The sequence below is a fragment of the Orcinus orca genome, chromosome 8 (assembly GCF_937001465.1).
Source record: "Orcinus orca chromosome 8, mOrcOrc1.1, whole genome shotgun sequence".
NCBI lineage: Eukaryota > Metazoa > Chordata > Mammalia > Artiodactyla > Delphinidae > Orcinus > Orcinus orca.
In genome coordinates this window covers 25,565,234-25,818,291 of record NC_064566.1, presented here as the reverse complement: position 1 = coordinate 25,818,291, position 253,058 = coordinate 25,565,234, and the positions used below count along the sequence as shown (strand labels likewise).

The 253,058-nt window shown below is 37.9% G+C and overlaps 2 protein-coding genes, 2 long non-coding RNA genes and 1 other non-coding gene across 5 annotated transcripts; 1 reads left to right on the top strand and 4 right to left on the bottom strand.

The window, feature by feature from the left end:
- Positions 1 to 9,107: 9,107 nt before the first annotated feature.
- On the bottom strand, positions 9,108 to 9,211 carry LOC117199083 (small nucleolar RNA U13). The gene has a single exon (XR_004480279.1). It is a non-coding gene; the product is annotated as a small nucleolar RNA U13 (small nucleolar RNA).
- Positions 9,212 to 68,530: 59,319 nt separating this feature from the next.
- On the bottom strand, positions 68,531 to 102,667 carry LOC125965280 (uncharacterized). The gene is made up of 3 exons (XR_007478994.1): positions 102,530 to 102,667; positions 72,826 to 72,875; positions 68,531 to 71,722 (listed from the first exon to the last, which is right to left on the bottom strand). It is a non-coding gene; the product is annotated as an uncharacterized LOC125965280 (long non-coding RNA).
- Positions 99,598 to 102,434, bottom strand: LOC117197591 (uncharacterized). The gene is made up of 2 exons (XR_004478290.2): positions 102,291 to 102,434; positions 99,598 to 100,567 (listed from the first exon to the last, which is right to left on the bottom strand). It is a non-coding gene; the product is annotated as an uncharacterized LOC117197591 (long non-coding RNA).
- On the top strand, positions 102,529 to 119,670 carry EIF3M (eukaryotic translation initiation factor 3 subunit M). Its single transcript, XM_004263971.4, has 11 exons — positions 102,529 to 102,667; positions 105,352 to 105,484; positions 106,526 to 106,664; positions 106,949 to 107,072; positions 107,226 to 107,320; positions 112,507 to 112,590; positions 113,703 to 113,802; positions 114,431 to 114,512; positions 118,038 to 118,181; positions 118,961 to 119,021; positions 119,477 to 119,670. The coding sequence occupies exons 1-11, from the start codon at positions 102,626 to 102,628 to the stop codon at positions 119,595 to 119,597; spliced, it is 1,125 nt and encodes a 374-aa protein (XP_004264019.1). The 5' UTR covers positions 102,529 to 102,625; the 3' UTR covers positions 119,598 to 119,670.
- Positions 119,575 to 225,602, bottom strand: CCDC73 (coiled-coil domain containing 73). Its single transcript, XM_004264416.2, has 17 exons — positions 225,465 to 225,602; positions 208,963 to 209,034; positions 198,518 to 198,589; positions 196,836 to 196,871; positions 195,824 to 195,898; positions 181,981 to 182,019; positions 176,169 to 176,304; positions 175,851 to 175,930; positions 162,579 to 162,710; positions 162,006 to 162,065; positions 160,516 to 160,617; positions 143,591 to 143,704; positions 139,130 to 139,264; positions 131,104 to 131,290; positions 128,515 to 130,020; positions 125,340 to 125,473; positions 119,575 to 120,297 (listed from the first exon to the last, which is right to left on the bottom strand). The coding sequence occupies exons 1-17, from the start codon at positions 225,600 to 225,602 to the stop codon at positions 120,082 to 120,084; spliced, it is 3,234 nt and encodes a 1,077-aa protein (XP_004264464.1). The 3' UTR covers positions 119,575 to 120,081.
- Positions 225,603 to 253,058: the final 27,456 nt, after the last annotated feature.

Here is a 253,058-nt window from a genome sequence, read left to right as displayed (position 1 = left end):
AGAAGAAATGCACGGTTAACACATATAGACGTAGTATCCTTGAGACCTAAGGAAGGAGGAACTGGCAAGAGCTTAGAATCACTGGAAAATGTTGTTGTCCTATTTCCTTAGAGATCTTCTAGAGTAGTTCAGATGGAGTTCTGGCCTGTGGAAGGGGTGAGGCTAAGAAACCTCTAGTTGCCCTTGCTAGACTTGTAATCCTCAAAAAATGGAAATTAGGAAGCATTTATTCATGACCTTGAAAACTTGTTTATAAAAGCATATTATAATGTATCAGTAAAATGAGCTGAGAAGAGGGTTTATGAGAAAGTTCACGTGAGAAATGCAGCTATTAGCACACATGCCATTCCCCACCTTGACCCCAGCAGGAATGTGTAAATGGTGACATATGGAATGTAAGCATCTGTTGAGATGTTTCATAAATCTGCCTGGCAATGGGCATCACAAGGCTCTGGGTGAGAACAGGCCCCAGGAAGGGAGAGATGGTGAATGTCGCATCTAATTTTAGGCTACTAATCAGCCCAGAATTTGACAATCAAAAATTTCCAGATAATTCTCTTTAATCATATTGATTATTTTCTGACAAGGTGACACTTTTTCATGGGACCCACTTCAGGAATAGGTCAAATGTTCATCCATCCATCCATCCATCCACCCAGGAAATACCTATCGAGGGCCTTCAGCATGGAAGGCAGCGTACTAGGTACTGTAGGTACAGTGGAGGACAAGAGAGACACTGCCATGCCACTGCAGAACCTACTGCATGTGGGAAAACAGATATTAAACAAATAATAACACAAACAATTTTATAATTACAATTTGGATAACTGCTATAAAGGAAAATAACAGCTTATACTCGTAGTACACTCTTCCAAACTTTCTACATAGATTATCTCCTTTAATCCTCATCATAATACTCTGCAATAGAAGCTATTGCTAGTCTCACTTTAGAGATGAAGAAACAGAGGCATGGAGGTCTGCATGTCCTGCCCAAGGTCACACAGCTAGTGAGTGGTGGGCCTAAGATTGGGAGTCAGGCAGTTGAGTCCAGGCCTCAAGTTCCTGACACTACACCATTTTTTAGGACCTGGGTGGGGAAGGGGTGCTGATTTAGATTTGCAGATTAAAGAAAATTTCTTTCAGTATATGATTTTAGGCCTAGCCCAAGGATAATTAGAGATTAATTGGGCACAAGAAGGTAACAAGAGTATTCCAGAATTAGGGAATGAGATGTCAAAAGGCCCTGAGGCAGAAGAAGTTGGTCTTGGAGGCTGGGGTGACTGGAGGAGTGGGGGGCAGGGGTGGTGAAATGTAAGGCTGGAGATGTGGGCAAGGGTTAGAGCGCGTGGGACCTTGTAAATCCTGCTGAGAATCTTGAACCATATCCTGAGCAGAGGGAGAGCTCCTGAAAGACCTGGTATTGCTCCAGACCCAACTGCTACAGAGAAGAGAGGCGTTCTCCCCATGGAAGCGTGAGGCTGTGGCTAGGCTAGCAACTCGCCCTTCCTTCCCACTGTCTTCTGTAGGAGTAAATGGATGCTGCACACCTCTGTTCTTATCAGACCGCTGTCCTCTGGTGCAGTTAAAAGACAGCAATGTCAAGAAACATGCTTTGGACTTAATGTTTGTGTCCCGACAACAACAACATTAACAGCAACAATTCCTGTATCAAAATCCTAATCCCTAGCGTGATGGTATTAGGAAGTGGAGACGTTGGGAGGTAATTAGGTCATGAGGGCAGAGTTCTCACAGATGCGATTAGTACCCTTATAAGAAGAGGCCAGAGGGACTTCCCTGGTGGCACAGTGGTTAAGCATCTGCCTGCCAATGCAGGGGACATGGGTTCAAGCCCTGGTCTGGGAAGATCCCACATGCCGCGGAGCAAACAAGCCTGCGTGCCACAACTACTGAGCCTACACTCTAGAGCCCGCGAACTATAGCTACCGAGCCCATGAGCCACAGCTACTGAGCCCGCGCACCTGGAGCCCGTGCTCTGCAACAAGAGAAGCCACCGCAATGAGAAGCCTGCGTATCTCAACACAGCCAAAAATAAATAAATAGATAAATGAAAAGAAAAAAAAGTTTTTTAATTAAAAAAAAAAGAAGAGGCCAGAGAACTAGCTTGCTGTCTTTTCACTATGTGAGAGGTCAGCAGTTTGCATCCTGGAAGAGGGCTCTCACCACAACCGGACCCTGCTGGCACCCTGATCTCAGACTTCCAGCCTCCAGAACTATGAGCGATAAGTTTCTGTTGTTTGTAAGCCACAGTCTATGGCAAATTGTTATAGCAGCCCAAACTGGTTAAGACAACGGGCAGATCTAAAAATTCATTCAGCACTGAGTTCTGCTTAATTTTTTTTTTCTTCTTTTTTCTCTTTTTCTGGCCACACTGCAACAGCTTGTGGGATCTTAGCTCCCCGACCAGGGACTGAACCCGAGCCCTGGCAGTGGGAGCTCAAGAGTTCTAACCACTGGACCACCAGGGAATTACCAGGTCTGTTGAATATTAACCTCAGTTTACCACCATTAATTTTGGCATTGCCCAGGTGTGGGACCCCATTAAGATTTCTTTAAAAAGATTTCCTCCAAAAAAAAAAAATGGCATCCCAAAGATGTCCACCACCTAAGCCCTGGCACCTGTGCCTGTTACCTTGCATGGCAAAGGAGGCTTCGTAGATGTGATTAAATTAAAGATCTTGATATGAGGAGATTATCTTGGATTGTCTAGGTGGGCCCAATGTAATCACAAGAGTCCTTTTAAAAGTGGAAGAGGGAGACAGGAGGTTCAGAGACAAAGAAAAAGGTGTAAGGACAGAAGCAGAGTGAGAGTGATGCAATTCCTGGATTGGGGCCACAAACCAGGAAATGTAGGCAGCCTCTGGAAGCTGGAAAAGGCAAGGAATGGATTCTCCTAGAAAGAACATCCAGAGAGGAATGCAGTCCAGCCCACACCTTGAGTCCAATGAGACCCATTTGGGATTTCTGATCTCCATAACTATTAGATAATAAATTTGTGTTGTTTAAGCCACTAAATTTGTGATAATTTGTTACAGTAGGAAACCAATACACTCCCTACTCCAGCCACGACTTGGCTCAGGACAGACATCTCTAATCCCTCACAGTTTCCTACTGGGCCCAGATGCAGCCTCATGATGTTTCCCAACCCAGCAGTCCAGGCAGTTACTCCCGATCAGCCAGTGGAAGGCAACTCACTTGCCATCCCATGGGGTCTGTACAGAAATTTACACCTGATTGTGACCCCTCCGCTATTGCCATATATGTAAATATTAATTACTTGGATATTTCTTTTTCTTTTTTTTTCTTTTTTTTTTGCGGTACGCGGGCCTCTCACTGCTGTGGCCTCTCCTGTTGTGGAGCACAGGCTCTGGATGACAAAGTTAGAAGCCTTATAATGCCCTGCTAAAACAGCATGAAATAAATCCTTATTTTGCTTTTCTGCTCTCATAACCCTCCATCTTTTCCTACTGTGATATCTCTTTCCTTTCTTCACATAATAAAGAAACATCAAAAAAATAAAAACCAGGGCCAAAAGGAGTCACCAAGTTTAGGAGTATGAACTATTTGGCAATATATAGCAAAAACAGGAGAGTTCTGTCTGGATTTTGGCTTTTTGGTGCCCATATGTGAAGAAAGTATTATATTTGGGCAGAAAGAGGAGGTGTATGACAGGAAAGGAAGAAAAATTAAATAGAATTAAGATGTCTGAATTGATTTTTAAATACATGAGTTAGCATAAGCAAGTGAGTTTTTATTTTTAATGCCTGTAATGAAGTTGGGCTGGGGGTGTAGGCAACAGACGGAGAAGAGGAACCAGGCCCATGGTGGCTGTGAAGGGTATGTGATGGGGCCGGGGGCTGAGTGATGTGGAAGAGGGAGGCATCCTGGAGATGGAGTCAGGAGAGATGGTTTCCAGCCTCTTGCCACCAATGCGCACTTGAGCGTGGTGCCTACCGCACAAGGATTCTATGGGATAGTGCTTGTGTTCATGGGCTCTGTAAAGTTGTAGGAAACTGTAGGGAAGAAGTCCTCAGGAGAAGCCTGTCTTGCTGGCACATGAGATGCGTCTAGCATCGCACTGGCCCCACCAGCCCAAGGGTGGCTAGAAGGAACCGCCTTCCCCCAAAAAGACCTTCACGCCCTTCTGCCTTTGCCCTCCCAAAGTGACTCCCATTAAAGATGGAATGTTTCTGAGCTGGTGGGCCAGGAACTGCTGACCGGTGGAGTTTATTTCTGCATGAAACAAAACACGCCCACCCCTTTTTTTTTTCCTCCTGCCTGAGTCTAAGACTTGGCTGTGCTCAGCAGAAGGGAGGTGGGAAAGGCACACTTGAAACTGTAGCGAGCACTTGAGCAGACCAAATCCAATTCTGGATACAAATGTCAAGGAAAGGCTGCCTTAGCTCCTGCTCTTTGTTTACTGAGGCGCGATGTGATGCTCCATTGAAAGGCCTGCTGATTTCACCTGCGCAGGTTTGATAATGATACAGTGCAGGGAGCGGGAGGAAGGATGACCTGAGGATGCTTGGAAAGGCACAGCCAGGCTGCTCCGTGCTCGCTGGGACAGCGGGCAAGAACCCGGGAGCTTCTCAGGTCCCAGCCTGGCCACAAGTAAGCTACGTGGACTCTTCCCGCAGCTTTGGTTTGATCTTCCTGGTCCATAAAATAAAGGGACTGGACTAGATGACCCCTAATATCTTTTCTTTCTGATGTTTTATGATTCTGGCATCTGGAGCATTTACAGATGCTGGCAAGGAATGCCAGCAAAGAGTGTCGGATAAAATTCGGCCTAACCATTTGGGAGGGTAATTCAGCATTAGCTTTCAGATTTTTTGATGTATACCCTTTGGCCCAGAAGAATCAATTCTTAGGATTTATCCTCTGGAAATACTAGCATAAAGATGCAAACATGGATGTTTATAACTACAAAACATCAGAAACAACTTATGTGCCCATTAGTAGGGAAGTGGTTAAATAAATCTGCTACACAACTGTTATAAAAAAATGCAGATCCATATGTCCTGAAAAGGAAAAATATCCAAAATATACTTTTAACTGAAAAAAATTAGATTGAGTAAAATATGTAGCATGATTTTTCTGAAATGAATCCCAGATATGTGTAATATACATATATTGTTTAATTATACATTTGTATATATATGTGCATAGAGAAAAGGTCAAGAAGGTTCCACGCCAAACTCACATTAGCGGTTCCCTCTAGAGCTGCATGGTCCAATATGGTAGTCACGAGCCACATGTGGCTACTGGGTACTTGAAATGTGGTGCAACTGAGGAATCAGATTTTTTAAATGTATTTAATTTTAATTACTTCATAGTTAACTTAAAAACCGGTACTTCATTCAGTTATTGGAAAAATTTTAAGTACGTTTGCAGCAACTTGGATATGAGTCTACTTTTTCAACTTTATGTTTTAGGAATCTCAATAGAGATCAAGGTTTTTCAATGAAAATTTAGCATCCAAATTGAGAGATGTTGTAAGTGTAGAACAGATACCAGATTTAGAAGACTTGGTACAAAAAATAATGGAAAATATCTCAATAATAATTTTGTAACTCATGAATAATTTGATAATGTTGATTACATGTTGAAGTAACAGCATTTGGGGTACATTAGGTTAAATAAAACGTATAATTAAAATTAATTTCACCTGTTCCTTTTTACTTTTTTTAATGTGGCTACTAAAAATTTTTAATTGTATATGTGGTTCACATTTAATTTCTATTGGACAGTGCTGCTTTGGGGAGTGGGATAGAGGAGAGAACTAGGCTTTAACTTTTTACTTGATATACTTTTGTATTGTTTGATTTTGTTACAGTAAGCCTCGGTAACTTCCATAATTTATAAAGAATAATAAAGAGTTCAAAAAAATTAAAAGTTAACTTCTAGGATACAGTTTGGTATATAAAGAAAGTTATTGAGAAAATACTTCTAATTTGTTTCTTTGGAGTTGGAGTGTCAGGGTCTGAAATAAATATTTTGCCATCAGCTTATTAGAAAATGGAACTCTCACTGTGGTGTCTCTGTGATTTACCAGCATCTTCTAATTGCCTGACTCTTTTCTGGATGACTGCTATCCTCAGCAAGGATACCTTTGCCTGACAACCATCCCAGCTGTGACGGAAAAGGATTGTTTCTCTGAGAGTAGGAGTTAAGCCCAGGAGGGTTAGAAAAAAAAGAGAAATAACCCTTAAAATAATCTCCCTTCTTCTCTCCTGCTCCCTCCTCCCGTATCAAGATTTCCCAAGGCTTTGGGGATCTCGAGTTCTAGGCTGAACTTCCTACCTCACTAAATGACAAGGCCAGGATGTTAATGTTCCCCACACAGACACGTCTGCATTATACATAAAGATGTCTGTGTTACACATAAACACGTTATGGCTGTAACAATATCACTTTCAAAGGAGCGCTAATCCGCTGAAGTCATCGAGTTAGAAAACATTTGCTTCTCCATGTCTTGTGTCTGAACTGTGTGTGAGAGAGAAAGTAGGAAGGAGGGAGGGAGGAAAGGATGGAGTAAAGAGAAAAAGAATGCACTTTGTAAAACCCTATTTTGTAAAGATAGTTTTTAAAACTATCCCACCATTTATTATGGTGTCACTTGCTTACACTGTTCAGTCTCTGTTTAAAAAGTTGATTATAATCTTTTCTGTACAAACTTACACAGATAACCCCAATCAACATTTTGGGTATGAAGTTGTTGGGCTTGAATGGATGTCACAAGGTGACTTGGGTGGAGAAAAAAATCAGCTGTGGTTCTCATAAAGCTCAGGAAATTGATAACTCAATGCTTCCCTAAAACCCTCTACTACCCATTATCATAGCTTGTGTCTCCCTAGATCATATTTGCCTAAATCATATTTGTCTTCCTTGCTAGGCACCTCTAACCCCAGCCCCTAGCACAAGATCTGGCAAATACTAAGCTCTTAATAAACATCTGTTGATTGACAGAATGAAGACGTGAATGGACCTACCATTCAAGGGTCAGCCATTATCTAAAACATTTATAAAATTAGAGTTCCAGCTCAAAAATGAACTTGTAAAATTTTCCATCTTATTAACACTGTATATATTAAATGCCTGTTATGAGCTAAAAGCTGACTAAACAAAGCCAGCTTTTAAACACACACACACACACACACACACACACACACACACACACACAGGGTCTGTGCCCTTGTGAAGTTTACAACCTGGGAGAAGGCGGAGGCAGGGGTTAGGCATAAATACACAAAATAAAAAATTACAAATGGTAATAGGTGCTCCCAAGGATAAAATCAGGGATGGTGATAGAAGATAAAGGAGGGAGCTATACCAATTTAGCCAAGCCTATTTGTCTCTTCTCTGAGTAAGTGATATTTAAGCTAAAGCTTGGGGGGTGAGAAGGCATCAACTATTAAACTATTAAATAAGCAAATTTGGGAAAGGGAGGTATGGGAGAGAGGAGAGAGCCTTCCATATCCCCAGGAGCAGTGTCTGCTGCTTATGTGACTCACTGCCCAATGTGCTATGAAATTCAAACTTGACTTGATTCATTTGGGTTTTAGAGCCCATGCTAATTCGCATGCCTGGCTGGGTGTCAGTGTCCGTAGGAACCCATGTGTTCAAAGTGTAAAGAGGGTGATTTCCCTTATGTGAAGGGCAATGTAATTATGAGGGAATGTTCTGAGAGTGGGCTACGGGGTGGCCAGCAGCAGGCCGGTGAATCTCGTTCACTTCTCTTCAAAGTTGTCTGATGCCCCCTCACGTTAGCTTCCGTATTTCAGATCAGCTCTGTCGATTCAACTGCTCCTTTAAATGTATTTTTTTGTTGTCACTAGTTACATGGGGAGGGGGTTCTGAGGATTCACAAAGGAGAAGATTCTTACTTTTTATCTTATACTCCTTATCCCTTTTGAATATTTTTTAACTATGAGTTTTTATAATTTATAAAACTTAAATAAAATTGTAAACTACATACACAGTTCTGTTTAACATGACACTTTGTGACCATTGCTAGGAATTAGTTTTTTCTTTTTTTTTTTTTCTGATTACTAAGGCAATAAAAGCTCGATATTTGGAAAACTCAGGAAAAAATAAAAGATAATTTGTCATAACTGGATGACCCAGAGATTACCACTAACATTCTCTTGGTATACAAAAGTCCCCCTTATTAAAGGTTTCACTTTCCACGGTTTCAGTTACCCATGGTCAACCATAGACCAAAAATATTAATGGAAAATTCCAGAAATATGCAATTCATAAGTTTTAAATTCTGAGTAGCCTAATGAAATTGCGTGTGGAGCTCCAATGCGCCCTGGAGGTGAATCATCTCTTTGTCCATCGAATCCTGCCCCTTAGTCACTAGCTGTCTTGGTCATCAGTTCAACTGTCAGGTATCACAGAGTGCCTATGTTCCAGAACCCTTATTTTACTTAATAATGCCCCCAAAGCTCATTAGAGTAGAGATGCTGGCAATCCGGATATGCCAGAGCATAGCCATAAAGTACTTCCTTTTAGTCAAAAGGTGAAAGTTCTCGACTTAATTTGTAAAGAAAAAGAATCATGTGCTGAGGTTGCTAAGATCTACAGTAAGAACAAATCTTCTATCCAGGAAATTGTGAAGAAAGAAAAAGAAATGTGTGCTAGTTTTGCTGTTGCACCTCAAACTGAAAAACTTACGGCCACAGTGAGTGATAAGTGCTGAGTTAAGATAGAAAAAGCATTAAATTTGTACGGTGAGATATTTTGAGAGAGAGAGGCCATATTCACATAACTTTTATTACGGTATATTGTTATAATTATTCTATTTTGTTGTTAGTTATTGTCGTTAATATCTTATTGTGCCAAATTAAACTTTACCACAGGTATGTATGTACAGGAAAGAACATAGTATACATAGGGTCCAATACTACCCATGGTTTCAGGCATCCAGTTGGGAGTCTTGGAACATATCCCCATGGATAAAGGGGGACTACTGTATTTCTTTCCCAAGGACTTTTAAAAATAGGATCAAATTCTACTTGTTAATTTATAACCAACTTTTTTTTTCTTTTTTTCCCCTTTTCTTTTTTTTTTTTTCTCTTTTTTTGTGTCAGACGGGTAACATGCTGCTGTCATAACAAGGTCTGAGGGAGGCACATGTCACACAACCTCATGAACACCCAGTCATCACGCTCAGGAACTACAACAGGATCTATAACTGGTTTTTTAAACTCGATATAGGTAGGCACCTTTCTATGGCAATAAATGTCGAGCTTCTGAATGGATGTATCATAATTTAACCAATTCTCTTTTGATGAGCATTTAGGTTGCAATTTTCACCACATAATTATCTTTTAATCTAAGCTTTTTATGAAATTTTTTGTGTCTGTCACCATCCTGGGGTTTTACCTGATTCCTCAAAATTCAACAAACAGCAGAGATACTTACTTGCTAATTAAGAAATAAGATTTCCTTTGCAAGTATGTAGTCAAGTACTTCACGCAAGGTTCCACTGGGTGCAAACTTGATCTATGAAAATCTAGACTGACCAAATCAACTTCAGGATTGTTTCTTAACTTCACTAAACAATTTAAATAGCAAGTTTCACCTCTTTCACTCAAAATACCCTTTCAAAAAGTATCAGCTTCAATCAACTATACTTCAATTATAAATAAATACATAAATAAATAAAAATTTTAAAAAGTATCAGCTTCTCATGAGGTTGGCAGTGAAGGGTAGGGAGGGGTGCCTCTGAAATAGCTAATGCTGTGTTTTAAGACTAGCTCACGCCTTCTGTGTAGTGGGGGGGACACGGGTGGAGGGGGAGTACTAATGGAGGCCGCTGCTCTGATCACAGCTGTTACCAACTGACCTGACAAGTCAGGCAGGTGAGGGGGGTGGTACAAGAGGCAGAATTCCAGGTGCCCAGGAATCAGAAATGGGTAGGCTGAAAGGATTCTAGCCATGGAAGCCGCCACATGGCAGGACTTGAAAAAGGGATCCTCAACTGATTTCTCTCCAACAAAACAGAAGAGCAGCCAGGGCTGGACCGTCTTCATGCCAGATCAGCCTGTCCATCTCCAAGCCAGCAAATACACAAAGATCCATTCCAGCCTCGAACCTGACGTTCCCCTTAGTTACAATCCTGTGATTTCCAAAAAGACTATTTTCTGTTTCTATTCAGCTTATAGCAACCTGCTCTCTTAAATAGCTTCTTTATCTGGTGGGGCAATTACAGCCTGTGACTAACAGCTGCAGTTCATAAACATGAGTTTCACTGTTTGGGTCAGTAGTTCTTAGTCTTTTCTGAATGGCAACTCCCCCAGCTGATTTTGGCGTGAAGAGAGGCACCTTCCATCAGCACTCTGGTTGGTACTTGATAGTGCAGTTTACTGTTGGAGGGTTCTGTTTCCCCATTATAAAAGAGGTGACATTTTTATTAAAGTTACAAGTGCTTGCATCTAATACCAAATGTATTTCTGGATTTCGGTTTTACTAGTGATTTTAACTTTCCTCATTGAGTTTTTCCTTACATTCCAAATGGTCTAAAATAGGCATGTCTTTCTTTTATATTTAGGAAAAAATGCCCTTTCAAAAAGTAATTCATAACTATAAAAATTTTAGGAAAAAATCTGCAGGATCTAGGGCTTCACGAAGTGTTCTAAGACATGACACCAAAAGCACAATTCATAAACGAAAAAAAAATCTATAAATTACACTTCATCAAGAGGATGAAAAGACAAGCTATTAACTGGGAAAAAATATTATTTGCAATGACTGCACATTGGCATCTCAAAGGATGGGAAGCCCATTTATTGAGCCCTTAGGATGTGCCAGGCCCTGGACCAAATGTTTATCAATCCGTTTCAATCTCACAGCAATTCTATCAGGCAGGAGCGGTTACTATTCCCATGTTAAAATGCAGAGGCATAGGCTGGAAGAGTTTTAGGGTCCAATCCAAGATCCTATCACCATTGAGGGGCATGGCCAGGATTCAATCCAGACCTGTTCATCACCCAAGTTCGCTATGATCCTGGACTCTGGAGCCAGACTTCCTGGGTTCAAATCCTGCGTCCCTACTTGGTAGCTATTTGACTTTGCCTCCATTTCCCCAACTGTAAAATGGGATTAATAATAATACCTACCTCATAAGGTTGTCGTAAAAATTAAAAACATGAATCTGTCTACGGCCTAAGAGCTATGTGCCTGGCATGTAGCAAGGGCCATGTGAGTAATCACTATTGTTGTGGTGTTGTCAGTATTCTACTGACTCTTAAAAATAGGATGGAGAGACAGGAGAAAAGCAAATGACCCAAAGAGACACCATTTCATGTTGCCTCAAGGGATTTCTCCTAGCCAAGTAACACAAGATGTACCGCCTCCAGGCCGCTGCTCCCAGCCTCAGGCCTTTCAGCAAAGGGAAACCGGCCGGCCGTTTCCAAAGCCAAATTCTTCAGGGTAGCATTAAGTCTTTGTCTTATCAGGAAAGGGGTTGGGGTGGGGGAGGACAACTCTTCCCTTTAAGAGCAGCAGTGGATTTCCTTTGAAGAAACTTGCCTTTTACAAGTATTTATTTAGGAGTATCCAGTGATCAGTGATCTTATTTTGTGTATCTCTGCTGCCACAACATACCATGGACTGTCAGCATCCTCTTTACTACAAGAAATACAGTCCTTAGTGCCTTTAAATCTAATCAGATTAGAGAAACAATTCAGAAAACACATCTTTAAGATTCTCATCCTCTAGAACAACTCTAGGTACCTAAAGTTACCAAAAGATAACAAGAGGCATTACCTGCCTGACAGTGGCTGGTTTCAAAGGTGAAGAGCGGGCTTCCCTGGTGGCGCAGTGGTCGAGAGTCCGCCTGCCGATGCAGGGGACACGGGTTCGTGCCCCGGTCCGGAAGGATCCCACATGCCGCGGAGCGGCTGGGCCCGTGAGCCATGGCCGCTGAGCCTGCGCGTCCGGAGTGAGAGGCCCTCGTACCGAGAAAAAAAAAAAAAGTGAAGAGCACCGGGAGTTGAGGCTTTCTTAACTCCTCCAAATTGGTCATGATTATCATGCAAATGATGGCTTCAGTGAGGACCAGGGTTCAGTTTTCAACCCGTCAACAGTCCCATGAAAGACTTCTCTTTGAGAGGCTCTGAGGTTGCCTTTTGAGATGGGTGGGCCTCACAGAGCTCAGGGGGCTACAAATAGAGAACCCTCTGGGCAGAGCAGTAAGAATGTTACTGCTGGCGTAGGACCCTGTGCCAGGTTTATAGCTCGGAGTCCCTTATGCAAACTCCAGGTTATTATAGCCTTCAGGAAGGACACGGTTTACAGCTGATCTAGTTTAGGAAGGAGACCTCTCACCAGAATCCCTGAGTACAAGGAACACCTGATTTGGGGGAAAAAATCCACCCCAGGACTGGTGTCCCAGAAGAGTCCCCTTAGAATCCCCAGGATTTTGTTTTCATCTCTATAAAGAATCGTAAGTCTTTAGAATTTGTAAACTTATCTTAATATGATTTTATCAGCATCCTTTATCCTATACACTAATAGAAGGCACGATCCTCCATGCCACAGTCACCTTGTTGGGCTCTTCATTTCATGATGAAGAAACTGAAGCCCAGAGTCACACAGCATTGTAATAATAAAGGCCTGGAACCCAAGACTGCTGACCTCACTCCAGTTCTCTACCCTCTGAGCTACCCTGCCAAAATGACAATTTAAAGAATGACTTGCTAAACAGATTATTCCTTCTCTCTTTCACAATACCATTGGGTCACCTCCCTGCAGATAATTCTCTCCATAAGCCAATTCAAACACTCTGAAGCATGTCTCATCATGAACTAGAGCTTCTGCTGGGATGGGGAAAGAGGATTCAGCGGGGGTTTTTTGAGGGAGACGGAGGGCACTGAACTCTCTAAAAGACCCAGCAGAACAATCCTGATGATTCAGAATGACTAGAGAACAGTCTTTCTGATTATCTAGTGCTTTTGCTCACATTTATGGAATGAATGAATATGTGGAACATTGAAATATAATTCCAGCAATTCTACTGAATTTAATTCAATCTTTCTTTCCCTAGTATGTCAAGATCATAATGAATACGGATTACCACTCTGGAGAATTCAACTGATGAAAACAGGGGTTGGCAATCTTCCCTTTGGTGTATTTTTGGTAAATTGCTGACCCTGATGTAGAAGGTAAGGTTGACCAAGCTGGTTCCTCTCTCTCTCTCTCTCCTTTAAAAGTAAATCCCTCATATCGGTTTGCTTATCTTTCACTTATCCCTTTCTCATAAAAATATCTTGAGGAATGTACACACACACCCAAGTCTAGTTATTTGATCTCTGGTTGACTGGAACATAGTTACCCAATCAGTAGGACCATCACACAGAGGATATGTCTTAAACTTTTCCCTTGAATTCTCAGTTAACAAGACTGAAGACCTGCCATGGGGCACTTGATTCTTTTTACTTCATTTAGGAACAAGAATGCTGAAGCCAAGAGGCAGAAACCAGCCAACTGATACAACACAACTAGACACAGAACATCAAGAAAAATGAGGTCAATTAAAAAAATTTTTAATTCAATGCCCAATTACAATTTAATACATTTTTTGAGCAGGCAACAAATTAAAACACAAAGAACAGTAAGCAGAGAAACATGTCAGGTAAATTACAAAACAGAGGCTTTTGGGCTTCCCTGGTGGCGCAGTGGTTGAGAGTCCGCCTGCCGATGCAGGGGACACGGGTTCGTGCCCCGGTCCGGGAAGATCCCACATGCCACGGAGCGGCTGGACCCGTGAGCCATGGCCGCTGAGCCTGCGCGTCCGGAGCCTGCGCGTCCGGAGCCAATGGGAGAGGCCACAACAGTGAGAGGCCCGCGTACTGCAAAAAAAAAACAGAGGCTTTTTAGTGAAACTATTTTTTAACTTACTGCTTTTCAACTCAAGATAATATTTTTAAATTTTCAAGTTATTTGTAAAGTCACAAATCAAGATTTATCTACATTCATGTCCAAAAGGCTTGGTCCTCTGGGGAGAAGTATTCCTTGCTCCTTCTTCAAGTACTTATTAACACCTTTTACTTGTCAGGAATTATGCCAGATATGGAGGCTACGAAGGACTAAGACACAACCCCCATCCTGCGGCGACTGACATGGAGACTAAATGCTCAAACGTTTTCTCACCTCACCATCATTTTCCTTCTTACAGTGCCACCAATCTGAATTTTATAATAATCATACGGTTTCTCTATAGGGTTCTGTACACTCAATAATGATCCTTAATTCAATTCACCCAACCTTTCAAAACTCCTGCTGTGCTTTCTTTTTCCTTTCTTTTTTTTATATATATTTTTTAAATTTTTATTTGTTTTTTTTTTTGGCTGTGTTGGGTCTTCGTTGCTGCGTGCGGGCTTTCTCTAGTTGCAGCAAGTGGGGTTTACTCTGTTTCAGTGCACGGTCTTCTTATTGTGGTGGCTTCTCTCCTTGTGGAGCACAGGCTCTAGGCACGCAGGCTTCAGTAGTTGTGGCACGCAGGCTCAGTAGTTGTGGTGCACCGGCTTAGTTGTTCCACAGCATGTGGGATCTTCCCAGACCAGGGCTCGAACCTGTGTCCCCTGCATCAGCAGGTGGATTCTTAACCACTGCGCCACCAGGGAAGCCCTCTTTTTCCTTTCTTTAACTTGTTTTTTTCCTGGGTTCTTTCTTTGGTGTCAGCTGTCGCTCTGACACAATGAAGAGCTAAACGGAGATTCCCCACACCGGGCTCACGGGTAAGGGTTTTGTTATGTACTATCTTTCCCAAGTTTGCTCTAGCCCATTTATCCCTAGATTGTTTCCTTTCATATTAATAAACCATCATTATTATTTGCTGAAGCATTATTTGTTAATGTTAAGGGGAAAAACACAGCGGTTACCTATATCTCCACCCATAGAAATGGGGCTAAATAAACTATGGTATATCCATACAAAGGAACCCTCTCCATGCTTTAAAAAAAATGAGAGTCTCTAACAAAGTTGAACTCCTAAAAGCAGAGATTGAAACGGTGGTTGGAGGAAATGGGGAGACAGTCATCAAGGGGTACAAAGGTTCAGTTATGCATGATGCTTAAGTTCTGGAGAGCTAATGGACAGCATGGTGACTCTGGTTACTAATACTGTACTGTATTCTTGAAATTTACTGAGAGTACAGCCTTTTACCACATACAAAAATGTAACTATTTAAGGTAATGGATATGTTAATTAGCTTGATTTTGGTAACCATGTCACAATGTGTGTGTGTGTATGTATATATATATATATATATACCAAGTCATCATGTGGAGCACCTCAAATATATACAATTCTTATTCATCAAGTATATCTCAATAAAGCTGGGGGCAGGGAATGAGAGGTCTGTATGAGCAAGTATCTATGATACATTGTAAAGTTAAACAAATAGGCAAGTTGCAAAATTCTATGTGTTATGAGACCCCATTTAAAAACACATATGTGAATCCGTATGACATGCATCTGAAATACACACACACATAGTATTTAAATGGAAAACATTTTAGGGGACACAGAGTACATGTCTGGGAGCTAGGGGAGTTTAGTGAGTGAGTTAGGGGAGGAGCAAATGAAAGAGGGAATGTCACTTTCTCATTCTACACTTCTCTATTATTTTGACAATGAATAGATATACTTTTGTAATAACTAAATAAATAAATAGAAAGGAGATATGTATTCTTTTCCTAGACATTTTAAAACTATATATTCTTCTAGAATCGCATAGCTGTTGAGTTTTCATTCCTTTTGAAGATACACTTATCTCCTCCTTTATAGCTTCGGGGAATTAAGGCCCCAGATGGACCAGTGTGTGCCCTTGCTTCCCTATCTGCCCCTTCTGCAGGTTCTCCAGCCCCTGGGATAATGAGCTATTCACAGCTACTTGCAGCTTCCAGGCCAACTGCCAGCTTTGTAACCATTCTGCGCTTGTCTTTTGCAACCAATGTCATTTTAAAGCTTCAGAGTGCATCTCCTGCAGACCTCTGGAACATTCCTGGGGTAGACAGGGTGTTAGCAATATTCCTTTGGGCTCAGCAGAGTGAACAATCTGCCCTCCGTATCCGCGGATGGGAAACCTCTGGATACCTTCAGCTGACTCTTCACTGTCATACGCCATTTTATATCAGGGACTTGAGCAACTGCAGGTTTTGGTATCTGCGGGGGCTCCTGGAACCAATTCCCCGCAGATACCGAGGGACAACGGTATTTCATTCAGGTTTATCATACACTGTTCCTGGAAATCTTGGTCACATCATAGTTAGACTTGGCCCTGGAAAATCTATCCACCAGTCCCTGAAAGCAGGCCAGAGAGGTATTATTCTCATCTCACAGACCGGGAAACTGAGGCATCAAAGATTGACTGGGGCTGCCTAGACCACATGGCAGGTTAAAGGTGATGAGGTGTTGTGGAAAGGGTATTGGGATTAAAACCTAGCGTCCCAAGTTCAAGTTCTTGCCACATTATATTTTCTTTAAGCAAAAGTTGAACTCCCTGAGCCCCAGTTTCCTTATCACTAAAATAAGAATTATAATACTTGCCTCCCAGAGTAGTGCTATTACATGAGAGTATATACAATTGCATTTTGTAAAGTACATACTATATATATATATATATATATATATATAAAATAGGAGTACAACAACCAGGAAATTATGTATGAATAGTTACATCTTTGTGGCTGTATATCCAACTAGATTTTTGTTTATTTAGTTTTCTTTTGCCCAAAGTAGAAATTTAAAAATTTCTTTGAAGCATCTTAGAAGCCATTCCTTTACCTTGAATAGTCTTGTTCTTTAAATTCAAGTGTCTTTTTATACCCGAAGCATTTCTCCAGATGGGTTTTAAAAGGGGCACAAAAGTATCAGTTCCACAAAGAAGGCAACAACACTACCAGAATGCCTTGCCAAACTGCATAGCGCTCTGAAAGCAGATTAAAGTTGTTTCAAACGCTTCAAAGAGAAGGAAAACTCTAATCCCCCAAGGCTTCCTTTAAATCCATATTCCTTAATTTCAGAAAATTTCCCAAGTCTTTTAAAAGGCCCAACTATCATTTTACAGTTTGGAAATAGTAATGGAGAACATTTCCCAATTTTTTAGAACGTCCTTGTTTCCTTTACAAAGGGCTCAGTAAAGCTGGGTCTCTCTCATAAAGGAACTGGCCCAAGTGGAAGACAGCCTGACTGGCTTGAGGGGAGTGGGTGCAGCCATCCCCAGGGCCCTGCGCCTGGAGTCTATGGCTTACGGTTACCAGGAGAATTCCTTATAGAAGCAGAGTCGGGCATTCTCCCTGTTATTTCTGGGCAAGATTTGCATGTCTGTCATTGTGGGAAGAACGCCCAGTCTCCTCACTATGTAACACTGAAGGGAAGAAAGTTTCCAAATGAGAAGAAAAACAAGCCCCGCTGCAATAGAGGCAAGCAGGACCATTTTCACTGCTTTGGAAAAACTGCTCTTCTTAAGCCATCTTCACCTGCCCAGAGAGGCAAACTGTTTTCCTGAAACACTTTTCCTGATTCTTCCCTGGCTGACCTATGAAAACAGTTATAAGAGCCCCAGTTACAACAATGAGTATTTATTGAGCTTAACATGTACCAAGCACTGTGCTAAAGGTCCCACAGGCTGTATTTCATTAAATCTGCTCAGTAGCCTTGAAGCAGATACTATAATTAGCCCCATTATACAGATGAGAAAGTTGAGATATAAAGAGATAACTAAGCAGTCAAATGACACACAGCTACTTAAGTGGTTGAGCAGGGACATAAAAGCAGATCTTTCTGACTCCGAAGTCCAGGTTTAACCAGAGTAACGCACTGCCTAAATACAGTCCCAAGGCAGTGCAGGGACGGGTCCATGTTGTACACGTCTGTTCTACCTCAACTCTGGAGTTATTTTAATTACCAATAGCTGGCCTGTGTCCCAGCTAACTGTGCTAAGTGGTTTACATGCCTGGTCTCATTTAATGCTTCCCAGAGATTTAAATGGTATAAACTACCCTGATACTTTCTGCCTCTTCTGTCAGACTCTCTTCTTTTCTCCTTTTCTCCTGTTTCTTTCTCTCTCCCTCTTCAGCTCTGAGCCATTGAGTGCTTGGGTTGCATTTTCACCTTGCCTTCAGCCTGGCTTAAAATGTAGACTACGTAGTGAGGAGAGAGATATGTGCATCTTTTCAGGTGCCTTCCGCTTTAGTTTGAGGGCAAGTTACAAGTGCCCGTCTGCTCTACAACTTCAGGACACCTCCCTGTGGATAGTGCCAGAACGGTGACCTCAGGCCACAGCTTGAACACCGATTGCAAGTAATCCAGCTCCAGAGGTGATAGAGTGACCTCTCTTTAAAAAGGAGATTAAAATAGCTAAGAAACAACACTTAGCTTAGTGCTCTGAAAGGTTGGCATCCTTCCAGGATAGACTTATGTACTTTTTGTACTTGGAAGAAAAAAAAGAGATGGGATTTGATCCAAGAATGGTCCTCCAAACGAGAGAAATATGAAGCAAGCAGCTGGAGCAGAGTGGCCAAGTGGTACCACCAGCTGCAGGCCCATTAATTAACATTCCCCGGTATGTAGCGGCTCCAGTGACCTTGATTCTTGTTGAATTCACAGAGATAACTTTTACAGAGCCTCTACTTTTCTCACTGCAGTATATTTATCCAAGGAGTACCTTGCATATTTCCCCCCATCTCTCTGAGCAGTAAATTTATTCTAATTACAAAGAGATATAGTAAGAGCCTGATTGAACGCTTGGCAGTTTATCGAGATTTATTTCTGGGGCTTAAGGGGGGTTTTTAGAGTGTGTGACTAGAGTGGGGTTGAGGGGAGCTGAGGAAAGGAGCCCAAGAGAAAATGTAGATTTAATGGACCTATAAAATGACCCTGCGGTAGATAAATGCTTGTTCCAGAGAAGCTTAAACAGCCTGACCCAAACCAGGGTCTGTGACAGCCAGTCCGACACAAGGTGTCTGAAGCGTTGCATATTTCTCTTTGGGTTTTCAGGTTTCCATATGAAATTTGTTATCCCCCAGGCAGAGGTGAGAGAGCAGGGAAATCTGTTTTCCAGAGGGAAGAAAGCATATTTAACTACAAATTTCTAAGTACTCAAAGCTATGAAAAGAGGAAAAAGTAAACCTCCAGCACCTGCCCTTAAAATCACTTTGCCTTTTCTCTCTCTTGAAGCTCAATTCTGAATTTTAAGCCTAGGATCCCGGAAGGCAGATCATGAGAGCCTGCCCTTTGTACCAGGATTTCTGCATAAGAACCAGCAGCCTTCCAAAGCCCAGTTATCCCAGGCACTTCCAGCTCATAATGAGACAGAGGGACACTATCGTCTAACTGAGCCTTCTGTTTAGAATAGGCTTTGCATGCACACACTGCTGAACTTTTCCACGAAATCCTTCTAGGCTTTTGATCCCATGAGTGACATTCATCTTTTTTGCAGCTGCTTTGCAAGTTTTGCTGAGGATGAATTTTAGGGCTTTCAACTGTTAAATTTGTTATACTGTAAATCTAACCACTACTAAAATGGAGACATTTGTTCTGGGGGAAAAAACAACACAGAAAAGGGTCTAAAGTAGACACTAGGGGGGAGGTAGTTTGGAGAGTGAATGCACTGGCCTCTTTGGCCAGAGGCTAAGTGCGGATTGGGCCACTGTTTCTTGGGGTTCCCTTGAACCCCAAGCTTGAATAATGCAATAGCATCAATTATTTTACCAGCAAAGTGAGTCTATTCATTAATACCAGAGGAATTGCAACCTGGGATAGCGAATTATGGAGGACCACAGGCAAACCCAGGGAACAAGGAAGGGAAACTAGCTTTTATAGGGAAAAGGCAAGACTTGGGAGGACCTGTAATAACCCAGGAGCCATTGGAGGAAGCTGGGAGTCCAAAGTATGGAGGCGTCTCATTGGTTGGACTGCTACAGCCTCGGATTGGCTGGGCTGTCCTTCAGGGAGAGAAGTTTTCTTCTTCCTGTTGGTTTGCGAAGTAGGCAACAGGTTCCTGTGGGAGATGCAGCAGAGGTGTAGGGGTAGTCCCTTCCGGTCTGGAGTAATTGAAGATGCATGGAGGGCGCAAGAGCTCCCCCTACAGGCCTGTGCTGACTGTAATTTTAGCTGCGGCTTCTTTTAATTCCGCACGCGCCCGTTTTCTCTTTTTGGGAACTGGCATAAGGAGACCTTAGGAAAAAAATTTAAACTTTTTGATTGTTTAACACTCATACAGAGAAAACATTTTACCATGTTGTTTTAAAGTTAACACCCAAGTCAAGAAGTATAATATTGTGAATTCTCCCCCCATCTCACATGCTCCTAGAGATAACCACTATCAGAGCTTTTATGGGAATCACTTCTTTGCTTTTTTTTTTTTTTTTGCGGTACGCGGGCCTCTCAGGACTCTCCCGTTGCGGAGCACAGGCTCCGGACGCACAGGCTCAATGGCCATGGCTCACAGAGGCCCAGCCACTCTGCGGCACGCGGGATCCTCCCGGACCGGGGCACGAACCCGCGTCCCCTGCATCGGCAGGCGGACTCCCAACCACTGCACACCAGGGAAGCCCACTTCTTTGCTTTTTTAAATAATTATTTTAACACCTAAATGTGCATCTACATAGAATAGAGCTTAATTTTGTGTGTTGGAACTTTATAAATGGAATTAATGCCTTGTTCTTTTGTGGCTGACTTCTTTTGCTCAACCTCCTGTTTGTAAGAGTCATCCGGGTTGTGTGTAGCTGTAGTTCATATTTATTACAGCACATTTTTTATCTACCCACGTACTGTTGGTGAACATGGTTATTTCTAGTTTGGGGATGTTGATAATGAAGCTGCTGGGAGCATTCTTGTGCATATACACAGGGAGCATGAGAATTTGCTCAGCTTGCCTGGTTGATATCAAACAATTCAATTTGAACACATCTTGAATCACGGCTAGTTCTAGTTTTAAAGGCAAAATGGGCAAGATTTGTCACTTGTTCATTCAATAAACACAAACCAAACTTCTACGGTAGGAATAGAAAATATAAGACACAGGCTCTCTGTCCTCTCTTCTGTGCTCAGAGCAGACATTACTAGTTCATAAGAGTGTGATTTCCTGTTACGTCTGGATGTGGCTTCAAAATCGTTTGTAACGTGGTCCTCAAGGCAGCCACTGCTAAAGATTAGAGATGAGGGGTGTGATGGTTAATTTTCTGTGTCAACTTGGTTAGGCCACAGTACCCAGATATTTGGCCAACATTATTCTAGATGTTTCTGTGAAGGTATTGTTTTAATTGAGATTAACACTTAAATACTTGAGTAAAGCAGATAGCCCTTTATAATGTGAGTGTGTTTCTGCCACCGAGTTGAAGTCCTCAGTAGAAAAAAGACTGACCTTTCCCAAGGAAAAGGGAATTCTGCCACCAGACTGCCTTTGGACTCAAACTGCACCTCTTCCCTAGGTCTCTAGCCTACGGCCTACCACCCCTGCAGATTTTGGACTTGCCAGCCTCCACAATCATGTGAGCCAATTCCTTGCAATTTCTCTCTGTGTATATCCAGACATCTTTTTGGTTCTCTCTGGAGAACACTGACTAATACTGGTGGCATACTATTTGCATAGGGTTGCCTGGTGGCACAGGAACAGAAAGCCTCTCGAGCTAATTTAAATAAAGGAGATTTACTGTTGATAGAGTGGAACTTCTTAGCATCAAATACCAGGAAATACTTTTAATATTCAGGATTACCCCCTCAAAACCAATTCATTATAACACTACTTATGTCTGAGATATTTTCCAAAATAAAATTGCAGTGGGTGTCCCAGTTTTTGAGTGTCATCAGTTGCTGTCAGCCAACGATATCTAGAGCAAAGAAGCCATTCTGAGTGTTAACACACGGTACCGCAGCTGCTTCCGGTTGGTGAGCTGAGTTGAAAGCGTCCTGGTGTGTATGTTATTTATTCTGCTCTGGGCTCCCTTTCTGCCATTGCTTTTGTGTTCTGGCAAACAGTATGACTCAGACTGGCTGACCAAAGGAGCATAGGTGATAATATTGGACCTACTGTAAAGAAAAGGAAGAGTATCGTGCTAGATGTTAGAACACAGGTTTTCCAGAGGCTATAGATTCTCCAAGTTGGGAGGTCCACTTATAAATAATACTTATATTACAGAGTGCTAAGTTCTGTAACAGCGAGGTGTACAAGTGTAATGGAAGTAAAATAACCATAGGTTGGGGCATCGAAGTGTGGGTAGAAGCTCACCAGAAGAAAGGGTGTAGAGAGGAAGAGGAAAAGGAAAAGGAAACATTAGCAAAGGTATGGGGCGATGAGAGAACACATACTACTCCTTGACTCCCTGGCTACAGCAGCACCTTCCTTTTGTGTTTTGATTTCCCCCAAGGAGAAACAGTGAGGCTCCATGAGAGAACTTCAGGTGCTCTGGTGAACTTCAGGTGAACTTCAAGCCTCCTGTTATTTTCCACATCTATGGGGAATGTGTCCACATGTTTTGAAGCCAGGGAAAATATTACTTTACAGTAAACAGAGAAAAGGTTTAGAGGAGGTTAGAAAATGGAAAAGTGGAGCACAGAGTCAGTGATAAGAAGACAGTTTTATATGGCACATAGCAATTGCTTCTGGAGTCATTAGGAGTAATATTTATAATCAGGATAAGCTAATGCTTTGGATGAGTTCCTGTGATTCTTCTGTTTCTGAGAAGCCAGATTACCTCTGGCTCCTGCAGACCTGCAAGAGACTTGTCCTCACATGGAAGAGACCTGAGAGTAGGAATGACATTCAAAATATTTAACCAGTGGATAGTAGATACCTGACCAGTTGGAAACGACTGGGATGGCTGGACCCAGTGCATATAGGCTGAACTCCAGCCCTCTCTTAGGGACCATTAAACACAACACTTGTTTCACTGAAGAGACTGAAGGATTTACCCGAGACCATGTGGTGGTGGCAGAGCTAGGAGTGGAACCCAAGCCTTCCGTGTTCACCCTCTACCTACGCTGCAGCCGTGGCCTCAAAGCCCTGGTAAGGCAAGTGGGGCGCCCTGTTGGTTTAGCATAGATTCTACTCACAGCCAAGGCTGTCCATGGGGAGGACACAGCTCTTACCCTGTTCGTGAGTAACATGCTGAAAATTCTTTATCCATTAGTAAATAAATACCTATTTATTTGTAAATATAGCTTATTTGCAAATACAGTGTATTACATAACATACTATAAAGGATTCAGGAAAATAGTTAAAAAGAAAGCTGCCTGGGCTTCCCTGGTGGCGCAGTGGTTGAGAGTCCGCCTGCCGATGCAGGGGACATGGGTTCATACCCCGGTCCGGGAAGATCCCACATGCCGCGGAGCGGCTGGGCCCGTGAGCCATGGCCGCTGAGCCTGCGTGTCCGGAGCCTGTGCTCCGCAACGGGAGAGGCCACAACAGTGAGAGACCCACGTATCGCAAAAAAAAAAAAAAAATTTACTGAACGCCTACCAGCTGCCAAGGCCTGCTCTAGGAGCTGATAAGTAGCGACGTGCAAGAAGTCAAACCCCGGCTTCCCTGGTGGCGCAGTGGTTGAGAATCTGCCTGCCAATGCAGGGGACACGAGTTCGAACCCTGATCTGGGAAGATCCCACATGCCGCGGAGCAACTAGGCCCGTGAGCCACAACTACTGAGCCTGCGCATCTGGAGCCTGTGCTCCACAGAGCGGCCGCGATAATGAGAGGCCTGTGCAACGCGATGAAGAGTGGCCCCCATTTGCCGCAACTAGAGAAAGCCCTCGCACAGAAACGAAGACCCAACACAGTCATAAATAAATAAATTAAAAAAAAAAAAAGAGGTCAAACCCCTGCCGTCTGTTCCAGGCTGGGCAGGTACACCTGGGGCCCAGGAGGGACTCTGGTGAGGCTGGGATTGAGCCTCCCTGGGAGCACGAGCAGCCCCTCCCCACTAGATGCTGCCCATCCAGGCACTGCCAGGAGGCAGGGGGCATACCCCCTCTAGATGACTTTGCACTCTTTCGTGACAGGGAATTTCTTCTCCCAGACTCATCACTTCTCAAAGACATCTTCCCTTTGCCCTCTTTCTCCAGAACTCACTTCGTAGTCCCTCAAGGTACAAAACTTTTTTTTATAGAAAATAAGTGCTACGTTTATTTCTTGTTATAACACAAATGTATCAGGATCCTCAGAACAAAATGATTTGTATTTAATCCAATCAAGTTTTTTTAACTTGTGGTAAAAAGCACATAACATAAAATTTACCATCTTAACCATTTTTAATTGAAGGATATTATTATATTATAATATTCTTTTTAATTCTTTATGTTTGAGACCTTCATAATAATATTTTTAAAAATTAGTTACCAAATCTATATAAGAACATAAGAATGTTTATAATATTAGGTGAAAAAAACATGTAGTAATTGTTAGTGATGTTCACTGATATTTTCAGTTCTCTTCCTTCCTAAGCACTTCCTTGGAGTTAGGTGTGGCCCTAGGACTTGCCTTGGCTAATTAAAAGTGAATGAAACTGATGTGTGTCACTTCCAGATGGAAGCCCTTAACAGCCAGAGTATGATTCACTGTATTTTCTCTCCCCTGTTACAGCACTGATGTTCTTCCAATAGTCAAAGCTCCATCAGCCTGAATCCCTGAGTAAGAATCACACAGAGCAGAGGCCCTGCTGACCTGGGATGGATGTGTAGCATAAATGAGAAATAAACCTTTGTTTTTCCAAGCCACTGGAGGTTGTTTGTTGCTGCAGCATAAGGTAACCCATTCTGACTGGTTCAAAGCAAGAGGTAGCTTCTGGCAATATAGATAACTAGATACTCAGAAGGCCTTCCAACTACAAAAGAACGGGATCACTTTTTTGGCCATGCGGCTTGCGGGATATCAGTTCCCCAACCAGGGACTGAACCCGGGCCACGGCGTGAAAGCACAGAGTCCTAACCACTGGACCACCAGGGAATTCCCTGGATCACTTTTTAAATGGACTGTTGGGCTTGTAAGTAGTAAAGTAATTGTCTAGGACAGCTCTTATCCTCAAATATGAGCTGAAACCAGAACTGGGAGCCAAGAGTGCTAAGAAAATAAGAAAACTGGGTTGTCCTAAGGGCCAGTGCCGTTGTAGCACGGTATGAACTCTAAAGCATCAGAAAGTGGGGAAGCCAAAGGTCTGACGCTTCTGCATTAGGCCAGGACACTCCAAAAGGGGTGAAGTGTCTCAGGTTGGTGTTTTCCTTCTGCTCCCAACAGAAGCAAATACAAATCTTCACAGTAGGCCATTAAGAGCCATCAAATTTGAGTTCAAATCCAAGATCACTAAGCACGGAAGGAGGCAAACCACTGAGAGAGAGTGAGTTGATGGAAAACAAGCATCTAGTTTAGACCCCAAGAACTTTGGGTATATATTTTCATTTACAAAAGTGTACAGAGCAATTATTAAGCACTAGGCACTACTGTAAAGTGTTTTTTTTTCCCAATTTTAACTTATTTAATTCCCATAATAACTCTATGAAGCAAGTACTATTGTCATCCCCATTTTATAAAGGAAAAAAACTGAGGGACAGAGAGATTAAGTAATTTGTTCCAGGTCAACATTTCTTAAGTGGTAGAACTACAATTTGGATTCAGGCAGTTGGTTCTAGAGTATGCACTCTTCATCTCTACATTTTGTTGACTTTCTAACATAGAATGTCTATGTGTGACAAATTTAAAGAAATAAGGAGGACTTCCCTGGTGGCGCAGTGGTTAAGAATCCGCCTGCCAATGCAGGGGACACGGGTTTGAGCCCTGGTCCGGGAAGATCCCACATGCCATGGAGCAACTAAGCCTGTGTGCCACAACTACTGAAGCCCTTGCACCTAGAGCCCGTGCTCCGCAACAAAGAGAAACCACAGCAATGAAAAGTCCATGCACCGCAACAAAGAGTAGCCCCCACTCACTGCAACTAGGGAAAGCCTGTGCACAGCAATGAAAACCCAACGCAGCCAAAAATAAATAAAATAAATTTTTTAAAAAAGTTTTTAAAAATGGAGTGGAGGGCTTCCCTGGTGGCGCAGTGGTTGAGAGTCCGCCTGCCGATGCAGGGGACACGGGTTCGTGCCCCGGTCCAGGAAGATCCCACATGCCACGGAGCGGCTGGGCCCATGAGCCATGGCCGCTGAGCCTGCGCGTCCAGAGCCTGTGCTCCGCAGTGGGAGAGGCCACAACAGTGAGAGGCCCGCGTACAGCAAAAAAATTAAATTAAATTAAAAAAAAAAAAGAAGTGGAATACCAAAGATAACCAAGCAACAAAGGACCATCAAAGGATGACCAGGTAGATTTGAAAAAGAATAAAAAAGAGACAAAAATAAAATGGTTGAAAATAAACATTTAATAAACATGTTAAATGTCTGAAGAGATACTTAGTGAATTAAAGAAATATCTGAAGAAAACATCCAGAATGTAGCTCAGGAAAAAAAGGAAATGGAAAATATGAAAGAGAAATTTAAAGACATGGAAGATAGAATGAGAACTTCTGATATAAATTTAATTGGAGGTTTGGAAGTAGAGGATAGAGAGAATGGAAGATACATAATATCTGTAGCTGAGAGTTTTTCAGAACCGATGGAAAGACCTAAGTCCACAAATCTAGGAAATACAGCACATCCCTGGAAAGATAAACGAACAAGAAATTTATGCTTTAGACATGTTACAGGGAAACTGGAGAACCCCAAAGACACTGAGAAAACCTTAAAAGCAGTCTGAGAGAAAAGAAAGATCACCTGCAAAGGACTAACAATTAGACTGTCAGGCTTATCAAGAGTAATTGTGGGGCTTCCCTGGTGGCGCCGTGGTTGGGAGTCCACCTGCCAATGCAGGGGACACGGGTTCGAGCCCTGGTCCAGGAAGATCCCACATGTCGCGGAGCAACTAAGCCCGTGCGCCACAACTACTGAGCCTGTGCTCTAGAGCCCGTGAACCACAACTACTGAAGCCTGCGCACCTAGAGCCCGTGCTCCGCAGCAAGAGAAGCCACAATGAGAAGCCCGTGCACCGCAATGAAGACCCGACGCAGCCAAAAATAAACAAATAAAATGAATAAATTTATAAAAAAAAAAAGAGTAATTGTGGATGCAGGGAGTCTGTGAAATAATTATTCAAAGTGTTGAAGGGAAATAACTATCCATTGCACATCCAGAAAAGCTACACTTCATAAATAAGAGTAAAATAAAGTCATTTTCAGCTAAACAAAAGTCAGCAGACATTTACTAAAGGAGTTCACATCCATCTTTCAAGATTCATCTCAAATGCTGTTTCTTCCATGGAACTCTGACCTTTGAATCCCCATAGCATTTTATTTGAGGCTTTCTCATGACACTTCCCAAATTCAGACGTAGACTGAAGTTATTTGTGCCTTTTCATAGCATGCTGTCGCCCCTGCCACCACTCTTACCCCATGCCCACCACCAATATAACGCCCCAGGAACTCTTTGGTGTCTAACTCACTTTAACTCTTTGTATAGCTCCTATCATGATACTTGCATGAAGTATAGGTGCATGATAAGTATTTGCTGAAGCTTACTGGTCAGCCTTCTCCTATGGACCATCAGTTCCAAACTATGCTCCCTTCAAAAGGGGTTTTATGAAACTGGTATAGACAGTCTTATTTACAGAGCAGAAATAGAGACACAGACCTAGAAAACAAACGTACAGATACCAAGGGGGAAAGGGGGGGTTGGGAGGAACTGGGAGATTGGGATTGACATATATACACTATTGATACTATGTATACAATAGATACTAATGAGAACCTACTGTATAGCACAGGGAACTCTACTCAGTGCTCTGTGGTGACCTAAATAAGAAGGAAATCCAAAAAAGAGGGGCTATTTGTATACATATAGCTGATTCACTTTGCTGTACAGTATAAACTAACACAATATTGTAAAGAAACTATACTCCAATAAAAAAAAGAGGGGGGGGAGCGTTATGGCCAAACCCTCTCCCAAATGCTGAGATCCACAGTTTAATTGTTTTAAGCCTACATTTCCCCCAATTTTTTGCCCATAGAACAACTCCTTCCACTCTTTACTCCATGAATATCCCAAGAGACTGATGTTTCTAAGAATACCTTTTGCAAAAATACTGCAGAAGGCAATCACTTATTTGAGTCTCCAAGGCCTGAAGTCAACATCTTGGATCCTGGTTCTATTCACAGCTAATCATATAATTAATTCTAAGTCATTTATCCTCAGGTTCCTTATTTGTGACATCATTAGCAGGTGACCCCTTCTAACTCTAAAATTCTATGAATTAAAGGGCATTGCCTTAGATCCTTTTTGACCCACCTCCTAGAGTAATGGAAATAAAATCAAAAATAAACAAATGGGACCTAATGAAACTTAAAAGCTTTTGCACAACAAAGGAAACCATAAACAAGACAAAAAGTCAACCCACAGAATGGGAGAAAATATTTGCAAAGAAGCAACTGACAAAGGATTAATCTCCAGAATATACAAGCAGCTCATGCAGCTCAATATCAAAAAAACAAACAACCCAATCCAAAAATGGGCAGAAGACCTAAATAGACATTTCTCCAAAGAAGATATACAGATTGCCAACAAACACATGAAAGAATGCTCAACATCACTAATCATTAAAGAAATGCAAGTCAAAACCACAATGAGGTATCACCTCACACTGGTCAGAATGGCCATCATCAAAAAATCTACAAGCAATAAATGCTGGAGCGGGTGTGGAGAAGAGGGAACCGTCTTGCACTGTTGGTGGGAATGTAGATTGATACAGCCACTATGGAGAACAGTATGGAGGTTCCTTAAAAAACTAAAAAATAGAACTACCATATGACCCAGCAATCCCACTACTGGGCATATACCCTGAGAAAACCATAATTCAGAAAGAGACATGTACCACAATGTTCACTGCAGCACTATTTACAATAGCCAGGACATGGAACCAACCTAAATGTCCATTGACAGATGAATGGATAACGATGTGGCACATGTATACAATGGAATATTACTCAGCCATAAAAAGGAACGAAATTGAGTTATTTGTAGTGAGGTGGATGGACCTAGAGCCTGTCATACAGAGAGAGGTAAGTCAGAAAGAGAAAAACAGATACCGTATGCTAACACACATATATGGAATCTAAAGAAACGGTACTGATGAACCTAGTGGCAGGGCAGGAACAAAGACACAGACATAGAGAATGGACTTGAGGACTCAGGGTGGGAAGGGGAAGCTGGGATGAAGTAAGAGAGCGTCATGGACATATATACACTACCAAATGTAAAATAGATAGCTAGTGGGAAGCAGCCACATAGCACAGGGAGATCAGCTCTGTGCTTTGTGACCACCTAGAGGGGTGGGATAGGGAGGGTGGGAGGGAGGCTGAAGGGGGAGGGGATATGGGGATATATGTATACATATAGCTGATTCACTTTGTTGTACAGCAGAAACTAACCCAACAATGTAAAGCAATTATAAAAAAATAAAGTGCATTGCCTCTTATAGTCAATCAGTCAGTCATTCTACACATACTAAATTCCTACTGTATGGCAGTGTGCACAATCCTGGGCATAGCATGGTGAACAAGATAGGCATAGTCACTGCTTTCATGGAGCTACAAGTTGAGAATCATTTTTCTAGAGCTCACTATTAGAACAGTGACTTCCAGAATCAAATGTCTTCTAGTTAAAAATGGGGAATTTACTGTTTCATGTATTATGTGTATCAGGTTGTAGAGTAAATCTTTAGAATCTAAATGTGTGGTCTAACTAGGCTTATGATTCTATTTCACCTAGGAGCTCCATTGTAAGCTTCGAGAATTGAACACGTCAAAAATTGAAAACTAAGTGTATCTAGTTTTTAATCTTCATCTTTAACTTTCCTTGTAATGGCTCAGTCCTCTATAGTTTAAAAAGCATATTTTGATGATACAGCATCAACTGAGCACTTTTGTGAGTAGACACTGTTCTAAGCACTTTATACGTCATACAGCTGGTGAAACTAGGCTTTGACCCCAGGAAGTATGGATTTGCAGTCTGTGCTCTGAACCTTAACTCTAAACTGCCACTATTCCTAATCGTCAAACACTGTTCAGTAGGTTTTCTGCTGGAAATGTAAGGGTTAACATCTCTGAAGAGCTGAACGATCATATGGGATTTTGAAATGTCTAACTCCAGCCAGGTAGTGTACTGAGGGGGTAATGAAAAATTAAAAGCTTTTTTTTTTTCTTTTTGACTAAACACTAATCTTCGTGGTTATTGATGTATCCATATGCCAGAGAATATTGAGATAATAAGTTAACATAAAATTGGTGATACAGTTTTAAGACTGACAGCTCCATGTGTCTGATATGTTTTCTGAAAGTAATTTTAAGATAAGACTCCACTCTCAAATCTAAAATTCTTTCTTCAGAGATTGCTAGCACCACACAGTATTTGTCACTGTATCAATTAAATAGAGAAAAACTACAGTGCTAGGAGTAGAGGACAGTTTTCATCATAAAACAGTAAAATAACAAAATATAATCAATGAAATGCGAACCACACAATGTCAGTGAGAATTCTTGGCATTTCGTTTTAGAAGCCATTCTGCATGGAAATGAATAAAATATAAACACAGTACTTTATCTAGGATATGACAAGAAACTTCAAGATTGTAGTGTGCATTAAGATAACATTCCAAACCTATCCTTTCAAGTTTTCAGCCAAGAATTTGTTTTTATAATTTCTTTGCAGTTGGCAAACAGCTAGCCTCTACTTGAGAATATCAATTTTCATGCTTATGGTCCCAATCCCATTGTGTGTAACCGTTAACTTGCTGTGTGACCTTGACTAAATCACTCCCCGCCACCCCAACCCAAATGGAGGAGTGGGATCTCTCAGGCCCCTTCTGGTTTTAAAATTCTGTAGTTCTAGCCTATGGATCCTGACATAAACACCATAAAAAATGCTTGCTAGAAGATTGGATTTTTTAAAATTTGTGCTATTTAAGCATTTTCAAATGACCGCTCTTATAGCCAGCTGTACAGGCCATAAACCACGGCAGTCAGTTCCTATGGGTGATTTACTTGGTTTTGATGCTGGTTAGCAGCAGCTGTGCTGTCTCAAGTCACCAAGCACCTTCTGTAGTTCACAGAAACAGTCCATCCGCATGCTTCCCGAACTCCCCAACACGGACGGGGTCTGAGAGATTCTGGGCAAAAGAAGTAGGATCACAACCGCCATGGGCCATCAGCTGACCCTGAACACCCTCCAAAGATGGAGGCGGTGTGGACCCCTGGATCCACTGCTTAGATCCCCACCTTGAGACTGAAGTGCTGATGCCCCCAGCTGCTGGGAGTGCTGGCTGCTGCTGGTTCTTCAGCGGAGACCCTCTCTGGAGATAGCCTTTGGCTGAAGAGAGCTGCTTTGCCCAAACCCACACCCCTGTTGGGGGCAGGCTACATGCAAGGACTACAGATTCCACTAACAGGCCAACCCCTTGCCCCAGTGGGGTCCAACTCTGAAGGGCCAGGCCAGTGCTGGAGCTCCGCTAGGGTGGCCTTTCATCCTGTAGGGTGATGCACATGTGCTGCAGCACAGAGCACCTTCTCCCTTGGCCCACAGGTGTTGCCCCCGAGCTCTCCCCTTAAGCTTCCGGCACCAAGATCTCTGTCTCGGAGTCGGCGCCAGGAATCAGAACTTGCCACAGAGACTTACAGACCTGAGTTCAAATTATATCTGCTTAACTCTGGGTCCGGGAGTAAATGTCCTCTCCAGTGAAATGGAATAATAACTACTCACAGAATTGTTTATTATATGAATATGAGGAAATGAATCCAAAGCACGTAGTGGACGATTAGCAGCAACAAGTTAACATTTATCAAGCATTTATTATATGTCCGGTGCTGTTTTATGACTTCACCACATAAGAACTCTATGAGAAAGGTAATATCCCTATTGTACAGATGAGACAGCTGTGGCACAGAGAAGTTAAATAATTTCTCCAACGTTACACAGCTAATAAAAGTCAAGAATTCAAACCCACGCTGCTTGACTGCAGAAATAGCATTCTTAGCTTAAAACCTCTGCTGCTTCCCACTGAGAAAGGAAAATTGTTTAAATATTCTGATGATGGTACACAAAAGCCTAGTAATGTCACCTGATTCCGGAAGTATCTTTAAAACAAAACAGTTAGAAAACATTTACAAAGAATTTCTGTGCGCCTATTGTTTATATTTTTGTGTTGCTATAGATTGTTTATTTTTGCTTCAGATCAACCCTTTTTCATCAAGAGAATGGATGAAACAGTTGGAGGGTAGGAGACCTAATCTGATGTGATAGTGGTTGTTCCACAAGATAACTTTTTGCTATTTGTTTCTATTTTAATGAAACATGTGCTGAGTTTCTATTTTAATGAAATGTGCTAAGTACAAGGTGAAAGAATAAATAAGAAAATGACATGTTTCATTATTAGGTAGTAATTTTGTATACTAATAAGGTTTAGGTTATATCATATTTCCTACAATTTAAAATATCTCCCTCACCTGGGTCCTTATAATGGAAGTACATTATAACAGAGAAGAGCGCTATGACAAAGACCCCTACTATGCCCCTTCTGACCCCTCATTGGCAGTTTACACTTGTATTCACTTCAGAGTAGTTATCTGTTAGCATCCGATGGAAAGCATTTGTTCCACATTTCACTTATAATCTGAAGGAATTTATACCATAATTTTTATCTCGGGGATAATGTGTTAACAGTGCTTGTTTGGATCCCTGTTATACTTTTAAGGTCAGGAAAGTCTCTTCTACTCTTTAAGACACAAGTCTGTTAAAGTTTTTATGGTTTGCCAGCAAAGTGGTTTTTCATCTTCTGCTATTTGATAACTAAGGTATAAGAGAGTTCCTTCTACACCAAATAAATTAAACATCTAAATAATTTATAGCTCCAGGTACATTTGCCAGACTAGCATAACTGAATAAAGCCAACAGATTAAATGTTCCCTTGGCAATCAACAAGGGTATGATATACAGTACCTGGGCTGCCCCATTGGGTCTCATTATTAAATCACAGGCAAGAGCTCAGAATCCCAGGGTCCCGAGTGACAGGTAGGAGCAGACTTTGGGCGGAGCTTTTGCTCCTCCCAGGTATCATAGCAGTCATTACTCCTGATCTTTGGAAGTGGAAAACTCTTAGTACAATGGAGATAGAGAAAGAGAAGGGTGGAGGCAGAAAGGAAGAGAGACAGACTGCATGTTTCAATGAAGAAAGACTCCAGTTACTTATATATCACTAAGTTGGGAATTCATCAACATAACACTGTGTATTTGCACAATCTCAGAGCAAAAGTTAAAAAGAGTTAGGGAATATTTTGTATATGGGACCACCGTTTATCACTGTCAAGGGTCAGAACAAGAACTACCTTCAAAAATAGACTACATTTCCCTCTTTCTACTCTCCAGGTTTTGACCAGCACCTGCCTTTGTGTAGGGAAGGAAGGTTTGGTTTCCAGAGCTGATGGCAATGTTTCCAGAGAAACACTAGAACTCAGGATTTAGGTAGTTATGTGTAATATCCAGTCTACCTCTTGGAAAAGTTTTATGTGCCAGAAACCAGTCATCGGCTTTTTAACAAAGGGAATTTATCAAAATGTGGTTTTAAATTTGCACATTTAATGATGGGAGGGTCCAGATGATCAGTAGAAAGATGAGGTGGGAGGCAGCAAATATATATTTAGTCAGTGGAGAGCCCACTTTTATTTTTTTAATTTTTATTTTTTTGCGGTACGCGGGCCTCTCTCACTGTTGTGGCCTCTCCCTTTGCGGAGCACAGGCTCCGGATGCACAGGCTCAGCGGCCATGGCTCATGGGCCCAGCCACTCCGCGGCATGTGGGATCTTCCCAGACCGGGGCACGAACCCGTGTCCCCTGCATCGGCAGGCGGACTCTCAACCACTGTGCCACCAGGGAAGCCTGAGCGCCCACTTTTAGAGCCTATACTCTGCACCAGGCAGACAAGCAGAGTACCACTTAAAACAACAGCAATGTCAACAACTCTCTCCCCTCTTGAAAGGACTTATGGAAATCTAAGTGCCACAAGGAAAATATGGAAGGTAGAACTAAGCTTGTACTTCTTAACTGTTGTTGGCACAGCTTCTCTGAAGACGAACGGGATGGAGGAAAAGAAAAAACCAAAACATTCCCAGTGTATTGTATATTGACACCTCTAGCAATTACCTGATGTCTGGTCCCGTGACAGCCCCTTTGGGATGGGGGAGAATCGGAGGGAGCAAGGATAAGGGGAGTGGGGCAATGATTTAAAGTGCCTAGCCGCCTAAGTATCTGAATTTAAAGTAAAACCATTAAGTTGAGTTCATTGCTGAATTCTCATGGGGTACACTAATTTTTCATTTTCATTTAGGAAGAAAGGGTGAAAGAGAAGCTTCCCATGCCTGGTTTATGAACGTGGCCTTGAAACTGTCCACAGAACTATTGTTGTCTTGTTGAGTCTGCAGCCAGGAAGGCAGAAATCACTGCAGCAAAGCAGGTGTGAACGTCCCCCTACTTCAGAGGCAGCTCTCTTTGAAGCTGGAAAATCAAGGACGCTGGTACCTTCAAGGAAACAAGGATATAATTATCACAACACCCAATTGGCCCGTGACCTTCCATTCCTCAGGCCTGCCCTACTCCCTTCACTGGCACCAGCCCAGGTCCTCACAGACTGAGCTCTGTCCCAGATCGCTCAGCCCAAGGAGCAGCCCACTCCCTCACCCTTTGAAAGTGTTCTTAATCTCTTTCTACTGCGCTGCTCTTGCTGACATAAATCCGCCAGCCCAGGGGGCCTCTGAGCCCCCCACAGAGGGAGGCCCTTCAGGCCAAGTGGAGTCTAAGCAGCGAAGGCGTAGAATTTATGCTTCCTCTCACCTGTGCCGTCTGTCTGTGGCCTCTACTCCAGGCTGTTTTCGAAGGTTTGACCAGAACCTCCCAGCTCCCTGCCAAGTCTGCCATCATCACCTCAGTCACAGAAGCAGACTTCTCAAGGCCACTAGAAGCTAATAACAGGGACTCTCAACTTCATTGTTATATTTGAAATGTTGAAAGCCAAAGCCTAATAAAATAAGTTCAGAAAAACAAAAAGAGCTATAAATTATCATTTGAAAGTAGTGGCTAAAGAACTCATCTACTCAAAATACCTGGGGGCTATTTCTCAACTACAGCAATAATCCAGTATTTGGTTCCCTTCCCTTCACTGTGCGAAAGGCTTGACTGTGTTCTCTTAGCACGGATTCTTTTCTGCTTCTATGATCAAGTGTCTAGAATCAAAAGTTACACAACAGACACTCTCTACCCAACTTTTTCACACACACACACACACACACACACACACACACACACCCCCATACTCCCCACCCAGCCTTGGTCCTAAAGGGTCCACTGAATTGTAGTAATTCTTTTTGACCGCAAGAAATTATCCTACATTATCACCAATCAATATTCATTGCAAATTTACCTTTTATTTAAGATAAGAGTAAAATTCTATTTCCTTCATTTCACAAAGACTATCTATGTTAAACTGATATATTAATGGAAAAACATAATAATGGAAGCATTATTTCCTGTAAGATCAGAAATAAACTAGGGATGCCCATATCACAGTTATCATTATATGATATTTTGGAAATTCTAGACCAGTGGGTCTCAGCTGGTGGTAATTTTGCTTCCCAGAGGATATTTGACAATGTCTGGAGCCATTTTGGGTTGTCACAACTTTGGGAAAACTATTGGTATCTAGTGGGTAGAGGCCAGGGATTCTGTTAAGCATCCTACAATGCACAGGACAGCCCTCACAAGAAAGAATTCGCCAGCCTAAAGTATCAATAGTGCTGAGTTTGAGAAACCTTGTTCTATACAATGCAAAAAACATAAAACATAAATAAGAGAAATAAAGTTTAGAAAATAACTAATTTTCATTAATTGAAAATAACAAGTATCACCTAGAAAAGCAAATAAGAAACAATTAAACAAACATTATTAAAATTTATAAAATAATAAATAACATAGCTGGATAAAATATTTTCAATTGCGTGAGAGACTAAGAGTCTTTAAATTTTCCTATGGGTCTATTTATCCATTCTACAAAAATTTTCTGAGAACAAAAGGATTAGTTTATAAAAATAAACTCAAGAGGTATGAGAACACTTTTGCATTTCAAAATTATGGAAACAACTAAGAAATTTTAATAATCTAGCCTATAATACTGTAATACAAAACATTATAGGAAACCTAAGTAGACATATCTTCCCAAACCATAAGCTGGACTTGAGGACTTTTTAAATAAATTTATTTATTTATTTATTTATTTATTTGGCTGTGTTGGGTCTTCATTTTTGTGTGAGGGCTTTCTCTAGTTGCGGCGAGCGGGGGCCACTCTTCATCGCAGTGCACGAGCCTCTCACTGTCACAGCCTCTCTTGTGGCTGAGCACAGGCTCCAGATGCGCAGGCTCAGTAGCTGTGGCTCACGGGCCCAGTTGCTCCACGGCATGTGGGATCTTCCCAGACCAGGGCTCGAACCCGCATCCCCTGCACTGGCAGGCAGACTCTCAACCACTTCGCCACCAGGGAAGCCCCCTAGGACTTTTTTAAAAGGTTGTCTAAAGCACCAAAAAATTATTTTGGGGCAATGAAAACACACACACACACACACACACACACACACATACACATAAATGCCCCTTTGGCAGATAAGAGCTTTCCCAGTGTTTCTAAATAAGGACAGTATTCAAATGCATCATGGAAATCAAGGTAATCTATAGCAATAGACTATTATGATTCAGCAGATCATATTGTAGGTAGATGTAAGTTTCTTGAGAGAAGGGCCCATATCCTACTGATTTTTCCATCTCTGTGATTGACACATATCAGGAACCCAATAAATATTTGTGAATTAATGAAATAAAGAAAATATAAGCAGAGATGATCTTTGAACTCTCTAGTCAAAAGTTAACTTACAACTCCAGCAGTTGTAATTCGGCATCTAAGAACACACATCTGAAAGGTTAAATGAAGAGTCAACATTTTAAGAGAAAGTTTTGCCTCATGTTACAGCTATATTATATAAACATAGGGTGAGCCAGCAAGAATCAACCAGTGATGTTCTACTGAGAACAGTAAACCCAAGTTTTAAATGTTGAAGACTTGAAAGAATCTATGAATATCTACACGATATACCTAAGTATATCGAAAATTTCCTTAATCTTTCAGTTCATTTTCATAATAAGCCTTCAAAATTTGAGGGGAAGGGAGGGAGGAAAGAAGCAAAGGAAGGCCAGATGAAAAGTAAAAATAAGGAAATAATCAAAAGCCTTCCCTTTATCCCTTCCATGTAATCTCACAGCCTCTCCCTAGAATCCTTGGTCCTGAATGTTTAATAACGAGTGTTCCATAGTTTCAAGGGGAGGAAGGCCCCACAATCCAGTTTAATATAAGGTCATTTGAAATGCTGTAGTGGGATAGGTTCATGGTCCAGGAAGCCTCAGACAGTTTCACCAGGGAACCTATTCCAGAAGGTCATGGTTCTCTTTGATATAAACTTCAAAGATTAGGGACAAGAAAAATAATAGTTACTGTTCACCGAGCACTTGCTCTGTGCCAGACATCTTCCTGAGGATGTGTTACATTTTTCTGGGCTAACCTTCATAACAGCCCTCATCTTCCCATGAGGAGACAGATGTTTTGGAGGTAACATGAGCAGGCCACCATGAGCTGGCAGAGCCACGATGGGAATCAACACCTGTAAACCTCCAAACCCAGGCTCATAAGTACCACACTGTAGATGTCACCACAGCATCACATTTCCCTCAGTAACCCACTCTTCATGGATTAGTCATAAAAGCTTCAAGTCAGCAAGCATTTGGTGGGAAAATACATAAAGGAAGCACATGTCCTTGGCTAGAAGGACATGCCATCTTCTTGAAAAGATGTGACAGGAAACAGACAGCCAAAAGTACCAACTGTACAGAGTGCTAAAGGAAAGTTCCACCACATGTCAAAATGGATGCTATAGGCAAAAACACGTGGATGACCAGCGAGCAGAAAGACGAATCACCACATGGCATTAGCAGGGAAAGTCTCACCGAGGGACCGAGATATGATGGGACTCTCACAGGATTTGGACAGAGAGAAGAAGAAGCAAATGTTGTTCGGGTCAGTTCACGCTCACCTGGGCTGCTAGACCAAATGGTGGCCAGGCTGCAGAGCACGGAGCAGCACTTGGCCGAGAAAGAGTATTCAGGGTGACAGCTTATCAGACACATAAGCATGTCTAGAGTTTGATGAGCAAGTCGACATTCATGTGATCGGTATGACTGTTTGAGGCTTGAGTCCTACTTTGCGTTTGTCATCTGCTAAGAGTGAATCTCAGCTCTGCCATTTACCAACTGTATGACCTTGGGGAAATTACTTATCCTCTCTGTGCCTCGATGTCCCCATCTGCAAAATGAGCATCATCATAGTATCTACCTTCTAGGATAGCTGTGGGTTGAACAGGTTAATCTATATCACGTGCATGGCACAGAGCCTGGCACGTGCAAGTGTGATGTGAGGGTTTGCTATTGTTCCTTTTCCATTTTCACCATTCCGCACCCAATTTTGCGGGGTGTTGAGGTGGGGTGGAGAAGAAAGGAAGGTTTCGCACAGCAATTCTTTCTCCTAATCAGCTGATTTATTTTAAATGCCTCTTTTGGATATTGTCCAGCTTCTGAATATCTTTCCTGTGTTCTCCAGAATGGCACAGAGAAACTGTCAAGTTTGCTATGAAGACTGCACCTCTCTAACAGCTTTGGGTTCCAGTATTCATCCCTGGCCTCTTTTCCCATCAGCAGTGTACTGGGCTGATGTCTAACAGTTACGACTGGCAGCACGGGGTCCTCCACCATTCCTTCTATGTCATGTGCATTATTTCAGCAGACTTAGTAAGAGCAAGGATGAGAGTAAGGAATCAAAAGAGGATGAAAGGTAAAGAAGAGAAAAGAAGTAAAGTGAGAAAAAGAATTTCCTTGTATTTCTAGCATTTCAAATGGCTTCTTGCCATTACTCAAATTGGGAGAAGGCAAGAAAGTAAATATTTATTGAAATTACTATAAGCCAAGCATGGTCCCATATATTTCACACATTCAAAGAGATTAAGTGTCTTGCTCGTACTTGCACAACTGTTAAGTGGGAGAGCCCAGCTTGGGATCCAGGTCTACGTTTAATTGGACTCAGTAAGTATTAATGGAGCAGCTTGGCAGGCCAGGCACTGTTCTAGGAACTGGGGACACCAGAGTGAAGAAAACAGATCAAAATCCCTGCCCTCATGGAGCTCACGGTCCACTGGGCAGACAGATGATAAACCAGACGGGCAAGTAAAACATAAAGTGTATTAGACAGCAATAAGCCTTATATAGGAAAAAAAATAAAATGGAAGAGGAGGAGAGGTTGGGATGGGGAGGCTGTAATTTTGGAAAGGATCGTTAGGGAAGGTGTCACTAAGAAGGTGACAATTGAGCAAAGATATAAAGAAACCAAAAGTACGAGACAGGTGTGCATCTGGGGAGAGAACCTTCCAGGCTGGGGGAAGGGCAAGGGCAGAGGCTTTGAGGCAGGAGTGTGCCTGCGATGGTGTTGGAGGAACAGCCAAGACCCAGAGTGGTGGAAGTGAGGCAAAGGAGGAGGGGAGCAGGAGGGAGCACAGCCGGTGGTGGGGCAGAGCGCCCGTGGCTGCAAAAGCCCCAGCAGGGACACCTTCTAGGGAGGTGAAAGGTAGCTGGAGGTTTCTTTTCTTTCTTTCTTTCTTTCTTTCTTTTTCTTTCTTTCTTTCTTTCTTTCCCTCTCTCTTCCTTCCTTCTTTCTTTCTCTCTCTCTCTTTCTTCCTTTCTTTCTCTCTCTCTCTCTCTCTCTCTTTCTTTCTTTCTTTCTCTGCACTGCACAGCTTGCTGGATGTTAGCTCCCCAACCAGGGATTGAACCCCTACCCTTGGCAGTGAAAACTCTCAGTCCTAACCACTGGACCGTCAGGGAATTCCCAAAAGGTAGCTGGAGGTTTCTGACATGATCTGACTTGTACATCTAAACAGGCTCATCTTCTTGATGTGTTTGAAATAGACTGAAATGATCAGGATAAAACAAGGGGGAGGGCTTCCCTGGTGGCACGGTGGTTGAGAGTCTGCTTGCCGATGCAGGGGACACGGGTTCGTGTCCCGTTCTGAGAAGATCGCACATGCCGCAGAGCGGCTAGGCCCGCGAGCCATGGCCGCTGGACCTGCGCGTCCGGAGCCTGTGCTCCGCAACAGGAGAGGCCACAACAGTGAGAGGCCTGCGTACTGCAAAAAAACAAAACAAAACAAAACAAAACAAGGGGGAACAATGAAGGGGATATTGTAATAACCAGGAAAGAGATGGTCATAGCCAAGGAGTAGCAACGAGAGTAGTTAATTTAAAAGGGTCAAATTGGCTTGGATATATTTCAAAGGTATAGCCAATAGGGTTTCCCTACAGACTGGACAGGGGTATAAGAAAAACAAAGCAAAACAAAAAGCCAGGAGACAAGAGGGACCCCAAAGTTTTCTGCTCCAGCAAATAAAAGAATGGAATTGTCACTAATGGAGATGGAGAGAGAGGTTCAAGATGACTGTTAAAACATCAGGAGGGGTAGAGCAACCTGGGCTGCAGGTATAAATCAGTCTCAAAGCCCATGCTCTAGCTAATAGCTTAAGAACTTGGAATTTGGGGGTTTGTACCTGTTTATGGGGATGGGAGGAATAGTTTTCCAGAGTAATGAGAATGAAAAAACTAATCAGAAAATCTCAAAAAAATAAGTCATGGTTTGAGCTATGACTTGGAGCACAGGCTCCGGACGCGCAGGCTCAGCGGCCATGGCTCACGGGCCTAGCCGCTCCGCGGCATGTGGGATCTTCCCGGACCGGGGCACGAACCCGCGTCCCCTGCATCGGCAGGCAGACTCTCAACCACTGCGCCACCAGGGAAGCCCTGAGCTATGACTTTTAAAGTACTGATCCACCCAAGCTTTTTCTGATTATCTGGGCCCTTTCCCACCCTCCCACCTCAAATAAAATCTGTATATGCCCAAGTTGGTTCTGGCCGTCACTCTCAATGAGAATGAATGGACCTTTCCACACTAAACTTTAGAGAAACAGTGGTTCTCTACTTGTTGACACTCTTTTAGGATGACCGTGAACTCAGGCACTCTTTCCACTCTTCAGTTCGTTGGGCTACTGGCTGCCTTGCAGCTCTTGGCCATTTCAGAGTTTTTCTAGATTGACAAAGGAGGGAGATGGCAGGTCAACTTAATCATTCAAATAACCCTGCAGTGTGTCAGGAGATTCATCAGTTTCCTTATCACTTGTGTTTTCTTATCTTGGTTATAAGTCAGGGTCACTGTGAATTTTTAGGACAGCCTATGAAAGGGAAGACGCAATTGATCATTGTAGGAATAAAAGACTGAGCGAGACCCAAGAACAGATGTCTTTTCTCATGAATATAGAAAGTTTCACATGCTCGCATCCTCGCTATTCATTGCGTGTGAGCTGGATCAGGGATTTGGATTCAACATTTATTGATCTCCTATACAACAGAGGTTAAGTGCCCCTGCCTGTGTTAACCTCATTTAATCCTCACAACACTGAGAGGTGGCATTACCTTATGTTACAGTGGGGGGAAATGAGGCTCAGAGAGGGTGAGCAACTGGCCCAAGGCCACACTGCCTGTGAGTGGCAAGAGCCAGCCTTCCCACCCAGGTCTTTAGGGGCTCTTACTTCCAAGCCCCATTTTTTTGCCTCATAATATAAGAAAATAATGAAAGATTCAAATGCAAAACAGTCTCTAAATCCAGTGTAGGTCAAAGATGACTTTTCTTCTCTTTGGAAAGGAAATATCCACGCAGAGAAATTTGACCTTTGAATATGGAAATTACACTCTTATTTGGCAGGAGAAAGTAGAAAAACACTTTATTCAATGCCTAAAAGATGTGATAACAAAGACAGGAATTTTCTTTTTTCCATTTGCTCAAAAGAGTAGCCAAATTCACGACTTAACGTAACATATTGTGTGGGGTGTGTGTGTGTGTGTGTGTGTGTGTGTGTGTGTGTGGAGAGAAAGAGAGAGAGAGAACACTAATAAATGCTTATTCTGGGTAGCTACTCCGTTAAGTGCTTTCCAAACGTGATTTCTCTGAATCTTTGCATCACTCCTGTGAGGCAAATACTATTATCTCCCCTGTTTTATACATGAAGAAACTAAGGTTAGGGTTTGTGTACTTACCTGCAGTACACAAAGCTTGAGACCCAAGATTCCAATCCAAGTGGACCTGAGTAAATCCCCATTTCCTCTGCAGCCCAATACACACCATTTGAAAACGGTACCCCTGTTGAAACGGCTACTCTCGAACTTCACGCGTGGGCACGTAAACTGATAGTTTTCAGGCTGGCACTTTTGATTCAATCAGAAAAGTAAGCATATTCTTTTGGCCCAGCAATTTCATCTCTAAGAATTCTCCCCAAGGAAATAATCAGGAATATGTGTGCAAAGATTAATATGTAAGTTCTATACATTCTTATTTAACTTATGTATCATTAAGTTATTAACATAGATACTATGTTATTAGACTCAAATGTCTACTAGGAACTAGATTAGACCCATCATGGCACATTCATATTGAAATAATATGAAGTCATTAAAAATCAAGGTACATTAAGTGAACACAAGCAAATACTATCTGAATTGTATAATACACACGTAAAGCATATAGTATGCACTGAAACAATACCTAAAGAGATACACTAAACTTTCTGTAAAGACATGACCATGTTTAATTTGACCTAAGGCTGACAAGAGGCCTATTTTAGCCAGAGGTTCACTGCAGTGTCTTCGCGAGGTACTGTAGGGATCTCTACATCTTCCCATTGCTCAGGGAACAAAGTCCAGACTTCTTAAGTTGTACGGCCCTTAAAGGACTCTGGTCTTCTGATCATCTATCCTCCTTCTCCCTGCATTGCTCACTATGCTTGACCCACACAGGCCCTTTTTAGCTCCTGGATTGTACCTGCTCAATCCTAGTCCTATGCAGGGTCTTTGCACGTGTTGTCCCTTCTGCTTGGAACGATCTTCCCCATTCTTCTCATGGCTGGCTTCTTTCTTCAGGTCTCAGCTTAAATGTCACCTCTTCAGGGAGTCCTTCCTTGACTACAAAATGTAAAGTTGGCCTCCTCTTTTATTCTGCCCACAGCATCCTGCTCTTTTTCTTTTTTAGCACATATGATAATTTGTAATGATGTATTTATGTGTTTCACTTGCTCAGTGTCTGCCTTCCCATAGAAGCGATGCCCCGTGAGGGTAAGATCCACATCTGTTTTGCTCACCACTGTATACTTGACGCCTGCTCAGAGGTTATTCATGGCAGGTACTCAATAAAGACTTGCTGAATGAAGGAATAAAGGAACAAAGTTAACACCAAGTTATTAGGCACTGACTCTGTACCTAACAAAGTGCAGGGAACATTTAGAAGCTTGTTGGATAAAGAAGACTGGGCTGAGATAGTAGGTGGCTGTTAACCAGTTTAAGTCAGTGTAACACACAGGCTATAGGAATTCATACAAGGAAATGCTTCACTTGTTTCTAAACCATTTTCTAAGAATGGCTCATTGGATCTGAACTGCGCTCTGCATCCTAGAAGGAATGTGAACTGGAGAGAAATATCACTGAGCACAGGTCTCCGATTTTCTAAAGGGATCTAGGGCCAGGTACATAGGTTGATGTGGAGTCATTGTACCACCTTGCATGTGCTCACAGCCTCTTTTGCCTCACACCGTCCCTCAAAATCTGACTTGCTTCTTTGCGCAAAGAAAGAGGACCTGCAGTCCTTCAGTCTGAGGGCTTGTCCAAATCCCTACAACAGCAGTTCGCAAATATAAGTCATGTCTCCGGAAGAACCATTCGAAATACTAAAATAGTGGGGGAAGAAAACAGCAGATCACTTTTGTGTTGAAAGAGAAACTTTTATACGTAAAATCTTGTAGGAGGCTTAAGAACAATTATAGGAAAAATAAAACAGATAATTCTACATGCTAACTGAATATTTTCCCCCCTGCAGATTGGAAAATGGCAACATGTATCTGATTTTATAAACAGAACATGTAGGGCTAGCTTAGGGTCCATCAGCATTCCTAAGGCGTGCTGTCTTCAGACATGAGATTGGGTGTTTGCAGTGGGGGCTGGCATGGCATAAATATTTTCCAAGCTCTATTCAAACAGCAACTTCTATCTGCTACCATGCTATCAATTTTTCCAACAGTTGATTGCAAATTCACCTCATAAATCAATCTGTACAAGAGGTCAGAAGCCAACCACAGCCAATTAAAACCTCTCAGCAATAATTCATCCAAGATCTGAGTAAGGATTTTTTTTTTACAAGTCCTAGGAGGCTCTTGTTTATTCTAATCTGATCAGTAGAGGAAGAACTAAATTGGGTAGGACCCGCATTTTTCTCTTATCCCAGGACACAAACTCAGATGTTTTTATAAGGAAAGGAAGAGGAAGAGGAGAAAGATATGAGGAAGGAGTGGGCTGAAGAATTTAGAACACTTTCTCCACATAGAGTAGTGTTCCTGGGGCTCTCCCCAAGGCTTGACCTCCTCTGACTGCTTCCCCTGCTTGAAGTGGGGAGCTTGTATGCCAACCTATTTGGGGTCTGAGTCCTGTCAGTGCTGTGTGCGACAAATAAATACAACTAACTACTATTTAGTGAGGGCCTGTGACACGTCAGACCCTGTGGGAGATTGAAATAAATTCAATATGTTTGTTGATTTTTAGGAGACTTTAGACTAAAGAGGCTTAACCAGGTGTGAGAAAGTACTGGAAAAACTAGGAGACTATAGAGCATGTACCATAAATATATAAACATATAACCACACACACATATTAACATACTATAACTCTGCAACTTTAACTACATTTTCACTATAGAACTGTGTTGGAAGCTGAGTGAACTTGGACAAATGACATAGCTTTCTAAACTTCTGTTTCTCATCCGTTAAGCGGGTAATGATAGCAGTACCCACTCATAGGCATGTGGTAGATTAAAGGAGAGATTTGCAAAGCACTAGCATGCTCTCTGAGCCCCTGAGCACCCACTCAGTGCCGGCTACAATTAAGAACGATGTTAGACTCTAGGCCTTGCTGAAGTGCTCCCTGCTTATCAGCTCATTTGGTTTCACGATGCTCCCTCCAGCCCCAGGTCTAGCCAGACTCTTGACTGATCACTCCCGGGGTCTGCGATGCCATCTGCTGGAGGTCAGGACTGAGGACATGCAGGCTCCCCCAGGCCCATAGTCCACAGCCACCTGGACCTCCTCCTTGTGGCAGCACAGTCCAAGGGGCAGCCCTGCTCTGTCGGAGGGGCCCAGTGAGGCTCAACACTCTCCTGCCTGATCAGCAAGGCTCTCCTTTAATCCCGCTCTCACACAGCCTCGGGAGCACAAGCAAGCCTTCCAGCTCCTTTTTATAACAGAATGCTTTATTTTCTGATTATAAATGTAAAATAAACACTTACTATAATAATTTGAACAGATTTGAAGTGTATAAAGGAGAAAATTAATAGTTTCCCTCCACCCTCTTTACTCCCTACTCGCTATCCCCATCCTAAGGTAACAAATGGCAATCATTCTGTGAATATCCTCCCATGACTTGTAAATACTTAAAAAATACCTTTGAAGTGTTTATACAAGCACATGCAATCACACAGATATGTGATAAATATGACATCTCCAATATTGCTTTCCTTTCCCTCACCGTGCAAAGTATTGTGACATCTTTCCCAGCCATTATTTGGAAACTCTAGACAAAACTGTGGGATCTTTACCCAAATTCTGCAGGACATTCAACAAAGTAAATAGAAATATCAGCTTTGTCTTCCTGGTGACTATCTTTTAGGTTTCATCCAAAGAGGTCCAAGTCTTTAGGTTCCAAAAACCTCTGGGATGAGGAAGCAAGTCAAAGAACTCATAACTTTTATTTCTCAGTAAAACCGGAGTATTTGTGGCCATTTATGGTCTGTTTCCCGTTCCTCGGAACTTCTCTGTCTTCAGCTTTTTTCTAGGTTTGGAGATGTGTCCAAAGGAAAGCTGGAAGCAAGAGACACTGTCTGCCTCTCAGAGGTCTCTCTGTAACTACCCACACGTGGCCCTAGCTGAGGATGAGGGAACGTGTGTGCTGTGCAAATTTTTCCCACTCTGTGGTTACCCTGTACAGAGAGACCCAGCCCTCAACCTCACCAGCCAGGAGTGCAGGGCCCTTCAGGAAAACACATCACAATAAACAGGGGATACCTGAGACATTTAGCTGTTGGAACAGCTGGCATTTTCATGAAACTGGCTGAGGCGAGTCCGAGAGTAGTTAGAAGTCACCTTTCTCATCAAGTCCTAGGTAATTCCTGAGAAAATGAACATGAAGCCAAATCCTGCCCCATACCCAGGACTCCAGAGAGACAGGAAGGAAGAGTAGAAGTTCCTAATGGTGGTGGCCAACCCCGACTGTCCTCTTCCCTTGCTCTGAACTCATCCCCAGCATCGTCGGCAGGGACAGGACCATCTAAAGGGAGGGTTTAGATGAATCTCACCTCTTTGGGACAAGAGGCCAACACATCCTCTCATCCACCCTGTGCTGGGGCGAGAGCATAAAGAGAAGCAGCTGAGTGAATCCAGATAAGAGCTAAGAAAAAGTAGTGTATCTTGGGAGAGGAAAAGGCGCTCTGACACCAAGCTTAAGCCTCTAAATCCCGCTGAGCACTAACAAGGATAAGGAGGCTCCTTCCAGCTGGAAAGAGAACAGCCCTCAGAGTTATTTATCACTGGCCCACCGTGTTTATTATTGTGAGAGCCAGAGAAAGTGACCACGTTAATGGCAGGTTAAAGGGAAATCAGAACACGGGATTTGTGAGACTCCTGGAGCCTGATGGAGATTAGAAAGCAAAAGTCACACGGCGTGGAGACCCACTCTGATAGACACACGTACACATTCCCTTATCACACTCTGTGAATATGTTTACCATTGGACTCTGAGCTTCCTGAAATAGGGGTGATGGTTTATTCCGTGTACATCCTCTCTCAATCACCCTTTCACAGGAAATGAGATTTATGAAGTCGGAGCTCAATAAATATTTGTGAAATGAACTCTATCAGTGAACAGAATCTTTTCTGATTGTCAGTGAAAACAACTTAACCTTCAGCTAACGCTATTCAGAGTCTGGTACATGAGGGACAAGACTAGCCAGGGCACGAGGAAGAGACAAGCTGAAGTTAAAAAAGATGCTGTTTCCAACCTTTGCAGTGGATTGAGTAGATCAGCTTTCACAAAAGGGATAACTCCATGTGTTAAAATACATTTTTTTTTACTTTCTCACTAAAACTCTTTTAACATGGTGGTCAAATCCCTTCCATGTTTTCATTTTAGACATGAGCCTTAAGATATAAATATAGATATAGATATATATACCCCAGCACAGTGGCTGGTATATGCCTCCCCCCAAACCCCCCCACCAGTGTTGGTTTCCCTCTCCTTTCCCCTGTCCTGTGGACTTTAATTCATGGAAGTTGGAGTAAACTGATGCAGATTCTTTCCTGAGAGCGCAATTAGGCAGGAAGAGGGAGGATGAGGGCCCAGGAGGACTATCAGTGAGAAACTGGGGAAAAGGTTCTGTTTTGGTGAACACTATAGTTTGCCTGCAAAAAAGTACACATGGGAACCAGGATGAACGTATTCAAGAAAAGTCCAGCTGATAGGGATCTAACTTAGACTCTCCTCAGAAATCCATTTCTACATTATACGTTGTAGTTTGTTCTAGTTCCTCATCTCTCCACTCTAAAAAAAGAAAACATGTTTACAGACTTTATGAAGAACCCCATGTTGACTTTCTCTGAACAGGACCTAGAAAAAAATTGACAATGGAAGGTGTCCCACAAAAGCTGATAACAGAAAGAAATGAAACCTTCCCCCAGTCCTCCAACCCCACCCCTTCTTTGAACAATGAAATTTAAATTATTTGGACATTTACATTATTCGTGGCCTATTATGGCATTTACTTAGAGGAAGCATGCAGATTCATAATGTTTAGTAATTAAATATGTTCTTTTGTTTGAAAGTGCTTTAAATTCTACAAGGAGACAGAAAATGGAAAGTAGATTCCTCAGATTCTATAAAATAGTAGAATAATATACATATATATATTAGAAAATGGTATTACAGGTAACTCTGCTTTCTGGCTAACGTAAACTCTGATACGAGCATTACTCAGTTTTTGAGAAGACTTTGTCAAATTTGGCATTTCTCAAATTTGTGTAAGACTCCTTAGAAGTGCTTAATTGAAAAGCTACAGAATTAAGACAGAAAAGCCAACGTGAGAATCTGAAGCCACTTTCCCGTCTGATTTAGTGATTCTGTTAATATTTTTTTCTTCTAAATTTTTCTTTCCCAGCCATGTTTTTCCAATGCCATCATTTCAATTTCAAATACTATTGTAACTGTGTTTTTAGAATATCAACATTTTGCACTGACATTATAAATTAATTCTTTTATTCAATAAATATTGGTTGAACTGCCAACACTGTACCTAGAACTGAGTTTTAAAAGATTAATAACATCTTTGAGTCTACCTTTTCCTATAGCCCTGCTTTTTAAACCATAGTAATATTTCATATACCTTGTTTTATATGCCCTAAAAAATAAAACAAAACTAACCAGGATGTAGAGGGAACTTAAAGTAGATTTCAAACCTACAAATGAATAACATAACTACACTAAAGGAGTGGGGATGAAAAGAGCTGAGTTAAGTAACCATGGAAAACAGTATCTCGACTGAATATTGTCAGGCCAAAGGCAACTACAGTATTCTATTTAGTAAACACGTGTTTCATTAAATGTTTACTAGAACAAATAAATAAATAGGTTGTAGATAATCACAGCCTGATTTCTCACTGTTGGTGAAAGACGTTGCAAATAAGGAAAGGGGAAAGGTTAAAATGAACGCTGTGGTGTTGAACTGAAATCCAACCTATCAGTATAAACTCATAATAGTATACATATGTATATGTATATATGTGTACATACCTGCACCGATCAAAACATAAATATACATACAGAAATAGAGATGGGTATAGATGGTATTGATGTGTATATATGAATGGTTTATAGATATATATATAATAATTTCCTAGCTGCCTGCTGAGAGGGCCTAGAAACCGTGGCACTAAGTCTCAGTGATCACATCTAGTGCCCAGATCTCGGTTTCTAAACATCATTCTCCAACCAGGGCTCCTTGGAGAAGTGGCAGGGCAGGGGCAGGGAAAACACAAGACAGAAAATGCAAAGTCGCAAAATATGTCCCTCAAGATATTTATTAGCTACAAAGGGAAAGACGGTCACTCTTCAGTGGAGAAGCTTTTCAGATACCACCTTATCCAAATGATCAAAGTTAAAATCACCAGTTATAAAATGTACTGACATCATGATCCTCTTGGCTTGAGAAGGACACCACATCATTTCTAGCCTTCTGGCCAAAAATTTATCACCTCACTCTCATCATGAGAAAACATCAGAAATCTAAATTTAGAGATATTCTACAAAATGAGGGTTACTCCTCAAAAGTGTTAAGGTCATAAAAGATTTAGAAAAACCTAACAAATTGCTACAGACTAAAGGAGGTTAAGGAGAAATAACAACCAGATGCAATGTAGGGTGCTGGATAAGTTCCTGGAACAGAAAAAGAACCCGGGGGTGGGGAATGGTGAAATTCAAATTGTATCGATGTTAATTTCCTGGGTTTGATAATTATGCTGTGGTTATTTAAGACATTGTTAACATTTGAGGAAGCTGGGGGAAGGGTATCTAGGAACTCTCTGCACTATTTTTGCAACTTTTTTGGTAAGCTTAAAACTAGTTAAAAACAAAAGTTTTTAAGAAGACGTAAAAAAAAATGTAAAGATATTTTTGCCCTCAAAGAGAACTTAATGGGAAATAATAGTGGAGGAGATTGGGGGTTAGGATGCTTCACCTACATAGTGCATTGCTGCTTCTGACAGCTCCCCTATTTACCTGTATACTTAACCACCTTCTAACGTATTACATAATTTACTTATTTATTACATTTAGTGTTTATTGCATGCTCCCCTACTAGAAGACAAGTTCCTTGAGGGAGGGTCTTTGTTTACTGGTTTATCTTGAGATCCCAGAACAGTGTCTGGCATAATATAAGCAATCAACATATATGTGTTTGATAAATGAATGTAAACACATTTGCAAAAGAAGAAATGCAAGACAGCTTAATGTATAGAAGATGCAGCAAACTCAGATGCTTCAAGGTTTGGCCAGGTAACTTAAATATGTGAAGGGGTGACTTTTGTTTACCGGTGTATCTTATGTGACCCAGACAGTGCCTGCTACATAGAATACACTCAATAAAAACTTGCTAAAAGAATTAATATGAGACATTTTTTATTAGTTAGATGCAAATTATGCATCTGACATTTTAGTAGCGTTTTAATTATGTAAACATCACTATAATGACTTATACAAGATTCAAGGAGGATAAAACTAAATTTACTGGTCAATGCAAAGATATTTTGAATTTTACTCTTTTTTCTGCTCCATACTAAGAATTTTACTTCCTCTGTGATTTAAAAAAAGAAACGTTTGTTGAAGGGAAGAGATATTTCTCAAAAATGCTGTACTAAGATGTAGTGATAGTATCATATATTGCTGATGGCAATGTTAATTGCTATAACTTTTCTAGAAAGCATTCAGCACTGTGTATCAGGATTCTAAAAAAATGTGCTTTGGTTTTCACATAGCAATTCCTCTTCTGGAATCTATCTTCCAAATTGAACAATGTAGACATACTCGTCACACAGTTGGTTATAGAATTTAAAGAGTAACCAAAAAAGTATATCAACAAGGTGAAAATGGGTAAGTACATAATAATATATCCAAATTATGGACCATTTTGCAGGCACTAAAATGCATGTTTATGAATCGCTTTTAGGACCATGGGAAAGTTCTTATGCTAGAATGTTAAGTGAAAAAGAGGAGGATACTAAATTGTATTGGCAGTATTATCACAATAATACAAAATATTATTGTAAAAATGAAAATTTGCACATATGTAAACTGAAATTTTTTTCTCTGCTTCTTTATACTTGCTTTTCATTCTGTCTACAATTAATGTATACTATTCTTTTTTCTTTTTTTTTGGCTGCATTGGGTCTTCGTTGCGGTGCACGGGCTTCTCACTGCGGTGGCTTCTCTTGTTGCGGAGCACCTGCTCTAGGCGCGCGGGCTTCAGTAGTTGTGGCACGTGGGCTCAGTAGCTGTGGCTCGCTGGCTCTAGAGCGCAGGCTCCGTAGTTGTGGTGCACGTGCTTAGTTGCTCCGCAGCACGTGGGATCTTCCCAGAGCAGGGCTCTAACCCGTGTCCCCTGCAGATTCTTAACCAGGCAGATTCTTAACCACTGTGCCACCAGGGAAGGCAGGCAGATTCTTAACCACTGTGCCACCAGGGAAGTCCCTACTATACTTTTAAAAGCAGAAAAGATGCCTATGATAAAATATAAAAACATTTGATTGATTAATCTTAAAAATACTATTAAATAAAGAAAAAGTCAAATGCCAAATGAAATTTGTTTAAAAACTTACAGTATTACCAGAATAAATGCTAAATGGATCCAAGATCTAAATGTAAAAAATAAAACCAGAACATTACTAAAAGGAAACATGTTGAATTCCTTTATAATCTGCAGTGGGGAAAGTCTTTCTAACTATGACTCAAAGGCTGGAAGCAATAAAAAGAAAAAAATAATAAATTTAAATGCATTAAAAACTTTTTATTGAGTAACAAAATAGCACCATAAGCAAACTACATCAATAATAATAACAAAAGACAAATGGTGGAGGGGGGATATTTGCAACTTTTATTTATAATAAGGGCTAATTTCCCTCATATACAAAGGGCTCTTAAGAAAAAGTACAAAACTTGATAGAAAAATGGGCATAAAACATGACCATACAGTTTATAGAAACAGATATACAAATAACTCAAGTATATTATAAGATGCTCAACTTCTTTCGTAATAAGAGAACTGTCAACTAACACTGCATGAGATGCCATTTCTTACCCATTAGCTGACAGAAACCTAAAAGCTTGATAACTCTGCGAGGCTGTGGGGAAACAGGTTTCTCACACATTACTGGATGCACAACGGTATATTCCTATGGAGGAGAACTTGGCCATATCTATCAAAATTATACATGCAATTACCCTTCGACAAGCAGTCTTACTCCTAAGACTCTGCTTTGAAGACAAGATGAATATGAAACAACGTATGCATGAATGAATAGAGTTATTCACTATATCATTATTTCATGGCACAAGATCAGCGATGGCCCACATGTCCATTAAAAGGGAATGGCTGGATCAACCACATAACAGCAAGTTTCACAGCCATAAAAAAGAACGATGAACCAATACAGAGACCTCTCCAGGATATATTGTTAAATGAAAAAAAAAAAAAAATCAAGATGCAGAACTGCATTATAGTACACTACCTTTTATGTGAGAAAGAAGGGGAATATGAATATATACATGTATTTGCTTATTTTTCTAAAAAGAACTACAAGAAGGATAAGTTGCAATAGGATTGAAATGTTTATTTATGGGGAGAGGGGCTGGGGATGGGAGTGAGACTTCTCTGAGGATATAAAAAAGATACATTTTATATCATCTGGACTTTTGAAGACTGTAAATGTTTTATATGTTCTAAAAATACACTTACATCAAATGGAAAAAACAAACAAGCCATAAAATTGAGGCAAAATAGAAATAAAAGAACTAACTGTACATCAAATTGATATCATAACCACACAGAGAAAATAATTTTTCAAGGTAACTTTTGAGCATAGTATTCTTTAATGGGATATATTGTAAGGACAAAAAGAATTGTACATAAGTCTTAAACTCTATTCAGGTTTACAGAGAGCAAGAGAGAAAAATATCAAGTAAATGTGGCAAATATTGAATTTGTTGAATGCATGTAAGTAGCTAGTGGGTGTGGATCAAGAATTCAAACCCAAGACTGTCTAAGCCCCAATTTTATGTTCTTGATTCTTATGCCATGATGCCTGTGGGAAGGGGAAAGTCTGGAAAAGGTGCTTTGTTCCCTGACCCAAAGGAATGAGTTGACCTATAAAACTTTTTCTTTTGATAGTTTTGATCCATTACTGTTTCATATTTAACATTATTTGTATAAACCAGGAGTTGAAAACTATTCCTAAGGCAAGTTTTTATAGTCCCCATCACCTCCTTTTGGCTTATACCTACCCTGCTTCCCTCATTTACATTACCTGCCTCTCCCCTTTGACAACTGAACTTATGACTTTACATGAACCTTTTACATTTCTTAGAGTTATTCTTGCAAAAAGACTTGGTGTGTCCACACAAAGACTTATACACAAATGTTCATAGCAGCTATATTAAAATAGAAAAAAACTGGAAGGAAAACAAATTTTGGTACATCCATACAATGAAATGCTGCTTAGCAATAAAAAAGAACAAGCTAGGGATACACACAGAAACATGGATGGATTTTTTTTTTTAATGTTTTGCTGAATGAAAGACAGACACAAAACAATATATACTCTATGATTCCATTTACATGAAATTCAAATCTATAGTGGCAGAAAACAGATCAGCGGTTGCCTGGGCCTGGAAAGTGGCATGGATGGGGGCCATGGACCATGAGGGACACAGGGAGATCTGGGGGGTGATGAAAATGTGCTTTATCTTGATTGCACTGGTGGTTACACAACTGTGTGCATTTGTCAAAACTCATTAAACTACACACTTAAAATAGATGCACTTAATTGTATGTAAATTACACTACAAAAAGTTGAATTTTTTTAAAGCACCCTTGTGTCTATTTTTTTTTTAATTCTCTTTGCTCCATAACCATGTGTGCAATTTGTGTCCATTGTGCTGTAAAGATGTTCTAAGGAGACTGGGTCTTCAACTTGCCACTTTCTACAAACAGATCTTTCTGGGAAAGATCAGATGGGTCTGTTTGGAAGTCAGCACTGTTTTTCCATCACCAAGGGGACTGCTGCGGAACACCGCCCCCAAAGTTCATTATCTCAGCATTTAATGTTTTGTTTTTGTTTTTTCAAAATACAGAAAAGTAATTAGAAGACATGATGGGCAACAACCTCTGTGCCAAATTACCTTGTTTTAATTTGATGATGCTTTTGAATTGTTCAAGCTCAAATAATTAATTTAAAAACTGCCAGTCTCATAATAGGATTTGTTTTTTGGAATGTGCATGCCAAATATTATAAGGAATGTTTTTCACGGTAAAATCTTAACCCCCTAAGACACACAATGACCACCGGACCACTGATCTGCTTCAAATATTCGAAAGCTAATAAGCCACAAGTTCACAGGGGGGAAATTATTGCCTGGCCAGCCTCTAGCAGTCTAGGTTCGACTATTTCTTTAGCGACATTTATAAAACCCCATTCCTTTAATCAGATCATAGGAAGACCGAATCAGGTTTCAGATTCACTCGGGGTTGATAATTGAGCTCATTCTTGAAAGGCCTGAGGAGCACTAAAGCACTGAGGTGAAACCATGGAAATTAGTGATTTGAATAGGAGAATCATGAACTTTGGTAAAGAAAACATTCCCCGTCGGGGCGTTCATGGAACAAGCTTTGCCGAAACCTAGTAAGATTAATGAAGGTAAAATTAAGGAAAACACCGTGAATCTTGTTTTCTGTGGGACAAAAACAGGGAAAGGGGAAGAAAACCATCAACCTCATTTACAGCCTGAACTATGTCATGAGGGGCCCAAGTGGAGGGGCCCAGCCCCACGGGCCTTCTTGCTGAGGAAAGGCAGCCTCCAATTCTTTGTTCTGTGGCTGCGAGGGTTTGCCTTGGGAATAGCTGGCCTTCCTAAATGACACTGGAGCAAAATTCCACGCCATCTTTTGTAAATGTTTGTTCTGCGCAAGGGCAAGGCGAACTTCCTAAGTGGGTAAGCTGGCTGAAGATCTGAGCAAGCTTAGAGAAGAGAGTCAGGCCTGCCCTTGAACTCCGGGAGCTGAGCACAGCAGCTCACACATGCTCCACCCTGGCTTGGGGCCCGGAAGCAGAGCCCCAGAGCTCCAGAAAGGTCGGGGGCATCCAAAAACAGGCCTCGCGTCTCCTTCTAAGTAGGCATTTTAGTGAGGGCAAGTAGGGGGTGACCCTGTGTAAATCGGGTTTTTGCTGATACAGCCTTACAGGATGGCCTCTCAGCCCCTGAAAGGGAGGCTGAGTTTTAGTCTCATCTATAAAATGGTTGACAACCTCTCCGGTATTTCATGGAAGATGGATCTGTGAGCCACATAGAACCCATTAAACGTTCGGACTATTCATTTACCATTTATACCTAGCGCCTGCCAGGCTATGGAGTAGGTACTCAAAAGTGATCATTGAATATACAGATTTGACTTCCAATTTAGTCTATGAGCAAAGCCCTCCGTCTAATTTTAGCTTTTACTTTTCTCCCAGCATCTTCTCTTCCTCTAGAACGTGTTCCCTGAACCTTCAAGTTTACTGTCCCTGCTCTACAGTTGACTACAGTCTCCTCCTACTGTCCCCTCATTCATGTCACCTGGGCCACACTGGCTTTCAGGGAGTCTGTAAACCCAGTGGGCACACCCCGCCTCAGGAGCAGCCTTCCCCCAGACCTGTGTGGCTGCACTTTGTGATAAAAATCACAAAGTTACATGTCTTTTATAGAGTCAGTGAGAATTGACTGAGGGGTCTCTACTCATTTATTCAGAGCCTTTTCAAGGGTTATCCCTTTGTCCTAAATTCTAGATCTCTGTCTTGGTTTCTAGTGTTGAATGCCACGTCATCTACCAGTACCTCTTGAAATCATGAACTGAACTTTTGTCAGTTCTCATGGTAGGTGTAAGAATGGCTTTTTAAATAAAGCATCTAGTGAGATGCTTTAATATTCCTATCCTTAGTTAATACTTTCATGTTCTCACTGTTTTAAGAACTCATTGCATATATTTGGCTTTTATTACTCCGAACTTCCAAACCTGCCGTGTTTTTCATGTGCTAAGAATGCCCATGCTTCTTTGAAGATAGAGGAAGGGGGCACAGGCCAAATCATGTGGCTATGTGGCAGACTCTGGAAGCTGGGAACAGCCCTCCGATGACAGCCAGCAAGAAAACGGAGATCCCAGCAAGGTCTATCCTACCAGCAACCTGAATAAGCAAGGACCCTCCAGAAGGGAACCCAGTCCAGCCAAAACCTTGATGTTAGCCCGATGAGACACACGTTAGACTTCTGACATGTACCGTCACGTACATGAACTTACATAGAACTTCAGAACTCTAAGATAATACATTTGCATCGTTTGAACTGCTAAAAAAAAATGCTCATGCTCTTACTGATTCTACATTCTCAACAGAAGAGGCATTAAAATATTCTGAGGCTGACCACATTCTGTTTTACAGTATGTTGTTATAACTGTTTTGTTTTATTATTATTATTAATCTCTTACTCTGCCTAATTCATAAATTAAACTTTATCATAGATACGTATACATAGGAAAAAACATGGTGTATATAGGGTTCAGTACTATCTGCACTGGCATCCACTGGGGGTGCTGGAATGTATTCCCTGTGGATAAGGAGAGACTACCATATTATTATTTTTTGAGCCGCAAGCATGTTGTATATGTGAAGCAATGTGCCAAACATCATGGAGGACACACAAAAAAATTCTGAACCACGATGTCGGTGTGCCCTATAACGCAGCCTGAATAAGGATCAGATAAAATCCTGGCTCTTCCTCACGGAAGAAGCCTGGGGGCAGAATCTGCAAACAATGGGCATCACGTCAGTATCTGAGCTGCTGGCTGGAGTCCTGACTCCCGCTGGAACAGGCTGTCCTGGGGGCAGGCAAACCATGGATCAGGATCTTTTGAATAAGGACTTCCACACTTCAGAACTTCCCTCTTTGTTTTGTAGCAGGATGTCAGAAGCATTCCAGTAAACCTCAAGAAATCAGAAGTGCGAAAAAGAAAGATTTTTAATTGCTTCGTGTGCACAGACCTTATCCTAAAATGGATTTGTAAATTTTACCAAAGATCACAAATTCAATGGAAAAAAACCCTTATAAGTCTGTTTCACTACACCATGCATGCTGATATCATGCTCAGCGCCTGTGCTAAACAGAGGCTTCATTCATTCATTCATTGGTTTGTTCTTTCTTTCACAGATTCATTTATTTAACAAATGTTTACTGAGTACATACACTGTGCTAGGAACTATGGGTGATATAAAGATGAATAAGAGGGCTTCCCTGGTGGCGCTGTGGTTGAGAGTCCGCCTGCCGATGCAGGGGATACGGGTTCGTGCCCTGGTCCGGGAAGATCGCACATGCCGCGGAGCGGCTAGGCCCGTGAGCCATGGCCGCTGAGCCTGCGCGTCGGAGCCTGTGCTCCGCAACGGGAGAGGCCACAACAGTGAGAGGCCCGCGTACCGCAAAAACAAAAACAAAAACAAAACAAAACAAAAAAAAGATGAATAAGATACTACCTCTGGCCTTAAAGCACTTGGAGGAAAGAAGAGGATATAAAACATGTGCTTAAAGAAATATAGATGTAAAATGTGATAAATCATCCAAAAGAATTAAAGTACCAGGGAACAGAGATCTGGCTAGAGAAAAGGGCTTTGTAGAAGGGTTAGCTGGGGCCTTAGAAAAAGGGATAGGAAAAAGCTATGTGGGAATGGGAATGGGGTTGAGGATTGGGAATTAACAGAAATCAAGGCAAAGAGGCAGAAAAATACAAGGCCTGGATGTGGAAAGTGAATAGTTTCATTTGACAGGAGCAGAATGTGTATCAAAAAGAAGGAAGTGACAGTTTCTCAAAAAACTAAAACTAGAACTACCATATGACCCAGCAATTCCACTCTTGGTTATATATCTGAAAAAGAAAAACAAAAAAAAAAACGAGAACACTAATTCGAAAGGATACATGCAGCCCATGTTCATAGCAGCATTATTTACAGTTGCCAAGATATGGCAAACTAAGTGTCCATCAACATACGAATGGATAAACAAGTGGTATATAAATACAATGGAATACTATTCAGCCATAAAAAAGAATGAAATTTTGCTATTTGCAACAACGTGGACGGACTTCAAGGGCATTATGCTAAGTGAAATAAGTCAGACAGAGAAGACAAATACTGTGTGAGCTCACTGATATGTGGAGTCTAAGAAATGCAACAAACTAGTGAGTATGACAAAAAGGAAACAGACGCACAGATACAGGGAACAAACTAGTGGTTACCAGCGGGGAGAGGGAAGGGGGAAGAAGCAAGATAGGGACAGGGGATTAAGAGATACAAACTATTATGTATAAAATAATCTACCAGGATATAGTATATAACACAGGGAATAAAGCCAATATTTGATAATAACTATAAATGGAGTATAACCTTTAAAAATTGTGAATCACTATGTGGTATACTTGTAACATATAATATTGTACAGCAACTATATATATCTCAATTAAAAAAAGAGAAGGGAGTGGAGAATCATGATACCCAACTAGGGAAGTTTGGGTTACATTCACAGGTGAGGTGACCACATCTCATCCAGATCACCATGTGAGAGTGAAAGGGGTGTAAAAATAATTAAAATTATATATATTTTTGAAATATTTGTTGATCAAAACATTTTTTATTAGTAAAGTAGTAGTATAGTTGGATATTCATGAGTTTCCACTCTAGTCCTTTTGATACCCACTCTGCTCCTGTCAAGTGGAACTATTTTTTCATATGCTTGTTGGCCATTCATATGTCTCCTTTAGTGAAATATCTGTTCAAATCTTTTGTCCATTTTTAATTGGGTTTTTGTCTAATTATTGAGTTGTAAGCACTCATTATATATTTTAGATACAAGTCCCTCGTCAGGTATATGTGTTGTGACTATTGCCTCCTAGTCAGTGGTTTATGATTATGGGTGATGCTAGAAGAACAGAAGTTTTCAATTTTAATGAAATCAAATTGATCAAATTTTTCATTTATGATTTGTTCTTTGTATGTGTGTCCTATCTAAGAAATCTTTACTTTCCCCGTTTCTTCTATGTTTTCTTCTAAAAGTTTTACTGCTTAGCTTTGACGTTTAAGTTATGATGTTTTCATTATAGGATTATAAATAATTTTTTATGTATGGTTTGAGGTAAGGAATGAGGTTCATTTTTTTCCATAAGAATATCCAGTTGGAACACTTTGATTTGCTGGGGGTAGGGGGAGGTGGGATGGGGACTATCTTTCTTTGTTAGAGTACCTCAACACCTTTGGTGATCAACTTTCTTGAAATATGAAAACTCAGTCATTTTTATAAAACTAACCAACCTCCCTCCCTTCCTTCCTGCCTTCCTTCTCATTGCTGCTGTAGTGAATATCGCGAGCTGTGCTGCCCAGACTCCCCCTGCAGGACTGTGGCGAGGTTTCCCCGGCTGCTGGGAACATTGGCTGTTGACAGCTCACAGTTGATTCCAGCTCCAGGAATTGCCCTTGGCTGAAACTTGCTGCCTTATCAAATGTCATGTTCTTGCCCCAGGGGCAGTTTCCAACCTATAATTGGTCACTGGTAAGGGGGGGTGGGAGATGTCGGTGAAAAATAAAGACCTGGCCTCATTTCAGGACAACCCTGACAGGGCCGCCCAGCTCCAGGACTCCCACGGGATCAGCTGAGGCCTCTGCTGCATCCGCATCACAGTTCAGTTTTCCTTCTGCCCAAGCCTGCTTCCCGCACTCCCTCACAGGTGCGGTTCCCAAGAGCATTCCTGAATAAACCTCCATTTCAGAGTCTATTCCCCAGAAACCCAGTCTAAGACAGCTGCTGAGAGGGTTTATTGCAACATTTTAAGAAAGCATTACCAAAAAATAAATGCTATTTTCATCATGCAATAAATGGTAAAACTTCTAAAACGACTTCATGCATTTTTGGTAGGACTGCTCTGCCTGAATTTCCTGCACATGTTTCATGTACACCTAACCTATAACCTCCCCGTTTCTCTCTGACCCAGCCCACTGATGGTCTGGCAAGTATACCAAGAGCCCAGTAGGAGCAGCATCGTTGGCTGTCTCTCCCACCATCACTGGAGATGGAAGGAAAAAGCTGTCACTAGCTGCTCCTGTCTAAGGATGCTGGTTTTTATAGGCAAGAACTCTGCACACCTTGAAAGGAAGGTGTTGATTGCTTTGCACCTTGAAAAGGTCCAGTAAAGAGAGGAGAGTTAGTCTCCACATTGAACCATGTGTTAAAGTGAGAATTCTATTCATTACACATATGTCTCACATCCAGTACAGACCATGACAAAAGCTGGCTTGTTCAAAGTGGAGGTCTGTCCAGCTACATGCAAAAGAGTCAGACTGGACTACCTTCTCACACCATGTACAAAAATAAACTCCAAATGGAGTAAAGATGTGAATGTAAGACCTGAAACCATAAACCTCCTAGAAGAAAACAGACAGTACTCTCCTTGACATCGATCTTAGCAATATTTTTTTTGGATATGGATCCTCAGGTAAGGGAAAAAAAGGCAGAAAATAAACAAATGAGATTACATCAAGCTAAAAAGCTTTTGGACGTGAAGGAAATGACCAACAAAATGAAACTACAGCCTACCAAACGGGGAAGATATTTGCGAACGATATATCCGATTATGGGTTAATATCCAAAATATGAAAAGAACTCATACAACTCACATCAAAAATCCAATTAAAAAATGGGCAGAGGGCTTCCCTGGTGGCGCAGTGGTTGAGAGTCCGCCTGCCGATGCAGGGGACACGGGTTCGTGCCCTGGTCCGGGAAGGTCCCACATGCCGCGGAGCGGCTGGGCCCGTGAGCCATGGCCGCTGAGCCTGCGCGTCCGGAGCCTGTGCTCCGCAACGGGAGAGGCCACAACAGTGAGAGGCCCGCGTACCGAAAAACACCAACAACAATAACAACAAAAGAACAAAAAAACTGCAATGAGCTATTACCTCACACCTGCCAGAATGGCTACCATCAAAAAGACAACAAATAACAAGTGTTTGTGAGGATGTGGAGAAAAGGGAACCTTCCTGCACTGTTGGTGAGAATGTAAATTGATGCAGCCACTGTGGAAAACAGTATGGAGGAGCCTCAAAAATTAGAAATAGAACTGCCATATGATCCAGCAATTTCACTTCTGGGTATTACCCAAAGAAAACAAAAACACTAATTCAAAAAGATAAATGCACCCCAATGTTCATTGCTGCATTATTTACAATAACCAAGATTTGAAAGCAACCTAAATGTCCATTGATAGCTAAATCAATAAAGAAGATGTGGTATATATATATATATATATATATATATATATATATACACACACACACACACACTTATACACATATACAATGGAATATTACTAAAATATGAAATCTTGCCATTTGTGACAACATGGATGGATCTAGAAAGTATTATGCTCGGGACTTCCCTGACGGTCCAGTGGTTAAGACTTTGCCTTCCAATGCAGGGGGTGCGGGTTGGATCCCTGGTTGGGGAGCTAAGATCCCACATGCCTCAGGGCCAGAAAAACAAAACATAAAACAGAATATTGTAACAAATTCAATAAAGACTTTAAAAATGGTCCACATCAAAAAAAACATAGAAAGTATTATGCTAAGTGAAATAACAGAAAGAGAAAGACAGTTACCACATGATCTCACTTATGTGTGAAACCTAAAACAAAGAAAACAAAACTAAAACAGATTCCGAGATACAGAGAACAAACAGGTGGTTTTCAGAATGGAGGAGGGGTTGGGGGGAAATAGATGAACCAGATTTAGAGGTGCAAGCCTCCAGTTATACACAAATAAATGACAGAGGTGTGATGTACAGCATAAGGAATATGGTCAATAATATTATAATAACTTTGTATGGGGACAGAGTGTTATTAGACTTAGCTTGGTGATCATTTCACAGTACACACAGATGTCAAATTACTATGTAGCATACCTGAAACTAACATAATATTGTACATCAACTATATTTCAATTTTTAAGAAGTGGAGGTCTGTCAAAAACATCCCAACTTTTCATTCCACTATTAGTAAAAATATGCCATTAGAAAATGAAACATCCAGTAAAAATGCTAGGTGGGAGGCTGGGAAAATGGCATAAACTCAGAGTGTCCAAGGCAAACCAACACAGGGGTCACCCTAATTTATAGGTAAGGGAATGCTGCTGATGCTTTGCACCCAAGAATACTATTTCACACCTTGAATGGATGCAGGACTGCCCTTTGGCAATGCCAATAGAACCAAAAAAGCTCAGGAGAGAAACTAAAATCCCCTACTCTGTAAAACGCCCTTGGGAGATGTCTCAGAAGTTAGTGATAGCCCAATAGCCTGGTCTTGATAAACATTCTGTGGGTAGAGCTGTCCATCAATACAGGATGTAAGATAATCAAGATGCATATCAACAAATGCAAACTGTGAAGAGTCAACAGCCAATTTCCAGAGTTTCCATAATTTGCAAATGTGTACATTTTCTCCAGGCACGTTGAGGATGATGGCACCTATGGCCATTGTGAGCAGACTCAGAGGGTCAGATGTATAAAACAACTATTTCAGACAAAGTAGATTTAATTGGGCAGTTTAAATGTGCCTGTTTGAATGCTATTTATGTTAGAAAAAAAAAGTAAATACTTCAAAAGGCCACACAGGGTTTCCCTGGTGGCACAGTGGTTGAGAGTCTGCCTGCCGATGCAGGGGACACGGGTTCGTGCCCCGGTCCGGGAAGATCCCACATGCCGCGGAGCAGCTAGGCCTGTGAGCCATGGCTGCTGAGCCTGCGCGTCCGGAGCCTGTGCTCCGCAACGGGAGAGGCCACAACAGTGAGAGGCCCGCGTACCAAAAAAAAAAAAAAGGCCACACAAACAAACTTTGGTTTATCAACACAGGTTCTGGAAGGATTTGAATTGGTTATTTATAAATCAGAGGCTTCTGGGAATTCCCTGGCAGGGCAGTAGTTAGGACTCGGTGCTTTCACTGCTAGGGCCCGGGCTCAATCCCTGGTTGGGGAACTAATATCCCACAAGCCGCCAAAAATAAATAAATAAAAATTTAAAATAAAATAAAATAAAATCAGAGGCTTTTGTAGCAATTGTAGAAATATGTAACTTGTACTATTGGAGGATTGGGGAATAATGTCATTTCTCAGTTAAATTAAATTTAGAAAGATGTCAATTAAATCTCTTAACTTAATATTAGATACAGATTTCCATGTTTGTGTAAGAACTTTATACACTTTTAATCTTTATAGCAAACCCATAGCATTGTGATAATTAAATTAATACATGCAAAACACTTAGAACAGTGCTTGATACCTGTTAAAAACTTAATAAATGTAAGTTGCTGATATTAATTTTCTTTTTAAGAGAATTAGAAACAGGAGAAATTTCAGAAGTAGGTAGAGTTTACTGGAAAATTTCAAGCAACTATGTGGACATTTATTTGGTATTTTTTCCCATTCATTATTCATTTACTCAGCAAAACATTTATTGAGTACCTAGTCATTATAACTATCCTGATTATTTGAGGCTGGTTGTCATGGAATCAATATAACTTAATTCCATCAATATATGATCAATATAATTCTATTCTTGCATCTAATTTAATTTCTTTAACCAGTCTTTACTGAATCAAATAAACCATATAATAAGCATTTATGAAGAAAGTAGCTTTAAAAAGAGTCTGTAGATTAAATGAATTCATTCTTCTGTTCCATTTCCAGACGATAATTACACTTCAGAAATGCCAGCAGGACACAAGATGCTGTAAAGCCAGAGAAATGTGAACATTAACGGAACAGCCTGGTCAGTTATGATGTCATTAAATAAAACACACACTCACATAACCCGAAGCCAAATAGACCATAAAACAATTTATTTCTTTCCACATAGAAAGACCAAATGCAGCTACCTTAAGAGCGAGGACTCTTTATGTCAATTAGGTTGTATTTTAGACATTTTCCATAAGTTGAATGATTATAATCAGAAGCTCCTAGGATTTGATAAAAACATATTTAAAGCATGTGGCAATATAAAATAACTTTAGCAAAAAAAAAGTATCAACAAAGGAGTTTTGAAGTTAAAAATTTTTTTGATATACCCCAAATCTTTCTGAACTTAGTGGGTTAAATAAGATAACAGGTAGGTGAAAATGTAACAGATATAATTAATAGTCATCCAATAAGTTTTGCTAAAAACTTTGGGTTTATGTCCCAGCAATTGAGAAAGCAAATTATTCTAATAGCTAAAGCACAAATCCTTTTACAAAATTAAGGGAGCATATAATATAGTTGTTAACCAAAATAAAATTTTAAATAATTTTTTATGCTAGATAATTATGCTATTTTAAGCACTCATTTTGGAGGGAGCTCAAAGAATCAAATGAGGGGCTTCCCTGGTGGCGCAGTGGTTGGGAGTCCACCTGCCGATGCAGGGGAGGCGGGTTCGTGCCCCGGTCCGGGAGGATCCCACGTGCCGCAGAGCAGCTGGGGCCGTGAGCCATGGCCACTGAGCCTGCGCGTCCGGAGCCTGGGAGTCCGCAACGGGAGAGGCCACAACAGTGAGAGGCCCGTGTACCAAAAAAAAAAAAAAAAAAAAAATCAAATGACGTTGCCCTAATAAAACTTTGATTCTGTTTGTGATTGAGGTTTTGCAATGCCTACATGTAAAAGAAGAATTGGAATAGAATTGATGCATTATCGCTATCTCATTTGAGTAATAAGTAATAACCATCCATGGATAATATAAGTCAATTTTTATAAAGGCCTGTCTCATTAATCATTTACCTTTGTGGTTAATAATTATTTATTAAAATTTTGTAATATATTTTATAATCTTTTGCTTAATTGTGTACTGCCATGTGCTGTGTAACTGTAATGAAAACTTGATCCAGAAAAAAGAAAATGTAACTTTTAAAGGTTTGTGATCATAAGTTTTAAAATTTCAATTTATTTACATATTTCTGTGGCAAAGAGCTATGAGTGATCAATAAAAGACTTTCAAGATTAAAATAATTTACATGTGGGTGAAATTCTATGGGAGAAGTAGAATGAAAATATAAATTCAAAGGGAAAGAGAAATGATACAAAATTTCAAACTGTTAAAGAGCGAGTCCATCCACTCTTTAAAAGGGTGATGAAAGGCATCAAATCACTGAAGTATTTAAAGTATTTAAAGTCCAGTTTTATTTTAAAATGTCAATGTTTCCAGTAAACCAGAAATTACCTCATTTGCAACTGTCTAAACTTATGATAACACTTTCTGATGGTCAACATAAATTGTGCAAGGGTGTGCATGGTTTTTTAAATGAATTTGGTACCTATGAAAGCAAAAGCATTGGAAGATCCCTGCTGTGAGATATAACGTCCATGCTGAATCCAAAAAGATGCAGAAGAGATATCCAGAGGAAATGGACTGGGGGCTGGTGGCAACCCCTGTAGGGCATGAGCCAAGGCTGGGAGACTAGAGAGAGAAGATGACATATTTAAGGGAAAAGTGTTTTAGGACAGCTGGAGTGGAGCCCCATGAGGGCAGCTGAAGCCATGGGATTAGTCAGATCACCCAGGTGAAAAGTTAGAATAAGCAGAGCAGCAGAATCTAAGGATGGAGCCTAGCAGGTAGAGCAGGTAGAGAGGACCCCCTGAAAACACCAAGAAGGACCCCCTGAAGACACCAAGAAGGTGTCATCCAAGAAGGGGGAAGAGAATGGGGAGAGGGTATCATGAAGACCAACGGTGAGTTTCAAGAAAGGGAATTGACAAAAGCGTCCATTGAATTTAAAGAGAAAAAGGATTACTGATGAACAGGCTGGTTAAGAGTCTCTGGGTGGGAAGCCTCAGAAAGCAGTTTAAGCAAGAAAAGTAGTCATGTAAAAAGTCAGAGGAAGAGTTGAATCAAGGCAGCTGCAGGAACTTGTGCTGGAGCACCTGGTGGCCTCTGTCTCCAGTGAACTGCCATTCACCAGTTCAGCTCCAATCGCTCCCGGTCTCTGTATTTCTATTCAAGTTTCAGAGTTCTGGGAGATTGGCCCAGCTCAGGTTAGGTATCTACTCTTTTTTTTTTTTTTTTAATTTTTAATTTTATTTTTATTTATTTATTTTTGGCCGTGTTGGGTCTTCGTTCCTACGCATGGGCTTTCTCTAGTTGGGGCGAGCGGGGTCTACTCTTCGTTGCGGTGTGTGGGCTTCTCACAGCAGTGGCTTCTTCTGTTACAGAACACGGGCTCTAGGCACGTGGGCTTCAGTAGGTGTGGCGTGCAGGCTCAATAGTTGTGGCGCACAGGCTCAGTTGCTCCATGGCATGTGGGATCTTCCTGGACCAGGGATTGAACCTGTGACCCCCTGCACTGGCAGGCGGATTCTTAACCACTACGCCACCAGGGATGTCCCAGATATCTACTCTTAAATGATCAGCCATTGTCGTGGGGTATGATAACCTCGTGGAGAATGGCCAGTGTGGGCCTGTTCCCGCATATTTGGGCTGAGTTAGAGAAGGGGGCACTACTGTCAGCCTGGAGTCCCCCTCCCCCCACCCCTGAGCTGGGGCTACCACAGACCGCCTTACCAAAGAGAAGTTTGGGGAGCAGAAGTCAGACTGCAGTGCCCAAGGAGTGAATGGGAAGTGAAAAAATGGTGTTTAAGGACTTGGCCATGATGAGACTGAGGGACAGAAGGTGGTAATCAGATAGAGTGATTGGATTAAGAGAGCGTATCAGCTTTGCCCACCAATGGAACATTCTATATACAGCCAGTGTTCGCCTCCCATGCACATAAGAATCTGGTCTTAAAATTCACCTGTAATGGTTTCTCAATGTGCCCGAACTATAAAATAGTTGATGTGGGGGGAAAGAACATGGACTTTAGATACAGAAGACATGGGTTGGAGCCCTAGGCTCTGTCCTTGAGTAGATGTATGACTTTAGGCACCTTGCTTAGTTTCTCCAAGTAAAAAGAACTGAGGAATGATCAAACCACAAAATGTATGTAACTATTTTATAAACTGTAAAGAACTAAATAGATAATATGGTGTAATATCCACAACAAACATACAGATTTGAATTGGCTCACATACACCACCAGCAGCATCATTCACTCTTCAGAAAATTCTATGCGCTTGTTAGTCTAATAACATTTTTGTTCTGGAAAGCATAGAGCTTTGGAGGTAAGAAAGGTCTGTAGCAATCATCTAATCAAACTCTCAGATTTTGTCAAAAAGAAGCCGATGCTCAGAGAAGTTTAGTGACTCATCTAAAGTCACACAGCTAGTAAGAGACAGGATGAGGACTTGACTCAAGCTTTCCTGACTTCTAATCCCGTACTCATTCCACTTTATTATGCTTCTTGTATTTGACTTATATGTTGAAGTATTACATACTCTTTCTGCTGTATCACATGTGATTTTTTTCAAAGTCTTTCCACCATAGTAAAATCTACTTCTTTGGAAAAAGAGAGAAATCTATATTGCATGGTCTCAAATGAGAAGAGAAATTTCTGTTAGGTCATAGAGTCCTTGGCTTCCAGTCTTAGGGATAAAGAAATTGCACTGGTATAACTGAAGGGAATGGCTACTCAGGGCCAAGAGCAGTATCAGAACATGTAGCCGTCTTGGGAGCACAGGTCTGAATCTTGGCAAGGTCAACACGAGAGCTTAACCTTTTAAGACAGATAAATTGAGTTCTTGGAATGCCCCTGTTTAGTGGGCTTGTAGGGGTCTTTCGGATGAGCCCCTTGCTAAGTGAAGTTCGGTCTGCTTTGCATCAACTTCACACAATCTCAAGATAACCTCAGACTGGATCTCCATGAAGCCAAAGCCAGCAATAGGAAATTCAGTCTATCAACTCTTTATTTGGCATGGGAGAAATTGCTATATTATCCATTGCAACGTTATTTATCTTAGTGAAGTTTAGAAACTGCCTACACGTCCCCAAATTAGGAAATGCTTAAATGAATTATGGTCCATTTCAATGAAGGAATATTGTGTAGTCAAAGAAAATTATGCTTTCTTAGAATCTAAGCATCTTATAGTTAATTTTTTAAAATAATTTACCTTATATTTTTGACAAATGTTGATACCGTATTGACTCAGCCTGGGTAATATCATGTATGAAGCACTTTATAATGTTTCCATTTACCAATCATATTATCTGGCCCATCCTGTAGCCTCTTACCTATGACTACTACAGAAAACTTCTGAGTTCTGGTGGGATTCATGAGGATGGGGGTGTAGTTACATAACTCTAGAAGTGGGGTATTAATCCTTTACATTATACTGAAAGGTATGACAATTCTCTTAAAGTTAAAAGTACTATCTAAATTTAAATGCTATATCTCTGTTAAACACTTTTTTAGTCTTATTATTTAATTAAATATTTTTTCTACTAAGTAAATACTTTTTTAACGTAATACTTTTTCAGTGTCTAATTCTGGCATTGTAACAATGGTACAAATTAAACTCAGACAGGCTAAAATCAAAAAGACTGTAATAACAAGTTTGAGAAAGTATGTGGCGATACTGGAACTCTCATACATTGCTTGTAGGAATGCAAAAATGGTGCAACCATTTTGGAAAACAGTTCGGCAGTTCTACAAAATGTTAAACATAGAGTTACCATATGACCCAGAAATTCCATTCCTGGAATATACCTAAGAGAAATTAAAACACATGTCCATACAAAACTTTGCACGCAAATGTTAACAGCAGCGGTATGCACCATAGCCAAAAAGTGGAAGTAACCCAAATTTCTGTCAACTGATGAATGAATAGACAAAATGTAGTATATCCCTAAAATGGAATATTATTTGACCATGAAAAGGAATGAAGTACGAATACATGCTACGACATGAATGAACCTTGAAGACATTATGCTGAGTGAAAGAAGTCAGTCACAAACTGCTACATATCGTATGATTCCATTTATATGAAACATACAGAATAGTCAAATTTATAGAAACAAAAAGGAGAATAGTGGTTGCCTAGGGCTGGGGGTGTTTGGGAGAAAATAGGGATTGACTGCTAGTGAGTACAGTTTCCTTTTGCAGTGCTGAACTGTTGTAAAACTGATTGCAGTGAGGGTTACACAACTCTGTGAATATACTAAACACCATGGAATTGCACACCTTAAATGGGTGAATTGTTTGGCATGTGAATTATATCTCAATGAAGCTGCTAAAATATAAACTCAGATACTAAAGGGCTGTTCTCTGATTGAATGCAAGGTCACACACATTGGGAAAAGGAACATTTGTTTCTTCTCTGAAATTGAAAGATTGGAAGTCCCTAAAGTCAAGATTTCAAATGAATGAGAAAAGGCGTATGTGAAATCAACAACAAATGGGGAAAATATCCAATCTAAAACTTAGATCAGAAATGCAATGCACCTAGCTTCATGTTTAAAACACCATCAAATGGTAGAATACAAACCAAAGCACTGTTTTATACATCTCTCATAAAAATAATCTAAAGTATCACAAAAGTCAGTGGAAAATGGTAATTTGCATGGTATGTGGTGATACCAGCTCAGTGATTTCCTTAACCAATCGATCCTAGTTTTGCCTATCATAAGCAGAGGCAATTTTAATATATCTCTTGCTTTTGCCGGAGGGAGGAAGCCATTCCCACATCATGATCACATCCTTATAGAAACTGAAAATGTGTGTTCAAGCCATGGTGGTCCTGCAAAAATGTAAACTCATAAAGGGGTTCTTGATTCATTGTCATCATTCATTTTGTTCACTGGAATAACCAGAGTTTTGCCAGGTTATACAATGACTGATAGCTTTTTCATAAAAGGGTATTTTATAAAATATTGAAATGTAGCTTATTTCTACCTGATAAATGCCTGGACCTGTAAACTTTGAACCCTCATTGGCCTTTGTTGCTTGTGACCTTGTTAAAATGATTAATGTTCTCTTAACAACAGCAGGCTGCGAAGGCAGCATGTACTTACTGTGCGCAGATTCTTTATTCGAGGCAAAATGAGGCCGTTCAAATATAAAACTGCTAATAATATTCACTCTAGTCCCCAGGGAGTTGTATCATTTTTTAAATTTCAGGTACCCTATGAGAGGGCAAGTATGTATTTTTGAGATACGTATTTTTTTATGTTAAAAAATTACAAAGGACCCTCAGATTTTAATTTCAAAAAAATGTATGTTAACACAATCTCCTCATCAGCTCTAAATGAAAAATAAATGAATGGACATTAGGATTATCTTATCACACATTTAAAGTTATTATTGCTTTATGAGTGTTTAGTAGCATTTTGTACCAGTTTGCTGTTATCATCAGAGTTGGTGAGTTATATCATTACTGAGCTATGTGAAGTCTCAAACCCGCCAACTCTATCCACTGTTAATATCCATCACTTAAATAGTAAGGATCTGCCTTTGCCAGAAGTCAGCAGCATTGCTTTCAGAGACTAGATGAGAAATGGACTGGCTCTTTCTTAATTAACATCACTCTGGAAATGGTGAAGATGTAACAAAGTTTTCTCACTGGCTTTACACCAGAGTTGAAAACAAAACATAACAAAACAAAAAGTTCTGCTGGCCTACAAAATGTTTTATGAGCCCAGTGTTCCCTGAAAAGGCTCACGGGAAATAAATAAAATTAGAAGACTTTAGCAACTTGCTCAATGTACATCATTACTTCCAGTGGATAAAAGGATATTTGCAACTCTGAAAATGAATGTCTTGGACAAAATATATTTTCTTATGACTATAGCAAGGAAGATCTTCCTTGTTTAGGGATAGGAGGAAGCAGGGGATGGAGGGTGACCCAAAAGTATTAGGGAGAGCAGCTTTGTTTTAAAGAGCTCATCTACAGTGGAATCAACGGATTATTACATCAGCGCTACAAACAAGGCATTTCCTACCTCATTCAGGATCCATATCACCATAGGCAGGGTTTTTGTTTGGCAATTTACATAAAATATTACTAGAGGTAAGTTTTTTTTTTCCTTAATGGCTCCAAGGTTAAAGTTGAAAATACCAACTTGAGGTTGTGCAGAGATGTGGCCATACTGAATGTCATTCCACGTATTCCAGTAAATCATTTCATTATCCATAATAATAATCTTCACTGGCTTTAGAAATAATTGCTTTGCTAAACTTAAAGGAAGTCTGATTTTAATTTGCTATCTACATCTACATTCTCATATTCTTTTTATAGATTTTTTAACAAGTTATCAGTAGGATCTTCCTTCACTCAAACATAAGTGAAAGTTTTATCTATCTTGAGATATCACTAAAATAATTTATTGCTGGGGAAACAAAACCTTTTGTCTCAAAATATATTTCTTCCCGACAGCTGTGGTATTTCAGGGAAAGCACCAAAGCTATGATGATCTGGACTGCAATCAACCATTCTTAATAGGAAATTTTACAGACTTTTAATAAGATATCTTCAAATAATTTATGGGGAGAAGTTTTGAAGTGAAGAGGCATTGTTTGGCAATATGTTCTTCCTCTAATCTCAGGAAATTTAAATAAAAGAGTGCTCATTTCCTCTGAACTCAGCAGTTCTCCTTTTAAAAAAAAAAGAGAATGATTAAGAAAAACACCTGCTACAACAGTCCCAAAACATGGTTTACTTGCTTCAAACAAAATTGTGCTAAAACAAACAAACAAACAAACAAATACTTCAGTACTATTAAAGACTTCTCTTGTAGACTTCCTGGTTAGGAATTTCCACAAACAAATCCAGAGAGCCAGGATTGTTTGAAAATCATCAGAGAATTGTCCCCTGTTTACTAAATGTGTAGAATCATGCCCAGGTCACTCTGCTCCCTTGGACCAGTGGTTCCCAATCTGTCCTATATCTTGACCCCCACCTCCAGCTGTTTGTTGGTTTTGATGTTATCTTGATGTTACTCTGAATTCTTCCCATTAAAGTTTCTACATTGATCTTCTTTGATTTCCCACCATTTTGTTGTGGGTTTTGTCTGGCTGATTGGTTTTGGTTTATAATGTTGTTTTCCTACTTGACAATGGAACTTTAAACTCTCTTTACCTGTCATCACAATGATAATTTCACCATCTCAGGATATACTGACATTCGTTCTATTTGGTTCCTACCTAGGGTAGGAGATGGACTACATCCAAGCCTCTCATGCTTTAATGTAGATACATGTAAATCACTTGGGTGTCCTGTTTAAAATGTAACTTTGACTTAGTGGTTCTCCTGTGACGCTAGAAATTCTGCATCTCTAACAAGCTCCCAGGTGATACCAATGCTACTGACCCTTGGACCACACTGAGTAGCAAGGACTAGATGATATCAAAGGTCTCTTCCAAGTTTAAATGCCATATCCTAGGAGTTTCAGTGAGGTTCCTGTGGGGTCACTGAAGGCTCTATGAAACGACCCAAAATTCTTACCAGAAAAATTTTTAAAATTTTGACAGCCACATATAATGCCCTTCTTCAAGAAATGCAACCAGGAGAATAAAAATAAACCAAACATTAGCTGATTAGAAGCAACCATGATGTTGAACATAATCTTTGTCTTGGGTCAAGAGAAAATTATTTTATTCATTTTCACACTAGATCTTTCTGTCCTTCTCTTTTTTCTTCCAATAACCTTGACCCCTCTCCCACACACACATTCAGTTGGATAGCTCCTGTACTTACATAAATTTTGCTTTCATTCATCAACCATCATCCAGAAACTCACAGCTGTACTGTTAAAAGAAAAGAAAAAAGGTACTCAGCTACGCCTCTGATAAGATGTACACAAGTTTACTCAAAGCCTAGTTGTGTTCTCAAGGAAGGATGGGAGGAAATGTGGATTCATCATGTATGTTCCCAAGATATCCTGAAGCTTTAGCCACTAATCCAGGAGAATTCTTTCTCCAATACCAACTCATTCCTATATCATTCAGACTGTATATAAGGCTAGAGATGGATAATTCTTAAACCTTCAGCCAAGATATAAATTGAAATTTTCTCCAAGCTTAAAAAAGAATTGTCTAGCTTAGAATCTATTGTTGTGGGCTGGGTTTCATGGATTTTTCCTTCTTTTCTCTTATGAGTAAGAGATATAGTAATTTAGAAACATGGAAAACTGATATCCCAGTTTTCTTTTTCTGTTTTCTGTATTTTTCAAGAGTAGAGATCAAGAGTGATGACCTCAGTTTTCCACTTCACTTTGTAGATGAATATCCAATTTAATGAAAGAAAAGATTTCAAGAACATTTATGCTATATTGGACAAATATAAGTGGAAAGAATTTTTAAATCCTTCAAGAAATTAACTTTTTGGGGCTTCCCTGGTGGTGCAGTGGTTGAGAGTCCGCCTGCCGATGCAGGGGACACGGGTTCGTGTCCCGGTTCGGGAAGATCCCACATGCCGTGGAGTGGCTGGGCCCGTGAGCCATGGCCACTGAGCCTGCGCGTCCGGAGCCTGTGCTCCGCAACGGGAAAGGCCACAACAGTGAGAGGTCCACGTACCGCAAAAAAAAAAAAAAAAAAAGAAATTAACTTTTTGTAAAATTTCCAAATGCATTTGCATACTATAAGCCTTAGAGCATATTGTTTGAACTATTCAGAGACCAAAACAACCAAGGTCAGACATAAATTCAAAGGCCTTCAACAAGAGCAAAGTAAACAGAAACAAAACGATGGAGAATGGGACAGGGCAAGGGAGGGAAGAGCAAGCCAGAACTGAAAGTGTTGTCTCTTTCTGGGAAGGCTGCTCTTTGGAGAACATTTAGAGCTGGGAGGGAGGGAGGGAATATCAGTTTAGCCAGTAGAATCAATCCAAGGGATCAACAGTGTAGCTGATGACGCAGACATTGCTGTGTAACAAGCTATCCTGAAACCTAGTGGCTTAGAACAACAGCTCTTCTTATTGTGTCTCATAATTTTGTGGGTCAGGATTTCGAGAAGGGCTTGGCTGTTCCATGTGGTGTCAACAGAATTCTCTTGGGGGTATTCAGCTGGTGGATAGGCTCATCTGTAGGATCCAAGACAGCTTTGCTTATATGTCCAGTGATTTGACGGGGATGACTGCAAGGCGAGGCTCAGCAGGGACTGTCAACCAGAATGACTTCATGAGGTTTCTCCAGCATGGCAGCTTGAGGGGTCAGACTTCTTACAAGAGCCAGTGTCTCGGTGAACAAGGCAGAATCTGCATGGCCTTTTGTGACCCAGTTTTGGAAGTCACACAACATCACTTCTCTGTGCTCTTTTGGTCAGAGTAGTCATAAGCCTACTCATACTCAAAGGAAGGGACATAGACCACGTGTCTTGAAGGGAGAAGTGTCAAAGAATTTGGGGCCATCTTCAAAAACTGCTACACCCTCAAATCCATGAAATACTTCTAGAAATGGTAGAGATCAGTATTTAACTACTGGCTACCATAGGGAATGCAAACTCAAACAAATGTTATCTTTTTTTCTCGGTGTGTGTATGGAAGGATGTATTTGAAGTAAAAGCTGTATCTCCTTATTCACAGTATATTCAGAAGTACAGAATCAATTGTCTAAAATTTTATTACATAATTTGGCAATAATTCAGTTACTTATTTCTAGATTACTTACTACTGGTATTGTATTCCAGTGCCACCTGCTTTGTAAGGCATGCAAATGTTGTATCCACTGTCAACTACATGACAACAGATTGTAGCTCTCACTAATAACGATATACTGTTAGCATATTGTGAGGTTTTATTCATGTTAGGATTTTACTCAATTCCCCTGAAAAATAGAAAATGAGTGGTTTACAAAGTCCTTTGATAGCTATGAATTAAATATTACATGGCACAAATCATCATTGTTAGTAACAGTAGTCATTGTTTGTTTAGTGGCTTTGGGCCAGATGTTGTTTTAGATCCTTTACTTAAAATTTCCAAACTCCTGTCCACAGCTTTGTAAGTAGCTTATTAAAGTTTTATTATTATTAACCAGTAAAATAAATCAAAATCCAGGGAAGATTTTTTTGAAAGGGAATGATGTAAAATAATATATAAAACTTTGTACACCACTCATTATCTGACACTTTTAACTGTTCACTGTCCAAATTGTTCTTCTCTGCTCCGAGAGCAGCTGAGATTTGCATGCAGCTAAAAAAAATTTGGCAAGAATCAAAAAAATCGAGAGCAGGCCACAAGCTGGTTCATCAGAGAAAGTGGTATCCTCACACGTCTGAAGGGTCCATCTTAAGTACCTGATTCTCATGCGTGATATGTCCTTGAACAACCTCTTCCACCCTTTTATTTGTAGGTCAATTAAATATAAAAACACTTGGCGAGTGACTGCTAATGGGGATGGGGTTTCTTTTGGGCTTGATGAAAGTGTTCTGGAATTATATATGGATAATGATTGCACAACCCTTTGGAAAAAAATCCCCACTGAACTGCACGTTTTAAAAGGATGAATTTTATGGTATGTGCATTATAGCTCAACAAAAATATAAATATACTGTTAATAATACATGATCCTTACAGAAAAAAATTGGGAAAGGATTATTATTAACGATCAAAAACCTTTAAAAATACTTAAACAGGTCTAGTTATTACATACAAGATATCATAGAGCACGATCTAATTTATATTTTCTACCGTTGTGTTGACAGTACCAGCCACAGTAAGGTATTAAATTCTGCACTTGGGCAAATGAACAGTGAGTTAATCTTTGCCACTTGTCCCCACTTACTATCACCACACCAGCCACACTCCCTAAACCGCTCATTAAAATGTCATGGAAAGAATGTGACCCAACCCCTTCAGCCCCGGCTCTAACAAGACTATCACTGCTACCAAATCAATATGTAAACTCACACACTCCATTTGATCAACTATCCAAAGTCATGTTTACTTTGAAATTCATTTGAAGCCCCAGCACCAAAAAAACCCACCGAACTGAAAATTGCTTCTCATGGTTATTAGTTTTCTTCTTTTTTTTGTCTTTTCTCCACTTTAATGGTTTTATCCATTATTAAGGCTCACATTATGTTAAAAAATAGAGATTTTTATTTGACTACTGAAAAAAAGGCCGCCAAAATGCCTGCCAATAACTAGAACTTAGAGAGTGTGACAGTGGTGCTAAAGTACTGAGATAATACACACAAAATATCCAAGCATATACTGGTAAAGGAAAGTTCTTGAATTAAGTCACTAAATCCCAGGGTTGTAGCTATCATTCAATAGCTCCCCACCATATTCTTCCACAACAAATAAAGGGTCTCAGATTTTTGCCACTGGAGATCAATATAGGGTGGTTTTGCCTCTGGAAATAGCTGGGCCATGGGGCTGCTAAGCTCACTGACAGAGGAGATCGAAGTCATACAGGCGAGCAGCAAAGAGAATGTCAGCAAGCTCCTTGTTCTGAGCTGGGGGTAAAGATGCTGACGTAGTGAAGTCACCTGGAGCACAGCTCTCCTTGGCAGCGCTCCCTCTCCTGGCGTTCCCAGGCCCCTGCTGGCCCCGAGTGGCCCCGCGATGCCTGGGGCCCTCTGATGTGTCTCTCCACTCTAGCCGTCACCTCTGACCATGGCCTCTGCTCCCAAATTAGTCCTCCCATAGCTCTCCATCAAAGCTCCTATTTCCTCCCTGATCTCTCCCCATAAATGTTAGAAAAGTGATACGGAATATTTACAAGATGATGCTTTGAAAATGGCACAGCTCTATAGAAATGGCCTTTGTTAGTGAAACTAATATGTTATTACTCAGCGTGGTTTATTTACATATGAAAAGAGGTTGTTTGTGGTGATACCTCGGCCATAGGAAGGAATTGGTAATGGTAGAATGGTAAATGGGAAGAATGTTTTGGGAGATAGAAGTTTCCCATCCATTCATCCAACCATCATTCCAACACATCACATCATAAAGCTGCTATCTACTCTGTGCTATTGTTAAACATATAAGGGTTCCGAATTTCATTAATTTATAGTTTGAGGCTACACTGTACATCTTTAATGCTAAATCGATTATTATTATATGTATACTATCCATATGGCTGAGAAAATGTGGATCACTTCAGTGAGTTTCTGACTATGTTTATTGAATGCTTATTATTACCCTGAAGTTTTCATTATCCCAGGGCTCCCTTCTACTCTGGCCCTTTAAGTTGCCTAACTCACCACACGCCCTAGCTCTTCCTGAAATAAAGGCACAAACAGCAGAAGACTCCACACCTTATTTCAGTATATGCTACTCCCCCTTCTGTTTGAAGACCCATCACGTTCCCCTTCTAGCTTTTCGAACTTTGGATTTTCACAAGATTCTAAACTCTGCTGCTCTCCTCGTTCTGGTCTCCCCACTAGTTTCAAATGAGAAATTCCACCTGCACAGAATCCAACAGGGACCAACCAGTCCAATCTCCCAGCAAAAAGGTGGTAGAATTCACATAGGCAGAATCTTACCTTCAACACTAGTAATTGTCATATAATAATTTGTTATGTAATGGCTTACTTAGATTCAATTTTCCTGGGACAACCTGAGAAATAATTCTTTTATTCTGTAAGACCGTTAACCCCATTTAACCAACATCATACGATGCCAGAAACATGACATATTCTTGCATGTCTTAAATAGAATGTATATGTAAAATATACCATGGTATGGTATTTTATGCCTCACACTTAACTCCAGGAGGCTGTCGACTGAAAAACAATGTGCAACGTGAGAGTTGTGAGTTAAGTTTTACCTGGGGCAAAATGAGGACTATAGCCTGGGAGACAGCATTTCGGATAGCTCTGAGAAACTGCTCCAAAGAGGTTACAGGGAAAGGTTAATATATATGTGATTTTGGTGAAGGGGGAATACATGAAATCAAGCACATCTTTTTTGCAGAAGGTTTCAGCTAGTCACGAGGAGCAGACTTCACCATGAAGGATTTTAGTGCTTTTCTAAATATGAGATGAAAGAATTGGGCTCATAAAATCTTCTCCTGAAAGTCTCTAACTAGCTGAAGACTTGTTCTGCCAGTTTTTCCCAGATCACAGAGTGCCTCATTCTCAACCTCCACCCTGAACTCCTTTCAGGGGGTGTTGAAAGTCAGCCGCTACAGCAGCTCATAATTTAACCCTTGTAGAGGTAGATGGTAAGTGCCAATTTGCAGTTGGCAAGGCATATACATACAGCAGTGGAAATAAATAATACCCAAGATTTTTTTTTTACAAAAGAGTATACCTCCTGATACTTCATAAATCAAAATAAATTCATCCAATTTATACTTGGCCCAAGATTCTTTACACAGGCAACATTTTTAAAGGAAAAGGAAGGACAATGCTATTGGCATTGTACTTTATGTGTGTTTGGTTGGCGTGAATGCATTAAGGGCATATATACGAGGGCTGGATCCATGGATTTACAAATGCAAACAAGATGGCTTGAATTTACCTATCACCGAGCAGACATGCTCAGAAGAAGCATGATCCATGTAATTTCTGTTTCCTAGTGGGAAACATGGTAGATTAGCACTCAGCATCCATCCAGCCTTCTTCTAGTAGTGTTCTTATATGGCAGGCTGGAAAACTGAAGTGAAGGACACTTCCTAGAGTCACTTGAAGCTAGGTATATTATTTCCTAGGGTTGCCGTTAACATATTACTACAAATTGGACGGCTTAAAACAACGGAAGTATATCTTCTGGAAGCAAGAATTCCAAAATTGAGGTTTTGTCAGGGCTGTGCTCTCTCTGGAGGCTCTGGGACGGAATCCCTCTTCCCGCTTTTGATGGCTCCAGGCATTCCTTGGTTTGTGGCTGCATCACTCCACTTTCGTCTCTGCCTTTATCTTCACATGGCCTTCTCTTCTTTCTGTGTCTTCTCCTGTCTCTTACGAGGATATTTGTCATTGGATTTAGTGCCCACCCAGATGGTCCAGGATGATCTTATCCCAAGACATAATTATTTCTGCAATGACCTTTTTTCCAACTAATGTAATATCCTCAGGTTCTGGGTAGACATATCTTTGGGGGAGCCACCATTCAGCCTACTACACTAGGTTTCTGGATGCGAACTTGGTTCTGTCCATTGGATGCACTGCGTGAGAGTTGGAAGGCAGAAGTGAGGAGGGGGCTAGTTTTCTACTACCTTGGCTGAAGCTGTTGGCAATCACAGTTATTAAGATCTTCGGATTTTCTGCAGCAAGTTAGCAAGGACAGCTTTTAAATTTGTAAAGAGCAAGAGCAGTTGCAGGACTTCCTGATCTCTAGAAGGCAGCTCCAAACCTGTCTTATTGAAGCCAAAAGAGTCCTCCTGATTCCCACCTTCCCAAATGTGGCAAAGGCAGGAGCTCTCCTGGCAGGTCAGTTCTTTAGTGGTGTTTTTGGAGTAATTCTGGAGATCCAACCTAGAACCCTAATTAAATCACTTTCTGCTTAAATAGCAAGTTAGTCAACTAAACCCTACCAATACCTCATGGCAACGAAAAAGAAAATTTTAGTATTTAAAATAGTATAGTTTTAGCTTGAGCTCCATACTGTTTCTTATGTCTGACTCATGGTGACTAGACCAAAAATCATTTGAACAGTGAAGCACAGGGCAATTTTTTTAGGGTAGTGAAACTATTCTGTATGATACAGTAATGGTGGATAATTGATGCTATACATTTGCCAAAACCCGTAGAATTTCACAGCACAAAAGCTGAACCGTAATGTATGATGATTTTTAAAAACTCATTTAGGAGGCTGGGGGATCCTCCTGAAGAATGTGGCAAAATAGTCAACTCTATTACAATTGTATGAAACAACCTGTCTGAAGGTGCAACTTTGGAAATAAGTAGTCTGTGAGATTAAAGGCCAAAAGAACTTTTTTTTTTAAGTATCATTTAAGATTTCCTTTTTAAGTGATTATTTTCCTTCTTCATTCTTACCTGGGACATTATCTATAGAAGATATAAGGGAACCCCAGCCTTTTCTTATAAATAACCAACATGTTCTTGAAAATGCAAAATTTATTCTTAAGCTAATGTGAAAGATGTGAAATGGTGACCCAAGGCTTGATTCAGCTTACAGACACAATTTGCTTAGTCTGTGCTGTGTTTTAAGAACAGGGCAAGTAGTTGATTATATTTCAAAATCAGGGGATTGCATATAGAAATTTGGATTTCCAGATTTTTGGAAAAATCAGAAGGTCTAGCAAGACTGAGTCCATACTTGCACCTGACAATGTGCACGGCACCAACGGACTGCAGCTAAGAAGATGCTGACCTCTTTAGACAAGACCTGCTATCCAGTTCCCCATGGTTTTCACTACTTACCTAACTTACCTTGTAACTAAAGATGCCCCATAGATATCTGAGCTAAGATGCCCCATACACATTTCAGTTTGCATCCCCTGAGATAACGGGAAGATTCAGGGCATCCTATGAAAGATTGTGAAGAGGAGGCGGCTTGTCCTTTCAGCCTACATCTCCCCTTTCAACACCCTTTCCCCACCTTTCAACTTCACTTTACCCCTATTTCCCAAGGCTTCCTAACATCCTCCCTGTTTTCCCAGAGAAAAGTAATCTGACAATGTGTGACTTAACATAGCATCCTTTGCATTTGCAGAGAAGAGAGTGTAGAAAAGCCTTTTTCACTGAAAGCAGTGGATTTTTAATGACAACATTCTAGGCACCATGAGGCATATTCTAGACCACAAGCCTTTACATCACTAGTCTACCTATTCATAAGGCAGGTCTTGGGCACATTCTCTATGCTAAAGCTTGAGAGGCGTGTCCATTAGAATCGAGATTCTTTTTTTCTTAACATGGGCATAGTAATAGTGAAACATACTAGCTAGTGAGCCTTTAGTGTTGAAAACTACTCATTAAATATATTGGTTCTTTGATGTCCAACTCATAGCAAACTCTCACGGTTATTTTGCCAAAGGAAGTCAAAATTATCAAGTTGTGTTTTTTAATGGGGATTGATACACTTTTATGAAAGGGACTTTGCAGAATTTTAAAGGAACATTCATTTCCCTTCTTCCTAAGTACAGTAACCTTGCCGTGGCCCCGTGAGACTGCTCGACACCAGTGTGAATCTGCTGCTCCCTCGTGAATTTCACAACCCATCCAACAAAGTACTCTGACTTTTTCACCTAAATATCAAAAACTTTCAGTTAGCCAAGAGAAGAAAACATCATTATCAAAAGCCTTTCTCATACTTGATTCAATGGAAACCGCTGACCATATATAGGAAAAATAGCAGGCCTCTGAGATTTAGATGGGGGCATTCATCTTTCCTTTGTGATAAAAAGTTCGGCTGGTGACTTGGGAACTCACTACACGCTTCATTGACAGAAATGCCCTCTTTCTGCTTGAAAGCGTGGGCACTTCAGAAGGGCCTCCCCTCGCAGGATGAGTAAAAACAATATCATTTTCCCTGACAGCTGCTGAATTGAAGTGAAGGATTATTTATTTAAACTTTTGAAGCATGAAGCAAAATGCAGCCAGTATGTACTGTGTCTGTCTTAGAAACCATAAGTCAGAGGGAAGAGTTTACGAAGCATTCGGTCAGGGGGCTGATTCCCACTTTCTCGTGTAAACCACACAGACCGTAAGGTCGCAGTACCAGCCTCTGAACTCCTATTAAAGAAGCGATTGTTTTCAGCTCCCTGGTTCCTACTACGGCACAATCCCATTACCTCCTCTTTCCTCACAAAAATATGTTTCGAATTATTCCACGGCTGATGGTTGATGAAAAGCTCTTTTATTACTTGCTAACAGTCATTGTTATTACCAAGAACCGTGGGTCTGAGCGCCTTTGCTGTCCCGCCTCCCATCCTGCTGCCAGTCCCATCTAACCCATCACATCAGCACCTAACTGGTCCTGAGAGTTTCACACATTCCTGAAAACCTGGTGTGGCTACCTGCAGTCAGGCCTCCTGCAAATCACCTCCATTGCTGCTTGAGCCTAAGTTCAAGATGCTAAAACAGATGTGGAAAGTGAAATTTAATAACTACGCTGTTAACTAGTCCTTTTACTTTCTTTTATCTAAATACGAGCCTCTCAACAGATCCCAGAGGACCCCTAAGGCACAACTTTTCTGCTTTTTTTTTTCTTCTCATTTTTAAGGTATTATTAGACACTTACACCTGAGAATGAATTAGTTTATCAGCTTGTTCCTGAGAACAGGGGGAGGAGAGCACCAAAGCATTCAGTGCTTGGTCGGAGCAGCATGTCAGAGACGTGAGGGAGAACAAAGCAGGGGACGAGGCCCGGAAGACAACGCGACTCCTCCAGCCTGGCAGAACAGGCCCGGGGACAAATGGGGTGGACCAGACCTCCGAGAGGTCCACAGAGACACCTACTGAGTGCAGACCAGACAGGTGACCCTGGGGTTCTTGTGGGACAGCATCGCCCTGTCCCTGTAAGGGAGCTGGGAGGGGGAGCCGTCTCTGCACTGGACGCCGAGGCCCAAGGTGCAGATGAGAGCAGAAAAGCAGAAAAACTCCAAAATATATTGCCCTCCTTCCTATCTCTCATTTTAGAGTAAGTCTTTATATTAGTTTTCTGCTGTTGCTTTAATCAATTATGACAACTTTAATGGCTTAAAACACAGACATTTATTCTCTTACAGTTCTGGAAGATGAAAGTCCAAAATAAGTTTTTTTGGGCTAAAATCAGTGTCGGCAGGGCCAGTTCTTTCGGGAGGCTCCATAGGAGGATCTATTATCTGCCTCTTCCAGCTTCTGGCGGCTGCTGGCATTACCTGGCTTGTGGTCACATCACTTCCATCTCTGCTTCTGTTGTCATATCACCTTCTCTTCTGTAGTCAAATCTCACTCTGCTTCCCTCTTACAAGGACACTTGGGATTACATTTAGGACCCACTTGGATAATTCTCGGTAATTTCCCCATCTCAACATCTTTAATTTAACCACAGAATCTATGAAGTTTCTTTTGTCATATCAGGTAACATCTTTGGAGGCGGGGTGGGGGTAACACACATTCAGCCTACCATAGGTGCCAAGTATGAAGTAATTATATTGTATTATTATTTCCTTCTAGATTTTAAACTTGGATGTTCCAAGAACACAGTGCTTTATCTAAGTAGTAACTCTCTATGGGAAAAAAATCTTCAGGAATCTTGACAGCCCCTCTAAATGAATGGTGCTTTAAATATTGACAGGTTTTGATATTTGGATCTAGAATTTTTTTTAATTCAAACAAGTCCTAGTCACCCTAGTCTTCAGATTGTGGTTTCTTAGTACCATTTCCCTCTAAATGACTGGATAAATAGCTGATCCCAGGTCTAGGGTAGGAAATCTACAATATGAGCCTGAAACATCTCTCTGTGAAAGTTAGAAGGTCAAGAGACAAGTTGCAAAAGATCCCACTGGCCAATAATCATAATGGATTGAAATATATCAAATATATATATATATAAGTCCATGAGTTTGAACTGATTCCTCGACATCTTTGGAGGATGCTGGGGAATCAATTTATTATTTTAAAATCTGGTAAATAAAGGGAAAGAATCATGCATTTGTCCTGCTTTTTCATATGAACTATATCCTAGGGAAATCAAGTAGTTGATGAGAGCAATTTTCTCTTTATAGAATTATTTCAGCTGATAAACATTTAGGGAATTTTAGAATTAGAAAAATCAAGGTAACCCCTAATGAATCAGTGAATTGTGCAACTCCTAATGAATTAATGGATCTAGGCAATGATGATCCGTGGCTGCTAATGTCATAAAAATTAACACCTCTGAACCACTACTTATAACACATCTTGCTAAAATGAATCTAATCAAAACTCTAGAGCTAATAACCAATTCACAGGACATATGAAGGAGAAAGGAACATGCTAAAAAAAATACTTGTTTAGGTGCAATTCGTAAAATCCACCTGTGAGGTACTCTTCAGAACCAAAATTACAAGAAAAATAAAGAGATGAAGGTGGAACCTATAAATTAACAGAGACTCAGTGGACATTACAATCAATCACAAGGTATAGAATCTATCTGTATCCTTATTAAAGCAAACTACAAAAATCTAACAATAAGACCATCAGGGAGACTTGAACTCTGACTAGATATTTGATGATGTTAAAGAAGTATGGTTAATTTTGTAGGTGTGGTAAGTTTAAGAAAGGAGTTTTTATCATTTAGAGCTACAGTGATATGGTGTTTGGGTGTTTGGAATTTGCTTCAAATTAATCTGGAATGGAGTAAGGACCAATGGATGAAAGAAGATTGGCCACAAATTACTAACTGTTGAAAGTGGATGATAGGTACATAAGAACTGCTTATACTATTCTCTCCATTTCTGTCTATATTTGAATTTTTTCATATTTGTCTTTTGGTTTTGAGGTAAAATCTTGCTTTTGCTCTTGGCTTAAACCTAACAACAACAATAATATCAATACTACTAAACACAGATTATTCGGGGCATTTTATTTTAAGCTAAACACAGTGAAATGTCTTCAGCTGCAGTGCATTAGTAGTCCAAAATTCCCCGTGGACTTGTTAGTAAGGAACAGAAGTTTCAAGTTCAGGCATTGGGGCACTAGCTAGCTCTTCCATGCACCTTGCATTCTACATGAATTTTACTTGAATGTCCCACTGTGTTTTGTTATATATTAGGGCTAGACACACAACTTAAACATGCTATAAATCCTACCAAGTTCATAGATTGCTCTTATTACCTGTTCTTAAATATTTTGATAATATACTAGTTTATAAATCTCAGATTGGTTCCTGCCCTATTGTACCTTGGCATTGGAGAGAAAATTGCAAGCAAAATTCAGCCCATTTCCTAATGCAGACTTTTCTAGGAAGAAAAGCTGAAAAATATATAAATTGTTCAAAATAACAGTATGCTTATTAGGCTGTAAGGATCTTCCAACTAAAGAGTTAGCTCTCTCTCAGTAGCAACATCCTTCTCTCAGCAAACCAGACTCAACGCTTTGGAGTCATCACTGATGTGTCCCATGTGCTCTTTTGGGTAAATATTTCTGAGTGGTTGCTGTGTGCTTATGTGCTGGGCACTGTGCTTGGCACTGTGGATACAGAGAAAATACAACACATTCCAGTCCATGAAGAAATCGGTCTGGTGGGTGGGAGAGGTACATGGATGAAAATATCTGGCAAATGCTCTGATGGAAGTTCCTAAGTTCTCCAGCTTTTGTATGTTCTCCTTCCCTCCGAGTCTCAATGGATGCTGCCTGAACCACCATGCTGTGTGTCTGCAGACGGCATGCATGATCCCTTTCCAAGAGACTAGAGTTCAGTGGTTAAGAGCACAGACTTGAGTTTCCACTACTTCCTAGATATCTTTGATTTGTTTAACTTCTCTGTGCCTCTGTTTCCTCATCTATAAGGTTGGTTGTTGCTGGGATTAAAGGAAGTAACATCTATAGAGGTCTCAGAATAGTACGTACCTGACGTAATAAGGATTTTATCCATATGTCTTAAGTGTCTTATTCATTTCTTCAGGATGCTATGTTCCCATAAGTCTACAGCACTTCTAGCTGTTATAGTTGCTTCCTTTAATTCTGCAAAGCACTGCTGATAAATACTCTAGTGTTTATGAAAGCATTGCTAGAACCTAGAGTTCATTAATGACGCCCCTTTCCAGGAAGTCAGTTACAGGGCATCTCTCTGCTCAGCCCTCAGCCTACTTTTGGATTGCAGGAGTCAGCTCATAAACCTCAAGAGAGAAGTCCTCGATGGCCTGTTCTCAGGACCCACCCAAGTCAAGCACCCAAAATCTCTCCCTTGTCCCCCCACGTAAAAGCCCTGTTTAAATAATAATTTCTACAGAAACACTCCCTGATCACAGCCTGACTGTCTTTTACATTGTTATGTAAAGCAATTTAGCACCTCACCCTGAACTGCTTTATCCCAAAGCAGGATTTGCTTTTCCCTTTGCATAAGTCAAAAGGCACATTATAAGTTGTTTCGCTTACAAATAAAAGAGCAATCCTCCTTTAAAGAAGAATTCTGCCGCACTCCTAGAACAACTGACATTAAATACATTACTTTCATTTGGTTTAAAATTATTTTGGGCTCCTGCTACATATGTACAAAATATTGTAAGCACAGAGAATGAATCCTGCATGGAAATCCAAGAAGGCTTCCCAGAAGAGTGATATATAAGGTTTATATCATCTTTATTTCAAAATTCTCCCCCAATGTCTATTAGGGGTAATGAAAGTGGAGGGACTCAGAAAAAAATATGACAAAACATAAGCAATGAGTATCTCAGGGTGAAGGACTTTTGATAATTATTTTCTTCTTTTGATTTTGTATACTTCCTGACTTGCTGCAATGCACGTGTTACATTTAGTATAAGAAGACAAAATGGTGTTTTTAAATGTCTCATATCTGATTTTTCCCTTCCATGCCCATCTCCCCCACCTTTTCCATGTTCCATCACTTTTATCTTGACGCTCCCTTGCTCAAGCCCTACCAGTGGCCTCCTATTGCTTTTCTCCTCAAGCCTTAATAACTCTGTCTGACTTTCAAGCTTCTTCATAATCCACCCCATCCTACCTATCCAGTTGTACTTCCTACTACACACTCTCTGTGGGGAGACATTATCCTAAATTTCAATAGGAAAATGACTATCTTTTCCTTGTTTTGGAGGGCTCTCAGGAAAATACCCCACACTGGCTAATTTTAGGGTAGGTGGTAAGAGGCAGAACTAAATACAAAGATGCTGACATATTACTCTTCTTTCTAGAAATTGCCATTATTTATTTACAAGAGTCATGATTGCTACTGTTAATAGCTGCATTTCAGGAATTCCCTGGAGGTCCAGTGGTTAGGACTCTGCCATTTCACTGCTGGGGGTTCAATCCCTGGTCAAGGAACTAAGATCCCGCAAGCCATGTGGCACAGCCAAAAAAATTTTTTTTAAATAGAAAATAATTTTTTAAAAATAGCTGCATTGCATGGATGAGGCTAAATAATTTGCTCAAGGCCATAAGGAAGGTATCAGAGCCTGGATTAGGACCCAGGTCGGCTGGATGCCAAAGCCACACTCTTTCCATTGCACCAGGGCCTTGGCAAGGGGAACAGTCATATTTATATTCACTATCAGTTGCACTTGTTGATAGATCAGCATCAAAACTAAAAAATTGTTTCTAACCAAGCTAATTCACTCTCATAGCTCTTTTAGCTTATGCCTCATAATTTAGTCCATTTTATACTATAGTGTATTTTTGATAACTCTTTTTTATTTTATTTATTTATTTTTAATTTTTGGCTGCGTTGGGTCTTCGTTGCTGCGCACAGGCTTTCTCTAGTTGTGGTGAGCGGGGGCTACTCTTCGTTGCCATGCACGGGCTTCTCATTGCAGTGGCTTCTCTTGTTGCAGAGCACGGGCTCTAGGTGTGCCGGTTCCAGTAATTGTGGCCCATGGGCTCAGTAGTTGTGGCGCTTGGGCTTAGTTGCTCCACGGCATGTGGGATCTTCCTGGACCAGGGCTCGAACCTGTGTCCCCTGCATTGGCAGGCGGATTCTCAACGACTGCACCACAAGCGAAGCCCTGATAATTGTTTCTTATGTGTAAATTTTGTCTCCTTAATCAGGTTATTGGTTTAATGAGGGGATGACCATGTGCTAAGTACATACTTAGAACTAACTATAGCGCATTCTAGGTACATACTAAGAACTCACATAATGAGAACTCCATTTCAGTTGAATGTTTGCTTTATCAAAGTAGTATCTTAAAGATTATATAATTCCTAACTAAAAACCTTGAGTAAAAGGATAATTCATCAACTCAGAGGGTGTTTAATAAATGAAATAATGTTTATACAAAAGCTAGGGAGAAGCTAATAAATCTCTTATTAAACTAATTATTGGGCTTCCCTGGTGGCGCAGTGGTTGAGAGTCCACCTGCCGATGCGGGGGACACCGGTTTGTGGCCTGGCCCGGGAAGATCCCACATGCCACGGAGCGGCTGGGCCCGTGAGCCATGGCCACTGAGCCTGTGCGTCCGGAGCCTGTGCTCCGCAACGGGAGAGGCCACAGCAGTGAGAGGCCCACGTACCGCAAAAAAACCAACAACAAATAATTATTACATCATCCTTTATCAATATCTCCAAAACACCAAGGATTCTGCCAGTCATACAAAGATACACACCTTGTACCATCATCTACAAAAGAAAATACAGATGGACATAAAATTGTCAATGTAATATATTTATGGAACAACATGGGCTAGCAGGAGGTAGAAAGGTATAATTCAAAGGAGGAGACTTGCATTCAAGAAGGAGCCTACAGAAATATTTTAATATGCCTAGAATCTGTTTTTACCTAAAACATACCTGAGAAGGGAAAAGCAGTTGGTAGATGGACTCGAGATATTTCTGTAATGAGGTTTACTCAAATTTGTTATCAAGTAACTCATAATTTTTAAAATGTCAAAATGTCATAATTTATTAGCATTGCTTTTGGAAAGATGATCTGTATGATGCAACCAATTATGAAATAATATTTTCTACTTGGTGAAATGTTTTCCTAGTTCCTCTACCCATTTCTGCCTCATCAGAGGGAGTAGAATAACAGAGATTTTGTTATTTATAAAATCATCATCTTCATTAGAGCAAATTATGTGACTTCCGTTTCTCATAGGGAGTCTCTCTAGACTCCTTCTATTTCTGTCCCCCTCCAGCATTTTCCTTTTGGATTGGATATTTTCATGTCCTTGTTTTCATTTTCTAGAGGTACTATATCTCTCCAGTTAGACCATAAACTCCCTAGGGTTGGTTTTCTCTATTTTCTATAAAATCCCCTTAGCTCTTTGTACAGCAGAGGGCCGAAATAGGCATTTAATAAATTAATAATTGGGTTTTATTCTTTTAGGAAGACAGAAATGGGGTGGTCCCTCTGCTTCGCTCCTTGATTCCTTGGGCTTCTCTAAAATCACATCCCCAAATGTAGCACAGCTGAAATAACAGCAGCGCCAGCTTGCATTTTTACAGTACCATCTACTTTTCAAAATGTTTTTACATCTCTTATCTCATTTATTTCTCACCAAAATCCTATGAGGTAAGTAGAGCAGATATGGCTCGTCTCATGTGATAGATGGTAAAACAGAGGGAGAGGTTAAGTGACTTGCCCAGTCCCTCACCACTCCAGTCCATCTGCCAGAATTATCTTCCTAATAATAAATATAAACATGACATTCCCCTGCATAAAATCATCAACAGGACTCTGGCTGTCTACAGGGTAAAGTGCAAACTCTTTAGCAGGGCACACAAGTCCCTTCACATCTGGCCCCATGTTCCTCACCAGCTTCGTCTTCCACGGCTTCCGCCCTGCAAGGCACCCTCCCCCAGCCACGCTGAACTCCCACCATTCACGTCAACGGCCCTCAAGACCGCAGGCCTTTGCATGCGTTGCTTCCTCTGCCTGGAATGCTCTTTGGGGTTTAAACCTCTCACTACCACCTTCCACCTTGAGAGATTCCTATTCAGTCCCCTATGTGTAGGTCAAGTGAAACTTCCCTTACAGTCTTGCTTCTGGCTTCAGGCCTGCAGGGTGAGTTGGCCGCTCCTTTATAAACCACCGGCCCCTGCCTCCTTGCTACCTCTTATCCTGATCGATTTTTTTTCTCAGTGGAACTTATCACCTTCCAATATAATATATGATTTGCTTGTTTATTAAGTCTTCTTGTCTGTCTCTCTGTGATGCAATGTAAGCCCCACAGGGCCATGGACCTTTGCTGGTTTTGTTTGCTGGTGTGTCCCAGGTGCCCAGACAGTGTCTGACACACCATAAGTGTGCAGGAAATTCAGAAAGCATTAATTAAGCAACTGCGATTCTGGCACTGAGGCCACAGAGATGCGATACAGTCCTTCCGGCCTAGGAGAAGGAGAAAGGAACTAAAGCACCATGATGCGAGCAGGATGCTGAGTGCAGTGATAGTGGTATGTGCTGGGGGAGATGAGAGCACAGATAAGGAGCGGGGCCAGGCCGGGTGTAGATGGAAACAGCCCCGACAGGAAAGGCTTAGGCTTCATCCAGAGGGCAATATGTAAAGAGAGACTTGACAGCCGTGCACAAGTTCACCGAGTTCAGAAGGAGGTGGGGAGAAATTACAAGGAATTTTTATAGCTTAATATTAGCGTGTATATGGGGGGTGGGATATAAGGCCAGAGAAGTAAAATCTGTTTATATCCATATAGAAGAGGGAAACAGAGCTCCTGAGTGTAAAGGGCCAAGTCTTTGCCTCAGATTCAAATGTAATTAGGTTGTTTTTACCTCCAAAACAACTATGCTTCGGAACACCCTTTCTCTGTAATGAAAAATGCCAGAAATGATTAATTCTGATGTTAATAATTTAGAGAGGAAAAGTCTGGAGTCAGGGCATTAGACCTTGATCTCCTGAGACTTTAGAAGAAACTCCTAGAGAGCGTATCTTGAAATATTAATCCTGCTCATTCATGGAGCTTCTGGATCAGCAGAAATTTGATATGTTTTCCTTTATTAAGCTCTTTCTTTTGCCCTTTTATAGTTTGAAAAGAACTTTCATAGCTAGAGGTATATCTAGTTAGAGATGAATTGTGGTACTTGGCTTAATTTCAAGAGAGCAATATTTTTATTCTTTGAGCAGCTCAATGTTTTTAAGCCATCTGATGAGTATCAAGCACTGTGCTAGGCCCTTGCTACAAAGACCAGTAACCCAGGGCCATGGCTGTTGAGGGGCTCATAGACTATACGGACAGGCAGACATATGAGTATAATGAAATGCTGTAGGGATCAAATATGGAAGTATGCACAGGAAACAAAGTGCAGACAAAGAAGAGAGTGCTTCATTCCTCTGGGGAGACGGAGAGAGGGAAGTGTGCACACCACACAAGGTTTCCCAGGAGAGGTGATGCTTGATCAGAGTCTTGAAAGTTAGTGTGTGTTCATCGGTGGACAGTGGACATTCAGGGTAAAGGGAGAAGCACAAGCACAGGCTCGAGGCTATGAAACAGGCTGGTGAGTAAGGAAGTACAAACAATTCAGTATGACTGGACCTGGTGTGTGTGTGTGTGTGTGTGTGTGTGTGTGTGTGTGTGTGTGTGTGTGTGTAGGCAGTGAGGTACATGAGTGTGTGTGTGTGTGTGTGTGTGTGTAGGCAGTGAGGTACATGAGTGTGTGTGTGTGTGTAGGCAGTGAGGTACATGAGTATGTGTGTGTGTGTGTGTGTGTGTAGGCAGTGAGGTACATGAGTGTGTGTGTGTGTGTGTGTGTGTGTGTGTGTGTGTGTGTGTGTGTAGGCAGTGAGGTACATGACCCTTTATATGCTATGTTAAGGAGTTGGGATTTCATTCAATCGGCCAGTGTTTCTCAAATTTTGATCCAAGGAACACTTGTCTCAGACTGTTTTAGAAGGTCCTCGTTAAAATGCAGATCCCTGGGCTCTAATGATTCAGAATCTCAAGAAGAACGATGAGTGAGGTCAGAAAGACCAAGAGTCTGCAAAGCTCTCTCGGAGATTCCTAAGTTTGAAGACTGCTATTATAGGCAATGGGGAGACATTCAAAGTTTTAAATAGAGGACAACAATCAGATTTGCGTTTACAAAGATTTTGTTTTTAGTAGTATTGTTCAAGATCCTCATCCCAGATGCTTACATGGTCTAGGCATGTAAAATAAATGACTAAAGTAGGCTGCATGGAATGATCCGGGAGTGGTGGGGGCTGAGGCAAACCAAAGAGCACAACCTCGGCTAAGGGAGTGGTCACTGTGTAGCCTCAGTCAATTATTGACAAGTAGGAATTTTAACCCAGTGCTGTCAGACTGTTCACTTTTTCAAAATAAAGTGATCATCTATATTTTCATGTAAAATCTCCCAGTATTGACATACTGGCTATATCAGTAACGTTCTTAGTTACAAAGAACAGAAACAGATTCTGGATGATAAAGCAGAAAATACGTTTATTAAAAAGATGTTTAACCTAGGAAAGCTACTTAGAAAATTATTAGACAAACATATGTATACCTCGTGTTCCAACAACCTCATCCCTAGATACATACCTAATTAAAAGGTATGTTCCCCAAAAGACATGTAGTAGGATATTCATAGGAGCGCTATGAATCTTACAAGAAATGGAAATGTCCCAAATGCCTATTAACAATAGAAAGGATAATATAGTATAATGCCTTTACACAGTGGAATACTGTGTACAATGAGAATGAACGATCTACAACTACATGCAGCAAATGATAAATCTCACAAACATAACATTGAGCAAAAGAAGCGAGAAATCAAAGTGTACATATTGTGTGATTCCATTTATATTTAACACAAAAACAGGCAAAACTAATCCATGCTGTTTGAAATCTAAATAGTGTTTACCACTATTCTGTTGTGATTGTTGTGTTAGGAGTGTTGTGATTGGAGGGGAACACAACAGGGTATTTTGAGGTTCTCATGGTGGTCTCTTAGTTTGGTTCTGGGTACATTGTTATGTTTGTTTGTGAAGATTTATTGAGCAATACATTTATGATATGTGCAGAGGCATCCCTAGCATGTTTGTTTTTAAACACTTACTCACCTACATGACAAAATAATTTTCAATGATAGTCATGAAATAAAACTAAAATAGTGGCCATAAAAGAAATGTAGATAGTGAAATCTTTCTTTACTTAAATTTTATATACCTGTATATACCTATGCACGCACACATATATATGTTTTTAAATAATTAACAATCTAAAAAAAAGAAATTTTGATTTTAAATATATTGTTCATATTCAGGAAAATACATTACGTATGAAGTAAAATTTACACTTACCATACAAAAATATTACATCTTGCAGTTTCCTCTCTGTTTCACTGTTTTATATTTTGAACACAAATAAAAACTTCAAGTACTCACACAGACTGATAGAACTGAAGTAATTCAAGTTCTATTTCTTTGTTTTTACAACCACTGTACTACCAGTCATTTATTCTAAACTTCCTATTTAAATGCAAAAGTCTGGAGAACCATAATCTGTGCTGAAAGCCAGCTCAAAAGGTTTCAGGACTTTAAGATGTACTCTTGAAATGTATACATGTAACTGAGCCCACAGTTGTCAGGGCCTAACTGTATAACTGGGTGTCCTCCAAATTAACTTCTTTATAAAATACAATGCTTACTAAAGGATGGGAACTAAAACGGTGCTGATTTGACTCGTGTGTGTGCGTGTGTGTGCGTGTATGTGTGTGAGTGTGTGTGTGTATAATGTATATATAGTTCTCTACATATTATATATGTGTATATATATATATAGTTACTTCTAAATATGTCAGTGATAAAATAGTCCTCCCTGAAAAAAATCTTTTCATGGTTAAGTTTTAAGCATTTGGTGCAGTTACTATTGAATTTTTTAATGAATATATTTATATTGATATTATATAATTATATAATGTCATTATATTATGTTATATATAATAATATTTTAGAGAGAGATATATGTTTTAAAATGATCCACAGACAAAGCACCTCATTATTGTGCCCTTTTCTGTATGCATATTATGTTTCAATAAAAGGGTAAAAAGAAGAAGAAAGAATATCTAGGGCAGCTCACAGAAGTGTTGGGCAAACTGGACTAACAGGCTTGAGGCTATTTTTGAAACAACACCCCGGACCATGTGGCCCACCTGGCCTAACAGAACCATTTCTGCAGCTGCTGCTGCTCCAGGGAACGTAAGAGGAAGTCACCGCTGCCAGTGCTGCCCCTGAAAGCCAGAGACCTCCACCACCACCTCTGCCCAGCAAACAGACATGCACAGAGCTTTCTTCTTCAATTGCCATATATTAGTTTCAAGTGGGTCTATCTAAATGACGGAGCCTAAGGTCAAATTTGGAGGAATTTGTCTTCTGGATTCCCCCTCAAGGGAGATGGGAATTAGAAGGCAGGAAATCATAACAAGTATGTCCAAAAAGTGATAGGTAGCCAAAAAATATGAGAAAGTCCACTACAGCATACTTCTTTAGCTGTTCAACATTAATCTGTCATTATTTTAAACTTAATAACAACATGTGAACAATCACGATAAAATTCTCCTATTGATCACAGTGCAAACGTCCCTGATGCAAATAAAAACACTCTCTGTCCCAAAGGGAGACAATCTAAAAAACAGTCTCATCCAAGTACCGTACCCAGCTGAATGTTAGCTCTCTGGATGATGTGCAGGTCCAGATATGACACCTCAGGGTCCCCTGACCTTAACACTAAAAGATAACTGCCCCCTATGTATTGAATACACAATAGAAAAGGAGCAGGAATGCAGTAGTAACTTCGGGTCAGGAAAGTGAATAGGAAACAGCCACAGGAAATATCAAACCCTGTATTCTGCCAGTGAGAAGGAGGACTCCGTGCCTTGGTGGTGGTATAAGATCTGGTTCTGCCCTCTGGAGGAATCCTCCGGGTCCATTATTATGCATGGCCTCACGGATAATAGGCCACGGATAAGGGCTTTAGAAAGGATGCCCTTCCTGGGGACCTCACAGGACCCTCTCAGTCCACTTCTAATAGGTGTGAGTTTAGGAACCTGGGGTGGCTTAAGCGGTTGAAGAATTATAGGCTGTTGCTAGACAAGTCTGGAATTTCTTTGACAACATACTGTTGTGAGACAATTTTCCTTGAGTTTCTTGTCTCTCTAATATCTTATATGCAGAGGCACTGATCACCCTTTGTCTCAGACTATCTTTTCAAGGGTGTTTGTGTAGAAAACAGCCTTGGAAGATAGAGATAGTGTTTCCCTCCAGAACAAAGGGCAAACATGCTTACAGTCCATTATAAGCTATTTGGGCTCCCTAAGCTCAGGGTTACTTTCCTATAACGTGCACATCTGACACACATCTGGGCCCATCCACCCCATCTTTTGAGACTTTGCTGAAAGTGGCAAGGAGTAACCAGAATATGTCAACATGGATTATATCTACTCTTTCCCCCAACAACATAAAATATCATGGTTTATGTCCCAAGAAATAAAAGAAGACAGTTTTCCATGGAGAATGTTTTGACATCATTTAACAAGGTTCATGCTGTTTCTAAGCCTGAAAAATCTGGGTCCTCATTGTCAAATCCTTACTTCTTTCCGTAAGTCAATACCATACTTTAGGTTCTCTTGTTGGAAGCACTCTACTTCTGGTACCAAATCTGCTTGGTTAAATTGGCTCCAAGTAACAAAATAACACTGACGTATAGTGGCTCAGACAAACAAGGTGTGAATTTTCCCCACAAAGCTAGAAATCTCAAATTCCCCAGGGCTGAAAGGGTGGTTCCATAGTAAACCAAGACCCAGGTTCCTTCTAGCTTTCTACTCCAGCCCTTTAGCAAGTGAAATTCATCCTCAGCTTGCTACCTTGTGGTTGCAAAGTGGCTGCCCCACCTCCAGCTTCACGTCTACAACCAAGATAGCAAGAAGGGGAAAGGCAGAAGTTAAGTATGCTTCCATTCAAAGAACTTTTGAAAAAGCCCATGTAGCAACTTTCCTGTCATTTTATCAGCCCAAAGATATCACATCCTCACCCCCAACTGCAAAAGAGGCTGGGAAACACAATTCTTTAGGTAGGCATGATGCCATACTGAACAAAAGACGGGTTCTGCTAGTAAAGTAAAAAGAGAAAACATGTATTGGATACGTTACCAGCAATGTCTGCCACAACAATTAATTTTTTAAAAAGTTAAGTGCTATATAGGACAAATAAACATACCTTTAAGCTGTATCTGTGCTGCAGATACTGAGTACAATCTCAGAGAATTCATGGCCAGATAGTGAAAGTGAAGGTAAGAGAACATATAGGAGACAACTTCAACAGTCCAGACAAGAAATGATGAGGGTCTGAATCGAAAAGTTAATCAAAAGGGTAGAAAAGCTGTTCAGAATTGGGGGAAAATAGTGCCTCCCTATTTCTGACGTTTCCTTCCAAGTGAAGAGAGCTCTACAGAGTGTCCATTTTGACACTTGTGGTTTCTCCATACCTTTACCTCCCTCTGCCCAATGGGCAGTTGAGTGATTTCTCTGACCAGTACCTGTGGGAAGAATAACTAGGAGCATTTCAGGTCCACCATTTTGCACTAGGGAGTGGACCCCCCCGTGGAGCGCAGCCTTGCACTGGAAACTGGAGGTTTCTTTCCCTACTGGCCTTGTGTAGTTGGGAACCAGTCCATCACTGCCTTTTCTCCTCTCGGCCACAGACAGCATGAGTTCTATCCTCCTCCGCTGTGTAAGTCTTACATGTCAGAGGCCTTCCTATCCAGGAGGCTAGGTGGATAAATCTTCCCCATTCTGGAGTTGAGGTTTACCCAGCATATTTAGTTAACAGGTCAAAAGCCACATCATATGATCTATCTCTATCAACAATGAAGACACTACTTCTTCCCCCATCTGCCTCTCCTGTATATTATTTATTTCTTTTTAAAAACAGCTCTGTTGGTATAATTCACATACCATACACTTCACCCATTTAAAATCTACAGTTCATTCGTTCTTAGTCACAGAGTTGTGCAACCAGCACCACAATCAATTTGGGAACATTTTCATCACTCCCTAAAGAAACCTCTTACCCTTCAGTTATCGTTCCCCCTTCTTCCCCTTCAACCCCTTCCCCTCCCAGCACATACACACACCACCAATAGAATCATACAATATGTGTTGCTTCTGGCCTCTTTCACTTAGCATAATATTTTCAAGATTCTTTCATGTTGTAGCATATATCAGTCCTCCATTCCTTTTTATTGCCAAATAATATTCCATTGTATAAATATACCACGTTTTGTTTATCCATTCATCAATTGATGGACATTTGACTAATGTGAATGTTTTGGGCTATTATGAATAATGCTGCTATGAACACTTTGTATGTTTTTGCATGGACATATATTTTCAATTCTCTTGTATATATGCCTAGGAGTGGAAATTCTGCATCATATGATAACTCTATGTTTAGCCTTTTAAGAAACTGCAGACTGTTTTCCAAAGTTCCAAAGTGGCTGTACCACTTTACATTCCCATCATCACTCTATGAGCGTTCCAAATTCTCCACATCCTCATCAACACTTGTTATTGTCTATCTTTTATATCGTAGCCATTCTGGTGGGTGTGAAAGGGTATCTCGTTTTGGTTTCGATTTGCATTTCCCCGATGGCTAATGAGTGCTCTTCTTCTGACCTGGATGATAGTTACATGTATATGTTCACTGTGATAATTCATCAAAGTATACACAGGATTGGTGCATTTTTCTGAACATGTTACACTTCAATAAAAAGTTTATTTTGAAAGCACATATTCCACATCAGGTAAAGACTTCTTATATTCTATTTTTTAAAATGAAATCATTACCAAGCAACAAAAAAGGAGATAAGAGCAGCAGCTTTCAAGTGACACAGACCTGGATAGGAATCCATGCTGACTGATGCTCTGTGTCTCAGGCTGGCAAAGCTGCCTAACTCCTCTGAGCCTCTGTTGCTTCATCTTTCAATAAAATTGTAAAACTAATAATACCTCACAGGATTGTGGCTAGTGCAGCTCATATAGGAGCTAAAAATCATGTTTTTTCCAAAAATGTAAAAAATTATTAGCTCATAAAACTACTATTGCATTCACATGGTTTGCAGTTGGTACGCCTCTTGACTAGCGCGGTAAGATTTTCCCTCTGGTATAGACATGTCTTTCTGAAATCATTTTAAAAACATAAATGATGAATGTGTCTTCTTTGGATTCAACAGATTTATGAATGTTTCAATAATCGGCTATGTCATGTGCAGAAGTTAACCTTATGAATTTGGGGAAGTTAATTGGGAAGATTAATGTTTTCTAATGGTCAAAGTGTTTGAGATTTAAAGCACTGTATTAGTTCCAGTGCTGAATCTACAGCTCAGGTGCAATATATTTCAGTAAGCCACCAATTAACTGGCTTAAACATTAGTTGTTTCACCTGTAAAGTCACTATACTCATGTTGTATCACTAGTATAAAATTTAATTATTAGTTATAATCTCTGAGACCCTAAGATGATGGTTGCTTTGTAAATTCAGTGTTATACCACAACAGCACTAAGAGAGATTCCAAGATTCCCACCATAAACACACATTACAAAAAGTTGTTGACTTACATTTACATAAACTTTTTATTTACAAAATTATGACTTTAGATTTCAAACTTTTCTCTCTGTGTCAATCAGGATTAGATTCAGTTGTATATGAGAGAAATCCTATATAATGGTAGATTAAATGAGATGGAGGTTTATTTTTTTCTTATGTAAAACAAGTCAAGAGGCAGGCAGTCATGGCCTGTTACTGCATCTTCCTGATGTCATCAGGGACATAGGCTCTTCCATCTTTCCTTTCCATTATCTTGGCTTCTACCTTTAAGGCCACATCTTGGTTTTAGTTTGGTTACTGCAACTCCCACCATCAAGTACATGTGTTCTTAGGCAGCAAGAAAGAGATAAAGGACAAAAGAGGCTGGGCCTGCTGCTTTTATAGAGCTTTCCCAGAAGCTCCTCCCAATATTTCCATTTACATCTCATTGGCTACCCCAGCCATAATAAGGCTGATAAATTTAGTTGCATGGAAGGGTTCATTGCATGGAAGGGTTCATTCATTTAGTTGCATGGAAGGGTTCATCTACACTATAGGGAGGACTTGCTACTAAGGAATAAGAGGATGGATAGCAGGCTGACAAGTGGCAGCAGTCTGTGCCACACTTTTTTCCCCCACTCTTTTCCATGTCTTTCTAGAATGTTGTAATCATCTATTTTTCATTCAAAATTTAAAGCAATGATCGGATATCATTGCTTTATATCTGACATATCAAATATATGTCAATTTAGTTAACTTTTATGCTATAATTCACTAATATAACAAATATTTATTACTCCTTCTTCGTATCAGCCACTTCCATAAGCAAAGGAGTGAAATAATGAACACATTCCCACCTTCTCAAAGCTCCCAGGATATTGATTCAGTAAAAGGACGATGATTAAGTATTATAAATAATGCCCATTTCGAACGGGTTACCCTTTAAAATATAGCATTACTATTTAGGTAATCAACTACATGTACTATTTTAGTAGAAAAATATACTTTTATTTATCAGATGAATAATTCTATAGTTTTGAGATACTTGATATATACTTGAAGACAAATTTTGGATATCAATATCATGCAATGCATTCTTCTTGCAAAACAATGTAGTTTTTGTCCAATGATAAAATTTCAGGTGAATATATTAATATGGTCCTTTCACATAAGACAATTAAAAATAGAGCTAAATCCAGGTTTTCCAGAATTTTTCATCAGAAAGAACAAGGAGATATTACTAGAGGGAAAGCAGACAAAATAAACAGTAAAGAAAAACTATAAATATTTAGCTGTATTTTTCAGGTTAAAAAAATCAGCTAGAGAATATTGTCTTTCAGAAGATAGAGGACCTGTTCAACATCTTGGTACTAACTCATTTTTTGAAAGTGCCTAGATATGTTTTTAAGAAACTAAGAATATGATACAATAATAACAGGTTGCTATTGTGACAGTATAAACGACAACTCTTATTTTATTGCCTTTAACACACCAGTTGACCTGTATTTTATTTTGGGCATAGGATCAAGTTAAAATTGGCCAGCTCAAATTTCAACTGGCTCCAGATTTCTTCAATCGGCTCCAAACTTTTTTATCTGAAACATTCGGAACATATGGAACATGCCATATATAGAAGAATAGACAATATTTCTTATACCACTTGTCTAAGTTAAGGGAGATTTGTCTCCTTTAAAAAGGAAAACAAAAGTCCACAGAACACTTATTTTAACAAAATAGAGCTAAAATTTTTTGACTCATTTAAAAACCAATTAGATCTGAGATATTATTTTAAAATGAATATTAGTCCCCCTCATCCAGGCAATGACAATCTATAGTGTTGCCACTTAAGATTAGTTTGTATCTTCTAGAGATTTATATAAGTGGAATCATACAGTATGTCTGGCTTCTTTCACACAACAAATTATTTTGATTCATCCACATTGTTACATGTATCAATAGTTCATCCTTTTTTATTGCACAGCAGTATTCCATTATGTGAATATATAACAATTTGTTTATCCATTCACCTGTGGGTTGTTTTTTTTTTGGCTGGGCTGTGCGGCTTGCAGGATCTCAGTTCCCCAACCAGGGGACCAGGGATTGAACCCAGGGCCACTGTAGTGAAAGACTGGAATCCTAACCACTAGGCCACCAGGGAATTCCCTTCTTATTGAGTTTTGAAAGTGCTTTATATATTCTGGATACAAGTCCATACCAGATGTGTAATTTGCCAATGTTTTCTCCTAGTCTGTGGCTTGTCTTTTCATTCTCTTAAGTGTCTTTCAGAGAGCAGAAGTTCTTAATTTTGATGAAGTCCGATTTGCCAATTTCTTTTCATTCATGGATCATGTCCTTCAGAGATGTATCTAAAAAATCTGGTCACAAACCCAAGGTCACAAAAATTTTCTTCCGTGTTTTCTCCTAAAAGTTTAATTAACAGTTTTAGATTTTATATTTAGGTCTAAGATTCATTTTAAGTTCATTTTTCCATATGGTAAAAGTATGGATTCAGTTTCATTTTTCTCAAATATGAATATACAATTGTTCCAGCACCATTTGTTTAAAAGATTAAACTGCCTTTGTATCTTAGGCAAAAATCAATTGACCACGTGTAAGTCTATTTCTGAGCTCTCTTTTCTCTTCCTTTGATCTAATTGTCTACCTTGATGTCAATATCACACTATCTTGATGACTATTACCATGTTGCATTCCTACCAGCAATTTATCAGAGTTCCAGTTGCTCCACATCCTTATTAGGACTTGGTATTGTTTTCTTTAAATTTGTTTTTGTGGTAAGTGTGTAGTGGTATCTTATCATGTTTTTGATTTGCATTAAAACTGGGTTGTTCTCTTTCTTACTATTGAGTTTCCCATTTCTTTTTAAACTTAATTTTCCCTAATTTCCTAAACAATACCCATCTTGGGTGCGTATCAAGGCCTCCATGTTGTTTTTCTTGCTTTTTCAAATAAGAAGCAAGCTTGCAATTACTGCAAGTAGACAGTCTGCCCCAGAATGTTAGAAGGCGTTGGCTTGAATTCAGGCCAAACTTTGGAATCCCCTTGAGTTCCTCTTTCTCTCACACCCCTTACCTGATCTGTCAGTAAATCTTATCAGTTTTACCATCGAGAATTCAATCAATTTCTCACCACCACTCCACCATCTTCTCTTGCTCTGTCTCTGTAATAGCTTTCTAACCAGTTTCCCTACTTGGGCCCTTGCTCAACTTATATCATTTTGCAACACACCTGCCACAGTGATCCTTTACAAAAAAAGTTGTTTGACCTCCTCACTCCTCTGCTCAAAACCTGTTAGAGGCTTGTTAAAGTCAAAACCAAATTTTTTATTATAGCCTACAAGACAATGATCTGGCCATGGCTATCTCATCTATTCCTCTCCTCCTCAAATCCAGCCTACAGGCTTCCTTGCACCTGCCTCGAGTCCTTTCCTTGCTGTCTTCTGCATGAAAAGCTCTCCTGCAGATTTCTCCATTGGTACTTTCCTCATTTCCTTCACTTCTCAATGACATGTGAGCCATTTTCTTTGCTTACCCTATCTAAAATGGCATGCACGCACACTCATACACACACCCGCACCACCCCTTTCTCTGTTGTTTTACTGGTGCTAATTAACATAACTACTGAATAACAGCTAATACATCTAGAGCTCACCGTGTTTTAATTGCTTTATATATTAATTTACTTAATCCTCAGAACAACACTATGAGTTAAGTACTTGATCTAATTTTTCCAGAAGAAGCTGGAAAGCAGCGGTTAAGCAACTGCTCCAAATCACACATCCATCAAATGGTGCAGCAGGGATTCCACCCCAAGAAATTCGATTCTGGAGTCTGTGCTGTAAAACACTACACTATTCAGGGCTGCGTTTCTAATTACTTTGTACTGTTTGTGTTCTGTGTGCCCCCAATGGAATGTAAGCTGCACGTGGGGGAGCTTATTTTGAAAACTACTGCTGTCCCCGAGGTAGAGAGCACTGCCTGCTTGCTAGCTAGTCCCTCAATAAAGGCTGAAATGTGGGTTAAATTATAACTCGAAAAAAAATCGCACCCAAATTTCAAAAGGGTAGGTGGTCCCCGTGAGGCGCAAGCCGGGCGATAATACGGAACACAGACCACACCCCACCTACCGGAGTTAGAAGAGACAAGAGACCACGCAGGAAGGTAGCCCGTAGGGCTCGTTCCGCCTCCGCCTCCGCCTCCGCCTCCGCCTCCGCCTCCGCCTCCGCCTCCGCCTCCGCCTCCGCCTCCGCCTCCGCCTCCGCCTCCGCCTCCGCCCGGCCCCGCCCCACAGAGCGCGCGCTGTGATTGGCCTCCGTGGCTTCGCCCGTCCTGGTGACCCCGCCCCGCAAGACCCGCGCAGGCTGACCCGGAAGCGGTTGTGAGGCGCCGGCGCGCGGCCTAGCTCCTTTTTCCGGTCGGCGTGGTTTGAGGGCTGAGTGTTCTAAGTGCTCCAGCCTTCGCCATGAGCGTCCCGGCGTTCATCGACATCAGCGAGGAAGATCAGGTATGCTCCCGGAAGGCGGATGCCGCCAGGGTAGGGTGTAGGGGAGGCTCAGAAGTGTGAAGGGCCGAGTCGGGGCCGAGCCAGGGCCGGGCGAGCGGGACGCCGCCCCGCGGAGTCCGCCCCGGAGCCGAGAGCCGCGGTTCAGTCCTCCACACCTCGGAGTGCCGAGGCCGCGAGGCAGGGGCGCGCGTTCCTGGAGGCCTGGGGTTGCCCGGCAGCCAGCACTCCCAGTGCTGGGCCCGAGGCCTGACGGCCAACTTCCTGGTCGGCGTCGGCACTCTTCCAGCCTGGAGTCACTGCTGTCTGTCGACACGGTACTTTTTGACTCATTGCGGAGGGTATCTGCTTCCGTCCTCCAAATGCAGCCACATCCGGAGTGGGAGGTGGCGAATCTTGAGACGGCGTAAGCAGTTCAGGGAAAAATAATTTGGTACTAAAAATCAAAATGGCTATATTATTATTGTGACCACAAGGGCACAGGTGACGCCTATTTTATACGTAGGCCCTATTTTACATTCTTTTTTTTTTTTTAGAATTTTTTTTTTTTTTTTTTAGTGGTACGCGGGCCTCTCCCCGTTGTGGCCCCTCCTATTGCGGAGCACAGGCTCCGGACGCACAGGCCCAGCGGCCATGGCTCACGGGCCCAGCCGCTCCGCAGCATGTGGGATCTTCCCTGACCGGGGCACGAACCCGCATCCCCTGCATCAGCAGGTGGACTCCCAACCACTGCGCCACCAGGGAAGCCCCCTTATTTTACATTCTTACTTGAGCAAGAGTGAGAGTTCTGTAACCTGAACGCATAACGTCAATTCCATCCTCATACTTTGAGGCATACATTTGGTGAACAATCTTAATATTTTTAAATTTTCTGTTTGGGGTTTGCTCTTTGGTTTGCATGGCTCATGCTTCTCATTTTCCCCATAACAAAAGTTAAACTTTAGTTGGTGGGAGTTAAACTAAACTTGAAATGATTTTCTCTAATTTTGCAGAACTGAAAACTATTCTGTGAAGTCGTTAAGGGTTGTCATTTTGTATTTTTCTGCTACTCCACTAACATGGAAATTTTGGTTTCGATAGAAGAGAAAATATCAATACTAGTGTAAGATAACTTTTAGAATTGCAGATGTGATTCCCCCCCCCCATGGTAGAAATGCAGACCTTCAGTCCTGAAGAGCAAAGGAAGAAGGGGAAAGAAAAATGGGGGGAAAAAAAGGCTAGGGAATGAGTTGAGCATAATTAGAAAAGAAGATGTGGAAGGAAAAAAAGGCCTATCTGAGTAGGAATGGAATCACGTTATCAGCAATTGGCTATTAGGTGACTGAAAAAAAGTGGTTTTTTTTTTTTCTAACATAGAAGAGGGTTTGTAGATGCAGGAAGTTCTTGTCATTGATTATATTAGTTTTAAAGTGTCATTTCTAGTTAGGTTATGCTAATGTTCTTGTTTCACAGTAAATAGGTGACTGCTTTGGGCGTTAAACTTTGGTCATATTCTCTGATTAGAGTTAAGTGGCGTTTAGAGTCCTTGTTTCCTTTTCTTTGCTTTTACCACTCCATAACCACCTGTGGCCAGTAGGGATGACAGATGAAAACAATAAACTGTTGATTGAATAGTTTGCTTTGTGGGTACAAAGCAGAAACTGAACAGATGCCTTTGTGGGGTAGGGGGGAACCATACCATGTTTCCTTCATAGAGAAATATGCAGTGACGTTTTTGTGCACTCTGATATGGTGAGGTTTGTTTTATGAAATCTTGTTTATGATGCCAATTCATGTGAAGTTACTGTGTTATCTGAAATGATAGCACCATCAGAGCAACAGCTTTAATACACTTAGGTAGCCAGACATATTTGTGGGTTTAGAAATGTGATGCCTACATATTTACTAATGGTATCCCTACATCTCCATTTCAGTTCTTCATTTTATTATCTTAAACACTGTTTGCATTCATGTGTGGTTGCCATAAATACCAAGTCCTCAGAAGAGTAAGTTGTTAAATATTATATATGCATTAGAGTAGAAAATATTTAAATATCTGGATGTAGTACTATAGTTATGTTTTTATAGATCCAAAAGTGCTTTCTGATCCAGGTATGCATTTTAAAAGAGTAATTACATCGTAGATGCTATTTGATAGAAACATTTTATTCAAGGTGACATTCAAAGGCATCACCTTTTTATCTTTGTGTCTCCCACAGCACTTATCTTAGATAGGTCCTCAAACATTTAATTAACGAACGATTACTTTCTTGCCAGGGTAATGTCTGTAACTTTTTAAAGTATTGTGTTATGTAGACCTGAGAGCAATAAAACTTCTTTAAAAGAAATCAGATCAGTTATTCCCTTCCCCCACTCCTCCTCCCCAAAAAAGCTTTGTGTTATAGTAGAAAAGTTTTTGCTGTATACTGGAAGTCCAGCAGGATATATAGGTGATATGAGGGAAATTTGACAGTGATCAGTGTGGGTTATAGTGGGTCTGTGTAGCCACTTGTTGACGAAAACCTGTGGGGCTGTGATGGTGGATGAGCTGGGGGAAAGGCACTTTAACATAATTTAAAGTTATCATTAAGTGCTGTGTTTACATTTTATTTTTTTAGAAATACGTCAGAATGGTTTGAAATCTTGTGATTTGTGATACATAGTTCGTTTTATAGATATATATATAGCAACCCTATTTGATTCAACAGGCTGCTGAGCTTCGAGCTTATTTGAAATCTAAAGGAGCTGAAATTTCAGAAGAGAACTCAGAAGGTGGACTTCATGTAGATTTAGCTCAAATTATTGAAGCCTGTGATGTATGTCTGAAGGAAGATGATAAAGGTTTGTCTTTAATTTTTTGTAATATTATTTACTAATCATAGAGGACCTACTTTTAAAACTTTCATGTGAATTATATTTGTTTTGTTTTAGACCTTAGAACTTTTAAGCACTGTTGTTTTTTTGTTTGTTTTTTTTTTGTTTTTTTTTTTTGCGTTATGTGGGCCTCTCACTGTCGTGGCCTCTCTCGTTGCGGAGCACAGGCTCCGGACGTGCTGGCTTAGCGGCCATGGCTCACGGGCCCAGCCGCTCCGCGGCATGTGAGATCTTCCCGGACCGGGGCACGAACCCGTGTCCCCTGCATCGGCAGGTGGACTCTCAACCACTGTGCCACCAGGGAAGCCCAGCACTGTTGTTTTTAATCTTTGCACACACTTTCAGTTTATTCTCATCTGTTTTACTCATGAAATAAGCCTATTTTGATAAAACATCTTTTTTGCATGTTTTTTGAGTGTTATTGCACACGGTAAATACTGGTAATTTCAGAATGAACTGAAGGAAAAAATGAATCTTTTCATAAGGTTTAGATTAATATGAGATGGAATACAATTTCAGGTAATCTAAAAGCTGATTTAATTATTTGGCTGATTCCCTATTTATTGAGATAAAATGGGAAATTTTGAAAATTGGGAGTCCTAAAATCTCTGGTTAAGGTTTGAGATTAAACTTGGTGTACAATTAGTATCTTGCTAGTAAAATTGAAACTGTATACTACATAGACATGTAAATCAGTCTTCTGTTTTACTGGTTGAAAACCAAATCTTGGGTAGTAACTTCATCCTTCAATAAAATGTGTGAGTTGCTTTCTGAATGATAACTATACAACAGAGCTGGTTTAGTTTGAATTCATGTGCACTATGTTTTTTAGTATAATGCACACCATTGAAGGAAAAGTGTTCTTTAGAACTGCTTTACAGTAGCCAGAGTACCTTTTAAGTGTTTTATGTTTAATGGTCTTTGGTGTATTAAAACACGGGAAATACATGTTTAACAAGATACATTAAATATTATAATATCACTGTTGTGTCATCCATACATGTGTAGATGTTGAAAGTGTGATGAACAGTGTGGTATCCCTCCTGTTGATCCTGGAAGCAGATAAGCAAGAAGCTCTGATTGAAAGCCTGTGTGAGAAACTGGTCAAATTTCGGGAAGGTGAACGCCCATCTCTGAGACTGCAGTTGTAAGTTAAGAACTGGAAGAGGCCCAGTTTTTCAAGGGGCTCTTCATGTTACTGTCATTTAATGGTTAAAAGCAAGAATTCTAGAACTTGACTGTCACCTGTGACTTTTATTGGTGGTGTGTCTTTGGACAAGTCACTTAACTCTCCTGTGCACCATTTCCCTCCTTGTAGTGTGACGTTCTTAATAGTATCCCTTTCAAGTTTGTTGTCAGAACATATAATCTCAATTTAGTTATCGTAGTTACTGATCTCCATCATTGTTTTATTATTTGTTTGTTAACCAGGCTAAGCAACCTTTTCCATGGGATGGATAAGAATACTCCTGTAAGATATACAGTATATTGCAGCCTCATTAAAGTGGCAGCATCTTGTGGGGCCATCCAGTATATTCCAACTGAGCTGGATCAAGTGAGTTACCATGTGAAATACTTGTTCTGCTTATAAGAAGTATAGTTTTAGAGCTCCAATAAGCAAATATGTCTTCTAAATGTTATCTTTTAAATTGTGAAAATATGTTCACTGTGTCACTAAATTTTCTCCTTTTTGTCAATCTCGTTGTAGGTTAGGAAATGGATTTCTGACTGGAACCTCACCACTGAGAAAAAACACACCCTTTTAAGGCTACTTTATGAGGCACTTGTGGATTGTAAGAAAAGGTATTCAGAATTAATGTACTGACTTAAAACATAATGGCAATGTAAGTAGTTGAGACTTTTTTAAGGACAGGTAGGATAAGTGATTTTGCTCTACTTCGTTCTCTAAGGAGTTGCTATAAATTTCTTTCTGTAAATTTCACCTACTAAATTAAAGATAACTGCAAAGTTTAAAATAGTCTTTCCCATCTTTAAACTTTTTAAAAAGCAAAACTTGCTTTTGTTCTAAAAATGGTACAACTGTTAATCCCAAAGCTGTGTGTAATATTAGACTAAGTTATTTAATGGTGCTTTGATGTCTTAGTATAGGGTAGTGCTATCACTTTTGTTTAATGGTGGTGAGAGTCTATCCGTCATAGTCATAGTCAGAGTCTCTTAATATATATAACAGTGCCCCGAGATGAAATTTTGCAATAGACTGTACTAAATGGTACTTAATTGTGCTTTTGCAAGGTCTTGAGTTTCTAAGGCTTGTATTCAGCCCAGCAAACTTCATGCCCAAAATATTTACTCTTCATCCAGTTTATGGATGCTACCAAATGATATATTTGGCCCAGTTTTTAGAATTAGGGTTGAAGGATAATCCTACCATTTTGACCTGGCTTTTTAATTTCTCTTTTCACATAGTGGTTAAAAACTTTTAGGAAAAGTAATCAGTCTTCAGTTTAGTTTTTTTTTATTATTATTATTTTTTGCGGTACGTGGGCCTCTCACTGCTGTGGCCTCTCCCGTTGTGGAGCGCAGGCTCCAGATGCGCAGGCTCAGCGGCCATGGCTCACGGGCCCAGCCGCTCCGCGGCATGTGGGATCTTCCCGGACCGGGGCACGAACCCGCGTCCCCTGCATCGGCAGGTGGACTCTCAACCACTGCACCACCAGGGAAGCCCTTTGGTTTAATTTTATTGCACAATTTTTATAGTTGCTTTCAGTGCTAGGGTGTTTAATATATTAGAGACGATCAATAAGATTAATGTTTCTGTTATGTTAAAGTAATGTAAAGTTTTTGCAGATCATTTACATTTAACAATACAGGAGGAAATTATATTTTTGTTGTGAAAGTTGCAGCGTTTTATTATAAAAGAAGTTAAATAGGGAATCTTGCATTAATAGCCTATTTCATTTTGTATCAGTGGCTACTGTCTGTTACATGCTAGCACACTTGTGGCAGCATTCTAGCCAGTTGTCAGTAACTGTTAAGAGTAGGTAGTCTTAATATTGGACAGTCTCAAATGGGGAGGGCATAAAAGCTATTAGAGAAAGAGTCCATATTTTAACATATGCTATAAATGTGCAGGCTGTGGAATAAAACTACTGGGATTTCAAACCTTGGCTTTCTTACTTGTATATGACACTAAATAAATCTCTGTACCTCAGTTTCCAACTTCAGAGTGGATATAATAGTAGTACTTATCTCATAAGGTTGTTGAAAAGATTAAATAAGCTAATGTACACATGAAGTTCTTAAAATAGTGGTTTCCTTATTGAGAAAGCACTCAGTAAATATTGGATATTTTATTCCTATCATCCTTTTCATTTTTTTAAGCTCATCTTTAAAAAGTTAGTCTGCGCTTCCCTGGTGGTACAGTGGTTGAGAGTCTACCTGCCGATGCAGGGGACACGGGTTCGTGCCCCAGTCCAGGAAGATCCCACATGCCGCGGAGCGGCTGGGCCCGTGAGCCATGGCCGCTGAGCCTGCACGTCCGGAGCCTGTGCTCCGCAGCGGGAGAGGCCACAACAGTGAGAGGCCCGCGTACCGCAAAAAAAATAAATAAATAAAATAAAAAGTTAGTCTTTTTTCTGGTACAGTAATTTAAAATGATGAGTGTTACTGTTTCCCTTTGAATGTCTAGTGCTTATCAGAGTTGATGACTGCTCATTGGATGATTTCTCTAATTGCTGTTTAGTAGATCCTCAGTCTTTTCTGTGTAAAGAGGAAATAACTAAGGTAATTACAAAGAATTACAAAGCTAATTCTGAGAGAAATTGAGATAAGACATCATTACCCATCTTGTGCTCTCCTAGACATACCCTAATTTTAACATATTAGGAAGTGTCTGCAGCATTTGTCACAGGTGATCACTCTTTCCTTCTTGAAACACTTCCTTCAGTTGGCTTTTGGGGCACCTGTCTAGATTCTTTGCTTCATTCACACCTCATTTGTGGCTCCCTCCCTTCTTCGAATCTGCTCAATTTATACCTCATCAGAAAGGCCTTCTCTGGCTATCTGTAAAAATAACAGTATTCCCTTACCATCACATTGCTTTTTTCCCCTCATCCCTATTTTATTATCGGCCCCACTACACTTATTACTAACTGACATGCTATATTTTCATGTTTATTATGTGTCAGTCCCCTCTAGAATGTAAGTTTCCCAAGGGCAGGAACTTTTTGTTCATTATTAGAACAGTGTCTGACACGAGTAGGTACTTAGTATATAAGTGCTAAATGAATATTTCTGAAAAATGAACATGTTGCAAAAGCAGTGGATGTAAGAAGCAGTGACTTAAGGCAGTATGAAGTGGTTTATGGGACTAGAGTGTATGCCCTTCCCAGAGGCATTCAACCCGGGCTTCTCTTCTGAGCTTCAGACCCTTATGTCCAACTGCTTTCTACCTGGTTCTACTTAGATGTGGCCCATAGTTGCCTCAAACTCAATGTGACCAAAATGAATTTATCGTTTTCTCCCTCTAAATTAGTTTCTGTTTTCCTAAGCAAGACATGTTGAAGTGGTCTTCTGTTTATTCTCTCTACAGCGGTTTTGTGAAACAAAACTTTCAGCCTTTCATTCTTTAGGTTTACATTTTCTTTAGCATACAGTACAGAATTCTTAGTTTGGCATATAAGTCCTTTCTGACATGGGCTCCTGTTTATTGCAGTAGCATGGGCTTGGTGAATGTGATAATAATCCTCTTGCCATTTTTGTATGGTGCAGTGACAAACCACAGAAACTTTGTTTTCTTTGTATAGATATTCCCTCCCTCCATTTCTCTCCCCCTCTCTCCCTCTTTCTCACATACACACGACCCTATACCCTTCCTCTTGGTATATCATACCCTAGACATAGTGAACCTGTGTCAGCTGCAAAAGCACCCATGCTCTTTTCCAGTCTGGACCAGAGGCTGGTACCTGTTTTTATATGGCCTACAAGCTAAGAATGGTATTTACATTTTTAAGTGGTTGACCAAAAAAATCAAAAGAAGGAGGATATTTTTTGAATTGTGACCATTATATGAAATGCAAATTTCAGTGTCCATAAAATTTTATTGGAATGCACCCATACTTATCATTTATGTATCATCTGTGGCTGCTTTTGCCTAGACTTGAGTTGCGGCCGAAACCAGATAGCCTGCAAAGCCTAAGATAATTATTGCCTGGTGCTTCATGGAAAGTTTGCCTATGTTTGGTCTAGAACTACACTCAACTCCTTTTCTCTGCCTGAAATGCTCCTCCCATATTTACAGCACCCTGTACTTTTATCATGGCGCTTCACACGCTTGGTTAAAAGGTTTATGAGGTTTTAGGCTCAGTGAAGGCTAGGAACCTTGTCTGTCAACCATTGTATTCCCAACCTGTTGGTAGTGATGGGCCCTGAGTTGATGAATGCTACCTACACTTAAGGAACTAGGGAAGGATGCTCATTCAAATTTCTGTCATGCTGCTGATTTAAATTTTAAGATTTGGTTTTTGTCTAGTACACAGAAAATGGTCATTTTGTTGTTGTTGTTTGGCTTTTTGTTGGTTTGTTTGTTTCTGCTTCTAAATAGAATTCTGAGAGTTGCCTTGCCCTCTTAGTAAGAATGCTTACGTTTATGGGTGCCCCCTTCATGATTTTGTTTATATTGGTGGTTGATGAGTGCAAATTGTGTAATATCTTCTGAGTCCTCATTATATGTCAGATATTGTGCACTTTAAATGGACCATTTTATCTGATCTTTGTGAATTCAGATTTCTTTAACTGATAAGATGTATTAGACTGAAGTATACTATGGTTGTTAAAACTGGAAATTGTGCCTATGCTTGCATGTGGTGCAAGATAATAATTTAATTGAATCCTGGTTTTGTGGGGGAGTTTTAGAATATCATTTAAGTTTTTAAAATAAATGGTATAGCTCTTACTGATTTTACCCAGGTTGAATCCAGATGTGGGGAGAAAGAAGGGCTTTTAGAAAACGAAAAAAGGTGGTGGGGAACTGTTAAGCTTTCTGTAACTGGCTGAAGATTCATCAGTTTAAAGGAAGAAATGAAGGGTGAAGATAAACATTTACAAAGAGTTCAGATTGAGAGAATGCATTTAATTATTTTGTACTTTTCACTGCAGTTAAAATTGATCATCTACATAATTCTAAGGATGATTCAATTGGAAGGATATCATTAGTGGAGTTATTTAAATATCTGGTGTTGGCTCAACTTCAGCTGTACTATCCTAGCAGTTTCTCAGACACAAAACCTTTTTCTCACCTAGGGCTTTTTTTTTTTTTTTTTTTTTGGCTGCGTTGGGTCTTCGTTGCTGTGCGCGGACTTTCTCTAGTTGTGGCGAGCAGGGGCTACTCTTCGTTGCGGTGCATGGGCTTCTCGTTGCAGTGGATTCTCATTGCGGAGCACGGGCTCTACGTGCGCAGGCTTCAGTAGTTGTGGCATGCGGGCTCAGTAGTTGTGGCACGGGCTTAGTTGCTCTGCGGCATGTGGGATCTTCCCGGACCAGGGCTCGAACCCGTGTCCCCTGCATTAGCAGGCGGATTCTTAATCACTGTACCACCAGCGAAGTTCCTCACCTAGGGCTTTTATACCTGGTCTTCTCTGCCTGGAAGCTCATCCAGCCCCCACCTTCTACCTCTAGTACGTTTCATGGCCAATTATTTTACATTCTTTAGATCTCAGCTTACATGTCATTTCCTCAGAGAGACTTTCCTTGCTCATTCTATATGAAGTAGCCTCCTCTTTCCTGTCTCTGCTCTTGTTACTCTATTACATCACCATTTATTTCCTTTATGGCACTTGTTATTTTTCCTTAGTCGTCTCTCTTTCCTCCTAGAAGGAAAGTTCCGTGACTTTTTCCATAGTGGAGGACTGTGTCTCTGGGTCACCATTATATGTATCATCAACACAGTACCTGGCACTTAGTAAATATTTTTGAATGAATGGATAGCAGTAATGATACTGTGAAATTCCTAAAGCTGTATTTCTTTTTAGTGATGCTGCATCAAAAGTCATGGTGGAATTGCTAGGAAGTTACACGGAGGACAATGCTTCCCAGGCTCGAGTTGATGCCCACAGGTAACGTTAAACACAGTGTTCCAATGATGACTGTCAACAGGGTGGAGGTGAGCTACACCGTTCAGTCATATAGCTGAAGTCATGTTTGCATCTACCAGTGATCCAAAGCCATTTGATACCATGTGCGCCATGAGGATTCTAATGTAGATACCAAAATTCAAGATTTGGTATTGAAAGAAACCAAAGAATGCATGTGAAATAGCCACATGGTGTTTGCTGTTTGGGGTATCGCTGCAGTGGGGGTTCCCAACCTGAGTAGTAGAACCTAATCTTGGGTTGATTTTACCTTAATACTAAGGTATGTAGATGGGGAAAGGCTGGTGGCTTTCTGTAAAAATTAGCCCATTGCTAATGGGAATAACTGCTTCAAACAGTCCTAGATCTATTTAGTAGCAATAAGAATAGAGTCAGTTTTTTAAATCTATGAAATGGAAATTATGATAACTTCTTTATAGGGTTATTCCATCTTTGATAAAATGGGCATGATAATACCATATGTCTCTCAGGGTGCTGTGAGGATGAAATGAAGTAATACATGTTAAAGCACTTACCTTAGTGTCTGGCATAAACAGTAAAAAAATACTGGTGCTGTTTTATTCTTTGATTACTTTGGTGGTGCTTTCTCTCCAACTGTTTTTGTCCATGGTAACTATTTTTAAAATTTTATTTATTTAATTTTATTTTTGGCTGCGTCGGGTCTTATTTGTGGCACGTGGGATCTTTGTTGCCGCATGTGGGATCTTTCATTGGGGCACGTGGGCTCTAGTTCGCAGCACACGGGCTCTCTAGTTGAGGGCACAGGCTTAGTTGCCCCATAGCATGTGGGACCTTAGTTCCCCGACCAGGGATCAAACCCGCAGCCCCTGCATTGGAAGGTGGATTCTTAACCACTGGACCACCACGGAAGTCCCTCTATGAGTAATTTTATTAAAATGGACATCACTGATAGATTTATTGGCCTGTTTTAAGCCCAGTTTTGTAGCTTTTTTAATGCAGTGTATATTGAACTCATAGATATTTCACTTAATTGAATATATTTTGCAGTCTGCAAAGGCAGTGAAAAGTACCTGAATTTCAATACTCTGAGCTTGGGTTTTTGTTTTCCAATTAAGGTGTATTGTGCGAGCATTGAAAGACCCAAATGCATTTCTTTTTGACCATCTTCTTACTTTAAAACCAGTCAAGTTTTTGGAAGGCGAGCTTATTCATGATGTAAGTAGTTTATCTTTAATGTTAAAAATATTTTCTCCTAAATCTAACATGCTGAACCGTAACTCTACTTCTTTGTATTAATGAACATGACTCTTAGAGAAATCTAGAAAGAGAAGAACTATATTCATTTTTGTATCAGGAACAGACTGAAATTTAGGACTAGAATTCAGCTTTTCTCCAGCCACCAAACACATGCCTCCTGTTCTTCCTCCCTTTCCTTCATCTCACTTGCCTGGCCATTATGAAATTAGAGAATACAGATTTCTTCTTAGTATATAGTGTCAGCTATCCCCAATTAGAAAGATAAATCTGATATTTAAAAAACAGATGAATGTACTTTTCAAGTGCAATTATAAATACATTTTGGATTATTTCTATTTGTACTGTCATTTCCACCATCTCTTGGGGTAGATCGTTTAGAGGACACTGTATTTACTGATTCTTTCATCTAAATGAGTTTTAATGAAAGCAAATTTAGATGGTAATTTGATCAAACAGATTGAAATTTCTGCTTGAAGGAAATGTGGAGTCTTGTTGCTGGGAGTCAATGTCTTAAAAGTATCTTGAGTATAAATGTTAATTCTATATTGAATATCGTATCTTTGTCTTTTTGTGTTTATCTGTATAGCTTTTAACCATTTTTGTGAGTGCTAAATTGGCATCATATGTCAAGTTTTATCAGAATAATAAAGACTTCATTGATTCACTTGGTAAGTTGTGGGGATTTTTCTTTGGAGGGGTAGAGAGAGAGAGAGAGGAATGAAAGATCCAGCAAATATGATCATGGCCTTATGTGTAGGTTACCCTAACCAGTGGTGTAAAAGATCTTATTCCTTAGATGCTCAGTGATTTACATTTTTGGTACTTCTTTTAAAAAGCCATAGTCACATTTGTAGCAAATAGCTTTTTTCCTTCTAATATAGTCTTTTATACTTGGTTCTCCCCCTCCCCCCATTAACAAATTATAGAAGTATATATATATATACTGTGTTGCTAAGCACATCTGCGTGAAGCTGAAGATAGAGTTAGAAATGGAGTTGTGATTTTGTGTGATAGGAGAAATTTTCCTAACTACAGTTTGTTGAAGACAGCATAGTAAGTTTAATTTAAGGTTTATGATTTTTATCTTGGAGCTTTCTTTCTAGACCAACAGAGTTCAGTAAATGTGGCCGAATTGAATCTTATCCTCATTGAGCAAACTGCATAGTATATATTTAGTATTTTCCTTCTGGAGCATGTTTTTATCATGCTAAAATTAAAAAGGGAAAACTTAGAAAATCTGTAGTTGAACAGGTTTAAATTGTTCTAAAATTACCCATTTTTTGAGAGTGAAGTCAACTGAAGCTAAGGTGCTTTGTTTTTCTACTGGGCAATAATCAGAACACATTAGAGACTAGTTATATTTTCCATATTAAAATTGAATTTAGTTTTCCTGGTTGAAGTGTAGATAAAGAATACATTTATAATCTACTTTGATTATACTATTAGTCCTCAATTTGGTAATCATTAATTCCTGTCACCTGTAAATTTTGTGCAGCCATTGGAATTGGGAAGATTGAATTATTCTGAACATAATAAGGCGTTTGAAATACACCAAGATAAAGTAGATGCAAGTGTGTTTGTGTTGAATGCTTTGCCAGGTGCACTAGACCCAGAAAACCACATTCTGTCCCAGTTAATTTGTTTCCTGGCATGAAGCTATGTGATGGAATGTTAATGTCAGCAACCTCTTTATTTACGCACCAAAGAAAAAGGAGTAGTAATTAACACTTTGACACTCCCCCATTGATGTGTAATTGACTGTTTCAAAGGAGCACTGGTTCATAAGCTATTGCATGCATTAAAATTACGTTTTCTATATTGCAGCATTTTAAGACAGGGGTCAGTGACAATGCAGAAATTGCTCAATGATGCACATTTTTTTATTACTGCATTAAGGTTTTGACATATTAGTAATGAATAAATGTTTCCATAAAATTAGATTTTTTTTATAACTTTAAAATTGAAATATGACACAGAACACTGTGACTTCCTCTTTGAAGGTAATATTCTACTTTCATGAAACAAAGCACAGCTTCCTACAAGTCTAAACTCAGACTTCACTAGCATAATAGTTTGATTTTGAGAACAAGAGTCCTAAAGCCTTTAAGTTTGGTTCTGTTTTACTTTAAACATCAGTTTGAAATGTTTTTAAATGCAGGTTTCTACGTGTTAGATCATGGTTTTACATAATTCATTCTAGAAACAATCTTCATTCCTCTAAGTTTTTTGATTTACGGTAAGCTTGTCACTGCACAGGGCGTAGCAGTAAAACAAATCTAATTTCAAGAGTATTTTAAATTATATATTAAAAATTTTAGGAGTTTCTATCATTTTATCATATTAAAAGAGAACTAAATATGTCCATTGAACTGGTAATGTTAAGGAATTTTCTTATATTGCCAAATATTGAGAAAAATCTTTAGTATTCTCTGTGATAGAAAAAACATAATAGAATTTCTGTGCAAACCAGAAATCAGATTCCCTATTTTGCCTTTTGTTTCTCGCAATCTGTGCAAATCAGCAACCATTTATTGGAAATTTGTTTGTGAAAGATGTTTCTGGGAAAACATCTTACTAAATGTTTATTTTTGGTTTTTAGATGTATTAAACATTTATTACAGCTGAAAGTCTGGTTACAAATGTCTAGGTTCCACAGGTGGCATCAGTTTATCTCAGAACACTTATTAACACTGACAACTTGGGCCAACAGTAGCAGTATCTTGTGTCAACTGAATTGCCCTAACATGTCCACATGTAATCTGGTGTTATCCAGTTGCTACGTTCTTGCTTCGGAAAGTTAATCAGCATCTAATTTGCATTTGTTAATTAGGGTTAATGTGCACTAATTGATTTTTTGATGCTTGTAGATTTCCATTAAACCTGGTTAGCAGTACTTACTTGGGTACCTCATTCATTTGAGTTATGGTGATCATGTTTTTGTTGAATCTGTGCCAAATAGAAAGCCTGCATCATAATTACAGCTAATTAACAATTATGTCCTATATTAATGGACTTCCCTAGTCTTCTGCTAATATTCTGAATGTTGTAAATTTTAAATGTGCTTAGAACTTTTTTAACAGTACAAACTTGAGGCTCTTAATTACTAGAGGGTACGTGATTGGTCATTTGCTGAGTTTACAGAAGTTGCAAGTTTAGAGAAAAGGAACATGTTAAGTATTTCTAAATTAACTTTAGAAACTTGTTTTTGTAACTAAGAAATAGCATCAAGTCAAGTATGTTTGTGTTATAATGCAGCTTCTATTTAGGAATAGGTAATTTGGATATTCAGGATTTGTAGGTATTTGTATTTCTAGTTATTTATTTTATAAATGAACTTCTTTTCTAGGCCTAGTACTGCCACCTTGTTATTAAAAAGTAAATCACTTAATCTCTTTACTCAGTTTTATTGTTTTTTTAAAGTGAAAGGATCAGGACTAGGTAATTCATTGTTCCTTTAAGGTTTAACAGTTGTTTGTGATCTGAATAATTGTAGCAGAATGTTTTATTAGAAATTATAAGGCAAAATTTGATTATTTGTACAGTTTTTCTACTTTTGCCTTAAAAAGAACAGGTATCACTGTTAATTTTATCTAGTACTAACCATTTTAAACCTATAAATGTTAAATACACTTCTGCAGTTTTGATTTTTAAGTATTAAGTCCAAAGTGGTCTAAAGGGAAATGGAATATTTTCATAAGTGAATGTATATTAAAATATTTTAAAATTCCATGTTTGCCAGTAACTCAGACACAGAACAAATAGTAAGTAGATAAGGAATCTTGTGTTTAAATGGAGAGCTATTAGTAAAAGTAAGTTTAATTCAATTAAATAAGAATGTTTTTACGAAATGTACTTTGTATACTTTATCTCCTAAAATATATAAATAAATATTAAAAATGTAAAATGTATAAAACTTAGGGCCTAAAAATACCATTTTATAGCTTATTCTTAACTTTGAATCTATCACCTGTGGCACTGAAGCAATAAAGAAATGTAGTTATAGAAAAATAATTTTAACTGCTTCATAATTTAATTATGGGGTTAGTTTATGGTTTGTAAGTATAAGCTTTGTGAAAATTACTCTGTATAAGTACCCAAACACAGTGACTTCCACGATTTTACACAAGAGTTGTAATCATGCAGGACTGTAATTAGTATGGATACTCATCTGGCTTCACTACTGTGTTACTCAGGCCTACTACATGAACAGAATATGGCAAAAATGAGACTACTTACTTTTATGGGAATGGCAGTGGAAAATAAAGAAATTTCTTTTGACACAATGCAACAAGAACTTCAGATTGGAGCTGATGATGTTGAAGCATTTGTTATTGATGGTAAGGCAATTGGAACATTTTTGTTTTTTCCTAGAATTTCTCTTCCTACCCCATGAAACATAAGATTTTTAATCTTGAAACTGAGCTTAATAGATTAGAAGATTATATTTGTAGCATAGTGAAAGTTCAGTGGAATATAAAGAGCTATGTGGTTTTTGGTGTGTGTCTATTCCTTGAAGTCATGTAGAACAAAGACATTTAGGCAGTATATCATAGTGGTTAAGAGCCTAGATTTTAGTATTAGACCTGTGTTTGAGACTAGGTCTTCCGGTTGTGAGGGTTAAATGAATTAATGCAGGTAAAGCACTCAGCTCAGTGCCTGGCACATAGTAAATGATCTGCAAATATTAACCATTACCAATTTTTTATGATTGGCCTAGAAATAGCACCTTCTTCCTCAATAATTACATTATAAAGTGGTTTAACTGTTAATTAGGACTTTTAAGATTAATAACATGTATTATAATATCTTAAGAAACTAGCCCCGTTCCCCCCCCCCCCGCCCCCATGTGATTTCAGAGAATGCCAGAATTCTTAATGAAAACTGTATGTGATATTTAATATAGATAGGCGCAGCAACCAGAGGACAAATTCATGGCCTTCCTTTTGGTTGCATTACATTGCTGGGCTTGTTATTAAATTCAAAGAGCCAGTTTGTAAAATAATGTTGGAAAACTGTAAAGTTTTATTATGGTTTACTTGGTCACAGTTTCATACCTTAGGCTGTTTTCCTTGGGAATATTCCATATAACATGTCATGTAAAACATCTTTTTTTCAGCGGTAAGAACTAAAATGGTCTACTGCAAAATTGATCAAACCCAGAGAAAAGTAGTTGTCAGGTAAGACACTTAATACTTTGCAGCATTTTGTAGAACAATTTATTCTATTTCACTTAGATGTTTAGAGAACCAAGGTGGTGTCAGCAGTTGACTGTAGTTAAATAGTTGCTATTTATCATAATTTTATTAAAGTTCAGACTGAATGTGATTAGCTTATTTAATGAAAGAGTCCTATTTTCCAGCACATTTCATTTAATGGCTCAGTACTGGCTAGAATATTAATGACTTCCGTGTCTGATTTATGTAGTTCAGGAAAATAGATGGTTTAGGATCAGTATGGCAAATAAAGGTTTTTTAAATAATAAGCTTCTAATCATTCTTACAACTCTACATTATGTCTTCTGTGTATATTTAAACTTGCTTTTAACTAGATAGAAGTGTGTAATATTGTAAAAAAAAAAAAAAATACCAGAGGATAAAAGGTTGAGTAATAACTTTGTTTTTAATTTTTCCAGTCATAGCACACATCGGACATTTGGAAAACAACAATGGCAACAACTCTATGACACACTTAATGCCTGGAAACAAAACTTGAACAAAGTGAAAAATAGCCTTTTGAGTCTTTCAGATACCTGAATTTTTATGCTATATAATTTTGTTCTTTTTGGAAAATCTAAATCATAGTAAAACATTATAGCCTGAAATCTGACTATAGTCTGGATAGTTATTGTCTCAAATTTAAAAGAAATCACAATCTTCAGGGCGTACAAAGTAATAGATTACAAAGGGTCACTACGTCTGTTTTGTATAACACATAAGTTGTATTCTGTAAGGAAGGGTTTTGGAGTGTGCAGCAAGAGCTTTGATGAAAGAGTATATGGAGGAAAGACACATTTAATTAAGGGAAACTGAATGCTAACATCAAACCTTGCAATCTTCGCTATCTTAAATGAAGCATTTACTGAGAGAAAACGTTAACGGTAACACAGTTTCATCACAGAAAAAGTTGGAAAACTGACTACAGCTATAAAGTTTTAGATGTAACAGTCATGTTCTGGTCTAAACCAATCAATATTTCAATTAAGTCAGTTCACCACTGAAAGCATTTATCAACATTATTTTAATCCGTTTTTCCTACCATCTCTTCTGCTTTTCTTTTTTTAGGTAGGTTGTCATTTTCGGAGCTTAGAAACTTTTCAATTTCATTTATTTGATTTGTTACCAAGCTCTGCCAGTCATCTTCACCAGTAGAAGACACAGCCAAACCACTGGTTTTGATCTTGATTTCCTGAAAATGGCTTTGTGGCAGGGTTGATTTCAGAGGCTTTGTTTTCACCTAGGAAATACCAAACTTGTTTTACCACTGAAATTTTTACTCATTTTCTAAACAATCATCAAGTTTCAAGAAAATCCTTAAGCCTCTGCAATTATGAGTATGTGATAAAAGCTACCGTTTTCTTGGCTAATTTTCAACAACTACCTTAGTAATTTTGGCACCAAAAAACTATAAAATGTGAATCTGTAGGCTTATGTAGTAGCTCTTCAAGATCCCTAATGTATTCCAGGAATACCACAAACGTTTCCTTAAAGGTCTTAAGCTTACATTGAAAGAAAACATATTTAAAACAATGCAGATAAAAATCTGTTTTGTCCTCTACTCCCCTTCCCTTCCCAGAGATGTCTATGTTTTGTAACTTCTATCAAAGCCAGGGGAAAATTTAAAATGCTAACGGAAGTAAACTGCCATATAAAAACTGCCTTTTACTTCATGTTTCCTCTTACGCTTCAGAGCGCCATTGTTGGAGAAACAGGAAAGAGCAATGAGGTGTTTGGAAGCTGGCATGTTTCCAAGGCACCACATTGGGTCGTACTTCTAATACCATGTTAAATAAGTTTTCCATTTTAAGGTTTCTTCTGATTATAAAATAATTACTGGAAATTCAGAAAATAGAGAAAAGTGTAAAGAAACTAAAAATCACTAGTAATCCACTATCCAGAGATCTGTCAACATTTTGGTATTTGCTATTAGTCTTTCTATTAGCGTATTTGACCATTCTATAGAATTTTATCTCGGTTTTTCCCTCTGTGAGTTGTTTCCTAGGTCATTAAAGTTTCTCATAAGCAAATATCAGTGGCTGCAAAATACTTCTTATGGATGATCATTTAACTATGCTATTGTTAACATTTGTTTCCAATTTATCCCTATCAAAAATTAATTTCTTGAAAAAAATCTTTTATGGACTTACCAGATTCTCAGATAAAATCCTCTGTTGAAAGGGAATATATTTTAGAGGTATGGAATAGGATAAGAATTAGATTAAAATTGCCCAAGATTCCAGCCACCATCAAACATTTTGATGTAAATATTCAGGACTCCTCTATATATACACTTTCAAAAAATTTGTATCGTATTTATATCATTTTCTATGTTGGGTTAAAAACATTTTTAACATTTCCCTCTAGAAAGAGCATGGCTCCATCATATTCCATGTTCCATAATTTAATTAATATACTTAAATATACATTTAAGTTGTTGGAAAACATTTACTGTTATAAATTAGGCTATAATGAATGTCATTTGTTCATAAGTCTTTGTGAAGATCTTTGAGTACTGCCTTACATTAAAATCTTTTCCAGTCTGATAAAAATGGCATATTTGTAACATTGTGTTTTCAAAGTGAGATTATATAGTAATAATTTTTAAAATGAGTTTAAATGTTTACATTTAACCTCAGTTTCCTAAAGGGAACTTTTGGATTGCTCTCTTTGGTTCCTGAGAATTCTAGTCAGCCGCCAGTCCCCTCAGAGTCTTAGCCTCTGATCCTTAGGGTAATGCTGGGTTCTTATTTGTCTGATTGCCTATGTTCCTATGAAATAACAGATGAAAAAAGTATCAGCACAGGACCACCAAGAGACCTTAAGTCGTTTAACTTTTGTGGGCCTCAGTTTTCTCATCAGCTTCTTTTAGTTAGAAAATGCTGTTACTGTAAAGAGTAACATAATAGATAAAAATGTGCATAAATGTATATTTCTCATAATGTCTGGCATATAAGTGTTCAGCGTACTTCATGTAAGCTCACAGGGCCAAAATGAATGTTAGTCATCCATGCAACACTGAGAACCTGCTTCCTAAGTGCAGTGGGCAGTGTGTCAGTTTCATGCACTACTGAGAATAGTTACAGAGAAATAGACCAAATCTAAATGTAGGTTGCTACTGATTTTGGAGTAAAATGATTGATGATCTATATAACATAATGGTCCTGTTTTGCCAACAAAATGCTAGAAGCGTTCTGGTGCATTTGATATCAAGTACAAATCACCTAATTTTCCAAAATCCTGATTCCTTGACTTTTAATCTTGAATAAGGAAGGAGACATTTATACATATCTGCTTTAGTTTGTTTCCCTTTACCTACTTGGTGGGAGGGGCAGGAAGGATTGGCTGTAGAGAGAAACAAGATGTAATTTTAAAGTTTACACTTAATAAAACTTGTCCTATTTAGCTTAATTTAGGTTTTGCAGCCTACAGAAGTAATTCTAGTTACAGGGATGCTCCCACATATCTTTGCTCCTTCCTTTTCTTCTCATAAAAATCACTTGCCTCCTAACCTCTCTGCCTGACTCAAAAGATCTACTCTGGCCTAGAACTTCCCCTACCCTGGTACTAGTCCTTTTTATTTAAGCCTGCAGGAGACGCAAGAGGGAAGAGATATGGGAACATATGTATATATATAACTGATTCATTTTGTTTTAAAGCAGAAACTAACACACCATTGTAAAGCAATTATACTCCAATAAAGATGTTTTTAAAAAATTAACTTAAATGAACCTAATATCACTGGCTGTGTAAAATAAGTGGCTTTCTTTGCTTACTCTGGCCCCTCTCTCCCATCATTCCTGGGTATAATCAAGATTGCAGCAGGCTACCAACCTAACCCCTGCTCTAAGAATAAAAAACACTCTTCATGTTGCTCTGGATCTGTAGGGGAAAAGTGGATTAGCTCATAATAACTACCCAGAATTTTACAGGATTGATGTGGACAGTATGCATAAAAATATGTTGAAAAATGTAAAGAACTTATATGCCCTTTCTGGCTATAAGTCTTCATAAAATTCACTTTTCATTTGGAACAGAAGTTGGCAAACTTTTTCTGTAAAGAGCCAGAGTAAATTTTTTTGGCTTTGTGAGCCAAGTGGTCTCACAACTGCTTGATTCCGTCATTGCAATACAAAAGCAGCCACAGAACTACAGGCAAAGCAAAGCAGTCGGCTGCGTTTGGCCCTCCAGCTGTCATTCAACAGCCCCTGATTTTAGAAAAGTGTATGTAAGCAAGTAAACAGGCATCATAAAGAGACTAGATTGGCCTGGTTTAATCCAGGGATCAAAGCATTTTCAGTAGACTAGGCAAGAGGTGATCTGCTTTTAAATTTGTCCCGCATTAGATGTTAATTGGTAATCAAGGTTCAGCTGGGACAATGATACATAGCATAGTGCCTGATGCCTAGTGATAATCACTTAGCTAAACAGACATTTAGTGTTTTACATACACCAGTATTTTGAGAAGAAATTTTTTATATTATGAAAATTGAGAAAGTTATGTAGCATGCAACTAAGAGCCAAGATACCTAGTCAAAGTCCACTGCAGACTGTGTTCCTAATGACTTTGGAAAATTACTGAGTTTGGAAAATTACTTCACATTTGTGTCACTGCCTCGTCTGTTTTTTGGTTTTTTTTTTGCGGTATGCGGGCCTCTCACTATTGTGGCCTCTCCCGTTGCGGAGCACAGGCTCCAGACGCGCAGGCTCAGCGGCCAAGGCCCACGGGCGCAGCCACTCCGCAGCATGTGGGATCCTCCCGGACCGGGGCACGAACCCGCATCCCCTGCGTCAGGAGGCGGACTCCCAACCACTGAGCCACCAGGGAAGCCCTGCCTCATCTGTTTTTAAAGATGTAGGACTGTTGTGGGAATACTTCTACGAAAGAGTTTTAAATTCTATAAGTATAAATTCTTAACAACATTAATTAACAGAAAAGGCATTAGGAATCAGATACAAAGAACTTACCTATTGGGTTTATTATAAAAATGGGCTTGAAAGGGAGATGTGAAATGTTCCATCATACCCTTAAACTGTTTGAAACAGGACAATTAGAAGTATTAAGTATTCAACCCAATTAGAATGGGTGTCTAGCTTTGACACTCAAGCTTCTTTTTGCTTTTGCTTTGATTCTATGACTTATCCAATTAGCCAAGGTAAGAACTTAGATTTCCCAGTGCCCGGCCCACTGCGCTTTAGTTACCATAGTTTAAAGATTGTACACTTGAACATCAAGCTGAAACGATTTGTTTTTGAGCTCAGTTATGCAAAGGTGGAAAAGGTAGATCCTGATTTTAGTTTCGACTTTCCCAAAGGGAGAGTTATGCTATCTTGAGGTTTCTCCAATTTAAAAATGGAAATTAAATGTACTGTTAGAACCTATTACTTGTTAAGGCTGTGTTAGTATTATAATTTTCACTTTAGATGTGCTAAAGGAAAAGTTGTTTAATGTGCATCTCTAAAATTTAAAATATACAGTGACTATGCAGTTGTTTTTTTTGTCATTTTTCCTAAACTTTTTAGGTTACCTTTTAGCAGTTATACCTGTAATTGTTTTTTAGATTTTGAAAAATAACAGCCTTTTTTTTAATACAGTCTTTTTTGCACTAAAGTTTTGCACACTAAGTTAAAAAACTTACAAATTTTCCCCCCAAAAAATCTGTCAGTTGTAGTTACTTGCTTTTCATATGACAAATGGACTCTTGGAGCCAAATAATCTCTACAAATACTTTGCTTAATATTTATATCCATACTTGATATATTTATGAATATTTGATCCTTTCACATACTGTGTTTTAATTGAAATAATGTAAAATAGACAAATTCTTCCTTTGCAATAGTCAGTTTCCCAAAATAATATAAATTAACTTAAGCACTGTTAAAAACAACTGAACTCTATTGATTAGATTATTTAAGGCATCTTTTATTAAAATTTTAAATGCTCAAATGAGTGAACTATTTTTTTAATAGTTTAAATAAATAAATAAATGCTCAAATGCCACTATTCCTAAACTTAGGTGACTAAAAAATATCAGTACTTAATACACTACCTCACACTCTCCTTCCCAAAACAGGCTGGATTATATCTATTTGATTTATACACTGTGACTTTTTCCTGCTGTTTTCCATCAAACTTAATTGTGAAAAATGGTGCCATGTTGCCCTCTTGATATTATTTTGAAGATCAGTTAGGTCTTAAAGCATCCAGATGCACACAGTTCTACACATATCTGTAGAATTAGCTCACTAAGGTCTGCTCCGCAATATTTTTAATTGACTTACGTGTTCTGTGGGAAAAGAAGAATCACAAAAAGTCTTTGCAGTTGCATTCCTCTCTTCACTGGGCTCTCTCCTGGGATCTGGATGGATACTCGAGTTATTCAAAATGTCAGCAACTCTGTTAATGCTGGTACTATCTGGTTGACAAAAAGGAAATGACAACTAAATTTTATTCTCCAGGCACTCATTTTAGTGACTAAACTTTTTTCTGATCCTATGCTTTGCATTTAAAAAGTAACAATTTCTATTTTCTTCTCAGTTTGAACACTGGTTTCCATAGGGTTTGCCCTTACATTAGGCATTTCATTTCAGAAAACAATTTTTTTATTGCTACTTTCTAAAACCTGCTGATTTCACATTAAAATTAGTGACATGGTATGAATATCTTCTAAAGCAATATAACATACCTTAAAATGTTATCCTTATTCCCCTGGTTACTGCACTGCCTACACATATAAACATTTATATAGTGAACATCTTACCAATTCAAAGGGAAAAGTCTGAACCAACTGAAAGATTTGTAAAATATATTTAAAAAGAAATTGGCCATGATAAAAAATCCAACAAAGGGCTGTCTAGTAGGGGGTCATTGGGCTTTAATAAATAGATAACAATGATTTAGAGAAACATGTAAGGTTAAAAGATATTTAGGAGTATCTTTTGTAAGTCTGAGTATTTTACAAGTTGAATTTCTATAGAATTTTAGTCATCTCTCCTTCCATCCTAATTTATATGATTGAGATTTAATTTAGAAGAAAGGACTTGTGAGAAAATGGTAAATGTTAGACCAGTCCATTGACTAACAGCATTAAACTAACCACAGCATTTGACAGACAAAATTAATGGAATCTGAAGTTTAATACATTTTATTATATCAGGAAAATTACAGTTTGTGAAGTGAGATTTTACAGTGTTTTGGTGTTTTCTATTTTCCCCTATATTACTTCTCCATTCATGCCAGTAAACAAGATATACTTATTTTGCTTTTAATTCCCACATTTTTTCTTTTTAAAATTTTCTCAATTTCCTTTTTAAAAGAAGCCTATTAAGTCAGAAGGCCATGCAAAGCTTTCCTTGTAATCCATATTTCTTCACTGGGTCTAGACACGTATTGTTAAACAGGCAAAGTTCCCGTAAAATCTAAGACTGTCTACGACAACCTTAACAACTTTAACTATGAGATTGCTATTAGCAAAATAAACATTTTTATCATGATCATACTTCTTAAACAATAGTTATTTTTAAGTTACATTTATACAGCACCTATATATGTTATGTAGTATATCTCTATGTTAAAATATCTTCAATATTAAAATTTTCAAATACACGAAAATGAAGGGTATGAACATCAATGTACTCATCACCCACCTTCAGTACTTCAATATTAAGTCATGTATTTCATCCATTTAACTCTCTCCCTATTTTTTTTTAATTCTGGAGGATTAAAAAAATTGTTTTATAATCTTTTGTTTCTGATTATTTTAAGAATGATCTAAGTTTTAGGTAAACTGCAATCCATTTAAGATTCTTTTGTTATAACTTACCAAGTTTCCTATACTTTGGTGTTTTTTTTTTTTAACATCTTTATTGGAGTATAATGGCTTTACACTGTGTTAGTTGCTGCTGTATAACAAAGTGTATCTGCTATACATATACATATATCCCCATATCTCCTCCCTCTTGCGTCTCCCTCCCACCCTCCCTATCCCACCCCTCTAGGTGGACACAAAGCACCAAGCTGATCTCCCTGTGCTATGTGGCTGCTTCCTACTAGCTAGCTATCTTACATTTGGTAGTGTATATATGTCCATGCTGGTCTCTCGCTTCGTCCCAGCTTACCCTTCCCCCTCCCTGTGTCCTCAAGTCCATTATCTATGTCTGCATCTTTATTCCTGTCCTGCCCCTAGGTTCTTCAGAACCATTTTTTTTTTTTAGATTCCATATATATGTGTTAGCATACGGTATTTGTTTTTCTCTTTCTGACTTACTTCACTCTGTATCCATCCACCTCACTACAAATAACTCAGTTTTGTTTCTTTTTATGGCTGAGTAATATTCCATTGTATATATATGCCACATCTTTATCCATTCATCTGTTCATGGACACTTAGGTTGCTTCCATGTCCTGGCTATTGTAAATAGTGCTGCAATGACCATTGTGGTACATGACTCTTTTTGAATTATGGTTTTCTCAGGGTATATGCCCGGTAGTGGGACTGCTGGGTCATATGGTAGTTCTATTTTTAGTTTTTTAAGGAACCTCCATACTGTTCTCCATAGTGGCTGTATCAATTTACACTCCCACCAACAGTGCAAGAGAGCTCCATTTTCCTGGAGGATTTTTAAAGCAAAACTTGCACATTGTTATTTCATGTGGTGGTTTGAAAGAGTAAAACAGTCTCCACTATCTGAACTATTTAATATTTGAATGTATTAATACAGGCATATAATTATTAAGGGATTCAATTTAAAGTGTTTCAAACAATGATAAATATCAATGATATGAAAGGTATTAATGTTACACCTCACTATTACTTGCAAAATAAAAGAACAAAGCTAGATTTGTGGTGCTGGTGAAGGGACAGATAAAAATAGAAAAATTAAGGAAAGAGGGAAAAAATTGGGAGAAGAAAGTGACAACATAGGAGAGAAACTAAAACATAGTTCTGAGAGAAAGAAGTTTGGGTTTTTTTTGGTATGTTTTTTGTTTTTTGGGTTTTTTTTTTTAGTATAGAAAGAAAAGGAGTAAACATAACACTGGCAGAAGCCGTATCAACAACTTCACTGCATTTGCTCTAGAAAGTAAAAAAAGAGACTTGGATTAGGTTGATGTTCCTAATTTAAAATTAATGACCCAGACTTGCGGCTGTTTTTGCTATTTTCAGTTCTTTGATAATGAAAGGATTTTTTTTTTTTAATTTCCAAAATGCAATTGACCTCTGTACATGTTGATAATACTGGCTCAGATTTAGGTGAAAATAAGTCCACTTCCATTTAAATAAAACTTTTCCTACTTTTACATATATATCAATACATATAAGGAGTCTTTTAGGTTTAGGCAAAAAATATATATATAGTAACATAAATAAATTTTCATTTTAAACAATCTGGAAAATTTTTACCAATAAGTAGAAATACAAATTTTAAAAGAATTAAAACATAATCCTTATTTTCTTACCTGGTCCGCTATCCTTCCCGTCATCATCCACACCAACATTTTTACAAGGTGTCAACGAAACCATCTTTTTGTTTTCTAATAGACCTATTGGTCTCTTCTTCAGCAACAAAGGAATGCTAGATGTTGAAGTGCTCACTGTTTGACTTTCAATTTGATTTACTTTTGGCCAGGAACTGGGGTCTAAAAAATTCACATATACTAGAGTTTTCTCAGTTTTTTTATCTGAAGTTGAAAGATCAAAGGCTGACCTTCCACTTCTGTTTACTAAATCTCCAGATGGCTTTATGTGAAATGGACATGATTCTTCCAGCTGTCCTTCACTGTAAATTTTTCCTGAAACAATGTCATTTAATGACTCTGTTTTCTCTGTACTATTTAACAATGTATGCTGTCTTTCATTAGGGAAGAGGTCATTTTTTTTTACTTCAGTTCTCTGATTCTCATCAATCTGACTCTCTTTACTGGAAAACTGTATTTCTGTGGAAGTTTTCACATGAATAGCAGTTTTCATATCTTTGGCTTGTGAAGCATCTATATTCTCATTGTTAGTCTGAAGATGGGAAACAGTCACATTGTCTTCTAGATACCCCAAACAGTTCTTAACTTGACTGTTATGCATATCATTCACATTTTTCCTATATACAGTTCTTTTCACAGGGCTTGAGTTGGGTGTCACCAACACAGGCATAATATTAACATTTTTATCTGAATTCTTTAAAAGTACGTTCAAATTGTCACTGAAAACAGCAGAAGAAATGGGGCGGTTGATTGCTGTATCACAGGGAATAGTTAGTTCAGGTTGCTCTGAAGTATCATCACCAACTTGCTGAAAATCTGAAATTTCTTTAAATGGCAATATGCTACATTCACTTTTTTTATTTAACAGTTGTATTTGTCTTATTTTACATTGTTTATCATCTAACATAACATTCCTTGAATCCGGTAAATTATATTTCTGACACTGGACAAGATTCCTTTTTACATCTAGAGATGAATCCAAATCTGCTTTGGTTTGGCAACTATTTGTAATTTCCTTCTCCGTGTCATTTTCTTGAGTCCCTGGAAGCAATCTGAATTGTTGTTTGAATGGTTCGTCTTCAGAAACATCTTTTTCATGATTTGTATTACAAGCCATCTCATCTAAAATACTGTTAAATGATGTTCTGTTATTTTCAACCCCCAGGTGTACATCTGCATGGTGATGATCTAATCCTTCAGTTCTTTCTGGATGTATCTTTTCTCTTTCTATTGATATATCTGCCACTAAAAAAGAAATATTTGGTGATTTAAATTCTGTACACCCATTATCTTTTTCCAAGTCCACCTTGTCTTTTATTTCTGTAGTAACCACTTTTGTAAAGTCAGTAACATCCAAGGTTTGTCCTTGACTGATTAATTCTTTTTCTATGCTGAGGGTTTTGCTTAGGGAGATTTCACTTTGATTTTCATTCTGAGGTACAATAGTATTAATTTTCTTCTTGGGGCTTTTTTCAAAAGGTTGTAAGTCTGTTATAATGAGAACACAGAAAATTTTTGGGTTATACACAAAAGCCTGCTTTTATAAAATGCATGTTAACTATTTTTATAAAAACATATTTAGCTTTAAATATTTCACTGGCAAGCTATTACACAAACATAATGACACCAATTTTATATAAATATTGAGTTCCCTTTAATAAGCATGCTAAAATGTTCGACTCTATTCACACTTAATTTTTATTTCATAACAGCAAAAGTATTTTTGGTTTAAAAAAGTTAAGTTGAGGGCATTACAAAAAGGTTATTTCTCTAGTCTGTTGCTTCCTTTTGGGCATACGGTACAATTCCATATAAACACACAGCTGATTAGATAAAAATTAATTTACTCTAACGGTCATGTTGTAATTTCTCTTACTACATAGATGCAGAAATTGCTAGCTGGTTTCTTCAAGACTAATAATCATCACTTTCTTACTCACTACCTTGTAAATATTTTTAAAATTTGGAATACTTTTGGGCAAAATATATAGAATATCTACTTAAGATATTAATTTTATTCATCTGAGTTTTAACCATAGATTTCAAATTTTCAGTATAGTTACAATAATCTGGACTACAAATTTAGGGCATGAAGGGTCTTTTTAATCCAATCATTCTCTCTACAACATCTCCACCAAGTGGTTGTTCAGCCTAGGTTTGAACAAACTTCAAACTACCTTCTTCAAACCACTCTTTTTCAATATGGACGAATCAGTCAAATTTTCAATGGTTACAGAAAGGTCATTTGAACTAAGAAAAGTGCTCTGGAGTCTGGTCATCAAAAGGTTATTGGTAGCTCATTCTTGGCAAATCAGTGAAGGCAGAAACCAGAATGCAAAAAGCCAATGAATAAGTGATGAGAAGGGAAAGCAAAAATGTATTTTTCTCCCTAATATTGACTCTATTGAAGAATAGCTCAAAAGACATACAAGTACTTTTGTTAAGACACATACAAATGGAAAAGTATTTCTCCAATTATACTACTAGGTCCTCAAAGCAAAGACTGTAGCTTATATTCCCCTAAAATGATCAATATAAAAATTAGAAAATATCAATGTAACCTTAGGTTACCTTCATCACCTATAGTGATTTCTTCTATAAATGGGGCTTCTTTCTTTTCCTCCTTTTCTCTGTATTCAGTGTCTAAACAACAACTCTCAGTATTTTCTTCCCTTACTTCTTGCCTGGAATTATATTTCTGTATGATGGTGTTTTCTGATTTTTCCACTGGCATTTCAGTATTTACTTCTGGAAGGTTCTAGTGTAAAATAGAAAAGGTTCCTTTTATGTAAAAACAGACTGTTAAAAAGTATAAAACATTTGAACAAACTTTGCTAATGAAAGTGGAATCTATATTTCAGTTCAACCATCCAGCAATTTCTATTTGAAAGCCAAATGATTTTTTGACTAAATTTAATATACTGTTCTTTGTAACAAGATCACTGTAAGTTCACTTTGTATAGTCTATCATATTTAAATAAAATGGAGAGCCTTAGATGTTTTCAAACATGCATTCCACATTATTATATAATACCATATTAAGAACTACTCCTTTATTAAAAGCAAAGTAGTCATGGCAGGCAAATTGTTCTGAGTGTTTGGTATTTTTATGTATCTTTAAAATAGTGAATCAATTCAACATCTTTTTATTCCCCCTAAATATTGAGCACATATTACATGGAAGCACTGCACTAGGCTTTGGGATACAATGATGAACAAAATATAGTCCCTATCCTCAAAAAACTTATGGTCCACTGGGGAAGATAGTAAAAGAAATGACAGGCAATTTTAATATAGATGGGGATAAGCAGGCACTCCAGGGAGAACAAATGGCATTCACAGATGTTAAAAGCAAACAAAATTATAGTCTCTTCATGTAGTTTTACTTCGTGGAACTACTTGGGATTTACTTCAGCTTGAGCTTAGATGCTGGGAGAAGAATGGCGAGAAATGAGGCTTGAACTAGGCCTAGGTCGTTAAGGGCCCAATATAGCATGCTAAGGAGTTCTAACTCTACCAGGAAGTCAATGAGAAGTCACTGAAGGATTTAGGCAAGGTGATTCATATGAGCTGATTGGAAAGACCATTCTGGCTGCAGTATAAAGAATGGATTACAGTAATGTTTTCCAAACTTCACTGTTTAAAACCTGCAATAAGAAATAAATATGTTTTACAACACAATGAGCATACCAAGTAACACCAACTCAATGAGATACATTCTAATGTTTTCTATGTTACATTATTTTATTTCATTTTTAAAGGAATGCCAGTCACGAAACCACCAGACTGATTTCCATGTACCACTAACAGGCTGCACTCAGAAGTCTGAAAAACACCGAATTAAGGGGAAACAACAAGAGGCAGAGAGATGCGTCATAAGAATGCCACAGTAGTCCAGGTGATATCAGCAAAGATGAAAAGCCTGAATAGATTCATGAATTATTTATTAAGCTAATATCAACTGTTGAATGATTGGTTATGAAAACTGAGAGGAGAGTCGAGACTGATTTGCAGAGTTTGGATTAGGTACCTAGGTGATGGGTGGGTGTTATTTACTGAGCTAGAAAACAGGAGTAGGAGGTTTAGAGAAATATCACGAGTTCATTTTAAATCTCTTGATGGGACTTCCCTGGAGGCGCAGTGGTTAAGAATCTGCCTGCCAATGCAGGGGACACGGGTTCCATCCCTGGTCCGGGAATATCCCACATGCCACAGAGCAACTGAGCCTGTGCACCACAACTACTGAGCCTGCGCTCTAGAGCCCATGAGCCACAAACTACTGAGCCCACACACCACAACTACTGAAGCCCACGACCCTAGAACCCATGCTCTGCAACAAGAGAAGCCACTGCAATGAGAATCCCACACACTGCAAGGTGGAGTAGCCCCTGCTCACCGCAACTAGAGAAAAGCCCGCTTACGGCATCGAAGACCCAATGCAGCCAAAAAATTTAAAAAATAATAAAAAAATTTTCTTTTAAATCTCTCGAGTTTGAAGAGTTAGTAAGACAAAAAGGTGGGAGATGTCTAATGAAAATTTAGATGTATAGAACTGGAACTTTTAAGAGAAAACTGAGCTGGAAATGTAGATTTGAAAATCTCTGGCAGATAGAGGGCAGCTGAAGACATACAAGTTGATAAGACTGATTAAGAGTATATTTTAAGGGCTTCCTTGGTGGCGCAGTGGTTGAGAGTCCGCCTGCCGATGCAGGGGACACGGGTTCGTGCCCCGGTCCGGGAAGATCCCACATGCCGCGGAGCGGCTGGGTCCGTGAGCCATGGCCGCTGAGCCTGCGTGTCCGCAACGGGAGAGGCCCGTGTACCGCAAAAAAAAAAAAAAAAAAGAGTATATTTTAAGAAGAAAGAGAATAAAGAATAAAATGCTAATGAAAATCCCCAAGGGAGAGGCAGAGGAAGGGAACCTTGCAAAGGAGGAGTTTGCAAAGGAGATGGAGAAAAATAGTATGGTGGTTACCAGGAGCTTTGGAGTTGGATAAATATAGGTTCAAATCCTGTTTCAGTACCTATTAACTGTGAAACCCTAGAAGGATACTTACAGAGTTGACCCTTGAACATGGCTTTGAACCGCACAGGTCCAATCATACGCAGGTTTTCTTCAGTAGTAAATACTACAGCACTACACATCTGCAGTTGGTTGAAACTGTGGATGCTGAACCATTGATATGGAGGAACTGCGTATATGAAGGGTCAACTATATGTTATACACAGATGTTTGATTGCTCTGAGAGGTGGTGCCCCTAACCCTGGAGTTGTTCTGGGGTCAACCATTTTAAGAGTTATCCACTGCTGTATAACAAATACCCCAAATTTGGTGGTTTATAACAGCAAACATTTATTATCCCATAGTTTTGATGGGTCAGGAACTTAGGAATGGCTTGGCTTGATGGTTCTGACCCAGGTCTCTCATGAGGGTCTAGTCAAGCTGTCTGTCATCTGAAACTTTAACTGGAGCTGGAGGTTCTGTTTCTAAGAAGACTCACTCCCGTGGCTAGCAGCTGTGGGGGCTGTTGGGTGGAGGAGTGCCTCAGTTCTCTTTTATGTGGCCTTTCATCCTCCAGAGACCCTCTTCACTATGTGGCCTCTCTGGCAGGATAGCTGGGACTTCTTTACACGGCTCAGAAAGAGAGAGAGGTGGAGAGACAGACACAGACTGAGAGACAGAGAGCGTGTTCACCCACGCTCTCACAGAAACCACAGTCTTCTTGTAACCTAATCTCAGAAGAATTGTAACATTGCATCACTTCTGCTATAGTCTATTAACTAGAAGCAAGTTACTAAATCCAACTCACACTCAGTGGAGGGTATTACGAAGGAACATGAACACCAGGAGGTGGGAATCACTTGGTGCCACTCCTCAGTATATACCTCCCAAAAATTAAAAGCAGAGATTCAAACAGATAGTTGTATGCTAATGTTCACAACAGCCAAAAGGTGAAAGCCCAAGCGTCCATCAACAGAAGAATGGGGCTTCCCTGGTGATGCAGTGGTTAAGAATCTGCCTGCCAGAGCAGGGGACACGGGTTTGAGCCCTGGTCCAGGAAGATCCCACATGCCACGGAGCAACTAAGCCTGTGTGCCACAACTACTGAGCCTGTGCTCTAGAGCCCGTGAGCCACAACTACTGAGCCCATGTACTGCAACTACTGAAGCCTGCGCACCTACAGCCTGTGCTCTGCAACAAGAGAAGATACCACAATGAGAAGCCTGTGCACCGCAACAAAGAGTAGCCCCTGCTCACCGCACCTAGAGAAAGCCCGCACGTAGCAATGAAGACCCAACACAGCCAAAAATAAATAAATTAAATAAATAAATTTATTTTTTAAATAAACCAAAACAGAAGAATGGACACACAAAATGTAGTGTATCCATACAATGGAATATTATTCTGCCATAAAAAGGAATGAAGTGCTACAACATCGGTGAACTTTGAAAACATCATCTAAATGAAATAAGCCAGACAAAGAGGACAAATATTGTACAATTCTATTTATATAAAAAATATAGAATAGACAAATTCATAGAGTCAGAAAGTAGATTAGAGGTTACCTGGGGAGAGGGGAAAATCAGAAGTTATTGATTTATGGTTACACAATTTCTGTCTGGGATGATGCAAGTTTTGGAAATAGATAGTGGTGATGATTTCAAAACATTGTAGTTGTAATTAATGCCACTAAATCATAATTAGTACAACTGAATTGTAATTTTAAGTTTAACCACTTTAAAATGGCAAATTTTATGTTATATATTTTTTACCACAATAAAAGAAAATTCTAAATAAAATGGTCTACAAAACATCAGAGAAAGTATGATTTATTTTAGTTTTTAAAAAATGCATATATATGAATACCTATGTGTGTCTGTTTCTATACAAACACACACATAGAAAAACTCTGGAAGTCATATACCATAATTTTAACAATCACTATTTCTGGATGGTGGGGTTATGGGTGATCTTCACTTTCTTATTTTAAAGTATCTATATCGTCTACATTTCTTAAAAACATGATTTATAATCTGATTGAATAAGTTATTTTCAGTATGAAAGTGAATGAATGCTGATCAACTTTTTATGAATGCAAGTCTATATTCATTTCTATAATCAATCAGATGTAGGAATTACTTGCTATTTATAGCTCTCAAGCTATGTTATAGCTATGAATATTAAAATGACAATCAATATCTCTGGCCTGGACTATTGCAGTATTCTCCAAGTTAGAATGCATGCCTTTAGCTTTGTCCCACTGTCTACCCACATCATCACCAAAATGACATTTCAAAAAAGTAATCTAAGCACTTTACTCCTTGTTTAAAAGCCCCCAAATGGTAGTGTCAAGAACAAATTTCTATGAATGGACTATATAGCCCTCTACAGTCGGTCTTCTGCCTATCTTTTCAACCTCTTATCCTGCTACTTACTGCCTTGCTAACCAACACCTAGTTTACATATTGAATAACAATATTTCACTTTTCTGATTCTTTGCTCACTTTATTCCATCTAATTTAAATCTCTATCTGGAAAATTCTTAGTTATTTTTAACAACTCAGCTCAAAAATGTCTTGCTGTGTGAGGTCTACCCCTCATACACAAGTAAGGTGAAAAAAGCAAACACTAACCATAAAAGATGGAACAGCTATATTAATATCAGACAAAATAATACTACTAGGATAGGGATGGACATTTCATAATGATAAAAAGGTCAATTAATCGGGAAGTCATAATAACTATAACTGTGCATACACCTAATAACAGGGCTTAAACACACATGAAGCAAAAACTGACAGAACTGAAAAGAGAAATACAAATGCACAGTTATAATTAAAGATTTCCCACTAATTGATAGAACAAGTAAACAAAAAAATCAGTAAGGATAGAGAAGACTTGAACAACATTATCAACCAAACTGACCTGACATTTATAAAACATTCTACCAGTCAACAACAGAATACACATTCTTTTCAAGGGTACATGAAATATTTGCCAAGATAGACAATATACTTGGCAAAAAACCAAGTCTTAATATATTTAAAATGATAAAAGTCTTACTTAACTTTGAAGTCATTAACAGAAATATATTTGGAAAATTCTCAAATATTTGGAAATTAAACAGCATGCTTATAGGTCAAACTCATATTCATGGGTCAAGGAAGAGCTCACAAGAGAAATTTTAAAATATGTTCAACTGAATAAGAATGAAAACACAACACATCAGAATTTGTAGAATGAAGCTAAAGCAGTGCTTAGTGGAAAATTAATAGCTTTAAATGCTTATATTAGAAAAGAAGAAAGGCCAATAACCAATAAATTGACAAGTTAGATGAAAAGAACAAGTTCCTTGAAAGAAAAATTAGCAAAATGGACTGTGTTGGAGGTCTCCAAGTCTACCCCCACGTTTGGTGATTTGCTGTGAAGACTCATACGACTCAATATACAGTTGTACTCCTGACTAAGATTTATAACAGCAAAGAATATAAAGCAAAATCAGCAAAGGGAAAAGGCACAAGAGGTGAAGTCTGGAGGAAACCATGTACAAACCTCTTTCAAGAGTCTTCTAGTGGAGTCACATAGGACATGCTTAATTCCCACAGCAATGAATTGTGATCACAAATGTAAATTGTTGTCTACCAGAAAGCTCATTAGAGACTCAGTGCCCAAAGTTTTTTGGTTGCTGATCACTCTCTGCCTAGCATGTGCCAAAACTCCTGACTCCCAGAAAGAAAGCAGATGTTCAAAGTAAACTACTTAATACTTTAGGCCCAGTGAGCCATTCCTGTCTGTTAGAAAGTGGTGGGAACCCTCCTCAAATCCAAAGTTCCAGGTACCAGTCAAGAGCCAAACTTACAAGCAGGTCTTTCAGAGGCCTTTCACAGGCCTGCTATGTCAACTATTTTCTGCACACTGACATAAAAAGAAATTGGGACTCTGAATAGCCCTATAAATAATTTTAAAACTAAATTTGTTATTAAAAATATTGCCACAAAGAAAAAGCCTAGATAGCTTCACCAATGAATTGTATATAATATTTAGTAAGTAACACCAGTTCTATACAATACTCTTTCAGGAGGAAAGAACACATTCCAACTCAATTTATATGGCCAGTATTACTCTGATACAAAAAAACAGACCAAAAGAATGCAAAGAAAAAACAAAACCTACATATCAATATTCCTCATCAATTCAAAACCCCTAACATAGCATTAGCAAATCAAATCTAGCCATATATAAAAAGGATAGTACATATCCGAGGAATGCAAGGTAAATTTAGAAATTAATTAATGTAATTAATTGGTTAATACTGACACATTAACAGAATAAAGAAAAAAATATGATCTCAATAGATACCGAAAAATCATTTGACAAACTTTAATACCCACTCATGATAAAAATTCATTCATGATAAAAACTCAGCGAACTAGGAATAGAAGGAAACTTCCTCGATCTGACAAAGAGCATATACAAAAAAATCTATGGCTAACATAATATGAAATGATGAAAGATTAAATACTCTCCATCTAAGATGAGAAGTAAGGCAAGCATGTCAACTCTTACAACTTTTATTTAACACTGTACTAAAGAGTCCTAGCTAGGGCAATAAGTTGAGGAAAAAAATAAAATGTATACAGAGCAGAAAAAGAAGTAAAATTTATCTGCCTTAAATTCTCAGATGATATAATCATATATATAGAAAACTCCAAAGTCCAACCAAAAAAACCCTACTACTATAATAAGTTAATTAAAAAGGTAAAAGGAAAAAGAAAAGGTAAAAGGATACAAGGTCAATGTACAATAATCAATTTTAATTCTATATACTAGCAACAATTAGAAAAATTAATTTTTAAAATACTATTTACAGTAAGAGCACAAAATATGAAATATTCTGGGATAAATTTAACAAAATACTTGCAAGACCTATGCAATGAAAACTACAAAACATTTCTGAAGGATATTAAAGAATATCTAAATAAATGTAAAGATATATACCATGTTCATGAATTGTATGTTATGATGTCAGTTCTTTGCAAATTAATCTATACATTCAACACAATCCAAGTCCAAACCCCAGAGACTTTTTCTTTTAGAAACTGACAAACTGATTCCAAAAGTTATATGGAAACGCAAAGGACTTAGAATAGCCAAAACACTTTTGGAAAAGGACAAAATTGAAGGACCTATACTACCACATTTTAAGACTTCTTATAAAGCTACGCTAATAAAGAAAGTGTTATATTGGCTTAAAGATGGACATATAATCAAAGGAATATAATAGAGGGTGCAGAAATAGACCCACATATATTTATTTGGTTAACTGATTTTCAAAGAAAGTACCAAGGCACAATGGGAGAAAAAATTGTCTATTCCACAAAGGTATGTGCTAGAACTGAAAATTCATGTCCAAAAAAAGACCCTTGATCCTTATGTCATATTGTACATAAAAATTAACTAAAAATGTATTACAGACTAAACGCTTATACTAATTTTTTAAAGTTGAGAAACGGAAAATATGAAGCATGGAGAAAATCATCAGTGATGGTCCTAATTTCTTTAAGAGCTTATACCCCCAACATACTTGAATTTTACCTGAAACTTCTTGTCTTCCTCAAACTTTTTCTGATCGCATAATTCGTCATAATGTTCTTGTAACTTAGTATGAGTTTCTTTAAGTGATGATAACTCATTTTTAATCTCATTAATTTCTCCATTAAGTTCTTCAACCTAATATAACATTTAACCAAAATGAACATGTATATAAATTTATTTTGTATAAAAATACTTCATTAACACAAGTCTTTGGAAATAGTAAAAAATGAAAACATTCCAGAAGTAATTACTAATATTAAAAGCTACCATTTATTGAATTGTGCTGAGTACTTAATAAACATAATTTCATACTCATAAAAATCCTATGAGGTATTTTTAGTCTCCAATTTACAGGCGAGAAATGTGAGGCTCACAGACGTTAAGTAGCTTGCCCAAGATCAGGTAGATATAAAGTGGTAGTCAAGATTCAAATCCAAGGCTAAGTCTAGGGGTTGTGCTTTCAAGTACTACATTAAACTACCTCTTGTTACAAATGAAAAATTAATTTATTTTTAATCATAAAAATTCTATAAAGTTACCACTTCATTGCTTTCTTAAAGTGTTATTTTCTTGTTGCAAATTAGATATACAGATTTTAACTCAATTAGATGAAGAATACTGAGCACTAAGCAGTACAACAGAAACTGACTCTTCAGCCTAATACTTGCATCTACACACTGAGCTTTTACTGGCTATAAAATTTCATAATCTTTTTCTTGGGGGGGGTTCTCCTTCATAGGAACCTCAAATGTAAGACAAAGTAAGTTCCATTGAAGAGAAAAATACCTTTTTGTCATAAAATATTACAAAAGTTTCTCTTAATTTTAAACGACTAAAAATTCCACAAGTGCTCTCTATCCCATCCTCTCCTGTCTCTCCCTCCCCCCCTTTTTTAAAAGATTTTTTTGATGTGGACCATTTTTAAAGTCTTTATTGAATTTGTTACAATATTGCTTCTGTTTTATGTTTTGGTTTTTCTTGGCCGCGAGGCATGTGGGATCTGCTCCCCAACCAGATATCGAACCCGCACCCCTGCATTGGAAGGTGAAGTCTTAACCACTAAACCACCAGGGAAGTCACTCCTGTCTCCCTTAGAGCTTAGCTCTAGCAAAGATCTCTCACTCCTGCCTAGTCTCAATCTTTCCCACTATACCAGCATGTTTTCAGCCCACAAATATGCTCTTGTCACGTTCCTAACTTTTTTCTCTTTGACTCAATTACTCTATCTCTCTTACTTCTTAAAATAAAGTCCACTCTTACTACTTTCAAATTCTAATCTCTCACCACTCCTTAACAACCGACTTCTGCCCTCATTGTTCTACTGATTATTTTTCTCAGCTATCACCTGCAAATTAGCCAAAGGACTTGTTCCAAGTTTCACACCATTTAACAGCACTGTAGCTCGACTATGTTGACTACTTATTCTTGAAATAGCCTCTTTTCTTCATTTTCATGGTACTACTCTCTCTCTATCCTTCTACCTTTCTCACCATTCTTATCAGGCTCCCTCTCCCCTCCTGCCCCAATATACACACACTAACCACTAGCAAAATGTTGGTGTTCCCCAAGGCTCTTTCTTCTTTATTTAGCCTTCTCTTCAAGTCTGCCACTCCTTCCACAGATGATCTTATCATACCCTCAAATTTCATCTTTATGCTAATAAGTCTTAAATCTATATCTCACTCCCAACCTCTCTCCTATGATTAGATTCACGTTTCCAAATGCATGATATACATTTCAAGTCAGATGTCCTGCCGTCACCATAAATTCATCAGTTCCCGAATTAAACTCATTTTCATCCACCAAATGGTGCTTCTCCTTTCACATTCCTTATGTCAATTAGTGACATTATTATTCTGCTCATTATATTAATCTCAGAATCATAGTTTACTCCTTTTCCTTCTAAAATCCATTATACATAAAATGTCACTAATCCTGCTAATTCTACTTCCAAAATGCTTCCTGTATCTATCCCTCTTCTCTGTTCTCACTACTGTTGCCCTAATTTACACCCTCATAGGCTCGTGGTTAGATTATTTGCAACATTCTTCATACTAATCTCTTTCCATAACGCCATTCTCCATACTGTTGCAAGAGTTATTTTTCTAAAATGCAGATCTATGTCACTTTTCTGCTTTAAAAATCTCAATGGCTTCCCATTAGTTATAAAATAAAATTCAACTTCCTTAGTAAAGAACTCTTCAGAAGGTGATCTCAACCTAATTTCCACTGTCACATTCTAGATCAGACTATTTATCATCCTGGAGAATGCAGTTTCATGCCTCCATCATTTTTCCCTTTCTTAAATGGAATACCCACAGAGTGGAATGAGAAGTATAGGAAGCAGGCACCCTCTGCCTGGTGAAACCCTATTCATCTTTCAAGTCCAAATTCTAGTGTCATCTTTTCTCTAAAACTTTCTCCAACCTAGTTAAACAATATGATTTATTTTGTGCTTTCACAGTAATTTGTTAATACTAATGTTAACACTACTAAAAACACTCAACACTATTGTGGTTAACTTAATAATTACCTGTCTTTTGAGAGTGTGAGCTCTTTAATAATCTTTGTATTTTAGGCATCTTTGAAAATCCAGCACCTAGAATAGTGCCTAACACATAACAGATGCTCAAATATGTTGTGAATTGAATTCCTTTTGTGATACCCCCTTTCCCTAAATAATTTCTAAACATCCCCATTTATTACCTTTTTATCTATACACAACCATTGGCTGTATAACTAGCCAAATAAAAACAGATATACATACCATGGTCTTCAAGACATTTCCATGAGTTTTAAATATATTATCTAGTAATATTCACTGTTTATTTTTTTAAACAGCAGTATATATGATTTCATCTTATTTTTGTCAGTATCTTTTAATGATTTTTAGAAACTCATTTTGATCCAATCTCAGTAGCAACACTATAATTCTCCTTCACTCAAGAATGGTGAAAAACTGATATCAAGATAGAAACACAATTAAAGAGTAGATCTGACCTCCCATTCAAGAAAACTCCTATAGAACCAAAGCAGCTTTTTAGAAATTTACCTATGTTCTGTTTAGTATGAAATCATATGGAAGTGAAATGATTTTAGATGCTAAAAATCCTAAGACAAAACCAATTTTATCCAAATTATAGACTGCGGCCTCACCAGTGAAGCTGAATGCTTATTTTCTTAATTCAATTGACTTTTTTTCCTTGGGAGAGGGACATACTTGAAATATCATTAGGAAAAATAAATGCTTAATTTTCTCTTAACTCAACTAATTATTTTTGGTGTGGCTGGCATATTCAAGTTTATACTCTCTTTTTACTTCATAGTTTTCCTTATCCTGACAGTACTATTTCCATGATCTTTTAAGCCTTAGAAATGAGAAGGAAGTGTTGGGATGCAAGGTAGATTAGCTGAAGCTAAAATGAAAATTACTATGCTTGTTGCTTAATGACAAACTTTACCTATTTAGGGGCCACTAAGCATTTTATAGTATTCTGATACAATTAATTACAAAATATTTTTTGAGAATTAGGTAACGCTTATCAAATTCATCAGTGAAGATTTGATCTCTTCAAAATACAGATTAAGAGAACATGTTAGCTGCAAATGGATCAAAAAATCAAGAATTACTTACAAAACAATTTATATCAAACAAAATCATCTACAGAATAGTATGCATATATAATTATAAAATATATTAGTATAGTATTAGAATTATATATTATAATTAGTATAATAGTTTAAAATATAATCTTACCCAAAATATAGCTTTCATAAACACTTAAATAATTACCTTCTATTTTTTTTAGTTCTTTTAAAAGAATTGAAGGCAATAAAAATAGATAATAAAGTAATCGATTTGGGGGTTCACCAGTCTTAAAAGTGAACCTTATATTTCACAACTTTAATTTACATCACTTTTCACTTTTATTATCTACTTCACTGAAATTAAAATTTAATGTAAAATAAAGAGTTGTGCTTTAAGGCAATAGTCACATTTATAACATAACAATTCTCATGATAAAATGTTAATACTATAGAACCCAACTACTGTATATATGTTCTAAACATGGCTTTAATACAAGTCAACAAAACTGCTGAGGAAAGCTAAAGAGATCAGCTAACAATAAGACCTATATAATTCTTTATTATAATCATTTACTAAAACACTATCAATGGTTTTGTGAAAAGGAAAATTAATTTTTGTCACATATGAAAAGTCATACAAAATATACATAAATACACACATATATGTATGGTTTTTCATGCACAAAAGCATTACAGAAAATTTTATTAAATTTAGCTTTAAAAACATTCACTTCTTGGAAATATAAGTACAAGAAGACAATGTGTCGGACTTTATTCCTATATTATTTTTGCAATATTTTTTTAGCATTTAATAGTTATTTTAAATGTCTACTACTTAAAATATTTTAATATTTTACTGTTTAATAAACCTACATGCTTTTTCCAAGTTTCTAGTGCTTGCTCATGCTTGTTTTGAAGACTAAGGAACTTTTCTTCATTTTCTTTCACCTTCTCCCTTTGCAGCTCATTATCTCTTTCAAGGGTCTGCAATAAAATTAATTATCCAAAAAATAATCAATACCACATTAATGAATTTTGATGTGTTTTATGTTGCTTGGACCTTTGCTTCTAACATGCTGAAAGTGCCATACAGATCAGTGATGATGTGCTACCTCAACAATAATTTTCATAAATTAACAGAAAGGTGCTTATAGTTTAGTTAACAGGAAATAGGGGGAGGTTATGAAAAAGAAATGGCTATAAAAGGGTATAAAAACATTGCCATTATTCAGTTTCACTGCATAAGTTTTAATGTACCGAAAAAGTAATATAAACTACAGCACTGAAAAATATGAAATGTAGCACAATCCAGCCTAACCCTACTAAAAATTTTTATCTACCACAGAACATATTTTCCATATCTGTTTATTTCAGAAATTAATTGGCTGGAAAACTCTTAACTACAATTTAAATTTTTAATTTCAAATTAACACTTTTTTAGTAGAGCTTCAATATTTACTATATTAACTTATTACCTCATAAATTAACATATTATATAATCACCACCACACTCCCCTCTCCTGTTCCCAAAAAACCTTTAAAGGGTAAAAATACGACTGTTTTCAAAGACAAGGGTTTAAAAGCAATTAAATCAGTGTCACCAATATTATTAGGTTTCTTCAGTGTCTGCTGATAATCCAAGTAAACTTCTCTAAAAGGACAAATAGTAAGAACTCTCACTACATGTCTAATATATCTGAAATTTTTATGTTCATTTGTTTATCGTTATTAAAGCTAAGTACATTCAGGATAAACATCCAAGCCACACAAAGGATAGAAAGAAAAGGCAAAATTTTCCTCTACTGCTTTTCCAGCTCTCCTCCCCAGAGGTAACCGCTCTAGTAGTTTGTTGTGTATCCTTCCAGAAATTATCTATAAGCATACAAGTACATAAAATATATCTTTTTAAGTAGAGATGAAACCACATAATACATACCATGTTGTTCTGCAAATCTGCTTTTCTAAAATTATGAATAATGTATCTTGCTTAATTTCCATATCATTATATATAGATCTATCTCATTTTAAAGGCTTCATAGGCCTAGGGGACTTTCAAGATGGCAGAGGAATAAGACGTGGAGATCACCTTCCTCCCTACAAATACATCAAAAATACACCTACAGAACAGCTCCTACAGAACACCTACTGAATGCTGGCAGAAGACCTCAGACCTCCCAAAAGACAAGAAACTCCCCACGTACCTGGGTAGGGCAAAAGAAAAACAAAAACAGAGACTAAAGGATAGGGATGGGACGTGCACCTCTGGGAGGGAGCTGTGAAGGAGGAAAAGTTTCCACACACTACGAAGCCCCTTCACTGGCGGAGACGGGGTGGTGGGGAAGATTCGGAGCCACGGAGGAGAGCGCAGCAACAGGGGTGCGGAGGGCAAAGTGGAGAGATTCCCACACTGAGGATCGGTGCCGACCAGCACTCACCAGCCTGAGAGGCTTGTCTGCTGACGCGCTGGGGCAGGTGGGGGCTGGGAGCTGATCAGAGGTCAGATCCCAGGGAGAGGACCGGGGTTGGCTGCGTGACCACAGCCTGAAGGGGGCTAGTGCACCACAGCTAGCCGGGAGGGAGTCCAGGAAAAAGTCTGGAGCTGCCAAAGAGACAAGAGACCATTGTTTTGGGGTGCGCGAGGAGAGGGGATTCAGAGCACCACCTAAATGAGCTCCAGAGACGGGCACAAGCCGCGGCTATCAGCACAGACACCAGCGACTGGCATGAAACACTAAGGCTGCTGCTGCAGCCACCAAGAAGCCTATGTGCGAGCACAGGTCACTCTCCACACCTCCCGTCCCGGGAGCCTGTGCAGCCCGCTACGGCTAGGGTCCCGTGATCCAGGGACAACTTCCCCGGGAGAACACACGGCACGCCTCAGGCTGTTGCAATGTCACGCTGGCCTCTGCCGCCGCAGGCTCACCCGGTATTCCATACCCCTCCCTCCCTCTGGCCTGAGGGACCCACAGCTCCCTAACAGATGCCCTAAGGCGACCCACACACAGAGGCGGGGCCAAATCCAAAGCTGAACCCCAGGAGCTGTGGGAACAAAGAAGAGAAAGGGAAAGTTCTCCCAGCAGCCTCAGGAGCAGCGGATTAAATCTCCACAATCAACTTGATGTACCCTGCATTTGAGGAACACCTGAACAGACAACGAATCATCCCAAAATTGAACTGGTGGACTATGGGAGGAACTGTAGACTTGGGGTTTGCTTTCTGCATCTAATTTGTTTCTGGTTTATGATTATCTTAGTTTAGTATTTAGAGGTTATCATTGGTAGATTTGTTAATTGATCTGGTTGCTCTCTTCCTTTTATATATATATATATTTTTTTCCCCTTTTCTAAGTGTGTACGTGTATGCTTCTTTGTGTGATTTTGTCTGTATAGCTTTGCTTTTACCATATGTCCTAGGGCTGTGTCTGTCTTTTTTTTGTTGTTTTCTTTTTTTTAGTATAGTTTCTAGCTCTTGTTATCATTGGTGGATTTGTTTTTCGGTTTGGTTGCTCTCTTCTTTCTTTTTCTTTTACTACTTTTTTTTTCTTTTTTTTTTTTTGCGATAGGCAGGCCTCTCACTGTTGCGGCCTCTCCCGTTGCAGAGCACAGGCTCCGGACGCGCAGGCTCAGCGGCCATGGGTCACGGGCCCAGCTGCTCCGCGGCATGTGGGATCTTCCCGGACCAGGGCACAAACCCGTGTCCCCTGCATTGGCAGGCAGACTCTCAACCACTGCGCCACCAGGGAAGCCCCTTATTACTTTTTTATTTAAAAAATTTTTTTTATTTTAATAACTTTATTTTATTATTATTTTCTTTCTTTCTTTCTTTCTTTTTTTTCCTCCCTTTTCTTCTGAGCCCTGTGGCTGACAGGGTCTTGGCGCTCCAGCTGGGTGTCAGGTCTGAGCCTCTGAAGTGGGAAAGCTGAGTTCAGGACATTGGTCCACCAGAGACCTCCTGGCCCCACATAATATCAATGGCAAAAACTCTCCCAGAGATCTCCATCTCAACGCTAAGACCCAGCTCCACTCAACTGCCAGCAAGCTACAGAGAGGCTGCATAAAATCATAATAAGTTCACAGAAACCCCAAAACACACCACCAGATGCGGTCCTGCCAACCAGAAAGACAAGATCCAGCTTCATCTACAAGAACACAGGCGTCAGTACCCTCCACCAGGAAGCCTACACAAGTCACTGAATGAACCATACCCACTGGGGGCAGACACCAAAAACAATGGGAACTACGAACCTGCAGCCTGCGAAGTGGAGACCCCACAGTAAGTAAAGCAAAATGAGAAGACAGAGAAACACATGGCAGATGAAGGAGCAAGGTAAATACTCACGAGACCAAACAAATGAAGAGGAAATAGGCAGTCTACGTGAAAAGGAATTCAGAGTAATGATAGTAAAGATGACCCAAAATCTTGGATATAGAATGGAGAAAACACAGGAAAAGTTTAACAAGGACCTAGAAGAATGAAAGAGCAAACAAACAATGATGAACAACACAATAAATGAAATTTAAAATTCTCTGGAAGGAATCAATAGCAGAATAACTGAGGCAGAAGAACAGATAAGTGACCTGCAAGATAAAATAGTGGAAATAACTACCGCAGAGCAAAATAAAGAAAAAAGAATGAAAAGAACTGAGGACAGTCTCAGAGACCTCTGGGACAATAAATGCACCAACAATCAAATTATAGGGGTCCCAGAAGAAGAAGAGAAAAAAAAAGGGGGCTGAGAAAATATTTGAAGAGATTATAGTTGAAAACTTCCCTAATATGGGAAAGGAAATAGTCAATCAAGTCCAGGAAGCACACAGAGTCCCATACAGGATAAATCCAAGGAGAAACAAGCCAAGACACATATTAATCAAACTATCAAAAATTAAATACAAAGAAAAAATATTAAAAGCAGCAAGGGAAAAGCAACAAATAACATACAAGGGAATCCACATAAGGTTAACAGCTGATCTTTCAGCAGAAACTCTGCAAGCCAGAAAGGAGTGGCAGGACATATTTAAAGTGATGAAGGGAAAAACCTACAACCAAGATTACTCTACCCAGCAAGGATCTCATTCAGATTTGAGAGAGAAATTAAAACTTCTACAGACAAGCAAAAGCTAACAGAATTCCGCACTGCCAAACCAGCTTTACAAAAATGCTAAAGGAACTTCTCTAGGCAGGAAACATAAGAGAAGGAAAAGACCTACAATAAAAAACCCAAAACAGGGCTTCCCTGGTGGCACAGTGGTTGAGAGTCCGCCTGCTGAGGCAGGGGACATGGGTTCGTGCCCCAGTCCGGGAAGATCCACATGCCGCAGAGCAGCTGGGCCCGTGAGCCATGGCCGCTGAGCCTGCGCTTCCGGAGCCTGTGCTCCGCAACGGGAGAGGCCACAACAGTAAGAGGCCCGCGTACCGCAAAAAAAAAAAAAAAAAAAAAAAAAAAAAACCAAAACAATTCAGAAAATGCGAATAGGAACATACATATCAATAATTACCTTAAATGTGAATGGATTAAATGCTCCAACCAAAAGACATAGACTGGCTGAATGGATACAAAAACAAGACCCATATATCTGCTGTCTACAAGAAACCCACTTCAGACCTAGGCACACATACAGACTGAAAATGAGGGGATGGAAAAAGATATTCCATGGAAATGGAAATCAAAAGAAAGCTGGAGTAGCAATTCTCATCAGAAAAAATGGACTTTAAAATAAAGACTATTACAAGAGACAAAGAAGGACACTACATAATGATCAAGGGACCAATCCAAGAAGAAGATATAACAATTGTAAATATTTATGCACCCAACATAGGAGCACCTCAATACATAAGGCAAATGTTAACAGCCATAAAAGGGAAAATCGACACTAACACAATAATAGTAGGGGACTTTAACACCCCACTTTCACCAATGGACAGATCATTCAAAATGAAAATAAATAAGGAAACACAAGCTTTAAATGATACATTAAACAAGATGGACTTAACTGGTATTTATAGGACAGTCCATCCAAAAACAACAGAATACACTTTCTTCTCAAGTGCTCATGGAACATTCTCCAGGACAGATCACATCTTGGGCCACAAATCAAGCCTTGGTAAATTTAAGAAAATTGAAATCGTACCAAGTATCTTTTCTGATCATAATGCTATGAGACTAGATATGAATTACAGGAAAAAAATCTGTAAAAAATATAAACACACTACTAAATAACCAAGAGATGACTGAAGAAATTAAAGAAGAAATCAAAAAATGCCTAGAAACAAATGACAATGAAAACATGACAACCCAAAACCTATGGGATGCAAAAAAGCAGTTCTAGGAGGGAAGCTGATAGCAACACAACCCTACCTCAAGAAACAAGAAACATCTCAAATAAACAACCAACCTTACATCTAAAGCAATTAGTCAAAGAAGAACCCAAAAACCCCAAAGTTAGCAGAAGGAAAGAAATCATAAAGATCAGATCAGAAATAAATGAAAAAGAAATGAAGGAAATGATAGCAAAGATCAATAAAACTAAAAGCTGGTTCTTTGAGAAGATAAACAAAATTGATAAACCATTAGCCAGACTCATCAAGAAAAAGAGGGAGAAGACTCAAATCAATAGAATTAGAAACGAAAAAGGGCAAGTAACAACTGACACTGCAAAAATACAAAGGATCATGAGAGATTACTACAAGCAACTATATGCCAGTAAAATGGACAATCTGGAAGAAATGGACAAATTCTTAGAAAAGCACAACCTCTCGAGACTGAACCAGGAAGAAATAGAAAATATAAACAGACCAATCACAAGCACTGAAATTGAGACTGTAATTAAAAATCTTCCAACAAACAAAAGCTCAGGAATAGATGACTTCACAAGTGAATTCTATCAAACATTTAGAGAAGAGCTAACACCTATCCTTCTCAAACTCTTCCAAAATACAGCAGAGGGAGGAACACTCCCAAACTCATTCTATGAGGCCACCATCACCTTGATACCAAAACCAGAAAAAGATGTCACCAAAAAAAGAAAACTACAGGCCAATATCACTGATGAACACAGATGCAAAAATCCTCAACAAAATACTAGCAAACAGAATCCCAAAGCACATTAAAAGGATCATACACCATGATCAAGTGGGGTTTATCCCAGGAATGCAAGGATTCTTCAGTATATGCAAATCAATCAATGTGATAAACCATATTAACAAATTGAAGGAGAAAAACCATATGATCATTTCAATAGATGTAGAAAAAGTTTTCAACAAAATTCAACACCCATTTATGATACAAACCCTCCAGAAAGTAGGCATAGAGGGAACTTACCTCAACATAATAAAGGCCATATATGACAAACCCACAGCCAACAACGTTCTCAATGGTGAAAAACTGAAACCATTTCCTCTAAGATCAGGCACAAGACAAGGTTGTCCACTCTCACCACTATTATTCAACATAGTTTTGGAAGTCTACCCACAGCAATCAGAGAAGAAAAAGAAATAAAAGGAATCCAAATCGGAAAGAAGTAAAGCTGTCACTGTTTGCAAATTACATGATACTATACGTAGAGAATCCTAAAGATGCTACTAGAAAACTACTAGAGCTAATCAATGAATTTGGTAAAGTAGCAGGATATAAAATTAATGCACAGAAATCTCTTGCATTCCTATACACTAATGATGAAAAATCTGAAACAGAAATTAAGGAAACACTCCCATTTGCCACTGCAACAAAAAGAATAAAATACCTAGGAATAAACCTACCTAAGGAGACAAAAGACTTGTATGCAGAAAACTATAAGACACTGATGAAAGAAATTAAAGATGATACAAATAGATGGAGAGATATACCATGTTCTTGGATTGGAAGAATCAACATTGTGAAAATGACTATACTACCCAAAGGAATCTGCAGATTCAGTGCAATCCCTATCAAACTACCAATGGTATTTTTCACAGAACTAGAACCAAAAATTTCATTATTTGTATGGAAATACAAAAGACCCCAAGTAGCCAAAGCAATCTTGAGAAAGAAAAATGGAGCTGGAGGAATCATGCTCCATGACTTCAGACTGTCATACAGAGCTACAGTAATCAAGACAGTATGGTACTGGCACAAAACAGAAATATAGATCAATGGAACAGGATAGAAAGCCCAGAGATAAACCCACACACATATGGTCACCTTAACTTTGATAAAGGAGGCAAGAATATACAATGGAGAAAAGACAGCCTCTTCAGTAAGTGGTGCTGGGAAAACTGGACAGCTGCATATAAAAGAATGAAATTAGAACACTCCCTAACACCATACACAAAAATGAACTCCAAATGGATTAAAGACCTAAATGAAAGGCCAGACACTATAAAACTCTTAGAGGAAAACATAGGCAGAAAACTCTATGCCATAAATCATCCTTTTTGACCCACCTCCAAGAGAAATGGAAATGAAAACAAAAATAAACAGATGAGATCTAATGAAACTTAAAAGCTTTTGCACAGCAAAGGAAAGCATAAACAAGACAAAAAGACAGCCCTCAGAATGGGAGAAAATATTTGCAAATGAAGAAACTGACCAAGGATTAATCTCCAAAATTTACAAGCAGCTCATGCAGCTCAGTATCAAAAAAGCAAACATCCCAATCCAAAAATGGGCAGAAGACCTAAATAGACATTTCTCCAAAGAAGATATACAGATTGCCAACAAACACATGAAAGAATGCTCGACATCACTAATGATTAGAGAAATGCAAATCAAAACTACATTGAGGTGTCATCTCACACCAGTCAGAATGGCCATCATCAAAAAATCTACAAACAATAAATGCTGGAGACGTTGTGGAGAAAAGGGAACCCTCTTGCACTGTTGGTGGGAATGTAAATTGATACAGCTACTATGGAGAACAGTATGGAGGTTCCTTAAAAAACTAAAAATAGAACTACCATATGACCCAGCAATCCCACTACTGGGCATACACCCTGAGAAAACCATAATTCAAAAAGAGTCATGTACCAAAATGTTCATTGCAGTTCTGTTTACAATAACCAGGACGTGGAAGTAACCTAAGCATCCATCGATAGATGAATGGATAAAGAAGATGTGGCACATATATACAATGGAATATTACTCAGCCATAAAAAGAAACAGAATTATTTGTAGTGAGGTGGACGGACCTAGAGTCTGTCATACAGAGTTAAGTGAGTCAGAAAGAGAAAAACAAACACTGTATGCTAACACATATATATGGAATCTAAAAAAAAAAAAGTGGTTCTGAAGAACCTAGGGACAGGACAGGAATAAAGATGCAGACGTAGAGAATGGACTTGAGGACACAGGGAGGCAGAAGGGTAAGCAGGGACGAAGTGAGAGAGTGGCACAGACTTATATATACTACCAAATGTAAAACAGATAGCTAGTGGTAAGTAGCCACATAGCACAGGGAAATCAGCTTGGTGCTTTGTGTCCACCTAAAGGGGTGCGATAGGGAGGGTGGTAGGCAGATGCAAGAGGGAGGAGATATGGGGATATATGTATATGTATAGCTGATTCACCTTGTTATACAGCAGAAACTAACAAACCATTGTAAAGCAATTATATTCCAATAAAGATGTTAAAAAATAATAATAACAATGGGGGCTATTCTGCAAAAGGTCATCCAGCAAGTCACTCAGAATTGCATGACAGGTCCCCTCAAATGGGAACTCAACATAGAGGAACTTGCCCCACTGAGGAATGGAAAATAGACTTTACTCAAATTCCCAGAGCCCCAGGAAATTTTAAATCCGTGTTAGTGTTTGTACCTTTTTCGGGATGAGTGAAAGCATATCCCACCTGGACAGAAAAAAATCTCTTAAGTAGTTAAAGCCCTCATTATGGAAATCACTCCCTAATTTGGATCGTCTAACACCCTTCAAAGTGACAATGGACCGGCTGCTGTCTCTAGCATAACCCAACAAGTGTCTAAAGCGTTGTGTATTGATTAGAAACTGCATTTATCCTGAGACTACAATCAACAGGAAAAGGTGAGAAAATGAATCATACATTTAAAAAAAGAGCAATGCTAAAGTATGTCGAGACTAACTTCACTTGGCATAAGGCCTTGCCAGTTGCCCTGTTATGGATTAGAGTGGATTCCAGAAGCAAGCTTAAATTAAGCCCCTTTGAAATTTTGTGTGGCAGGCTTTTCCAGGTGTCTACTCAGGCAGAAGAATCCAGTGATGTTTTAAAAGGACCTACTACTGCTAATTATGTCAAAATTATAGCCACTATACCAACCTCTGTTTATAAGTGTGCTTCCAATAGGTCTGCCTATCCACCTGAAGTACCCCTGGACCCTATTCAACCCAAACACCTCATCCTCCTCAAAAGTTGGAAAGAGCAAGGACATGACCATCAGTTGGCTGTGAAGTGGACAGGATGGGGCCATATGAGGTCTTGCTAACCACTCAGTTATGAGTGAAAACAGCTGGGGTTAAGCCATGGATTCACCACACCCGTGAAGGCAGAACCCACAACGTCAAAGCACCAAGGAGAGTCTCTAAGCTAGAGGAAACTATAGTAGACAGTGGACTTGTGAGCCTCTGAAGATTTAAGATTTCTGTTCAAATAAAGATAAGTAATAAAAGCAAAAAAATAAATAAATAAAATAAAATAAAGGCTTCATAGTATTCCATCTATTTAGAGTTCTCAATTACTATACAGATTATCAATATGCAAGGATATAATTATGCAAAATTACGGAAACATCTAAAAAAAGCATTTTGCAATTTTAACATGAAGATTCTCCTCTAGCTCATAAAGAACTATGCACTTTGAGAGCACTCAATACCTATTTTGACTGCCTCTACTTTAGGACAATGCAAATATTTTTATGTAAGTCATGATTTCATCTTAATTTATAGGTACATATTATAATAACAGGGCAGTCTCTGAATATTTACAATGGCATGTATTTAATAGATGCTTAGTACTTTAACATTGTAATAAATATTTATAGTATTTATATTAATAACACTGTATTTTAAGATGGACAAATCAAAGTTTAGAGGAGACATGGGAGAGTATACCACAGACTTTATCCTAGTAATAATAAATGACCAAGAGCATTATGTTCTTAAAAAGTATATTATATTAATATATATCAATCATTTCCTGTCCCTACTTATACCCCCATCTAAAAGAAACTGCCAGGTTTTTCCTCAGTTTCCATGTTTTGGAGACATTCCATCCTTCCCTTAGAATTTGGACCGATTGCTCTTTCATTCTGCTACACTGATCAGGTAATCTCTGAAAATTTCCTTTTTTCTTCTGTGATGGGTCTCCTGTTTCCTAGATCCCATGATTTCCTCTTGGTTTACTCCCTTGTCTTGATAAAGCAAACTTTCTACTACTTCTTGATAAAGGAGGCATTTTTTGAGACCCTGCTTGTCTGAAAATATGTTTATTCTACCAATACTCAACAACTTCTTTGGCTAAATACCATACAATTCTGCTTTGGAACCTCTGAAGGCATGGTTCTATTATCTTCTACCTCCAGTGCTGCCAATGAAAAGTCTGAAGTCATTATGTTGCCATTCTCATTTTGGATCCTTCCTATGTGACCTACTTTTTTTTCTCCCACCGAGAGTTTTATAATCTTCTCTTTAAGTGTAGTATGAAATTTCGTAATGATATGCACTGGTGTTAGGCAAAACAAACTCAGATCCTTCAGTTCTGGGTTACTTTCCTGCATTATTTCTTTGGTCACTTGCTCTCCTTCCATCTTCTCTGTTCTCTCTGAAACTCACCAGACCTCTTGAACTGACCCCTCATTTTCTTCCTTTCCTGTTTTTCATCTTCTTGTCTTTTGGTTCTACTTTCTCAGATCATCTCGATATTATCTTCCAACTTTTCCATTGTACTTTTTCATGTCTACTAATACATTTATTTTAAGGGTTCTCTTTTATTCTAGGAATGTTTCTTTTTTTAGACTCAATTACTGTTTTGTGGATTAATAAATATATTTCTCTTAACTGAGTATATTTTCTTAGCTTCTCCAAGTTTTTTTTCATTACCCTGTTTGTTTTGTTTGTTTTTCACATTGGAGACTTTCTTCAAATATCCAGTGATCCTTAACTGCTTGTTCATATTTAACAATGAAATATTAAAAAGCTGGCTGAAAGCTTTGTCAACTACAAAATTTTGTCACTATAATGGTGGGCTTCACTGTGCACTGATCTGGCTGAGTTGTTTCATCGGGAGAGCTTAACTGCAGCAGCTATAGTCTCTTCTCTTGAGCAGGTTAGTTGCCCCATAATGGAATCTTCCATTCTGCTGCCTGGATGTTACAAGGCTAACTGTCCTCTTAAGGACTAGGCTGGGAGGTTTCAGAATTCAGTATTTAGACTTCCCAAACTATTTTCAATACAATACTCTTAGTACTGTGCTGGTAAATAGGGTCTCAAAAAAAAAAAAAAAAAAGCCTGATTTGCAGCACTTACAAAATGACAACAGCTCTAACAACTAGCTCTCCCTGGTACCAGTTGCCTTTAGCACACTACTGAATCTCCCAAACCTCAGTTGCTCCTCAAACTCTCCAAAGTAATTCTCCAATCTTCTGCCAAACAGAAGACAGGGAGTGCCTATTTGTGCAGGGTAGGGGAAAGAATCTGGATATGCAACAGCTTCCTATATAGACCTTCTAGTTTTTGGCTTCAGTTGTGCACCTTACTTCTAGAGGCACATGATGCTTGCAATTCCCGATTATTTCTGTATCTTCAACTTGGGTTTCTACTTTCTCTCATTTGCTAAGTAAATTACTAATTTTCCATATGGTTCCCACTTTTAAAACTTAATTTTTATCGTTTCTTCTCCCTATTTCCTCATCCTTGTGGATTTATTAATATCATTTATTGCAGTTTCAGAAGGAAATAGAAGGGAATGTATAGGTTCAATCTGATATGTTTAACCAGAAGCCCTGACCTAGCAATATTTGAACTTGCAAAGAGTCTGAATTTACTCATTGTTAATCATTCATTAATTTAATAAGATTTAATGAGCTCCTACTATGTGGCAGATACTCTTTTGGGCTCTTATTAGTGAAAATGTTACTCTTTTTATGGAATTTACAGTCTACCAGGAAGTTATTTGCTATTATTTGCATCTGGATTAATAAGTCTGAAAACCCTCTTTGAAAAAATGTATATTGTGGAAAATCAAAATAAACCACCTGTTAAGGCTTTAATATACCAAAAACTAAGTAAATTATTCTGGTTAATACTATGTTAACACTATGACTATAGGAGCAAACTAACTAAATAAATTATTCTTCCTAACACTATGATAATAGCAGCATAACTATACTTTTATCTGGACTAAACTATGATTAAATCATAGTAGAAAATATTCTCTATCATGAGAATTTAGGTCTCTATGCTCCAAATTGTACTTAAAAAAAAGTAAGACAGATGATAGCATGATTGCAGAGCACTGAAAAACAGTAGGCCATTATGAAGAGTAATGATCCCTTTTAGTACAGGTGGAATTAGAATGCTCCTCGGGAAAACACTTGAGATATCTATGCAGCATAATCCTCAGCAACAGTTAAACATTAATATTTTGTTATACTATATATCAGTGGTTCTCCAACACCAGTCTGTAAACAAGTACTGATCCATGACAAAAATCTCACTAGTCCATGGCAAAAAATGTCAATATAAAGTCATCAAGTGTGTTCTCTTGTAAAGGACTGTCCTTTATCTGATATTACATCCTTAATATACTTTTGGTGTTAAAAAGTTATCTTTTATAAAATGAAAGTGATGATAGATGGTATTGTTTATTTTTTAATGCCCTTATCTGTTAAAAAGAGGACAATTCTAACCTGTTCTTGCCAATACTTCGTTTGAAATTTTACTATATGAAATCTAGTTTCTCCATGTACTGTCAAGGCTCAGGCAATAATGGGGCTGATAAAAGAGAGAGGCATTTGGATTATCTAAAATACTGGCAGTTATAGTTAAAAGATCCTGGAACCACAGTTACCTTCATCACTAACTCAAAGAAACACATGACTACATATATTTATGACTACTGTAGGCCCTGTAGAATTCAACAATACATAAACATTGGATTTAGAGCCGATGAAGGGCAATTTGAAAGTTGCAGTCTTTGTATAACTGATGTAACAAGAATGGCAGTTCTCACAGATCTAGGAAAAAATATCTTAACAATGTAATGTTGTAGAAATAGTGCTGAAGTAGAATCAAGACAAAGATTTAATTCTGGTTTTGCCACTAATTATAGGGCCTTGAAGTACACTGCTTACATTTAGTGGATCTCTATTTCATCACAAAATGAAATGGTTGGACTGGCTAATCTCTAACATTTTGATCATCCTAAAAATCTACGCATCAACTCCTTTAAATGGATTGAAAGTTATCAGACAATCCTGATAACTGTTACTCATCAACAATTTGGATAAATTATATCATATGTTCCTTGAGAGAAGGTTCAACACCTTAGAGAAACAGTCCCAGTTATGCATCTATAGGGTGGGTAGAAGAGGTGAGGGGGGGAGATACTTGCTGATAACTGGACTTTAAGAGAAAATTTTTTAAACTAATCTTTTATTGGAGTAGATGAAAGCGTTAAAAGAAGGGAGAGATTTGGCTCTAGTATACGTTTTCCCTCTCCCTAGTACTGGGGGCAGGCAAAAGAAAAGAGGAAGGCAAACCTCTCTTTACATGACTAGTCATAGAACATCAATGGTAAGAAGATAAGTGTTTCATTGTTCAGGTTAAGTTTGGTTTCATTCAATGATGATGGACTCAGCATAATTTCTGGGGCCAGGTGCCAGAAATTAAAGACACTTAGATACAAAACTTTTTATTTTCTTTGTGGTTCCTCCCTCCTTCTCTCTTTCTCTCTCTCCCCCTCTCTTTTTTCCTTCCTTTCCACCTACCATGGTGTTTTTTATTTTCTACTTAATGCTATGGTCCCCTGGGATATTCACAGGCCAAAGGCAGACCCTCACAGATGCCTAAGGGCCTCACCACACGACTCAGCACTGGGTTCTACCTCCTGCAAGCTGCTAGACCTATGTATTATGTCCTGGCTGAAGTTGGTGAAGTCAGTCTCTCCATCCCATGGTTCCTCTGCCTCAACCTATGGTAGGTGGGTAACCTCTAAAGGACTGCAACTGCCAAGCAGGGATGCAACCCAGTACCTGGACTGGTGACTCACTCCCTGCCAAGGCACCTACCTAATGTGCCGGGGCATTGCCAACCTGGGACAGAGGATGCTTCAGGGCACATGTACTCAGCTCAGACCCTCCCTGCTACATCTAGGCCTCCACCTGTGTTAAAGGGCAACAAGAGAACACAAGCCTCTACCCACCAATGTGACCCAGTCGACTCACAGCAGTGGCAAGACAGGAGCAGGGAGGCTAAGGCTGTGCCGGGCTGAGGGCACCAAAGGGTAGAAGAGCCCGAAGCCAAGAATGGTTCCTGGTAGGCAGTAGGGGGCAGGAGAACGCTGGAGCTGAGGCTTCAAGCCCCAGTGCATGCTCCATTTTCTCATCAGACTTAATTTACAAAACATATATTCAAATATAAAAATTAAAAATGGGGCTTCCCTGGTGGCGCAGTGGTTAAGAATCTGCCTGCTGATGCAGGGGACATGGGTTTGAGCCTGGGTCCGGGAAGATCCCACATGCTGTGGAGCAACTAAGCCTGTGGGCCACAACTACTGAGCCTGCGCTCTAGAGCCCACGAGCCACAACTACTGTAGCCCATGCCTAGAGCCCGTGCTCTGTAACAAGAGAAGCCACTACAATGAGAAGCTGGTGCACCGCAATGAAGAGTAGCCCCTGCTCGCCGCAACTAGAGAAAGCCTGCGCACAGCAACGAAGACCCAACGCAGCCAAAAATAAATTAAATAAATAAATAAAATTTTTTTAAAATGTTAAGACGGGGCTTCCCTGGTGGCGCAGTGGTTGAGAATCTGCCAGCCAATGCTGGGGACATGGGTTCAAGCCCTAGTCTGGGAAGATCCCACTTGCCACGGAGCAACTAGGCCTGTGAGCCACAACTAGTGAGCCTGCGCGTCTGGAGCTTGTGCTCCGCAACAAGAGAGGCCGCGACAGTGACAGGCCCGCGCACCGCGATGAAGAGTGGCCCCTGCTCGCCGCAACTAGAGAAAGCCCTCACACAGAAATGAAGACCCAACACAGCCAAAAATAAATTAATTAATTTTAAAAAATGTTAAGACAGTGACCACAGAATATTAAACCTGAACTCAAGGCTCCTGTGGGCTTTATGCAACTGTACTGGTTACATTCCCATGAAGCTGGCCCAGGCCTCTGCTGAGAGTAGTCTTTTTGTGGGAGGTAAATGTACTTTTCCTGGGAAATGCTCAGCTCCACCCTTCATTACCAAGAATCCCTTCAGGGGCGCACAAATATTTTCCACTGGCCACTCCAGTGGAACATGTCCCCAACGCCTTCTCTTGAGTTGAACATCCCATCACTTGGCAGTTCCTGCTCTTCCACTAACCTCCACATGCCTTCACATAGAGCCAAGGAACCACCATATTCTCAATTCTGCATGCTTCCAGGGCCATATAGCATTAGAACAAGCATAATATACACTTCAAGCTCCACTAGAACAGATTACTCCAAAAACTTTCCTCCTTGAAATTTCTAGACTAGCACTGGGCATCAGTCTACATGTTCTTGGTATACACTTCAAAACTTCAAGAAACATATGCCAAGTTCTCCCACGTGAACTTATCACATTTTACTGGCAACACCACAGTGGACCTTCAGGTTTCGACAGCATCTCAAACATCCATCTAAAAAACAAGATGGCAGTTTCCCCTTTTTGTACCCCAATTTTTACACGATTTTCCTGTAGACTCTTTCACTTAGATTCATGAGGGGAAATGCATCTCTCTCTATTAGGGATGTAAGAGAAAAATCTCTCTTAATGAACCTGCACTCCCAAAACATCAGTGGCCATAACTTCTCCTCCACAATCATTTTCGTATATATACTGGGAAGAGGATGATGGGGTGATTGCTATGGTAATAGGGCCAGTTCTATCATGTTCCTGTGAAGAGGGAGCTTCCACCCCCCCGCCCCGCTCCATTTCTGTGAGATCACAGATTCCTCTCCTAGAATGTGGTGACACTTGTCACCTTTTATTTTCAGTTTTGGATCTTGGCCACAATTCTAAGACACAGAAAAAAAAAACACAAACCCATCCAATCTGCTACAAATCAGTTACTTGATAAAACTGAACATTTAACTAGCAACTTAAATGTTAAAATAAAACATGCTCATAAATTTTACCTCAAAAAGCAAACAAAAGATCTGTCAAGTACTGAACTCTATTTAATGATGCTCATGATGTAATATGTTAAGGGTGAAGTGTACAGATGACTGCAATTTACTTTGAAATGCATATTATAAAAAAGGGGTGGAGAAACATATGATAAAGCAAATAGGTAAAATATTAATTGTAGAATCTAGGCGGTAGGTGTATGATTGTTTATGATACAATTCTCTCAACTTTCCTGTATGTTCAAAAATTTTCATTAAAAATGCTGGGGAAAAATAAATAAATAAAATAAAATAAATGCTCATTATTTTGGACATTGATAACAAGCTGATGAAGGAGACCAATACTTTACCCTTAAAATTCAAAATGATCTCAGATAAAGTTGGACAGACGAATGCAACTAAACAGGTAAAACTCATTAGATGAAAATATACTTATATATATATATATATATACACATATATAAAATCAGGATATGTATATATATCCTGATTATTTTCTTTTAGTACCTTCAATTCTTCTTCCATTTTAGTATTAGCTTGAGTCTGTTGCTGAAGTAACTGCTGCAATTGTTGGAAAGAAATGATGATGCCCTATAAAAAAGTATAAATATGACATATTAATTGATAAAGTTTTAAGGCAGTAGGTATGTTTCTAAACTCATTCTTAAAAATATATTTTCTAGTTTCTTAACTTATTATCTTTACAGTTTAATTTCAATGCCATAATAAACAATATACTGAAATTAACTAATGGCATATTTTATTAATTTAATATTTAACATAATTTGTATTACATGATTTCTTACAAAGTATTATTTCTAAGAGTTCCTCAAATAATTAACAAAGTTTTTGAAATGGACCACAAATTCTGTGACACTACTGAAAAATGTAAAGAATTCAAAACTAAAACTTTTGTTGGTTTTCTCCCCAAATGGTAAATATTATCACTACTAAGATATATCACTGCTGGTGGGCTAGGATGGCATGGCATGCATTCAGAATCAAACAGAGGAAAAGCAGAAGAGGAAAAAAAGAAACAAGAGAAATTTTCTTTCACGTATGTTTTTTTAGAATAGAATAAGTATAAATATCAAATAAATGCAAATGAGAGTAAAATGTCCTGTAAATGCATGCTCTAAGCATACATACATTTCAATAATTATCTGCCAGTGGTCCAAACTAAGGAAAAAAACTAATTTATTTTTATTCTTTTTATTTTATTTATTTATAAAATATTTTAATGTAATCTTTTTTCCAGCTTTATTGAGGTATAATTGCCATATAACATGTAAGCTTATGGTGTACAACGTGATGATCTGATACACATATTTATTGTGATATGATTAACACAATAAGGTTAAAATCTCTATCACCACACATAATCACCAAGTTTTTTGTATGTGGTGAGAACATTTAAGACTCTCTGTATAAAATAAATAAGCTACAAGGATATATTGTACAGCACAGGGAATATAGTCAATATTTTATAACTTTAAATGGAGTATAATCTATAACAATTTTGAATCACTATGTTGTACACTTGAAACTAATATAAAATTGTAAATCGACTACCCCTCAACTAACTAAATACTTTTAAAATAATATGTCTTCGGAGTCTCATAAAAAAAAAAATCTACTCTCTTAGCAACTCTCAAATATATGATACAGTATTGTTAACTAAAGTCATCATGCTATACATTCCATCCCCAGAACTAACTCATCTTACAACTGGAAGTTTGTATCTTTTGATGAACATCTCTCCATTTCTCCTCTGATTTATTTTTTAATGGGAGTATAGGTGAGACCTGGTTAAAAGAGGTACACATGTATCCATTCAATACACACCAACTGGGTGCTTACTATGTGCTAGGAATTGACCTAGGCATGATTCCATTTGTTACTTAACTTAGTTTATTTCCCACATTGTATTTGGTTTTTAAAATATTTACTGGCTTCCAAATTATCTTATGATTGCTTGCCTGTTTTTCTTCTTGAATATGGGTAATCTCTTCATTAATCTTCTTATTTAATTCCAATTCCTAAAAAAAGTGAATAATTTTAAAGTTATGATACAAAATTCAGCAAATTGTACATTCAATTCAGTGCTCAACAAATTTGGGAGTGTGATGACCTATTATTACTCCAGAGAACCAATGTTTGATTACTGTTGAAGCAGTGACTCTAGTGAACTGAAGATGGTGTTAGATACCCAGTACAGGCTGGTGCAAACTTATAAACATTAATGTTAGAAACTACAGAATTTCTCATCTCCAAAAGCTTTCCTGAGGATACCATTATACCAGAAGATTACCTGATACCATATTAAAGTGAAAATAAAGTGGTTATAGCTAAATTTTATTATCTTAAAGTTTTGTTGATAATGCCAAAAATTATCTAGCAGTTTTTTAAAAATCTGTAAAATCTTTTTTACTATGTATATTAACCCTACAAAGAAGGAACGTTTTTGTATTATAATCCTCTTATTGTTTATATATCTCATAAATTTTACAAAAATGTTCATTTTATAAACATGAATATATTTAATTAAATACCATTTTGAGTCTTTCTTGAAGTTCTTGAAATTTTTGTTCTTTAATTGTTAAATTAATGTTTTCTTCTCCCATCTTATGTTGTTGACATGTGACCTTGGTCTTTATCAAGTCTGAGGTTACTTTTTTAAGTTCCTTAACATAAGAAACATCAAACAGAGAATTCAGTACACATGTTTCATCAAAGCAAGGCACTTTTCTGACAGTTTTAAAGTTCATTTTAAACCTATCACTATAATTTACTATATTTCATATATTAAGATACTACTACTTGCCCATCAAGGTCCTTTTTCCCTAGTTTCCTTGCAAGATAATTAGCCAATGCTATTTGTAGTTATGGAATAGGCAAACGCAATGACACAAAGATAGAACGCATGATCTTTGTTCTTAAAAAGAATACACTAACTAAATGAACTAACCAACCAGAAGCAGGGTGTTTTCACTGATGACTTATTCAACAAAAATCCTTTAAGATAAAAACATGATATAAAAGATTATCAATTCCCAAGTTATTAGCAGCTAATAAGAAAAATTTATGTAAGAAATAATTATAACGTGATGAGTGCTATAATACAGGAAGGAATGTATAGAAGTATAAAGAATGAAACAGTTTGGTTGAGGGCATCAAGGAGGCATTACACAGGAAAGTGGTATTTGAACTGAGTCTTTGAAGATAAATTTATGAAGAGGACAAAAAAATGAGTAGATATTCCAGGCAAAAAGATTCAGAAAGTACAGAAACATGAAAGAGTATATTTTTCAGGGAAACAGAACTAATATGATATGGCTGGAGCTAATATGTTATGGGTAAGGGGGAGGAGTAGAGTACTGGTAATTGTGACTAGAAATTTGGCAAAATTCAAATACTGAAAGATTTGTAGGCCAAGCTAAAGAGTTTTAATTTTATCCTATAGACAATGAGGAATTAACCACTGAAGGATTTTGAATAAGAGAATGACATAACAAGATTTGCATTTTAGAAAAATAACTCTGGCATCATTGTAGAGGATAGACTTGAAGGGGATACAAAAGAAGTCTTCACTGTGAAGTTATATATCCACTGAGTTTAACAGATACATCCAAACACATTTAAATCCTGAAACACCAACTTCTGAATGGTGTGTACTTTATTGTACTGCTGTTCTGTGTATATTGTATATTAAATACTCAAGGATCTGATTTTCACATTCTTGATTACACAGCACCTGAACTCCCTTTGAATTTTGAAGGCCCACTAGAGAAGCCGGAAATGCCAAATACTACTTTTATAAGCATGACACCAGGCTCTGATAATCAGAAGCACTTGTCTTGGATATTGGATCAGGAACTAGTAACATAAGAACAAGAACTGTTGCAAACCTTTCTGTTGGTAGATAGCAGGGGCTATGCTAGTTACTTCAACCTTCCATGGATAACAGTGATACTGCTGTAGCAGTAGCAGTATCTACTATGGTCAACAGTGATGGTACAAGCTGCAGTGTACAACAACTTAGTAGTGGAAGTTGGTTATATACCTTCTCTTGTTTCTGACAATTTTCCAAGTCTGAGATGACCAACATCCAAATTCCTTTGCTAAAAAAAATCATCTTACAATTAAGAATCTTGATTAATATACTTCAATTTTTAAAAGGTTGTATTTAAGTACCGAAGTTGGTTAATTAGTGTGGTGAGATTACAGGAAATTTTTATTTTCTTCATTTTGCTGTTAGGTGTTCTCTCTTTTTTTCTACAATAAACACATATTTCTCATGTATCAGTTTTTAAATAGTATGTAAAGCTATGGAAACAGGTGCAGTCATTTAGTTACTAGTTAGAGGAAAGATGATGACAAATGACTGAGTCTTAAAGAACTCCAAGATTCATGGATTAAAGAAGCTGTTAATACAGAAGGCTGAGAAATACGGTCAATTGAGGCAGGAAGAAAACCAAGAGAATGTGGTATCAAGGAAGCTGAAAAAGGAACAGCAGAAAACAGGGCTGTCAATACCTCCACAGTTCTACATGTTATAACCTCAGCCACCTAGAGGGAAACTTGCCTGATTGATTACCTTTTACCCCCTAGTCCAAAATCCAGGAGAATGGATTCATTGGTCTTAGTTCACATATTCCCTTTAGATATGTGCACTACATAAAATGACTGCTAAGTAACCGCGTGGGTTAAGAGATACGGCTTTATTTTCAGAAAAGCAGGCAGACAAAATAATGTACAAAGAGAACAATCAGCATGTACTGAATAATGAAAGAAGTTTTAATGAAGGAGGTAGGCCTTGAAGAATGAGTAGTATACTGGATATCTTTCATTTGTCGCTCCTGATTCACCCTCTACTTTCTCTGTGGCCTGTGTGGCATCTGTGGATACAGCAAGCAAGCTCCCTTCTCTCTGGCTTGTGGGGTTCAATCTCTGGGAGGCATCAGTAAATCAGTATGCTGGGAAGATAGAGAGATGGAGGTGTTTGCCCAGCTCCCTCCCTACATGACAACAAATTGGCAATAGCTCTGTACCTTTACCAAAGGTCACAGCTTCTGAACTGTAGCTTTCTTCTACAGCTTTACCTATAGCTCCCTCCAGGTTCCAGCAGCTGCTTCCTTCCCTTGCCACCATCAGGTCTAGCTTCTATCCCTTGCTGGTTTCCCTTAACTCTGCCTACAACTCTGTAAATAGCTCTTTCATCAAACTTTTCTCAATTTCCCATACCAATGTACCATCTGTTTCCTGCCTCAATCCTGTTTAATACAAGTAAGCTGAGAGAAGGCATTTCAAGTTGGGGCAGGGAATATGGAGGAGAGAAAAGGTAAAAAGGGAAAATTAAGAATTATGATAATGGCAACAAAGATTTTGGATTAAACAGAATGGAAGATGCTTATTAGGAAGTAGTAGGAAACAATGTTGAAGATGTAAAATGGGACCAGACCATGGAAGTTCTGGAAAGCCAATTTTAAAAGTTTGGGACTAAATCAACATGTTGTACACCTTAAGCTTAAACAGTGTTATATGTCAATTATATCTCAATAAAGCTGGAAAAAAAATTTTGGACTTGATTTGGTAGACAAAGGAGAACTATTCAATTTATCATTCCTTCTACATATGCTAAGTATCTAGCATGTGTCAGGCACGTAGAAGCAAGAATATTAAACTAGTAACTTAGTAAAGTTAGTCTAGCAAAAAGAGTGAATCAAAACTGGAGAATAGGGCTTCCCTGGTGGCGCAGTGGTTGAGAGTCCACCTGCCGACGCAGGGGACACGGGTTCATGTCCCGGTCCGGGAGGATCCCACATGCCGCAGAGCGGCTGGGCCCGTGAGCCATGGCCGCTGAGCCTGCGCATCTGGAGCCTGTGCTCCGCAACGGGAGAGGCCACAACAGTGAGAGACCCGCATACCACCCTCCACCCCAAAAAAAAAAAAAAAAACCACAACTGGAGAATAGAACACTGGCTACGAGGCTATTTTATTAATCCAGGCATGAGATGATGAATGTCTATACCACTGAGAAATGGATAATGAAAAATATGAGACATTCTAAAGGAAGATATAATTGAATAGACAAAGGAAATGAAGGAAAAAAGATGATTTCAAAGCGTTTAGATGAAGCTAGAAGAAATAAGAGACCATGAAATGTGAAACAGAAATGCATGAAAATGGAAAGGAAACGAAAAATCTACTTTACTGATGAAATAGATGAAAAATCTATTAAAGACAAGAAATGAGAGGGACAATATTCTGAGATTCACTCTTAAGAAAGCCAAAAAGCACAAATCACAAAGCCTAAGCCATAGGCTGTTACTGTTCTAAAAAAATCATTCATTTATTATTTTTCAAATTATAAAAGGTTACATATGATGAATTCCCTCAAATGAAGTTTCACGGTATCAGTGATGGTTCACCTTCATAGGCAGCAAGATGGTTTCCTTTGAAAGGAGAGTTGCATGATTTTTTTTTTTTGGCAGCAGGAGGAGGAAGCATGGGGAGAATAAAGAATCAATCCAATGGGTGACCCTGAAGTTACAGTAAGTCATAAAAGGCGATGACCTGCAGGCAGTTGAAAATACAGAACTGGAGATTAAAAGAAATGCGAGGCTAGAAATATAGATATGAAGTCATCTATATGAAGTGAATGATGGAATTAAGGAGGATGAGCTAATTGAAAAAAAGAATATGAAGAAAAGAAAGAGACATTATGATACAGCTTTGGAGGAATCGGAAAAAAAAAAGATAATCTGGGAACCAGAGGAATTTATTTGTACCCAAAGACCCTTAAAAAGTGAACTATCATACAGATGTTCAAAATTAATACATTTTATATTTTAAACATGATTTTGTACAAAATACAATATTCTGTAATGAAAAGCATGAATTGTCGGTATAAGTTAGGATGCTTTGGTTATAACTATCAGAAAACCATAATTAAACCATTAAATAATAATGAAACATATTCTGCAGCAAGAGGTAATTTAGGTATTCCACAGCAACTGTCTCTTCCTGGAACTCTTACTAAAGAGTAAGAGAATTTTTCTTTGAACCACCTCCTGCTAGCCAGAATTAGATCACATGCTCATTCCTGAACCAAATACTGGCATAAGGAATGGAGATGATATTAATTGGCTTAGAGACCGACTGATCATATGAGGTGCACTAGATGTTGAGGAATTATCACAATATCCACTACATGAACAATTTCAACTAACATTATAAAGTTTATAGGTTGTTTAGAATATTACTGACTACAAACAGTACACAGTACAAAGTGAGGATAAATGGAGACTTTTTTACAAGATGCTTGACTCTGAATAATTCAACTAACTGTTGGATCCAGTTAACGGTTTTTAAATTGTGCTCTGAGAAGTCCTAGCGGTTCCATGGAGCCCCTCCACAGCTGCTGATAGAGAAGAAAGAGCCAACTTGCATGGCTCCAGTGTTCCTAAAACTCTCCCTTCAAGCACAAGTAGCTCTACTTTGTTTTAATACTGAGTTTCCACAACTTTAACAGAAGGTTCTACAACTCAAAGAAAGATAAAAACCAGTAGATCAGATGATCCTTATGATTCCATGAAATTTAGAGAAGATCTGAAGAAGACAAATAGTTGGGAGAGAACTAGTCATTGTAAAAACAGAATATAATTCAAGCATGAAGGGGGAAAAAGCAATTAATGAGTTGGAAGAAATTTCAGACTTTCCTATCTGATAAAAAATTTAACAGATGAGGCAATATTTTAGTTGTCTTGAAAGCCTATGCATATAACCCACCTATAGTTATGGTGCAGAAAAACTGCACCATCAAAATGTGCCTTAATTTTAACCTAATTTCACTTGCAAGTAACAATAATCCCATAAATTTCTATGCATGTTAAACTTTCTGAAGTGCTTTTCCACATATTATTTTATATTTGTTACACATATATAAAACAGGAAAGGCAGATATCATTAAATCCATATTGCAAATGAGAATATAAGGAGAAAAGCAACACTAGTGTGATCTAAATCATGTACCTCCTTTGGATGACTATAGTTGAAAGGTTTAGTTTTAGAGAAAAAAGGTAAAGTATGAGTTAAAATAAACAGAATAAATGAGAAATATTATGCAGGGAATTATGTGTAGGCAGAAATAGGCCAATGGACTGGGTGAAGTAATGGAGACTAAAAGACTAGAGGTCAATCTAAGACCAGAGTGGGGTGTGTAAATGGTACAGGTGATAGAAAAGGATGCTCTGGTTGGAGAAGGAGAAGGGCTGAATGACAGAGCCCAAAGGAAGTGGTATTTAATAATGAGTTTCAAGGTAATGGAAATACTAGTCTAGATACGCAGAGTCAAGGTCTATGGGGACCTAGTAGTTTAGGAGGATGAATATTAGCAACTTCCCCTTTTAATAAACATATGCTTTCTAATGGTGAACGAAGCAAAGAAGAAACTTACACGGATGAATTGCTTATACTGTTACCGTTACCAGTAGAATGGTTAAGATCACAGGTTCTGGAGCCAAATTTGTTTGGGTTCCAAACCTCACTCTATTTTCCTTGTTGTGTAACTTTAGGTAACTTACTTAAATGCATTCTGCCTCAAGCTCCTCATCTGTAAAATGGAGATATAATTTTTTAAAAAACTAACAAAGTGCCTGGCATGTAATAATCTATGCAACAAGTATTTGTTGAGCATCTACTATGTTCTAGGCACTGTTACCTGTTATTACTACTAAGGTGAATTCAAGGGATTCTATGATTATTTTCTCTACTTTTAGAATAAAGTGGTCTGAAGTCCTAATGGTGTTATGAATAAGTATTCTTTATTTAAAGAATTAAGATTCATTATTTCATAACTGATTACAATAAGAGTTTTTTTGTAGACTATGAACATCTCAAGGAAAAGAACCACATTTCATACTTATCCCATAGAACGTAATACAGTCAGGGATCTAAGAAGAACTAAAAATTTTAATGAACATAAGAAGAAAAGAGTGATGAACATGATATTTAAAAAATGTGACACCTTTGCCTAAAATAAGGTTTGATGAAATCAAAGTTGATTTATTCAGGATAAAGCAAATGGCAATAAAAATACTTGGTGACAGCAGTCAATGTCAGCCAAATAAGACTATTGTTAATGACACGATAGTTCAGTCAATTTGTAAAATTGTATAGAAAGTGGTAGGCGTAGTATAGTGCTCAGTATATTGTATAGCATATAGGAAAGTACAGTGCTGGGGGTTTAACCACTGATTGAACGAGATGGCTTCCTCTGATCAAGGTAACAACCACAACCGTGTAGACCACCATGTTATAAATAGATGCTTCTCATTTAAATGTGAACAGACCACTAAAATTTTCTTACCGATAATAAAAAATAAAGCTTAGTAGGTGGTGAGTCACTAACATCATGCTAACTTTAAAAGAACAGCAAAAAATAAATAAATAAATAAAAGAACAGCATATTTTGGAGCTAGAACCTTGACTGTCTTAATCAACAACCCTAAACTTGTGAGATTAAAATGGGTTAATTCTGCATTACAAATTCAGATCCAAGAATATTCTACAAAACAACAATTACAGACATAAGACAATATAATAAAACATTCTAGTTCATAAGCCATATGGTCATTGACTCAACAAACTTCCTGAATAAAAGAATTTATTGATCTTATTATATCTACCCTGGATAAACATTCAAAAACAGGATGCTAGTTAAATTGACTATGCATACTGAAGGATACAAAACTAAAGACAGTCATTTCAGCAATTAATTTAAGTTTTTAAAAATTTAAAAGAGATTAGTTCAAAGGAAAAATATCTGTTAGAGTACCTCAAAGTTTTAATCTCAACTCAGATTTTCAGGATGTTTGACTAATACTTATGTTGTTACTTGTTATTTAGTCAAACACCACCTGAGTAATAAAAAATCTTTTATGCTGAACTGATTTTTTTAAAAGACACCAATGATATTAGGTTTAAAATAATGTACATCTTTCTTTGCTTTGCACATGGTGTTCTAAAATCTTGCTTTCAAGCTGCTTTTTTGTGCACTAAAATGGTAATTTTTAAAAGAAAACTTCCAACAATTTTTCTGAATTTAAAATTTTTTTATATTGGGTTTTCCTGGAGCAAGATACACCTGCATAAAGTAAACAACTTAGAAATTAATTAGATGGCTTGTTTTAAATTAGTGTTCTGTTCTAGATTCACCCCTAAGATACAATGTCTTATTGATAAAAATATAATTAAACTGAGGTATATGGCTAAAACTTAAAGTAGCTTACAATTCTCTGAATTAAAAAAAAGGATTGGTTTTCTAAAAGTTTTTCTTCTGTCTAGGTTACAAAGTGCAACAAATGTCTTATGTCTTTCTGTCAATACATTTTTCCACAACTGAAAGCATGGAGCTGTTGTAATCAGCTAAGTTTTACAGAAGATACTCTAAAATACATCAATTCCTATTACAATAACTGTTATAAAACAACAGGAAAGTGGGAAGGGAGTGGCAAGGGGCAAAAACCCAGTATGTGGCTGACAAAAGTAAAAACTAATCTTTTCTTATGTCTTTCTTTTTCTTTTATATATTAATTATGTAATCTTAATAGCATATTAAATTAAAAGCAGAGACCTTCACAAAATGATTTTCGACTGAAAGTATGTTTTTGATTTTATAGCTCTTATAGCTTTTAAATATCCTGAACTTTTAGTACATTGTCTGTTTTCTAACCATTTTATTCAAAGCTGTTAGTGCAGCAAATAAGCATGCAGCACATGCTTTGATCTCATTAAATTACAACTTATAGTTCCTAGAGTCATAAATATCAAGCCCTTTTCTCCTTTACCCCTCCTCTTCTGGTATGAGGTAGTCTGTTAAATATCACTATCTCCTTGAGTCCTCTGACGTTTACTCAGACAAATAGCAGAGGTTATGAATGCTGCTCATAGATAGTATCAGGAATTCTTCATGATTGCCATAATGGTGAACCCAGCATTCAGAACTGTAATACTTAGTTTTATCTAACAAGTAAGTTTGGTCTGTTTAACTTTGTTCCACAAAAGGAAAAAGAAAAAAAAAAAAAAGAATTCCATCTTATCACAAACCAGTAACTTAACTGTCCTGGACATAATCAAAGAACAGCATAAAAGAAAAATAAAAGTTATCTTTGGAAAAATTAATGATTAAAAGTGTTAACTGAGTAATGGAAAACAATGTTAGTAGGCTCGATTAGCCTCTGAAAAAGAAAATCAAAACAGAAAACACTTTTCTTAAAGTTAAAAATTAAGGCTACACTAAAAACTACAAAATTATTGTACCTAGTATGTCTGAAATATTAAAAACTATCTGTTAAAATATATTTGTAAATTCTTACCCTTTCAGCTTCTCGAACTTGGAACTCTCAAAGGTAGTAACATTCTCTCACCTTACCCTTCTCTACAATCTCTCTTCCAAGAACTATTTAGCAGCATGATTACTGACTTAATGCTTTCTATAGAGACAGAGGCCACCATCACATGACACCTCAGTACATTTAGGCAGCCCTGGCCAAGGCTGCAAGACCTGGGAAAAGGGGGCAAGTGTGCTCATGAGCAACACTATTCCACTTGTGTACAGAGACATGCTTTACTCCTTTCACAAAAATCCAGCAAGGGAAATGCTCCATGGATTTACATGGCCTCATCTCCATCTACAGGTCAGTCTTAAACTATACATTAGAAATACAATAGTCTATTACATTACAATGCAACATTTGTTCTTATTTAATGAAAAAAAACATAATTTAATAGAGAAATTTATGAGGTATAATATTTTCATAATAATGCAAAAACTAACTGAATAAAGCACATATGACTATTTTAATATAATCATCAAATTAATGATCTAACCACTTAAGACACTGATAACAATATTAAACAAAAAATGAACCAAAGAGATATCACTGAAAATATGCTTATTCACAACTACTCAGTCAGTATTATTTATTTGTATTTGCTTTCAAAGTTTATATTGATAAAAATGAATGGTCCATTTAACAATTCTGATTTGAAATGACAGACGAAATTTTCAAATTACAGGTTTTTCTCCTTATATCGTAAGAGCCATCTCTAATATTCTTAAATGTGACTGAAAAGAAATATTCTTTACATATAAACTGTCCTCTTGGGACTTCCCTGGTGGTCCACTGGTTAAGAATCCACCTTCCAATGCAGGGGACGTGGGTTCGATCCCTGGTCAGGGAACTAAGATCCCACATGCCAGGGGGCAACTAAGCCCGTGCGCTCTAGAGCATGCACACCACAACTAGAGAGCCTGCACGCCAATTAGAGAGAAGCCCGTGCGTCGCAACAAAGAGCCCACGCGTCACAACGAAAGATCCCACATGCCACAACAAAGATCCCACACCCACACACTGCGACTAAGACCCGATGCAGCCAAATAAATAAATATTTTTTAAAAACCTATCCTTTTAGGTAGTTTGCTAGATAGAGAGAAGATTTTTAAGGGCTAGGGACATACACTTATTACCATTCTAATATTCTATACTGGGCTACCCCTATGCTCTTACTTTCTGATCCCTCGGGTATAAGGAGAGAGTCCAAGGAATTTGAAACCAATTTATTGGCAGTTATAAGAACAAGACCTAGATATAACAGAGTTACAAATATTAATGGTCTTTGAACTCTGGCTTAGCATTTAGAAGGCACGTCAATCTTTAGCCCCTGTGGTCCTGCTTTCCTGGAAATGGTACTAAAAGATAAAGTAGTAAAATTTCCTGATTTCTTGAATTACATATTAAAGTATATGTCATTCATCTGGTAGCACAAACACTCTTCAAAGCTTAAGCCTGTGTCTCTGTAAATAATAAGTTGTCTTAATAAATTTTTAATTTTTGTAAAATTATAGTTAAATATAAAAACAGAGGGTCTTCTGGTTTCTGGTCCAGCATGTAATGAGCTTAGTTAGAAGTTTCCACTTGATCCCACCACAAGTAAAAAGCTGAACAAACTGAAAATCAACAACTCCTCTTACATCTGCTAGACAAATGAGGTCATAAAGCAAATTGCTGCCTCAAAAATTGGAGAGATGGACAGGTAAATACAGAGAAACAGAAACCTCCACAGGAACCAATGCCAGGGTAGGAAAAACTGAACTGTAATTGACTAATTCCCAGAGGCTCAGAGTGGACAATTCAGAGTTAAAAAATTCAGCTGGACACAGTCATTGGGTTCTCAAACTTTTGTGAAATTTTACCTCCAGGTCCTCTCATAGTGAATATCAGAGAAAATTCCCTCCTGCTAAAAGCAGGAGGAAAAGGAGAGAAAAAGTAACCATTTTGAAATATACCAACTCATTTTTTTCTTATCAACAAGTCCTGCCCTCAGGAGAAACTATTTGACCTGAGTCTAAACTACCTGAGGGAAGGGTAATACCCAACTCTATCCCCCTCCAACCATCCTTGTGCCGTGCGGGGTGGGTGGGCAGGGACTGAGAAGCACTGGTGAAATTCACAGTCCAGGGGCAACAGGCTCATCTAATCATCGGGCACCCATCCCCCTATCTTACCACTACATTACTATACGCCTATTGACTGCAGTTTCTTTCACCCAGTATATCATGTCTGCCTTCCAACAAATAAATTACAAGGCATACTAAAAGGCAAAAGACACAATTTGAAGAGACTGAACAAGCCTCAGAACCAGAGTCAGATACGGCAGGAATATTAAAACTATCAGACCCAAAATTTTTTAAAACTATGATTAATATGCTAAAAGCTTTAATGGAAAAAACAGACAAAACATGGGAGAACAGATGGATAATGTAAATGGAGAGATGGAAATTCTAAACAAGAATAAAAATGAAATGCTTCAGATCAAAAACACTGCAACAGAAATGAAGAATGACTTTGATGGTCTCAATAGTAGACTGGACAAGGCTGAGTAAATAATCTCTGAGCTTGAGAATATGACAATAGAAATTCCAAAACTGAAAACAAAGAGTAAAGACTGAAAAAGCATAAGAGACTATCCATCACCTGCGGGTCAGCTAATGTAACATATACAAATTGTAACATATACATAATGGGAGTACCAGAAGGAGATGAAAGAAAGAAAAAGAAGCAATATTTGAAGCACTGATGATTGAGACTTTCCCCAAATTAAGTCAGACACCAAACCACAATCCAAGAAGCTCAGAGAACATCAAGAAGAAAAAGTGACTAAAAAAATTAAACCCAGGGGCTTCCCTGGTGGCGCAGTGGTTGAGAGTCCGCCTGCCGATGCAGGGGACGCGGGTTTGTGCCCCGGTCTGGGAAGATCCCACGTGCCGCGGAATGGCTGGGCCCGTGAGCCATGGCTGCTGTGCCTGCGCGTCCAGAGCCTGTGCTCCGCAACGGGAGAGGCCACAGCAGTCAGAGGCCCGCGTACCGCAAAAAAAATAAAAATTGAAAAATTAAACCCAGGCATATCATATTCAAATTTTAGAAAATCAAAGATATTTAAGTGACACTCAGTAAATGTTGTTTCAAAGCATTTACTCAGTGTCAGTAAAGACAGGTACTTAATTCTCTCAGGGATAAGGAGGTGGTCCAAAGTGGTATTATTTCAGTTGGGGCTTTGAAAAGAATTAGGAAAAGGAAATAAGTCATTCTCTGTAGAAAGAACAAGGCTTTGCCTACTTCACCTTGCTCTCATACCGGTCTCCCCTGTTATCAGTGGGGATATTTTTAGTTGCAAATAATGGAAAATTAAGCTGGCCCTAAGGAAACTGGCTTAAATAATAATGCGGATTTACTGGCTCACATAACTGAAAAGTCTAGAGGCAGGGCAAGTGCAGGGTTGGTCCATTCAGGAACTCAAAATTGTCATCAAAGAATAGGTTTCTTTATATCACAGCAATTTGGCATCCACATTTCAAGTTCCTCCTTTTTAGCTTCTCATGATTGTAGGATGACTGCCAGCCCCAGTAGGAGTTACCTTCTTCCTGGTTCATAACCACTGGGTAAGGTCATTTATCCACTCCTAAGCCAAAGACTGTGGCTAGAGTAATGAAATATGTTTATGGCCTTGTGCCAATTTAGGGCTCCTCTCTAAAGCTGGAGGCATCAAAACAAAACTCTGGATAAGTTTAGAAAGGAGAAGGGGGATATTGACGCTCAGTAAGCTACCAATAAATATCCAATGCACTCCTTCACTCAAAATGCTCCAGCCATACCAGACTTTTTCTTGTTCCTCATATACATTAAACTCTTTCCTGTCTCAAGGCTTTTGCTGTTCCCTTGCCTGAAACATCATCCTCTTCCCTCTCCCACCACTTTACCCCCAATGTAATGAAGTCACCTATGATAATGTCATCACATCCTCTACTTTTTCTTCATATCACTTATAACAGTTTTAACTTATTTGATCTGTGTGATGGTTTTATGTAACTCCTCCATTGGACTATAACTCAAGGAAGCAGGAACATGTTTCATTTTCTTCATACCTGTACCCTAAGTGCCATATAGTACCTGGCACACAGAGCCACTCAAAAGTTGAATGAATGAATGAATGGTGCTAATGAGATTAACATATAGTGAATGCTTATTGGTTATTCATATCATCATAAAAATGCATGCCACTGGTCACAAGTCAAAGAAACAATATTTTGAATGGGTTAGAACAAATTCATTCATTGCATTTATTGAAATCATAACTCAAAGTTTATAAATCTGTATTTAAAACATTTCATTTATCTTTATACAAAAAAAACCCACCCAACTTTTCTGGTATTATTTCATAAAACTAGTTTTATATAATACAATAAACTATATCAATCATACCTTCTTTAAACTGTGTATTTCAGATTCTTGTTTTTTATTTAAAGCTGAAAGTCTTTTGTTTAACTGTATTGCTTCTTGTACTGTAACATGAAAGACACTTAGGAAAACATTATATTCATTGTACATTTTAAGGAAATATTACTAACATGGACAAGGAAAATAGCCTCAATGCAATATATATAATTATTACTGAATTTAATAATATTAAACTGCCATTTACTATTACCAGTATCAGATAAGTTCAATTTATTCATTATAAATAAGTCCATTTAAACATTTCCTCTTAAATATGTTAAGTTTAAATAAGATAGCACCTACTATTTTGCTCTAACTTTTCATGATTCTCTTTTACTAATCCAAATTGACCTGTTATTGTAGCATAGTATTTCTCAATTTCATTCAGTTGCTTCTGATGATCTTCTTTAGCCAGAAAATGTAACTGGACTTTTTGTTCCTATTTTGAAGAGTTAATTTACATGTTATACATATATAACACATACATACATATATATATACACACATATTTATTAAACATACATAACAATTTATTGTTTTTAATAACTGTTGTTATTAACATAAGTATGTCATGAAAAAGTACTCTCTGAGTACACCTTAGAGAGGAAATATTAGTTAGGTTCTAAATCTAGGTAAAGTTAAAGCATTTTTTTTTCCTGTAACAAAATAGTCACTTAAGGTTATATTTTCCTTGTTACTAATTTCTTTTTCAAAATCAATTGGTTGTTTTATTTACCGAAAAGTTGATTAGTCCAGTACAGCACTAAGCAAAGTGAGGAGAATATTATTAAAGCAATACTCCTGATAATTTAGGAAACAATTTTTTTTCTCTAAATGCTGGCATAATGTACATTATCAAAACTCAGATAAATTTTCTGAGATTAATATTAATGAATATAGCACCTTCTCACTGCATTAAAAACTGGAACAATGAGAATATCTATCAGTGATAGGGAGACAATATAGTATAGCAGAAAGTTTACTTAAGCTAAGGGACACAGTTGGTAAAAATTAGACCCTATATATAATATAATATGGGCCTTCACTGCTTTCAGCTAAAGGAGCTTGTTTTACCATACTTAGAAAAATGACTTAAAATTTTTAGAAGAAATATTATGTTAACAGAATCAATAACACTCTTTGAAAGTTTTTATTCTGGCATTAGCAGAATCATTGATTTCACAACTTTCATTCATTTCTGCCACACACTTCAGTTTCTACTGAGAGAGGATAAACAAAGAACAGTGTAGCCCATCAATAGGCACTCAGTAATTACTTTCTGAATGAACTGTTGTCTCATAGAGTTCTGACAGTGGCAATTTGTTACATTTGCCTGGACAGCATCTATTTCCCTTACCCAAAAGTAACACATTTTCAAGTATTTCCTTGAAATACTTCTTCACTGCAATCTAGTAGACCAAATTCAGGGGTCCTATTCTCCCCTAGTCAAGTATAGGGCATATTACTCCAAATAAACCAATTGATTTCTACATTCTTGGAATTTGAATCTTGAGCAAAAAAGACTGTAAAGCTAAAGAAGTTCAGTGGTGATCCTATCCAGACTGATATGAGATCTCCTCCGTCCTGGGTTCCTACATCCTGCTTCTCAAACCCCGGAATTAACCTAGTCCCTGTTCATTTTCAAAACCATTCTTGACTCTCTGATTGATTGCAAGTGTCTCCACTAAATTTCCTTTTGCATAAGTTAAGCAGAGCCATTTTGTACTGCTTAACACCAAAGTACAGGCAGTATAGTAGAGTGGTCAAAAGCTATTCTGCCTATGTTTAAATCTTGCCTCTGTAATTTAGTTGCTGTGTGACCTCAGGAAAATTATCTACCCTGTCTTTAAAATAGAGATTATACCAGTATCTCCCTCATAGGGTTGTTGTGAAGATAAGACAAATTAATGCCTACAGAGCAGTAAGAACAGAGCCTATCACATACCAAGTACAATATAATGTTTTGTTATTACTATTCCTTAAATGATAAAAGTGCCTTCAATAGCCTAATTTTTATTTGGACTAAGAATAGCCCTCTCTAATATTAATAAGGAACACACATCATAATTTAAGTTGTACCTAACTATATTAACTTGGCAAATCTGGTGAAAATCTTAACTTTTTCAAAGATTTTTTTAAACAATTTTAAGCAAAGTGGTAAGTACGCTGGCAATGGTTATGAAAGATGAGTTAAATTTTTCTCATGCACCTCTATGGGCTTTTCAAATTCACTACTTAGTCATTTGAATTAAGCATGCAGCAGTTATAAATTCAAACAAGTTGACAAGTGCACTTACCCCTGAGATCTTATGCTTACCTGGGTAGTCACTATTATCAATAACTAAACAATGAACAATAATGACCCATATTCTGTTCCTCTCAAATACCACTTAATTCTCTAGAGAATTATACTCCTTTCAGGAGATGTGTAGAAACCCAATACAATTTCACTAAAAACTGGTCTAAAGACATTTTTTTCAATTCAATGAATTCTTTCAGTTTTTCAAGTCAAATCAATTTTTAGATAGCCTTTATGAGAATACCATCTACTACATATTAATACACATTAATACTGTTAATGTCTGCAAAGGTTAACTAATCCTGGTAAGTAAAAATGCAGCAAAGATCAAAGTGAGTTCATAGGTGTTCTCTACATACATAGAGCTCTGTACACATTAGATTAGTTTGTAACATACTCTATCCCAACATCCTTTGCTTGAAGCCAAAGTTGAAATAAAATGCAGTTTCATTTGTTTGCATGATACAATTCTGATTTTCAAATACATTAGTCTATACAATGGCCATGATAAATGCTATAAAGACGTTTAAATCACAATGGGTACCTACAGCTCATTAGCTCATACAGGCCTATATGCGGCTGTTCACATATAAACCTACTTGGCTGCCCTGATTTAGTTTTGATAATGAGATGAAGAGGGCAGCTTGCCACTAACTGCATGACTGTCAGCGAATAGTTTAAATTCTTTGGGAAGCAACAACAAAAAGCAGATTGGTAACACCTGCCTGAGAAAGCTAAGAACATTATAAAGAATAATACAACTAAATTGATGTGTTATTATACCTTTAACATTACATACTATAGCATAATAAAGATTATTTTATTGCAATGACTAAGAAATGGCTAAGTATGTAGTGTTTTTGTTCTTTTTACCTCTCTGAATTGGGTCAAGTTATTTTCTCTTTCATACACTTTTACTACTAAATGCAAAGACTGTCAACAAGAAAATAATATCAGGATTGCCTGCTTTCCAAATACATACGTACCTCATTTTAAACAATTTTAATCTTTGAAAATCAAGATTAGAGAAAGACAGCACATGCATAATTACAAGTGTGTGTGGTCTAAAAGTTTACTTAAAAGCCTCTTAAGGCATTTAAAATAAGAATAATTTAAAAATAACATTTACACCCAACTTTTCAGAACTATACTTACTAATAAAAGCCATAGCTGCTCATTTCCCTCATTTCTTATTTCCTTATAGAGACTGATTTGAAAACTTCTGGAGATAAAATTAATTTCCCTTAAAACAATTAGCTTGTTATAAGTAAATTGTAGAGAAAAAGATTCAAAACCCCAAAACAAACTTCATATATTCCTCATTTCTATTTTTGCAACTTACCTTTTAATTTCTTCAATATAAACCCAAAATAAATCAATGGATTATAAAACTCACTTTTTAAAAACCCATGGCATCTTTCTTAGGATATTGATACTTTCACCTTTTTAGTCACAACATTAGGTATATACTACTTAAAAAAACTAAAGTTACATATTTTTATGTGTACAGATGTATATAATTATTATAATCATGAAGATTACTTCCAGACAAGTCTTTAGTCTAAAAATATTCTACTCTGAAAGAAAATATGTGATAATTCCAAATCTCATCAAAACCTTCAATACTGAAAAATTGTTTTAATTTAATAAAGACAAAATAAATTATTCTTATAAGTCTTTTCTTTAAAGGAAAGTGATATACAAAAAAGAAACTATAACTAAGAGATGGATAAATTTTTATTTTGTTCGTTAAGCTCTATTGGCAACTCAGTTACACAACATAGTCACCTATACAGTAATTATGGGAACAAAGCAGGAAAGATTTTCATCAATGACCAAATCAATTAATTTGATGTTCTATAGTTTATTTTTATCATATTTAGTTGCATTTGTTTTATTGGTAATGATCAATGTGATCATTTGTTCAAGAGAAAATTTGGGTACTTTTAGAGCTAGATGAATCTTTCCATTCATAATTGTGTTAATTTATCTAGAGACATACCACCTCTACATGAAAATCACTTTATTGAATTCCCACAAGACAGAAATTTACTAGTAGTTAAGAGCTTGCCTATAGGAAATCATGAACTTGTTTAAATACTTAATACTATTAATACTTAATAGTATTAATACTTAATAATTAAATACTTAATACTATTTTTAAAATTATTTCTTTTGGGACACTTATCAATTGCTCCCCAAAGTCCTGCCTTGGCACAAGTGACCATCTTGTTTCATGTCTTGCACATAGTCAAATAATATCAATATAAAAGGATAATGTGCTGATTTGAATAAAATTAACTGGATTACCGAATACTGTTTAGTACTTTGAATAAAGAAAAGGTCACCTGAATTATATAAGAATAATGTAAAAAGAATAATGTAAGAATGTTTAGAAAAAGGTTTATTTTTAACTTTTAAATCCATCATCTAAAATATACATAATATTCTGCCAAAATTGGCATGTATATCTATCAATATATAAAATTATTTTAATATAAAGTGATTTATTTAATGCTTTGAACTGTCAGAAAAAATACAACTATAATTCAAATTTTAGTAGGTTCTTAAGAGTCTTAAATTCACATTAACAAAATGTTCAAAAGTGACCAAAAACTATCAAAAGTATACTGCATGTTTCCATGTTTTTTTAAGATTATAAGTATCTGTTTGATGAAATTTTAAAGTGGAATAAAATAAAACACATTTTATGTTGCCTTTGATCTTTAACTTGTAGCCTTATCTCCCAGGTCAGAGGGTACATTATTCAATTTCACTATATTTTGTGTAAAACCACTGTAGCGTTGAAGATGACTTTCAGTACAAATGTCATGGTACTTAAAGCTAAACCAGAATCTAGTTTTTCAGCTTCTTAATTAAAATCATAGTTTAAAATAGTCTGACAATATTATCTGTAGTCTTTCCAGTTGAACAGTGACAGAATTTTCACATCTTTTATTCAATCAAGCTTAGCAATCTTTCTATGGCTCTTTTATTTTCTAACACACCAAAACATTTCACGAAGCAAAATACTTACTTTATATTTTTGTATTTAACGTCATAAGGAATGATCTCTCATTTCTTACTTCTCATAGATATAATACATAAACCTTACTCAAAAATTATTTTTACTTGCCTTACAGTCTGCTCCAAAGAAGGAAGAACGAAATAGCATAAACCCACCCGAGAAGCCCTCTGAAGATATAAGTGGATATGGGAGAATTTTGCTCAATCAAAAATACAGAGAAAAAAATTCTTCTGAATCCAACAGGGATAGAAAGATAGAATATCAAAGTAAATATTTCATAAAATGTTATGCTGTAAAAATGCAAATATTAATTTTAATATACTGCAGAAGAGGAATGCACAACAAATTAACACTTGTTGAATGATAAGGGATGAGTACCATATCCCAAATGTAGTATTCAAATGCTACTTCATATTATTTCAAATTTTCAGGCTAAAAGTAATAACTATGTGTTTACACAAATACCTAGAAAAGATATCATTAAAGTAAGGGGTTTCAGAATTCTGTTGTTTTCACTTCTTTGTTGTTCAATTTTCATATAAGACCTCTACCAATAATTTGGGAACTGTGTTAAATTTATTTTATAACATGTAAACACTATCTGGAAATAAATTTGTGAAATAAATTCATTTAAGCTATATCTGAAATTGTAATTCAGTCCTTTAAGGGGATATTAATATCCAGTTTCAACATTTTTTTTTACAATAAATGTCACATTAATATTGACAAAAATACAGTGCACATTATGCACTAATCTGGGGTGGGTGTATATTTTGAAATTTCCTTACCATTTCACTCACTTTCTTCTGTAAAGAATATTTAGAAACCTTGAAAACAATAAGGGGGAAAAAAATCTCATGAAAACTTTTTAGTTATTTGTTATAAATTCCTTCTGATATTAAAATTGTATGTTATATAATGTGACGTGTATCTTATATGCAATTTTTTCCAGTGACACTTTTTCAAAATGTTACTTACCATAACTTTATTCTCTGTAACAAAAACAATACATTTATTTATTTATTCAACACATATTTATGGAGCACCTACTATATGCCAGCCATTTTCCTAGGATCCTGGGATACAACAATGAACAAAGTCCCTGCCCGTAACAAGCTTTCTGTCTAGTGGGGGTGGTGGTAGACAGACAATTAAATATAAGTAAAAAGTACAGAAGTTACAGAGTGACAACTACTATGAAGAAAAATAAAGCAAGAAGGACAGCAAGAAAACTCTAGGAGAGTCTGCTACTTAATATTAGCTCTTCGTTGAAAAAATTTTGATAAAATAGATAAGCATAGGGGAACAACATTGTCTTAAACCATCTCACAACCCAGAAATAACAATCATTAATACCGTGGTACTTCCAGATATTTTTCTATGTATTTATACTTTAAAAGAGAATCAGTAGGGGGTAGAATAATAATACATGTACTATTTTGTAACCTATTTTTACTTAATATATAGCAAACACTTTTATATTACAAATTAATCTACAACACAAGTTTTTAATGGCTACACAGTATTCCACTGTTTAACTTTATACCATAGTTTATCAAATCACTCTCATTTTTGTAGATTTACCGAGTTTTCAGTTCTATGAAAGAATTCTGAAATAAACATGCTGTACCAAGAAAACTCTGTAGTTATTCATTTTAGCAGAATAAATTCCAAGAAGCAGGACTCCTAAGATTTGTTCATTTTTATAGACTTAACAATTGTTATTACACACATAGTCCTCCAGAATGGTGGACCAAGTTAAAGTCCAACTAGCCATGTATGAGTGCTTATTTACTTAAACTCACCTAATATTTGCTAAAATTGAAGCAAAAGTTCTTAAAATTACTTCACGTTTCCTGTGAAATAAATTTTTAGCATACTGCCTTGAACTAATAATTTTATTTCATTTTGGTGGAATGAGTTATATGTGATTCATTTCTTCAACAAATATTGAATGCTTACTATAAGTAAAGCACTAATGTAGACATTGGGGGTATAGTATGGGACCAAAAAATCCTGTCCAGCTTAAATTCTGGGGAATGTAGATAATTAGCAATATAAATAAGTTAAAATATATAGTTCTATTAGATATTGATAAGTGCTAAGGAAAAATAATAAATCAGGGAAGCGGATTACACAGGATGGCCAGGAAAGTCCTTTCTGAGAGGGCAACTTTTGAGTAAAGACTCAACAGAAAGTAAGGAAGAGTATTCCAGCAAGTGCAAAGCCCCTAAGGTGGGCAAATGTCTTGTGTGTTCAAAGAACAGCAAAGAAGCCAATGTGGCTGGAAGATTTAGTAAGCAAGGGGAAGAACAGCAAAAGATGAGTTCACAGAAGAGTAGGAGAGGAGGTAGGGCCAAATCACTGTAGGTCTGTGGTGCATAATAATGGTTTACTCTGAATGAGACAGGAAGCTACTGAAGAGACCCAAGCACAAATGTGACAGAGCCTGACTTACTCCTTGAAAGGATCACTCTGACTGTTATATTAAAACTGAAGGAGAACAGAAGTGGAAGCAGGAAGAACATTTCATATAACTACTGCAATTGAGATGAAAGAGGATGATGAAAGAGGACTAGGGTGTTAGTAGTAGATGTAGTGAGAAGTGGTCAGATTCTGGATATACTCTGAGGGAAAAGCTGAAAAAAATCTGCAACAGGAAGAAGGGAGTTGTAATTAACAAAAACAGAAAAGACAAATAAGTTAGTTAGCTTTCAGGGTGAGATTTTAGGAACTAAGTTTTGGACACGTCAAGTTTGAGATGTCTTTTACACAACCAATAGTCAATCCAGGCTGGAGTTGGGGCTGGAGATATACATTTGGAAGCCTTCTGCATGTAGGCCCCATTTTAAAGAAACGAGACTAGATGAGATCAGAGTATTTTTAAGGCATACAGACAAAAGCAAAGTAAAAAGGTAGAGGTCATCTAGAAAAATAAGAGGAAAAAAAAAAAGACTGGCCTTGGGACTCAGACTGGAATCATACCTCCAGCTTTCCAGAATCTCCAGCTTGCAGACAACAGATCACGGTACTTCTCTGTCTCCATAATTGTGTGATCGTGTGAGCCAATTCTTCATAATCAATCAATCACCCTCTTTCTTTCTTTCTCTCTCTCTATATACAGGTTCTGTTTCGCTGGTGAACCTTCACTAATACAGCTACCATTAGCCAAAGATAAAACTGATAAACATAGAGCAAATTTACCAAATTCTTTCAGGTCACTGTTCTTCAAACATCAATATCTCTGCATTTTATTCTTTCTGAACCAGGATTCACAGCTCTATTTTATCAACACCTCTAGAGCACTTTGCAACTTAAAAAACTACCATGTAGCTGCATTCCTATGTCAAATAAGTCAAATTTGAAAGTAATATAACTAGATTGACATGAAATCTTTTTACAGATGTTCTATATAATGATTATTCATTCTGAAATCACATAAAACTGGTTTATAATACCAGATATAGGCAGCTTTCTAATACTGGAACAAAACTATACTAACACTAATTAGTGTATTAACAACAGAAAGCAATTTGAAAGATAAAGTACAAATGTTTTCCTAGTTATAGCTATCCTTCACTTTTTGGAAAATTTTATGAAAAGTTTACTGTAAAGTACATTTGTTTAGAGCAAATCTATTTTCCCATTAAATTAATGGGATTTATGTTACTTGGGAATAAAGTCCTTTAAGTACTGTGCTAAAAATATTTAACCCCTCACCTTCCTGAACAACTCAGTCCCAAGTTCATTAGGTGGGGAAGAGGTGAAGGGGTAGTGGTGGCAGCATTCCAGAACAGGGTATCAGGCCTGAATGGGGAGTCAAAAGCTGAGTAGGGTGCTTAGTAGGCAGTGCTGAAAAAGGGCAACCCAGGTATCAGAGTTGAAGCAGGGAGAAGAGGGCATCCACATTAGGAAGGAGTAGCAGAATGGAGGCCTGATCACATACAGGGTAATTTATCAAATAAGTAAATATATTAAGAATAAAGAAAGTCATATTTCTTACTGTAACAGAAAAGAAATATATAAATATGGAAGGGAAATAAATTAAAATTAACCTTATGGTTTTGGATTAGAAATGGAAGTAATGTGAATTCATGGTTTTTGACATATATAGATTGATAGAGAAACAAACATAATTATAAATGTGTGTTTATGTATTTGTGTGTATATAAATACATACACAGATTCCCTAGCTCTGTCTACTAAGAAGGTCTGAGACCAGTGACACCCCAATAGCAGTGAGTGTAACAATGCCCAGATCTGGGTGTCTACATTCCATTTTCCACTAAAAGGAACCAGGGCAATGTGGAGAAATGCTGTATTCTAGGGCAAGGTTACGTAAACTACAAGGTGATCCTGGAACATTTTGTTTTTACCTGAGAGCAGGAAAATGCTGGAAGAATGATAAAGTCATGTCCAAAAGACTAAAACATCAGCCTGAATGGACTCCTACTGGCCAAACTAATGATCATGTGAGGATCAAAATAAATAATGATAGTCACAGATTTTTTTTTTTTTTTTTTTTTTTTTTTGCGGTACGCGGGCCTCTCACTGTTGTGGCCTCTCCCGTTGCGGAGCACAGGCTCCGGACGCGCAGGCTCAGCGGCCATGGCTCACGGGCCCAGCCGCTCTGCGGCATGTGGGATCTTCCCGGACCGGGGCACGAACCCGTGTCCCCTGCATCGGTAGGCGGACTCTCAACCACTGCGCCACCAGGGAAGCCCTAGTCACAGATTTTTATCCATTGAATAAAATAAGAAACTACGATTCTAAACTGATATAAATAAATGAATATATTAAATGTTTGGAGAGAAACAGAACATTTCTATTCAAAGTACCTGCCTATAAAATACTCTGATTAGAAAGGGGAAAAGAGTAACTTTCCAGTGGAGAAACTTGTCAGATACCACCTAAATCAAATGTTCAAAGTGAACATCACCAATAATAAGACAAACTGAAATCATCAGCTATCTGATAGAATTCAATTATAGGAATAAGGCCTTATTTCTGTAATATTCTTGCCAAAAATGCATAAACTATCTCTATTCATGAGGAAATATCCAAACAGAAACTGAGGGAGATTGGCACAACACTGTAAATCAACTATTTTTCAATTAAAAAAAAAAAAAAAAAAAAACAGAAATTGAGGGACATTTTACAAAATAACTAGACTGTGATCTTCAAGAGTTTCAAAGGCATTAAAATCATACAAAGACTGGGGAACTGCTCCAGACTGAAAGAGATCAAAGAGACATGACAACTAAATGCAACATAAGATTCTAAACTGGATCCTTTTGCTAGGACAACTGGTGAAACCTGAATGGGGCATGAGAATTAATTTACAATTATATATCAGTGTTAACTTCCTGATTTTATGGTTGTGTTATGGTTTTGTAGGACAATGTCCTTGATTATAGGAGAGATATTACAGTATTTGGGGTGACAGGGCATCAGATTGGCATATTACTTTTATTTTATTTTTTTTTAAATATTTATTTATTTATTTGTTTATTTGGCTGTGTCGGGTCTTAGTTGTGGCATGTGGGATATTCACTGCAGCATGTGGGATCTTTTAGTTGCAGCATGTGCAGTCTTAGTTGCTGCATGTGGGATCTAGTTCCCTGACGAGGGATCAAACCCGGGCCTCCTACTCTGGGAGCACAGAGTCTTAGCCACTGGACCACCAGGGAAGTACCTGGCGTATTACTTTTAAATCATCCAGGAAAATAGTTCTCTGTAATGTATTTCTAACATCTCTGTAAGTTTATGATTCTCCAAACTACAAAATTTCCAAATATCTAAGAATTCCTTGTGGATAAATGCACACAGTCAAAGCTCTAGGAATTTAGTTCCCTTTTATCACTGTGGTTAGGTAAGGCCTAATAAGATAAAGATTCAATAGTAGAAATAACACATTATGTATTAAATATGCCTTCAGTTCTGTGAGAGGAATTAAAGTCTTAATTTATAAATTCAGTAAGTTTAAAATGAAGTGAAGTAGGGGCTTCCCTGGTGGCGCAGTGGTTGAGAGTCCGCCTGCCGATGCAGGGGACACGGGTTCGTGCCCCAGTCTGGGAAGATCCCACATGCCCGTGGCCCATGGTCGCTGAGCTTGCGCGTCTGGAGCCTGTGCTCCGCAACGGGAGAGGCCGCAACAGTGAGAGGCCCGCGTACCGCAAAAAAAAATTAAGTGAAGCAGAGAATATAATACGTTATTGCTTCACAAAATGGTCTTGTTTGGGAAATGCTGATGTATTTCAATTTCCTCATTTTACCTAAAGGAAAATCGAGGTTCAAGAAGACAAAGAGTTACCACAGGATCATGTATAATAGTAAGCCTTTAATAGGCAGAAATAATTTATTTAAAATCTACAGGACACTCAGCAAAATTTAGCCCTTAGGCATACTGTTTACATAAACAAAGTTTAATTTGTCAGGTAACTAAGATATAAGCAGGTTGCCCTGCTCTAACTAATCCCTTTATTATTAGTTTTTAATATATATATATTTTTTTAATTTTATTTATTTATTATTTTTGGCTGCGGTGGGTCTTTGCTGCTGCACGCGGGCTTTCTCCAGTTGTGGTGAGCGGGGGCTACTCTTCCTTGTGGTGTGCGGGCTTCTCATTGTGGTGGCTTCTCTTGTTGCAGAGCACGGGCTCTAGGCGTGCGAGCTTCAGTAGCTGTGGCTCGCAGGCTCTACAGCGCAAGCTCAGTAGTTGTGACACATGGGCTTAGTTGCTCCACGGCATGTGGGATCTTCCCGGACCGGGGCACAAACCCGTGTCCCCTGCACTGGCAGGCAGATTCTTAACCACTGCACCACCAGGGAAGCTCTAACTAATCCCTTTAAAATCAAGTAACAAGGTACCATTTTAAATAGAAGTTAAACACATTCAAAGAATCCATTAAAGGAAAAATAATTCAGCTTTTGGTGTGTTGTGGTTTTGTGTCTGTTTGTTTCATTTTAGAATTCAGTAGGTAGAGTGGCTTGGCTATGAGCTTTTCAAGAAAAGGCATTATCTGATTTCTTGTTCCTGCACATGGTAGGCACAACCTCATGAAAGGAAAAAAGTAGCAACCTAAGTAAAGGAGGGAGGGAGGTTGCTACATGATGGTTAAGAGGCTGTGAACTTTCTTTGCCTAATGGATTTATATCAGATCCATAATTAAAGAGGAAGTTTTTTTTCTTTAACTTGGAGGGGAAACACCAGAAGTATCTTCATTGTTCTACACTGTTCATATATCATGTTCATCCAGCCATAAAGTAACATATACATCACCTGTACTATGTCACGGGCTGAACAAGGCAAAACAGATCCTTACAGCTCTTGCACAGAAGGTCAGCCATATGAAGAAATTTCTTTTGATTTGAAAATACTCATCACATTATCCAGATAATTAAACATGCATGAGTGGTATCAAATGAAATAATTTAAGAAAAAGTGTTAAAATAACAAAGCACTTATAACAAAATTGGCATATTTCTTTATTGACAACATTTTAGTAGAAAAAAAAGTAACACTTTTTCAAGATTTATTCAGAAATAAGAGGTAAGTTATGCCTAGTTCAAGATACTGTAAGAAAACACATTAGAGTCTTCTATAATAGCTATAATGGTAATTTCGGTATACTCAATTATAAGAACAACTTTTTAATTTAAATAATAAAAAAAAATGTTTACCTACTGGGGTCATTTTAAACTGGATATCTGAGGTATGATAAGAATCACTAAACTGTATAACCACATAAACTTTAGATAGTAGCCTTAAACCCCTACTTCTTTTCCATCAACTTTAAAGAATATTTCTGGATATCACCATCAACTTCATCTCACTGCACCTTTACTTTTTCATCAACAAGGTTAGTAACATTTAAGTTGTGTTCTGTAACCATAATTAAGTCTCCCATGCTTTGCTTATAGGTTAATTCTAAAAACTGGAAGTCAACAGTGTTTATGTTATTACAATCAATATAGATATTGTTTAATGCAAAGCCCAACAGGGTGTTAATACCACATTTCCTTCGTATAGGTCCAATGTGCTACATGAAGGATGATTTTACTAGGGTCAGGACCTAAATATCTTCTCTTGTTTTAACCCATCAATTGCTCAAAACCATCCCAAATTTTAATTTACTTTATGCTTTAGTTATACAGTAATCTGTTTTCTCTGGAGTTGCTAATCACTTACTGCTTTGTTGCTGCTGTTGTTGAAGAAAGGATTCTTCACTATATCACTAACATCTTCCAGCCTCTAATTCATCCAAATTGAGGCATGGAATCCATGCCCTTCTTTTTATTAAAAACATTCTTCTTGGAACTCATTGACATTTTGTTGTACTTAATTTTTATTCACTTTGTTACATCAAAGTAACAAATGAAATCCAAAATAAAAATTGCTTAATATCTCAAATGAGGAGAATCTAAATAGTGTTAAGACAACTGAATAACAACCTGAAAAAATATAGACTTAGATCCATATCTCATACTGTTACAAAGATAAACTTCAAATGATCAAAGATCTAATGTAAAATTTGAGTACTTAGATGTAATAAAAGAAAACATTGGCAAATCCTTTTTATAACTTTGTAGTTGTGAATGCCTTTCTAACCATGACAAACTCCAAAAGCCGTAAAAGAAAAATAAATAATTTATAGCAAATGTTAAACAAAAAGCCAAACAAACAAAATCAAAATACAAATGACAAACTGAAGAAACAATCTGAAGCCCAGAACACAAACAAAAAGGGCTTATTTCAGAGAAATATAAAGAATTAATGGGAGTGACATCAGAAAGATGGTAGACCAGGAGGTCCCAGGCTTCCCACACCCCCACATGATTTAACAAGTACCTAAAAATGAAAATAGTTCTGGAAGAGCTCTGGAGTACTATTAAGAAGCTGCAGCAACCCAGTAGAGCACAAAAAAACAAGGATGTCTGAATAGAAAAGTATAGGAAGCATTTCACCTGTGTCATTCAATCGTCTAGGTTCATACAGCTTGGCGCCAAAAGAAATGCCCTCAGCAACAACTCCCCCCAAATAGGAGAAAAGGAGAGCAGGAAGACACCAGCAGCCTTCACCACCAAGGACCTCAACAGCCCTCATCACTACCATGGACACCAGCAGCTTTCACCTCCAAGGACACTGACAGTCTTTGCTAATGTCTACACCTACCTGAGCTGATGGAGCTGCCTGGAGCCCAGGCCACTGTGCCCTTTCTTGGAACCAGAAGCATCACTGCTCCCCAACCAAGCCAGAGCTACTAGACCCAGCACTACACCTGGCACCACCACATATGCCACCCAGCCAGCATCCTCACATCCACCAGTAGGTCAAGGTTTATACCCACCAGAGCTAGTCCAAAAACTCTGAAAGAGGTCACTGCTCCTTCAATGCACAAATACCAACAAAGGGCTACAAGGAACACAAAAAAATCAAGAAACATGACACCATCAAAGGAATACTACAAATTTCCAGTAACTGTCCCCAAAGAACTGGAGATCTATGAACTACCTGACAAAGAATTCAAAATAACTGTTTTAAAGAAGCTCAGCAAACTACAAGACAACACAGATAGATAACTCAAAAAAATCAGGAAAATATTACATGAATAAAATGAGAAGTTCAATAAAGAGATAGAAGTCATAAGGAAAGAACCAAAAAAATTCTAGAGCTGAAGAACACAATGAATGAAATGAAAAATGTAATAGCTTCAACAGCACACTCAATGGAACAAAAGAAAGAAACCAGTGAACTCAAAGACAGATCATTTTAAATTATCCAGTGAAAAGAAAAAAGAATGAAAGAGGGTGAAGAAAGGCCATATGATTTATGGAACAACATCAAAAGATAAAGGGAGAAGAATTTTAAAAATCACTATAAAAAAACATCAAATAACAAAAGAAGACAAGAGAGGAAGAGATGTACAACACAACTAAAACAGAAAACAATCAACAGAATGACAACAGTGATTCCACACCTATCAATAATTACTTAAATGTAAATGGATTAAACTCTCCAATAAAAAGGCACAGAGTGGCTAAACAAATTTTTTTTAAATCCAGTGATACATCTGTAAGAGACTCACTGTAGATTTAAGGACACATGTAGACTGAAAGTAAAAGGATGAAACAGATATACCAAAGAGTAACCAAAAGAAAGCAGGGGTGGCTAAACTTATATCAGATAAAATAGACTTTAAGTCAAAACTGTCTTTAGAGACAAAGAAGGTCATTCTATAATGCCAAAGAGTCAATTCAACAGGAAGATATAATAAGTATATATGTACCCAACATCAGAGCACTTAAATATACAAAGCAAACATCAACAGATCTGAAGAGAGAAACTGACAAAACTACAATGATAGTAGGAGACTCCAGTACCTCACTTTCCATAATGGATAGAATATCCAGACAGAAAATCAATAAAGAAACAGTTGATGTGAACATCGTTAGAGGTTAAATGGACCTAACAGACATATACAGAACTTTTCACTCAATAGAAGGAGAATACACATTCTTCTCAGGCACACACGGAACATTCTCCAGGATAGATCATATGTCTACCATAGGGTGTATCACAGAAAAGTCACCTTCTATGTGATAGGTCGTCAAAAAAGTCTTAAATTTGAGAAGATCAAAATCATTCCAAGTATCTTTTCTGATCACAGTGGAATAAAATTAGAAATCATTAACAGTAAGAAAACAGGAAAATTCACAAATACATGGAAACTAAACAACATACTCTTGAACATTTGTTATGTTAAAAAAAAAGGAGAATTTTAAAAGTATCTCAAGACAAAACAAAAACAATAACACAACATATCAATACTTATGGGATGCACCAAAAGCAATACTAACAGGAGATTTCATAATGATAAACGCCTACATTAAAAAAAAAAACCTTGAATAAACAACTTAACTTTACATCTCAAACAACTAGAAAAAGAAGAACTAGGCCAAAATCAGCAGAAGGAAGAAAATAATAGAGATTGGAACAGAAATAAATCAAACAGCAAATACAAAAACAATTGAAAAAAAACAACGAAATTAAGAGTTGGTTTTTTGGAAGAATAAGCAAAATTGACAAACTGTTAGCTAGACTAAGAAAATGACAGAAGAATCAAATAAACAAAATTAGAAATGAAAAGGAGACATTACAATGGATGCCTCAGAAATAAAAAGGATCATAAGAGACTATTATGAACAATTATATGCCAAGAAATTCTCCCGTTAAAAGAAATAGAGGGCTTCCCTGGTGGCGTAGTGGTTGAGAGTCCACCTGCCGATGCAGGGGACATGGGTTCATGCCCCAGTCTGGGAAGATCCCACATGCCCGTGGGCCATGGTCACTGAGCCTGCACGTCCGGAGCCTGTGCTCCACAACGGGAGAGGCCACAACAAGTGAGAGGCCCGCGTACCGCAAAAAAAAAAAAAAAAAAAAAGAAATGGATAAATTCCTAGAAACATACAACCTACCAAAACTGAAGATTGATGAACTAGAAAAACTGAACATACCAATAGCAAATGAGGATATTGAATCGGTAATTTAAAACCTCCCAACAAAGAAAAGCCCAGGACTAGATGGCTTCATGGAAGAACTCTACCGAACATTTGAAGAAGATTTCATACAAATCCTTCTTAAATTCTCCCAAAACACGGAACAGGGAACATTTCCAAACTCATTTTATGAGACCATCATCATTCTGTCGACAAAACCAGACAAAGACACTACAAGAAAAGAAAACTACAGGCCAGTATCTATGATGAACATAGATGCAAAAATCTTCAATAAAATTCTAGCAAACAAAATTCGAGAGCATATTGAAAGGATCATACACCATTACCAAGTGAGATTTAATCCCTGGGTTAAAAGGATGGTCCAACATATGCAAATAAATCAATGTGATACACCACACTAATAGAATGAAAGAAAAAAAACCACATGTTCGTCTCAATAGATGTAGAAAAAGCATTTGACAAAATTCAACATCCATTCATGATAAAAACTCTCAACAAAATAGGTATATAAGAAATTTACCTCAGCACAATAAAGGCCATTTATAAAAAACCCACAGTGATCATCATAATCAAACCAGTATAAGGCAAGAGTGCCTATTCTCACCACTTCTATTCAATAGAATACTGGAAGTCCTAGCCAGAGCAATGAGAAAAGAAAAAGAAATAAAAGGCATCCAAATCACAAAGGAATAAGTAAGATTATCTCTATTTGAAGGAAACATAATCATACATATAGAAAACCTTAAAGACAACAAAAAAACTGTTAGAACTAATAAATGAATTCAGTAAAATTGAGGATACAAAATCAGCATACAAAAATCAGCCACATTTCTATACACAAACAACAAACTATTTGAAAAGAAAATTAAGAAAATAATCACAATAGCAACAAAATGAATAAAATATTTAGGAACAAATTTAAGCAGAGTGGTTAAGGTCTGTACACTGAATATTATAAAACATTGATAAAAGAAATTTAAAAGGCACAGATAAATGTAAAGGCATACTGTGTTCATGGATGGAAAATTAAATATTGTTTAAATGTCTGTATTACCCAAAGTGATCTACAGATTCAGTGCAATCCCTATCAAAATCACAATGCCAGTCTCTACAGAAATAGAAGAAACAATCCTAAAATTTATATAGAATCACGAAAGACCCTGAATGGCCAAAGCAATCTGAGCAAGATGAACAAAACTGAAGACATTATACTTCCTGATTCCAAAATATATTTCAAAGCTACAGCAATCAAAGCAGCATGGTACTGACAAGAAACAAAACGAAAGCAAAACCAAAACCAACATGAGACATATCGACCAATGGAACAGAATAGAGAGCCCAGAAATAAATCCACAGATCTGTAGCCAACTGATCTTCGACAAGGACACCAAGAACACATAATGGAGAAAGGATAGTGTTCAATAAATGGTGTTGGAAAAACTGGATATCCACATGCAGAACAATGAAACTGGACCCTTACCTCATGCAATATACAAAATTTCATACCATAAACAAAAATCAACTCAAAATGGATTAAAGACTTAAACATAAGGCTTCCCTGGTGGCACAGTGGTTGACAGTCCGCCTGCCGATGCAGGGGACACGGGTTCGTGCCCCGGTCCGGGAAGATCCCACATGCCCGTGAGCCATGGCTGCTGAGCCTGTGCGTCCGGAGCCTGTGCTCTGCAACAGGAGAGGCTACAACAGTGAGAGGCCCGCGTACCACCAAAAAAAAAAAAAAAAAAAAATGACTTAAACATAACTCCTGAAACCATAAAACTACTAGAAGGAAATTTAGGAAAAGAGCTTCTCAACATTAGGCAATGATTTTTTAGACATGACACCAAAAGCACAGGCAACAAAACCAAAAATAGACAAGTGGGACTGCATGAAACTAAAAAGCTTCTACACAGCAAAGGAAATAAGCAACTGAGTGAAAAGGCAACCTATGTAATGGGAGATACATTTGCAAACCATGTATCTGAGTAGGAGTTAATATCCAAAATGTAGCAGGAAGTCATATACACACTCAGTGGCAGAAAACCCCAAATAACCCACTTAAAAAAATGAGCTGAAGACCTAAACAGACATTTCTCAAAGAAAGACATACAAATGACGAACAGGTATATGAAAACATGCTCAACATCACAAATAATCAGGGAAATGCAAATCAACCTCACAACGAGATTACCTCACACCTATCAGAATGGCTGTGATCAAAAAGACAAGAGATAAGAAGTGCTAGTAAAGATGTGGAGAAAAGGAATTCTTGTACTACTGTAATCAGACTAAAGGAAGAAAGCTTTTCAACTGCTTACATAAATCCACACTACAGTGTGAATTACCTGATTCAGGTAGTAACCATCAAGATCCTTCCACTGTAAAAAAATTACTTTGCTTTTTGTAATTAATATTATCTATACGGTGATACTCTGAAATCACGTGAATATCTTTTCCCCCAACAATCTCTATTTTACTTTTTATCTCTTTTTATTATTTGTCTTCCCCATTAGAATGTAAACTCCACAAGGGCAGAGGTTTTTGACCCTTTTACTCACAGCTGTATTCCCAGTGCTTAGAGCAGGGTTTGGCACATAGTAGACCTTCATAAATATGTATTGAATGATTCATCATCTGTTGTACACCTCTGTATTCTGTTGTATACCTCATACCTCTGTATGAGACTGAATGATTTAAAGGCAAAGTGATGTTTCCTTTATCTTTGTATTTGTAGAAAATAAGCATAGTACTTAACAAATAATAATAACAATAAATGCTATTTTATGTTAATTTTTAAGGACCATACATAAATCAGTTATAATATATAGGCCTAACTTGCTTTTGTCATCTATAAAGTGCTAAAATTAACATATATCTCATTATATTACTGTGAGAAATAATGAAAGTTATGTTAATATTTCCTTTTAAAATAAAAGATAAAGCAAAAATCCTATTAATTTGAAATCCAAGGCTCTCAGGAAAAAGTACTAAATTATATATGATATATGAATTTTTTTCAGCTTCACTTTGCTACACTACATGTTTACAGCATTTTACTGATACAATGCTAAAATACCAAATTACTTTTCAAGCAATACTAAGTTACTTTACCTGTAATGCCTTTAATGTTTCCTTCAATCCTTCTATTTCTTTTTCTTTTATTTCTGTAGCAAGTTGATATTTTCCCTTCAAGTAAAAAACTATATTTCAGTACTTTCCAATGTAAGTGACATTATTAACAGGGAGAACAAGAGTTCAAGAACCAAAATCTCTACTTGCAACCTAATACTTCACAGAATTTAAACATGTATCTGTACTACAACTTGTATTTCTAATGACTTCAAGATATCATAAAATTACAATAAGGTCTATACAAGGTTACAAATATCATGAAATGGAAAATCTCATTACAACAATAAATCATTTTATCAGTAGAGCATTCCTGAGAACTTATGGATACTATATAATTAAGTATTTAATTCATATGGCTAGAATAAATATATTCTAATCAATAAGACACAAGTACATTTGTTTTATAAATATAAGGATATGAGAAAAATTTTAAAAGAAAGTCTTTTGCTAAAAATAACTCTAAGTTTTAATATTATAAATGACATGTCCTTTGATATAATAAAAACATGTATGAACTATTGAATAGCTAGAGAAAACATTTAATGCCACATGAATTTCTAGCATTGCTCAGAGTTGTATACTCTTTTCCTGTTGGTCTGCATGCAGATGCAAATCATCTTACTGTTTTTTAAAGAAGGTAATTTCATTGAAAAGGCACTAAAAATATATTATACTTAATAGAAACACTGCAGTATAGTGGAAAGAGCATTAATTTAGGGGCTGAAGAAATCTAGGTTCTAGTCCCAGCTTTGCCACTTCAAAATGGGAGCTTCAGCAAGTCATTCATATCTTACTAGGCCTCAGTACTCTCAACTGTAAAATGATAAGAGCTCAAGTAACATGATTCCCTTAGGTCTTTTCTGTTTCTAAAATTTTAAGAAATTAACAGTCTCCATTTGTTCATTACCAATGCTCCTTTCCATTATGGTGAACAACTGATAATTAAATGCATTTAAGCTATGTTTCAAATTATTAAAAAATTAATATATACCTTTTCTTCTTCCAAGGCACACATCTTCATTTGCAACTGATAAAGAATTTTAAAAATTAAAATACAGGTAAGTGAAATGTTACCAGTGATTTACACTGGTCAGTGAGACTACAGAAATGTTTTACATGTCTATATTGTTTGAACTTAGTACAATGTGATTATGCTACTTTTACACTGAGAAAATAAATAATAAAAGGTATAAAAGGGGGAAAAAAGATAGTCACCAAAGAAAATGAACAATTTAATCTCATGATCAGAGCACCAATCATCCTTGAAAGTTTAGTTTTTCCCTCCAGTTTTTCTTAAATGTTTCAATATTTTGCCATCTACTCATAAACAATAACATATAACATTTTCTGAAGGCATACTTTTATAAAATTGGTATCATTTGTATTTGCACTGACAGTATTTTCTGAAATTTTTTTTAAATGCATGTGTTAGTCTAATAAATAAATAATGACATTTTAAAACAGAAAAACTAGGGTGAACTTGCCAAAGGAAACTAATTAAATATTCCAAGCAACACAAGGATACTAGGCAAAGTTGTCAAGAAATAAAATTTTTCTTTGGAATTTCTCCATCTCATTTTCCATAGTCCTCACTTACCTTCAAGAATCCTTTTTTTTAAGAGAAAGAAAAGAAGAAAAGAAATTTTTAAAAAAAGAACCCAATAGCACTTTCTCCTTTACCCTTCAATTACCTGGATATTTCTTCTTGCCCAGAGTCCCTTGTGGTAACAGAGACATAGAACTGCTCTCTCCTAAAGAATACTATGCTGTACATTTGGTTTCTGCTTCCTCACCCTTCAATTAAAACTCTCATAACTTAGGTAAAGCCAATTTCAGACTATAAGGAAGTTTATCATATGCTTAAACAAATCCACACTACAGTGTAAATTACCAATAAACTTAACCCACTAGTGATTAGGTTATATAGGTTTATTTCTTTTTATGCATTTCTCTCTGAACACACACACTTGTATGGAGATAAAAACAAGAAAGGGGGAAGGAAAAAGGAAAAAAAAAATGGTGATGTTGGCATGGCTATAAGGAAAAGCACTTCCAGAGTACATTTTCCATAGGCACATTTCTTACACTTCTATTTTATAATTAGGAACTGAAGAGAAATGTGAGGTAGTAAAGAAGAGCTATAGAATTCAAAATAACAGAAGGAGTTGTTCTTCATTTCTTTAAAATATATTTTTTTCAATTCTTCTACTGATCTTTCTTAGTTGTTAGTAGTTGATATTTATGGAGGTGCATGATAATCACATCTCTTCATCCTTTACATCTCCCTACTTGCATTTCAGCTTTTCACCAGTGTTATAATGTTAGCTTGGGTAAAGGAGTAATGTGGAAAAGGTAAGCTCCTAAGATATGCTAATTAAAGACAGAAAAGGGAGAAGGGAGAGAAAGAGCAAGAACACACATATCACTAACATATTTTATTTAGGACCAATGAAAACACATCTCCAAGAAAATAGTATTCCTAATTTCTTTCCTTAACTAAATCATTCTACTACATTATTATCAGTTGTGATTCAAAATAATCTTATTTCCTGCTTCCAGTAATAACCTTTTTGTCCTCAGTGAGTATGGAGAACAACCTGTCATAATATTCACGAGAAGTGGGAAAAGTGCAATATTTAAAACTGTAATGTTTGTCTATCCTTATGAAATTACCTGCTTTTTAAAAACTGCCATTGCTTCTTTGTGTTGCTTTGTTAATGTTTCCTTTTGATTCTGAAGAGTTTCCTATTTTAAAATCATGAAAAGTTAAAACAGATTCTAGCCACTTTCAGTTTTAAAGTTTAATTGGGTTCACAAATTAAAGTTAAACATATTCATTGCACATATTATTTTATGCTCTTAAAATGTAACTTATGACAATTTTATTATTTTTTTAACTGTCATGGACTCAGCATACAATAATTTTGCTTCCAGTTGCTTCTTCATGATAAAACATATTGCTCTCTAAAATTTTAAACTCTGAATATAGCTTACTTTAAAGTTTTCTTCAAGAAAATATCTTTCACCAAAAGTTATTAAAATTAAGTCTAATATACAAGCAGACTATAGTCTTATTACAGTTTCCAAAAAAACCAATTTTATTATCTAAGCACAAATGTTTACATGGTAACATATGATTCTTTAAATTCACTGAAATAATTTTTTACAAAACCAAAACTACCACAGGGCATTTTTGAAAAAAAATCCATGTATACAATTCCATTTCTTTCCCCTCCACCTTTTTTTGGTACGAGTTGTGTGTCCTGTCCTTTAGATTCAAGATGAATTTTTTCTTCTATCTTTATCAAATAATTCTCATAATTTAAAAACTTAGAGCTAGAACTGGCAACCACTTTCAAATGCTTCTGTTATTTTACTCCATGATTCTACAATTTAAAAAATTTATCTACTGACCTCCTATATGATAGCTTTCTTGTATAACCATAATCCTACATGTCCTCCGTCTATTCTTCCAACAGAATTATATAAAAATTGTGGCTTAAATCAACAGTCAGTATTTATACTCTTATAACTGCAATTTTTATTCAATGCTAAGCCATATGGTATATCATGATTACATTTCTTTTTTTAATTTATTTATTTATTTATTTTTGGCTGCATTGGGTCTTCGTTGCTGCGTGTGGGCTTTCTCTAGTTGCAGTGAGCGGGGGATACTCTTCCTGGACCCAGGTTTGAACCTGTGTCCCCTGCATTAGCAGGCAGACTCTTAACCACTGCACCACCAGTGAAGTCCCATGATTACATTTCTATATATACAAGTTTTATTTTTCCTGAAGTTAGCAATTACTTTAAAATATTTTAATTCCTATAACTAATTCTGAAAAATAATACTGCCAGTTCCAAGGTCTGTATCAATTGGTTCATATGCTCAGAAGCAAAAAATAAAGAATAGAAAAGGCAAAGTGAGAAGATCCCAAGAATGACTTAGGAAATCCCAAACTGCATAGGAAAACAGACATTTTTTTTTTTAATTTTTAAATTTTTGGCCACACCACACAACTTGCAGGATCTTAGTTCCCTGACCAGGGAATGAACCTGGGCCCTGGCAGTGAAAGCACCGAGTCCTAACCACTGGACTGTCAGGGAATTCTCCGGAAACCAGACATTTAGAAAAGCTGTAGATATTGGACAAAATTTTTCAGAGGATATTGCCCAGTTTTCTTATAAAAATATATTAGACTCTACTCCTGCAAACAAGGAAAGAATGAATTTATAGGACACTTCAGGGATAAATCCTTTGAGGAGCAGATACTGAAGTAAATATGAACTCCAGCTCTCTCCCCGTTTTTTGTGAACAGCTGTAAATCTAGAAATAGATTTAATATGCAACAAAAACTGGAATGGGAAATAGCCCCATTACTAGATCTCCAAATTCAGATCTTCAAAAAGCCTTAGAACAAAAGAAGAATAAACTGGTATCCTTACAGATAAAACAATTTAATACTCCCACTCCTGTCATCAAGCATGAGAGGAGTGAGTCTCATGGTAAAGACACCTGTAGATACTTATTATAAGCAGAAAAGACACTGGGGAAAAAAACCATCCTGAAATAGCTAAGAAAATGAAGGGAAAAAATATCAGGTGGGCAAATCAATGTCACTGCTCTGACACACACCCAACTTCCCATTTATTCCTCAAACTTGCAAAGAGCAATTTCTCTAAATATTAAAAGAAACATGGAAATTTTATTCATACCATAAACTCTGGCAACATCACATAACCTTTCCCTCAGGGTCAATGAGCTACTCAAATAGGGTGTATCTCTAATAATCCAAAGATACTCGTCCCGTTTTAGCCTATAACCGCTATCCTTGGATTCCCAAGTGAGGAATATTATTTTCTCCTTTATGACGCCACACCCATTAACTTAAGAGATAGGAATCTACTATGCAAATAGAATTGAAAAATTAAACTCCTGTTTTTTTGGAGGAGGAGTTTTTTGTTTGTTTGTTTGTTTGTTTTAAGATTCCTCGGGATTCTATTCACAATCAGATCATAGCTTATTTGGATATTGACTTAGGTACCTGTGTGTACCATGGAACCAAATTAAAGATCTCCATGAAGTGGACTCTTTGTGGGCAAAATGTCTTAACTGATATTGGCAGCAGGGTTCAGACTGACCCATCTAAACCTCTACTTAACTTTATATAATACTTCTAAAACCAGAAACGAAGAACTAAAGTCAACTGTCCTAAAGCCTAATAAAGAAAGGATGAATCAATCATACCTATACCAGTTTTAAAATTTTGACTTGTTCCCCAGTCAAAAACCCAATGGGTGAAGATTTAAGACCTTAAGGCCATAAATAAAATATCAATTTCTCCAATTCACTGAGCCCAGATACTATTTTATCTTCAGTGCCACCTGACTCTACATACTTGACTACTATATATTTATCTGTGTTCTGCTTTCTATGGCGCCCCTTTGATCAAAATAGTTTTACCTGTTTGTTCTGTCCTGGGAGAGTCAACAATTTACCTGGACAGTTATGCCTCAGTGGTTTACTGAGGAACTTAGGGACCTTAAACCTCCCTGTAAACTCTACACTTACACAATATGCGGGCAAGCTTTCGTTATGTTCTAAAGATGAAGAGAGCTCTAAGACTGACTCCATTTATCTATGTACTGTTTTAGCTCAGAAAGGACATGAGAATTCCAAAAAAAAGTTTAGTATTTTGTAAGAATAAAGTGCATTATTTAGGGTATAATTTATCCCAAGGGGGTAAATCTATTATTCCTGATAAATTATGAGCCCTTCAATACTTTCCAAGGCTGGTTACTAAGAGAAAATTAAGAAGTTGTCCAGATTACACTGGCTACTGTAGACACTGGGTTCCAAACATCTCTGAAATTGACACATTTCTATATAATTTAAGTCCTCAATAATGGAACCTTTCCCTTAGGAACTTAAACACGGACAAGAATTTTGTGATTTAAAAATAACTCTCAACAGCCCCCCTCGCACCCCTGCAATTGGGGCCCTCCAAATTGTCATAAAGCTTTCTATCTATTTGTATCTGAGCAATGTAGACAAGTCCTTAATACTCTAACAGAACACCACAGGTATCATCAGGGCCCAACTGCTTACTACAATCTTCCCCTCAACCCAGTGAGGGGAAAATCCTACTCCTTATCTAAGGATAGTAATAAGCAGCAGCCAAACGAGTAGAGGCCTCTACTGACTTGGTTTAAGGATCTTGTTTAAATTTGATGGTTCTGTATGCTGTGCAATCCTGGATGCTACTGAAAACACACTTCTTGGCAAGCAGGCTTACATCCTATGAACTTTTTATTATTTTCTCCCTCACACATTTCAACTCAGTGCTATACTTTAAAGATTGCTACTCTTTTCCCATTACCCAAAGAAGGGGAATTCCATGAGATCTAACCTCTGTCCAAACAATGACTATGCCTCAAATGGATTTATTAGAAACTCCTCCTAGAAAATCTAGGTTTAATATTATTTGTTGATATATCATTTTTTATAACTGAAATGGGAACTAAGGCAAGATATACTGGAACAGTCTCAACTGATCCCTAAAACATGACTCCTTACCAGAAGTAAAACCAGTCCTGATGACAGTACTTACCCTCTCAGCAGAGCTTGCCAATTGTCAAGAGATAAGAGAGTTAACAAAAAACTAATATTAGGTATACCTTTCGGAGTAGTCCATGATTTTGTAATACTGTAGAAACAATGAGAGTTTCCTTAATAGGAATCCCAATGTAAAATGAACAACAGTTTTAAGTACTTTTAAGTACTCTAATGCTTCCTAAGGAGGTGGCTATCATGAAGCCACACTATTAAGGGATAACAAAGGCTAAAAGAAATATCCTAGGTTTATCTTTATGACACACAGGCAGCCCTCAATCAGGTCCTGGCCCCATTATACTCCAAAAAGCTAAATCTTTCTGGAGATTAAAAAATCCTATTTTGGAATGCCCACAACTGGCTCCAAAATCTGAAAAGAATACATGGTTGTAAAGTACAAGAGAATCCCTGGCACTTTCAGGACAGACACTTGGTGGCACCAGAGAACCTTGACGAAACTCTGCAAACATATTTTACAAGGAATTACCCATCAGAGCAAGGACATATTGAAAACGATATTCAATTAGCATTGATGGGGAAATTTTACTAAGATTTTTGAGGATGTCTCTGGTGCAAATCTCATCTGTCTCCCTCACAATCCTAGTAAAACTGTTATCCTTGTAAATCCAAGCTTCAGGACCCCACTGAACATGTCCAAATGGACTTCCTAAAATAAACCCCTACACTGGGTTCTGAATATGTTCTGATCATTGCTTGCTACTTCTCTGGATGGATTAAAACTTTTTCTTGAGAGAGAGCTATAATTATGAGAGTAGGAAAAAAATTACTTGATTTTGTGTTCCCAACATGAGGATCTCCAGTAACAGAGGCACTCATTTTACTGGACCTGTTTTTAGAGAACTCTGCAAAGCCTTGTCATTTATTTAGAAATTTCATTGCCCCAATCATCCCCAATCTTGAGGAAAAGTAGAGAGAATTAATGGCACCTTAAATCTGACATTCTTGAACTTCCATGACCAAGAAGGTTATGTCTGACTCTCAAGACTATTAAGTCCACAGTCTCTTATACTTCACTGGCTTCTACCATACACACCTATTAGAGGTTACCACATGAAACTGGCTACTTGTGCCCCAATCTTGGACATTTTCTTACTTCAGACAAACCTGGCAAAGTACTCCAAGGACTCAGGAAATATACTTCATAGTCTTATCACCATCTCACATAAGTTGCCTTTCCTCTACATGATCTAAAATGCAGATAAACATAAGTTGAGAGAGTTCATTACCATTAGACCTGCCCTGCAAGAAATAATATGATTCCTACAGGTTGAATTGAAAGGACAAGAGAGAGCAACTCAAAGCCGTATGAAGAAATAAAAATCTCAGTAAAGGTAAATACATGAGCAATTTATAAAAGCTAGTATTACTCTAACAGCAGTTTTTATTTCTTTTTAAAGAAACTAATACTTTTTTTAAAAAGACAATTATTAGGCTAAAAGCTAGTATTACTGTACCTTTGGTTTGTAACTCCATATTTGCTTTCTACATAATTCAGAGACTAATGTATTTTTAAAACTACTAGTTTACGGGCTTCCCTGGTGGCACAGTGGTTGAGAGTCCGCCTGCCGATGCAGGGGACACAGGTTCGTGCCCCAGTTCGGGAAGATCCCACGTGCCGTGAAGCAGCTGGGCCCGTGAGCCATGGCTGCTGGGCCTGTGCGTCCGGAGCCTGTGCTCCGCAACGGGAGAGGCCACAGCAGTGAGAGGCCCGCGTACCGCAAAAAAAAAAAAAAAAAAAAACCTACTAGTTTATTCTCTTGAGCACACAATATATAAAGATGTAATTTTATAATATCAACAACTGAAAGGGGTGTAGCTGGAGTTATAAAGGAATAGAGTTCTTGTATGTTATTGACATTAAGCTGATACAAATTCAAATTAGAGTGCTATAATGATAGATGCTAACTGTAATCCTCACGGTAACCATTAAGGAAATAGCTAGAGAATATACACAAAAGGAAATGAGAAAGGAATTTAAACATCTCACTACAAAAACATCAACTAAACACGAAAGATGATGGTAATGCAGGAAATGAGGGACAAAAACTATCAGACACATCGAAAACAAATAGCAAAATGACACAAGTTAGTTGCTCCTTATCAGTAATTACTTTAAATGTATATTTTAACTCTCTCACCTAAAGACAAAAATTGGAAGAATGGATAAAAAGCATGATCCAATTTTATGCTGTCTACAAGAGACTCACTTTAGATCTAAAGATACAAACAGGTTGAAAGTAGAAAAATGGAAAAAGATATTCCAATAAAATAATAACCAAAAGAACAAAAAAAAAAAAAATTAAAAATGGCCTTTAAATTTTAAGAAGTTACATTAGACAAAGAAAGATATTATATATCCATAAAACGTTCAATAAGGAAGAAGATATAACAATTATAAGCATTTATGAACCAAATGACAGACCATCAGAATATATGAAGCAGGGCTTCCCTGGTGGCACAGTGGTTAAGAATCCGCCTGCCAACACAGGTTTGACCCCTGGTCTGGGAAGATCCCCCATGTAATGGAGCAACTAGGCCTGTGTGCCACAACTACTGAGCCTGTGCTCTAGAGCCTGTGAGCCACAACTACTGAGCCCACATGCCACAACTATTGAAGGCCACATGCCTAGAGCCCGTGCTTCACAACAAGAGAAGACACCACAATGAGAAGCCCTCACACTGCAAGAAAGAGTAGCCCCCGCTTGCTGCAACTACAGAAAGCCCACTCACAGCAACGAAGACCCAATGAAGCCAAAAATAAATAAATTTTTAAAAAAGAAAAGAATGGGAGAGATCCCCCCTCCCTTTAACAGAACAGAAAAACAATAGAGAAAATAAGTGAAATTAAAAATTGGTTCTTTGAAAAGATAACAAAATTGATAAACCTTTACCCAGATGGACTAAGAAAAACAGAGAAGACTCAAATTACTAAAATCAGAAATGAAAGTGGGGACATTACTACTGATTCTGCAGAAATAATAAGTATGATGAGAGTACTATGAACAATTGCATGCTAACAAATTGGGTAACCTGGATGAAATGGAGAATTCCTAGAAATGCAAAACCTACGAAGACCAAATTATGAAGAAATAGAAAATTTTAAGAGACTATAGGAGACTGAATCCATAATCAAAATCTCCCAATACAGAAAAGCCCTGAACCTGATGGCTTCACTGGTGAATTCTACCAAACATTTAAAGAACTAACAGCAATCCTCCTCAAACTTTTCCAAAGAGTTGAATAGGAAGGAACACTTCCTAACTCATGCTTGATGCCAGTATTACCTTGATACCAAAGCCAGATGAAGACACATCAAGAATACTACAGACCAGTACCCCTGATGAACACTGATGCAAAAATTCTCAAAAAAATACTATCAAACTGAATTCAGAAGCATATTAAAAGGATCATACACCATGACCAAGTAAGATTTATCCCTGGGATAAGAGAGTTCAACATACAAAAAAATCAGTCAATGTAATACACCACATTAACAGAATGAAGGCAAAAAAGCACATAATCATCTCAACTTATGCAACAAAAAGAATCTGACAAAATTCAGTACCCTTTCATGGTAAAAAAAAAAATCAACAAACTAGGAATAGAAGGAAACTACCTCAGCATAATAAAAGCCATATTTGAAAACCCCACAGTGAACATAATATTCAATGGTAAAAAACTGAAAGCTTTTCCTCTAAGATCAGGAACAAGGCAAGGATGCCTACTTTCACAACTTGTATTCAACATAGTACTGGAAGCACTGGTTAAAGCAATGAGGCAAGAAAAAGAAATCCAATTTGGAAAGGAAAAAAAATTATCTGTTTGCATATGATATGATCTTATATGTAGAAAACCCTAAATATTCCACAAAAAACCTGAATAAATGAATTCAGCAAAGTAGTACGATACAAAGTCACACAAAAATCAATTGCATTTCTATATGCTAACAATGAACTACCCAAAAATGAAATTAAGAAAAAAATTAGATTTACAATAGCACTAAAAAGAATAAAATACATAGAAATTAACTTAACCAAGGAGATGAAAGACTTGTACAATGAAAACTACAAAACACTGCCCAAAGAAATTAAATTAAAAATAAAAAATACACACACATCTTTTGCTCTGGGATTAGAAAACTTCATATTTGTAAGATAATACTATCCAAAGTTATCTACAGATTCAAGGTAATCTCTATCAAAATCCCAATAATATTTTTTGCAGAAATAGAAAAACCCATCCTAAAATTCATATGGAATCTCAAGGAACCCAAAATAGCCAAATAATCTTGAAAAAGAAGATCAAAGCTGGGGGACTCACACTTCCTAATTTCAAAACTTACTGTAAAGCTCCAGGAATCAAAACAGTGCTGTACTGGCATAAAGAAAGACACATGGACCAATGGAATAAAGAGCTCAGAAATAAACCCTCACACACACGGTCAAGGGTGTCAAGATCATTCAATGGGGAAAGAACAGTCTTTTCAACCAAAGGTTCTGGGAAAACTGGATATACACAAGCAAAAGAATGAAGCTGGGCTTCCCTGGTGGCACAGTGGTTGAGAGTCCACCTGCCAATGCAGGGGACGTGGGTTCGTGCCCCGGTCCGGGAGGATCCCGCATGCCGTGGAGTGGCTGGGCCTGTGAGCCATGGCCACTGAGCCTGCGCGTCTGGAGCCTGTGCTCCATGGCGGGAGAGGCCACAGCAGTGAGAGGCCCGTGTACCGCAAAAAAAAAAAAAAAAAAGGAGAAAAAGAATGAAGTTGAACCCTTACCTAACACCATATACAAAAATGAACTCCATCAAAACACCACCAAACAACCTGTTAATAAAGCAAAACCATGTTTATTGGAATTCACTGCAGTAAGTGAGGACACTACCTTGACAGAGTCTTAGTAGTATCTCAAAAGGAACAAATTTGAACTGGGTTATATAGAAGGTTATGGGATTTAGGTGTTTGGGGGAACTTAAGATACTTTTAATTTACATTGCCAATAAGAAATATATGAAAGTTCTATTTTTCTACAACTTTGTAAAGTAAGGTAGGAATCTGGTTTTATTTTTCTTCAGATGGTATACCCAGTTCTAATATCATTTCTTGAATAATCTACTTTTCCCCACTGATCAGAAATGTCACCTTTATCATTCACTAAATTATCTTATGTATTTGGATCTATTTCTGGACTCCATTATAGTCTATCTGTTCATGTATACTACCAAGCTATTTTAACTATTATAGCTTTATAATATATTTAAGAATCTACTGTGACTAGATTCCTTTTCAAAACTTTCCCAGCCACTATTGTAAGTTTATTTCCATATAAACCTTAGAATCAGCTTAAGTACACCAAACACATGCTTGGTATTTTAAATTGGATTGTATTAAACTTACTGATTAACTTAAGGATTCTGATAATTTTCTACTATTGACTCTATTCAAAACAAGATATGACTTTACATTCTGACTTTACATTCTGACTTTATGTCTGCTTGGAGCTTTAGATTGTATTTGGTGTTTACCTGTTTTTTCTCTCCACAAACAGGTCTCTTTATTTGACCTGTCCCTAATATGTAACCCAACACAACCTAGTGGATCTCTCTGGCCTCAAAATTCCCATCGTTGGCCTATCCTCTGTCATTTGAATTCTATTTCTGACATGTTATCTCCAAGTTCCTGTTTCAATATTGCCAAATACTGAGAAGAAGGGTCATCTTAATTAAGCTTTCAGTTTTTAGCTGTTAAGATTACTTTGGTGGGGGACTTCCCTGGTGGTCCAGTGGTTAAGACTCCACACTCCCAATACAGGGGGCCCGGGTTCAATCCCTGGTCAGGCAACTAGATCCCACATGCTGCAACTAAGAGCCCACAACTTGCAACTAAAAGATCTTGCATGTCAACAAAGATCCCACGTGCCACGACAAAGACCTGGTGCAGCCAAATAAATAAATTAATAAATATTTTAAAAAAGAAAAGATTACTTTGGTGGAAAGGCAAGAGAGGCACTATCAAAAATGCCTCTATATGGATAAGGATCAAAAGAAAATCAGATATGATACTATTTTTTTTAAGATTTGGTTATAGTATATAACAACAGCCTAGGAAAATACGGTACTATTCTGAAGTTTCACTTCTTAAAAAATATTTTGACTCCTCTATAACACAAAATATGTTTCTCAGATATGAAATAGTTCATAGTAGTTTTCAGAGTTATCCTTGTCTATTTTCTTATCAGAAAGCCTGGGGAAAAATGGTTATTCTCACAGAAGAAACTAACACAACATTGTAAAAAAAAAAAAGTTATTCTCAGTTTTCTGGAAGCCTAAATGTTCTTAACAGTTTTAGTTGGAATTTTCTTGAGACTCTCTAAAATGAGAGAAGAAGCACAATTCCCCAAATATGTTTAGGAAATTTAAAAATTAACTTCACAATTAAGGAATAAAATACATAAAATAAAATGCTAATTAGAGGGGAGAAAATACTCACCTTTTGCCATTTAAGTTCTTGTGTCTCCATAATAATTTTACCAATGTGCTCTTCATACTGAGCTTCTGCTTCCTAAGTCAAAAAGAAGAAAAATAGTAGGAAAATTAGGACTTGAAAATTTCCAGTTTCAGCTCTTTCTAGAGAGATAAAAAGAGCATTCTCCCACATTTACAACAAGGAAAAGGGCTAGAAAAATTGCAAATTAAATAGCCAAATCCATCAGAGAACTGAGGTCCCAGATCGACCAAGTAATCCAAAATCTGGATAGAGAAACGGGTTACTGCAGGGAGAACAGAACCACAGCATTTGCTTACCTGGGACATAAGCCATTGAGTACTGATTAAAAAACTCAGCTAAAAGTCCTTAATAAATTTCTAAAGGCAGAACATGGGCTGGTGTAAGAACATGAATCTCCTGAGGTCCCCAGAAATAAAGAGGTTTATATCTTCTAGAAATAAGGAGGTTTATACCTTCTAAAGGTTTTTCTTCCATGAAACCCACCAGGTGGTTACAGGGAAGGATGGGAAGAATCTGAGAAAGCTTTTCTCCTGTGGTACTGGCTGGGGAGGAGAAGAGCAGTCACAAGCCTTCTTCCCTAAATCTTCTACAGACCAAAAACCTTAATCTGCAGGGGATAGGACAACAAAAACTATATCTAAGGACACTAGTGGAAATCCTCTGCAGCGGGCGGGGAAAAGGGACCAGCAGACACCACTGAAAACTCTACCTAGCAGACCTGTCTTTCTTATCTCCTCTAAGGAACAAAAGCCTTAATCTACACGGGGAAGGGCAATAAAAACTAGCCCATGAGAGCACTTATGGAAACCCACTGCAGCTGAGAGGAGAAGGCTAGAAAAATAAAACAGCTCTATCTTTGGGGAGGGGAAGGAATACATGCTAGGCCCACAATTAAATATGAAAGAGGGATCAGAATTCTTGTGGAGGCCTCACCTTGAGACTTGGGTTCACCAAAAACTGAGGCTTAATAGAAACATCAGAGAATGCTCCTATTCCGCACCTGCTGCCACCACCCAACTAACAAGTGTCAAGTAAAAAAACAGTGAGACATAGCTGGGAGAGCTGAAAGGATAGACTCTCTCTGGGAAGCAGCACAAAAGGAAGACCCAAAGTCAAGGGGGGAAGCCCAAAGCCAAGCAAGAAGCAGTTATTTAGAAAAACCCTCTGATTTCATTTAAAATATTGTAATACTCTTGAATTAGCCCACACAATAAACACAAGGTATCACTAGAGAAATCTGAAGCTTCTGTCAGAAACTTCAATAGGTAGACTTGAAAGCTGCCTGGTTGAGTGTTGAAGGCATACCCCAACACACACACACAGAGCTCTTCTGCAAAGACAGAGTTTTTTTGTTTGTTTGTTTTGGTTCCAGGTATTTAAGGAAATCTATGTCAAACAAAGCACTAGCTGATCACTAAGCTAAGAGCACATGACAAAAACTGAAGACTTAACACAATTATTTCAGAAAAGTCACTACTCAAACAAATAATGACAAAAACAAGAAGCAACCCTGAGAAGAGGTAGGAATCTTATTTCCAGAGTTGTCACATATTCAAAATATTCATGTCCATTTCTCAAAAAAAATTTACAAGGCATGCAAGTAACAGAAAAGTGTGATCCAGAGCTTCCCTGGTGGCACAGTGGTTAAGAATCCGCCTGCCAATGCAGGGGACATGGGTTTGTGTCCTGGTCGGGGAAGATCCCACATGCCGCAGAGCAACTAAAGCCGTGCACCACAACTACTGAGCCTGCGCTCTAGAGCCCACATGCCACAACTACTGAAGCCCACGTGCCTAGAGCCTATGCTCCGCGACAACAGAAGCCACCGCAGTGAGAAGCCCACGCACCGCAACCAGAGAAAGCCCACGTGCAGCAACAAAGACCCAACACAGCCAAAAATAAACAAATAAAATAATTATTTTTTTAAAAAGTGTGATCCATACACAGGAAAAAAAACAGTTTAATAGGAACTGTCCCTGAGCAAGTGCAGACAACGGACCTAGACAAAGACTTTAATAAATCAATAATTTTAAATATGCTCAAAGTGCTAAAAGAACCATATACAAAAGTCCTAAAGCCATTAAAAAGTTAAGGGAATGCTACAAACAAGTTTATGCTCATAAATTTGACAACTTACAGAAACAGACCAATTCTTCTAAAACCACAAACTATCAGACCTCAACCAAGAAGATAAATAACAATCTTCAAAAGCCCTATAGTCATAAATTTAAAAGCTCCAAAAAAAGAAATGTACAGGCCCACATAATTTCACCATAGAATTCTGAATGATACACATTCTGAAGTATTTAGGAAGTGCACTGATGCCTGCAATTTACTCTGGAATCATCAAATATAAAGCTGAAGGAGGGTTAAGTAGATGGATAGATGTGATAAAACAAGTACAGTAAAATGTTAATGGTGTATGAGTGTTCACTGTCAAATTCTGTTAGTTTTGCTGTATGTTTAACAATTTTCATAACAAACTGGGAGAAATCGAAGAGTGGATGTTAACAGATAAAATACATTTTGTTATGAAATATTTTCCTATGACTCTCTCACATGTTCTTTGCTTTATTACATACACACATACACACACACTTATGCTATGGTATTCAGAGGCTTTCATGAAAGCTGTCTCACTGAAAATGCTTTCAGCAGCAAGTAGCAACGACAAACCCCGACTCACAATGGCTTATGGGACTTAACTGTTTCACAAGTCCAAAGGCAGAGCCCTTCTAGAATTTATTTCAGTGGCTCAACAATATCATCAAGGACTATAATTCTGCCCATTTTCCATTTTGCCATTATCCAAGTGATTTTCCTTAAACTTTTCACCCCTTAGCTACTTTAATTTTAGGCATCAAGGATGGAAAGGACATTATCCTACAGTAGAAAAAGTGTAATGTCTTATTAAAAGGATAACAAAACTTTTCCCAGAAGCTTCCTAATCATATCTTCTGATATCTCATTGGCCATAACTAGGTCATATGCCCACTCCTAAACCAGTTGCTGGCTGGTGAAATGCATTGAACCTTCGTGAGAGGTTAGGACAGTCAGGATTTACCTAACTCATATTGGTGAGAGTTGGACCCTAAGACACAGTCAAGGTTCTTCCAGCATGGAATAAGGGACAGAATGTATACGAACAAGGTATGCTATGTGATAAATAAAGTGAGGAGAGAACAGAAGCTCTCAAAGTAATATGTACCTACAGTCAAAACATTGAAAAAAGAAATAAGTGTATACACATTTTTGGGGGGAGTTGTGTAGAACATATAACATGCATATCTTCCCAAAGCAGGTGGATTGAAAATGTACAAGACACAGCTTTCTTCATGTGGGCCTGGTTATACACTTCTCTTTTATTTTTTATTTTTTTTTATTTGTTTTATTTTTAGCTGCATTGGGTCTTTGATTCTGCATGTGGGCTTTCTCTAGTTGTGGCGAGTGGGGGCTACTCTTCGTTGTGGTGCGTGGGCTTCTTATCACAATGGCTTCTCTTGTTGCAGAGCACTGGCTCTAGGTGTGCGGGCTTCAGCAGTTGTGGCACGCGAGCTTCAGTGGCTGTGGCTCACAGACTCTAGAGCACAGGCTCAGTAGTTGTGGCGCACGGGCTTAATTGCTCTGCGGCACGTGGGATCTTCCGGGACCAAGGCTCGAACCCATGTCCCCTGCATTGGCAGGTGGATTCTTAACCACTGCACCATCAGGGAAGCCCTACACTTCTCTTTCAGTGGCTACAGGGGATTCTCAGATCTTACTATGATTTAGATATTGTTCTAAGCACTTTTTATATATTAATTTAACCTTACGTATAATTTTATGCGTTACTTGTATTCTTGTTACTGCCATTTTATAAATGAGGAAACTGGGTTATCAGCAAGAGGATAAGTAACTTGCCTAAAGTCATATAGCAGGTAAACAGCAGAGCAAGTATTTGAACCTAGATGATCTGTCTCCAGAGTCTCTTAAACATGCCATTATATCACCTTTAAGAAACTGTGGGTTGTGTAGGACAGTATGAATTGCTATAATATACTCCTTTCCTTCAAAAACTTCAGAATTTAATCTTCATATCCCATTAAAGTTAGAAAACCATTCAAAATCACACTACCTATTTTAAATATACAAGTACATTCTGATTATTTGGTTGAACACTTCAAAATAAGAAATATTTGTTGAAAGGAAAGGCAAAAAACTTTTAAATTGTTATGGATATTCTAATATTAATATTTTTCTATTTGAGAAGTCTTTGTAATAGATTAAGTTGGCTAACATGAAAACAGTAGTTTAAATACGAATTAGGTAAGAGATTTTTATTTAAATATGAACTTTTAGGCTATGCCATGCATATTAGAGATATTTATCTTGGATATTTTGTAGATAATCAAACCAAGAAACTCTCGGAAAGAGAGATTATTATTGTATTAGACAACATGAGGAACTGAATTGGGCAATTTCGTAGGAGGTGGATTATGAGTTTGAAAAGGAGAATAAAAGTACCCAGTAACAGTTTTGGCTGCTTGGACAAGTGCCTGGTTTATGTACTATGTCCCTAAATCTGTTCAGGGTCAAGAATTGAAGAGGCCTGACCAATACACAGCCCATCTTGTAAAACTACAGCCTGAAGCAAGTACTTCAAAAAAAGCATGGCACTTTCTAAAGGTTATAAAGAGTAAATAAACCATCAAATTACTCCTCTTTTATTGTTTTTATAAAAACACTTAAATCCTTGTAGTCCTAAGGCAGCTAATAAAAAATAAACACTTTTAAGGTTCTATCTTGTATACTTTATTGAAGTTACACATGGGATTTTCTTACCAAATTTAATATATATTTTCTCATTGACAATTTAATAAGAATTTTTATTAATAACTTTTGAAAGCTGCTTGAAGAATGAATAAAAATGAAAAGTTCAAATAAAATGTAAATAATAATTTTTAATAAAAAGCATGAAGTTAAATCAAAATCCTAATATAGTAGAAGCCTATTATAATGTTATCTTTCAGCAATGTGGATAATACCCATTTTATCAGTTTTCTATGCAGTATAAAGATACAGATTCTACAAATCATTATAATTACAAAGGGGTATGATTTCACTCATAGCATAACTAATTTTATAGGGCATTAAAATGCTGCTTAATGTTATTTACCACATATTATACCAATAATTACCCAGTTTCCTTCACAATTTCCCTAGCAAATCATTGTGGGTTTTTTTGTTGTGTTTTGTTTTGGCTGCGCCCCGCCAAAAGGTCAAAACACCAAAAATGAAGAGAAAAAAAGAGACAATAGAAATGGATCTACAAGGGGTCCAGATATTGGCATTTATAGACACAGACTTGAAGTAGATAAAACTAATATGCTCAAGAAATTATATGACAAAATCAATTTCAGCAGAGGAATGAAAGTTATAAAAGTAAAACCAAATGAAAATATTAGGACTGAAAATTTAAGAAGTGAAATTAAGAACTCAATAGATTGACTTAATCATCAGATTAGGTAAACTGAAGAGAAAATTCATTAACTGAAAGAACAAAAAAAAATAACCAGACTGAAACATGGACAGAAAAAGAAGGAAAATATAGACAAAAAATCAATAATTATATAGAAGATTTGAACAAGACTGACAAAGTTGACCAAATTCACAGTCATAGTATACTGCACCCAAGAAATACAGAATACATATTATTTTCAAGTTCATCTATGTTGGAATATTTACCAAACTTGATTATATGCTTGGCTAGAAAGAAAAGCTCCAAAAATATTAAGTGATTGAAATTATATAGTGCTTATAATCTGACATAGTAAAATTATGCTAAAATTCAATTTTTAAAAGTTAATAAAAAGTAAAATTAAAAAAAGTAAAATAAAACTCCCAAATATTTATAAATGAAGTAGTACACGTCTAAATAACACATGGGTCAAAGAATAAATTACAATGAAAATTAGAAAGTGGGCTTCCCTGGTGGCGCAGTGGTTGAGAGTCCGCCTGCCAATGCAGGGGACACGGGTTCGTGCCCCGGTCCGGGAAGATCCCACATGTCGCGGAGCGGCTGGGCCCGTGAGCCATGGCCGTTGAGCCTGCGCGTCCGGAGCCTGTGCTCCGCAACGGGAGAGGCCACAACAGTGAGAGGCCCGTGTACCGCAAAAAAAAACAAAAACAAAAACAAAATTAGAAAGTAATTTGAACTGAATGATAATGAAGATAAAATCTACATAAATTTGTAGAATCCAGCTAAAGGCATGCTAAGAGAAAAGTTTAGAGCCTTAAATACTGTATATTAGAAAAGAAAAAAAGGTTAAAATTAATCAACTAAATACCATCTTCAAAAGTTCAAGACAAAAAACCAACAAATTAAAGTAAGGAAATAATAAAGATAAGAGCAGATAGTAATAAAACATAAAACAAATATGCAAGAGAATCATCAAAGTCAAAATTTAATTCCTTAAAAAGACTAGCATAATTGATAGAAAGACTGATCCAAAATTCCTACTCATTCATATCTTTGCATGAGTTACTTCTTCCATGAAGCTTACCTCACTCCCCTTAGTAAAGTTAGGCATTTCCTTAGCCACACTCTCACAGTATATTCTGCACTCCTTTATTATTACATGGTATTATAATCTCTAAAACCTGTCACAGTAAGTGCTCAGGAAACATTAAGTGAATGACCAAATATAGTCTTGCTTACTTAATATCTCTCAAAAATAAAAAAAAGAATCACATTAATTTGTACTACAGTATTTCTTGAATTTTCACTGTTTCAAAGTTCTAATTTCTTTTTACAAACTTTTTAATTTGAAATAATTTTAGATTTACAGAAGACTTGTGTAAAGATAGTAGAGTTTTTGTATACCCTTTACCCAGCTTCCCTAATGTTGAAATCTTACATAAGTAGGATATACTTATCAAGGTTAAGAAAGTAACATGGTAACAATATTATTGATTACACTGCAAAGTTTACATATTTCACTAGTTTTTCCACCAATATCTGTTCCAGAACACAATATGGGATACCATGTTACATTTAATCATGTCTCCTTAGACTCCTCCAATCTGTGAGAATTTCTCAGCCTTCCTGTTTTTCATGACCTTGATACTTTAGACAAGCATTGTTGAGGTATCTTGCAGAATATTCCACATACGGGGTTTGTCTGATATTTTCTCACGATTACACTATGTTTCGGGGAAGAATACCACAGAGGTAAAGATCCCTTCTCATCACATCATATCATGAGTACTTCATATTCACATGAATTATTGATACAATACAAATTCTTTCTGGGGATCTTAACCTTAATCACTTAGTTAAGGTGGTATCTGCCAGGTTTCTCCACAGTAAACTGTATTTTTAAAAACATACTGTGCTTTAAAAAAAACACAGTATTTTTCCCTTTATATTTTCTGTCTGTTAGAACTTAGTCCACAATCAAGGCAAGGGAAATTAAGCTCCCCTTCCTAGAGGGAGGAGTATCAAACAATATGTAAACATGTATAAAACCACCACAGTAACTTATTAAATAATTTGGGGAAGATATTGTGTGACTATGCAATTATTGTTTCTCCTTAAAGTTTCATCCACTAATTTTAGCATTCATCAGTGGATCTTCCCTGCAGGAATTATTACTGTGATGTTCTAAGGGTGGTTTCTACTTCTCTGCGTCCTCCTACATTTATTAATTGGAATTAAAGATTTTTCCCGAACAACAGCCAGCTCTACCCACCACCAGTCGCTCCATTCAGGAAACTTGCACAAGCCTCTTAGATAGCCTCATCCAACAGAGGGCAGACAGCAGAAGCAAGAACTACAATCCTGCAGCCTGTGGAACAAAAACCACATTCACAGAAAGGTAGACAAGATGAAACGCAGAGGGCTATATACCAGATGAAGGAACAAGATAAAACCCCAGAAAAACAACTAAATGAAGTGGAGATAGGCAACCTTCCAGAGAAAGAACTCAGAATAATGATAGTGAAGATGATCCAGGACCTCGGAAAAAGAATGGAAGCAAAGAACAAGAAGATGCAAGAAATGTTTAACAAAGACCTAGAAGAATTAAAGAACAAACAAACAGATGAACAATACAATAACTGAAATGAAAATTATACTAGAAGGAATCAATAGCAGAATAACTGAGGCAAAAGAATGGATAAGTGGGGACTTCCCTGGTGGTGCAGTGGTTAAGAATCTGCCTGCCAATGCAGGGGACACAGGTTCGTGCCCTGATCTGGGAAGATCCCACATGCCACGGAGCAACTGAGCCCATGTGCCACAACTACAGAGCCCGCATGCCTAGAGCCCACGCTCCACAACAAGAGAAGCCACTGCAATGAGAAGCCTGCACACTGCAACGAAGAGTAGCCCTTGCTCACTGCACCTAGAGAAAGCCCGTGTGCAGCAACAAAAACCCAATGGAGCCAAAAATAAAATAAATAAACTTATTTTAAAAAAAAAAGAATGGATAAGTGACCTGGGAGACAGAATGGTGGAACTCACTGCTGTGGAACAGAATAAAGAAAAAAGAATGAAAAGAAATGAAGACAGCCTAAGAGACCTCTGGAACAACGTTAAACGCAACAACATTTGCATTATAGGGGTCCCAGAAGGAGAAGAGAGAGAGAAAGGACCCGAGAAAATATTTGAAGATTATAGTTGAAAACTTCCCTAACATGGGAAAAGAAATAGCCACCCAAGTCCAGGAAGTACAGAGAGTCCCATACAGGATAAACCCAAGGAGAAACATGCTGAGACACACAGTAATCAAATTGGCAAAAATTAAAGACAAAGAAAAATTATTGAAAGCAGCAAGGGAAAAACGACAAATAAATACAAGGGAACTCCATTAGGAAAACAGCTGATTTCTCAGCAGAAACACTACAAGCCACAAGGGACTGGCATGATATACTTAGAGCGATGTAAAGGGAAGAACCTACAACCAAGATTACTCTATCCAGCAAGGATCTCATTCAGATTCAATGCAGAAATCAAAAGCTTTACAGACAAGCAAAAGCTAAGAGAATTCAGCACCACCAAACCAGCTCTACAACAAATGCTAAAGGAACTTCTCTGAGTGGGAAACACAAGAGAAGAAAAGGATCTACAAAAACAAACCCAAAAAATCAAGAAATTGGTCATAGGAACATACATATCTATAACTACATTAAACGTGAATGGATTAAATGCTCCAACCAAAAGACACAGGCTTGCTGAATGGATACAAAAACAAGACCCATATATATGCTGTCTACAGGAGACCCACTTCAGACCTAGGGACACATACAGGCTGAAAGTGAGGGGATGGAAAAAGATATTCCATGCAAATGGAAATCAAAAGAAAGCTGGAGTAGCAATACTCGTATCAGATAAAATAGACTTTAAAATAAAGAGACTTACAAGAGACAAGGAAGGACATTACATAATGATCAAGAGATCAATCCAGGAAGAAAATATAACAATTATAAATATATATGCACCCAACATAGGAGCACCTCAATACATAAGGCAACTGCTAACAGCTATAAAAGAGGAAATTGACAGCAACACAATAATACTGGGAGACTTTAACACCTCGCTTACACCAATGGACAGATCATCCAAACAGAAAATTAATAAGGGAACAGAAGCTTTAAATGACATAATAGACCAGATAGATCTATTTGATATTTATAGGACATTCCAGTCAAAAACAGCAGATTACACTTTCTTCTCAAGTGCGCACAGAACATTCTCCAGGATAGATCACATCTTCGGTCACAAATCAAGCCTCAGTAAATTGAAGAAAATTGAAATCATATCAAGCATCTTTTCTGACCACAACGGTATGAGATTAGAAATCAATTACAGGGAGAAAAACGTAAAAAACACAAACACATGGAGGCTAAACAATACATTACTAAATAACCAAGAGATCACTGAAGAAATCAAAGAGGAAGTCAAAAAATACCTAGAGACAAATGACAATGAAGACACGATGATCCAAAACCTATCGAATGCAGCAAAAGCAGTTCTAAGAGGGAAGTTTATAGCTATACAAGCCTACCTCAAGAAACAAGAAAAATCTCAAATAAACAATCTAAGCTCACACTTAAAGGAACTAGAGAAATAAGAACAAACAAAACCCAAAGTTAGCAGAAGGAAAGAAATCATAAAGATCATAGCAGAAATAAATGAAATAGAAACAAAGAAAACAATAGCAAAGATCAATAAAACTAAAAGCTGGTTCTTTGAGAAGATAAACAGAATTAATAAGCCATTAGCCAGACTCATCACGAAAAAGAGGGAGAGGACTCAAATCAATAAAATTAGAAATGAAAAAGGAGAAGTTACAACAGACACCGTAGAAATACAAAGCATCCTAAGAGACTACTACAAGCAACTCTATGCCAATATAATGGACAACCTAGAAGAAATGGACAAATTCTTGGAAAGGTACAACCTCCCAAGACTGAACCAGGAAGAAATAGAAAATATGAACAGACCAATTACCAGTAATGAAATTGAATCAGTAATGTAAAAACTCCCAACAAACAAAAGTCCAGAACCAGATGGCCTCACAGGCAAATTCTACCGAACATTTATACAAGAGTTAACGCCTATCCTTCTGAAACTATTCCAAAAAATTGCAGAGGAAGGAACATTTCCAAACTCATTCTATGAGGCCACCATCACCCTGATATCAAAATCAGACAAAGATACCACACAAAAAAGAAAATTACAGGCCAATATCACTGATGAACATAGATGTAAAACTCCTCAACAAAATACGACCAAATCGAAGCCAACAGTACATTAAAAGGATCATACACCATGATCAAGTGGGATTTATCCCAGGGATGCAAGGATTCTTCAATATCCACAAATCAATCAGTGTGATACACCACATTAACAATTTGAAGAACAAAAACCATATGATCATCTCAATAGATGCAGAAAAAGCTTTTGACAAAATTCAACACCCATGTATGAAAAAAACTCTCCAGAAAGTGGGCATAGAGGGAACCTACCTAAACATAATAAAGGCTATATATGACAAACCCACAGCTAACATCATACTCAATGGTGAAAAGCTGAAAGCATTTCGTCTAAGATCAGTAACAAGGCAAGGATGTTCACGCTCGCCACTTTTATTCAACAGTTTTGGAAGTATTAGCCACAGCAATCAAAGAAGAAAAAGAAATAAAAGGGATCCAAATTGGAATAAAGAAGTAAAACTGCCACTGGTTGCAGATAACATGATACTATACATAGAAAATCCTAAAGACACTACCAGAAAACTACTAGAGCTCATCAATGAATTTGGTAAAGTTGCAGGGTAAAAAGTTAATAGACAGAAATCTGCTGCATTTCTATACACTAACAACAAAAGGTTAAAAAGGGAAATTGAGGAAACAATCCCATTTACCATAGCATCAAAAAGAATAAAATACAGGGACTTCCCTGGTGGTCCAGTGGTTAAGAATCCACCTTCCAATGCAGGGGATACAGGTTTGATCCCTGGTTGGTGAACTAAGATCCCACATGCTGCAGGGCAACTAAGCCTGCATGCCGCAACTACTGAGCATGTGTGTTCTAGAGCCCATGCACCACAACTAGAGAGTCCACGTGCTACAACTACTAAGCCCACATGCCACAACTACAGAGAAGACCATGCACCACAACAAAGAGCCTGTGAACCGCAACAAAAGATCCTGCATGCAGCAATGAGGATCCCACGTGCCGCAACTAAGACCCAATGCAGCCAAATAAATAAAATAAATTTTTTAAAAAATATAAAATACCTAGGAAAAAACCAACCCAAGGAGACAAAAAACCTGTACTCCGAAAACTATAAGACACTGATGAAAGAAATCAAAGATGACACAGATGGGAAGATATACCATGTTCTTTGATTGGAAGAATCAATATTGTCAAAATGACTGTACAACACAAGGCAATCTACAGATTCAATGCAATCCCTATCAAATTACCAATGGCATTTTTCACAGAACTAGAACAAAAAAATTTTAAAGTTGTATGGAAACACAAAACCCCCGAATAGCCAAAGCAATCTTGAGAAAGAAAAACAGAGCTGGAGGAACTAGGATCCCTGACTTCAGACTATACTATAAAGCTATAGTCATCAAAACAGTATGGTACTGGCACAAAACCAGAAATATAAATCAATGGAACAGGAGAGAAAGACCAGAAGTGAACCCATGCACCTATGGTAAATTTACCTACAACAAAGGAGGAAAAATATACAATGCAAAAAAGACAGTCACTTCAATAAGTGGTGCTGGGAAAACTGGACAGCTACATGTAAAAGAATGAAATTAGAACACTCCCTAACACCATACACAAAAACAAACTCAAAATCGATTAAATACCTAAACGTAAAACGGGGTACTAGAAAACTTCTAGAGGAAAACATAGGCAGGACAGTCTTTGACATAAATTTCAGCAACATCTTTTTGGATCTGTCTCCTAGAGTAAAGGAAATAAAAACAAAAATAAACAAATGGGATCTAATTAAACTTAAAAGCTTTTGCACAACAAAAAAATCCATAAACAAAACAAAAAAAAGCTACAGAAGGGAAGAAAATATTTGCAAATGATGCAACTGATAAGGGATTAATCTCCAAAATACATAAACAGCTCTTACAGCTCAACATCAAAAACAAACAAACAACCCAGTCAAAAACTGGGTAGAAGATCTAAATAGACATTTCTCCAGAGAAGACATACAGATGGCCACAAGGCACATGAAAAGATGTTTAACATCCCTAATTATTAGAGAAATGCAAATCAAAAACTACAATGAGGTATCACCTCACACCAGTCAGAACAGCCATCATCAAAAATTCTACAAATAATAAATGCTGGAGAGGGTGTGGAGAAAAGGAAATCCTCCTACACTGTTGGTAGGACTGTAAATTGTTACAGCCACTATGGAGAACAGTATGGAGGTTACTTAAAAAACTAAAAATAGAGCTACCCTATGATTCTGCAATCCCACTCCTGGGCATATATCTGGAGAAAGCCATAATTCAAAAAGATAAATGTACCTCAGTGTTCATTGCAGCACTATTTACAATGGCCAAGACATGGAAGCAACTTAAATGTCCATCAACAGATGAATGGATAAAGAAGATGTGATATAGATATCAATATATAGATATACACACAATGGAATATTACTCAGCCATAAAAAAGAATGAAATAATGCCATTTGCAGCAACATGGATGGACCTAGAGATTATCATACTAAGCAAAGTAAGTCAGTCAGAGAAAGACAAATATCAGATGATATCAGTTACATGTGGAATCTTAAAAAAATCATACTTACAAAACAGAAACAGACTCACAGACATAGAAAACAAATTTATGGTTACCAAAGGGGAAAGGTAGTGGGGAGGGATAAATTAGGAATTTGGGAGTAACATATACACACTACTGTATATAAAATAGATAACCAACAAGGACCTACTGTGTACCACAGGGAACTATACTCAATATTTTGTAATAACCTATGTGGGAAAAGAATCTGAAAAAGAATATACACACACACACACACACACACACACACACACACATATATATACTTACGCACATACATATATATATATATACATACACACACCTATAACTGAATCACTTTGCTGTACACCTGAACCTAACACACACTGTAAATCAACTATACTTCAATAAAAAAATAAATTAAAAAAGAAACAAATCTAAAATATTCGTACTGAGCTAAAACCAAGGTGTTGGATGGGCTGTACACCTTCATGAAGTCTCTGTGGGGGAACTCCTTGCCTCTTCCAGCTTCCACCTGCACACTTTGACTTGTGGCTTCTACCCTCCATCTTCAAAGCCAGCAGTATAACATCTTCAAATCTCTTTGACCACACCCTCTACTTCTGACATCACATCTTTTGCTCTGATTCTGATTATCCTGCTTTCCTCTTATAAGAACGCTTGTGAACAAATTAGGCCCATCTGAATAATTCAGCATAATCCCTCCATTTCAAAATATATAACTTTATCACATCTGTAAAGTCCCTTTTGCCATGTTAGGTAACATATTTACAGGTTTTGAGAGTTAGAATGTGGACATCATTGGGGTGGCCATTATTCTCCCTATCTTAGTGGGTATATGGGTGTTCACTGTGAAATTCTTTCAACTATTATGCATTTTTGAAATTTTCCTATTAAAATATGGATGAAAAATAAAATCCAGCAATATGGATAAAGTGTTGCCATTATGGTAAATGTGAAAATCATAACTGTCATTTTCCAATGAAAGGAGGAATTTCCCCCCTTTTAAGAATAAAGTTCTCCTTTCAGTGGGGAATGTTATTAAAAGTAGTATACATTCGGGACTTCCCTGGTGGCCCAGTGGTTAAGAATCCACCTTCCAGTGCAGGGGACATGGGTTTGATCCGTGGTTGGGGAACTAAGATCTCACATGCCAAGGGGCAACTAAGCCCATGCACTGCAGCTACTAAGCATGTGAGCCACAACTAGAGAGCCCTGTGTGCCACAACTACAGAGTGCATGCACTCTGGAGCCCATGCACCACAACTAGGGAGAAGTCCAAGTGCCGCAATAAAGAGCCCATGCACCACAACGAAAGATCCCACATGCCACGACAAAGATCCCTCATGCTGCAACTAAGATCCGATGCAGCCAAAAATAAAAATTAAATAAATAAATAAATATTAAGAAAACGTAGTACACATTCCTGCACTTGATTACTAAAAACCACTGTTCCTACTGTTACCCTGAAATTTTTCAGAAGTTTTTTTTTTTTTTTTTTTTTTTTTGCGGTATGCGGGCCGTGATCTCACTGTTGTGGCCTCTCCCATTGCGGAGCACAGGCTCCGGACACGCAGGCTCAGCGGCCATGGCTCACGGGCCTAGCTGCTCTGCGGCATGTGGGATCTTCCCGGACTGGGGCATGAACCCGTGTCCCCTGCATCGGCAGGCGGACTCTCAACCACTGCGCCACCAGGGAAGCCCTCAGAAGATTTTTAAGGGAAGCTTATTTTTCATGGAAGAAATATAAACAGACAAAAATATAATGTTTAAAACAGAATAAAACAGAATATAAAGCTTTAAATAGTTACCTAAACTTGCTTTTCTTAGAAAAGATAACATCTTAAGCTAATTTTATAACAGTAGTTATTTTCAATGCTTATCTAAGATACCTTTTTTAGCGGGATTTCTTCTTTGTTTGATAGAGTTTTGTGATACTGATAGTAAGTAGCTTTATTTTTATTTATTTATTTAAAGTAGAGGGAAGGATTATTTATTTATTTACTTATTTATTTATTTTTGGCTGTGTTGGGTCTTCGTTTTGTGTGAGGGCTTTCTCTAGTTGCGGCAAGCGGGGGCCCCTCTTCATCGCAGTGTGCAGGCCTTTCTCTGTCGCGGCCTCTCTTGTTGTGGGGCACAGGCTCCAGACGTGCAGGCTCAGTAGTTGTGGCTCACAGGCCTAGTTGCTCCGCGGCATGTGGGATCTTCCCAGACCAGGGCTCGAACCCGCGTCCCCTGCATTGGCAGGCAGATTCTCAACCACTGCGCCACCAGGGAAGCCCGTAAGTAGCTTTATACATGATGAACATTGTGGTAATTAAATTTTCTTATTATGACAACAAATCTCAATATTTTTAAATCCTAGAACAGGGTTCATATAATAAAAATGTTGCTTCAGATCTCTTTTTCTCTCACTTATACCTTATTTTCAGGAAGTTAGCAAATTCTATTGATTCTCCTTTCTGTCTCTTTTGTTCTATCTTCAGTTACACATAAGTCCTAGTGACCACATCCCTAGATCATTATTACAGTGTTTTAGAGTTTATTTTCTTCTTTTCAGAATCTTACTAACTCCAACCTATCTAATAGAGAGCTGACAACATGCTCTGCAAATTCAGACCCACAGAATCTCAGAAATGAAATGCTTTTAAGGGTTTTTGTCCAATACAGATCTCCTGCTAAAACCAAACATCTTTTACAATTTTATACTAGATATCTCCTTTCTAAAAATCTCAAGGTTATCACTTCCAAAAATAAGGATATTTTATTATTTGAACTCAGAATACTTACTACATACACTTATTCTGTCACTTAATCCTGTTACTTGTTTCATATTTAATCATTTCATTGGCACCCATTTTACAGCCGTAACAAAACTATAATCTCCTGAAAGAGCAGTTCTTTTTTTAATCAGCCATAGTATCCAACTGTAATGCTATCTATGAATTCCAAGGCACTCAGTACTAGTTGACTTACCAAATCTCTGTTTTATTTTTCACTTTAGTTTATAACTTCTTCTTTTCCATCTCCTGATGTTGACTAAATCTGACCTTTTCTCTTTTACTCTGTTATCTGGGCTGTATTTCTTCTTTCTAAATAAGAGGTTATTTCATTGCCTTTTTTTTCCCTTAAGACAAAATAAAGTTCTCTGATTTAAAAAGCATTTTAAAAAGAAACTTACCCTTCTCATACGTAATTCTTCTAATGCTTCCAGTAAACTTGTTTTGAAATCTAATAGCTGAATAGAAAACAATGTCTCTGAAGAACTTTGAAGAGTGAAGACAGATGATGCTAACTCAGTCTTAAAATCATTCTCCATATTAACATTTATTTCCTGTAATATAAAAAGGTTTTTTTTTCTTTTGCAATTCAATTTATCTGCTGTTTTACAACTTATATTTCCAAAGGCTTTACAATGTCACATTTTCTTGTTTTTTGATACAATGCTTTAATAGTTCAATCAAGAGAGATATCATATGATGTAATATTTAGCTCTTCCTTGAAGCTGGAACTCAGCAATTTATTTCCTATGAAATAACAATGGAATACATTTCCTTAAATTGGTTGTGTAACAGATTCAAGATGTTATACAGAGAATCATTACCAATATCTTTAGTTTCCATTTTTAGGATAAAGCCAAAGGTCTTGACATTTTGCCTGAGCTTAGTTATCCGTCTTCCCTTTATGACCACTGCAGGGCAGAAATGGCCTTTAAGGAGCCATCAAGCCACAGCTCCAGGACCAGGGGTTGAGGTGAGGCAGGGTTACCCAATGCCAAGACTCTGCGTAGGGAAGCCTGTCAAGCTACTGCCCCTTAAGGGAGATGCTAAGTTTCCAGCACCCAGCTCTAAGCTGGGACACTAAGAGTGAAACTGCCAGGATCACTTACAAAATCCCATTTTAACCCACTACATACTACCATTAACAGATCGGGAGTTAAGTGTGAAAGCCAGCTTAAAAATAACATTCCACAGAATTGAAAGGCTTTGGCTCTAATCTTGTAAGGTAGGGCCTTCTTTACAAGGTATGTCTGTTACCTGGGTAGAACTCGGCTGTTTGTCATTACCCATAAGCAGTGTTAGCTTTGAAGGGCAGACCAGACACCAAGTAGGAAACCCCAAACAAATAAAGTCCAAAAAGCAAATCATAAGATGAACTGGTCACAGGATAGATACCAACCTCTAGAGCTGCTGGGTATTTCCTAAACTTTGTAACATCTGCCTCGAATCTCTGTTCCTTTGTAGGGGAACTTGGTTTTTAATCTCTCACAGTTACCTGAGGGAAGAAATGATTCATATATTAAATAATCCAAATTGCTTAAAAACCAAAAGGAAAAAATAAATCAAAAACACATCTTTTAAGAAACTGACCTGTTTTTCATGATACCATTCTATATCATTCTATAGCTCTTGGCAGCAAAAAATATCACTGGCAAAAATAATAACAGACAATTTATAGAAGAGAGACTTCAGTCTGGAAATTAAAATCTTGACTGTGTAACCTGGAGTAAACTGAAGTTCCCATTATCTTCTTCACAGGACAGCTCAGTCAGACTTTTTTTTTCCAGCTGCACCGTGCAGCTTGCAGGATCTTAGTTCCCCAATCAGAGATCGAACCCGGGCCCTCGACAATGAAAGCAAGGAGTCCCAACCACTGGACCACCATGGAATTCCCCAGACTTTCTTTCAGACATGGCCAAAGGAGAAAGTGCTAAAAACTACTAAACTACAGTATTAAGAAGGGGGAGAGGGAGTAAATTTATAACCAATGTTATTACCCAAAATAGAAAAAGATTCATACATGCTCTCATGGGAAGTGACATGGGAATTCAGAAACAGATATGACTTTGAGAAGGCTAAAGGTAAAGCTGCCGGTGTTTTAGTTTATGTATTTTACAATGTTAGACATCGTGATCTAGGGCTCACACACATCTAGAATGGTCCCATTCATTACGGAGCTTACACAGCACTTCTTTCTTATGCATGAGGGGTCTCTAAGCACAGTGGTCCAGAACAGTCTCTCTTGCCATCTTTTATAAGCAGGGACTAAACATACCAAAGCCAAACAACTCTGCGCATATTGTTAAGTCACCGTATTTTTAAAAACCCCTTCCAAATTACTGAACATGAATCGAAGTCATGACAACAGTCCAGAGTTAAGATGTGACAGTACCCCAACTTTTAAATGGAAGTGGTAGGCATAAATATGTCAAGTCTAAAGGTTTTGGGACTAAGACTGGAACTTATTTAAACTTCGCTGTGGCCCTTATACATCCCATTTTTCACTTAACCCGCTTTGCTTCATTCTTTGCACCCCAGAGGTAATCATTTCCCAAAGCTCTCCTTCGGGCTCTCCCTCCCTCCCCACTCCTGTCAGCTGTGGCCCACCAGTCATAGGATGGTCCAAACTCAAGCTTCAACCAGCTGTGGGAGGGCTGCTAGTCCAGTCCCTCAATCTCACCATTTTATGCCCCTCCCACCATAACCCACACAGAAAAGCAAAACAACTTCTCTTCCCAAGTTAACTCTTTTCCATGGATGTTACCATTTTTTTCTATGTACTCAAGTTCAAACTCCAGCCCTTTTTTTAAAGATTCAGTCGCGTTAGTCCTCTCACGTCTCTTTTTTTTTTTTTGTATACATAGTTGTTAAGCAGTTTAAATTTTATTGACCTCCTGGTTTTTTAAACAAAATTTAAATTTAAGGTCACACTTCTAAGTTTGATGCACTATATACAGATCGTGCAGAGTATGACTATGAAGAGATACAAATTAGTCCACGCCAAAAAAGATTTACTAGAGTACAGAAGCATTTTCATAAATACATTTCTCTATCTTATACTCCCATGTGAGTCAGGACCCTCACCACTTTGTTGAATTATTGGATTGGCCAAAAAGTTCGTTCGGGTTTTCTGTAAGATGTTACGGTACCTTTTGGCCAACCCAATACAACACTTTTTGTTGAATAAAACTGGTTTTGGGGGACTTCCCTGGCGGTCCAGTGGCCAAGATTCCACCTTCCAATGCAGGGGGCCCAGGTTCATCCCTGGTCGGGGAACCAAGATCTCACATGCCACGCAGCCAAAAAATAAAATTAAAAAACAAACAAACTGGTTTTCAGCCATATAGGTACTCTCCATCCACTCTAATTTCTCCTATAAAATACTGCTGGTTGAAATTCCTACAGCACATTTGTGTCATTTCTCTACTCAATCTGGATTAGCCCCTTATTGCCTACAGGATAAAAATCTATAAGTGAAGAGAAACACTACTACTTTACCCCATTCTCCTTGGCCTATTTCCCAAAGCCTCACAAGCCTTCCCTCTGACAGGATGGTCTTGAGAAGAATCCTGCCCTGGCTGCCCATTTGAGCTCATGCTACTGTCTCCATTCCCACTCCAAACTTGCTCCTCTTTTGTCTCCAAACCACAGAACCTAAAACTGTGTCGAAATTCTCTGCCTCCACATGGACTGCCCATTCTGTTTTAACTAAAAAAAACTTACTTAGGTTTTTCAAGTAGAAGCACAGTTACCATAAAAATATAACAACCTGTATCCCATAACCCTCCAGGTTTAACACTGAATAACAGTTTTGTCATCATTGCTATTCTGATCTTCATACACAAAACAGCAACAATGATCCTATTCTATTTCTCTGTGGCTGAGGCTTTTTCTGTTACCTTAGTACCCTTGAGACCAAATTTTCTGTCCCTTAACACCCAAAGGCTGGGTTCCTAATGTTACAGACAAGGCTTGACCCATCACTAATCCCTTCATACCACGGCTGAGATGGATACTGTGCTTCCTAAACTTTGCTTTTATATAAAGCATTTTGTAAGGGTGGTGTGAATACTAATTAACAGCAATGCAATCCTTAAACCCAAGAAAGTTAAAAAAGAAGGACTGGGATAACTGCCTTTTACTAAAAACCAAGGCATTTCAATGTCTTTCTCAACCCAGAAAATGTATGAATCAGGCTGCAAGAAGCTCTTTTTCTTTTTATTAATTTATTTTTTATTTATTTATTTTTGGCTGCATTTGGTCTTCATTGCTAAGCGCGGGCTTTCTCTAGTTGCGGCAAGCGGGGGCTACTCTTCATTGCGGTGTGCGGGCTTCTCACTGCGGTGGCTTCTCTTGTTGTGGAGCACAGGCTCTAGGCACGCGGGCTTCAGTAGTTGTGGCTCACGGGCTCTAGAGCACAGGCTCAGTAGTTGTGGCGCACAGGCTTAGTTGCTCTGCAGCATGTGGGATCTTCCTGGACTAGGGATCGAACCCGTGTCCCCTACATTGGAAGGCGGATTCTTAACCACTGCACCACCAGGGAAGTCCCAAGAAGCTCTTCTTTTTAACTTTTCATTTTAATAATTGATTCACAGGTGGTTGCAAAGAAATGTACAAGGAGTCCTATGCACCATTCACTCAATGTTAACATCTTATATAATAAGAGTACAATATAAAACTGTGTATTTGACATTGGTACAAGTCACAGAGCTTATAATGATCCTACCAATTATACATACACTAGTTTGTGTATGTGTCTTTGTGTGTTTATAATTCTGTGCAAGTTTATTATTTGTATAGCTATACCACTACAATCAAGATACAGAACTGTACCATTAACACAGGCTCCCTCATGCAGGTTCTTTGTCTCCATACCCACTACACTGATCTTTTCTCTATCTAATTTTGTTATTTCAAGAATATTATAAATTGGAATCATATATCTTGCAACCCATTGAGATTGGATTCTTTTCACTCATAATAATTACTTTGAGATTTGTCCAAGTTGTTGTGTGTATCAATAGTTCATTCCTTTCTATTGCTGAGCAACATTCCATGGTGTAGATATACTATGGTTTGTTTAACTATGCACTCATTGAAAGACATCTGAGTTGTTCTGTTTTTGGCTCTTATGAATAAAGCTGCTATGAACATTCATGTACAAGTTCCTAACATGAACACATGTTTTCATTTTTTAGTTGTAAGTGTCCAAGAGTGCAACTGCCAGGCTGAATAAATATTGAGTCAATTTTCCGTTTTAAAAGAAACTGCCTATTTTTCAGAATGGTTATACCATTTTACATTCCATTTGGTTCTGTACAAGTGATCCAGTTTCTCCAAAGCCCCATCAGCATTTGGTGGTATCACTATTTTTTTTTTAGCCATTCTGATAGGTATTATATTAGTAAGTGTTCTTCACAGAAACAGAACCAATAGAATGTGTATATATAGAAAGAGATTTATTTTAAGGAACTGGCTCATGTGATTGTGGGGTCTGGCAAGTCTAAGATCTTTTGCGCAGGCCAAAAGGCTGGAGACCCAGGAAAGAGGTAATATTGCAACTCAAGTCCAGAGGCAGTCTGGAAGCAGAATTCCTTCTTCCTTGGGAAACCTCAGTCTTTTTCTCTTACATCCTTCAACTGATTAGATGAGGTCCATCCACATTATAAAGGGTAATCTGCTTTACTCAAAGTCAACTGACTTAAATGTTGATCTCATCTAAAAATTATCTTCACAGCAATATCTAGACAGGTGTTTGACCAAGTATCTGGGTACTGTAAGATCCTGCATGCCTAAGACCCAGCGTAGCCAAAATAAATAAATAAACATTTTAAAAAGAATATATGCTTAGTATGTTTAAAGAAATAAAGTCAATAGAAAAGGAACAGTCTCTTTGTTAAATCGTGTTGGGAAAACTGGGCAGCCACATGCAAAAGAATGAAACTGGATCATTAACTCACACTGTACACAAAAATTAACTCAAAATGGATTAAAGACTTGAACAAAAGACCTGAAACCATAAAACTCCTTGAAGAAAACAGGAGTTAAGCTCCTTGACAACAGTCTTGATGATGATTTTTTGGAGTTGACACCAAAAGCAAAAATAAACACCTGAGACTACATCAAACTAAAAAGCTTCTGCACAGCAAACAAAAACAACAATAAAAAAACAAAAAAAATCAATAAATGAAAAGGCAAACTACCAAATGGGAGAAAATATTTGAAAATCATATATCTGATGAGGGGCTAATATCCAAAATACATAAAGAACTCATACAATTCACTAGCAAAAAAAAGCAAACAATCCAATTTAAAAAGGCAGAAGCTCTGAATAGACATTTTTCCAAAGATGACAAACAGATGGCCAACAGGTATATGAAAATGTGCTCAACATCACTAATCATCAGGGTAAGGCAAATAGAAACCACAATGAGATATCACTCCACACCTGTTAGAATGGCTATTATCAAAAAGACAAGAAAGAACATGTGGAGAAAAGTGAACCCTTGTGTACGGTTGGTGGGAAAGTAAATTGGTACAGCCATTATGGAAAACAGTATGGAGGTTCCTCGAAAAATTAAAAATAAAACAACCATATTATCCAGCAATTGCACTTCAGGACATTTATCCAAAGAAAATGAAAACACGAACTTGAAAAGATATATGTACCACTAGGTTCACTGCAGCATTTACACTATCCAACATATGGTAACAACCTGAGTGTCCATTAATGGATGAATGGATAAAGAAGATGTGGTATATACATATGTATATAATGGAATCTTATTCAGCAGTAAAAAAAAGAAGGAAATCTTGCCATTTGCAACAACATGGATGAAACCTTGAGGGCATTATGCTAAATGAAATAAGTCAGACAGAGAAAGACAAATACTGTACAATCTCACTTATATGTGGAACCTAAAAAAAAAAACCCAAAAATTAAAAATAAAAAAACTCATAGGTACAAAGAACAGATTAGCAGTTGCCAGATATGGGGGTGGGGGTGAAATTGGATGAAGGTAATCAAAAGGTACAAACTTCCAGTTCTAAAATAAATAAGTCATGGGCATGTAATATACAGCATGGTGACTACAGTTAATAATATTGTATTGTATATTTGAAAGTTGCTAAGAGAGTAAATCTTAAAAGTTTTATCACAAGGAAAAAAGCTATGTATGGTGACAGACGTTGACTTATTGTGGTGATCATTTTGCAATACATAACAAATACTGAATCATTATGTTGTACAACTGAAACTAATATAACATTACGTGTCAGTCATACCTCAATTTTTAAAAAGAAACAAAACATTTATTTAACTCAAGATTCTGAGGATTGGCAATTTGGGCTAGGCTCATCTAGGTAGTTTCTCTGTTCTCTGCTAGGGCTATTTGTGAGTTTGTGATCAGCTGCCTGTCAGATGACTCTGCTTTAGGGGAATCACTGTCAGCTGGAGTACAAGGACAGTTGGGCCACATACCTTTCATCATTTATTAAGGTGGTCTAAGTTTGTTTTTATAGTGGCTGGACTGGGTTCCAAGAGGAAAAAAGCAGAGCATACAAGGCTTCTTGAGGCCAAGGCTCATATATCATGTAATATTTTTTCTGTCATATTCTATTAGCCAAAGCAAAGCACAAAGCCAGCCAAGATTCAAGAGGTGAAAAAATACACTCCATTTCTTAACGTACAGTGATGCAAAGTCACATCGCAAAGGGTGTATATACAGAGAGGGTAGAAATGGTGTCCATTTATGTAATACACCAGACACCCCTATGACCTAGGAATTACTTTCTTCTGTATATATCCCTACTCCCATTTTGATCTATAAATCTTACCATACTTCAAGGCTCCACTAAAACGTCTCTTCCCCCAAGAAGTCATTTTGGTCTCATTAATTAGAGTGGTTCTCTCCTTTTGCTGAGCAGCTATAATATGTAACTATCTTAAAATACATCTTATATCTAGAGTCACAGTAACTAATTCCCAAACATCTTCTTCACCACAGAAGATTAAACTAAACCAATTACATAATCCCATTACTCCTGCCATTGATTGATTTATAAATAGCAAGCAACTCAATCTTGGCCAAAGAGTTCAGAAGGAAAGTGTATTCTGAAGGGAGGCTTCTGGGAAAGCTCTCCTTGCTCCTAGAAGTCACAGGAAGAAATGAGCCTTTTCTTATGCTGGATATTGTTTTGTCTAGTCTTAACACCTGGAATTGCTGAAGCCACATTTGACCACAAGGTAAGTCAGCTTGAGGGCAGTGAGGATGACAGAATAGTAATAAAGAAAGAAACTTGGTCCTTGACAACACTGCTCAGGTACCAACTATACCAAACCAGGAATCTATTCAACCTCTACGCTTGCATAATGTTAGATAATAAATGTTCTTGTTTAAGACAGTTTCAGTCAAATTTTATATTACCTGCTGCAAAGGAATTCTAATCTATCATGCTACTATATCATTGAGAATCTATCATAACTATGTATATCTACATATATTTACAAGTAATTATTGTTATATAAGACAACTCTTACATTAGATGACCCCTAAGGGCAGGGTCATGTCTTATTTAATTTTCTTTCTTTGCTTTGTTTTGTTATTTAATTTTAACCAAAGTAATATTTGCATTTGGTTAAAAAAAAGAGCTGATAAGAAACACTGGAAAACAGTGATCATCTGGTCTACATTTCCCAATTCCCACTTCCCAGAGTCTGCTACTTTCAATAATTTTGGCCGTTTCTTCTGATATATACCTTTATATTTCCAAATAATGTAACTCTATTTCTTGATGTATCCATTTTACTGTACTTTTTACATCCTGTTATAGTAATTGATTTAGCTCACTTACATCACACACAATCACCACCACTTTCCCTTCTTCCATGTTCAGTTTTTGATTGGCTCAAAGGTCACCTTACATCAGTAGTTCTAAAACTGTGGGAAGGGGGGTCTGCAAGGTTAAAAATATTTTCACTATAATACTACAGTGTTATTTGCCTTCTTTATTTTTATTTTCTCATTAGTGTACTGTGGAATTTTCCATAAGCTACATACTATGATACTGCAAAAGCATGCAGAAGCAGATATGAGAATCCAGTTGCTTCCTTTTAAACCAGATATGAAAATTTGCAAATAGAAAACAATGCCATTTTTAATCACTAAATTTTTTTGCTTAAGGAAATGTTATTTTTTATAAAAATGTTATTTCATGTTACAATTTCATGATTTGTTATTTTTATTTGAATAAACATTTTAAAATTTTCTCAGTTTTAATTTCTCATCTCATACAGAAAAGAGCAAAAGATATATCCCATATAAATAAAAGCTCTTTTTAAGGTCTTTAATAATTTTTAAAAGTATAAAAAGGTCTCAAACCTTTGAAAACTACTGGTTTAAACCATTAAAACTATGTAAATATTGTTTACTGCCAAGCCAAGTAAAATATTATTATATGTCCTTTTCAGTTGTCCTCAAGTTTAATAACTGTTGAGACTTTTTTCCATTTCTTACTTTGCTTTGTACCTGCCACTTACTTTCTCCAAATGCTCCAAAAAATGTCAGTCAATAATTTTTCTACGTTTTCAAAAACATCAAATGATTCTAGTCAAGACTCTCCCACATCCTTGCATTCTGTTGCTCCAACCTAGCCTGGTTCAGATGTACAACCACTGTTTTCCAGTTTTCCACTGACATTTTCTTATGTTGGAACTGCTGATTCCTGTCTTCTATGCCTTCTTCTTTTTTTTCCTTTTTTTTTTTTTTTTTGTGGTACGCGGGCCTCTCACGGCTGTGGCCTCTCCTGTTGCGGAGCACAGGCTCTGGACGCGCAGGCTCAGTGGCCATGGCTCACGGGCCCAGCCACTCTGCAGCATGTGGGATCTTCCCCGACCGGGGCACGAACCCGTGTCCCCTGCATCTGCAGGCGGACTCTCAACCACTGCGCCACCAGGGAAGCCCTAATTTTAATTTTTTAACATCTTTATTGGAGTATAATTGCCTTACAATGTTGTGTTAGTTTCTGCTGTTTAACAAAGTGAATCAGCTATACATATACATATATCCCCATATCCCCTCCCTCTTGCGTCTCCCTCCCACCCTCCCTATCCCACCCCTCTAGGTGGTCACAAGGCACTGAGCTGATCTCCCTGTGTTAGGCAGCTGCTTCCCACTAGCTATCTGTTTTCAATTTGGTAGTGTATATATGTCAATGACACTCTCTCACTTCTTCCCAGCTTACCCTTCCCCCTCCCCGTGTCCTCAAGTCCATTCTCTACATCTGCGTCTTTATTCCTGTCCTGCACCTACGTTCTTCAGAACCTTTTTTTTTTTTAGATTCCATGTATATGTGTTAGCATACAGTATTTGTTTTTCGGACTTATTTCACTCTGTATGACTGACTCTAGGTCCATCCACCTCACTACAAATAACTCAATTTCGTTTCTTTTTATGGCTTAGTAATATTCCATTATATATATGTGCCACGGCTTCTTTATTCATTCATCTGTCGATGGACACTTAGGTTGCTTCCATGTCCTGGCTATTGTAAATACAGCTGCAATGAACATTGTGGTACATGACTCTTTCTAAATTACGGTTTTCTCAGGGTATATACCCAGTAGTGGGATTGCTGGGTCATATGGTAGTTCTATTTTTAGTTTTGTAAGGAACCTCCATACTGTTCTCCATAGTGGCTGTATCAATTTACATTCCCACCAACAGTGCAAGAGGGTTCCCTTTTCTCCACACCCTCTCCAGCATTTATTGTCTGTAAATTTTTTGATGATGGCCATTCTGACAGGTGTGAAGTGATACCTCATTGTAGTTTTGATTTGCATTTCTCTAATGATTAGTGATGTTGAGCATCCTTTCATGTGTTTGTTGGCAATCTGTATATCTTTTTTGCAGAAATGTCTATTTAGGTCTTCTGCCCATTTTTGGATTGGGATGTTTGCTTTTTTGATATTGAGCTGCATGAGCTGCTTATAAATTTTGGAGATTAATCCTTTGTCAGTTGCTTCGTTTGCAAATATTTTCTCCCATTCTGAGGGTTGTCTTTTTGTCTTCTTTATGATTTCCTTTGCTGTGCAAAAGCTTTTAAGTTTCATTAGGTCCTGTTTGTTTATTTTTGTTTTTATTACCATTTCTCTAGGAGGTGGGTCAGAAAGGATATTGCTGTGATTTATGTCATAGAGTGTTCTGCCTATGTTTTCCTCTAAGAGTTTGATAGTTTCTGGCCTTAATTTAGGTCTTTAATCCATTTTGAGCTTATTTTTGTGTATGATGTTAGGGAGTGATCTAATCTCATACTTTTACATGTACCTGTCCAGTTTTCCCAGCACCACTTATTGAAGAGGCTGTCTTTTCTCCACTGTACATTCCTGCCACCTTTATCAAAGATAAGGTGTCCATATGTGCGTGGGTTTATCTCTGGGCTTTCTATCCTGTTCCATTGATCTATCTTTCTGTTTTTGTGCCAGTACCATACTGTCTTGATTACTGTAGCTTTGTAGTATAGACTGAAGTCAGGGAGCCTGATTCCTCCAGCTCCGTTTTTCTTTCTCAGGATTGCTTTGGCTATTCGGGGTCTTTTGTGTTTCCATACAAATTGTCAAATTTTTTGTTCTAGTTCTGTGAAAAATGCGGTAGTTTGATAGGGATTGCATTGAATCATGTTTTTGTTTTATAAACATAAAAACCTCTCTTATCTGGTGATTATTTATATATTGTGTATATTCTTACATACATGTTTAACAGCGACAAATTCCTCCCATTCAATATTCACACCTCTTGGCAGTATGAGCTCTCTTGCTCCTCATCCAGAAATGAAATATATTTCTTAACCCTTCTGAATCTAGGCTAGCTGTATTACATTCTTTGATCAATACAATGTGAGAGAATTGACACTGTCTGAGTACCAGAATTTAGGTTTCAAGAAGTCTTGTAGTTTCTGCCTTTGAACTCTTGGAATACTTCCCAGAGATCACCATGTTATTAAGCAATCTGGGGTGAAAAAACATACAAAGAAAGCAACCCAGGAGTTCTATCTTTTCTATCTGAACTCAGCCCCAGGCAAACCCATCAATTAAATAAACTTGTATGAAACAGCTTACATAAAGTCAACAGATAAACATCCCAGTCAATCCACAAAATTATGAGAAATAATAAATTATTGTTGTTTTAGACACTAAGTTTTGAGTAGTTTGTTATTTTCTGCAACAGGTAACTGATACAGAAATGAATATTGGAAATGAAATGATGCCATACAAAACCCTAAAATATGTAGCACTGATGCGGTGACTGCATGGTAAGCAGAGGCTAGAAGAGTGGCAAAAAGACTATGGAAACTGGAAGAGCCATGAGGAAGTGTTACTAGAGTCTGTAAAGATGGCACAAAATAACTGGCCAAAGTACTAAGGTAACTTGGAAGATAAAAAATGTACCTAATTAAAATGTGAATCTGACTAAGGAGATTACCAGGCAGAATGTTGGAAGTGTCAACTAGTCTTTTTTTTTTCTAGCTGAATATTAAAGCTATGTAAAGACAGATAAATTAAAGAAGGAATTGTTTAGGTTCATTAAGTCAAATTTTTAGGAAATATAAAGAGCCCAAGATGTACTGGGTTGGAAAATTAAAACCAGTTCACACTTCCAGTCTCTAATCAACAAAAAATTTCACAGTAAGAAAGAGCTCAAAAGAAGTATCAAAGCAAGACCCTTTAATGCCTCAGAAAATGCAAGGCAATGTTACTATATAAGAATCTCAAGGGCGTTATCTCAGAGCAGCCTGATATGTCCAAAGCAGACAGAGATCCATCTTGAAAACAATCATGGGTGTGGCTTTGGAGAAAAAATTCATAGGAAACTCAGAAAGTGTTATGATTTTTGTTTTGAGTTAGTTTATGGGTTTTTTGGTTTCGGTGTGTTTTTTTGGTTTTGGTTTTGGTTTTTTTGTTTGTTTGTTTAATAGTACTGGTAGGAGCACTGCCAGCTTGGACTAAAAAGGACTGAGACAGCTCAAAGTGAAGGAGCCTCTGGGCCACCAAAGTTCTACAAGTGGGAAACAAGACTGAAACAGTTACTCAGTTGCAAACAGAGACCATTTCTCATGGAAAATGAAAAGCCTTTCAAAGAACTGAGCCAAGAATCCAGAGGTAGAGCCAAGAAGAAACCAACAGACTAGAGGAACACATCCAGGGAGCAGAATGGAGGCTATAAAGAAAAACACTATTGCTTTCCTTCATACACAATACTTCACTTCTGACACTTCTGGTCACCAAATGTGTAGGGGTTTTCCACACACCAAGCATTTCTGCAACACTAGCTGGGTGTCCTACAATTTAACTCAATTCTGACACTATCTACCTAGAGATAGAGTCAGATCCCACAGGTTAAGGGCTCAGTCCTACAAGACTGCCCCCCACCACCACTTCAGATGCCAATCACAAGTCCGGGTTGTCACCTGTACCTCTGACCAACTGCCTGTAAATCATGTAAATCAGAGGTTTCCATGACCCCCCTCTGCAGGTTTGATTAATTTGCTAGAACAGCTCACAGAACTCAGGAAAAACAGTTTACTTACTAGATTATCAGTTTATTACAAAGGACATTAAAAGATGTGAATGAACAGATAAACAGGGAGAGACCCAAAAGGGTCCCAAGCACAGGAGCATCTGTCCCTATAGAGTTTGGAGTGTGTCACCCTCTTAGCACATAGATGCATCCTTGTTCATCAATCCAGAAACTCTCCAAACCCCTATAGTTCAAGGAATTTTATGGAGGCTTCATTACATAGACATGATTGATTGGCCATAGTGACCAAGTCATTCTCTAGCCCCTTTTCCCTACCACAAGGTCTAGTTGAGGGTGGGGAGGCTGAAAGTTCCAATCCTCTAATGACGTGGTTGGTTCCCCTGGCAACCAGTTCCCATCCTTTGGGGCTTTCTAAAAATCATCTCCTTATGGCCAACAGGCACATGAAAAGATGCTCAACATCGCTAATTATTAGAGAAATGCAAATCAAAACTACAGTGAGTACCACCTCACACTGGTCAGAATGGCTATCATCAAAAATTCTACAAATAACAAATGCTGGAGAGGGTGTGGAGGAAAGGGAACCCTCCTACACTGTTGGTGGGAATGTAAGTTGGTACGGTCACTGTAGAAAACAGTATAGAGGTTCCATAGAAAACTAAAAATAGAATTACCATATGATCTAGCAATCCCACTCCTGGGCATATATCCAGACAAAACTATAATTCAAAAAGATATATGCACCCCTATGTTCATAGCAACACTATTCACAATAGCCAAGACATGGAAACAACCTAAATGTCCATCAACAGATGAATGGATAAAGATGTGGTACATATATGCAATGAAATAGGACTCAGCCATAAAAATGAATGAAGTAATGCCATTTGCAGCAACATGGATGCAACTAGAGATTATCGTACTAAGTGAAGTAAGTCAGAAAGAGAAAGACAAATACTGTATGATATCACTTACATGTGGAATCTAAAATATGACACAAATAAACCTATCTATGAAAAAGAAACAGAGTCACGGATACAGAAAACAGACTGGCGGCTGCCAAGGGGGAGGGGGTTGGGGAAGGGATGGAGTGGGAGGTTGGGGTTAGTAGATGTAAGCTTTTATATAGAGAATGGATAAACAACAAGGTCCTACTGTATAGCACAGAGAACTATATTCAATATCTTATGATAAACCATAATGGAAAAGAATTTTTAAAAAATATATATATGTATAACTGAATCACTTTGCTATACAGAAGTAATTAATACAACATTGTAAATCAACTGTATTTTAATAATAAATAAATAAATAAGGCTAAAAACAAAAATTACCTCCTTAACATAAACTTAGGTGTGCTTAAAAGAGGCTTGTTAAGAATAACAAAAAAAGTTTACAGTTCCTTAAAGGTTTCAACATAGTTACCACATGACCCAGCAATTCTACCTCTAGGTACTCAAGAGAACATTGTACATGAATGTTCATAAGAGCATTATTCATAATAGTCAAAAAGTGGAAACAACCCAAATGTCCACCAACTGATGAATGGATAAATAAAATGCGGCATATCCATAAAATGGAAATGTCAGTCAGCATAAAACAGAATGAAGTACTGATACATGCTACAATATGGATGAACCTTGAAAACATTATACTAAGGGAAACAAGCCAGTCACAAAGGGCCACATATTGTATGATTCCATTTATGTGAAATGTCCAGAATAGGTAAACCCACACAGACAGAAAGTAGACTGGTGGTTGCTTAGGGCTGGGGGTTGGGAAAATTAGACGGGAATAAAGAGAGAATGCTAGGACTTCCCTGGTGGTGCAGTGGATAAGACTCTGCACTCCCAATGCAGGGGGCCTGGGTTCAATCCCTGGTCTGGGAACTAGATCCCACATGCATGCCACAACTAAGAGTTCGCATGCTGCAACTAAGGAACTGACAAGCCACAACTAAGGAGCTGACAAGCCTCAACAAAGGAGCCTGGGAGCTGCAACTAAGGAGCCCACCTGCCTCAACTAAGACCTGGTGCAACCAAATTACTTAATTAATTCATTTTTTAAAAAAGAGAGACTGCTAATGAGCTTGGGATTTCTTTTTTAGGTGATAAAAATGTTCTAAAATTGATTGTAGTAACAGCTGCACAACTTTGTGACTATATTAAAAACCACTGAATTGTACACTTTGAATGAATGAATTGTATGGTATGTAAAATATATCTATATAAAGCTATTATTGTTTTAAATGGAATAATATACTAAAAAGCTGAATGGAAGTTCTGGGGAGGGCTTACTGACTAACAGCCTCCAATACTGGCTGATTGGGTGGCAAGACAGTCTTTTCCTTAGGGGACCACCTCCCCAACATCAATATGTAGACATCATTTCTCTCAGGACTTTCATTTTCTCCAGAGAAAAACTCCATTCTTCTGTCTTGGAACGCAAGAGGAGAGGAAGAGGATTTTATCTGTCGGTGCACTGTGATAGAAGTGTGATAGACAGGAGGTAAGGGTTCCACAATTCAGTGGACAGATTTTTACTCAATTTTCATTTGCAGTCCTATGCCTCAACCCTGTCCTCCACTGTGTCTGGTGTACTTCTGACTAGAACTGCCATGGTTTAATTTTTTTCAGAGCATAAATTTCCCATCTCCTGTGGGGAAGGAGACTGGGAAGATTCAAGTATTCTATACCAAGATTTTCAACAAATCGTTTTTATGCCCAAGCCTTATTCCTGTCTTTAGTATTTGGTTTTTCCAAGTGCCAAGCATACTTCCAAACTTTTAAGTCAGTCACCACTCCTCTATTTGCTTTCTGAGAGACGCTACTGAATCATCTCCTGCTCTCTCTTGTCTGAGTTAATATTCCTTTTATGCATTTTAATGAGAATGAGAAAAATAAATTTTTGTGGTCAATCCATCATGTTTAACCAAAAGCCTCAAACAGGATTGCAAAACCCACATCCTATTTAATTAGAGAAACTGCTATGCATAGAACACCTTGAACAATGTTAGTCCTCAAAAAAATACATGATGAAATGCAGACAGCAGTTGATTAAAGAAACTTTTATTAGGTTAGCATATGCAGAGCACATGCTAGTGCATGCAGAGCACTATGCAAGTTTCCCAGGATATGAGCTCACAAGCTGGTTGGAGAGACAGACATGGAAACCAACAGTGTGAAAAGCACTAAAATAGATGCATATACAAGTGTCAATGAAAATGCAAATAAGAAAGCAACTAGGGCTTCCCTGGTGGCGCAGTGGTTAAGAATCTGCCTGCCAATGCAGGGGACACGGGTTCAAGCCCTGGTCCAGGAAGATTCCACATGCCACGGAGAAACTAAGCCCGTGGGTCACAACTACTGAGCCTGTGCTCTAGAGCCCGCAAGCCACAACTACTGAGCCCATGCACCACAACTACTGAAGGCCGCGTGCCTAGAGGCCGGGCTCCTCAACAAGAGAAGCCAGCGCAGTGAGAAGCCTGTGCACCACAACGAAGAGTAGCCCCGCTCGCCACAACTAAAGAAAGCCTGTACACAGCAACGAAGACCCAAAACAGTAAAAAATAAATTAATTTAAATAAATTAAAAAAAAAAAAGAAAGCAACTAATTCTGTCCACAGGGCTTAAAGAGAGTGTTACAGGAAAAGATAGTAAGTGTGCTAGGCCTTAAATATTGTTTGGCAAAGACTATGGGGGGAAAATAACATAAACAAAATGATAATTGTATGTTTATATTGTTTATCATTTACATAAAATTATCAATTTACCAATAGAAGTGTCCAACAGATAGTGCAAACCTAGATGATTTGCCACTTAGTTTGAGGAGCCAGTGTTGTTGTTCTATTCACTGCTGTATCCCCCAGAGCCTAGCATTATGTCTGGTATATAACAGAAACTGAATAAATCTTCTTTCAGTTCAAAAACATACCAAATTTACTTCAGCTTTAACCTCTACATACTTGCTGTTCCTCCTGAGATGTTGTATCTCCACCTTTACACAGAACTTCTTTAATGTTTTTCAAGTCTCCAATCAAATGTTACCTCTTCAGTATGCACCACACCTCATCACTCTTCAGTACATCATCCTGTTTTATTTTCTTCACGGCACTTTCCATTACCCAAAATTATCTGTTATGTATCTGTTTACCTGGCTTATTATGTCTCCTCCTTTAAAAAAATGAGCTTTGTGAGAGCAAAATCTCATCTCTCTTGGCCATGCTGTGTCTTCAGCACCTAGGACAGGGCCTGATATAAAGTAATATCAGAGATTAAATAAATATTTGTTAACTATTCAATGAATTTACCTCACTTTCCTACTCCTTAAAGGTATTTAGTTAGTGACCACTGCACTAGGCACATAAATAATCATTCAAAGAGCAACAGACCCAAATCAGTTGATATTAACAAATCTGTTATTAGGTAGTCATGTGATTTCAGACAAACAAGCATGCTTGACTTTTCTAAATCTACTTTCTTACTTTATCTCTAAATTTACTTCCAGTTCCAAAGTTCTATCTTGTGACTACCTTGTGAATGATTTCCAATGTATCTTCAGTTATCTCAAAAGTTCTCACTGCACTTTCTCACCCCAGATTTAACAAATCAAAATTTGCATTTCTCCCTGAAATCTTTTAAACTTTTAAAAATATGTGATATATTTTATTTAAGTCTCCAATGAACATTCATAAAATCTTTGATCCCTTTCTCTCTCCCTCTCTCTCTCTATCCTCTCAGTCTCATTTTCACTCCCCTCTATCCCCTAAATCTAACCTCTAAATGGACCTGTTTGTTCTTCCTTCTAATTGGCCCTTGGATTCATTCTGCATCACTACTCCTACTGCTATCAATCTAGTCAGACTCTCATTACCTCAGACATGAATTATAATCACATTTTCCTGTTATCCCTTTATTTAATCTTCTCCCCCACTTCAATCTATCCTGCATATTTTCTCCAGAATTATTTTTCAAAATACCACTTAAATCTCATCAATCTCCAAATTCAAGAGGGCTCCTCTTGTCTACAAATCAAGTTCAAATGCATCTGCCCAGTTTTTAAAGCTTCCCCACTCTCTAGTTTCATCCTCTGATTCAAATTTAAACTTCTTCTACACCAAATAGAGGTCCCAACAGAAGACCAAGACATCCTCTATTATAGTTTCCTTACAGTCTCCTACTTAATCCATGCTCATTACCACCTCAGTACCTAGAATAATTTTTCAACTCCCCCCCCATTTAAATTCTATCTTTTATGCCCAATTAAAGGCCTCTTTTCTCCAGGAATCCTTCCCTGACCACTCTAAGCCACTCTGACCCTTCCATTTTCTAAATTTCTATTGAGTGGTTAAATTCAACACTACAAAGTATAACAATAATTTACCAGTTGTTCTATGTGTGTTCCAACTGCCTCTCCAAATTGGATGTTTCTTAAAGGCAAGAACTGTTCTACATGCTTTCATTTACTCCCCCCACAGCATTTCTAGGCACAAAGTACTCAATGAATTAACAGGCAATTAGAATAGCTTGTTTTTATACAACTTCTTACATATTACAGAGCAATTTCACCTATATTTTTCCTTTGATCCTTAAATTGCTTCTCTGAGGTTTGTAGGATATTACTTCCTGTATGGTATATTTAAAAAAAAAATCACTAAAAGTCAGAGGCCTAAACTTGAGTAAAAACTTGACTGCTCTATCAACTGTGTACCTTGGAGGGAAAAGACTCAGTTCCCTAATCTGACAATAAATTTCAAGTTTAACCCCCAAAACACAGGCTCATATTTTAAAAGATCAGCACTGTTAAAGGCTTGAAACATATTTTTAGATGAATTAACAACTCTAACCAGTTAAATTAATAATAAATAATTGTGAAAAGAATACAGGAAAAATTGACAACTATGTCTGATTTCATTTTCTATACTATTGACACCTTTAAAAATAATACACAAAATAATGGTAATGTTTAAGTATTATTAATATTTTATCAGAAAGCTATACTTCTTTAAATAGATATTATCTATTACTTATATCCCAACATATCCCAAAAGTGATTTTACATAGTGATCACTTTAAGAAGCTTGCTACATTTTTATTTGTGATTTTTATTACTACAGAAGGCTAAATTATTTCCATCAGAATGCTCCTTCTATTTTATATGGGAAGTCAATGTCAAAATATTATTCATTTATCAGAAATACACTTTAAACTGCATTTATTGTGACCTGGTATTTGCTTCTTGCTACATACAACACTGCTTGTCCTAAATGCTCAAAGTTCAAAATCATTAGCCAAATATCTGCAAAATTTGAGAACAGTATCTTTATGTTAAGAGTAGAAAATCATATTACCTAATGGTTAACTTTAATAATCAATAGTGTTAAGCAAACAACAAAAGCAATGAAATAAATCAGTGGTTCTCAAAATGTAGTCCCTGGACCAACAATATCAGCAACACCTAAGGACTTGCTAGAAATGCAAATTCTAGGGCTTAAGTCAGATCCAATGAATCAAGAACTGAGGGCAGGGTCCAACAATCCTGTTTTAACAAGTCCACTCAAGTGTGGAAAAACACAGATACAAATTAAGCTAAGCACGGGATACTTATTTGGTCATTGAATTTTATTTAAATATATAGAAAATGTAGATTTTAGATCTCATCTAGGAAAGGATTTGTTGCCTTGTTTTAGTTTACCAAATGCTGATTTAAAGGACTAAATGAAACTATGAGGACTATACTCAAGCCTCAACAATAGAAATGAGAAACTTGGTGACAACTCTATCTTTTGTATTAAGAATCAGAGAAAATTAATGCTAAGTGCCCACAAATTTGCAAATATTCCCAAAATCTAAACCAGGGCAAATGATTAGGAAGATTTAATTATTTCCCCATTTGGTACACTTTTTAAATTCATAATCAGAGTTAGAGTGTTATAGAAGGAGCAAAATAAGCAAAGGCTATGGGAATCAATCCCATGGTCTTAAGTTCGTAAGTATTTTGTTCTAACCCAGAGTTTTCTAACTGGTGTGCTAAGACAGTATACTATGAATAAGTTACAGGTTTGAGACTCATTACTCCTCTCAGTCACGCAAAGGCCAGGCACAGCCTGGGAAAGCCAAACACCCAGGGCTGTTTGCAATTGGTCAGGAGTAACTTTGTCCACATGCCCCTATGCACTGTACCAATATCATTTTTCAATTGTGCCATGATGTGAGATGTAAAAAAGTAAGAAGCACTGCTCCAACTATTACTGCTAACTCAGTGAGTGGGATACCTTCAGCTGCAAATATAGAAAACCCAACTCAAACTGGCTTAAAAAGAAAACTTATTGGCTTGTCTGATTTAAAGACTAGAATTAGATGTGGCTTCAGGCAACCAGTGTGACCAGCACCTGGATTGTTATTGTTTTAATTTTTGATTATGCTCCCTTGATGTTGGCTACATTCTCCATAGGCTATCATTTCATAATGCCAAAACGGCTGCAAGCAGCTACCAAGGCTACACACTTCCTTGTTCCTTCTTTCAGAAAGAAAAAAGAGAGCCTGTGTCCCAATGAAAGTCCTAAGGTTACCTATTTGGGGCTGCTTGGGTTACCTTTCCATCCCTGAACTAATTACTGAGCTCAGGATTAATGGAAACACAGTTCAACAAGCTCATCCTTTGCAGCTGGAGATGAAGTCAATCCAGGTAATTCTCACAAACATCACGTGCCCGAGAAAGTGAAGAGGACTACTTAGGGAAATGTCAGGTACTGTCATCAAGAAAGACGAAGAGGGAATTCCCTGGAGGTACAGTGCTTAGGACTCCTTGCTTTCACTGCCGAGGGCCTGGGTTTGATCCCTGGTCTGGGAATTAAGATCCCACAAGCCATGTGGCGTGGCCAAAAAAAAAAAAAGAGGAAGAATATATGTGGATCAATAAAACAACTTTCCATGATAGCTTACCACACATCTCTAAATGAGCTAAAATAGAAGATAAAACTGGCTACTTTTCTTATGAAAAGTGTTATACTAGTAATCTAAAAAATGTATGTTAAAATGACATATTTTTACCTACCAAGTTAGCAAAGTTTTTATAAAAAAATAATACTTAGTACTGGTAGAAGGACAGTAAAAAAAGCATTCAAACAGTTCTGGTAGAAATGTAAGCAGAAACAATCCTTTGGAAAACAATTAAAAATATCCCAAGAGTCATAAACTATACAGATAGACACTGACTCCACTTCTAAGAATCTACTCAAAAGAAAAAATCCTAAATGCAGGAAAAATTTCATGTTAACATATGTTTACTACTAAATATTCGTTAATAATAAAAACAAGAAAGAAAAATTGGAAACAACCTAAGTGTCCAGTAATAAGAAATTAGTCAATTAAGTTATCACTACCTGATGAAATATATGCAGGCACTTAAAATGAAAAGATAGTAATATTTATTGAGCACTTACTATATGCAAGATTTAACACTATATTTAGTTCTCCAAACAACTTTAAGAGATATTTACTATTAGTATTTCAGAAATGAAAAAAAAAAAAAAAACTAAAAGAGATTAAGTACCTTGCCCAAGGTTACACAGTAAGGGGTAGAACCATGATATGAACCCAGTAACCAGATTCTAGGCTTCACTCCTAACCACTACATTATAGTGCCTCTCAAAAATGTGTTTGTATAGTTTATAATGACAGAAAATATTTGTTATAATGTTTTGTTAAAATATCAATAACAACAACAGGACTCAGACTGTTCCAGTTAAAGATAGTGGGTTGAACACAGGCATTTAGTTTGGCCCCAATAAATGACAGTGCACGATTAAAGGCATAAACCTTTGACCAAGAGAATGAGAGATGAGACAAAACCAACAAAATTTTGGCTTTTGGCAGGCAGATAGGGGAGTAATAATATTTGCAAGACCTGAAAAAGCAAAGCCAGTAACAGGGAAAACTAAGAAGCAATTTGATTTACATCACTTGCCCCACTTCCCCACCCCCTTCCCTGGTCCCTCCTTTCCCACCCCCGCAAACAAATGGTCTGGTGATACCAAGGGCTTCTAAAGTAAAGGTGAAGGTAATGTGAAGCCAAAAACAGGACAATTGCTTGAAAGTCTATTTAAGAAGAGGCTAGACCCACAGATTCCCTCTCTCTTTCTGGGTAGCCAAATGACTACTCTTCCCTTACCTGGACAAATTAGAAGTTGTTTTGAAGATGATAAAACAGGGTCTCTAAAACAGGAGATAACAGGGCTTCCCTGGTGGCGCAGTGGTTGAGAGTCCGCCTGCCGACGCAGGGCACTCGGGTTCGTGACCCGGTCCAGGAGGATCCCACATGCCACGTAGCGGCTGGGCCCGTGAGCCATGGCCGCTGAGCCTGCGCGTCCGGAGCCTGTGCTCCGCAACGGGAGAGGCCACAACAGTCAGAGGCTCGCGTACCGCAAAAAAAAAAACACGAGATAACAGGCACAGCTGAGAAGGGCGGGGGTGGGGCTGGGGGTAGCGGCTACTATACTGAAAAGTTTATCTACCAAATTTTGAGACACCCCTGGCCCACAAGACTTCTTCCTCTACAGGGCTCCCACACCTGCTGACAGGCAGATAGCACTCAAAGCAGGAGACTGGAAGTGTGTTTTCAAGGATCTGACTGGCCAAGAGAAAAAACATAAGTAATATGACACTGGGAGTTTCCTCACAAATGTTCTGGGCAGATTACCCTAAAATGAAGACCGCAGTCAGTAAGCCTTATCCATATAGCTAGAGCTTCCAATCCACTTTTTTGGTGCCCCATTCTTAAATACAGAGCAGACAGCTAAAGAGCAATCGACTTTGGGGGAAAGTGTCTAATTTCAAAGACAGACAAAATCTAATAGAAAAAATTTTAAAGCAATTTAGAGGAAGCAAAGATTAAGCAGAGAAACATCATTAATATTCTTATTAAAAAATAAGAGTATACACTGCATTTATGGAAAAAAAGGAAGATTCACAGAAAGAAACAGTTCTTTTAAAAATTAAGATAGTAGCGGCTTCCCTAGTGGCACAGTGGTTGAGAGTCCGCCTGCAGGTGCAGGGGACACGGGTTCGTGCCCCGGTCCGGGAAGATCCCACATGCCACGGAGCAGCTGGGCCTGTGAGCCATGGCCACTGAGCCTGCGCATCCGGAGCCTGTGCTCCGCAACAGGAGAGGCCACAACAGTGAGAGGCCCGCGTACCACACAAAAAAAAATTAAGATAGTAGAAATGAAAACTTCAACAGAAGGATTGTAAGACAAAACTGAAGAAATATTATAAAAAGAAGAGCAGAAAGTCAAAGAAATACAGAATTGAAGCGAAAAAAGGATTAGGTAATTCAGAAGGTCCAACAACTGTACCCTAGAAGTCCAAAATAAGCAAAGAGAGAAACTGGAGGAGAATAAATCAAATCACCAAAAATTTTCAAAATCAATTTTCTCAGAACTAAAAAATAGGAGTTTGCAAAGAGCTGGCACCAAGACACAACATGGTGAAATAATAAAACACTGGAGAAAATGGAAAGATCCTATAAGCTTCCAGAAAGGGAAACCATTTTTTTCCATACAAAGGATGAAAAATTACATTAGAATTCCTCAATATCTACAATGAGGGACTTCCCTGGTGGTCCAGTGGGTAAGACTCCATACCCCCAATGCAGGGGGCCCGGGTTCAATCCCTGATGGGGGAACTAGATCCCACATGCATGCCACAACTAAGAAGTCTGCATGCCACCACTATGAGCCTGCATGCTGCAACTAAAGATCCTGTGGGCCGCAACTAAGAGCCAGCACAGACTAAATAAATATTTTTTTTAAAAAAACTACAATGAAAGCTAGAATAAAGAAGCTAAGCCTTCAAAATTAACAGGAAATCACTACAAAACTGGAATTTCACCAGCCATGTCAAGCGTGAAAGTAAATGATATTTTCTGACATGCAGTGTCCAAAACAATTTCCTTCCATGCACCCTTTCTCAGGTAGCTACTTAAGGATTTCTCCGAGAAAGAGAAAGGTATGGGATGCAGGAAACAGGGTATCCTATACAAGAGAGAAAGAGGAAAGGAACTCCAGGGATGGTGAAGGGAAATAGCAGTATAGCTTCATTATAGAAGTTATGTATACTCTTCATAGAAAGCAGAATGAAGGGGAAAACATCACTCATACCTTGATAACTGAAAGACAACTGCAGTTAACATTTTGATGTATTCTTTTTCAATATTTTTTCCGATGGTATTTATATTAGTATTGTTTTAACTATGATATTATGTAAATTTGAATCCAAATTTTAAAACTTTAGGGAGATAGTAGTCATGAAGGGAGACAGTAAGCTTTGGTAGAAAGCTCCTCAATAGGATGAAATTAACAGTTGGCTAACTGTTTTTAAGTCATTAATAACAATTTTATATAACTGAGAAAAATTTGGAATTAGTGATGAATACATTAAAAATTAAGGAATGGGGAAAAAAAGACAATGGAGTTGGGAAGAATGTTGTATAAGAAAGGAAAAATAATCATAGCATACTACAATGGTTCAGCTGTGAAAAGCATTTATGCAGTCATAATAATATAACTCTAAGTACAGAAATAATCAAGATCGTGATGTAACTATATGGGGAGTATGGATAGTATGTGAAGGGGGAAGGGTTGGGGCAAAAGATGAAAGAAAGTTAAATCCTCATCTTCCATTATGGAAAGTCATTTAATAATACCTAACTGGAAAATGAAGAAATAGTAGTGATAAGTATATTATTTAGAGCTGTGGAAGTAAATGTATAAAGAATCAGCTAAAATAGTTTAAAGTAGTTGCTCTGGAGAGTTGGAAATGGCAGGGGAGATTACTGTTTTTCTGAACAAACCTTGTAAAAGTTTTTTGATTCTTTCCATTACATGCACGCATAACTTTGATAAAAGTAAAAACTAAATTTTTTAAATTTGGATTGAAAATTACATAATATCATAGTTAAAACAATACTAATATAAATAACATCAGAAAAAACAATGAAAGAAAATACATCAAAATGTTAACTGCAGTTGTCTTTCAGTTATCAAGGTATGAGATTTCCCCTTCATTCTGCTTTCTACGAAGAGTATACATAACTTCTATAATGAACGAAAAAACTTTACTGTGTATGTTTTAAGTTGGTACAGAATTACGTCAGTTGAGAATCCTTAGAGAGATACAAAATCAGTTTAGTTGCAAGCAGCAATTCTTATCATGAAAGAGAATAGAAAAGAACAGAATAGATTAGATTAGAATATATCAGCAATCTTCACATGTGGGAAATTTCATAAAACTTTTGTTTTAATTATATGTAAATGTAAACACATGTATGTGTACTGGATCATGATGTGAAATGTATTTTTTACTGAGAGTCCAGAAAAAGTTTTCACAATATGAATATAGCCAGCTTGATAAAGTGAGAAATGCAGTTTTGAAGATCTGTGATAAAATGTAGATTTTTATTATGTATTTTGAAAACGACATATCCATCTTTGCAGATTCCTCTAAGAATCCCCAACAGATGTGGATGTGGGTTCAAATTCTGTCTCCTCTTACCTACTGTGTGACTCCTCTGAGTTTCAGTTTCCTCATCTATAAACAGGGATAATTATTTCACAGGATGTGAGGATTAAATGAGGTAATATATTAAAGTTCTGACATGTAGTAAGCCAATGAACAAGAAATGAGAATGCTTTTATGTACAAAAATACCTTTCTGGTCAGTTAGACACATGTAATATTTAATTTGAGATTTCATCCACATTTTACTCTTTTTTCAATTTTTTTTTTTGTTGGAGTATAGTTGCTTTACTGTATTTTACTCTTTTTTTTTTTTTTGCGGTACGCAGGCCTCTCACTGCTGTGGCCTCTCCCCATGGCTCACGGGCCCAGCCGCTCTGCGGCATGTGGGATCCTCCCAGACCCGGGCACAAACCCGCGTCCCCTGCATCGGCAGACAGACTCTCAACCACTGCGCCACCAGGGAAGCCCTACTGTATTTTACTCTTAACAGATCAAAACACTCTCACATTTCAATACTGCTTTTATTATCTAAAAATGCATATGGCTTCCCTATTTTGAACCACAATTTGAATAGCTAAACTCAAACAATGATTCCATATAGGAAAGCAGTCATTAAAAAATGCTGACTGTATCTTTATTTTTAACGTTTGGCATCAAAGTGTTACTAACAAACTCTTGTAAATAGTTCACTTATAGTAATTTATAATAATAAATTTATGATTTATAATATTTATACTTATAATAAATACACTTATAAAACATAGTTATGACATTTATATTATTTATATTTCATTAACGTATATTTAAATAAAGTCAATATAATATTATAAAATGCTTAAAGCATTACCTCAGAGCATTCACCATATAATTCAGAATTTTAAAAGTATTGCAGTTTTTTTTAAAAAAGAGATTTTTTTTCAGAAGCACATAATAAAAAATCTATATTTTACCACAATTTAAGAGCTCTAAAGGCTTTTTTATCTTTGAAAGTATTTATCAAAAATTACACTTTAAATACTCTACAGAAGAAAGTACGTTAGCCTATAGTCCTGATAGGGGTCAGAGTAATAACACAAAATGGACAAATTACACTGTCATTCTACTTAAATTATTTAAGTTATTTAATTTGACCTGTAGATAGTCTCTTGTCTTCTCATCATGCCTGACTTTTAAGTGGGAGGTCTTCATTCATGATGATCCTTTAATAGAAGCAAAGCTTTCTCCATTTAACCCATGCCGTTATCAATCATGTACAGGGATAAATGAGCCTGTAAGATTTTGCCAGTATCACAAATGACACTGTGACCTGAGGCCAACATCTTTATTTGCTTCTCCAGTGATTCACTTCAGCAGATATTAACCAATTTTATAATCCATGAAAGGCAAAATTAAAGGACACCATCCATAAAACAGAATAATTCCTATCAGCAACAAAGTGATGTGTGTATTATCTTATAAATTATATGGCCACACAGTGTGGTAATGTAATGAAGTAAAGATGGTAATAATCAAATGCCTAGGGCAAACGCTAATATGCATTTAATCACACAGCATGAAGCCATTTGTCACTACAGTTGAATGAATGTGTACATAAAATACATGAGTCACGTCCTTATTGTTATACTATAACTGCATCAATTTCACACTATCATTTCACATAATAACAATTGGTAGGCTTTGACATGAGCTAAAACATTCAGATTATAAACAAAATCATCAAAAATAGTTTTACATATATAATAAAGATTTGATTTTTCAGTTACTAGAACTTCTCAAGAATTTTTCCCCAAAAACTCTTTGTTAAAGAGCTCTAAATTCCAAGTTTCCTTTTTTTTTTCTTAAATAGCCCATAAGTTAGTTTTTCATATTGCTTTTTATTCTTGGAAATACTCTTATGACTTGAACTCAATGCTAAATCAGTTTTATAAGCATGTCTCCTTCAT

Bases quoted from the DNA above. Each gene is read 5' to 3' on its own strand.
- EIF3M (XM_004263971.4), top strand. From the start codon at position 102,626: ATGAGCGTCCCGGCGTTCATCGACATCAGCGAGGAAGATCAG. The intron at 105,485-106,525 runs GTTTGTCTTTAA...ATACATGTGTAG, and splicing joins TCTGAAGGAAGATGATAAAG to ATGTTGAAAGTGTGATGAAC. The intron at 113,803-114,430 runs GTAAGTAGTTTA...TTATCTGTATAG, and splicing joins AAGGCGAGCTTATTCATGAT to CTTTTAACCATTTTTGTGAG.
- CCDC73 (XM_004264416.2), bottom strand. From the start codon at position 225,602: ATGGAGAATGATTTTAAGACTGAGTTAGCATCATCTGTCTTCACTCTT. The intron at 182,020-195,823 runs GTAAAGTAACTT...ATTGTTTTCAAG, and splicing joins AAACATTAAAGGCATTACAG to GTTTCTAAATATTCTTTACA. The intron at 120,298-125,339 runs GTAAGTCAATTA...GGTATTTCCTAG, and splicing joins CTTCTTTTCCCACAGAACAC to GTGAAAACAAAGCCTCTGAA.